The sequence below is a fragment of the Vicugna pacos genome, chromosome 9, assembly GCF_048564905.1.
Source record: "Vicugna pacos chromosome 9, VicPac4, whole genome shotgun sequence".
NCBI classification, from domain to species: domain Eukaryota; kingdom Metazoa; phylum Chordata; class Mammalia; order Artiodactyla; family Camelidae; genus Vicugna; species Vicugna pacos.
This window is the reverse complement of record NC_132995.1, coordinates 8,317,868-8,561,660: the sequence shown is the minus strand read 5'-3', so window position 1 is coordinate 8,561,660 and position 243,793 is coordinate 8,317,868. Positions and strand designations below refer to the sequence as shown.

Below are 243,793 nucleotides of genomic sequence, written 5' to 3'. Positions count from 1 at the left end.
AAACACACACGTGGCCAGGGGCCAGGCATTTGACAGAAATGAGCAGGAAGGGCTGAGGTTGGCTGCCTTGGATGGTGGGCACTGACTGCCCCACTCCAGCCAGTTATAACCAGGTGGCAGTTGCCACTCAGGGAATGCCACATCTCATTTCCTGAGAGGGGCACATTTTCAGGCCAAGTCTCCCAAGGTTGAAATGCTGGCACCAAAATTGCACAACTCTGTTCAGGCCAAGTGGGGTGATGGGTGCACCAGACCTGCCTGCTGGCTGATGGTTTGCAGTCTCTGAATTGTCTTTAGTCCCACGTGCCAGGCTCTGTGCTAAGGAAGAATTTCCAGATTCCAGTAGAACGTCTGCTCCATGAAGGCAGAGACATTTGAGTCTCTTCTGTTCATTGTTTTATCTCCAGCACCTAGAACAGTGCCTTACCTGCAGCAGGTGCTCAATAAATGTTTTAAAGTGAATGATACATGGAATCCTAGCATAAACTACAGAAATCACATTTTAAAAAAATCTCCATTTTACAGACAGAGAGATGGAGTCTCAGAGGCTCAAAGTCCCAGGGTTACAGAGCAGCCCTGGGATCTAAACTTACCCGACTCCGAAACCATAACCCTGGGCTGTCCTGACTCTACCTGGGGCTGTGCATTTGTGATGCTGTGTGGGGATGTGCATCCCCAAGCGTGTCTGTGGGATTGTGGTGCTGAGTATGTGTGGTGGTGGTATCAGTCCTCCTGATTGGACATTGAGGCCCTGGAAACTAACCCGGGCCACTTGCTCTGCTTAGGCGCACTCTGGGCGGTCACCCAGCCCAGAGAGACAATCCGCCCCTTCCCTACCCCCTCCCCAGGGCCCATCCTCAGGGGTCCCCCCACCCTCCTCCCCTAGATGCCCAGAGCCCTGGGGGAAAGGGGGAAAGAATTCAGGATGAGGGTGGAGGTGCGGGGAAGAGGAAGAGGGAAGGGGATGGGTTAAGAAGGAGTGTGTGATGTCAAGCAAAAAAGACAACATTAGACACAGATGCTGAGATGGCGTTTATCGCGGCAAAAAAAGGTGAAGTCGCCGAGGGAGAAGTGGGGGGGAGGGGTGTGGTGGGGGCCGGGGTGGGGGCCATGGAAGCTAATACATGGTGCACTAGGTCACACGACGGACACTGGAGGGGGTAGGTGGGGGGGTGGGGGGTGGGCATGGCCCAGGCATGGCAATGGGGGGAGGGGGAGAGGAGAGGGCAGTGGGCCCCAGCCAGGAGCTTCTGGAGGTGGTAGGGAGGAGGTGGGCAGCTTCTGGTCGCAGAGGATGGAAGGAATCAGTTAGAAGGGGTTGAATGGAAGCACTGGAGGCATGGCCACATGGCAGGTGGTCTGGGCCCAAGAAGTGAAATGTGGGAGTTGGGCAGCAGGCAGGGGGCCAGTCCTGGGCTTGGAGCTTTGAATCTAAGGATTGGGGGTACCCAAGGGGCCTTAGGGGTCCTCCAGTTCCTACCTTGCCATTTTCCAAGAGAGAGAACACGCCTGAGAGGCACTAGCTTAAGGTCCGAAAAAGGATTTAGCAATCAGTTCTCCAAAGACAGTCCTACCTCCACCCCCTTTCTCCTCCCCTGTCTGTCCCAAACAGAGAAAGAGGGAAGAGAGATGCTAACTCCTCTGACTCCACCATTCTCTCACTGGGGCTCCATAGAGAACTTGGAGGATGAACCCATTTCTCAGATGGGGAAAACTGAGTCATCCTTTCAGGCTACACCTTTTCATACCTCTCCCACCTCCCTGCCAGGGAATCTGTGTCCCCATTTCCTTTAGGAGTAATACTGATATCTTGAAATCCTTAACACTGGGGGTAGGTGAGGGGACACATCTTGGGGTTCTCCCAAATCAAACCGGGATGTGGGCCATGCCTCCAGTGGCTTGAGATGCCAACACAAAGAAAAAAAAAATGACTCCCCACGACCCCTGGCTCAAACCCAGTACAAAAGTGACTATTTACAATGAAGGGGTGGGGAGTGGGAGGGGCACAGAAAGGAGTGGGGCCAGAGTGAGTTCTCCACTTGGGCGAGGCCACGCCCCTGACCCTGCCTTTGAAAGGGACAAAGCCAAACAGCATAGATATTTATAAAGGGTCTTTATCCCCAGGCCGGGAATACCCGAGGGGTGAGGGATGGGGTTGGGGCATGGGATGGGGTGCGGGTGGGGAGGCATGGGCGGTGGGAGGAGATGGAGGAAAGGTAGCTATTGCCCCTCGCCTCCTCCCTCCCCCTCGCCGGACACACAGTTTTCCGTGGGATGAACACAGAAAGGGTTAATCAAAAAGAGTTCGATGAGCGAGTCTGACGGTCGAGTGGGGCGGGCTGGAGCAATGAAGCCGCAGGTCCCGGTGGCCGGTGGTGATGGAGTCACTTAGAAGATGAGAGGTTGGTGGTTTTGAGGGTGGGGGAGGGGGAAGAAGCGGGTAGGGGAGGGGGATTAGGCAGTCCCCCCCAATTATCTCTGTGAGGCAAGAGTATCCTGGACTGGCTGTGAAAGGGTTAAAAAACCAGCCGCCTTCACCACCACCACCCTCGCCGAGACTCTCCCCACGTCCCTCCCGGCCACCCATCAGTCCCCCACCCAACAGGGCGGAGGGCACTGAGACGGACCAGACACGTAACGGCAGCGGCGCCACGGAGGGAAGCCCCCTCCACCAAGGCGTCCAGGCGGCTGGCTGCAGTGGAGAGGGATCGCGATAGCAGGGCTGGATGTCGCGACTCCAAGAGAGCCGTAAAACCAGCGTCCCTGGCCCGCAGTACCCGAATTTGGGCATCGCGATCCCGTTCTCCCCATCGTGACATCCAGTTCAGGCTTTCGCGACAACCTGCCTGGGGGTTCTGGATGGCGGGGGCAGGTGCGCAGCTAACAGCGAAGGCCTGACTGGCTGTGGCGATAGGTGTGCACCCAGTCAGCAGCCTGGGCGCCCCAAATGCCATCCTCATCGCCACTCTTAGTTAATACTGTTTTTCCACCGCTCAGTCTATCACAACCTCTAATTCCAGTCTTGAAAAAGCAATAATCAACGCAGGGGAATCCACTCACTTTCCAAACAGTAGTAGGCCACCAATCAGAAACAAAATAAACAGGGCGTGGGGTGGAGGGATAGGCAGGAGAAACAGAACAAGGGGATGGTGAGTGGTTTGGGGTTGAAGAAGGGGAAAAGAAATACCACTTAGAGAAGAGTGGTACCATATTCTTCCAAGTATAGGTTCCCCCATCGTCTATTAAGCGGACTCTTACCAAACTCCATTTGGGATACCTATAATTCCCACCTACAAGTCCAGGGCAGGCGTTAGGGCGGATAAAAATGGCCGGATCTTTGCCTTCTGATCCCTTAATAATTATTGCCGTGCCGCCTCCTTACCCATGTAGAGATGGCTGGGACAGGGTGGAAGAAGGTGGCTGGGGCAGGTTGGCTCAGAGACCCCCTGAGATGGGGGATGAAGGAGGTGAATTTGGCACATTGAACCCCTTCTTCTCATAAGTGCTTTGAGGTCCTTCTCTCAAATCCAGCTGGCACCATCCTTCAGGCCAGAGGAGGAGGGGTTGAGCTTGTCTCCCCCTCCCCAGTTTCTACAGATTTGCCCAAAGGAGGCAAGTGGGGTTCTCCCTGGCTGGTGGAAACTGGGGGGAATCCAAAAGATTAGGGATTAGTTGAAGGGAACTTTTTTTTCTCTCTTTTTTTTTTCTTACAAAGATTCTAAGAAAAGCTCAGGGGTAGGAGGGCTGAGGAAGGGGGACCCAATTGAGCTAAGTGTCCAGAGACTTTTTCAATGCCTCTTAGGGGTCTCCTCAAAGAGAGATGGTCCCACTTCCTCCCCTCTATCTGAGGTTCCCTCCCCCTAGAGCGGCTCAGTTCCAAGGAAGTTTGGCACTTTTTTTTTAATTAACGGGGAAACAGAGTAAGGGAGGGGGTTGAGAGTGGAAGAGAGGGAGAAGACAGACACAGACAAAGATAGAGACAGGACAGGTAACAATGGAAGACACAGGGAGAGAAAGGAGAAAGCCACTGGGAGCCAGAAAGGGGAAAATGCTGGGCGCTAGGGGTGGGGGGTGTTGGGGGCTGGAGGGCAAATGGGAAGGAACAAAGAGACAATTCAATGCAGCAAACACTTATTAAGCACCTACTGGGTGCTGAAGAGCAGGGTGCAGGGAGGCCACTCAGAGTCTCTGAGATCTGATTGGCTAACAAAGAAAAGGAGAAAAAAAAAGAGGTGATGGGTTTTTCAATGATCCCCATCCCTGACCCCACATCTATGTCCCCTCTGGACAAACTGCAGCACAAAAGATTGAGGTCAGATTGCAGAAGGGACTTTTAAGGGATGGGGAAGACAGGAGAGTGAGTTTCCTAGGGTAAAATGGGAAAAGGGGTGTGGCTCTCCACTCACCAACACAGTGAGTGAACTAGCTCACTGAGCTAGCTAACTATCTTTCATATAGCCCTGGCTGGTGGGGTAGGGGGTCCCCAAAAAATGTGAATAGGGAGGGGGCTGTCACACAGATACCCCAAGGGAACACTTTTCAAGAGGCCCAGCCTCCAGAGACGTGTCTGTGTGAGAGGAGTACTGGACCCCGCTGACTGGGACCCAGAAATAGGTCTACAGAAAGCATCTGAGAAGCCAAGGGCAGCTGAGGATGCAAATGATATGCAAATGAGTGCTTTCAAATCCCATCTCCCTACTCCCAGACCCTACTTCAGCTCTCCCTGGCTCCTTCCCCTCCTTCTGGGGGTCTGGGCAGTTGTAGGGGGTATAGTCCAGCTAGATACTGCAATACCCACGTGTGGGTGGAGATACTGTGAAATACTGTAAAGTCTTTTGCGAGGTGGAGGGGGGCAATGGCCCACAGGGCCACCTCCACCTCTGACCCCAAGAGCCCCCAACGACAGTAGATATGTACAAAGTTACATCAAGAATTGTTTTGGCACTCAAATCTCCATCTGGGTTCAGTCTGGAGATTAGGGGTGGGGGCAGCAGCAATGGGAGGTGAGGGATGGGGAAATGGAGTCTGCCCCCCACCCTGGAGATGAAGAGGGCATGGAAAAAGTCACCCTAGTGCCCAAGCTACAGCCTCCCATCAGGTGGAAGGGCTGGGGTGGGAAATTCAGTGCAAGGTACCTTGAAGGCTATTGCTTTCTAGGGATTTTCACATTTTGATTTGGGGGTGGCTCTTTAGCGAGGGGCAGGGGTCTTCCAGGCTTTAAGGGTGGGAATTGTCTCTGGCTTTTTTTCCCTTCTTTTTTGGGAGAGAGACGAGGAGGCCGGATTCCCCTAAAGCCATGGAGAAAGGAAGGGTCTGGAAGACCTAGGAGGGGGACAATTGGGGGAGAGGGTGGGCATGGGGTGCCCCTCCCCCAGAGATGCTGATGATGGAACCAGGGCACGGAGGGCCCTGCCTTGGGTTGGAGGAAGTGGAGCTGGTCTCCATGGGGGAGGGGGAGATGGACAGGGGTAGAGGTGGGTCTCAGCTATCCTAAGTCCATAGAGTTGTCAGGCCCCAAAAACTCAGCCTGCCAACAAGGTCTTAGAGCTGACCACAGCCACAGTGCCCAGGGAGCCACTCACAAACCAACTCTCGGGGCTGCCTGGCTTGGCAGACTTCATCAGAACATTCTAGGTCCTCAGAGCCTATGGTGAGAGCACCAAAACATTCTGATCCATCAGACACCACCAGAGTACTCCAGCTTGCTGGAAACCACAAGTCAATCTAATGCATTAGACCACACGAAGCATTCTGGCTCAAGAGACCCTGCCATGGCTCACTGAACGCTCCTGGGCCACCGTGGCCTGACAGAGCCACCATACATTTGGCTCACCAGACTTATGAAACAAAGCCACGCAGACACAAGCATGCACACAAAAGGCGGGGGTGGGAATGGGGGTCTTTAACGGTTTTCACTAGCGTCATCTCCCACCCTTCCCTGCCGGGTGAGTCAGACTTGGTGTGTTTGAATGGAGATGACCCTGACAGTAGTGGGTCTTTTTCCTCAGAGTCCTCCAGATTAGATCCAAGTCCCTCCCCTTATTCTCCTCCTAGGAAGACCCCCAAGCCAAGACTCACCGAAGAGGGGTGTGGGTAGAGAAGGAGGAAAAGTGACTGGCCATGGCCTGATACAGGAAGTGCATGCGTCACCCTGATGACATCACAGGAAGTAACATGCCCCCATGATATCATGGAAGTAACCTTCAAGGAAGGCCCATTGAAACCTCATAGGAAGTACCTGTCTCTCCTGTCACAGGACATGACCTCTGGTTGCAGCTACTTCCTGTGACATCACAGGGAGTGCCAGAAGCACTCCTAGAAAGTACTTGACTCAGTGACATCACAACAGGGATCTTCATACCCATTACTCTAGGAAAAGCCACAGGAGATGCCACAGGAAGTTGGTCTAGCCTCTCGCAAGAGTCTTACCCACCAGACTGGCCGAATCCCAGAGCCGGCCTCATTCCCAGCAGCACCGCACACCCCCCACACCCCTTTACCACCTGACAACAAGAGTGAAAAGTTGCACCTAGGAGGGGCAACTCCAGTGGGGGGAGATTAGCTGAGAAAATCTGGGAACTCTGGGGTCCCTGCTCCAAACGCCCCATTTCAGCTCAGATTCCTCTGCTCCCTCTCCTCCCATCATTTCCCTCAGATCTGGAGCTGGAAGCAGGAGAGGTGGGGTGTAGTTTCAGGGAGGCCCCTCATTCTAGGTGACCCAGAGGCTCCCTCCCCTCCTCCCATATGGAAACAAAAACTTATAAAGGGGGAAAAAATCCTTATCAAAGGGGAGGGGAAAAAAGGAGGGAAAGAAAGAGAAAATAACGCTTTGTTTTCTATTAAAATCAACAAAATGCAATATATACAGATATCACACAGACCTGGGCCCTGGGAGAGGAGGGTCAGGCCCAGTCAAGCATAGGGAGGAAGGAAGGAGGGGTCAGTTCAGGGCTGGGGAGGGAGCTTCTGGGCCCCATCCCCAGCCATCACTCAATCCTGCCTATGACTACCAGAAAGGAGGGGTGCAGTCAGGCCTACCCCAGCCTCATCCCAAGAGAAGCAGGACTATACAGAGCTGAGGTCAGGAGTTGGGGGTGGGCGGAGGAGAAGGAGGAGGAGGAGCAGGAGGAGGAAGAGTAGGGACAGGGAGACGGGTGGGAGCACACACCACAGGCCTCATCCCACTTTCTGGGGGTTTGAGGCCCTCACTCCCTGCTCGTAGGTGACCCGCTGGCTGATGAGGTATTGAGCGGCTTGCGTGGCCGCGGGGCTGCCAGTGATGGTGACCCGCCGGTTCCGCGTGCCTGGCAGGAACTCTCCCTTCTTGGAGATCTGGATGCGGGCGCCTGTCAGCTCCTGGTACTCCACCAACGTCTTGCCCCCCTTGCCCAGGATGGCTCCCACCAGGTTCTCAGGCACCGCAATCTCCACCAGCTCCTTGGCACTCTCAGCTGCCAACTTCTCCGCCGTCAGGAAGCCCCCAGCCGCCCCCGCGGCGGCAGCGGCGGCCACCAGCGGGCCACCCCCTCCGCCTGCCCCGCCACCCGCCCCGGCCCCGAGGTAGCCATTGGCGGCGGCGGCCAAGGCAAAGGACCCCAGGGCTCCGGGTGGCGGGGGTGGAGGTGGGGCAGCCCCTCCGGCTGGCCCGGCCCCTGCTTCACCGGCGTAGGATGCCAGGAGGTTGGCAGCGGCGGCGGCGGCAGGGTTGGCACCGGCAGCCACGGCAGCCAGGACCCCGGAGGCAGCGGCCGAGTTGAGGCCCAGGCCGAGGGAGTTGGTGTTGTAGCCGTAACTGGCCAGCGTGTTAAGCGCCGTGCTGATGGCCAGCAGATCGGTGCCTGAGAAGGCAGGCAGGGCGGCAGGGAAGGCTCCCACGCCCGCCAACCCCGCAGGGCCCAGCAGGCCAGAAGCGGCAGCGGCCGAGGCAGCGGCAGCGGCAGGCAGCACATCAGCGGGGCTGGCGTACGGCGAGCCGGTGGGGTTGGAGTTGGCCACGGGGCCGGCCACGTTGGCGTAGCTGATATTCAGGCAGCTGCTGCTCTGGGGATCTTCCTGTACCTTCTGCACGATGGCGCTCACGGCCTTGTGCACCTGCTCCGGTTCACCGCTGACCGTCACCACGCGCTCCTGCAGGTTGATGCCCTCTGGCTTCTGGGACAGCTGCACCCAAGCACCCGACTGTTCCATCACCGCCTTCACCGTCGCGCCCCCCTTGCCGATGATCAGGCCCGCTGTGCTGTTGGGGACGATCAGCTTGGCCTGCGTGTGGAGCCAGAGGGAGGGTCATCAGAGACTGAACAGTCACATTAGTCTACGACTTGCCTTCTCAAGTCATTCCCACCCTGACTCTCAAGCGTCCAAACTCAGGCTCAGTATGCCCCTTTGATATGCATCAGTATGGTCTTACTGGTTGTTAGAAATATTGAACACCTTCCATATTGGTTGGTGAAAAATGAGCTAGTACTGCAAGTCCCCTCAGTAGCCTCTCAGCCACCCTGTTCCACACCCCTGGGACCTCTAGGACCTCCCTTCCCTCCAGCACTTCAAAGCTTAATGACTGACCCAGTAGGGGCCCTCTTGGACCCCTGCTCCAAGCTTGCCTTGGTGCCCATGCCCTTTTCTTACACTGAGTCTGACTCGCAGCCCCCTAGAAAAGGCCTCACAAGTCTCACTTTACAGATGAGCCACGCGAGGCCTTAGAGATGAAAGGACTTGCCCCAAGGTCACCCAGACAGGGAAGGAACTGAAACCCAGCCCCATGGGTTCCACTCCATTGTGCTCCCTGCTCTATGGTGTGGTCACCTCACTCAACCACACTTTTGTTATTGTTATGGGCTGAATTGCTGCCCCCTCCCCACTCCCCAGTTCACATGTCAAAGTCCTAACCCTAGTACCTCAGAATATGCATGTATTTGTCACATTCTGTATTTGGAGATTGGGTCTTTGTTATTAAGGTTCTGTTTTTTTAATGGAGGCATTGGATACTAAATCCAGGACCTCGTGCATGCGAGGCACAAGCTCTACCACTGAGCTACAGCCTCCCCCTTGGAGACAGGGTCTTTAAAGAGGCCTTGAAGGTTCAGTGAGGTCATTAAGGTGGGACCCTACCCAATATGGTTAGTGCCCTTGTAAGAAAAGGAGATTAGGACACGGACATACACGGGGGAAGACCATGTGAGGACACAGGGAGGAGATGGCCAACTAAAGACAAGGATAGAGGCCTCAGAAGAAATCAACCCTGTTGACACCTTGAGCTTGGATCTGTAGTCTTCAGAATTACGAGAAAATGAATTTGTTTAAGCCACCCAGTTCATGTACTTTGTTACACAGCCCTTGTAATCTAATACAGTTGTCTTATCTGTAAAATGACGGTAACAAAACCTTACAGCTGAGAAGACGGAGAAAACTGGTCACTTAAATATGATGGTCCCCCTTTCAGGTTATAGGGCAGCCCATTCTATGCAGCTACAAAGCTGATCAGTCTTAATTCCAGTGGGGATATTTCAAAACCAGATGTCTCCTTTCACATCTCCAAGAGCATTTTCTACACATAAATTCCTCCTTCTCAATCCTTCCCGCGTTCCCTTTAGACCAGTGGATTCTACTCTCTGAAGCTCTCATCTCTGCCTCTCCTTTCCACCTGCAAGCCAGACCCCAGGGGTGTTTGAGAAATTGTGGGAGCGGTTTTGGTTGTCGTAGTACCTGGGGGCAGATGCAGGCATTCAGTGAGCAGGGACCCGGATGTCTGCACCTGCAACGTGAGAGTCAGATTCTCACAATGAAGAACCGTCCCAGGTCCTGTATGACTTTTGAATGTCCCCTGTAACACTCATGTTGGTGAAAGTCTATTTCCAAATCTCCCAACCTTCTGATACATGTAAGTATTAAGTTTTGTTTTTGTTTTTTTTTGGCACGGTTTGAAGATCTACTGAAATTTCCAGGAATGTAACTCTCAGTAAATCAAGGGATGATTGTACTTTGGTTCTCAACTTTACCAAGAGTCATTCACCATTTGAGAAAACTGTGGCATCAGTAGTAATGCCATGTGTAAAACTTAAATCCAGTACTCTGCTCTGGATCACTCTGAGTGCTTGTCTCACTCAGGCCACGTTAGGTGTGAGCAGCTAACTATTTCATGATTTCTTCTACCATGGTCTCTGGGCTGAGCATTTACATATTAAAATTCATCTCACTTTCTAGCAAATCAACTTCCATTCACTTCTTCTTTATTTAAGAAAGTCTTATGGGATATAGAAGATGTACATCCATACAATGGAATATTATTTGGCAATCAATTTATCATCTAAACTTTTTGGGTGGGGAGGTAATTAGATTTATTTATTTATTTATTGGAGGTACTGGGGATTGCACCCAGGACATCATGTGTGCTTAAGCACGTGCTCTACCACTGAGCTATACCCTCCATGGGCAGTTTAAACAAACAAAGTAAGGATGCATGCTACCACATGGATGAACCTAGAAAACATTATGTGAAGGAAGTCAGGCGCAAAAGACCACAGATTGTATAATTCCATTTATATGAATGTTCAGAATAGGCAAATCTATAGAGACAAAGTAGATTAGTGGTGGCTTAGAGCAGGGGTGGAGGGAGCTGGGAGGATTGAGGGGTGATAGCTAAGGGGATCAAGATTCCCTTTTGAGGAAATGAAATGTTCTAAAATTGACTGTGGTGGTGGATGCCCAAGTCTGAATATAATAAAGCCATGGAACTGCACACTTGAAATGGGTCAATTGCATTTATGTGAATTATATCTCAATAAAACTGTTAAAAATCTTACAGATGTAGCTATGTTTATTTATATATATATACATATATATACATATTACATATACATTATTTCAGAGAGGAAAGTGGGCATGCGAAAATATTTGCAGGAGAAAGGGGACATCAGGTGTGACAGGGCTGAGAACTCTACATGCTGTTTCCTGATACCGCCCTGACTTCACTCTTCCCTGTCCCTTGCTAACTCCACGGCAGACATATCAGATTCCCTGCAGTTCCTCCAACTTGATCAGCTCAGGGCCTTTGCACCTGCTGTTCCCTCATCTGGAATGCTCTTCCCTAGAAAAGGCGGCTCATCCCTCTCTCCATTCAGGTCTTTGCACAAATGCACCTCCTCAGAGAGACCTTCCCTAACCACCCGATGATCAAAGCTTGTCTACGTGTTTATGTCTCCAGCATCGACACCTCTAGACTTGTAACCGCCAACCTCACATCTCTAGGATGATGTTGAGTGGACATTCCAAACATAAAGTCCAAAATTGACTCCTCATCTTCCTCTTCAAAAGCGCTTCTGCCATGGTCTTCCTCATTTCAGTAAACGGAAGATGCATCCATCCACCACTCAGGCCCAACCCTTACAAGTCCTCTCTTCCCTTTACAAGCAACATCCAATCAGCAATTCTGCTGGCTCTACCTTCAAAAATATATCCCCTCAGCCATAAAAACCGACAACATAATGCCATTTGCAGCAACATGGATGATCCTAGAGAATGTCATTCTAAGTGAAGTAAGCCAGAAAGAGAAAGAAAAATACCATATGAGATCGCTCATATGTGGAATCTAAAAAACAAAAACAAACAAAAACAAAGCATAAATATAGGACAGAAATAGACTCATGGACAGAGAATACAGACTTGTGGTTACTGGGGGGGGTAGAGGGTGGGAAGGGATAGACTGGGATTTCAAAATTGTAGAATAGATAAACAAGATTACACTGTATAGCACAGGGAAATATACACAAAATGTTATGATAAATCACAGAGAAAAAAATGTGACAATGAGTGTGTGTATGTCCATGAATGACTGAAAAATTGTGCTGAACACTGGAATTTGACACAACACCGTAAAATGATTATGAATCAATAAAAAATGTAAAAAAAATATATATATATCCCAGACTATGCTAGATTAAAAGAGATTACCGAGGGGGGAGGGTATAGCTCAAGTGGTAGAGCACATGCTCAGCATGCACAGGGTCTTGGGCTCAATCCCCAGTACTGCCACTAAAAATAAATAAATAAACCTAATTTCCTACCCCTCCCCCCAAAAAAGTTGGAAAAAAAAAGATTACTGAGATATAACCACCAAATGCAATGCATGAACACTTACAGAATCATTAATAAAAAATGTTCTAGAGATATAAAAGCTATTTTGGGGCAATCTGAATATGGACTTTTTATTAAATAATATTATGAATTTAGTATTAATTTTTATAGGAGTGATAATAGTAATATAATAATAAAGGAGACTGTCCTTGTTCTTGGGAGATACATGCTGAAATATTTAGGAGTGAAGAATCATGAGGCCTACAACTTATTTTCAAATGGATCAGGAAAAAAGAAACCAAAAACCATGTGTGTATGTGTGTGTTTGTGGAGATAAAGCAGATGCTAACAATCGGTGAATCTAAGTGCAGTGTAGGAGTTCATTGTCTTGTTCTTTAAACATTTTCCAGATAAAATACTAAGAGAAACCTCCCCCCAGTATTTCCTTTCTTTCTCTGTTTTTTCTTCTTAGTAGTTTCACTCTCTGACATCCTACATATTCTATTTATTTACTTGTTTATTTTCTGCTTCCCATGAAAGAATTTAAGACCCACAGGGACAGAGATTTCCATCTGTATTGCTTACTACTGGGTTCTCAGTGCCTAGAGGAGTGCCTGGCACATACTCAGCAAAGGGTGGGTGAATGAATGGATGGATGAAAAATGGATGATGACATGGCCAAAGGACCAAGCAGGAATGGGACTGAGTGGAGGTGTGGCTCACCTAGTGGTGGTGGTGGGGTGTTTGTGTATATGAATTTAGGTAGCCAAACTCAGCCTGATATGAGTTTTATAGACTAACTGGAAATTCTGACTTGTAAAATGTGAAGCATCCTAGTTTCTAAATGTTGGCAATCATTTAAAATTGTGTGAGAACCACTGTACAGTAGCGAGGCCACCAGACTGCAATCTGTGCACACAAATCCCTGAAAAGATGCCTTGGACTCTGGAGACATCTGCTCAGGTTCAAGTCCTGGCCCCGTCACTGATGCTGGGCAAGGGACCTAATCTCTTTGAAACTCAGTTTTCTCATCTGTAAAATGGGGATACTCATATCTCCTCCATAGGATTACTGTGAGGTCTAACAGAGATCATGCATGAAATGATGAGTTAGAAATTCAACCACGGCCACAGTCAGCTAGAACTGTGCATGGCTGCCCTTCAGGTGGCATGCAGTGCCTACCACTGCCAGGTTATACCGAGATGCCTCCCCTCAGTTATGTTTCTGCTTGGTCCCTGTGAGCATGTCATCATCCATGCATTCAAACCAGCAACATTTGCTGAGCACCAACTATGTGCCAAGCATTGGGTGCCATGAGAGCATGCAATTAATATGTACACATAGTAGGTGGTCAAGAAATGGTTGTCATTGTTATCCCCATGAGCAGACCTGGATTTAAATCCCACATCTGTGGTATAGCCACTTGGGAAAAAAGTCTGGCAGTTCTTCAAAAAAGTTAATATACATAAAAGTCATAGATCATGTGACCCAGAAATTCCACCCTAGGTATATACCCCAGAGAATTGAAAACATATGTCCACATATATGTTCATCACCACCATTATTCATAATAGCTAAAAAGTAGAAACAACCCAAATTTCTATCAAGCCATGAACAGACAAACAAAATGTGGTATATCCTTACAATGAAATGTTATTTGACCACAAAAAGGAATGGAGTTTTTTTTTTTAAAAAAAGGGGGGGGGATTAGGTTTATTTATTTAATGGGAGTACTGGGGATCAAACCCAGGACCTTGTGCATGCTAAGCACGCACTCTACCACTGAGCTATAGCTTCCCCACCAGAAATGGAGTTTTGATATATGCTATAATATGGATGAATCTTGAAGACATTATATACTAAGGGAAAGAAGCCAGACACAAAATGCCACAGAAATAGCAACCAACTTATGTAAACTATTCAGAATAGGCAAATCCATAGACACTAAAAGCAGACTAGTGGTGGGAAGGGGGTGGAGAGGGAGAGGACTAGGGGAATGGAGAGGAACTGTTGATGGGTATGGAGCTTCTTTTTGGGGTGGTGAAAATGTTTTGGAATTAGATAGTGATGATCAATGTGCAACTCTGTGATTATACTGAAACCACTGAATTATACATTTAAAAATAATGAACCATACAGTATGTGGATTATATTTCAAAACAGCTGTTATTTTGAAGAAATCATTAGGAAAAAAAGAAGTCTGACAAGTCAAGGGGATAGAACAGAAGAATGTACAAAATCAGACCTAAGAGTAAAGGGGTATTTAGTATGTGATACAGCATTTCAGAGCAATGGAGGAAGGATGGAACCTTTTCATCCAAGGAACAGTGTTCACCCAGAAATGGTGAAAGCATTTGCTTTCACCTCTCTGTACTTGTTTCCTCATCTCTGAAACTGACAAAACCACAGCTACCCTATACAAATACTGGGAATACTGAATGACTGAAGTGACCTTCTACTGCCTGGCACATGGGAAGCCCTCAGAAACAGTAGCGGCCTTCATGATCGGCCCAGATCGCAGAACCACAGCATCTTAGAGAGATCTGCAGGTGCAGTTCAATAGAATCCTGGAGTCCCAGGATGTCAGAACAGTAGATTCTAAGAATAATATATGTTTAGAATGTTGGAATCACAGAGCCACAGAATTATAGGAGTTTTAGAGCCAGAAAGACCTCAGAGAACACCTGCCCCAGGGGGTTGCACGCCTGGAGATTTAAAAATAATAGTAACAATATAACAACAACAGTAGCAGCAGCCCAGTAGCTGCTAGCATACCACATGCCAGACATTTTTCTAAATACTTTCTTATAGTAGCTTACTTAATCTTGGCAACAACCCTACAAGGCAGGTACTATGATTATCACATTTTATAGATTGGGAAACAGGGGCACAGAGAGGTAAGGAACTCGCTTAGAGTCACAGAGATAGTGAATAGTAGTGCCAGGATCTTATCCCTGGCCACAGTCCATGTTAAGATTCCCAGGCCTTCTCCCCAGGAATTCTGATTCACTGGCTCCAGGCTGCAGGGTTTTTTGTTTTGTTTTGTTTTGCTTTTTTGATTTTGGGGGGATTGGGTTTATTTATTTATTTACTTACTTATTTACTTATTTATTTAAGTGGAGGTACTGGGGACTGAACCCAGGACCTCGTGCATGCTAAGCATGGGCTCTACCACTGATCTATACCCTCCCTCGAGAAATCTGTGTTTTAAGCTACCTAGATGATTCAGATACCAACCAGGGCTGAAAACCACTGGTCTAGTACAGAGGTGGCAAACTGGTGATGCTCTAGCCAGAGCCAGCCCACAGCCACACAGCAGTTTAAAACTAAGCCAACCTTGAAAAATCAATTATTTTAAAATATTTTGGACTTCTTTTGAAAAATGTGGAAGATGTGGTAACACTACGTCCACATTCGCAAAGGGCAAGTATCAAGTCATGCTAAGCTTCCCCCTTTAGGGAGGGTATTATATCTCTATGATGAGGCCACAGTCCCCAATCGTTTATATTCCATTTCTGAATCCTGGAGGCATTGCAATTTATAATCCCTGGTTTGGCCCGGCTTCCCCACTGTAAAGGAAGGGAAGCTGAGGTACACAGAAGGGAAGAAGCAGAGTAATACAGCAAATCCAAGGCAAATAGGGAACAGACCTGCCTCCTGAGTTGAAAATCCCATAACAACGGCTAACATTTTTGGAGAACTTTCTATGCCTTAGGCATACATGCTAAGTGCTTTTCAAACATTAATGAATGCTAACCACCACGCTTAAGTAGTTACCACAATAAACCTCATTTTACATGGAGAAATCAGGTCACTTGCTCAAGGTCACTCAGGTAAGAAGTATCAGAGTGAAATTCATCTCAACATCTAACTCCGGAGCCTGAGCCTTCAGCCATCATCTTTCTTATTCTTTGGAGCCCACGAGTAATAAGGCAGAGAAAAATCATGGTTCTGTAACCTTTCGACTCCACTAAGTCAGAGTTCTGTGGCTTAGGGGGTGGGGTGCGAAGCTCAGGCACAGATGGTGCTGACCCCATTTTCCCTGCAACACGTACAAACTCTTGATGAACCCGGAGCCCCTTGCAGCCACGACCAAGGCGGAGGGAGGAGGCAATACCCTCGCCTCGTGTAAACTGGGTAAGCTGTGGCCTGTGATAGGAAGGGATTCAGAAGAGGCCTGGCAGGGCGCAAGGAGCGGAGCTGCTTCAGCACCAAGGACAGCAGCCGCGCTCCAAGCCCCAAGCCCGCAGTCTTTTTTGGGAATGCTCCGCTCTGCAGCATTCTTCCGGGGTTTTCTGCCACCGTTTCCCCACGAGCTTGGAGGGACTCAGGCCCGTGGTCTACCTCACCTCAGAGCCACAAGAATTCCCAACAATTCCAGCTTCATTTTACCGAGGCCCTCTCTCTTCTGCTTTTAGGCAGACGTTAAGGAACCCTCACAAGAGGGCTGTCCATCTGCCCAGGACTTCTTGTCTCTTTGCATCGTGTGCTCATGTATATGGGAGCTGAGAAGGGGAGAGAAAACAGGGAATTTACTGCAGCCAACCCCGCGTTCTCCTCCTCCTTGGATCCGTAGCCAGTCAGGACCGTGCTGCCAAGGGCTTTAATGCAAGCCCACCTGTCTGGTACCCACGGTGGTCCTGGCAATTGGAGAGGCCTGTAAAGTGATTGGATCTGCTCCTTGCCAAGTCCCTACGCCACCCCCCGTAACCCAAGAGGCTCTGCCATCCTCCTTACAGAGACCTGCCCCTCTCTCCCTAAGGAAATACCATTTCTCCAAAATGGTGGCCACACCTATTCAGTAGTTAACGGAGAGATGAAGTACCAGAGGCCATTTCTAAACTCTTCTGTATGTAGCCATTTCTAAACTCTTCTGTATGTAGATGAGGTATTACTGAGGTTACTTTTGGTGAGAACAGGAAGTGGGAAGCAGATGGTTCTGGAAAGACAGCGGGATGAGGTGGAAGGGAAAGAGGATCTAGAGAATCCAGGAAGGAGGTATAAGGAAAGGGGTCTGGGTCAGATTCTCCAGACCTTTACTCTCTGAATTAGATCACCCTAAGAGGTCTGGAGTCCTTAGGCTGACTCCCCAGTAGTGGAGTTACTATGCATTTGATTGATAAACGTTTTATAGCCATTATCCCATTGAACGTCCATTGCAGTCCAGTGATGTGGAAGAATTATCTTCTCCCAGAACCCCACCAGCTTTACAGAAACACAGTCTCTGGCCCTGCTAACCTGCTTGGCTCTGTCAGGGTTCATTGTGGTTTGTGGTTGAAGGATGTTGACCACCTCAGGCTTGGTCATTGCTTGTGGGATTTCTCGGACCTTCTCAGCAATAAAGCTGTGCACAGCATTCAAGGCCTCTGCTGTGCCCTGTACCAGGCATACTCGCTCTGTGGTTCCTGTGGAGCAAGGAAGAGAGAGGGCACACTCATCAGATAGGAAAAGGGGCACTCCTGAGAGACAGGTCCCATTTAAAGGAAAGAGAAAACTGAGGTCCAGAGAGTGGATCTGAGTAGCCCCAGGTCACATGGTAAGTCTGGGTAAGCTGGCATGGGCTCCCAGACCATGATGGGTAGCTGGGAGAGTGAGTGGAATCCCTGTTTCATTATCTGCACTTCCTCTCCCTCCCTTAAAACAACCCCAAGGGATGGAAGAATGATGCTTAAGTGCTTTGCGATGCCCACAGCAGCCCTGGGCAAGGGAGACAGGGCTCAGCTGCCTCTTCCCAGTCCTTGCCGGCTTTCGGTTGCTTTGGCAACCATTCACTCACTCACCACTCCCCCCACCTTCTAGAAGCCGAGAGCTCAGGCCTGCAACGGTTGCCACAGTAACTGGAACCCCCTTATCGGTGTGGCTGGCCGGGTCCTCAGCCCACCCCCAGGGGGACGAGGGACGAGGCCCCGTTGCTATGGCAACCCCTGAAAGCCTGCAGCGACGGCCTCTGGGCTTTTGGAGAGGATGGGGAAGGGCTGGGGGATGGGGGAGACAGGAGAGAGGCCTGAGTGCCTGCCTGGACCCACCAGATGGAGGGCTGGGGGTGGGGGAGGGCATGGGTGTGGATAGGGGAGAGCAGAGTAGGTCAAAGGTAACTTGTGGAAGAGTGGAGACGGGGATGGAGAAAGGTGGGTAGGGTGGGTGCATTTACTGGAGATTCTCCAGATATTGGCTGTAGTTCTGAGTTGGTCATCCTCATGGTGTGTATGTGTGTGTGTGTGTCAGTGTGTATTGGGGGGGCAGCAAGAAAAAGAAGCTAACTGTGGGTGATGTTGGCATATATGTGTATGGGAGAGAGACTCTGGGTGACAATTATTGGCCAGTGTGAGTACATCTGTGAGGCTGTTTGGGTGAGTGGTGTGTGTGTACTTGCGTATACTTGGGCAGGACTGGATGAATTATCTTTATCTATGTATGTGTGTGTTCAGGAAAGAGCAGGAGAGACCGAGAGACAAACTGCATGACATAATGATTCCAAAAAGACGTTTGTGTGTCCTCTTGTGTATAGGAAAGACTTTGGTGTTGCTGTGCTGTTCAAGGTTATGTACACTGTGAGACTGAGCTGGATGTCCATATGGGTTTGAGAGTAAGAAACAAAGAATTCCACGAAGCGGCATTGAGGCTGAATGATGAATGTATAGCACTTTGAGACTCTATGACAGTGTGTGTGTCTGCGTGTGTGTGTGTGTATGTAAGGGAAAGAGGTAGCCAGACACCACTAGGTATTCAAGACTGCTTGGATGTCTGGTGTATGGAACGCACGTATATGTGTATGAAGGCACGCGTATAGGAAACAGACAAGACTCTGTGACTGATGTGCGTGAACATCATGCGCTCATGCATCACAGAAGAGAAAGAGGCCAACAGGCAGACCCAGGTGTCAGTATGTAAGATTGCTTGGAGGACTGATATATCTGTGTGTGTTTCTGAGTGTATGTATTACAGCCAGACAAAGAAGACTCTATGAAGACTTGCTGTGGTGAGGCTGATTTGGGCATGGCAGGTGTGTGTACGTGTGTGTGTCTCTCCCTGGGTGGGACTCTGTCTGCAGGGCCAGTTGGCTCTCTGGTCTGTAAAAGGTCTGGAGTGTGCACCAGGCTGCATGTGCCTGCGTGTCTGGGACACTGCGGGGTGAGTGTCCAGTGTCCTGTGGGCATTTCAGTGCAGCATGCTGATGTTACCACTCTGATTACTCCCTTGTCATCTCTCAGCCTGGCATGCCAGTCTTGCTGTATGTCTGAGTGTCACTGTCTTGAGTCACTTGTGTAGTTGACATCCCCCATCTCCTTTGGGCTACTGTTCCTCACTCTTACTCCCCTCCACCCCAGAACAATGGCTTGGCCTGAGCCAAGCGTGAGTCAGCGTGCAGGCTGCCTTCGTCTGGTTGTAAATAGGAAAGGGTGTGGGTCAGGGTGGGAACTGGGGGGTGGGGTGGCCCCAGGGAGAGCCCAGCTGAAGTGGCCAGGCTCTCCATCTCTGTGAGGCTTCCTTCCAGCTCAGGGAGCCTGTGATCTCACATTCCCTTGTGGTTCTTAACCAGGGTCCACAGGGGCTTTGGGGGACTCAGTTAAACCCTGAAAGAATGGCTAATAATAACAGCTGGTGCTTACATAACACCAATAGCCAGGCACAATTCTAAGCACTTTACATATATTTGTTCACTTTAATATATGAGACAGGCGACATCATTATTCTTGATTTACTGCTAAGGACACTAAGTCACAGAGGTCTGGGGTTTGTCCAAGTTCCCTCAGCCAGCAGTGAAAGATCAGGGTTTCGAGCCCCAGGTGTCTGGCTTCAGGGTCTGGGCTTTTAACCACTGAGCCACACAGTGCTCAGTTTGGGGTGTGTGGAGTGTGTGTGTTGGGGAAAGGCATACAATGACGGCAATTTTGCTTTTGTGTTTTTGATAGTAAAAAAGAATACATATGAATTTATTAAGTAGTCACTTATGATTTGGTACTTCACTGCAAATGTGTTATTAATCAATAAAAAAATTTTTTTAAAGAGTGTGTGTCTGTTTTTCTTCTGGGGCTCAGGTCCAGGGCTTCAGGCAGGTGCTCAAAATCGGAAGGAGTGCTAGAATCACTAAACTGTCTGGTGAGCCACACAGGAGACTATGTGCCTTTGGGCAGGTATCTGCCTTTTTCTGGGTCTTAGTTTCTCCGTGTATGACCCAGAAGGATTGAATCTGGTGTTTGGGGTTTCCTGTACCAAGGAGGGGACACCCTCTGTGTGTTCTGCTCCTCCCTTCGGGTTAAAGGCCAGGTAGATTTTTGTTTCATGTAGTAGACACGTAAGTGCAGTGTGTGTGTCTGCATGTGTGTGTATGTCTTTGTGTTTGAATGTGTGAGCCGACCAGGCCCAGAGGACCCTTTCAATTTCTCCATTGTCCTTTCTCACCTGTTCTTTTATGCCTCAGCCACACTCCCCCTCTTCCCTAGCCTTTGAACATGCTACTTCATCTCTCTGAAGCACCCTTCACTGCTCTTTACCCAGCTCATTCTTACTTATTGTTCTGGCCTCTTCCTCTAGGAAGCCCTTCCTGACCTCCGCCAGGCTGGGTCGGGTGCCCTGTCCGGGCTCCCTCCATCCTCTGGGCTTCCCCATCCCAGCCCTGACCACTCTAGGACATCACTGGTGTTTGGTTGATCTCCCCTACTGGGATGTGAGATCTGTGAGGACCAGACTGGGGTGTCTCAGTCACTGCTGTGTCCCTATCTCTGTCCAGCAGGGCACTGGCATAGAGAAGATGCTCAGAGAATATATGTTGAATGAATGAATGAAAGGTGTCAGCCAGGAGCAGAGGAACACATGCTCAAGCAGTAGGACCACCATTTCTTATGTTCCTGTGGGTCCTAGGAAGTCCTAGGGACAGGACTGGGACTTTGGGGCCTGTGGCCTGCATCTCTGAGTTAGAAGCCAGCACATGCCTATGATCTGAAAATTCTAATTCAGGGGTGGGGAGTGGGGCTGGCTGCACATCCAGGGGCTGGGGAGAGATGCTGGCTCACATTGCTTGTTTGAACACTGGCCCAGGAGAGCCAAGGACTGTCCCGTCCTCTGGGGTTCTCAGCTGCCTGGTCTGTGGGGTGTGTCACTGAGATGGAAGGGGATGACGTGTGTCATGTCACAGAATGAGATCCAGGGGCAAGGAACCAAGTGTCCTTAGATGAATGTCCCAAGCAGAAGTCTCATCCGTATCTTGTGGGCTAGAAGGGTGCGGGGGAAACTGGGCCAGGGTGGATGAGAGAAGGGGGTTGGGCCAGGTTCCCTGGACTGTTCTCTAAACCTCTTGCCAAAGCTGCTTAGTGAGATGGGAGGCAGGGCGGTGGAGGGAGGAGAGAGAGAGAGAAAGAGAGACTGAGAGAGAGAGAGAGAATATGAATTTGTCCTGACCCTGGGCTCTAGCTCTGGTGTTTGACCTAAAAAATCCAAGGGGATTAAGGATGAACTAGAACCAGCGCTGGACCAAAGATGCAATGCAGGGAGCCTTCCCCGGATTCCTAGATGTCAAAGCTCAGGCATTGGTCTGGGGAGGGAGATAGACACTGAGAGGGATGAGAGAGAGCAGAGGGGCCTTGAAAATTTTATGGTTGGAGGGAGGGAGACAGAACTGGAGGAGAGGCAGAAAAGTGGCTGGATTTGGAGAGAGGAAAAAAAAAAAGAGGAAACTCAGACTTAGGGAAAAAAGAGAAACAAGAAGGTAGAAATGGGCAAGTAAGGGAGGCAAGAAATAAGGGATGATCCAGGTAGAGGATGGAAAGGTGCTACTAAATACTGGGTGACTGAACAGAGAGTTGGGAGAGCAAGAGAAAGAAAAATGTGAGAATCTGAGAGTCGGAGGGGAAGGAAAAGATGGAGAGAGATGGGAAGACAGAGAGGGAAGGGAAGAGGAGAGGAGGGAGAGGGCAAAGCAGAGACAGACAGAATGTCTGGGAGACTCAGAGGACAGAGATGGGGGATGTCCAAACAGAACCAGTGAGCCAGAGCCAAAAGCAGAGTAGGATGGGAATGGAGACTAAAGGGAAAAGAGATGGGAAAGTCAGAAGCAGAAGGAGAGAAACACAGAAAGCATGACACAGACAGAAAACCAGTGCGACTCAGACTGGGCAAGATGGGGTGACAGAGAAATCCAAAAGGAAAGAGTGAGGGTCTGTGTAACATGGATGGCTGGCCCCCCACAGCCCTAAGGGGCACCCTAACACCTGCCTCCCTGGCCCCCCCCAGCTCCTCCAACTGACCCAAAGGGGCAGGTGTGTGGGAAGGGGCACATCTGCCAGCACATCATGCAAATGAGCTCATGAATATGCAGCAGCCCTATTGTCTTGTGCTGCCCCCACCCCCATCTGCTGGGGCCTGGCCCCAGGGGGCCAAGGGTAGCTCAGCCCCCTTAGAGGGAGGGGAGGCCCCCTACCACTCTCACTGCCCCTAGGGCAGCCCTTCCCCCTCCTGGAGGCCCAGGTGGGTGGGATGGGAGGCCTGGGGAAGAGGACCGGGCTGCGGCTCACCCGGATAGAAGTCTTTGGACTTGGAGAGCTTGATGGTGGCTCCGGTCTCCTTCTGCAGCTGCACGATGGTCTGCCCGCCCTTGCCAATGATGGAGCCCGCCGCGTAGCTGGGGATCAGCACCTTCAGGAAGTATTCCCCTTCCTCTGCAGGGGCACACAGTGGGGAGGGAGGTCAGGGGAGAGGGGTCTTCACCTTTGGATGGTACTCCAGGGAGGGAGGCTGGGAAACCACGGGGATCACAGTAACATATAACAGTAATGACCAAGAGAATAGCAGTAAGGAAAATAATACATGTAATGATCTTCCTTCCTTCCTTCCTTCCTTCCTTCATTCATTCATTCCACCAATAGTTACTGAGCACCTGCTACGTGCTTGGCACCGTTCTACTGAAACATCCATGAAGAAAACAGACAAAGCTCCCTGATTTCGCAAATAAGGCCAAATGAGTGTCAGTGTTTCAGCCAAGAGCTCACACAGCTACATTCTTCTAGAGGGGGGAAGACGGACAGTATGCAGTATGTTTCTTTGGATGGTACTAAGAAAACAAAATGAGGCAGGAAAGAGGATGGGGAGTGTAAGGGGCTGTACTGTCAGATCCGGTAGCCAGGAAAGCCCTTCCCAGGAACGTGGCATTCTTTGTTTATCAAACTCTTCTAGAGCGCCTGATATGCGCCAGACTCTGCTTCAAGTACTTTATGAATATGAGTTCTTTTAATTTTCACACTGATGCTTACGAGGGAGGGCTTAAAAACCCACTCTACAGATGAGGAAACAAAGGTGAAGAAACTGCTCCTGCTCACATAGCTAGTAGGTGGCAGGGTTGAGATCTGAACCCAACCTGGCTCCAGAGTTCATGCTCTGAACCATTACAATATCCTGCCTCCCGGCTGTGGAGGAGGGAACAGAACCCTGTGGCTCTGTGGAGAAAGAGCAAGTGCAAAGGCCCTGGGGTGGAATTGTGCCTGCGTTGTTTGAGTGGGAGTGCGGCTTTGGCTGACAGAGGATGAAAGGGAGGAGATGCAGGCTTAGAGGGGTTGATATAGTGGTGGGGCATCCTGGCTTCTAGGCCAAAGTGAAGTCTCTAGGTTTTATTCCAAGTGAGGTAGAGGCTACGGGAAGGCCCTGAGCAGAGGAGGGATGTGATCTGACTTAGGTTTTAAGCTCCCTCTGAGGGCCATGAGGGGAGGAGACTGTGAGAAGCACAGGTGGAAGAGCTGGGAGGCCAGTGAGGAGGCAACTGCAGTGGTCCAGTTGGGAGGTGATGGTGGTCTGATTGGTGGAAAACAGCGAGCAGAGAGCAGGGAAGAGGGCTGGACTCTGGGATGCTCTCAACCCTCACTACTGACCCGCTGCTGTGCTGTGTGCTTGCCAACTTGATCTAATCCATTCCTCAAGACCGCCCAGTGAGGTGAGTAGAATGAGCTCCATTTTAACATAAGGGGAGAGGAAACGGATGAAGCTTAGTGTTAGAGCACATGCTTAGCATGCACGAGGTCCTGGGTTCAATCCCCAGTGCCTCTATTAAAGTAAATAAATAAATAAACCTAACCGCCACCCCCTACCCCCGCAAAAAGTCTAACATAAGGGTAAACTGACACACAGAAAAGTAAAGGTACCAGCCCTAGGACACCAAGACAGTGGCTGGCCTGAGATTCAAATGCAATTCTGATTCAGTCTTGGCTGGCCCATGCTTAACACTCTTCCCTGCTGGCGGCTAAAGTCCAACCTGCTCAGTCCTAGAGGTGGTGAGGTGGCACCACGGGTCGTTAATGGGGCTTCGGTCATTCTTTGCAGACCAATTTTCTCGGTCACGTGTAAAGCGCTTTGTTCATGAAGTCTCAAGGCAAGTACCTAACCTTTTCTACCTTCTAACCAAGCTGTTGCCCTTAAGTCTTCACAGGGTGGAAATTCAGGAGCCTTCTGAGTCTAAGACCCTTTTGTGATTTGGCCTCGTCCACCTCTCCAGCTTCACATCCTCATCTCCCTGCAGACACACTTTCCTTTTTGTTCCTCAAACTCCCTGCCTCCCTCCTACCTCAGGGCCTTTGCACATCCTCTTTGCCCGGAACTCCCTCCCCCAAGTCAATTCGTCTTGTCTGTTAGGTCCCCCCTCAAATGTCCCTTCTTCTTAGAAGCTTTTCTTAAACCCTGAGGAGGGGATGAATCCCTGGATCCCTTTTTTTCATGCTTTCAGAGCAAACTACCCCAGAAGTCCAGTGTGGATCACATCACTGAAGCTCATCTTTGTGTCCAGGGACTCACGCAGTGCCCAGTGCATAGTAGGCACGCAGTAAACCCTGGGAAAAGGAGGGGAGGAGCCAGGCCATTTTGCTTCCAAAGCTTAAGGTCAGACCATCCTCTAGTGGTTTTTAACTCTTTCTGTTAAGCAAAGGAAACCGATTTTCAATGTCTCACATGAAACTCCAATATACAGAACAGATAAAAGAGAAACTGCTGTTAAAAGTGGGAGCAGGGCGGGGGGCTGGGAGCCCTGCCCCTCTCCACCTGGTCCCTTAAGATGGAAGGTTCTGGGTTCCCTGACATGTTAAGATGGAGGTATGGGGGCAAGGAGCTGGATGTGGCTTTGCAGGCATGGGGATGGGTGCCCAGAATTAAGGGGTTTCCTTTAGCCCAAGGCGATCCTCTTAAACTTGCCTAATCAGACCATTAAGCCTATTAGGTAATTAACCCCTCAGGGTGCCTTTCCATCAATCATCCTGACACCACCCCCTCCCCGTCTGAAATTACTTTCTTCCCTGGGCTCACAGAGGTGGCCCTTTGCTTGCCCCGCCCCTCCACCTGACACAGAGATGGGGGCCAGTGCTCCATCTTTGGGAGGTTCAGAAAGATGGGGAGGGCGTTCTCACTAGAACTCTGTCCTCTTTCCTTCTTGACATCATTCTCCATCTTCCTCCATCCAGGGCCATCTGCTCCAAAGAAAACTGGTGACGCCCCCTGCCCCTGTTGTTCCCACTTCCTCAGGTTCTGCCCGAGAGTCTCCAAATGAAAGGGCAGAAACAGCCCTAGGCGGAATGCGAATTCTGTCACTGATGGGTTCCATGGCCTTGGATGCATCACCTCACCTCTTTGCGCCTCAGTTTTCTCATCTGTAAAATGGGGACAGGATAGCGCTACTTCCTAGGGTGACTATCATTAATTACATGATAAACTATAAAGTACTTAGGAGGGTCTTAGGCATGTAGAACACTTGAGAAATGTTAGATACCACCGCCATCATCATCACTATTATCAACGTTATGATTAATATCACCTATTTCATGAACACAGGTGAAGTTCTCATCACAGTGTCTGGCACATGGTAAGTGCACTATAAATGGGGAAATGTGTCTCTATGGTTTGGGGTTTTGTTGGGAAATAGGAGGAGGGGAGGCCCCACTTCCTCCATTACCTGTCCCCAGGCTTCTCCCTGCTTCTGGGAGGAGGGATGTCCTCTCACTGATAGAAACAAGACTCTGCTCCCACTCCTCACCCCCAGCATATCTCTAATTTTCTTCTTCCTCATGCCTCCTGCCTGAATCTGGCCCTTGTTGCAGCCTTCTGTACTAGTATTTCTTTTCTTCTTCTCCCCCTCTTCTCTCCTTTCCTCCAACAAATCCTTTCTGAGCACCTGCCTTGTTTTAGGTCCTGGGGACACAGCAGGGAACAAGACCGACAGTCCGTGCCCTTTAAGTCCACTCACTTTTAAAATGTAAATGCATCTATTTCAAGAGGACTCTTAAAATCACTGCTAAGAGTCAGAGTTTGAAGGGCTGGTTATATTTTTTCCTCCCAAAGTGCATTAATATAAAAAAAAGATCTAAAAAACAGTTTGTTCGTGCCCTTAAGTCATCTTGTGGGCACTTGGGGGTCCCTATATCAGCGTAGGGGAAGTTTGGAGGCCCATCCACAGGCCAGCATCCTATGGAGAGTGAGCAGCTGAGACCTCGCACCTGTAGAAGGTCAAGACTTTAAGTCCCAGGAGTCCCCACAGCGGCCAACAGTCTGCTCTGGGCCTCTTCAGAATCTTCTACATTCCAGGCCATGTGAGGCCCGCCTCCTCCAGGAAGAAACCAGGACTCTGTCAGTCTGCCTTGTAGCAAAGGGCAGACACATGACCTCAGCTGACCCCAGAGCCCCCAGCCCTCACGCTCTGCTTGTGAAAAAGTTCCCCCTTCTACCGAAGCAGAATCTAGACGCCAGAACTTTCCACCCATCCACCCCCGTCCCCTCTTCGCTCTTCCCCTGGGTCCAGGCAGCTCCCTCTACACACGACAGGGATGGAGGATGCCACCTTCGGCTCTCCTGGTTTCCCTCTGCTGCTATTTCAATATGACCTTGGAAAGGGGCTGTTTTTCTGTTTTCTAGTCATTCTGAGTCTCTGGTCTCCCCGTGCCTTTCTCTTCAGAAATGCTTACAAAGACTTTCAGAAAGTAACCAATACTCCCCCACCTCCATGAATAAAGTTTACCTACCCAGGAGATCTGGGATGCTGCGGTCAGAGTGAGGCTTTTTTGTCAGAGAGTTGACCCTGAAAGGTGGCTCAGATCTGGGAGGGTGGCCAGTCACAACAAAGGCAGGGCAGAAGTGCGAGTGACAGAGGTGTCCTTTGCGGGGACAATATATTTGGGGGGGAACCAGGGTTGCGGTGTATCCTCATGGAAGCTGCTCTTGTCTGGGGGCCGGGGGTGGAAGTATCGGTGTGTTCTGTGGTGGTATGAGGCGGCTGGGGTGGGATGTGTGTATTGTCATTGGGAGCGTGTGTGGATGCTGTTAGGAAAAGACAAGAGATGGTGGGGGCGTGGTGTGGGAGTGGTACCACTGAGGAGGGTGGGACCTTAGGTGGGTGATGTCTTTCTGTGAATGACGGTGTTGCCTGTTCCTGAGAGAAATGTAATAACGTAACTGACATGGGCTCTGAAGGGATGAGATGCTGTGTGACGCTGACTTTGAGTCGGACTTTCTCTCCAAGTGAGAGAAAGGTGGATGGAATATGATTTCCTTGGGGCAAATCATCACTGGATAATCAAACAGGACTGTGACATTCTCCACAGCAATAATAACAATGATGATGATGATGGTGACTATTGTTTATGGAGCACTTAGTATCTGTCAGGCCTGATGCCGGGTGCTTCACACACACAATCTCATTTAACCCACACAACAGCCTAGAGAGGTAGGAGGTAGATCTTACGGTTCCCATTTTCCAGATGAGGAGACAGAGGCTCAGAGCAGGGACACCATTTGCCTGAGGGGACCACACCAAGCATGTGACAGTTATGAGATGTACCCTTGAAGGTCTCCCTCTTGGGCTCTTAACCTTGGTGAAACTGGCTTTGTGTGAAAGAGTGAGGATGTTGGGAGCAAGACTTGGCGGGAGGAAGCTGTGTTTGGGGTGTGAGGTGTGTGTGTGTGTGTGTCTGTGGTAGGGAGTTGCTGTTTCCATATACATGGGGGTGCCAGAGGTGGGAATACAGTCAAGAGTATGGAGGCCACTCCAGTGGCACCTTAAGAGTTATCACCTGTGCTCAAGGGGGACACTCCTTGTTACTGTCCCACCAGACTGGGATTATTTGTTTCTCTGATGTGTTCCTAACTAGAGCCTCCATCCAGCCTCTTCATCCAAGCCCCTCTGTCCTTAGTGCCCTACCTCCCTCTCAACGGCATCTACCTGCCAGTCACAGTGCCCAGAAGCAAATTTTAACAGCCACCATCTCCTCTCTCAGCCCCTAGGATGGGTAGACTGGCACCGTGGGCAAGAGCTCAATCTGTCCAGGCTGGCCCGACTTGCTGTGACACCCTTACCCCTCTGAGCCTCAGTTTCCTCATCTGAAAATGGGGTTCACAGTCGTGACTACCCCTACAATGGAACCAGCCTCCCAAGTTCAAATCACGCTCTGCCTCTTCTTAGCTGACCAACGGTGGGCAACTTAATTAACCTCTCTGTGCCTCAGTGTGTCACTTGTAAGATGGGTAACATAATAGGATTGTAAGGATTATTCAGTGATTGGTCAAGTGTTTTCCATAATACTTTCTGGTGCACTGTAGCACCATAAATGTTAACCATTGTTATATTAATTATTATTATTAATATTACATCATAGAGCGTTAGGAGAATTAAATGAAATACTGCGTGTAAGCCATTAAGCAATAATATTGGTAGCTACTATGACCATCCTCATTCTGGTTATTGTTATTTCCCCATTTGGCAGATGGTGACACAGAGGCTCAGAGAAGGGGTGAGGTGGACCCAGCAGCCAACAGACATGAAAGTGTTATTGGAAGGAGCCCTCAATTTTAAGATGAAAGTCCTGGACCCTTGCCCACGTCTGCCCCTGAGTCTTTCTGCAAACAGAGGACTGTTCTTCTGTATCTCTGGGCCTCAGTTTCCCCCTGGGTCAACAGGAGGGGAGGTGGAAGAGTCTGGAGGAGAGGGTCCCTAAGGGCTCACCCTGGTCTCCCCACTGCCGAAGAAGGCAAGACGCGCAGTGGTTGAGCACATGAGCTCTGGACCCGGGCAGCCCAGAGTTGGAGAGATCCTAGCTCCCCCACTTCTGAGCTGTGTGACTTGGGGTAAGTGGCTTCATGTCGCTGAGCCCCAGTATTTCTCATCTGAAAAAGTCGCTCAAGTCATCTCCCCTGAGAGTTGCCTTGGGAAATTAACTGTATCTCCGAGCCTGACTCAGAGTAGGTGCCAAACACTTGGACCTAACTGTCCTTGGCAGCATCACACTGTTAGGTTGTGCTGCTCTGAAAGATCAGATTTTGAGCACTTTAGCCCCTTTAAGAGAAGGATGAGACCCCTACCCCTACCCCCCAGCAGGGGCGGGGCTGGACTGCCAGGCTAGGCTCAGGGACTGCCTGGGTTCCCAGCTCAACTCTCTGACTCTCTCCAGGACTGGGAACGGCAGGGAATGGCAGCGAGGCAGGAAGGAGGGAAGGAAGTGGCGGGGACACATTCATGTGTGTACTGGGGGTGGGGGAGCAGGAAGAAGGACAGGAAAGTCCAACCCACCCCTCCCCCAACTTCCCTTTCCTCCAATTTCTACTGGACACCCTCACAGGCAGCCAGGGGTTCCCTGATTCCTGTCCCACCTGGACAGGAGAGAAGGGCAGCGCTGGGATGGGAGGAAAAGACTGGGCTGGTGTTCATCAGAGGAGAGGAGGTGGGAGGTCCCCACCCCACCCACTACAATGCTTGGTGCAGCGGGAAGACTGTGCTCTGCCCTGAGGCCATCTCTCTCCCATCCGGAGGAAAAGGAGAGAGGAAGCGGAGATTTTGGCCAAGGTGACCGCCAGGAGGGGCCTGTCTGCTCTGGGGTCTCCCTCCTTCCAAGCAGCTAATGGACAAGGGTCCGAGTCCCCTGACAAACCCTACCTCTTCCCTGAGTCCCTGAGGGTAGAGCAGACACACACCTAGAGTGCCCAGCTTGTCTTTTATTCTCTGGTACACACACATCCTCACACACACACAGTAAGATCCCTCTTGTTTTACACACACACCCCTTCTGTGTTGTCATTCAGCCATCTCACTCACACACACACACACACACACACATACACACGCACTCCCTTGTCATACACACAGAATCAGCCCCACATCAACCATTTCACACATACCCTCTCCCCTTGTTACACATACACACACATTTGTGTGTCACACACATACACTTTCCCTTTTCACACTCCTTGGGTGTCACAGGCACACATTCCTGCTCCCTCTCACATGGTCCTCCATCCTTCCCTTGTTACACACACATCCTCATGCATTTCACCAGAGCCCCAGCCTCTCCCTCGTCATACACCCACCTTCCTTGTTGCACACACCCCCTCTGATGTCACTGTTGCACACCTCCATGTGTCACACCCAGCCCCAGCCTCTCTGGAGTCACACCCACACTCTTTTCTTGTCACATCCTCTCACCAGCTTCTCCGGGTCCCACCCCACCCGGGACACGCCTGTGTCACACACACTCAACTGCCTCCCTCTGATCCACACAGCCTCTTGTGGCTCACACCCAGATCTGGCCCATTCGGCAACCCACACACACCCCCTGGCATGTCACACACACCCTCTCACTCATGTGTCACACTCTGCCACAGTCCCCTCTGGGGTGACAGGCACACACTTGTCACACCTACCCCTTTGAGGGTCTCAAACATGGTGCCCAGCCCCTCTCATCTTACCCTGTCTCTTACACACACACACACACTCACAAACACACCCTCTTTCCTGTCATGTCCATGATCCCTAATGTCACACATCAAGGCCTTACAGGGCTCACACGCACACACAAACATACACACACACCTGTCCCAGCCACCTAGTCTCTCCCTGAGCTTTACACACCCACCCATTCCTCCATGTCATCCAACACACCCACCCAGCTTGTCCCCACGCACCATCCCGCCCATGACCCACACATGCCTCCCTCCGGGACAACCCTTGCTCAGGACATCCCCAGGGAGGGAGCTGGGAAGCTCAGGGTCCACAGGCCTCCTCAGCTCCTTCCCCTCCCCCTCCTCGCCAGGACACGCCAGCCCGGGAACACCCCTGCCCTGAAAGGGTCACATCACACACCCCTCAAGGACACAGAGACACCCTCTCGGAGGGACCCACGCCCCCCATCCTTTGCGAGCCCCCAAGGACACTTACCACCCCCTCCCCCCCAACCTCTCTCAACGCAGACAAAGCTTCCAGCCCCGGGCCGAGGCAAGACGGAGAAGGGGTCCGGCTCCCTCCCCGACTGCCCTCTCCGTTCCCCAGTCTAGGGAGGGGCGCCCTTCCCCTCCCCAGAGCCCTTGCACCTGCCGTTTGTGGGGGAGGAGGATGGAGAAAGGAGAGCCCCCCTGCCCGCTCCCCCACACCGAGCCGCAGCCCTTTCTCACCTCCCGTGTTGCTGCGCTTGGTGCAGACCACCTCGGGGGGCGTTTCGAGGGGCCTCTTGCGGGAATCCGGGGCCTCGGGCTCCATGGGGGGGGCCTGGGGCGGCGGCTGCTGCTGCTGCGGCGGCTGCGGCGGCGGCGGCGGCGGCTGCTGTGGCGGCGGCGACGGCTGCTGGGGAGGCTGGGGTTGCGGCGGCGGCGGCGGCGGGGGCGGCGGCGGCTGAGGGGCCGCGGAGGCCGTGAAGAGGCCGTGCACCGCGCCGGCGGCCATCATCCTCATGGTGGGGGGGGGCGGGGGACGGGGGAGGGGAGGGGGAGGGAAGGGGATGTGGGAGGGGGAGGGGGCGGTGGCGGAGGGATGGGGGAGGGGGAACCCCGGAGATGGAAGGAGGGAGGGAGCTGGTTCTGGGGGGCTGACGGAGCCCGGAGAGCGGATGTGAGCAGGACGGGAGTGCAGAGGGGGTCTCAGATGGGGCCCAGAGAAAACTGAGGGGTGGGGTCTCTCTCAAGATCACGGACGCCGGGGACTAGCCCCGCCACTGGGGGAACTGGACACCCCTCTTTGCTCCCCGGGGCGGAGGGCCGAGCCCCCCAGACCCTGCCCGGGGCGGGGGGCCGGAGGAATGGGGCCGGAGGTGGGAGGTGGAGGCGGCCGTTAGTGGGGACTCGGGGGGCGGCAGGCGCGGGCGGCAGCGGCGGCGGGGCTGGCGGTAGCTGCTGGCCCGAGCATCTTCTTCCCGGAGGCTCCCACAGAGGCCTGGCCCCTCCCACACGCTCAAGGCCACGCCCATGCTGGTCAGGGCCACGCCCTTCGGCGCCCCCATTGGCCTGCCCTTGAAGTTTGGGCCACGCCCCCTGAATTGACCCCGCCCCTTCCCGCATCTGCGAGAGGGACCAGGCTCCCCAGGCTGCGATAAAGACCCTGGGCTCCTCCACACCTTCCCTACCCCTCACCTGTAATGAAAGTTTATTGAGCACTTACCATGTGCCAGGTCCGGTCTAAGCAAGCACTTCACAAATGTTATCACATTTAATCCCTAGAGCAGCCAACTCTGAGGTACTCCTGTTATCCCCATTTTACGATGAGGAAACTGAGCCTCAGACACTTGACATCACTTAGTGGTGATAAGAGATCCCGCTTCACATGTCAGCTGGGAAGTTCCTGCTGAAATCTTTCACCCATCCCTTGAAGAATCAACACAGTGTTACTGCAAGGACCTAGGGAGTTGAATTCAATGAACATCTGACTTAAAGCATGTCAGTTAACTAACTTATCAGCTAACACTCGATTCAGTCAACAGCACTTATAAACCTATTAAGTGCCACGCACTATCCGAAACACTGGGATACGACAGGGAACAAAACAGTTTTGGCTCTTGAAGAGTGAGTATTACTATTTATGTCATTAAGAAAACCTGATTTTCAGATGGCAAGATGGAGGCCCAGGAACGTGCAGTCTGGCTTTGTCCAAGGGCACACAGGTGGACAGAAGGAAAACTGGGATTTGAACACAGGACAAGCTTAATTTCAGAGCCCGAAATTCCTGGAAGTAGAGGTCCCTTCCTTGGAATGAATCATTGTTAATATTCAATTTCCACTGACACATGAATTTTCTTCTCCCTGGATTTCTGGTCTCCAAGGATTCTTTCCTTCCTAGGTCAGCCAGAGGCAACATTAGGCTCAGAGGGGGCCTGAATGGGGGTAGCTGTGGCAGCTGGGGGTCCCTCCCTCAGCTCCATCCCCCTCCTGTCCCTTCCTTAGCCATGCTCTGAGGTCCCCAGGATGGGGAGGGTAGCAGATGGCCTGGGGTGGATAGGGTGGCCGCCCCTCTGTCCCCTCCCCCTCATTGTCCCCAGAGCCAAGGGGGATGGGAGGGGGTTGTGGTCCATTGCAGTCCGGATCCTCCCCCTCCATCTTCTTGGAGGGAGCTGAGGAGCTGGTTGCCATGGAGACAGGGAAGAGGCAGAGGGATACAGGGAGATACTGGGGTCAGGCCGAGATCCACACCTTAGACCCTCTGAGTCACATACACACACCACATAGGTATATATCCCAGCATACATGGAGTCAGATGTGAAGTTCCCCCCCAACAACACAGAGTCACACAGGCCCCTCTGCAGACATGCAGGTGCATGCTCAACAGTTTTACACAGGCACACTCTGATGTATGAAGAAGACTCACAGAGGATAGGCACACACACACACACACACATACACACATACCTATAATGCATAATGCACATTCAGTCATGTGGACCCAAAGTCACACCACAGGCTCTCAAGCACAGATAGGTAGACACAAATCTAATATCCGAGTATGTCCCAGGTACACCTATTTAGAGTCAAAACAACTCCACACTTGGCCACATACACCCTGAGAAGTTACAAGTACATGATCAAAGCCACAAGACATACACAGCCTATGTTACATAAAGCGTACATGTTAATGACATGTAATATACAGACTAACAGAATTGTGTCTTCCACACTTATGGGGTAAGCACACACATTTAGATACGTGGTCCACATAGTCCAATGCACAAAATGCACAGGACCTCACAAGCCACTCAGTGAACACATAACACACAGAGTCCGTGTGCTGCTCAGCTCCCATTCCCAAGTCATGCCTGCAGCCTCAGCTCTGCAATACCCCCCCCCCAACAAGCCCTCCCATTTGGACACACACAACAGCACGGTTGGTCACGCACTCACACTCACACACAAACACAAACCTCCTCCTAGATATTTTTAAACCCAGGCTAGTTCTGCTGCTATGGCAACCGCCCCAAACCTATTGCCATAGCAACCCAACGTCAGCTTTCCAAGCACCAAATCCTGGGGGATTGCAGGGCCCCAATCAGAGGCGGGCGAAGGGGGCTGCTGCACCCTCTACCATCATCCATGCCACCTCAGTACCCCCACTCGAGAGCGTTCAGGGAAGCAGTCACACTCGGCTGAGCAGGGGCTGGAGCCAGCGACCGAGCTGGAAGCAAGAGCAGCCCTCAACTTGCTTTCTCCTCCTGCCCCATCAGAGCTTTATGGAGGGGCTCATGGGACAAAGGTCAGCCTGTACTGGACACACACAAGCCTGGTTTTGAAACTGGGCTCTGCCATTGACATGCTGTGTGACTTGGGCATGTCTTCACCCTCTGAGTCTCATGTTCCTTAATTTGGAAAACGTTTTTGCCACTGTCGCTGTTGATATGAATATCCCAAAGGACTATTGAGACTTGCTGGTTAAAGGCTCAGGTAGCTCTGCATCCAAATTTGGACTCTCCCACTTTCTAGCTTTCCCTGTGACAAAGTTAGGGGGCAAAACATTGTCCAATTTCACAGGGCTGTTGGGAAGATTCCCAGCCAAGGGGTGTGGCCATTGATCTAAGAATTTTGCATGTATGCAAACTTATTTAAGTCTTAAGCGTGGCTTTATGGGTAGGTACTATTATTATTCCTATGTTGCTGAAAAGGAAACTGAGGCTCAGTGAGCTTGCTTGAGATCACACAGCTACAAAGTTTGGAAGCATGGGATTTGAACCCAGGCAGTCAAAGACACATCCTTAGCCTATTCTCTCTCCTGCCTATCAAAGAGGGGAGCTGGAAGAAGAATGATAGGATGGCAGATTCTTGGAAACGCTTTCTAGCCTCAGTTTACTAGTCTGCAAAAGAGGGATTCAAACAGTACTGCTGGTTGGGGTGTTGAAGGATCTATAGCTTGCAATTGGGGGCTCTGAGGATGAGCTGGCATAACTGAGTTCTCTGTGTAGGTGGGAAGCAGCCTGAGAGGGGCCAGAAAAGCGGGCAAGTGGGCAGGCTCAGGAGGGAGGCTGGCAGGGACTTAAGCCCTGCTCTTCCTCCTCCCAGCCTGGTGGCCTGAGGCATGAGATTTCTCCAGTCTGGGCCTCAGTCTCACCATCTGTCAACTGGGAATCACAATGGTGCTTGGGGTGTGCCAAGGAATCCAAGAACCAAAGCAGATAAAACCACTTGGCCTGAGTCCCAGCAGAGAGAGGAATCTAAGCTGCTGTTAATATCATCCATTCAGTCTGTACACGGGATGAAGGAGAAGCAGGTCGGTGGAGAGCAGGGTTTGGCAGACTTTTCTGACCCACAGCAAGAAACAAGTTTACATCAAGATTCAATGCATATAACACTGAAATGCAAGTTTCTTTAAATCATACTTCATCTATACTTTCGTCTATATACTATGTCTATACTCTGTGCACAGACTCTGATCTATTCTAGTCTATTGGAAAATGCTAGTTGATTTTTAACCAGTTGTGACCAACAGTATGAAAAACCCTGGTGTGGAGGTTACAAGGTGAAATCCCAGAGTCTTTGGAGGATTTTAAGCAGGGGAGTGAGTTGGGCATCAAAGGGGCATGGAGGCTGGGACTGAGCCAGGACAGACTCCAGGGAGGAGGGGTTATTTTCCTGGACCCCAGCAGGAGCAGGGAAGCTGGAACCCAACACATAAATCAGTGAATGCAGTGTATCATACACAACGCAGAGAAGTTATAAGCATCAACTGTAAAGGCAGATCCTAGCTTATCCATCTGACAAAATTTTTTTTGAGTACTTCCTATGTGTTGGGGATTGTTGTAGGCACTGGAGATATGGCAGGGACACAAATTCCTGACCTCATGAGCTCACATTCTAGGGAGGTAGACAATAAACAAGCAAGAAGTAAAGCATAGTTTGTTAGGTGATTGCTAAATGTTGAAGAGAAAAAAGTACATCAAGGAAGGGGAAGGAGCGATTGGGATGCAGGGGAGTGGAGAGAGGCTGCAGTTTAAAATAGAGTGGACAAGAAAGGCCTCCTGAGGTGACGTTTGAGCAGAATCTGAAGGAGGTGAGGGAGTGGGCCATGTGGGTCTCTGATGGAAGAGCAAATGCAAAGGCCCTGAGGCAGGAGTGCTGTGGCCTATTGGAGGAAAAAGGAGGAGCCAGGGAAGCTAGAGAAACATATGGGGGTGGGGAGGGGGCAGAGTGGGAGGGATGAGGCTAGAGAGTTAGGTAGGGAACAGACTGTGTCTGCCTAGAGGGCCATGGTAAAGACTTGGCTTGGACTCTGAGTGAGAAGGGCACCATGGAGGGTTTTGAGAAAGGACCTGAGTTGACTTGAGTTTTATCACAAGATCCTTCTGGCTGCACATGAAGAACGCTATACTGGGGGCTGAGGTAGAAGTAAGGATCCCAGTGAGGTGACTGGGACCATCCAGGTGAGAGGCACTGGTGGCTGGACCAGAGTGAGAGATAGCATTGCAGGTGGGGACTCATCACTGGAGCCTTGGTTCTCGCATATGCCTTTGGGCAAATCATTTCACCTCTACGCAGCCTCAGATCCCTGTTTACAAATGGGAGTGATCATAAAGCACCCACCTCTCAGGGCTACAGTCTGGTCTCAGTATGTTGGAGCGCAGAGAGCCCTTGACACAGAATGTGTACTCAACAAAGACTGGCTGCCACTGTCACTGATACTGCTCCCCAGGCTCCCAGCCCAGAGAGGTTCTATGTCCTGTCCAGTGGGGTGAGGCTGGGCTTTGGGAAGGACGGTGAAGACCTCACACGATGCTTGTGTGTTTATCTGACCTTGGGGATATTTAAGTCAAGACAATCATAGTGCAAAAAATTCCCGTGCTGAGAGGAACTCAAGGGTCTTTTATTTCTAACAGCCTTTTTATAGGATGGGGAAATGGAAGTCCAGAGAACAGCTTTATCTTGCCCAGGAGCCCACAGTGAGTTGGGGGCTGAGACGGGCTGGAATCCATCCCCCTCTCCTGTCTCGGGCCTGTGTTCCTGGTCCTGGCTGCCTCCTTGGTGATGATGGCATCTGAACACGTCCCCTCCCCCACCCAGCCTCAGCATCTTCCTATGACTTCCTACTGTCTCCGGGATAAATTCCAAACTCTCCCAGTTGCTCAGTCCAAAAACCTCCATTCGCCCTTGACACCTCGCTCTTTCCCACACACCCACATCCAATCCATCAGCAAACCTTTGCTGCTGCACCTTTAGATTCCAAATCTGACCCCATCTCGCCACCTCTATAACACCATCAAGGTCCAGACCCCCATCAGCTCCCATCTGGACTCTCATAGGAGCCCCTTTCCTGGGCTCCTTGCTTCCATCCTGGCCTTATCCTTTTGACAGCAGCTGGAGCCAACCTTTAAAAAGGCGAGACAGCTCATCCACTGTGTCATGTATAAAAAAACAAAAGTGGGGCTTCTGTAAGAATATTGAGGAACAATATAGATTTCTTGCCTTAGGCTTGGTGGAGGGAGAAGGAGCTTTCTTTGCATCTCTCCACTGGGTGTGGCTTTACAAATGTGGATGGATAAGCTGAGGTACCAGGAGGTTGTCACATGTAGCCAAGCTGGGAACTGAACAAGGCAGCCTGGCTGCAGAAGCCACCCCCTTAACTTTACTACGCTGTCTCGCTTTCCCACACGTGTCTCTCTGCTCAGCCAAATTTCTCCAATGTATGCCCCTACCCCTTCCATAATCTACCTGAACCCCCCTCCCCCAGGCCCCGACCCCGAATCTTGATGCTTTTCTAGCTCAGAACCACAAGCTCACAGGCTAAAGCTGATTTGATGCAATCATCTTTGGTTGAATTTCATTTTAGTAATACCCCCAACTTTCATCTGCCCCCCTCCCATAGGCACCCACACTAGTGGGCTCCGTTTTTGGCCTCGGGTCCTTCTTTTAGTCTTTTACAAAGTTCCCTGTGCATCCTTCAGGTCAGTTTCGTTGTCCGTGTTTTAAATTGGCAAAAATGTCATCGAGCAGCAAACCTCATTGTCTTTCTTCCTTGGTGCTTTTTTTGAGAGCTCTTGGTGTGGCTGTGCTGATTTCCAGCTTCTGAGGAGTGAGTCTTAAAGACTCCGGAGAGACTTAACCTGGGTTCAAGTCCCAGCCTGGCTGCTCACTAGCTGAATAACCTGGGGTAAGTTACTGAACCTCTCTGGGCTTCAGTTTCTCTATCTGTAAAATGAGCGTTGTTAAATAATGGCAGCTTTCAGGATCGTTGCAAGCTGGCATCTTATAGCATTTAGAAAGCATTACTACGCATTGTATGGATGTCAGCTTCTATCTTTTATATTGCCGTGGGGTGTTCCGGCATATATGCCACATTCCACTACTTGAGACTTAATGATGGACATCAAATTCTTTCCAACCCTTCGCTACTTAAACTCTACTCAATGCTTACCCTCATACACACTTTGTTTGTTTGTTTGTTTGTTTCATACACACCTCATTTAGAGAGGGGGGAAATAGAGCATCCTCAGATTTAACTTCTTAAAGTATTGCCAGATTGTCCTCCAGAAAGGATACACTTATTAATATTCCTGACATCAGTACCGAATGACCCGTTCTTCCACATACTTCTCCTGAACTTGGTGTTCTTAGACTGTCTAATTTTTGCCAGTCTAATGCATTTAAAAGTATCGCTTTATGTCCTTTCCTATGTAGATCAGTTTAGCTTCTCTGGGCTGCGTTAGTTTTTATCTCTACCCAGAATTACTACAAATTTACACATGTGTATATGAGGCTTTGAATACTAACACTTTAATATTTTAGCCACTGTCACAGTAAACAAGGAATCATAATAGCACCTCCTTTCTATATTGTTAAGAAGTTTCAATGTGATGATATTGACCACTGATTATTATGTGCTTACTACATCATGGGTGCTGTGCTAAGCACTTTATTGGTATTAACTAATTTATTCTTCACAACCTGGTATCACTCCCATTTTACAGATGAGAAAACTGACACACAGAGGTGACCAGAAGAAGGGGAGCTAGGATTTAAACCCAGGCAGACACATTCATTCACCACCTCGCTGCCTCTGAATGAGATGATGCAGGAAAAGCACTTAGGGCTTAAAAAAAAAAAAAGCACCTAGGGCTTAATGAAAGCTCTGTATTATTACAGCTGTAATCATCAGACAGGACAATCCAGAGGGGTTTGGCGCATATTTGTTAATTGCCTTGGTAAATTTCATGATGGATTTAGCTTTGGGGACATTTTACAAGTATAGTAATAACAGCATCTCTCATTAAAAACTCACGTTAGAGTGTGTGAAACCTGGAAAGGACTCAACTGGACGTCTGTTCCCCTATCTGTGAAAGGATAAGGTGGGACAAGACCCTAGTCCCTATTCTTTTCACGGTCCTTCTGTTCCCCAAATCAAAGCACTTATAACTATCACAGTTGCCCTCCTTTCCAGTTCTAACCAGGTGCCAGGTCCTGTTCCCAGCTTTTATGTGAATGAGATCGGCTGGCAATTCTCACCTAACTCTCCTGCCTGCCTGCACCCATTTAATGTGGCTAGACAAAAACACACTGCAGTGAGACTGGGCTCACCATCATTTCATGCCTGAAAGCTCTGCTCACGCCCCTGCACTCTTCCACACTTCTGGAAGCCTGTGTCACACCTTCTCCCTCCTTCAACCTCTACCACCTCCTTCCTGGCCTCACTCTCACCCTTGACCTTGTTCCCATTTCTCGGAGAGAAGAGAAGCCATCAGAAGAGATCTTCTGGTTCCTAACACATTTATCCTTGCTACCTGCACCAGAGACCCTATTCTCTGCCTTCCTTCCTGCTGATGATGGAAACACACCTAGCCAAGGCCACTTCAAATGTGCACGACATCCCATCCTCTCTTGCCTACTCAGGGATGTAAATCAAGCCATTCTCTCCTTCTCTCCTGCATTATCAGTTCTCCCCTCTCTTCTAGATCATTCCCATTGGTGTAAAAACATGCTCGAATAAAAACAAGCTTTATTAACCCTGTCTAGCTACAGTCCTAATGGTCTGCTGCCTTTGAAAACAAAACCCTCCAAAATAGTTATCGGTACTAATGTCTCCAATTCCTTTCCTCCAATCCTTCCTGAATCACTCCACTTGGGGTTTGGCTCCACCACTTAGCCAAATCAATTCTTGAGGTGACCAGGAACCTCCCTATGGCTCAATCCAAGAGTCCAGTGGCCTGCCCATATGTTACTTGAGACTTCTCTCTGATAATCACAACCTCTTCCTAGTTTTATTTGCTTCCCTTGACTCCTAAGACACCCCACACTCATGAATTCCCTCCTATCTCAGTGGCTGCTCCTCACCAAACTCCTCTGTTGTTTCTTCCTCATCTATGAAGTCTTTAAACATTGGAGGGTCTTGGGGCTCAGTCCTTGGTCCTCTTCTCTCTCCACTTACTCCTCTGGGGGTGGCCTCCCAAATTCATATCTATATCTCTAGGCTGGACCTCACCCTTGAATTCAGACTCATCTATTCAGCTATGTTCTCAACACTTCCTCTGGGAAGTCTATTAGGTACCTCAACATGTCCAAAACCAAACTCCCAATCCCCAGTCTCCCCCTGCCTCCCCCACTTGCAATTCATCTAATCTCAATAAATGGAAACTTCATCTTGGCAGCTTCTCAGATCAAAAACCTTGCAATCATTTTTGATGCCTCTCTTTCTTCCCCTCCCAACACCCAATCCATCAGCAAATTGTCAGCCCTACCTTCAGAAAATATGCAGATTCTAACCATGTCTTCCCACCTCCATGGCTACCACCCTCGGAAAAGCCACCATCATCTCTCATTTGAATTATTTTTTAAATCTTTTCCTTAAAAATTTTTAAATTGAGGTGAAAGCCATAAACATAAAAATAACGTTCAATGACACAAACCAGAGGCATTTCATACATTCAGTGTTGTGAAAGCATCATCTCTATTTAGTTCCAAAACATTTTCATCATTCCCCAAAGGAGACCCCACACCTATTAAACAGTGACTTCCCATTCCCAGTCTCCGTGTCCCAATTCCAGCCCCCACCACCACTAATGTGCTTTCTATCTCTCTGGATTTGCCTAATTTAGACATTTCATATGAATGGAATCATATACTATGTGACCTTTTTTGTCTGGCTTCCTTTACTTTGCACAATGTTTTCGAGGTTCATTCATGTTATAGCATGAATCGATACTCCATTCCTTTTTATTGCTGAATAATATTCCATTTTATGGCTAGATCACATTTTGTTTATCCTTTCAGCTACTGACAGACATTTGGGTCATTGCCACCTTTTGGTTATCATAAATGGTACTGCTATGAAGATTCATGTACAAGGATTTATTTGAACATCAGTTTTCAGTTCTCTTGGGTATATACCTAGGACCAGAATTGCTGAATCATTTTATAATTCTATGTTGAACCTTATGAGGAGCTACCAAAATGTTTTCCATAGGTTGTACCATTTAATCTCATTCGAATTATTTTAACCCAGCCTCTTCTTAACACAGTATGATCACTCATGATGTGAGTAAAATGATGTCCCTGCTGCCCTCCACTTTCAGTGGGCCCCTTCTCACTCAGAGCAAAATGCAAAGATCTCAAGATGGCTTACAAGACCCTAGATGACTTGGCTTCTGGCTCTCTCCCAAACATCTTCTACCACACTTCTACTCACTCAATATTGACCGCCTCACTATTCTTTAAATGCATCAGGGATGCTCCTATCTCAGTGCCTTTGCACTCACTGTTTCCTTTTCCTGGAATGCTTTACCCTTGGACTACAAGGCCGGCTCCTTCACTGACCTCAAGTCTCTGCTCTAAGCCAGCTTCTCTGAGACACCATCTCTGACCACCCCTTCCCCTTTACCTCTGCTTTATTTTTTCCATACCACTTATCACCACCTGCCATTTATTTATTTGTATTTTATTGCCTGTCTCCCTTTCACTAGAGCATGGGCGTTTTCTGTCTCTTCACTGAGGTACCAAGTTCCGGGACCCAGAAAAATGCCTGGAACACAGCAAGTGCTCAGGAAATGCTGGATGAATGAATGAACAAATGAATCAAACTCCATTTACAGACGAAGAAAGGGAAGCTCACAGAAGAGGCATGACTTGTGGGTAGTCCCAAGCTGGTAAGAGGAAGCCTTGATTCTTTTCCCCCCTGGGATTCTCATCCAGGTCTCTCTGACTGCAAAGCCCTCAAGTTCTTAACTGGACCGTTCAGTGAGCTTTATGTCTGGGCCTCATAATAACCCTAAATGTTAGTCTTTTAGTATTACTCATTCTCCAGGTGGGAAAATTGAAACACAGAGAAGGAAGGAGGCCCCACCACCAGTTGGTGGCAGTGTCAGGACTAGCTGTTATATTCCAGGGCAGGATTTCTGGCGCTAGCCTCTGGCACACATTCAATAAATGGACATTCAATAAATGCATCGTGATCGGCATTCAGAGTGGGTTTATAGAAAAGCTCACAGAAGCTTCAGGGCCCCTGAATTGCATAGGCCCTTCCATGGTCCTATCAAGGTGTTCCTAAGATCTGATGTCTTTGTAAAATTTGCCAAAGGAAGATATTTAAAATGCAATTGGTTTAGACCACTGGCTTTTCCCAGTTCTATTTCCGCATGTTGCATTTCTCTCTACCATGGGTGGTGCTGGAGCGGCCTCAGGCACTGATGGGATCTAGGGAAGAGGCAGGTGAGTTGAGGGTACATTTAGGTTGGGTTCCATGGAATATTTCGATGTGGTTCATAGATATTTTTAGCTATATTTAAATTATTACCTAACTAGTTGTCCTGGTAGGAACGGCTTCCAGAATAGTCCTATTGTTCAAGGTGCTAACTCACTAGGTGGAAGGCCAGTCTGTTGTGGTATGAACGGTCCTCTAGTGGCCCCCTCCAGCAGCACCCGCATAATGAAAGTGAGTCAAGAATTAAAGGACTGAGCCAGAAGGTAGCCTTCAAACGTTTTCCAAAAAGTGTAGCTAACACGAGTTAAACTTCATGAAAGTTTTGATAAGTTTCCAAAAAACTTAGATGGCATTGGCAATGCTGCCTTGTGAAGGTGAAATTTTTTAAAATGACGATGATTTTTAAAAGTTCCATCAAGTTAAAAAAAAAAAGTTCCATCAAGTATGCTAGAGGGAAGATCACTTACTGTCCCCTTCTCTCTGTAGATAAGGATGTTATGAAATAAGTATATGCAGCCAAAAAAGTAGGAAACATACCCCAGAGGTGTGTCTTGGCAGTAAACTAATAATAACATTACGTTATCTTTTGGGATTTTGCAATGTTTGTGGTATTTGTCAGCTCTTTAAAATATGTAATTTGTTATTATTTCGTATTCTAAGAACATTTTCATGTTCATATCCAATTCTGTGTGTGATTTTGTATTCTTTTTCTGAAAGAGAATGCTCCCCTCGCCTACTTCCCTACCAAATTCCATAAGCAGTATCCGCCCTATTGACGACTCATAAGCTCAAAATAGAGGTGGTTTTCAGGCTGTGTGATCCCAGGCCAGTGGTTGTACCTCTCTGAGCCTGTTGCTTAAATGGCAAAATGGGGATCATAATAGCCTCTACATCGCGGGATTGTTAACTTTAAATAAGCCAAGGCCTGCAAACTTCTAAGTGCAGGCTTGGAACGCACTGACAGATGACATATCAACGAGTCTTTACGCTAAGAACGTTTCCACAGCTTCAGTACCCGCGTCCAAGACGTCCTCTGTGCATGCGCCTCCAACTTTCCTTTCTAGCCTGACGCTCGGGGTGGGCGCAGCCTACTCTGAAGCACGGGTTGTGGGCGGAGTCAATGAGTTACTTCCGGGATTTCCTCCCCTCCGAGGAACAACCTTCTTTGTATGACTGGCAGTAGTTATCAGCCAGTAGTGATTGGAGAGGAGACGGACGACACGACCCATTTCGGAACCTCTCTACGGAGTTGGCCAATTGCAAGCTTCGGAAGGCGGGTTCTTCTCCGAGGCGGGCCAGAGTGACGGGTGTCTGTTTCAACTAATGGGAACTTAGCTGCTAGTAAGCCAGGGTCAATCAGAAGCGAGAGGGCCGGATCTTGGGGCGGGGCTGGAGCTTCGGCCGTTGAGCCGCTCGCGAGGATGGGTGTCTGTGGAGAAGGTGAGAGGCGGCGAGAGCGGCCGATGCGCGGGCTGGGGTGGCGATCCTGGGGGGAGGGGGTGCTCTGAGGGGAGAGTGAGTTGGACAGGCAGCTGACCTGGCAGTGTGGGAATCGGGAGGGGTTGCCCTTTAACACGGATAGGCGCTTTAATGACAGGATGTGAGGCGGAGGGCAGTAGGTGAGTTGGGGGGGTGTATTTTGTTTCGTAGGAGGCTCTTTAATGAGGGAAGTGCGTAAGGTAGGAGACAGCAGGTGATAAAATGTAGAAATGCCCTTGTAAGACAGCCTTGGGATTTAATGAGACTTTTTAAGGCAGAGGTTTATTATAGCTCAGTGTGGAGGGGCGGAGGTCCCTGCCATCAGTTCTAAGTTTTGATTTGAGTGGAGGGTAGATGAAGAACAATATTGAGGGAGAAAATGGGTGAGGACTCCAGGGATGAGGATGTGCTTTTACGAGGTGTGAAGGCTTATGATACACGTACCCTTTCCTGAGGGCTTACTATGTGCCAGGCAGCTACCACGTGTTTTTTTGTGTGACAACTCTTAAACTTCCTAACAACCCTACCAGTGGTTAAGAGTGGGGGCTCTGGTGTTGGTTTGCCTGAGTTTGAATGCTAGCTTTGCCTCCAGCCCTGTCACTAGGTGAGGTTTTTAACCCTCTTTGCCTCAGTTTCATCATCTGTAGAATGACCTCATCTCTTCTCTGTATCATTCACCTTGCAATTTCACCCAGTCTCTTGGCTTCATTGGCTCTTTAGATAATGATATTTCCAAGTGTTTATCTCCAGTCGAGATCTCTACCTGGAACTCTAGACTCAAATGTCCAATGGCTGGCCCTTCTCTACTTGGAAGTCTAGCTGACATACAGACTTTAAAACCTTGTCCCAAACCAAACTTGGAGTTTCTCCCCTTCAACCTCAAAACCCAGTTGATGGTAGTTCCAGCCTTCCAGGACAAAAAGCTTGTGGAGTTGTCCTTTACTTCCTCCCCTTCTTTCACCCACATACTGTCTGTCAATCAGCAAATCTCATGGACCGACCTTCAGATACAAACAATCCAAACGTGTCTCACCACCTCCCTTGTTAACACTCTGGTCTAAGCCATCGCCTGTTCTCACCTGGTCTGTTGCAGTGGCCTCTTTACTGGTTTCCCCACCTCGGCCCTTGACCCCTCAGTCAAGTTAATAGAAAAGTCAGATCATGTTGCTCCCTTGTTCAAACCCTCCCATGGCTCCCACTTCATGCAGTAAAAGTCTTCACCAAGCTTACAAGACCCCACCCGATCCAGCTTCTCCTCCTCCCTGCCCTCAACTCCCACCAATCCCATTTGCTCACTCTCAGACAGCCTGGCCCCCTTGCTGTCCCTCAAACAAAGCAAATACATCCCCACCTGGGGAATGTACTTACTGTCCCTTCTGGCTGCTTTGAGTCCCCCCCAGATGCCTCCGTGACTTCTCCCTCATCTCCTTCAGAGTCTCTTCAAATGTCAACTCCACAGTCAGGCCCTCGCTGCCCACTCAAACTAAAATAGCTCCTGTCACTCTCTGGCTCTTCACTACCTGGCTTTATTTTTCTTCATAACACTTGCAATTACCTGACATATATTAGTGTTTGGTTGTATCTACTCGGCTCCTTAGACATCCCTCACTAGAGGGTTGGCTCCAACTGGATATAGAACTCAGCACCTAGAAATCCACGTAGGTGCTTAAAAGATGTTACTTGTACTGTTCCACCATTACCACCACGTCTTGTGGGGGAATCTCCCCGTGATACAGGGCAGGGTTGTTGAGTTGGGAGGGTGTTGGGTCGGGTGTTCGGGTCTAGATGGGGTCATAAACTGGGCAGACTGTGGTGGCCAAGGGCAGAAGGTCTCAGCTCTAGTTAGTGCTGAGGGAGCTTGTAGGAAATGCAGATTCCTGGGCCCATCCCCCAGAGATTATGCTTCTGTAGATTTGGCACCCTGCCTGGCATCCTACATTTTCATCAAGCTCCCGCATTGATGGTGAAGGTCTGCAGCCCTCACTTTGAGAAACAAGCCAGTTCAGAGCTTGGCCTGGGACTCTTATCCCTTAACTCCTCTGTGGCTGGCTGGGTGCTGGGCAATGCTGGGGACACTGTCATGATCAAGACAGCCCTTTAACCAGTCTGGAAGTCAGGGAGGGCTTCCTGCAGGAGGGGACATTTGAGCTGAGACCTGGAAGATGACAAGGAGTGAGCTGAGAGGAAACCTTGGCTGTATCTCCAGAGCTTTGAACCCTGTTTCCTGGCATCATTAATTCACAAGCAGCCCCTGATCTATGCCAGGCCCAGGGTGCGGAAGATACAAGAATGATCAAAATGGTTGTGCCTTCATGGGCTTCTGGTCTGTCAACTAATCATTGACTAGTTGCACAGATGGTAACAGCTGACCGAGTGCCAGGCACTGTTTGAAGCATCTTATATGTATTAACTCATTCGATCCCCGCAGTAATCGTATGTGAGCCCTTATCTGCACTTTGCTAATGGGGAAAGGCCTGGAGAGGATAAATGCCTTGCCAGGGGTCACATTGTGGGTAAATAGTGGAGTCAGGATCTGAACCTGGGAGTCCTCAGCCTACAGCGTGTACCATGCTTAAGATGTGAGGCCACATTTGGATTAGTGTTGGGAAGGAAAGGAGCAGAGAGTTTGGAAGGAAATGGAAGGTAGTCAGGGAAGGGCAGCTGAGTGATGAGTAGAGGGATGAATGTGCCAGTCTCTCACTGCAGGATTCGAGGTGACTGTTTCATCCTCCGTAAAATGGGGACTGTTTATAATACCTACCAGAGAGCAGGATTAAGGGTGAGTCACTGGGTGGTAGGTGTGCATGGTCCTTATCTAAGGCAGAAAGTGTTTGAGGGACAGTGGGAGAGAGGAGGACTGGATACCCGAGGAAGATGGTGATGGGCTGCAGTGTGCACTGTGGGGGGTCTGGATTGTGGGGTATTCTTAAGGGCTTTGGAGATCTAGACAATTCCAGGGGGATAATGTGGAAGGCTTTGGTTTGTATTTTGGAGGTATGCAAGAACAGGGGAAAGGGTTCTATCTAGTTTAGATTCACCCACATGGTGGGGAGGTGAGCTCAGAATGAGGGCTCAGAGGAGTCACTTGGGCTAGGCGTGTGTGTGTGTGTGTGTGTGTGTGTGTGTGTGTGTGGTGAGGAGTACACCGCATTGGAGAGTCCTGCTAGGTCATGGCCGCCTGGAATATGCAGTGTGGGCCGTGGTGGGGTGGCAGATCGTGGGAAACAAACCATCAGAGGTGGGAGCTGCCACGGGGGACTTACCCATGTCTAGTGTGGGAGATGGTGATGTGGATTTATTTGGGAGGAGCCCAGCGTGGTGGATTGTCAGCCCTGGCCCTGCTGTAAAGGCTGTGAAATCTGAAATATTCAGGGAGCACAGTTTGGGAGGAGGAGCTGGGGCCGGTGATAACACACTGGAAATGGAGAGGGGAATCCCCTCCGTGATAGATGGGGGTGAGGAGGGGGCTGGAAAACTGAGTGTGTGTGCTTGTGTGCTGAAGCCATGATGTCATGAGGCGCGAGAAGTGGAGTCAGGTCTGTGGACCAGAGTGGGGCGCTGGGGTGTACACGCGGAGCGCTCAAGGTGGAAGTGCTGATGTCACGGGTTAGCGAGGGCGGAGCCTCGGAGGCACGGCATCCCGGCTGGGATGCGGGGTCGAGAAGCTGAGGCGAAGTATCTAGGAGAGACTTGGGACTGGAACAAGACAGAGACCATGATGGGTCACTGGTCGAAGGTCACAGAGCAATGGTTGGAGTCACAGAGCAAGGATGGAGGACGCAGGTAGAAGGACAGAGTTGGCGTTTGGGGGCAGGTGCTTGAAGGACGGAGGGAGGAGCTTGGTCCTGGAGAATCCCAGAATTAGGGAGGTTAGTATTCAGGGAAGGCTCTCCGAAGGGAAGAGAGGTGGAAAATGTGTCAGTGGCGGGGTCGGGGGAGAGGGAGTTTACACAGAATTTGAGAGGGAACAGAATTCAGGTGAAATATGAGGGTTATGGAATACAGGCTGAAAATGGGGTGTGTATGAAGTAGAATGTTGGGCAAATTGCGGACAGAATTCAGGTGGAATAGTGTGGGGGACGCAAAATTCAAGTAGAATATGAGAGGACCCCACTAGAACATGGGGGGCTGGGAGTGGCTAGAATCTCGAGGCTATCTAGGGAATTGAGTGACGGGGAGCTGGGGTCAGGAAGGGAGAGTTGAGCTGGCGGGAGTGTGCGATTTATGTGGTCTAGAAGAGGAGAGGAGGGGAGCGGGCCAAGTTTTTACAGGTGAGGGAGGCAAGTGTAAGGGGAGGGTTGAATTCAGGCAGAATATTCAGGGGCTTAATATGTGGGGACTGAGGTGGGGCTGTGTCATCAGGGCCGTTGGATGCAGAAAGGCCCTGCTACCTAGGGAAGGGCTATGAATGCGAGGCTTGTGTGGCAGAGTGGGGAAGGGGGAGGATAGGGCCAGGTTGGTAGTGGTGATGGGTGGGGCGGGTCCCCTTCCTCCTCTGTCTCCTCGGGAGAGCTGGTACCACAAGTAGGGTGGTGAATGGGGCGGTGAGGCAGTGTGGCGCTTCCGGTGTTCCCGCGCTGCCTCTGACTCCTTGGTAATCGGGAGGGCGCGACCGCTGATTGGCTTGCGGCGTCTGAGGGGCGGAGTGTAGGACACCCGGTGGGGCGGTGCCAGCGCTGCCTGGCACGCGCGTTGGGGGCGGTTGATGAGGGATATGTTGAAATGTGTAGCTGTTTGTTTGCCCATAGTTCAGGAATGATTAACCCTCACGTTTGAAGCCCCAGGAAACGAAAGTACAATTGTGAGAGTGAATTTTCCGAGGGAAAGGATTTCCCAGATTTCGTTAGCCCCTGCAAAGCACCAGAGACCCATCCCCCAAATAAAGTTAAGAGCTTGGGTCTAGAGGTAGAAAGGGGCCTGTTAGCACGTCTGGGGTTCAGGCGCTTGTCTTTGGGCTTTTGAGAAAGGGGATCTGTGGGTGCACCTGTTGGGTGATATTCTGGGAGACCCTGAAATTACTTGCAAAGGTTATGGGCCTATTCATTTATTTATCTGGGAAAGGATCGGAGATCTAAGATTCTCAAAGGTGCAAGGACTCTAAAAAGGTTAGAAATCACTGACCTGGAGTTTCAGGGCTCATCTTTTTCTCACAATATTGTATTTTCCAATATCAGACTTTAGGAAGGACTAATTGGGAAAAGTGTGAGGACTGAAAGAGGTGATGGGGAGAGAATGAGATCAAGCACTGGAGGGGTCCTCGTGGTCTGGGTTAGGGACAGCCCTGGGTGGTTCTGTCTTTGGAGTAGCTGTGGGACTCTGGACAGGGCCCTTTTTCTTATGGAGCCTCAGTTTCCCCATTTGTACACTGGGGAGGGATTGGGCTTGACTTGTCTCTATAGCCCCTTTCAAGCTCAGAAACAACAACAAAGTAATAGTAACAAGAACAATGATGATTGGATGTGGGGATGAAATAGATGAAGGGAATTAAGAGGTACCAACCTCCAGTTAGAAAAAAAATAAGCCACATAATCTGGTCAATAATATTGGAATAACTCTGCATGGGGATAGATGGTTACTAGACTGACTGTGATGAGCATTTCATAATGTATGCAAGTATCAAGTCACTGTGTAATACACCTGAAACTAACATCCTGTTGTACATCAACTATATTTCAATTAAAAAAAATGATGATGCTGTTACGTACTGAGTGTTTGCTGTGTGGCTGTGTGTCAGGCATGGGTCAATTTCGCCAAGGATTTTGACATGATTAATTCATTTAATCCTTACACCAATCCAAGGAGATGAACGCTGTTATCCTCCTATGGGCTTACAAAGGTCTGCAGGAACATCATCTGGCCCGTTACATCTCTGATCTCCTCAATTTCCCCCTCTCCTTCCCTCACCCTGACCTCCTTGCTGTTTCTGAAAAAAACTAGAAACATCCCACGTTGGAGCCTTTGCCAGGCTGTTCCCTTGCCTGAATACCCTTCCCCAGATATTCATCTGTCTCCCTCACTCACTCCCCCTAGGCCTCTGCTCCCGGCAGTGTCGGGGTGGGGCTTCCTTGGCCACTTTAGCCAAAAGAGCAACCCCCAACCCCTAGCATTCTCTTTCTCCACTACTTGACATTTTTATGCCTCTAACTGTTACTGCCCTCTTTTTATTTATTTAAAAATAATTTGGGGGGGTTATTAAGTTTATTTATGTATTTATTTTTGATGGAGGTACTGGGGATTGATCCCAGGACCTCATGCATGCTAAGCATGTGCTTTACCAGTTGAGCTGTACTCTACCCTTTGTTGTCACCCTCCTGAGGGTAGGGACATAATCTGATTTCTCATCATATCCCCAGCACCCAGGATGGCATGTGCTTTAAAGATAAGGAATCTGGCTCCAAGAGAGGTTAAGTTCCTTGCCCACATATGTGCACAGAGCTGAACCCAAGCAGCCTGGGGCTCCCATTCTGAACCACTCCCTAGAATCCAGGCTGAGAGTGAACACCTGACCCTCTCCTCCAGCTCCTCGTAGAACTAACAATGAGTAGTAGTCCTATTGGCTAAGAGAAAGTACTTACGCTTGCAACAGACCAATGAATAGATCAATTATTAATTCATTTAAATGATTTAAATGTACCATGGATAATATGTTATCCATACACTGGCTGTTCGCTCCACTTGGACCACTTTCCCTCAGGATAGCACATGACTTGTTCCCTGACCTCCTTCAGTTCTCTGCCCAAATGTCACCTCCATGGGGAGGCCTGCCCTTGACCCCCTATTTAAAATCTCTGCCCCACTTGATCACAATACTCTGTTTCCCTTTCCAGTTTGACTTTTCTCCAGAAGTGTTTGAATAAATGAATGAATAATTAATCTATAATGAGTATAAGGATGAATAAATTAATAATCAGTAGTAGAAATTATGATTCTCTTATTGGAAATTATATTCTATGAACCAGTGTGTATTAGGCATAGTAATGTGCAGGACACAGTTCTGAGTGCTTTTATGCATATTGTCCAATTTAATCCTCACGACAGCTCTATGAGGTAGGTGCCATTACTATACCCATTTTTTCAGATGAGGAAACTGAGGCACAGAGAGGCAAAGCCTCTTTCCTAAGGTAACACAGCTGATACATGGTGGAACCAGGATTCTGGCCTTTCAGCTCCTCTGAGCCCCTCTGAGTCTCTGTCTCATTCCTCTCAGCGACACTGGCCATGGACCAGCCAGCCGGCCTGCAGGTGGACTACATCTTCCGGGGTGTGGAGCATGCTGTGCGGGTGATGGTATCTGGGCAGGTGCTAGAGCTGGAGGTGGAGGACCGGATGACGGCCGACCAGTGGCGAGGCGAGTTCGATGCCAGCTGTGAGTGTGCCTGTCTGGGTGGGCTCTCCTGTCCTTCCCTGGGATCAGCTTCTCCCAGAAGATGAGACCAACCAGGATCCTGTCCATCTGCCTCTTCTACCTGACCAGAGGCTCTCTAAGGTGGGGAGGGGGTATATGGCTCATTCCTCGGGCCAGAGGCAGTGGTATTGGGGAAAGTGGGAAAGCTTGGGTGAATTGCCCTTGGGTTGGGCAAGTGGTCAAACCTCAGGAAGGACTTTTCTCCCTACCTAGTCATCGAAGATTTGACTCACAAGACAGGGAACTTCAAACAGTTCAACATCTTCTGTAACATGCTGGAGTCAGCCCTCACCCAGGTAGGGGCCAGGGCTGGGGGCTGGGGGAGGTTTCTGTTTCCTGAATCTCTGGGAGGGTAGATACCCACCTGATGTATGCAAGACCCTCTGCCTTGTCTTTCATTGGAGGAACAAGGCTATCTTTGTCTTTTCTTCTTCCTCAAAGGTAAATGGCTTATTCTGATCGTAATTCAAATGACAGTGATTCTCATGTAGAAAATTTAAGTCACAGAGAAATGTAAAGAAGAAAGTAAAAATCACTCCATTCCTAATACTCCTGGTAATATTTTGTTAATATTGTAATGAAAATCACTCCAGCCATTTCTCCATTTCCCTATTCACTTGTGAATGTGTGTGTATGTATGTATGTGCAGATCTATAATTTTATAGATAAAGTTGATATATTTCCTAAGGAATTCTGTAATCTGCTTTTAAAAGATTCAGCAATATTTCAGTGGGGGTAGGGTTTAGCTCAAGTGGTAGAGCATATGCTCAGCATGCATGAGGTCCTGGGTTCAATCCCCAGTACCTCCTCTAAAAATGAATAAATAAATAAACCTAATTACCTCCCCTTACCAAAAAAAAGATAAAACAAACAATATTTCATAAAAATTTAGTCACATCAATGAGTACAGCTAATCATTCATCTCATTTACTAAGCATCTATGTTGTGCCAGGCACTGTGGTAGGCACAGGGAATACAGCGTTGAACAAGAGACAAAATTCCTGCCCTGGTGAAGCTGATATTCTAGTGGAAGAGACAGACAATTGAAAAAAATATATAATGTCAAGTAGTTAAAAGTATTAATAGGAAAAAAAAAGCAGATTGGAATTTAGAGTGACAGAGTTTCTATTTAGACATTTAAAAATTGTGAACTATGTAATTTCTCTGATTACAGATGAAATATGCACTCACAAAACTGTGATGATACTAAAGTAATGTGTGACTGAGAAGGTGAGAGTCTAAATCCCTTACTGTCTCCCATCCAAGACTGTTAACATTTTGGTATCTCTAGGTATAATGGGCTGTATGTATATAACAGCGCAATGGCCAAGAGCATGGACTCAAGTCAGACTTATCGCTACCACTTACTACTTGGAAGCCCTGGGCCACTTACTTCCCCTCCATGTCTTAGTTTCCCTATCTGTGCTATGAGGATGATAGTAGTCCCCATTTCATAGTGTTGTGAAGATTAAATGAGTTACAGGTAAAAAGCTCAGACTAGTGCCTGGCTCATAATATACATGTATTGTCTATTTTTATTATTATTACAACTTCTGAGTTTGTTATCCTTGTTAGTGGTTGCCTAGTATTCTACTGTGCCCATGCATTATGATTTATTTAACACAGTGGATCTCAAACTTTTTGGCCTCAGGACCCCTTATGCTCTTAAAAATTACCGATGACACCAAAGAGTTTTTGTTTACGCAGATTTCATCTATCAATATTTGTTTGCCATGTTCTAAATGAAAACCGAAAATATAAAGATATTTATGAATTCATTTAAAAATAACAATAGCAAACCTGTTATTTTTTTTTAAATTTGTTTGTTTTACTTATTTATTTTTTTAATGGAGGTACTGGGGATTGAACCCAGGATCTCATACATGCTAAGCATATGCTCTACCACTGAACTACACTCACCCCTCCACACCCCAAACCTGTTATATGTTAACTTAAATAACATTTTTATGAAAAATATATTTTCTAAAACAGAATTATTTAGTAAGAAATATAACAGCCTTTTTTTTTTTTTAACTCTTTGCAAGTCTCTTTAATGTCTGGCTTAATAGAAAACAGCTAGATTCTCATGTGCTTCTGCATTCAGTCTGTTGTGATATGTTCTGGTTGAAGTACATGCAGAAAAAAAATCTGCCTAAGAAAGATCTGTAGTTGGGAAAGAGAGTCCTTTAATAGCTTTTTCAGATAATCGAGTATATCCTCCTTTGCTAACACATTAAAACTGGACATGTGGTAGTTTCTTAAAGGTTTGTTGTAATGTGGAGTGTGAGACCATATCAATGGACTTTTCCTATTTTGTGACCTTAAAATCTCTTGATGTACTTTGCCTGGATCTCTTAGCCATTTTGTAACATCACGCATTTGTAACACCATTTGTAACACCATGGGTTGGTCATTTGGAAAATGTTGGTTCACTGAGTTGTGCAGATCTTCCAAAAGTTGACACATTTCATTGTACAATACCAGGAAGTCACATTTGTTAAGATTCTCACCGACATGACCCAGGAAGTCTTTCAACATTGAGAAGGCATCAAGCACACAGTGACAGAGACAAGTTTTCCAAAATTCTAATTTTCGCTTTGAAGTTTGAATTTTCTTGTTGGCAGCCAGTATCGTGAGCTGTTTTTCTTGAAGTGACAGGCTCACTTTGTTCATTTTGGAGAAAATGCTTGCCAAACATCCCAGACTGAATAACCATAGTGTTGTCTGTCAGTCCTTTTTCAAGTAAAAAAATAGTGTTCCATGAAAAAGTGGCTAATTTAGCTCAAAATTCAGTTGCACAAGTGCTTTTCCTGAGAAAATGTCATACTTTGGTATGTGGCCCAACGTGTACTTTGCATTTTGTCACACACAGTCGTAAAAATCTGTGTACTCAACGGTCAAGATTCAATAAAATGAATCATTTTTACAGGTTCATCAAGAACATTCCTAGGCTTCATTCTCTGTGTCTTTTATCTATTTATTTGTGTGTTTGTTTCTCCCTCCTTCCCAGCCCCACTGCATGGCTGTGAATACAATGTCTATAAGTACCTTTGATGCCACTGGCTTGCTTTCTGCTTGTGGGCACCAGCAGTTCTACCCACCAGGACTTTTGCACCATTGGTGTAAATGTCAGCACAGCAAAAGAAGCAAATGAGGGTCGGGGGTATAGCTCAGTGATAGAGCGTGTGCTTTGCATGCACGAGGTCCTGGGTTCAATCCCCAGTGCCTCCATTAAGGGGAGAAAAAAAGAGGGGCAGATGACATCTTAGTACTGATCTCATGGACTCCTCTGAAAGGGTGTCAGGGACTGTCAGGGTCCTCGGACAATACTCGGAAGCCACAGCACTAAGCCATTCCCCGTGCTTAAACATTTAGGCTCTTTTCAGTCTCCTTCCGATGATGTCCTGTGCCAGCCCCTATGGGGCAGGGACATCTTGATCACCAGCCTCAGTGTCGGAAAGCCCAGCAGCCCACAGAATGAATGGAGTGTGTGGGCTGGGTGCTCTGGGTATGGCCATGCTGGGTCTTGTGGCGACTCCTCCTACTCTCTCCCAACAGAGCAGTGAGTCGGTCACCCTTGACCTGCTGACCTACACAGATCTGGAGTCCCTGCGGAACCGAAAGATGGGGGGCCGCCCAGGCCCCTTGGCCTCAAGATCGGCCCAGCTCAACTCCAAGCGCTACCTGATCCTCATCTACTCTGTGGAGTTTGACAGGTGGGTACAAGGGGATGGCTCCAGGTCCAGGCTGGTAGCTGGCGGGCAGGTGGGAGAGAATGGATAGGACTTAGGAACCCCAGGTACCCAGGGCGAGGTGGGGATGTTGCTTAAGCCTTGCCTTTGGAATCTTCAGTGTTAAGGTTTATATCACTTAGTATTGTGTTTGAGTACAAGTAGCATGGTAACAGCTACCAGTGTCTTAAACAAACAATGGTTTATCACATAACAAGTTGTCTAGGTTGGTGGCTGCTACTCAACAGTTTCATTAAGGACTCAGGCTCCTTTTGTTTTTGTTTTTCTTTCATCATCCTTAATGTGTTGGCTTTTTGACGTCATCCTTACCTCTTCATGGCCACAAAATGGTTGCTGGACGTCCAGGCGTAGCATCTGCTTCAAAGCAGGAGGAAGAGGAACAGGGCTGTTCTCGCTAATTGTATCTACTGTTTTTATTAGGATAGCAAAAGTGTTCCCAGAAGATGCCCAACAGATTTCCTTCAGTGTTTGGCCAAAAATGTTCATATGTCCTTTCCCAGAAGGATTCTTGGCCTCTGAGATGCCACGGTTCTAATCCTCCTTCTCAGGATTCACTACCCGCTGCCCCTCCCGTACCAGGGCAAGCCAGACCCGGTGGTCCTGCAGGGCATCATCCGTTCATTGAAGGAGGAGCTGGGCCGCCTTCGAGGGCTGGACGGCCAGGACACTCGGGACAGCCGGGAGACTGAGATCTGGCACCTGCGGGAGCAGTGAGTCCAGGGTGGGGTGAATGGGCGGTTGGGGCCGGGGGCACACATCCCATCATGCACTGAGGGCCCAGTGCTTAGCCCTGTTGGAAGGACAGCCATCCCTCATTCGCCAGATATTTATCCTGTGCCCGCTTTGTGTTAAGTGGTGCTGGGGGCACAGCAGTGACCAAGGCAATCCTGGCCCTGCCCTCCTTGGGGCTCCCAGTCTGGAACAGATCTGTATGCAGACAGTGAAGACTCACCATGGTTGGTGCTTGGGAGCCCAGAAGGAGAGTTGACCGTGCCTGGTAAGGGAAGGGTGTTCTAGGTAAAGGGAACACCATGTGCAAAGACAGGGTGTGAGGTAGGGCTACATTCAGTTGAATCTACCTTCACTGAGCACCTCTTTTGTGCTGGCGCCTTCCCTGCCCATCGTGTAGGGCCAGCCCAGGGGCCACATAGACACTGATCACATAACCCAGTGTAGCATTGCAAATGGAGATGGGTTAGACAGGAAACGGAGCCTGTGCTATGGGAGGTGGGAACAGGAACTGATGGGGTCTCAGAGTGGGCCAGGTGAAGGGGTGGGGAAGAGTGTTCTAGGCAGAGGGAATAGCATGTGCAAAGGCCTTGCATTAGATGGGAATATAGTGAGGACGATGAGGAGTGAAGTGAGGAAGGGCTCTTGGCATATTTATTGAGTGCCTGCTGTGTGCAGAGTGCTATGGAGGGGCTGACTGGGACTTGGCCTCCACCTGAAGGGGGCTCCACTCCTTGGAGAGGGCTAATACTATTTTTAGTAATAATAATAATAGTAGAAGCTAATGTTTATTGTGCATTTAACTGTGTGCCAAGGACTGCTCAGTGCTGCATGGTTTAATTCATTTTATCCTCACAGAGTAGGCACTACTATCGTCCCTATTTTATAGAGGAAGAAACTGCGGCCCAGGAGAACTTGCCCCAGGTTCCACAGTGAAGTAATACGGCCAGGCTAGATCTTGAATCCAGGCAGTCAGCACAAGCCCCCTTTCGTTCCTCAGCCACTGTGCACTGTTGGCAGCTGCTGGCCCACAACTGAGCACCCAGTGCTGACAGGGAAGACCAGACTTATGCCCTCCCAGGAACGGGAGCGCATGGGGCTGGAGAACGGAGAACCTTTTGAGTCTTCCCGGTGCGTTTGCGTGGGTGCGTTAGTGCATGTGTTACCCAGGATGGCCACGAGGTGGCGTTGCCTGCACTGAAATCCATAATCATTCGGTTGCTTCTTACTTTCCTCTTCCAATCTTGGAGTTTGGGAAGACTTCAAGATTCATTCATTCATCCATCCAACATTTACTGAGTTCACACTGTGTGCTAGGCACACTGCCTGGCCCTAGTTGATGTTTATTGAGCCGTTACTGAGTGCCGGACAGAATCTTAGCACTCTTAATAGATTCCTACAACCTTATAGGTAGGTGTTATTATTATCATCCCACTTCACAGAGATGTGAAGTGAAATTGTCCCAGGTCACCCAGCTTGTAATAAGTGGTATAAGCTGGGCGCCGTCAGCCTGGGCACAGAGCCTGGGTTCCTACATAGTGACCAGACAGCTAGAGTGAGGATGCAGAGAGAGAACAGATAATCACACCCATCAGTGCCAGCTCCACCATGATTGGTGCTGGGAAGGAAATGTACATTGAGGCAGGAGAGCAGGAAACAGAAGGGAGTGACCTAGCCTAGCTGGGGGGCAGGCAGACTTCCCTGGGGAACAGGGATGTGATGTTTAAAGGATGAATGGAGTCATTCCTGCCAGGAGGAGGAGGAGAGAACTGCATTTGCAAAGAGCACCAGAGAGAAGGAGGTGGGAGGAGGGGAGGAGAGAGGGGAAGTCAGCTGAAAGGGACAGAATGGGGACGCTCCTTGGGGAGTGTGGGGGAGACACAGATTTTAAAAAATGTTTTATTAGGAAAAATTCCAGGAACACACTAAAGTAGACAGTAGTATAATGTACATATACTTGCGCCCCAGCTTCAGCGGTTGCCTACATTTTTGCCCATCTTGTTTGATCTACATCCTTTCCTCTCTCCTGAGAAGCAAATCCCAGATATTGTATCTCCTCTGTAAACACTTCAATATGTATCTTTAACATATAAGGGGGTCTTTTAAAGAAATATAAGTACTGTTATTATATCCAACAAAATTAACAAAAATTCCTTCGTATCATCTGATACACCCAGGGTGTATATGTTGACACCTCTCTGGTTATCTCACAGATATCTTTTTGTAATTGTCTTGTGTGAATAAGTACCCACATATGACCCACGTTGCAATTTGTTGTGTTTCTTAAATCTCTTTATTACATCCCCCCCCGCCATTTTTCATGCTACTTCTTTGCGAAAGAAGCCAGGTTATTTGTCCTGTACAGTTTCCCACAGTGTGGATTTTGTTCATTTTGTCTCCATGGTTCATGTATTCACGTGTCCCCTGTATTTACTGTGAAGTGGTTCAGATTCAGGCTAATCAGATTCAGGCTTCTGGGATGACACCTAACTCGGTGGTGCTGTGTATTTGCCTACTGTCAGGTGGTGTTGGAACTGATGAGTTTGGTTGCTGAGAGCTGGATCCCTGTTTTATAAAATTCCCATCAGCCCAGCCTCTCTTGGTGGGCTCTCTTCATACGCACTTCTCTAATTACCGATCAAGAGATGGTGCGTTCCCGCCCCGGTGGAGGAGTGAGGATATGGGACCGTGCCCCTCACCCTGCCCCAGCTCTCGCTGTCTTCCCTCTACCTCCTTCCAGGGTGTCGCGCTTGGTGTCTGAAAAGCGCGAGTTGGAGGCCCAGTTGGGCCGATCGCGCGAAGAGGCGCTGGCTGGGCGAGCGGCGCGCCAGGAGATCGAGTCACTGCGCGGGCTCGTGCGCGGCCTGGAGCTGGAGCTGCGGCAAGAGCGCGGCCTCGGGCACCGCGGGGCCGGCCGCCGGAGCCAGGATTGCCGCCGGCTAGCCAAGGAGGTGAGGGGGCCGGGCTGGGCGGCTGGGAGGCCGGCAGGGCACTAACCTGGACTTCAGTCTGGATCTCTACGCTCCGCTTCCCTCCCGGCAGCTCGAGGAGGTGAAGGCGTCGGAGCGGAGCCTGCGTGCCCGGCTGAAGACGCTGAACGCCGAGCTGGCCATGTACAAGAGAGGGTGAGCGGCGCGGCCCGGGGTGGGCGGGGCCTGGAGGTGAATGGGCGGGGTCTAGGTGACGGGGCGGGGCCGGGTAGGATGTAGAGGAGGGCGGGTGAAGCCTGGGAGTGGGCGGGGATGGAGGGATGAAAGGGGCCTAATGGGCGGCATGGGGCTTAGGGAAGGACTCAATAATTGAAAACGATGGGAGGAGTCTGTAGAGAGACGGGCCGGCCTGCGGCGGCATTCAAGAGTGTGGACATGGAGATAGGGACCAGAAAGGGGCGGGGCCTGAGGTCTAGTTAAGTCAAAGGGCGTGGCTCAGTAGGTGGGGATCTGGGTTATGTTTGCTGGCGTTGATTGGGGTGGGTGTTGAAAAATTAGGAAGGGGTTTCCAGGGAACTGTGGAAGATCTCTGTGAGAAGGGTCAGGTGAAAGTGTGTTAGGATGTAGGGAAGTGACAGATGGGTTATTTGGGGGTTTTAGTGGGGCTCCGAGAGAGGTGGACTTTGGGAGGTTTCTGTGAGAGTCGCGTGTGAGGATGTTAATGGCTAGGAGTTGATGGGAGATGAGCCTGAAGGTTCGGAGATGGTGCGGTCTGGGAAGAGGCTAAGGAAAGGAGTTGTTGTCGCCGGTGGGAAACCAGCAGTGGGTTCTGTGATCCCAGGAGACGGACTCCGCCGGTGGTGCAGCCTTCAGCCCGGGAGGATCGGGCTTCGACGTCTCGGGAGCGCTCCACGTCGCGTGGCCGTGGCGCCGCCCGCTCCTCATCCCGGGAGAGTGCCCGCGGGGGCCGGGGTCGAGGCCGCCCTGCCCGCCCCTCGCCCTCGCCTACAGGTCTGTGACAGCCCTGCCCTGCTGGTGGGAGGAGGTGGATGGGAATGGAACTCTGGAGGCGTGATCCTGTGACTCCAGCCTCCTCTTCTCTCCACACCCCCCGCCCGGTCCTAGGTGGTCGCGTGCCCCGTTTCGACCCAACAGCCTTTGTGAAAGCCAAGGAGAAGAAGCAGAGAGAGATCAAGATGAAGTTAGCACCCATTCCCTCTTCACCTACCCACATCCCTGCCCCTTTACCTGACCCTCTGACCTCTGGCCTCATCCATCCCCATTTCCCATCTCCATTACCTGTCACCTGCTCCATCTCTCCCCTTTCCCCTACCTGCTCCCGCAGCGACGCCCTTCCCTGAATTAGTTGGGCAAATAGGTGGGCGGCTCCTTTCACGTTCCCTAGGCAGCAGCAGCAGCAGCAGCAGCAGCAGCAGCAGCAGCAGCAGCAGCAGCAGCAGCAGCAGCAGCAGCGGAACCGACTGGGCAGCGGAGGAAGCGGTGACGGTCCATCCATCTCCTGGTCTCGCCAGACTCGGCCTTCTGCTGCCGTGACCGGCCGAGGAGACGCGGCTAACCGCTCCCGAAACCGCAGCTCCTCCGGTAACTGGACTGGAGTGCTCGGGGCTGGCAGGCCGTCTGGAGGGACTGGCAAGAGCGAGAGGCTCACACTCTCCTTCTCCCTCTAGTGGACAGTTTCCGCAGCCGCTGCTCCTCCGCCAGCTCCTGCAGCGAATTCGAGGATTTCTCTGAATCCCTCCCTAGAGGGTAAAACATGGACTAGGGGAAGGGATGGCCTGCAAACGGGTGTCAGGGAAGACTGGAAACAGCCTTTTGTAGAGAAATTGGGTGATAGAGGCTGGAGCCTTGAAACTAGGGAAGAGGGAGAGGTGGCAGGTGCCACAGTCTCCTCCCACTGGTCCTTGATTACTTCCTCCTCTCAGCGTTCGCTGCCGTGGGAAGCCTCCCAGCCCCACAACCTGGAGTGGGTCCAACACGGTGAGTGCCTTTCCTCAGGCTTTGGACTAGACGGCTAGCATTGAACCACCAGGAGCTCTCTGTCCCTTTCTCCCATGATTCCATGCTAGGGGATCAGGTTGTAGAGGTGGCCTCGAAATGCCTCTGGAGGCAGTGTTTTGAGACCTTTGGATTGGAAGGGAGGATGGGTGGGGGCAGAGGACGCCAGTTAAGAGCACCGGCTCTGGCCTCAAGTTCCTGGGTCTTAAAACCTGGCTCCCCTTCCTGTAACCTGTGTGACTTAAGGTTATTACTTAGCTTCTGTATCTCAGTTTCTTTATCAGTTAAATGGGCATGGTTATAGCATTCACCTCAGCGGGTTCTGGTGAAGATACAAGGAGGTTATTGTGCATATAAGTGCCCGGTAGAGATCAACTCATTTTTTATGTGGTCCTTTGGTTGAGAATTTCCGGTGGGATCTGGGGGGCTGGAATAGAGGGTGCCTTATCCCCTTTCCTGCCACCCCCAGCAGCAGAAGTCCACCCCCTTGGAACGCGGCCACCATCGGAGACGCCTGGCCAATTCAGGGGGCTGGGTCCCCATCAAAGGTGAGCCTGGGCCTCCACATCTCCCCCTCACCTGCCCAAGAGCCTGCGGGATGGTACTGAGGGCGGCATATTGGGCTCCGTAGCTCCCTGCGGCTTCAGGCCCCGCACAGACCCCCCCCGAACCCAACGCCTGCTCTCGCAGAGTACAGCTCCGACCACCAGGCAGCTGACATGGCCGAAATAGACGCCCGCCTGAAGGCCTTGCAGGAATACATGAACCGACTGGACACGCGGTCGTGACCTCGGAGAAGTACTGCCCCTCCAGCCCCACCCACCGCTGGCTTCGGCGCGGGGTGGGGCCGGTGTGTCCTGGCCCCGCCCAGATCCCTGCCCCTCCTGGTGCTCAAGAGGTCTCGGGTGTGTGTGACCTTGACCCCTCCCTCTCCCGCAGGCATTGCAGGCTGGGAGGGTGGGTATGTGCATTTTGTAAATAAACGTATTTGCCCTCGGGATCCCTCAGCTTATGACTGAAGGGTGGGGGTGGAGTGGGGAGAAGTGAAGCTTGGGTGAGAGGTAACTGAGACCTGTGTGTACTTCTGAACTTGTCTGTGACTGGGAGGCAGATTGGGGTACAGGCTCTAAGGGAAAACTCCTGCACTCTCGAAAGCAACGAAAGGAGGGGGGACCTGAGGGATAGGAGTCATCAGCTCATCCCCAGGCAGCCCAAGCAGAGATGCTGCACAGGATGTCTTTGGCGGTGTGGTGGAGGGGGGGTGTCCTCCAGCATGGTTCACTGCCCAGCAGCTGAGGGACCCCTGAACTGCTTTTTGTGACCTGTCGGCCGACTTGGTGCTAATACCTGCGCTCTGACCTGAGACCTCTGGGTTCTGAGCTGTGATGTTACTTCCAAGCTGGAATCTCTGGGGTCTTGGTTCAGGGGGCCTCTGGGTTCTGAGCACCAGAGAGGACTGGATGCTAAGAGGATGGGGCTGCGGTGGCTGGGGTCTTCTGAGAGGGAGGGAGGGCAAGGGACATGGGAATACAGTTTGAGCTTCACCTTTATTGGGGGAGGGGGAGGCAGTGGGGTTTCTGACAGAGTGGGGATGGGAGCGGTGTGCCGAGCCGGAGAGGGCCTCATGCGCGGTAGTGTGACCAAGTCTGGATGATTTCATAGAGCCGGTCACCTGGAGAGAGGGTCGGCTGCACATCCCGGTGTCCTTTGACCTCATAGTTGGATCTCAGGGCTCCCAGAGCCACACCACAAGCCAGCAGAGTCTGGGCTGCCCTGAGGGCGCGGGGCGGGGGCACTCGATCTGGGGGAGGGTAGAAGTAGGGGTTAGGCTGGGGCATCCTGCAAGGGCAGAGGTAGTGTGGGGTAGTGCTTCTGATTGTGCACTCCGAGCTGGCCCCCTAGGGCCCAGAACCCGGTCTGCCACTGCCAAGCAGTGACTTAACCTCTCTGTGCCTCAGATTCCTCATCTGTGAAAGAGGAGAATGACAGCACCTGCCTAGAGTTGCCCAATAGCTAGCTGTCATTTACCAGACACTTCTTAGGTGCCATGGACTGAGCTTCACTGAAGCTGTGCAACTGAAAATGGCCTTTACCCAAAGGAGAAACAAGGCTCAGAGAAGCAGTCACTCGCCCGAGGTCACAGAGCTTATAGGTGGCAGAGCCTCCCACTGACTACACACCATGCTGTGTCACCCCCCGAGCTCCAAGTCAGCCTGCGGGCTGGACAAGTCACTTACTCATATAGTTGCCCATGAAGGAGATGCCTATGGATATGGGGTTCCAGGTGCGACCTGCGTGGGCGCCCTTGATGTTCCAACCTCGGCCTTCGTACACGTGCCCATCTTCTCCGATCAGGAAGCTGCGTGGGTGGGTGGGCTGGATGAGTGAGAGCTTCCTGGGGGAGGACTCCCACCCCATCCTCTGCTCACCCCGCCCCTGTCCCTGCCATTCACACACCATTTCCCCAACACCCTCCCCTCATCTTCCACAGTAATAACAATGAACATGGCCCTCGCCATTGTCAAGCATAACTCTACATGCACCTTTTTTCATCCTTGCAGCAACGCTGTGAGCCACCACTGCCCCCATCCTGTAGATGATCAGAGAGGTGGCAACACCTGCCCAAGGTCACACAGCTGGTCTGGGGCAGAGCCAGGATTTTCACCCAGGCCTCTCGTGACTCCTACCCACATGGTCTGATTCCTTGCTCTTTCCTGCCTCCCTGGAGGAGTCATTGAGCTCTTGGTTTGCTGACTCATCTGTAGTCCTCACAGGCAGTCACTGTTATCCTCCCCCCTTGAAGCTGAGGATGCAGAGACTGAGATTATTTAGCCAGCATCATGTCCTAGAGTTAATGCTTCTCAGAACTTTCCAGTGAGAAGTTCTTCTGCCCTCTCCCCAGCCTACTTCCTGCTTCCTCTTCCCTGCCGCAGTGCATTTGAGTGACAGGATCAGGGACTCGAGGGTTGGCACCACAACCAGACACAAATCCCAAAGCCTCAGCATCTGTCTCTGAAGTTTCCAGTCCTGGGAGCAGGAGCAGATCCTTAAGACTCATTCAGCACATCTTGATTGAGGGAGTCTGATTTGGCAATTGCAATTAACTAGACAGCATTTTGGAGACGCAGGATTTTCCACCTCAGCCCCCTGGCTCACACAGTCACCGGTGATGCACATGATGTGGGAACTTCTGAGTAACAGATCCTGAATCTGCCACTTGGAAAGCCAAACTCTTAGAATCTAGACTGAAGAAGCTAGAAATACCACAGTGATCCTGGCCCCCAGGCCTAGGCTGGTCAAGGCCTGCCACAGCCCCAGCACCTGGCACAAACCATTGGTGTTCTCTATACACTTGTTAAATGGATGCATCTAATTTAAACCTCAACCGCCACCACCAGGTGGGTATAGTCAGGAGCTCCATTTTACAGGTGAAGTAACTGAGGCTCCAAAGGAGATGCAACAAGGAATGGGGATTCAAAACATTTGAATCAGGCTCTGAGTCCTAAAATCTGAGAAACAGATTTCAGTTTGCTTTTCTAAAAAGTGATTTAAGCTACTTTGCGGAGTCAAGCTCTGGTCTTTGTTACTTCAAGGGAAACACTTAGAATCAGAGCGCCTGACCCTTGGAAACAAAACTTTGAAGTTGGAGGCTTTGAATTGTAAAATCTTGAGCCAGAAGAGCTGGGGATCCCCTTGGGGGCATCTAGATCTCTGAGCGAGGCCCTCAGATTTCCCACCCTCACCCCAGCCCTACAGGAGCAGTCTAAAGGTGGAGCCTGGGAGCCTGCATTCAGCTGATTCCAAAGCTCTCTTGCTGCAGAAACCCTTGTGCAGGACCCCAGACTATTACCTTGGAGAGGGAGCTGGTGGGCATGGGCCCCAAGAGGCAGAGCTAACCCATCTCTACCCCTGTTTCTGCCCTCTGGCCCCCCTACAGTCTTTTCTCTACCCAGCAGCCAGATAGAAGCAGGCTCATATCCCTCCCATGACTGCTATTTTACTCAGAGTAGAAATCAGCTCCTCCCCATGGCTCACAGGACCCTGTGCCATCTGGCCCCTGCCAAGCCCTTCCTCACTTCATGTTACTCTTCCCACCTACTTCCAGTCACCCTGAACTCTGTCTTTCAGACATGCCCCACTCACTCGGCCTTCAGGCCTTTACCTCTGCCATACCCCCAGCTCACTACAGTCTTCCTTGGGCTCCCCTTTGCTGGAGCCCTGCCAGTCCCTCTGTTCCTTTTCTAGTCGCTTCTATCACCACCTGTCTTCATCTTGTTGACTTAGCTTGTCTGTCACCTGTTGCTCCCTGCTGGTCTTATTTAAATCCCTTTGGGTTGGATTCATACTGTTCATAGCTGTATTCCCATCCCAGCACCCGGTGCACAGCCTGGCACGTAGTAGCAGGTGCCAGGAGTCCAGGGATTTGGGGGCTGTCACTCCACTGAAGGTCATGTCCTTAGCGTTTTGCCTGTATTGGCTGGCTTAGTGATGGAATGGGCCACCATCCTATTGACTTTGGAGAGGAGGAAGATGAAGCTGAAACAGAGGGTGAATGCCTGCCCCAGGGCTCAACCAGCAGTTAAGTGGAGCTGGGACTGGAACCTGGCCATGCCTAACCGGCCCGGGACTTCCCCAAAAGGACACCTTCCTGTGTGGTGGCAAAGTCTGTCCCTTCCTTTGAGGGGCAGAGCTTAAACTGCCACCCCTTCTCCTCCTAGCGTCTTTTTGCTGCCTGCACACGCCCAGCCCTAAGTGGAGACCCTGGGGAGAAACGAAGATGCTGCGCAGTTGAGTAAGGGGCCCGGGGTGTCAGCCAGGTGGCTCTAGAGCCGGGTCCTGCGGTCTCCCGCGCCTGCAAACCTCTCCCTCCCCAGTCCCGGCGCCAGACTTGGCTCCCGTCTTCACTCACTTGTAGCCCACGTCGCACCAGCCCAGGTTCCGTACGTGGTAGCTTTGCACGTTCTGGGCCTGCTGCGCGCACGAAGCCGGGGTGTCGCAGTGGCTGCCCGCAGTGTGCGACACCACCACGTAGGGCACCGGCCATGCTAGCTTTTCTGTGCACTCGGACGCCAGGGCCCTCCACTCTCGGCGGGGCACGATGGAGCCGCAGGCCGGCGGGTCTTTTCGAGCCGCTCCGAGGCTGAGGAGGGCGAGGAGAGCCCAGACGAGCAGCGCGCAGTGGCGGGCCATGGCAGGCAGATCGCGCGGGGACAGCTGGCACCTCGCGGCTGGCCCTGTGCCTTTATCTGCCGGGGCAGAGTGGCGGGAAGGTCTTGCATCACACCACCAGGGACTTCCCGGTGGGACCCCAGACTCCACTTCCTTCTCTGGCGGGGTTGCAACCAGGATGCTATGTGGTCAGGTCCGGGGGAGGTGGGGAGGTGGGGAGGTGGGAGCCCGTGGTAAAGCCAAAGGGCCCCTCACCTAGCCGAGAGCAGGGATGGGGAGAGGCACACAGGCCCCTGGGCACCTCGCCCTGTGATTTCTGGAGGACCTAGGGTCTGGATCCCTGCCCTGCTTTGTCTCTCCTTTCAGTGGGGCATTGGACGGATCACCAGGAACTTAATGCTGAAGAGAGGCCCCGGGCCTCTTCTCCCTTCCTCCTGCAGGGCTGAGGAACAAAAGATCCCACTTAAAAAACCCTCCTCCCAGGCCTAAGCCCGATGTCATTTAACCCTTGCAGCAAACTGAAGAGATGAATATTGGGAAGCTCGTTTCACAGTTGAGTAAACTGAGGCCGGAAGAGGGCTAGTCACCGTTGCTGACACATGGGAGACAGTAGAGCCTGGTGGCCCAGTGCCCCCGTTCAGAGCCAGGCTGCCAGCGTTTGAATTCTGGTGACATTCCAGTGTGTAAGCTAGGGCAGGGTCTTAACCTTTCTGTGCCTAAATTTTCCCTACCTGCAAATGGGACTGATAATTGAAAGTACCTAACTCAAAGGTCAATCCCTTAGAAGACGTCTGACTCATACTGCCATGTAAGCATCACAGGGACTTGACCTCAGATCTGTCCCTGGTAGTAAGCTACATGCTTTGCTTTGTATGTGTGCCTCCAGCACTTCCCTTTTGCACAAGAGGGAATCCGTGGTCCAGAGAGGACTAGCCATTTGCCCAGCATCACTCAGTGACTTGGGATCACCTGTTGAGGCAGAAGGCTTTCCTGGGGGCTCTGCCCTACCCAGGCCCCATTTCCCACTCCCTTCTAGAGCACCTGGTGAGTTCAGGGCAGGCTGCCTGGCTTGTTCTTCTTCCTTTCTTTCTACTTTGTTAGATTAAAAAAAAAATTTACAGTGGGGAGGGTATAGCTCAAGTGGTAGAGCACGTGCTTACTATGAGGTCCTGGGTTCAGTCCCCAGAACCTCCTATTAAACAACAAACAAACAAACAAATAAGGAAACCTAATTACCTCCCCCCTAAAAATTTTTTTTCACAAAAGTAACATATGCTAGCTGTAATGAGTTGAACTGATACAAAATGTTGATCACCTGTGTTTCACTCCCTCCAGCCCTGCCCACCTGAAGTCACCAAGAACAATGTGGTATGTTTTCTTCCACCATAATCTCTGTGCTCAGGTAGATCATGCTTACACTATCATGCTATCACTGAATGGTGCCCAAGGCAGCGCTAAGCACTTTCATGAATTATCTCAGCACATGCTCCCAACAGGTCTGTGAGGCAGATATTATTAACCTTGCCTTTTTACAGTCAGGGAAACTGAGGTTATTACCTTCAGGGAGAAGATGGTGATGCCAGAGTTTATCTGCAAGCTTCCTGGCTCCAGAGATTAAGTTCTAAATCACATTCTGCTTCCTACAAACATATATAAGGACATATTTTTTTAAAATAATAAAATCAACATATTTTTCAAAGTAATAAAATCAACAATGTCTTGTAATAACCTATAATGAAAAAGAATATGAAAAAGAGTGTGTGTATATATATATATGTATATATATAAAACTGAGCCACAGTGCTATGCACCAGAAACTAACACATTGTAAATCAACTATAGTTCAATTAAAAAAATAATAATAAAATTAAAACCATAGCATCAATTTGCCTTTTGTCACTTAATATTTCATATGCATCTCCAGGTCAGTACATCTACATAATTCTAATCTATCTTTCAAAATAGTTGCATAATGTTTCTTGGTCTAGGTTTACCATTTTGACATAATTTCTTTTTTGAAGATTTCCAGTCCCTCTCCACTGCCAGTGCTGCAAAAAAAAAAAAAAATCAGACATAACAGCGTTACACATTGGAGTGTTTATAAGTTGAAAATATAGACTTTCCAGATCAAAACATATACATAGTTAATAGATATTACCAGATTGTTTTCCCCAGAAGACTCTTAACAATTCATATCTCCATCACTAATGTATTGGAGCCCCTGCTCACCCCAGAAGTAGGTGTTATCGCTTCTTCAGTTTATGGGTATAAAGTGATATCTCTTTGTAACTTTAATTGGCAATTTTATGACTACTCAGGAGATACTATTTTTCTGTTTGCTGCCCATTTGGATTTGTCTTTTGTCAATTGCCTGTTAATCAACACTGTCCATTAAAAAAAAAATTGAAGTTCTTATCACCAGAGACAAATTTTTTTTCTTTTTCTTTTTCCCTTTTTATTGTATCTATACAAAAAGATGGATGTTAACCTAACTTATTTTGGTAATCATTTTACAATATAAGTAAATCAAACCACCACCCTGTATGCATTAAACTTACACAGGGATGTATGTCAATTATTTCTCAATAAAACTGGAAAAATTTTTAAAAATTAGATTGTTTGCCTTTCTGTTATCAATTTGCAAAATAAAGAAAATAATTCCACTTAATGAGATTGTTGAGTTGTTTTGTGTGTATATTTTGTATCTCAGTTTTTTTGGGGGGGTGGGGCTGTAATTAGGTTTGTTTGTTTGTTTATCTGTTTATTTTTAATGGAGGTCCTGGGGATTGAACCCAGGACCTTGTGCATGCTAAGCACGCACTCTACCACTGAGCTATATCCTCCCTGCTCAGTTCTTTTTAAAAGCACTAAAGAATAAGTTGGTCATATAGAGAAGTGTACAAATGCACTTTTTATAGAATTAATACATCTAATAGAATTTATAGAGTTAATAGTGGAGAGCTTTGTTAATTTGCACACCATAAGTACACTTTGTATCAAGCATCCAGGTCAGGAAAAAGCTACATTTAAAAATTTAATAGATATTGCCAAATACCATTCCAATTTTTTTTAGTATTTATATTCCCCAGCAATGTGATCAGTCCAAAGAATGGTATTTCATTATTGTTTTACTTGCATTTCATCAGCATTAGAGAGGTGATTATCTTTTCATGTATTAAACAGATGTTTGCATCTATCTTCTGTGAACTGTCTGCTTATCTCTTTTAATCATTTTCTTCTTGGGTTGTTGTATATGGGAATATTAACCCTATATCTGTCAAATGTGCTACAAACCTTTTCCTCCAGTCTATTAAAATGTTTTAAAAGATGGTTTCTTTGTTTTGTCTTGATTTAAGAAGACTTTTCCACAAACAATATTATAAAACTTTTTTCTATTGAAAAAATGTTATTGTGTGTTTTACTTTTAGACCTTTGCCTCAGCTAGAATTTATAATTGCATATGGTGTGAGGTAGGGGGTCTCACTTTGTTTCCAGACAGTTAATCATTTGTCCCAGCATCATTCATGAACTAGATCTGGTTTTACATTTCAGCCCTGCCACATATTAGCTGGATAACCTTGGGCAACTGGGAAGCATTTGACATAGTTGACCACTTCCTTCTTCTCGAAATGCTCATTTCCCTTAGCTTTTATGTCATAAGACTTTCTTGACTTTTCTTCTGCTTCTCTGGCTGGTTTTTGTTCTTCCTTTCAGACTCATTCTTTCCTTCTTGATCATCATACCTTTTCTGCCAGGTGATCTGATCCAGAAAATGGCTTCAGCCACCACCCAAATGTAGATAATTTTCAGATTTTTATGTCCAGCTGGGAGCTCTTAGTTGAATTCTGGATCTGTGTATCCACTTGCCTACTTCACATCTCCACTTGGATGTTCCACAGGCACCTCAAATGCAAGATTTCCAAAATGGATCATGATTTGCTCCTCTAAACTGATTCTCCTCCAGGAGTCCCTGTCTAAGGGAATGGAAAGGCATCAATCTGAGCACCCTTCTTGACTATTCCCTACTCTGTCCCCAAAACAGCATCCAAAACGATGCCCAGCACATAGCAGGTGCTCAGTAGATAGTTACTGAATGATTTGATGAATATCCAATCTACCCCCAAGTCAAATTTCTATCTTCTCCTAAATATCTTGTAAATTAAAGCACTCCTGTCTATTTCTGCTCTCTCCACCTTGATTCAGTCACCATCTCCTCCTACCTGGAGTTTGCTCCCACTTCTTCAGTGACCTCCCGTCACACGCCCTGGCCCCTGTGAGGCCCAGGCTCAGATCAAAAGCCAGTCACATTTTTTCTGTGGCCTCTTATAACTCTTGAGATGAGACCTAAGCTCTTCATGATGGCCGACAGAATGGGCTGCTTCTACCTCAGTCACACCTCACTCATGGCAAAGACTCTCTTCAGAGACCCCCAGCCACCCGCACTTCTTGCTGCCTTTGAAGAAACTTTGACTACCCTACCCCTAGGGGACTCTGTACAAAGAGGAATCTTAAGAAATTCAGCAACTTCGTACCTTAGCTTTAAGATTTCAAAACACTCGGCTAACCTTTTGTAAAAAGACAGGAATATTTACACATCAGATTCCCTAATGATACTAAGAATGCAATCACTAGCCAGGTGGGGTGAAGTCTTCCCTTGTTAGAATTGTATGTATTCTGTCTCATCAGCCTAAAATTGAGAGATGCCCTTGTGAACATTTACCGCAACTTATAACGATGGGTCATTGTTACATTTCTTTAACCCTGAGATTGTATTACTTGAATACTTTTTTGATAGGAGGAAGTCGGGTTTACTTGCTATATTTTAGGAAGTTCAATTTTTTAAGTATTTAACTCCCCCATTGGCGGGAATACCTGCTCAACTATAGAGAGCGACATTCTCCCAGCATCAACAAGACAACGTCTTAAAAGATTACACTCCTTCTTGATCTTGTAACGGGTCACATGACCCACAAAAATGACACTGGGATCTGAATTATGTTAACTGTCAATGATATATCATTGAATGTACAACCCTGTCTCAAAAAGCTTATAAAACTGCCTTGATTTCTAACCAGCAGAACAGTTCTCAGAGCTTTGTGAGATGCTCTTCCCAGGTTATACACCTCAAATTTGGCTCGAATAAAATTTTCCATTTCTTTCTTGATTTACTGATTAATTTTTCATTGACATACTTGGCGTAGTCGGCAGAACATCAGAGACACTCACCAGAAGACACCTGGAGTCTACCTGGAACCAGTGCTTGGTACCAGCATGGGCCCATTGAACTTCACCAGCTTCTCCGTAGTCCTCAGATGTTCTGGAGAGTTCTCCTGATGTTCAGATCTCACTGTTTGGGTGATGATCCTAAAATTTTATTCAGGCTGCTTTTCACTTAAGACTCAGAATCTTAAGGGGCAGCAGTGCATTTCCCAGGCCAGGGACTAGGGGGTCTGGGGGAGAGGTCCAGGGAAACGTAGGCGGCTGGGTTTTTGTTAAATCTGGCTTAAACTGAGAAAAAAAAAAAAGGGTTGATATGTAGTCTGAACAAAACTTTTGCTGATGAAATGAGAGACTGAATTACTCAGTTTTGAAGAATAAAGGGACAGTTTGCTCTTTCTGGTCACATGGTGTCCTCAGGTGACTGAGGATCTCGGGGAAGTGTCTTGAGGATCAGCCTCACTATATGCAGCGGTCCCACAGGGGACCCCATCACGACCATCAGGTAAGAACCACTTGTCCCCGGTGCAGAGGGGCGACGCAACAGAGGCTGATCACCTAGGGCTCCGAGCATCCCTGATGGTTTCAGGCTGTCACAGGGAGAAACCAAGCCATGTGAAAGAAGTCAAATCAACCCCAGGGTGACTCCTTGGGAAGCCAGACTCAGAAGTAGCACACATGCAATCCCGCACACTGTCCTCAGAAAGCTGTTCAGATCATATCTCATATCTCATCTGAATAAGGTTACGAAATGAATACAGGGAAATTGTGCCTCAAAGGCCAAACAGCTCCCGTGCAAACAGCCACCTGTGGGGATACCAGCTGGGTTTATGTATGCCTGCAAGGACTTAATTGGGAGCTAAAGGAAACTGGGCCCCGAAATAGCCACATTGGGGTTCTTTTGGGACTCCAAAACTAAATTTTGGGCATGCAGTAAAAGCCAGCAGTCTTCTGTGCCTGCAGGGCCTACTGGAAACAACAGTGGTGTTTTTCTCTTTCCTAAAATGAGATTAGCAGGGAAAAAATATTTGTGGGGTCAGCTCCATGGATCCTTTGAATTGGAGAAACATTTACAGTACTAAAATTTTAGAGAGCGCTCATCTTGAACGATTGCACCTGTTTTAACCCAGGGATATTCCCTGAAAGTGTTTGTAAATAGATTACCAAAACAAAAGGCCATCGATCTGACTAAAAGGACCGTAGCTGATATTTGGAGCCTAATAGGAATTTTGGGGGAGGCCTTCTCCCCTAAACTAAATAAAGGAAAGTAAAACAATCCAACAGAGATGAATGGGGCTGTCAGTCCTTTGATATCATTGAAGTGGCCACCCAATTCTTTGAGAAACTCAAAATTCCTTGTCTTATAGCTCCAGTCTTTGCAGGACCAGAGGTGTGGCTTCAGAAATAATCCAAAGTCCACCAATTCTTTTCCCACTCCCCAAATCCCCTCTATTTATCTTAAGAGGCTTGTAAGGTTTGAATTTTTTTTCTTTTTTACCGGCCTCAGGGGAAAAAAGTCATCCTAGGAGGAACTTGCATTTCTCCTCCAGGCCTTCAAAATGCAAATGTTCTACCTGCTCTTCTCCAGGAACTCTAATCTCTGCCATCTTTTTATACATGCAAATTTTGAGAAAGGGGAACTTGACTTGTCAAGCACAAACAGAATTTTTTTTTAATTTGCATTCTTTTTTTATTGAAGTTTACTCAGTTTACAATGTTGTGTCAATTTCTGGTGTATAGCATAAAGTTTCAGTCATACGTGAACATACATATATTCGTTTTCCGTATTCTTTTTTTCATTATTGGGTATCACAAGATATTGAATGAAGTTCCCAGTGCTATACAGTATAAACTTGTTGTTTATCTATTTCATATATAGTAGTTAGTATCTGCAAATCTTGAACTCCCAACTTATCCCTTCCCGTCCCCTTTAACCCTTGGTAGCCATAAGTTTGTTCTCTAAGTCTGTGAGTCTTTTTCTATTTTGCAAATAAGTTCATTTGCATGTTGTTGTGTTTTTTTTTTTAGATTCCATGTATGTGTTATCATATGGTATTTTTCTTTCTCTTTCTGGCTCATTTCACTTAGAATGATGATCTCTAGGTCCATTCATATTGCTGCAAACGGCATTATTTCATTGTATTTTATGGCTGAGTAGTATTCCATTGTGTAAATATACCACAACTTCTTTATCCAGTTTCCATGCCTTGGCTATTGTAAATGGTACTGCTGTGAACATTGGTGTGCATGTGTCTTTTTGAATTATAGTTTTCTCTGGATATATGCCCAGGACCGGGATTGCTGGATCATTTGGTAAGTCTGTTTTTAATTTTTTAAGGAAACTGCATACCAAGAACAAATAGAAATCTTAAATGTCTTCCATAGACGTGAGTAAAAATTTTTAACCATCTAGACAGGTGACTTTGATTTGTTCCAACTGCCAGAAACCCAATTTGAATTCAACCTCTTTTGTAACTGATGGGTTGTACATTGTTGTACCTGATTCATGACTGGAATATTGAAATGGGAATTATGAGGTCTCTGTCTGTTTGCATGTTTGTACATATCTATATACATGTTGTAGATATATGGTATTGAGAGACAATTTGTAAAAGAGCTCTATTTAATTGGCTTAAAGGAAATTAAGTGCATAATTAAATATTTAGAAATAGAAGAGAAACTGGCCAGAATGAAAACTGAGTTCACGTGATCTAGAAAATATTCAGTACTGAATTTACATCTCGTATTAAAGTTAGCTTAAGCTTATTGGTTCTGATTAATAGAGATGTGTCTTAGAGCAATGGTTCTTTTTTATGTCAATTTTTTGAAATTAAAAAAAATTTATTTGTTGATGGAGGTAGTGAGGATTGAACCCAGGACCCTTTGCATGCTAAGGAAATGTTCTACCAACTGAGCTGTACCCCCCCAAACAAAAAAACAAAACAAAACAATCAGAAAAAGAATAGAGACGTGTCCTTAGAGTCATCAACATTAAGTCGTAATACTTTCATTGTACTTAGGTTTACTAGATGTCACATGACCTTATTCCTGTTACAAAGGTTGTCACCAAGAAACATAATGATATGACGAAATTTTTAAGTAAATAAAATAGAGATAAATGAGAAGAGCTTTTAGGTAAACTCTTTAGGAATAACTGTGTTTTGGGCATGTCTGCTTTAAGGATAGTACCTCCAGATTTTGGTAACTTGAAACTAAATCAAGTTAAAACAGGAATTCATTCACTATATGGGTCACTTCAAATAGGATAAAATACTAGGACATTAACTGCTGGGCAGGTCTAAATTTACCTGCCTTTGTCTTCTTAGAAAAGGAAGGCTAAAGCGTTAAGTTTGTCAATCAGGAAATGCTGGTGTGACGAACAGCTTGTAATTACTTGCTTCTTGGTTTTCACTAGAGATTAAGGTTTTAAGGTTAAGAATAAGGGAAATATTTCAGAATGCCAGGAAAGTGGGATGTGTGTTTTCAGCCAAGAAGGCATGCGGCATGAAAATGCATTTTGTTAGAGGAAAAAGGTGGTTTTATTGTAGAGCTGGTTTCTGTTTCCAAATGGAAAAGAAAGTCAGGGACAGATTAATATAGATACAGAAAGTTGCAGAAGGTTTGCAGAGGAAAAATACAGAGTTGTGTGCATGGTCAGGATTGGCTAAGATTGGATTTAATTAAGGAAATGAATTTTAAAGGTACAATGGTACAAAACCTGAATTTGCTTCTTTCTCTAAGAGGCCAAAGTTGTCTTAAAATATTGAACTGCTTTTGGTAATGATTGTGAGTTTCTGTGTTTAAGGGATCTGTATTTGCCATTGAAAACTTTTATTGTCAACTTGGTTAAGTGAATGCGTATTTTTTCCACAGTAACCTATGATTCCCTTTGACCAAGTGTTTTAAAACTTTGATATTTTTGACAAACTTCCCATAAAATTAGATTCTAAATGAAATTCATCTGACCTCTAGCCAACTTTGAGGTTTTCCAAAGGTTGTGGAACCCTTCAAAATATTTGTTTTCTCCATATCAGAGAGAGGAATATTAAACTAATTGGGCTTATCTGGTATTGTTCAATTTCCTGGCATTGTCAATTAAGTGATGATAAAAACTTCTTTGATTGTATCATATAGGCAGATGTTTCTAATATACATTCTAGAAATTATATGGAATTTGTAAAATTCTGGTATGTCCTGGTGAATATCATCACTCAGAATTTTAGTGTGTGTCACAGCAGTAACAAAGGCTCTTTTCAATTGTAATCGAAAGTCTTTAACCTTGACTTTTTAAGTTTTTGTTATTTATAGATAATTATTGTTGTACTCTGATACTTTTGCAAAAATGCTTTTCTTCAAGATTTATAGAAAGGACTTTTGATAGGTACAGATTTCTGGTAACTTTCAGGTCATACCACCAAACTGGGTAAGAAATTATAATTAGTAGAAAACCTAATGGCTTCATAAAACTGTTAAAAGAAGATTAAGATCACAGATTAGTCACATGGGACTTAGTGAACTTATGAGTATGGCTATAATTTTTGGTCTTTGAAATATTACTGATTTTTAGTCTGTGTTTTTCAGATATAAGGAAACTTTCAGATTACACCTCTGTAAGTAGAACTGAAATATCTTTCATCTCTACCTGATCTCTCCAGAATTTGGAAACTCATGTTGCCAGTAGCTTTCCTAGGTATATAAGGGGGGCCACCTCCTAACAGGTGCAGGAATCTCAAGACATTTTGGGGACCTCAAGAAGAGAGGAATTTACCAAAATCCATCACCCAAATCTAGAGCTATCACAGTCAGAATATGTGACACGCTCTTGGTGTGGCTTTTCTGGCCCTAAGAAGTTCAAGCCAAGATTCTTTATGAAAAGTTCCAGCACAGACCATTTAGAAGAGTATATGGTCAACTAACCAGATTTTTGGTAGAAATGATGGTAATCTTAGAGAGAAAAGATTATGTTTCAGTGAGTATTAAATTCTAGTTTTGTTAATTGAGGTCAGTATTTACTGGCTAAGACTTCCTAGATAGCTCCTTGTAAAGTTTAGTTATTAAAAGGACATTCTAAGTTTGTTTTGGAAGTTTAGCACATACTCTAACTTGGGATGAAGATCTGCTTTGCCATGACCTACAACCAGGAGATTATTCATACTGGGAAAGATATCAGATAAATGGCTTGCTGCAGCCACATTGGAAGGGACAATATCAGGCCTCCCCTGAATGAGCTGCAACTCCTATTTCTTTTATTATTTTTTTATTTTTATTTTTTTTAACATTTTTATTGATTTATAATAATTGTACAGTGTTGTGTCAAATTCCAGTGTAGAGCACAAGTTTTCAGTTATACGTGAACATATGTATATATTCATTGTCACATTTTTTCTCTGTGAGCTGCCGTAAGATCTTGTATATATTTCCCTGTGCTATACAGTATAATCTTGTTTACCTATTCTACAATTTTGAAATCCCAGTCTATCTCTTCCCACCCCCCGCCCCCTTGGCAACCACAAGTTTGTGTTCTATGTCTGTGAGTCTATTTCTGTTTTGTATTTATGCTTTTTTTTTTTTAGATTCCACATATGAGCGATCTCATATGGTATTTTTCTTTCTCTTTCTGGCTTACTTCACTTAGAATGACATTCTCCAGGAGCATCCATGTTGCTACAAATGGCGTTATGTTGTCAGTTTTTATGGCTGAATTGCCATTCCTATTTCTGATATCTGACTTCCACTAAGATCAGCGCTACCAGAGAAGGAAGAGAAGAAGATGACATCTGAAGTAGACAGCTGCTGACCCAAGATGCCAGACCAAACCTGAATACTGATTACTTTGACAATTGCTCACAGTTTTGCTTATGAACCACATGTATTTCTTGGGCTCAGTCATATGCAAATTTCAAAAATTAATCCAGTGGGGAGAGCGTAGCTCAGTGGTAGAGCGCATGCTTAGCATGCACGAGGTCCTAGTTTCAATCCCCAGTACCTCCATTAAAAAATAAACAAACAAACAAACAAATAAATGAATGTAATTACCCTCCCCAACAACAACAAAAAATAAGTTGAAATAAAATGTTTAAAAAAGAAGAAAAAATCAAACCAATTGCTGGGTTTATGGCCAATTGCCTGTGTCTCATGCATCCAGGTTGCCTTGGTGGATTTTACCTCTTCAAGGCTCTAATTGGGTGGCCCTTAGAAACTATTTTAAAAGGAAGCCCAGTACCACGCAAGCTAACGTTACTGCCAATATCACTAAGCGAGACCTTTCTTACTCGGTCAGCTAATCATGCTTGTTTTGGCCATAAATCGTCCTTTTATTAGATTTTTTAAAACTTTTTTTATTGATTTATAATCATTTTACAATGTTGTGTCAAATTCCAGTGTACAGCACAATTTTTCAGTTATACATGAACATATACATATTCATTGTCACATTTTTTTCTCTGTGAGCTACCATAAGATCTTGTGTATATTTCCCTGTGCTATACAATATAATCTTGTTTATCTATTCTACCTTTTATTAGATATTGAATATTAGGTAGCTCCTAATAGGACCCAGTGGATTTATGGAACAAGTTGTGATGTTGGATTTCCCCGGGTTGGTTAGGGAGATGCGCAATTGGTTTCCCATGGGCCCAAGGTCACTTACAGGCAGGCTTGGAAACAGCTCCTGCCAATCTGTCAATCTGCACGCAGGTTTCTACCACTTTTCCACTGATCTAACCATTTGGCCATGATATTTGTTAACTCATCTTATGACCCACAAAGAGTCAAATTTCTGCTCTGGGCAATCCTCTCCCCAATTTAGGGGAAATACTAAGAAAATGGTTTGGTTCAGGAGAATTTTGGTTTAAATCTTTGCTAATGACATTGTTGTTTCTACTATCATGTTAAATTATAGTTTGTGGAGCTTATAAAGCCATAGTTTCCTGTCTTTCATGCTGTGTATCACTGGCGCAGGGGAGAAGATGCAGCATTTTTTTCCGCGGTTCCCTCTTTTTTACCGCCAGAGGGCGCGCCATCACCATCTGATCACAGGCGTCTCTGCTCGCTTTCTCCCTAACCGTGGAGTTGCAGGTGGGCGTCTTAGCGTGCAAGGGTCCTGTGCTGTGATATATCTTTAGGCCCTGACTCTCCCAGGGAGTGGTTTGCTGCTAATAACAGCAGTGGCAACCACAATGATGAAGAACTAAGAGCCAAGAGTTACTGGGTTTTATGGTGATGTAGAAGATCACACAACAATTTTGTCCCTCAGATCTGAGTCTATAGACACAATTAGCCAGGGTGCAGAGAGAGAGGAACAGAGTGAACAAAGGCAAGGTGATGTTGTAGAACTATAAGAAGGTGGATGTTTCCGGGTTGTAAAAGACCAGAATGTATAGGGAGCCACATCAGCAGTATCAGGCTATGCTGAGACTTGTCTGGTACAATGAGATCTGGACTTCATGCATGGGCACTAGGGAGCCACGGAAGAGCATATAAGGATGGGGATGATGTACAACACCTTGGTTTTTTTTTTTTAATTTTCAGATAAGTATCTCATCATCTGACATTTTTATTTAGGAATAGAACACCAATGATTGACTTGAAGTTAATCCAATATTTTTATTGAACACTTTATTCTTCAGATTTGAGCCATTTTGTATTTCATTTTTAACACTTTTATTGTGGTATGGTTCCTGTACAGTAAATTAACATGCATTTCAGATGTACACTTTGATGAATTTTGATAGATGTATACTCCAATGAAACTACTACCACAATCAAGACAGTGAAAATTTCCATCCCTGCCCAAGAGGTGCGATTTTTGAATTCCCAATTTATCCCTTCCCACCCCCTTTACCCCCTGGTAACCATGAGTTTGTTCTTTATGTCTGTGAGTCTGTTTCTGTTTTGTAGTTGTTTGTTTGTGTCCCTTTTTGTTAGAATCCGCATGTAAGTGATATCATATGGCATTGGCCTTTCTCTTTCCAGCTTACTTCTTTTAGAATGGCAATCTCCAGGTCCATTCATGTTGCTGCAAATGGCATTATTGTATTCTTTTTTATGGCTGACTAGTATTCCTATATATATATGTGTGTATGTATGGCACATCTTCTTTATCCAATCATCTGTTGATGGACATTTGGGTTGTTTCCATGTCTTGGCTATTGTAAATATTACTGCTATGAACTTTGGGGTGCAGGTGTCTTTTTGTATTATGTTTTACTCTGGATAGATGCCCAGGAGTGGAATTGCTGTATCACATGGTAAGCCGATTTTTAGTTTTTTTTAAGGAAACTCCATATTGTCCTCCAGAACACCTTGTATTTTTGAGAGCTCATTCTGGGGATCAGAGAGGGAGAGAGAGTGGGAGATAGCAGACAAGCTTAGAGGATGCCTGTAACCATGGAAACTTCTGCAAGGCAGTTTTCAACCCTGAGGGAAGGCACAATTTGTGTGGTCCACACTTCAGAAGGCAGCAAAGATGCCGAAAAAATCACGTCTGTGATAACATTGCTGAGCCACTGGGACTAACCTCGTCTAAGGTCAGCCCTCTTACCAAATTCTTCTGCCCTTGGACACTCCAGACATTCGAATGATTTTTGTTATTTTTTCTTTCAACTTCCTATTTGATTAGGACTGTTGTATTTACAGCATCTTTGAAAGGCTGTCTAATATAATTGCTGTGGTAGGTTGAAAAATGGCCCCCCCCAAAGATATCCATGTCCTAGTCCCTGGGACCTGTGAATGTTATTTTATATGGCAAAACTACAACCCCTAAAAGGGTCTTTGCAGATGGAGTCTATTAAGGATTTTGAGATGGGGAGATTATCCCGGATAATCCAGCTGGTAAATACAATCACGTGTATCCTTCTAAGAGGGAAGCAGAGGGATATTTGACCACAGACAGAAAACTGGGTGATGCGTAGACAGAGGCAGGGTTTGGGGCTCTAACTCAAAGACACCAGCATCCACCAGAAACTGGAAAAGGCAAGAACAGATTCTCCCCTAAAGCTTCCAGAGAGAGCATGGCTCTGCAGACACCTTGATTTCAGACCTCTGACCTCCAGAACTATGAGAGAATCAATTTCTGTTATTTTAATCCACTAAGTTTGTGGTAATTATACTAGGTACTGAAAGCTCAAGGGTAAGATTATCAAACTAGGTTTATTATTTATTGATTTATTTTATTGAAGAACAATTACAATGTGTCAATCTCTCATGTACAGCACAGTGTCCCAGTCATATATATATATATATCATCAAACTGGGTTGGGGAAAAAAAGCCCAACTCCATCTTTCCAAGTGACATAATTTAAATATTAGCATTGGAAGTAAAACAAAAAATGAAAGAATTAAAGGGAGAAAAAGATAAACCTACTATCATAGTGGGAAGCTTTACCTCTCAATAGCAGAGAGAACAAGCAGAAATAATTAGAAAGGATATTAAAAGATGATAAAAAACATAATTAAAAACATGACCTAATTGATATTGACAGAATAGCGCACCTCTAACAAGAAAATCCTTTCTTTTCAAATACCCGTGAATTCTTACCAAAGTCAACCTTATGCTAGAAATCCTGAACACATTTCCAGAGATCAAAGTCATTGATAATATATTCTCTGACCACAAAAGAATTAAGCAATAAATCAATGACAAATGGAAAATGAGAAACTCCATAATTGCCTGGAAATTAAATAATATATTATTGAGAAGGGATGAAATAGGGTGATGTAAATAAAGAATCAGCTTGTGTCCTTCCAGAAGGAGGTCCCTCTAGAAGCTAGGGGATGAGTCCAGCAGGGACATGAGTCCACCAGGGGTGGGGGAAGGGGTTGAAGGAATGGTCACCATCAGCTGCAGTGTCACCCATAAGGACCCAGGCAAGCTGGGGGTCCCTCTCCGGGGGTCTGGGACTTGAACTGGGAGTAGGGGGGAGGGTTCCCACTGAACGGCGGCAGAGGGGTGGTAAAGCTGACCATGAGAAGGTTCTCTTCTGAGAGCAAGTGGGTAACAATAGCAAGTCGAAGGGCAACGGTGTGTGTGACAGCGGGATGCAAAAGGGTCTCTTCTGCAGGGAGGTGCGTGACTGTGGCCGGTGCCATGGAGAAACAGACAAGACGGAGGCTCCTGTTGGCCCATCCCTTGGCCAAGGCTTAGGGTAACGTATTAAGGGAGAGCGGGGGTGATGCTCTGGGAATCTTTGCATGTGAAATTAGGTGAGTATGCGAACACTGGAAAATATCGAGGAGTCACTGCTGGATAAACAGGAAGGGTGGGGGAGTAAAGCCCTGAGATCTGTGGGCTGAGAGCGGTTTCCTGGGTGGGACGAGCGGACACTGTGAGAAATCTTGGGATGTTTGGGGCGTAGCTGGGACACACGGGAGATCTGAGGGCTCTCTTTGATGACTGGGCAACAACGGTGCAAACATACTGTATATGGCTGTTAAGTCAGGTGACTCTGAAGCCACCTCGTAGGAAGAAGTTGGAGTTGAGTTCGCTGAGTCAGGTGACTGCCCTGTGTGATCTGCATGGGAAATGTGAAGTTTTGCGGTGGAGGTGAGGCTGGTTTGGCCTGGGGTGAGGGAAGTCCCCAGTAAGTGTGAGGTGAAGCATCCTCTCCTGGCCTTGTGATGCTGGCAGGAGAGAGTGAGATGCTGGGGGAGACTGGCCTGTTACCTGGAAAGTCAAAGTTGGAGGACCCTTTAGCGGTGGAGTCAAACTTGACCCCTGTCTCCTGAGATGCAGACATGGTAGAGAAACTGGCTGCTCCCGGGACTTTCTGCCTGCTCCTCTGACTACAGAACCGGGGGTTGGGCTTGTGTCTCGTGTGTGTGTGTGTGTGTGTGTGTCTGTGTGTTTGTATGCGTGCGTTGAGGGAGTGTGTCCTCCAAAGGAACGCGCAAATGAACAAAGCAGACAGATATGCAGAGATTCACTTTCCAAAGTGTTCTGTCCTTTTGTCCTGAGATTGGGCTTCCACGTTGTAGGTGCTGGAAGCACCAGTGTTAGCAGCTGGAGGGTGACAGCAGATCAGTTCTGAGAGTGTAACAGGGAAGAACAAATCTGACTCCATATTGGATCTGTTTCTTTTACTTTAAACTTTGTGTTCTATTGCTTGTTAATCACTAAAGGAATGTTGCCTACAAGCTTAAATTATATGTAATGGCCCATCCCTGGGAACCCTGCCTCCCAGGTAATGAGCATTAAGCTAAAATAGCTTTGTTTAGCTCACAGGAGACATCCTGACCAGGCCCCCCCTGTGAAGGGCTGCGGGAAGGAAGAAATTAACACCTCCCCTCCAGAGGCTGACGGGAAACAGGAAATGTTTGCCTTTACTCCCTTCCCTTTTAGTATAAAAGAAGCCTGAATTCTAACTCAGGCCAGATGGTTCTCTGGGGGCGTTAGTTCACCATCTTCTTGGTCCACTGGTTTTCTGAATAAAGTCACTATTCCTTGCCCCAACAACTCGTCCCTCAATTTGCTGGCCTGCTGTGTGGTGAGCAGTATGAGCTTGGACTTGGTAACAACTGACCAGAGCTGACAAAAGTAGGAAGGTAAGAGTCTTACAGATTGTCTGCTTGGACCTTTTCTTCTGCTTTGTGGGGATACCAAGTCCAATCTGTCTGTTTCCAGTCATAATGCTGACAAATTTTGATTTATTCCAAGGAAATAATTTTGGAGACAAGTAAGTTCTTCCTGTGTGAGAGTCTCAACCCCTCACATCACAGTGTACTGGCTGGTGGAAAGTCCAGCCCTGGGCTTGGATTTTCAGGAGAAAAGACTTCTCTCTGCAGTGCCGACGCTTCCCCCCCGCCCCTCCCTCCCCCTCTCCCACCGTTAGCGCTCAGAGCCGCCCCAACCTGCCCTGAGCCCTTTGCCCGCCAGGGGGCGCGCTGGCCCAACCGCCCTCCTGGGAGGGGAGTCAGGCCCCTCCCTCCCTGTGGGTCGGTTCCCCACCTTGTGCCACACCCTGTCGAGGTCAATGCGAGAAACCTGAGCCTTGTGATTGAGATGAGACTTTTATTCAGTGAAACCAGGAGGTCGTGGTATCTTGAAATTTGTTTATCTCTGGGAAAAGCAGGCAGACCTTGCACTCTTGGAAACCAGAGGAAGGACTCATGTCCAAGGGGTAAGACCATTCCCAACGCTTCAGGCTCCCACCATGACAGGATATGTAAAGCTGCAAAATTTATAAAGTGCCTTGTGTTTTGCACCTGGTGGAGAAAATGCCGGAAAGGATGAAATATCTCACGAAGGGTCCCCAGTGCCAGCCTAGGGATTGTCTGATGACACTGGCCACAGGGGTAATTGTGAGATGTCATGGCCCTCAGCATCTCCAACAGTAGAATAATCTCTCACAATTGTCCAGGTTCATAGGAAGGGGACTGGTCACCTTACTCAGGGCAGATTCAGGCTGAGTGTTAAAGAGGAGAAAGAATGAGGAGGAAGGGTGGAGCCTGAGTGTCTCCTGTCCCCAGATATCCACGCCACACCCCAGATCTAAGGCAATATCACGTCCTTCTCTCCAGGCTCATTCAGGAAGCAGAATCTAGCCGTCTTCTGGTCCCCTGATCTCTGGTCAGCTGACACTGAAGAGAGAGACAGAGAGTGAGCCAGAGAGTGATGGACAGAAAAGGGGAGATGAACAATCGAGGCAGAAGAGTGGAAAAGGAACACATAAGAAGGACAACAAAGAGGATGCGAGAGAAATAAAAATGAAAGGAGAAAGAAACAAGCAGAGAAAAAGAGAGAAGTAGATTGAATAGAGTGGGTGGACAGGGACAGAAGGACACGGAGAAAAGTGCTGGGGGGGTTGAGTCATAGAACAGGCATCCAGACACTCCCTGCTCTCCTGCACCCCCTCATCCCTTGGAAGGACCAGAACCTTACCTGCGACAAATCCTATCATCTGAGGATGGGGCCAAGTAACAGTTTTGACCTTTCACCTTCACCACGAAGGATTCCTGGGGCCTCCTAACTGACCATGGGCAGCACTGCTCGAAGCAGACCCTGAATGTGCAGTTGCCACACTTTCGGGTCCTGCCCAAGGGTACCACAGCATCATCATAGCAACAGTGCTGCAAGGGGTCATAGAACTGGTCCCCACATCTCCTGTGTGGCTGGCACAGCATCAGATGAGTGTCTGTGGGGGACACTGTAGAAAAGAGAGCTGGTGTGGGCCAGGCAGCAGGGCAGGCAAGTCCTAGGCTGGGATCTTCTGGGAGCTGCACCCTCACCCCCAAGGGTCTATGTCCCTCCTGGGCTCACCTGGGGCTCCGTGTGAGCAGAGGAACAAGAGGATGCAGAGAGCGGCTGATACAGCTGTGGGAGAAGAAAGGGATGAGGCGGGGCTGATGGGGCAGCCACTGGTCCACCCAGGGAGCCCAGTCTTGGGAAGGAAGGGAAGGGTCCGAGGGATCGTTTGTCCCGATTGAGGCTCAGGAGACAGTTAGGGGCAGACCTGTGTTCAGCATCTGGGGATTACGGGTCTGTGGAAGTTGAGGGGATACAGGCAGGACTCTTAGAAGAAGTGGGTTTAGAGTTCTGAGGAATGTAGGTGTTTCCAGGGAGGGAAGAGTTTAGAGGAGGAGGCTCAGGTGGAGTCAGGCTCTAAAGGGGACTGAGCTGACACTGGTATCGTGTTACGTAAGTGACCAATATGAAAATGTAGAAGACTGGGTTTGGAGTGGGAACTTGGGATACTTGGGCATGAGTTTGGGAACTGAGTCAGGGATGTGGATGGGGCTGATCTTGGGGACATGGAAAGGGTACAGCTGGGATGGAGTCACCCGTCTGGCTTGAGGCTGAGGGGGAAGATTGGGTTGAGGCAAGGATGGGGTTGTAGCTGAGATTGGAGATAGGCTCCAAGAGAATCGGAGTCGGGTCCTCCTTACCCAGGATGCAGCATCGTGGAGTCATGGCTCTGAGTTGGCTGCAGTGGAGTCAGTGGAGGTTTGGCAGATCCCAGCAGGTGCTTTTATTCCCCAGCGAAGGGCTCTGATGTCAGCCCTCCCACCTTCCTGCCTGGCCGGCAGAGACATGCCGTGCCCTTGGGGCAGGAGCAGGTTTCAGATGTGGAGTCTGTCACTGTCCAACATGAAGTCCCCATGACTCAGTATTTTCCACACTTGTGCTGATTGCTGACTTCTTACATCCGACCGGGGGGTGGGGGGCTGTCAGCTCCCTGAACTCACAGCTTCAGGCTAGGGCCCCCAACATAGGAACCGCTCCCCACCGCAGCTCATGGTATTTAGGCAAAAAGAGACTCTTCTTTGCACTTTTGAAAATACCAGATTGAACAAGGTTGGGAAAAAGCGGAAATGCCTCAGGAGGATGCTGGGGTGGCTCATGAAACGGAAACATGGAAAAGGCCCTAGAGGACCCCCAGGACTCACACTCTCCTCCCGTCAGTCTCTTCATTAATGGTCATTTATTCAGAAGCACCTGAATAATCCACTTAGCACCTTATGCTAAATTCAGGCGCAGGTGACAGAGTGGTGAGTGGGACATTCCAAAGTCACAGTTTTCAAGGAGTTTCTGAGAGAGAGGGAGAGAAAGACAATGGGAAAGTAAAGGATGAGTTTGGGTTGTAGTCAATGTCGCTATCAATGCTCCTTGTCTGTGGGAGAAATTCCAGCACCCTCAGTAGATTCTCAAAGGCGTTGACCCTTCGCATGCATATTGAGTGGGAGATGAATGTGTAATTTCTTCTGGGAAGAGCTGTCTTGGGGTCAGAAGATAAAGGATTCACTTACCTGGGGAATGCTGTGGGGTGAGTTCTGTGGGTCCATGTCACCCTGTGCAGTGAGGACTAGGAGGTCCCTCTTCCATATCCTGCAGGAGTCCATCGCTTGGTGGAGCGGATGACCCCAGACTGTAACCCAGCAAGGTCAAGGTTCTCTCCAGAGCTTGGAAAGGTGACCTGTCACATTTGTAGGAGTTTGCCCCTCGACACCCCTTTCCTGCATTTGGAAAATCCCTGCCTTCTGTGTCTCTGCTTCCACAGTAAAGCCTCCAACACTGTTCTTCCAGACTCCCCTCCATCTGGAGCATAGACTCGGGCTCCTCCTTGACATGCTCCGCATACCTGGCAGAAGCTACGTGAGTGACCTGGTGAGGCAGGAATGGAGCCTCATGATGAGGCAGGAACCGCATCAGTGCCCCAACCCAGCAGTGATGGAGGATTCAGGGAGATATCCAGGTCAGCTCCAAGGGTTGTCCCAAGGCAAGTCTGATGTCTCTCAGGTGAAGGCAGAGCTGTCCTCACAGGCCCAGCTCTAGGGGGTAGTCGTGGGGTGGACACTGATGCTCACACGCCAGGTCTCCTGTGTAGAAAGTGACTTTTCCTCTCTGAGCCTCAGTTTCCTTCCCTGTCAAATGGTGATGATCACTGCCTGTTGACCCGTTGGTTTTTGATCTAAAAGAGACGACAGACACATTTAAGAGCCTGAAAGTAAAGATTCGCTGAGGATGAGTGGTGTGCCTGGCCCTGTGCTGAGGTTGCTGGAGACACAGTGATGACTCAGTGGCAGGTCTGGTCCCACTGTAGGGGGCTATAGACCATTCTTAGCTCATGATGGTTCAGAGAGGTCAGATTTGGGTAGAGGAAACCCAGGGGATGTGGGAGCCCGGATCAGGGGGTGATCACACGCCTTGGGAGTTCTAGGAGGGCTTCCTGGAAGAGGGGGTATGTGAGCTAAGATTTCAAGGATGAACTAGAACTGTGAGTATTTTAGGAAGGCTGAGCCCAGAGAGGGTAGAGGAGTGGGAGGGGGCAGGGTCAGCGCCTTGTGAGCCCCCGGGAGGACTCAGGATGTTATCCTCAGTGCACTGGGTACCATGGCCAGACCCTGAGCACAGAAGGAAGACGTTCAGATTTGTGTCTACAAATATCCCAGGATCTGGCTGCTGTGAGGAGGGTGGACAGGAAGGCTGAGACCTGAGTTCAGAGCCCAGGGAAGATCCTGCTATAGCAGAAATATCTGTGCAATTACCCGAGCTCCTAAATGTTTTCTTTCTCCCATGGAAGCAGAGGTATGCTCCCCTTCCAGCCCCACATATCCACTCCCGCCACCAACCAGTTTCTGGCCTCCCATCTCCTGCAGCCTGTGGAGTAGAGCGGTGCTTTCAAACTGTGGATTGCAACCTTTTAGTAGGTTAGATAACCACTTGAGTTGGTCAGAAGGGCTATAATTTTTTAATTGAAAAATATAGATGAGGGGAGGGTAATAGCTCAGTGGTAGAGCATATGCTTAGCATGCATTAGGCCCTGGGTTCAATCCGCAGTACCTCCATTAAAAAAACGAAAAAGAAGAAAGACAAAAGGGAAAAGATTGGGCAATGGATTAGAGTGTGCTGCACAGAATCTTATTAAATATTATACTGAAACCTGGCTTCAAGGATTCGGAATCGATGTAATATTTATTTTTTCACAGAAAGTTGCAGCCTATTGGTTAAGAAACTCATGAATGGAGGAGGCTCGAGGCAAGGGTGGATTCTTTCTTTGCTAAGCGCTACCAATTTAGCTACTCCGTCATGTTTTGCAGTTTGGGGCCTGTCGCTCAAGACCTTGATTCCATTCACTTTGTGGGATGGCTCCAGGCAGAACGAGACCCAGCGCTGGTTGCCTTTGCCAAAATCTGGGATGCAGTAGATGCCAGGGGAGGGAGGAAAGCTCATTCTCAAGGGCAGGATTGGGATTCTGTCTCTGAAGAGGGATGAGCCCAGACTGTCCTCCTAAGCCTGGAGCCTCGTGTCTCAAGGGAGCTGAGTCACTAAAGAGTGGGAGAGTAGAGGGAGATCAGGATGGGGAGGGGTCCCGGGAGGATCTGCTGATGGGAGGGCAGTGCTGGTTCTGAGATCTGTAGACACCGAGAGCCACTAATGCAACAGCATTGAGACTCTGGGGTGAGATCGCCCTGGGATCACATCCTGCCTCGGCCCCTTCTCAAGGTATCAAAAAAAGCCTTTGGGATGGGGAGGTATAGCTCAGTGGTAGAGCACATGCTTAGCCCTCACTAGGTCCTGGGTTTAATCCGCAGTACCTCCTCTAAATAAATAAACAAGTAGACCTAATACCACCCCCCTTACACAAAGCCTTGTCCAGTCCCCCCACCAGCCTTCCAGAAACCTTCATCATCTTGTACCCACTAGGGGACCTCACTGTCTGGGGACAGCTCTGTCTTCTGCACGAGAGCCCAGATCTGTGAGGAAGGACCTGGCCTCTGCTGGTTGAAGCCATGATTAGGTGTTGGGAGCTGCCTCTGCTTATGGCTAAAGAAGGTTCTAGCTCTCTTGGCAATAAGTGTAGGATCCTGACTTCAAAGGGCTATTTGTTGTGTTCTCTCATTCTGCTCCCTGAATCCAAGCAAGATGCTGACCCGAGGTCCTACTGCTGGTCAGTGACTCAGGCTGGTCTAGAACCCAGGTCTCCTGAACCCCAGCCCAGGGGCCTCCGAACACCCTGGCTCCGCCCATCTAGGAAGGACAGGCAGATTCTGCTCACAGACAACCCTGAGCAAGACCCAGGTTGGCATTCCCATGTGTCCTTGTTGGGGCTGGCAGAGCTGGGCTCTTGGATGTGATAGAGGGGAATGTTGTCAGTTTCTGCCCTCACCGGATTCCCCACTGGCTTCCTCTTTGCCCCAGAAATAGACTAAGTCTCCCTCCTGGCAGTATCAGGGTATTTTTTTCCATCAGGCCTCAGCCCCTCCCAGGAAACAGGCAGGAATGTGGTGGACTTTCAGGTATACAGAGAGAATGTCAGGTATGCAGGAGTTGGGGTGGGGCTCCCCAGAGCCAGAAGGCTCCTCCTCTGCTGGCTGAGGGGGAGACTGTCACTACTTTGCACCAGCCACATCCCTGGGATTACAGAAAAGGATCCCTTCTCCCTGCAGAGTGACTTCAAGTGATGAGAGAATGGGTGATCAGATTTGACCCAGCCTTGGTTGGATCCTCCATGTGATATGGTGAATTAAGAGCCTAGATGTCAGAGTTAGCTAGAGGAACAGGCTGTAGACTGTGTCTCCATGAGTGGTGCCAGGGACAGCACTCCTGAGCTGTGATCCAGGATCTAGATGCCATTGTTTCTGTTCAGTGGCCTCCTGACACCTCAAAGCTGTTGCATGGACTCATGGTTTTGCTCCTGCCAAAACACCTTGTGACTCCATGGCTGTGTTACCCAGAAGTTCAAATGCATCCACAATCAGCCCTGGATGTAAGGCCAAGTGGGAAAGGCAGTCTGAAGCTTCCCAGCTCATTCAGACAAGGAGGTCCTTAGTGCATGGGAATGATGCCAAGTGTCCTGCACACCCTTCATGATTCCTCATTGCCCTTGACTTATCACAGTTCCTTGTTACAACCCAAAATGTCTCTCGTGGCTTGACTCTCATGTCCCCAGCTGCAGGCTTCATCATTTTTTTTTTTCAGGCTTCATCGTTTTTGTTCCTCTTTCTGTGCTTCGACTTCAATGTCTGTGTCCCCCACATTCACCTGTTTCAGGATTTATGCACAATGGGTCTTGTCTGACCCTCTCTCCACTTTCTTCATGTGCATTCTATTCACTCCTCAGCTTTCCCTTTAAATGTCACCCTCCAGAAACACCCACGAACCCTGAAAATGAGGTCAGCAACCACACTGTATCCCAGCAGCACCTTGGACATCTTCTGCCGAGCACTTGTCACAGCTCTCTGTGGCTTTGCTGTTAAGGAAGTTACTCAAGAGCCAGGTTCTTGTGGTTTTGGATCATCAATGAAAGGGAAGGAGTTGTTTCAGGGACCAAATAGATTAAGGGCTTAAATTTCATTACACTAGACCAGCCTCCATGCCATGCAAGCAGGTGGGAAACAGAATCATACTATGAAGTGAATATACTCAGGGGAAGTATCATGTGACAATAGAAATATTCAAATTGATTGAACTGGTCAGCACCATCGGTGTGGACAGTTCTTTCTGCTCTTCCCACTCTCACCCCCATTTGAAATGTTTTTACTTAACTCTTTTGTGTGTGTTAAAATACACGTAATATAAAATTTAAGATTTTAACCACTAAAAAGTATATAATTCATTGGAATTTTGTACATTCTCGCTGTTGTGCAACCACCACCACTATCTAGTTCCAGAATATTTTTATCACCTCGAAAGAAAACCCCATACCGATTTAGCAATCACTGCCTTTCCACTCTCCTCCCATTTCCTGGGAACCACTAATCAGCTTTCTGTCTCAACGTATATAACTGCTTTGTATTTTTTAAATAGTTAGAATGATATAATATGTGATGTTTTCTGTCTGACTTCTTTCACTAGGCAAAATATTTTCAAGGTTTATCCATGGTATAGCATGTATCAGTACTTCATTCTTTGTATGACAAATAATATTGCATTATATGGATATGTCATGTGTTGTTTATCCATTCATCAATTTCAGGACACTAGGGAAGTTCCCGCCTTTTGGCTATTACAACCAATACTAATATGAATGTTTGTGTACAAGCTTTTGTTTGAACACCTCTTTACAACCCACAAGTGAATTGCTTGTTCACATGATAATTCTGTTTAATTTACTAAGGGACAGACAAACTAGTATTCACAGTGGCTGCATCAGTTTATTCCCACTAAGAATGAACAAGAGTTGCAATTTCTCCATGTCCTAACTCTTGGTTTGTTTTTTTTTTTTTTTGATTGCTTAAAAATCTTTTCACTATTCCAGTGGTGTGAAGCGGTGATTCCTAGTGGTTTTGATTTACACTCTCTAAGGATAACGATGGAGAAATATCTGTTAAAGTCCTTGGCCAGTTTAAAAACGGTTGTTTCATTTGGGTTATTGAATTCTTTATATATTCTGGATAGTATATCCATATTCGATATATGATTTGCAATGTCTTCTGGGTTGTCTTTCACTTTATTTCTTTCATTTTTTAATTAATTTCTTTAAATGGAGGTACTGGGGATTGAACCCAGGACCTTGTACATGCTAAGTATGCACTCTACCACTGAGCTATACCTTCCCCCATCACTTTATTAATTGTATCCTTTGATACACAATGTTTTAAAATTTGATAAAGTCCAATGTATCCTGGGTTGGTGTTTCTTTGTTTTGTTTTATTTTTGCCTCAGTGCCTTTGGTGTCATATTTAAGAAACCATGCCAAATCCAAGGTCATGAACATTTAGCTCTATGTTTTCTCCTAAGACTTTTATAGTTTTAACTCTTGTATTTAGGCTTTTCATCCACTTTGAGTTCATTTTTGTGTATTATGTGAGGTAGAGGTTCACCTTCATCCTTATGCCTTGGGTATCCATTTCAATCATCACCACATGATGAAGATGAGTCTTTGCACAATGAATGGTCTCTCTGTCTTTATTAAATTAAAGATACCTCTGTTAAAAATTAATTGCTTATAGATATTAGGGACTATTTCTGGGCTCTCAATTCCATTTTATGGATTATTATGTCTATCCTTATGCCAGAACCACATTGTTTTGATTACTGTAGCTTTGTAGCAACTTTGAAATCAGCAAGTGTGACTCTTCAAACTTGTTCTTCCTTTCAAGGTTAGTTTAGTTATTCAAGATCCTTAGCAATTCCACATGAATTTAGAATAAGCTTTTACATTTCTGAAAGAAGGAAAAAAAAAAGCCTGCTTGGATTTCAAAAGGAATTACATTGAAACTGTAGATTGCTTTGGAGAGTATTGCCATCCTAAAAATACTGTCTTCCAATGCACAAACAAATGTCTTCCCATTTATTTAGGTCTTGTTTAATTTCCTTCAGCAATATTTTGTACTTTTCAGTGCCCAAGTCTTGGACCTTCTGTTAAATTTATTCTTAGGTACTTTGCTCTCTTTGATGTAAAGGAAATTTTTTTCAAATATCTCTCTGGATTTTTTTTGGGGGGGTGGTGGAGGTAATTAAGTTTATTTATTTATTTAATGGAGGTACTGGGGATTGAACCCAGGATCTTGTGCATGCAAAGCACGCACTCTACCACCAAGCTATCCCCTCCCCTCCCTGGATTGTTCATCATAGTGGCTTACTAGTATATTGCTGAGGATTTTTGCCTCTATATTCTCAAGTCTGTCGATCTGTACTTTTCTCCTCTTGTGATGTTTTGTCTGACTTTGGCGTCAGGGGACTAGTGGCCTAGTAGGGTGAGTTAGGAAGTGTTCCCTCCTATTTTTGGAAGAGTTTGGAGAGGATTAGTGGTTATTATTCTTTATATATTTAATGACATTGGCTCATGAAGCCATCTGGTTCTGGGCAATTCTTTGTTGTGGGTTACTGATTCGTGATTTTATCTTTTTATGTGTTATAGATCTATTCAGATTTTCTATTTCTTCTTCAGTCTGTTTTGGTATTTGATGTGTTTCTGGGAATTTGTCCATTTCATCTAATCTAAGTTGTTACATCATATTTCCTTCTAATCCTTTTGATGAGGGGTTTATTTAATCTAAGGTTGATAGTAGTGTCATTTTAGTAGGAAAGTCAAGAAGGAAGTGTCACTCCTGATGTCCATCAGAATTCCCAGGACGGGGGTGGGGAGTGAGGGGACAGCACAGCAGTCAACACGGGCACTGGAAACCTAAGTAAACAAACTCCAGATGAGATTTCTCCATATTCTCCTTCCCAGCCCTGCCCACTTTGGGTTTTCACTGTCTGGGGATGAGTCTGCCACCTTCTCTGGATCTAAAGCTCTGTGAGGACAGCCACCGGGGCTGCCAGGTCCCCAGGTATTGGAGATTCTGCCTGCCCCTCCCCCTTCCGTACAGACGATGCTCAGTGCCTCACAGAAATAAGACTAGACTGGAAACCCTGTCAGTTATACTGTCTCCCCCCGGTTCCCTCCATGTAGGGGAGGCCCAGGCACAAGGTCCTACTGCAAGTTACAGGCAAATTCTGAACGGGACCCTGGCACCCAACTCCCAGGCAGAGCTCTTCCTCAGTCTGTTCCTAGCTCCTCCAGAAAGGGCGAGCAGATTCCAATCTCAGGTACCCCAGACAAGCCCCAGGTAGGATATTCCGACGTCTGCTGGCTGGTTCTGGGACATCTGTGGTTCTGGAATGTGAAACACAAGAGAACTAAGGCATTTCCTACTTTATTGGGCTTCCCCTTTGCACCAAGAGCTAAATAGGCTGAATCTTTCTCTTGATGTCATCAGGGTGTTATAATCATCTGGCCTCAGGCAGCCTCTCCCAGTGAACAGGCAGCAACCTGTGGGAATTTGTTTTTGAGGAAGAATGTCAGGTATGCAGATGTCACTGAGGAGGAGGGGCTGGGGCTCCCCAGTGCCAGAGAGCCCGCCCTCCAGTATTTGATTGCCCGGGGGAAGAGTGCTCTTTGCACCACCTGCATACTTCAGGCTTGCAGGCAGCGGGGCCCTGGGTACCAATACCTGGATGGTCCAGATACCACCCCTGCTTCAAGTGCTCTGCTGCAGCAGCAAGAACTCCAACAAAAAGAAACAACTCAAACTACTATAAGGATAAGGAGGGTTATACAGGGTGATGACTGCCTCTCAGGGAAGACTTCCTGTACTGGCTCTAAGCTGGGACCCCAGGAATGTCCCATAACAACACCTCTGAACTGCACATTTTAAATTTATTTAATTCAAAGATACAAGTGGGAACTATCCACTATATCCAAGAGAGAAATACCCAAATGCAAGAGTAATTCTGGGTCGCCTGTCTGAGAGGACTGAGCCGTGTTCTCCAGTGGCTCACAGAGCATGGCCCTAGGCCCGTAGCATCCTCTGGGAATGTCTTAGAAATGTAAAAGACCGACTGACTCAGAAACTGGCCATGTGACTCAGAAACAGGTCTTTTACCAAGACCTGTAAGTTATTACAAGTTATTGAATGTAGCTCCTTGTGCTATATGGAAGGAATCCTTGTCTTGGACCTAAGAGTATTTTCTTAAATAAGAAAGCCGTTGAACTTGACTTCACATGAGTGAGCAGAGGAGCAGCCCAGCTACTGTGTTCCAGTAGGCAGTAGACTGCAGCCTGTGAGCTTTGGCAACAGACTCTGGAACTCAGGGTGAGAGGACTAGTCTGTAGAGGCTGCCATCAACATGCCAAGCCAGTGAAACTGAAAGTTGGTCCATTTGCAAGGTCTGGGGGAAGATATCCACTGCTCACTGAGTCTTGAGCACCAGAGACCCAGGTCTTGCTAAAGGACTCATTACCTTACCACTTTTGTTCGCGGTTCAGTGGAGTTTGTGACAGCCCTGGCAGACCTCCAAGCAGGGGCAAGCTGTCCCATCTGGCTGGACTACCTGGAAGACCCAGTAACTATCATCTGTGGGCATAACTTCTGTCGATCCTGTATTGATATGTCCTGGCAGGATCTAAATGATACTTTCCCCTGCCTTTTTTGCAGATTTTACTGTCCAGAAAAGAAATTCATGTGCAATCCCCAGCTGGGCAATTTGAAATTGCTAGCTACTCCAGATGAGAAAAAGCAAAAGGAAGAGGTAGAAAGAGAAGCTTTCTATTCCCACAATCAGGCTTTGATTTTTTTTTTCTGTCAGAAGGATGGAGAGGTTTTCCAGTTTTCCATAGTGCAGTTTCTCCACTGACCACTGGAATCACTACATTTGGCCCATAGAAAAAGCTGCCCCCTATCATAGGAAAAGGTTGGAGCTTTGCACTGAGCTTTGGAAGGAGAGAGTGGAACAAGCTGAAAAAGTGAGAACTATGCAAACCAGGAAATCATTGGAACTGAAGAAGAAGGTAGAATATAGGAGAGAAGAAATAAAGGTTGAATTTGAGTAACTTGTGTTTTTTCTCCAAAATGAGCAAAAGTGTATTCTTCAGCAACTACAAGATGAAGAAATGGATATTTTAGCAAAACTAAATGAAAATCTAACAAAATTTTCAGATCATGTTTCCACATTAAAATATCTGTTAAAGGAGGTAAGGAGCACATATACGGAATTAGAATTGGACTTGCTGACAGATGTTAAAAGTATCCACCACAAGTGTAAAACCATACAGTCTCCTGGACCTTTTCATTCCAACTGAAGGAATATGGTTGCCATCTTCCTCCACAGTATTCTGGCCTAAACAAAATTATCAAGCAGTTTCAAGCAGATGTGATTCTAGATCCTGAAACAGCACATTGTCTTGCAGAGTGTTCAGCAGTAAGAGTGAACCCTAATGTAAACTGTGGACTTCAGGTGATAATCATGTGTCATTTTATGTTCATGGATTATAACAAATGTACCACTCTGGAGGGGAGGTTGCGGAGAAGGGGAGGCTTTTGCGGGGGGCGGGGGGGCAGGCAGGAGACATACGGGACTGCTTTGAATGGGAATGTACTTTACATTCAAGTTTACAGTGAATGTAAAACTACTCTGAAAAATAAAACCTATATTTTTTAAAAAAAAGGACAAGAGCCAGCTGGAAGGGGCTCCCACTCACCAAATCTTGGATGATTTGAGAATCAAAATAATGATATTAATAGAGGGTAACCCAATGAATAAAATAAGAATCCAGTAGTCCATAATGGTATGTATTAATTAAAACATAAAAGGGAAATATTTTTACAGTAGAAGGACAACTAATAAATATAGAAGGGAAGACAGAATTAGAAAATCTTTATTTGGTAGCTTTCATAGTAATAATTCAGCCCAGAAACATCAATGGACACTATAATTAGAGGGTGAAAGTTTGATGAGGAAAGAGGTGTTTATTTATTTATTTTATTTAAATTAAAAAAAATTTTTTAAATAATTATTTATTTTTAAATTGAAGTACAGTCAATTATAATGTGTCAATCTCTGGTGAACAGCATAATGTCTCAGTCATGCATATACATACATATATTCATTTTCGTATTCTTTTTCATTAAATGTTATTACAAGATAATAAACATTGTTCCTGTGCTATACAGAAGAAGCTTTTTAAAAAATCTATCTTTATCTATAGTGGCTAACATTTGTAAATATCAAACTCCCTAATTTATCCCTTCCCACCCCCTTTCTCTGGTAACCATAAGATTGTTTACTAGGTCTGTGAGTCTGTTTCTGTCTTGTAGTTGAGTTCATAGTGTCCTTTTTTTCCTTTTTTCTCTTTTTTTAGATTCCACATATGAGTGATATCATATGGTATTTTTCGCTCTCTTTCTGGCTTAACTTCACTTAGAATGACGACCTCCAGATGCATCCATGTTGCTACAAATGGCATTATTGTGTTCTTTTATGGCTGAGTAGTATTCCATTGTATAAATATACCACATCTTCTTTATCCAGTCATCTCTCAGTGGACATTTAGGTTGCTTCCATGTCTTGGGTATTGTATATAGTGCTGCTATGAACATTGGGGTACATATATCTTTTTGAATTTGAGTTCCCTCTGGATATATACCCAGAAGTGGGATTGCTGGATGATATGGTAGATCTATTTTCAGTCTTTTGAGGAATCTCCATACTGTTTCCCATAATGGCTGCACCAAACTACATTCCCACCAACAGTGTAGGAAGGTTCCCTTTTCTCCACACCCTCTCCAGCGTTTATCATTTATGGAATTTTGAATGATGGTCATTCTGACTGGTGTGAAGTGATACTTCATTGTAGTTTTGATTTGCATTTCTCTGATAATTAGTGATATTGAGCATTTTTTCATGTGCCTATTAGTCATTTGTATATCTTCACTGGAGAATTGTTTGTTTAGGTTCTCTGCCCATTTTTGGATTGGGTTGTTTGTTTTTTTGTTATTAAGTTGTATGAGCTGTTTATATATTGTGGAAATTAAGCCTTTGTCAGTCACATCATTTGCAAATATTTTCTCCCATTCTCATATGTTGTCGTTTTGTTTTGCTTATGGTTTCCTTTGCTGTGCAAAAGCGTATAAGTTTAATTAGGTCCCATTTGTTTATTTTTGTTCTTATTTCTATTGCCTGGGTAGATTGCCCTAGGAGAACATTGCTAAGATTTACGTCAGAGAGTGTTTTGCCTATATTTTCTTCTAGGAGATTTATCATGTCTTGCCTTATATTTAAGTCTTTAGAAAGAGATATTTAAATACTGTCAAAGTTTATCCCCATCAAATACTTTACAAAGAGAGAAAGAGTCACTTAACAGAGGAGACACCTGGTAGACAACACCTCCTTCAAGTGATCAAAGTTAATTTCATGGATAATGAGACAAATTATAACCATGTATCACTAGAAAGGATGCAGTGAGAAGACCGAATCACTTCTGTGGCATTCCTACCAGAGACTCATATCCTGGAGTGAATGCTGAGAAAACATCAAACAAACCCAAATTGAGGGATGTTCTACAAAATAATTGGCCTGTAAGCTTCATGTGAAGGCCATGAAAGTCAAATAAGACATGATAATTAAATGTAGTGTGTGGTTCTGACTTGGGTCCTTTTGTTATAAAGAAAGCTATCAGGACAATTGGCAAAACCTGAATGCAGTCTGAGGTTTAGGTGATAGTCATGTGTCATGTTAATTTCCTGATATTGAATTTAGTTATGTAGGAAAGGGGCCCTTGTTTGCAGCAATTACACCCAAAATATTCAAAGGTGAAATGATGAGTCATTATGTTGGCCACTTACTCTCAATGGCTCTGGAAACAAAAGCGAGGTGATAATATTTATCTCATGGGATAGATGTGAGGATTAAATTATATGATGTGAAATCTTGTTACATTCCTTGGCACATAATCTTTCACTGAATTTAAAGTGTTTTTATTATGCAAAATCAAGACACTAAAAATATGTAGTCAATGTGACCTTTAACTATGTGTTGCCATTTCTTCACAGTCACACACACACACACACACACACTTTAGGTATGTATGTTTGAGTGTGTGTATCATCACATCCACAAGGGGGCGTGTCAGGTTTAGGTTAGGGCTTAATGGCTTTTTAGTTCATGTAGACCACTGGTTCTTGCATGTTTTGGTCTCAGAACTCCCTTTTTTTTTTTTTTAATTGAAGTATAGTCAATTTACAATGCTGTGTGTTAATTTCTGGTGTACAGAATAGTAATTCGACTATATATATTATATATATAATATATATATTCCTTTTCATAGTCTTTTTCATTATAGGCTCAGAACACCTTTATACTCTTAAAAATTATTGAGGGCCCCCAAAGAGTTTTTGTTTGTGCGGGTTATATACAATATGGTGTGCTTGTCAACCAGCTCTCCGAAAAAAAGCCCTCAATGTTCCCATGGTGTAAATAAATACTCCACTATAGCCCATTTCACAGTACCGAAGTTTTAACAACTGGCACACATGATCCTGAAAATTTAACAATTCATTCTCCCAAGCCAGTAAGGGCTGGCACAGCACACCACAGGATAGCTATTCATGTTTACCTTACATAAATTTAAACTGATAAGTTTTAAAGATATATTTATTCATTGAAAAGTAGAAATCTATTACATGTTAATATCAGAGCAATGACATCATCACATATCTCATAGCCTCTGGAAAACTTCACCTTAAGGTAGGAAGAAGAGTAAGGCCAGTAACATCTTAGTATTCTTGTGAGAATAGTTTTGACCTTGTGGAGCTCATGGAAGGATCTCAGAGACCCCCCAGGGATCCGCAGACCATACTCTGGGAATCACTGGATTAGATTTTCAGTTCTCAAATCTAAATTTAAAGTACCCCCTCTAAAAAATAGATTTTTATAATATTTCTTTTATTACCAGGAAATGAAATTCATGCACAGCGTAACATATCTGTACATATAATCTCTAATTTAAAATTATTGCAATACATTCTTTGTAGTTCAGAAAAGAAACAAAAGAAAGATACACTCTACTGTCCTTTAGTAGACGTGTGTTTAAGAATTAAGGAGGCGTCTGGATTTCAGAAAGGTGGCATGTATATACGGCATATATGATGTCAGCCCAGCTGCGTTCAGGGTGGCTCCTGGAATCCAATAGATCCGAATCTCTGTAGTGCAATGTGGGCTGTTCACACCACAGTGGGATAAATACAGATGACCAAAATAGCCTGTGTCAGGTCAGGTTTTGCCGTCAAGGAGGTTGGATCACAATCTCTCCTTTTCAGAGCTATTTGGATCTTGGGATTGTGGCTGACTGAGGGTGAGCCTGTAGTTTATGACAAATATGAAGCGTTCCAATAGGGTCAATGTTCACAGACATTCTAGGGCCAGATATTCCTGCTTTTGATGAATTATAAGTTTAGATTTAAGGTGAATAAGACAAGATACAGTCAAATGTCTTTTTTATAGTTGACATTTTGAAATAAGGGCTAAATACAAACATTCATATGTCTATTAAGAGAGAAGCCAAAATAGAGTAACTGGCTAGATTGTCTGGGATTCAAATACCATAAAGAGGGGAAATGTTAGTAATATAATTCTCTGACGTGGCACACACTGCTAATACAGCCTTCTGCCCAAAACAGAATCTTCCCTTGATTCACATGTTGTTGCTTTCCTGGACAATTCAGAGTATATTAAAATGGTGCAAAATTCTTGCGCATTTTATATGTAAAATGGGAGCGGCTGTAACCTAAGCTGATTGTTAGCAGATTCTTCCTGTACCTGCAGGAACCCAGGCAACCCCTCCTGGTCTGGGATGTGCTGTGCATCGCAAGAACCTGGATTCCTTAGCCCAGGCCAGCAAATGCCAGAACCCCTAGAGATTTACTTACATCTCCTGGGACGGCCACAGCTACCAAGAATTGCTCACTGAGCCCTTGAGAGAGGGATGTACACGCGAGGTGGGGGACTCAGGGCGCTGGGAGAGGCCTCCTGACCTCCCAGAATGGAGAGAGAGATTCTCCTGCGGGGGGGCGCCAGGGCGCTCAGCTCCCCAGCAGGGGACTTGGGCGAGAAAATCACACCGCTGGGGGGCAGTTACCTGCATCAACACCAACAGATAGATCAGCGTCTACACAGGGAAGTGCGGCATGCAAAAGTATTTTATGTGCGTGTGACTATAGACGTGCTTGGGATATCTATAGCCACATGTGTGCGCATCAGTGTGCATCCAGGGGCCAACATCAACAAGCATGCATCATAAATGCCTGAATGAGTGAGCAAGTGAATGAATGAAATCAGTAGTTCAATAAAATAAAACACCTCATGTAGATGAAAAAAAAAAAAAAACTTGGCAGTTGCCAGGTACTGTGTTGAGGACTCACATGCCTGATCTAATTAAATACATGCCACGGTCTCTATGAGGTAGGGACTAGTACGACCCCACTGTATAGTTGAGGAAACTGAGTCATTGAGACACTGTGTAACTTTCCCAAAGTCATACAACCTGTAAGTGGCAGAGCCTGGATTTGACCCAAGTCTCCCAAACTCTGACATGAGAGAGTTGGCTTAGCCATTGGCCCGTCCTATTTGTGATGGGACGATCCCCTCCCCCAATGTCTGACACCGCTATCCTTCCAGTGCAGGCGCTCAGCGAGCTAGAAGGAGTAGAGGTAGAGACACTTTAATCTCAATGAGCAGGGAGTAGGGGGTATAGCTCAGTGGTAGAGAGTATGTTTAGCATGCATGAGGTCCTGGGTTCAGTCCCCCATTTAAAAAAAAATCAGACCAATGAGTCTCAGAAATTCTGTATGAAGTGGTAACTCCTGGCTCTGTGAAGTGGGGGCGTGGTAGGGAGTTGTGGACACTTAACTCTAGGGAAGAAGAATTGGGGTGGGGGAGCCCTTCATCCTCCCTCATCATCATGGATCCATAGCCCTTGTGTAATCAGGATGTAGAGATACTTGAACCTTTGTTCATTGCTTGTGGTAATATCAAATCATTCAGCTCCTGTGGAAAACAGTTTGATAGTTCTCAAAAAGTTAAACAGAATTACCATACAATCCAGCAATCCCACTCCTAGGCATAAACCCAAAAGAGCTGAAAACAGGTCATCAAACAAATGCTTGGACCCAAATGTTCATAGCAGCATCATTCACAATAATCAAAAGGTAGCAATAACCCAAATGTCTGTCAACTGATGGATGAAGAAATAAAACGTGGGCTAGCCATACAATGGAACAATATTCACCTATAGAAAGAAACGAAGTATTGATCCCTGCTACAACATGGATAAATCTTGGAAACATTAGGCTAAATGAAAGAGCCAAACACAGAAGGCCACATATTGTATGATTTTATTTATATGAAATATCTAATATCGGTCAATACAACAGAGACAAATAGTAGGTGGGTGGTTGCCAGAGGCTGGAGGGAGTGGAGATGGGGGATGACTGGGGTTTTCTTTTGGGGTGATAAAAATGTTTGGAACTTTAGAAAAAAAATGTTTGGAACTAGAGACAAGTGGTGGTTGCACAACATCATGAGATGGCAATGGAGTCTTTCCCATCTCATTGGCTAAAGGAAGTCACATGACCAAGCCCAACATCAATAGTCCAGAGAATTTATTTGCCTTACTCAGGAGGGCATCCAAAGTCATTGGTAAAGTTACAGATGGACAATTCTATACCAAGGAGGGAGTGGAGATTTAGAAACGATAATCCAGTCTACCACAGGGTAGACATTACTTTTTATTAAATGCATTTCTGAGAAATGACTCTCTGTAACATGCCCAAGGTCACACAGCAGGCAACTGATGGATCCAAGATTTGAATCCAGGCAGGCTAGCTCTAGGACCGTGGATCGTAACCAGTAAGAACAGGAGCAGCACTTGGCACGGGACCTGTGTATAATGCTTAGGACTGATCCCATTTACTTCCATCATCTGATTCCAGGTTGGCCTTGACTTGCTTTTGGAGGGATTTTCTGCCCCTGATACTGTTCCAGGAATGCCAGCTGGCCTTTATAAACCCATATTATTAGAAGTCAGCAGTCAGGGTGATACAGGAAAATGAACGTGGGGCAAGAGGATGGCTGTGTCCCAGGTCTTGGTTGAGTCCCTGGGATGTACCCGGCCAAGTGTGGGTCCCTGGCTTTGTGCAGGAGAGAATTCAAGAGCAAGCCACAGTTGGGTAAAGGTAGATTTATTCAGAGAAACACACACTCCATACACAGAGTGTGGTCTGTCTCACTCAGAAGGGAGAGCGGCCATGAGGTGTGGGGGTTGCTAGTTTTATGGGTTATTTTATATCTAACAAGTGGGAGGATTATTCCAGCTACTTTTGGGGAAGGGGCTGGGATTCTCGGAATTGGGCCACTACCCAGTTTTTGACCTTTTATGGTTAGCCTCGGAGCTGTCATGGTGCCCGTGGCAGTGCCATTTACCATGTTAATATATTACAATGAGCATATAATGAAGCTCAAGGTCTACTGGAAGTCAAATTTCCTGCCATCTTGGGCCTCAAATCCTGTTGGGAGTTGAATTTTCTGTCACCTTGGTGTTAATTGCTGTGTTATTTCTTGAATGGCTGAGCCCTGCCCCCTTCCTTCCTGCCTCAAGGGGAAGGAAGAACAGAGATAAAATCTGATCATAAGAGGTAGCTGTAGAGAGGTTAGGAGCAATTCCCCTCAGCCTAGGGCAGTAAAGAGGGTGAGTCACACAGAGGTGAAGATCAGCAAGTAAAATGTCTGAGCAGGTGTACAGAAGACAGTGGCCAGAGACCCTGGCCTGTCAGACTGGGTGTAGGTGCAAATCTGGGGTTTTGTTTCTGAACCCTATTTCCCTGTCAATAAAACAAATATTTCTTCTCCAGCATCCCAAAGCCTAAGACACAGTATTTCCCCAAAATGGACACAGTAATATTTCCAGTTCCACATGTTCTTCCCTGTGGAAGCTTGACTTTTCCCATCAAGAAGTGGAGTCTATTTCCCTCCCCCGGGCAGGATTTTGTGATTACCTTAATAAAAAGAATGAGAAGGAAGTGACGCTGCAAGACTTCCAAGGCTAGGTCTTAAAGAAGACACAGATTCTGCCTGTCTCTTCTCTCCCTCCCCCTCTCCCTTGGGACCTGATCACCGTGATGTGAGGAAGCCCAAGCAGCCATGTGGAAAGGTCACATGTGACATTCCAGCCATAGCCCCCAGGTGAGATCCTAGCCAAAAGGCAGCATCAACCACCAGGCAGGTGAGTGAGGAAGCTTCAGATCATTCCAGCCCACTGCCTTTAAGCTGCCTCAGCTGATGCTATGTAGAGCAGAGATGAACTGATCCCACTGAGCCCTGCCCAGTTTGCAGACTCATGAGCAAAATAAATCTCACTGAAGTGGTTTGTTTTGTAAACTAGAGAGCTTCCAGTCCTTCCAACCTGAGGGAAAAAAGGACTTCATTTCAAACCTAACTCTGATGTCACTTTCCTGTTCAAAAGCCTTCCATGCTTCCATCTTCCTCAGAGTGAAGGCCAAAGTCCACACATAACCTGAAAAAACTCATCATACATGGTCTTTCCATACCATTGTCTTTCTCCTCCTCACATCGCCTCTCTGACTTCATCTCCCACTCTCCCCACCCATCCCTCTGCTCTAGCTACACTGGGCTCTTTGTTGATCCCTGAACTTACCAGGCAAATCCAACCTCAGGACATTTGCACTTGCTGCTCTCTTAGCTTAGAATGCTCTTCTCCCAGAAATCCACAGGGCACCCCCCCCACCTTCAAGTCTTTGCTCAAATGTTACCTTTTCATTAAGCTCTTCTATGACCAAACCATTTAAAATTACAGCTTATCCTCACCCCCAACAAAAAATATTACTACCCATCTCCATTCTCTGGATTACATCTCTCCATAGCACTTATCACAATCTAATGTACTCTGTATTTCACTTACACTTCTTGTGTGTAGTCTCTCTGCCCAACTAGAGTATAAATTCCATGAGGGCAGGTCACTGTATCCCCATTGTCTACAACAGTGCCTCACATATGTTTATCACTCTGTGAATATTTGTTAGATAAGTTGAATGAATGAGTGAATGAATGAATGAGTTAATGGGTAGGTGTTTTGTAGGATAAGTAGATCCAGGGAAGAGGAAAAAGGAGAAAAGGAAAAGACCCTGACTCTGCCCAAGGCAGAGCGTACTGTTTCTAAAAACTTTCTCATCCCCACAACCAAATAATCAGTCTCCAAACCATGTCCCTCTTGCCTCATTACTTCTTTTAACATTTCATTGTGAGCATTTTAAAACATATAGAAAATTTGAAAGATTTTACAGTGAACCTTATTACCGAGATGCTACCATTAACATTTTGCTCTATTTGTCGTGTTTCTATCTATTCATCCATCACTCCAGCGTATTTTTTATGTGCTTCAGTGAAAGTTGCAGACATCAGTACTCTAACCCCTAAATCCCTCAACATGTCTGTCAATATTAGTTTACTCTTCATATGTCCTATTTTAGGTGAAATTTACATATAAAAAGATGCACAAATCTCAAGAGTACCATCCACTGGGCCTTGACAAATGCATGTACCTCTGTAAACCAAACTCCATCAAGATAAAGAACCACTGTGCTGATTTTTTTTGTCCACCATAGATCAGCCTTGCCCCTTCTGGAACTTCATAGAACTGAAATCACATAGCATAGTCTCTTTTGCGCCTGGCTTCCTTCATTCCACATAATGATTCTGAGATTCATCCATGTTGTATGTGCATCAATAGTTTATTCTTTTTTCTTAACGAACAGTGTTCACTGATGGCTGCACCACTGCTTGTTTATCCATATTGATATATTAGGATGTTGATATACGGGTGAACCTCAATACCTTTTCAATCGTTCTCCTCTCCTTTGCCCCCGTGGCCCCTTCCACGGCCCAGGCGTCTCTTTTTTACACCCAGGTCTGCACCCCAGTCTCCTTCCTGTTCTCTGACCTCCAGTCTCACCTATGTTATCTGCTCTCTACACAGCAACCAGAGGAATCTTTATAAGGCACACATTGTGTTCCTTTCCTGCTCAAAACTCTGCCATGGCTCCTTGGTGCTCCCAGGATCTTGCCCAGGCTTCTTTAGTGGCTTTCAACCTTGGCTTGAACTCACCTGCATGCACCATCCACCATCACCTCCCACCTCCTCTCTTTACACTACATGTTAGTTACAGCCACAGGTACTTCTCAGGTATCTCAAGGTACCAAACTCTAAGCCATTGTATTCTCTTCATTCGGCCCACAATAGTTTTCTCCCCTGCTCTCTTTACCTTTTTCACTCCTATTCATCCTTCAAGTCTCCATTCAGATGTCTCCTCCTTAGGAAACCTTGACAACCCCTACAGGCTGGGTGAGGTGCCTCCACAGAGCTCCCACCATCCTTGGGGGCTCGGATCCCTCTACATTTTAATCATAAAAAGTTTTCCCCTAAGCTTCAGCTCCAGGAGAAACACTTGTCTCTCCAGACAAACAAGAACATTTCCTTCTTGCAAAACTTGGAAATCATTTCAACAAACACATTACCCGTATTGCCTTTGCCACCAAGAACCACCAAATGAAGTTTACTGCTAACCTAGATCATAGATACCTGGTGCATCCATAGACATAAGCTTTATTTCTGTTTTAATGTTTGTTTAGACAAGTGTCAGTTTTCGTCGGGCACTGTAAATCCTCAGATTGGCTATCTGCTATGGCTCGGATAGCCCCTGCTTTCTTGGATAGGACACTGCTTCCCCTGCAGACCTTTCTAATTTAGTCTCCCATTCACATGTCTCTGCACTGAAGCTTGGGGGATATTCTCTCAGTTTATCAAGATTCTTTTGGGGATCAAGCAGCTGAAATCAACTCAAATGAATCTGAGTACAACGTAAATGAATAAAACAATATGTAGCAACAACAGGAACAACTCAAAACCCCCATAATGGTTCCAAGATTAAATTTTTTGTTTGTTTTTGTTTTGAGGGGGAGGTAATTGGATTTTTATTTATTTTAATGGAGGTACTGAGGACTGAATCCAGGACCTTGTGCATGCTTAACACTCACTTTACCACTGAGCTATACCCTCCCCACCAATATTAAACTGGAGTTTGGGTATGGCTGGATCCAGGCACCTAAGTGCTAGTGTCAAGACTGTCTTTCACAAACTTTCATTTCTGCTTTCCTCTGCATTGACTTTCATCTCATAAAGATTCTCCTTTCTTGGTAACAGAACCCCATCTGCTCCAGACTCACATCCCACCAGCCTGGTAACTCCAGCAGAAAGAGAGTCTCTTTCCTGATAGCTGCAGCAAATGTCTCAGGGTTGGTTCTCACTGGGCTTGGTTAGGTCACTTGCCTTCCTGAGTCAATGACTGTGATCAGGGAAATAGAATAAATCTGCTAGATCTAGTCCCTGGGGCTGGCGAAGGGAGGGTTATGGCCAGCCCTATTCAAATTAAATAACTAAGAGGGGAGAGAATGTGGTATTCCAAAAGAAAACTGAGTAGGTCTGGGGTGGGCAAAACCCAGAGACTTCTGCTATAGTGTCCTCTTCCTTGCCCAAAGCTGCATCCTGAATATTGGTCCGCTGTGGATTAGCACCCCGCCGTCACCACCACCACCACCACCACCATACACACACACACCCCCATTCCTTATCCAAGTGTAATACTTTTGCCACTCTTTGGTGACCTTGTGCCTCTTGCTTTTTACTTCTGTGGTAGAAAGATACCATTTCTCTGCTCTTTTTAAAAGTGGGTGTGATTGAGTTTTACATATTTACTTGGCCTAAAGTTAATCACTCAACAGTGGGAACCTGAAAAGGGAGTTAGAGAGGCAAGGAGGTGGGGCTGGGGTACAGAGGGTGACTGACTGGAGGAGTAGGGCCAGGGTGGGTGGGCACTGGATGGAGGGATGAGAGTGGAAGGGAGGGGCTGAGGACTGGGAGGGAACGGTGGACGTATGCGGGAGAAGGGGGAAGTGTAGACTGGTAGGGCTGGGAGTTGGGGGTAGAGAGGAAAAGCGGTACTTGGGGGATAAGGGAGAGGAGGCGGAGAAGGCAGAGCTGGGCCACTGGAGGGGTGGAATTGGAGGTCGGAGCGGCCCACCCGAGGGTAGGAAATGGAGGGGTGAGCCAGGGGTGGGAGTTAGAGGGTGGGGCTGGGGAGTAAGGAGCAGAGTGAACTAGGTGGGTTCAGAAGAGTACTGGTCGGAACTTGGCGAGAGAGACTGGGCCAGAAGGCGCGGCCCGCCGACCGTGCACCGTGCGGGCAACACTGCTGAGAAGTCCGCGGCACGGGGTGTGGCTGGGGGTGTGTGTGTGTGTATTCCACGGTGCCCACCCCCGCAACACACACACATACACACTCCTCCTGGTGTTCCAAGTCTTCGTCTCTGGTCCCGCCTCTTTCTTGGAAGTGACAGGCCGGTCGCCCAACCAGAGCCGCGGGCCGGGCGAGGCGCAGCCAACCGCGCGGCGCGGGGAGGAGCTGGGGAGGGGGCTCGCAGGGCAGGGGAGGGGGCTAGGGGCCTCGAAGGGCTCCGGAGCGGCGACTGGGGAGCCATGGCGCTGGGGCTACAGCGCGCAAGGTACTGGGCTTTGGGGACAACTGATGGGAATCTGGGGACTCTTCTTCCAGCGACCCCTGAGCCGGGTGGGGAAGGCGCGGGTGCAAGCCTAGGGTGCCCTCCGACTCGCGGCTGGAGACACATCCCCGCCGCACCCTCTACCCTAGGGAATTGCAGGGATGGGGGCATTTCCCAGGTCCCCAGCTGCCACGCCCCTCTAGACGGGTGCGACTTCGGGGTCCCTGATCCCCAAGTTCCTGCTGCTCTGGGTTCGCTTCCCCTCGGTGGGGGTGAAACTTGGAGTCCCCACGGAATTGGAGGTGGGTTGCGTTTGAGCAGTTCCCGGGCTTCTGCGGGATGGATTCTCCAGCCACATTTTGACACTTCTGGCCTTCGAGCCCCCAGAATTGAGTTTGTTCTTTGCCACCAGACCCCTGGGATCCCCGGAGACAAGGGGTACCCCCAAATTGAGCCTTCCCAGATATAGGGAGTCCCTTGGAACGGGGAGTCAGCTCCTGAGTTCAAGAGAAGAGAGATCCCCTTTCATTGGACCCTCCCTGAAGCAGTCTTCCAAACCTTGGTTTCCCTAGAAATAGGCAGAGGGGGCCACCTTTCAGAAGCCACCTAGGACCCTCCGCAGGGGCCTTTTTGTAGCCTTGAAAGGTAGGGTCACCCTTTTAATAACAGGAAAACAACCTGACCCACTTCCCAAAGTCTAGCCTCTTATCTCACTCCTCCACTCCCCACCCCAACTCAGTCCCTGTGACAGTGGGAAGGGGCACCCAAGCCTTATTTTGGGAAGGCCCCAGAGGGTGCTGTGCCTGATTCTGTCCAGGCTGTGATGGGAGCGCCCCCTGCCGCAGTGCCCAGCTGGGGTCATCCTGGGCAGTGGGGTGGGTTTCTGTGTTCCCTTCCCGGCAGGTGCAGATCTGCTGAAGCAGCACAGGGAACTGGTGCGCTGGGTCCACGGCCAGGGGGTCCTATCTGGCCATGTTTTCATGGGACCCCCGGAAAATGTCCCAGGCCCTTGGTTTCCCCTGTCCAATCTGAGGAGTCCAGAAAGCCTCACCCCCTTCCCTCCTCCCTGTCTTGGCAGGTCTGATTGGATCCATCCACACCCCCATGTTTTTCACCTCCCCATCCAACCCCCCCCCCCAGTTCTATTCCAGTCTCTGGCTCTGGGCCTGCCAGAGAACTCTATCCCACCCTTTCTAGGCCAGCCCTAGCTCAGCCCCTCCCAGCACCCCTCCTGGCTGGGTGGGGGCCCCACTTGGCTGAGCTGGGGCGCTCCCCTCTCCCCATCCAAGGCCAGCCCTTTCCTGCGGTGTCATCTGAGCGCCATGTACCACCCACTCATAACTCGCACCCGGATCCCGGCCACGCTCCATCCCCTCCTGCACCCCTAAGATGACACTTGGGCCAAAGAGGGTCTGGGTGATGGTGAGTGGGCCCCCCCCATACTCCTTTACCTTCTTCCCTTTTCCCAGCTTGGGCTTACTGCCATCCCACCCCAGGCAAGGATGTTTCTCGGGAAGTCCCTGAGGGGCACTTGCTCCCGGGTGTCCCCTAGGTCAGAGGTTTCCCAGAGAACATAGGACTTTGGGTATGGGTGCCCCACTGGATTACCGTGTCCTCGGGAATGAGCAGAGTCAGGGGTGGAGAGACTCCCCAGTCCCCACCCCAAGTCCCTTCTCAAACCCAAACCCTGCCTCTGGCCTCTCAGGCCACATAGGGCAATCCAAGAGGAGTCTCTGCACAGATTCAACCTAAGGCCCCCCTAGATCCTCTGTGCTTTTTGCAAGACCCCCAATACTCATCTGAGTGTCAGAAGAGAGGGCCAGGAGTAGCCCTGAATGTGTGGGTAGGGTCTCCCCATTTTCCCCCTGCCTTTGCTCTCCGATGGCAAGTTCTTCTGGGTGGGGAAGAGATGGGCCTCTCCCTCTCCTGGGTAGGGGGGCACCAGGCCCTAGTCCCCATTCCTAGGCCTTACCCTGGGGCCTCCCAGCCTGGTCCCGCCCCCTGTTCTCTGCTGGAACACAGAGGAAGGGTGGCAGGGTTCCAGCTGCACGTCCCAACCTGGGCAGAGTGCCAAGGGCATGGACCAGGGCTGGGCGTGCGGCCAACTGGGGAGACTGGCCAGCTGGGGAAATCCGGAGGCAGCAGGGGTGGGACAAGGGGAAGGGAAGGGACTGAGGCCACTGGGCAGAGGAGGGGCAGGACAGGGGTCCGCTGGGTGGCATGCCCACCAAGCATGGCATTTAAGAGCACAGGCCCCAAAGTCAGGGTTTAAGTCACAGCTCACCCGCTTCCTGGCTGTGTGGCTTTGTGCCAGCGACGGCTCTCTGAGCCTTAGTTTTGTATCCTGGAAAATGAGGATTATATCTCCCCTCCCCTGCACCAGATCAAGAAGAGGAGCAATGAGGGGACAGATCTTTGGGGCAGGATACCTGACATGTGGGCAGTAAGCTGTGTCCAAGTCAGACAGAGAACTGGACAGAAACAGACACATGGTAGGACTAACAGACGTGTCGAGCAGAGTTGCACATTGACGGAGGGCCCTGGGAATTCCCACTTGGTTACTTGGGCCAGTGACTCTGTTGCTCGGAGCCTCGGTTTCTGATTCTGCAAAAGGCAGATCACTTTTCCTGGTTTGTAAGGTCACTGAAAGGATTTAACGGGGTCTCTAAGCTCATGAGTGTTCAATATAGCAAAGCTATCATTATTATTACTACCCCTGTGATTTAGTCTTCTTCCCAATGTGCCTGTGTACAAGTTGCGTATGTAACTGCACACACACACCACACCACAGGGTTACACCACCGAAGCCCAGGGGTTTCTCCAGGGCCTCAGAGGCTCCTAAACTTTCCACCCCTGATGTGGACAAAGGGAAAAAAATAAAAGTTTAACCTTTATAGAGCACTAACCAATTGCCAAGCCCTGTTCTCAGCCCTTGACCTATATTAACTCATTTAACCTTCAAAATAACCCTATGAGTTTGTGTCATTATTATGTTCAGGGAGGCTGTGCAATTTGCCTGAAGTCACACAGCTAATAAGTAATGCAGTCAAGATTGGAACCCTGGACCAGAGGAACTGGCCCCTACTCTGTTTAAATGGAAAGGCCAGAGACTGGGCATCTGGGAAGCAAAGGAGAGAGCCACATTTCCTGTCAGAAGAACATCCGGAGAACAGGCTGGAAGCTGGAAAGAGGGTCCCGCTGCAGCCACCAGCTAGCTCCTTTTAGGGCGGGAGAAGTCAGTCGGCCACAGAGAGGATTATAGAGCCCAGCTGCCTGGGAGGTGGGGGCCAACCTCACCCCCAACCCTCGCTCCCACTCCCTGTTCCCTCTGTTGGGGCCCCCAGCTCAGTGAGGCCCGCCCACCCCCACCCTCTGGGCAGGAAGACAAACAGGGCTGGAACAGAACGGGACAGGACAGAATGTCCTCTGGGTAGAGCAGGACTGGAGGCCCCTGCCCCACACCAGCCCGGAGGGAGGGGATGAGGGCAATTGCTGGTTCCCTCCACCCAGCCTTCCCCCTTCTGTGCCTGCCACCCAGTGGCACTGAGGAGTGTCCTGTCCTCTCACCCACCTTTGCCTATGGGTGGGGCTGCAGGTCTCCTGCTTCGGTGAGGTTGGTGCCCCAAAAGCGGCCTCTGGCTTTTAGGAAGGGGCAACTTCCCCTCCTAGAGTTCTGCTTTCCAGGGACTAGGGGGCAGGGGTCACAGGGAAGGAATTAGAAGAATGAAGGCTTTGGAACCTCGCTGTCTGAGTTCAAATCTCAGCTCTTTCAGTTAATGACTTTGTGATTTTGGGGGCGAAGGATGTCATCACCTTTCATAGCCTCAGTTTCCCCTTTGTGAAATGGAGGTTTAAAGTGCCCTCTGCCTAGGGCTGTCTGATGGAATGAGTACGTATAGGCTGAGTCCTAACTTTGTGCAATGCCAGACACACAAATGCTTAGCAAATTATAGCTGCTTATGAATGGTTTTCTCAATAGTATAAATATAGATAAGATTACATATACTATACAATATGTAACATACTGTATAATTTTCTTCCCCAAAGCTAGAGTTTGGATTCAGACAGACCTGATATTTGACCTTTTTTTTTTTTTTTGCTTTGCACGGAAGATATAAAGTTTATTTATGTATTTATTTATTTGTTAATGGAGGTACTGGGGATTGAACCCAGGACCTTGTGTATGGTAAGCATGTGATCTACCACTGAGCTATACCCACCTCCTATGTTTGACTTTTTAAGACAGTGGCAGAAATGGGGAGAAGTACTAAACCTGGAGGTTAACCTATGGCCATACAACAGAGGAAATTGAGTTCAGGCAGATCTGTGTTCCAACCCTGGCTTCACTCCTTATGGGCAAGCACTGCATCTCTCTATGCCTTGGTTTCATCTGTTCTATGGGGATAATGTTATTACCTTCCTTTTAGGGATGTATGAGCTAAACAGGTTAATGTAAGTTACACACTTGGCACAGGGAGTGACATAATAGTAAAAGCTGGGTAAGTGGCAGATATTTCTGGAAAAAAAAAAAGATATTCATCCTTCTACTCCTAACCCCACACAGGGAATTCAGGCATTTGAAGTGGATTAAAGGGCAGGGATAAGTGGTTAGCTGTTGTTGGCTGGACAGATCCCTGGGGTTGGTTTGCTGGGTCACCCCAGCAGGGCCCCTGTTGGTGGGTCGTTGGACTTTGAGATCTGTACTCCAAGATTCTGAGAACTCAGCTCAGCTGAGAAGGGGAAAGGGCAGGCAAGGGGGTTCTGGGAGGCTGTAGGGCAGGGGGCCTGGGGGGACTGCAGGCATCCTCTTCATGAGCCCTCCTATCCCTGGCTCCAGGCCAGCTCTGCCAGCTCCCTCCTAGCAGGAGGCCTCCTTGTTCCCTAGGAGTCCCAAGCCCAGAGAATAAACAGCAGATAAGTCAGGGAGAGGACAGAGCGGTCCTGGGCGCGCCTTGGAGAGGAGTGGGGCACCTGAGGGAGGGCAGCATGGGCTGGCTTGGGGACAGATAAAACCCGAGTCGAGGAGCGACTCCAGAATATAACCTTCCCAGGCCCAGAGAGCTCCAGGAACTCGCCTGGGCCACAAAGCGAAGCCTGCACAGTCGCAGCCCTGCCCTATATTAGCCCGGGCCCCATGTGGCAGCACCCCATGTGCCTGTCCCGTCCAACTCTTTCCCTTCCCGGGGCGTCGCCAGTGAACGCTTCCCATGCCCTCAGGTCGAGCACAGAGCTGCGCAAGGAGAAGTCCCGGGATGCGGCCCGCAGCCGGCGCAGCCAGGAGACCGAGGTGCTGTACCAGCTGGCGCACACGCTGCCCTTCGCGCGTGGGGTCAGCGCCCACCTGGACAAGGCCTCCATCATGCGCCTCACCATCAGCTACCTGCGCATGCACCGCCTCTGCGCCGCAGGTGAGCCTCGCCCCCGGGAATTCCCACCTCGGCAAGGCCGGTCCCAGGGAGGCCCTTCCTTCGGGAAGCCTTATCCGGACAAGGTCCCGCCCCCCGCCATGTCTTCCCGGCGGAGCCCCATCCCTCTGGAATCCACTTTCCTGGAGAGGCCCTGCCCCCTTCGAATTCCGGTCCAGTCAGAGCCCAGTTTCCTAGGAAGTCCCACCCCCTTAGAAGTCGATCATTTGAGGCCCCGCCCCTTGGGATGCTCCCTCGGGAAGCTCCGGCGGAGCCTTAGGGTTAAAACTGTAAGGAATAGGAAGGAGGCTGGCTAACTCCCTAAGGCCCATGGACCCTTAGGATTTGGTCCCCTGGGAGATTTTCCTCTAGGCTTCGTCCCCGTGTAAGTAATATCCCCAGGAGGCTTTGCAGCCCAACGTTTAATTACTTGAGAGAGTCCCTCTTCCCCTCTTCCCCAGATCCCTGGTTCTACTGCTTGTCCCCTTAGTAGCCTTCTCCTTGAATTCTCACCCTGTTAGAATTCTCCTCTGCGGGAGGCTTGCACACGCACACGCACACGAACACACACACACATCTTGGAATCCCAGGACCCTTTAAAGATTTTATTACGGGGAAAGTGGAGTCATCCTCTGACAGGCTCTGCCCCTTAGACTTCCCTGTCCTGTAGAATTTTACTTCTCTAGGAGGCTCTGTCTCCTTAGAATTCTGTCACTTGGGAGTCCTTGCTTCTTTAGAGTTCTGCCTATCTGGAAGGTCTTGGCCCCCTTGGAATTCTGACTCCCTTAGGCCCTGGTCCCTCTGAATTTTGACCCCTGTGAATTTTATGCCCTTAGAATTCTGTCCTCCTAAGAGATCTGTTCCCTTGGGAGACCCCACCTCCTTAGAATTCTGTCCCCCAGGAGGCCCTGCCCCCTTAGAATTCCAATCCTTGGTGGCCCTGCCCTCTTCCTTGGGATTCCAAGTGACTGGGATGTGCCCCACTCACCTGGGGGTACCTATAAGCTCCTCTGAGTGAGGGAAGGCAGAGGGAGGCTAGCCAGGGCAGGTTCACGGCTGACTAGAGATGCCCCATCCACCTTGGTCTGGACACCAGGGGAGTGGAACCAGGTGGGAGCAGGGGGCGAACCACTGGATGCCTGCTACCTGAAGGCCCTGGAGGGCTTCGTTATGGTGCTCACCGCCGAGGGAGACATGGCTTACCTGTCAGAGAATGTCAGCAAACACCTGGGCCTCAGTCAGGTAAGAGGAGCTGCCTGCTTCGTGCAGGTGATGCTGGGATACAGAAGTGACCAGAACCACCTGAGTCCTGTTTTTACAAGGCCCACAGTGCAGAGAGGAGACAAATATGTCACCAGACAGGAAGACTTGGAATGGTCAGGGCTGGGGTGGGGCAATCTAGGGCGTGATGCAGGCTAGGGGTGGAGGGTGGTACCTGACCCAGCCTGAGAGGAAATTGGGGGCTTCCTGGAGGAGACTTCTGTGCTAACACCTGAAGGACTTAGCCAGTCAAAATGTATGGAGTGGGATGGGTATAGCTCAGTGGTAGAGCACGTGTGCTTATTATGCACAAGGTCCTAGGTACAATCCCCAGTACCTCCATTAAAGTAAATAAATAAAACCCCAAATTACTCCCCCCAAAAAAAGAGGGAGAAAAAAAATTTAAAGGTATGGGGAATGGGGGGTGGGGGTATAGCTCCATGGTAGAGCACATACTTAGCATGCATAAAGTCCTGGGTTCAATCCCCAGTACCTCCATTTAAAAAAAAAAAAAGAATTTTTTAAAAAAGTGTGGGGAGTGGATGGGACCAGCGAAGACTGGGAGTGTACGTGGAGGAGAGGGAAGAGAATATGTGAAGACACAGAGGTAAGATAAAACAGAGCATTTGGGGGAAATAAAGCCCTTGAATCACACTAAGTGCAGAGTGCCATGGGAGAAAGTGAGAGAAAAAAGTCTAAAGAGGCCATCATTTAGGACCAAAACTGAAGGTTGATCTCCAGGTCACTGGGGAGCCATGGGAGGATTTTAAGCAAGAGAGAGGTTGTGTCAGAAAGGTAGATTCAGATTTACATTTTAGAAAGAGCCCTCTAGGTGCCGCACAGAGATAGAATTGGAGGGAGTGAGACTAGAAGCTGGGAGATGTGTAAGGGGGTGGATGCAGGGCCCCAAGTGGGAGAAGAGAAGTAGGAGGAGGCGTCTGGGGATGGAAAGACAAACAAGAGACGCTTAGGGAGTAGAACTAATTTCAGCTAATCCTTACAGCAAGACCCATGAGAGGACTACGATTCTTTTTCCTATCTCCCATGATGGGCTCCATAGTTGACATTTGTTCCTTTCCCCGCCTTGTTATCCCACTCTTGGCACCAGTTTCTCTGTTAGTTTGAGCTCCTGGGCTCAGACAGGTGAATGTCCCGAGGTCCCAAAGCTAGCAAGTGGCAGAGCCAGGAATCAAATCCAGCTACAAGAGGTGCTGTTAGGGGGAGGGAGATCTCCCTCCTCTGCTATTCAGCATCAGCACTGGACCGTGAGCTAGGTGGGTCACCTGTGTCACCTCCTCCCAGCACCAGGCTCACTTCCTGAATTAAAACCAAAAGTTGAGTCTTTGGCTTGCTAAACAGGTGGGATTTGAATGGGGTCTCACCTCAGGGCCTTTGCACTTGCTGTTCCCTCTTTCCTTCAAAACACTCTACTCCGGAGACCCACGGGACCACCTCACTGGCTTTGTTCAGCAATTTGTATAAATGTCACTTCTTCCAGAAACTGTCCCTGACTACTGCCTCTCAGATAGCATCCCATCATTTCATCATCTTACCCTGCTTTAGTTTTCTTCATCTCACTTATGATATTGTTTTACAGATGTATGTTGTTTTGTTTGTTCATTGGCTCTCTTTCCCCACTAGCCAGTAAGGTCTGAGAAGCAGGGATTTTTGTCTTGGTAGCCACTGCTGTAGCCATAGGATCTAGAAGAGGGTCTGGCAAATTATATACTAGAGAAAGGAATGAATGAATGAATGAGTGAGTGATTGAATGAATAAGGAGACTGGTGAAGTAATCTAGGCTCGTGAATTAGGGCAGAAAATGAGGATGGGAAGGAGGCCCTGGAAAAAGTGCTTTTCCTCCAAGACACCCCCCTTGTTTCCCTCCCTCCCAGCTTGAGCTGATTGGACACAGTATCTTTGATTTTATCCATCCCTGTGACCAAGAGGAGCTTCAGGATGCCCTGACCCCCCGGCAGAGTGAGTTCCCTGGAGGCCTCTACCCCCACATTACAGAAACTGAGGCTCCATCCTTCCCCTTAGCGTATCCCCTCCCCTTCTGGAATACTGGATAGAGAAAATGGGAAGGGGAGGACGTGGCCCCACCCTGGGGGTCTGAAGGAGCATTTTGTTTCCCCGGGAGACCCTTTCTGGTTCCAGGTCTCAATTTTGGGGATGAGGCTGGGGAGAGTTTAGTAACCAGGGTGCTGGAGGGGACTGGGCCCTGCTGCAAGCTGCCCGCTGACCTGCTCCTCCCCACCTCCCGCCCCTCAGGCCTGTCCAGGAAGAAGCCTCAGGCCCCCACTGAGCGGTGCTTCTCCTTGCGCATGAAAAGCACCCTCACCAGCCGTGGGCGCACCCTCAACCTCAAGGCGGCCACCTGGAAGGTGGGCAGGGTCTGCTGGGGGCCTCACAGTGGGTTGGAGTCTGGGGTCTCCTGGGCCATGGATCCAGTGGGCTGGGTCTAGGGCATCCTTTGGGTATCTAGGAGGTTGGGGATTTGGGGGTCCTTGTATCCTTTCTTAATCTGGATCTCTGGGGGCCTGGGGCTGGGGTCCTCAGCCACCTGGGGCTGCGGTCTCTGTGGGGTTGGAATCTTGGGTCTTCAGAGCGCCCTGAGTCTTCAAATCCAGAGATTGCCAGAACCTCCTTAGGTTGGATCTCTATGGAACTGGGGTCTGGGGGTCCTCAGAGCTCCCTGAGCTGGGTCTCTGGAGTCCCCAGGGATTTCTTCTTCTCAGCTCCCTGAGGGGAGGGGCCCACAGGGACACACCTCCCAGCCCCCTGGGTAGCCCCAGGCCCGGGTGCATCCCCCTCCTCGCCCCCCTCCCCCCCACACCAGGTACTGCACTGTTCTGGACACATGAGGGCCTACAAGCCCCCCGCACAGACTTCCCCAGCTGGGAGCCCCAACTTGGAGCCCCCCCTGCAATGCTTGGTGCTAATCTGTGAAGCCATCCCCCACCCCGGCAGCCTGGAGCCCCCGCTGGGCCGGGGGGCCTTCCTCAGCCGCCACAGCCTGGACATGAAGTTTACCTACTGCGATGAGAGGTGGGCAGGAGCCAGGGGCCCACCCACCCAGGGCCCACCCACCCACCTGCTGGCCCGTTCTTCCTCTTCCTTTCCATCCAAGTTCACGCACTGTCTCCTCTCCAACCCCCAGCTTCTTTCTCTGGTCTGTTTCTGTCTCTCCGAGTGTGTCTGCCTGTCTCTGAATTTGCTGTGGGTCTTCTTATGTTTGATTTTCCCTCTTCTCTCTCTCTTTTGAGTCTTTCTCTTAGTTTCTCCCTCCCTGTCCCTCTTTTGGGTTCCCTAAATGAGTCAATTTGCTTAAAGCCTTTAATACAGTGCCCAACATGCAGGAAGCACTCAAAAGCTGTCATTACTAATTCTCTGTCTGTCCTTCTTTCTTTTTCTCTCTCCCTTTCTTCCCTCTGCCCTTCTTCCCCTGCCTTCCTACCTAATTTTTCTGCCTCTTTCCTCTTTCCCTCTCCGTGGAGTCATGCTTAGGATGGGCGACTCTGGGTTCAGACTGCTTGGGTTTAAATGCTGGCTGTGCATCCTTGGCCAAATGACTTCACCTCTCTGTGCTACACTTTCCTCATCCATCCTCTGAAATGACAGCAGAACCTCCTTTGAGCAGTTGTCCTGAGCACTCAGTGAGTCACCTGGTATGAGGCAGTCTAGAAGTGCCTAGTTTTTAAATCATTATCATCATTATTACTTTCTATTTCTATTTATTCTTTCTTATCTTTCTTCTTGTGATCATCTTTCTTCCTTTCTCTTCCCCTCTTCTATTTCTTTCACATTCTCTTTTTTCTCTCTTTTCATCACTCTTCCCATTTTTACCCCCTTTCTCCTCCTGTGTGAGCTTCCTGTGCCTGCTGTGACATGTTACCACCAACGTAGTGGCTCAAAACAAAACAGATTCTCTATCTCAGAGTTCTGGAGGTGAGAAGTCTAAAATGAGTCTTATGAGGCTTATATCAAGGGCTGTGTTCCTTCTGGAGGCTCCAGGGAAGAATCCATTTCCTGCCATGAAAGCTTCTGAATATCTCCTACATTCCTTGGCTCATGGCCCCTTCCTCCATCTTCAAAGCACATCCCTCCAACCTCTGCCTCCAACATCACATCTGTTCTCACTCTGATCACCTGCTCCCTTCCTATAAGGACTCCTGTAATTACACTGGGCCTGCCCTGATAATCCAGGGTAATCTCACCATGTCAGGATCCTTAACTTGATCACAACGGCCGAATCCCTTTTGCCTTGTCAGGTGGCACATTCACATGTTCCGGAAGTTAGGATGTGGACATCATCAGGGCCATTATTCAGCCTACCGTACTCCTCTCTTTCTATTTCTCACTCTCCTTTTCTCTCTGTTACAACCCTGTCTCTCTCTGTCTTGCTGGCTTCATCCCTGCCTTCCCTTCCCCCTCCCTTCACCCACCTCCACCTCAGCCAGTTGACCTGACCGGGCCCCACCGCACCCACCTCAGGATCGCGGAGGTTGCTGGCTACAGCCCTGATGACCTGATTGGCTGTTCTGCCTACGAGTACATCCACGCACTGGACTCGGACGCAGTCGGCCAGAGCATCCACACCTGTATGTGTTCTGGTTCCACTTCCTGTGCTGCATGGCCCCAGCCGACACCAGCTCCCAGCTCCCCAAGGAACCTTCTCTTCCCCGGCCCCCTCATATTCAGTCCCCTGCCCCCAGAGCCTTCCCTCCCCAGTTGCCCTGACCCCTCCCCCTCCCCCTCCCCAGTGCTGAGCAAGGGCCAGGCAGTAACGGGGCAGTACCGTTTCCTGGCCCGGAGTGGTGGCTACCTGTGGACCCAGACCCAGGCCACAGTGGTGTCAGGGGGCCGGGGTCCCCAGTCTGAGAGTATCATCTGCGTCCACTTCCTGATCAGGTAAGCGGGAAGGAGGTGGGGTGGCTGTGTGCATGGGTCTGGTCTGCATATGTGCGAACAGGTGTGTGTGTGTATGTACAAGTGTGCATGTGTATTGTATACACATGTGTGAGAGGGAGCGTGCACATGTACGTGTATGTGGAACACGAGTGACTGACCACACGTATCTGCATGTAGACATGATGTGCCTGGGTGTGTACTGTTAATTTAAATGAAAAGAACTCTACTCAAGTTAAAATAAGAAATCAAGCAGAATCATGGGGGCTTTTTTTGCTTTTTAAAAATTGAGGTGTAATTTACATATAGAAAATTCACTCTTTTTTGTATATGGTTCTATGAGGTTTTCTTTTTTTTTAATGGAGATACTGGGGATTGAACCCAGGACCTTGTGCATGCTAAGCATTTGCTGTACCACTGAGCTGTACCACCCCGAAACCCCCAGTTCTGTGAGTTTCAAAAAAATGCGTGGAATTGTGTAACCTACCACAGTCAAGCTATAGAGTAATTTCATCACCAAAAAAACATTCTTTCATAGTGAACTCCACCCAACTCCCCCAGTTTCTGGCAAGCACTGATCTGTTCTCTGACCCTAGAATTTTGCCTTTTCCAGAATGTCATGTACATGGAATCCTACAGTATATAGCCTTTTGAGTCTGGCTTCTTTCACTTAGCCTAATATACTTTAGATTTATCTATGTGATGGTATGTATCAATAGTTCCTTTCTAATGCTGAGTAGCATTCTGTGGCATGACTATGTATGGACCACAGTTTATCCTGTCAACAGTTGGAGGACATTTGGACTGTTTCCTACTTGGGATGATTATGAAAAAAGCTACTGTAAATATTCTCATAAAGGATTTTGTGAGATCATGTTTTCATTTCTCTTGGGTAAACACCTAGGAGTGGAATGGATGGGTCATGTGGCTGGTGTATGTTTAACTTTGTAAGAAACTGCCAAACTGCTTTCTAAAGTGGCTGCACCATTTTGCTTTCCCATCTGCAATGTACAAGGGTTCCAGTTCCTCCACATCTTTGCCAGCGTTTTGTATTGTCTGTTTTTGTCTTGTTCTGTCTTAATTGGAACCATGCTAATAGATGTATAATGGGAAATCATAGGCTTGCCCCCTTCCATCAGGCATCTGAGAAGTTTCTCACCATAATAACATTGTGATTAGGGCAACCAATAATCACCTAAGACAAAGAGAATTGCAACTTTTCTTTGAAGATTTTCTGCATAAATTTCTAAAGCCGTGGGGCTTTTCCCAGGTCTTTTTGGTCAAGAACAGATTCTATTAGAAAAGAGATTGGTAACAGGAATATTCATACAATATTCTTCATACTGCACAAGAAAACAAGACTGATCATCTTTGAAATGTTCTCACTTTAACACCCTTTCAAATCAGAATCTTTGAATAACTTGTAGCCACAGGAGGAAGTCTCTTCATTGTCAGAGCAAAGGAGAGGGAACCCGCCCCCATCTCTCCTGGGAGCTCCTTTTATTCCTTATGAAGATTTGCCTTTTGATGACCAGACCCTGGAATTTCTATCTTTTGCACTCTAAGCAAAGAGCAGGCCAGGAGAGTTCAGTTTTACTGGCAGAAAACGAGTGAAGAATGAATAGGAGTTTACTTAGTAACAGTGAGATGAGCATATGGTATGAATCATCCTGAGCCCTGTGTACACACTGTGTGGCGTGCAGCTGTGTGGCTCTGTGTGTGTGCTCAGGTGCTGATGCTTTGAGGAATGCATCCCTTCTCTTCCACACCTAAGCCTCCTTCCACTGCAGTGAACGCTTGCTCCATAAAAATAAAACTCACTTATACGGGGCACTTACAACATTTCAGGCCCTGTGCTTTGTGCTCACAACAACCCTGTGAGGTATAGCTATTATTCTGATCCCCATTTTTTTAGGAGAGAAAACTGAGGACCAGAGAGGGGAAGTCACTTGCCCAAAGTCACACAGCTGGTAACTGACAGAGCTGGGTTTGATCCAAGGCTAGTCTGGAGGCTACATGAATCACCACCAAACCACACAATCTCTTATCTTGCCATTTGCTCAAGCCAGAAATCTGGGAGTCTCTCCTGAGTCCTTTTTCTCACCCTTCATACCCCCATCCACTCTATCTGCCTCTGGAATGTATCTTGAATTTGCTTCCCTTCTCTGTGTCTCTGTGGCCACCACCATCTCTTTCCTTGTTTATAGCATTAACCTCCCAACTGAGATCTAAAGCTGGTCTGGACTCCACTAATCACACACCAGCCGAGGTCAGAGTGAAGGCTCTGAAATACAAATCAGTTCATATCTCTCCCTGGCTCAGAGCCCTTCTGTGGTTCTCCAGTATCCTTGAGGGAAAGCCCAAGTACCTTAACAGGGCTCACCAGGCCCTGTGTGACCTGACTCCTGCCTCCCTCCCCTTCTCACTCCAAACCTCAGGGCCTTTGCACATGTGGTTTCCTCTGCCCAGGATGTTCTTCCTTCTTCCCTCCTCCCCTTTCCCTGAATCACACCCACTCATCCTTCTGGTCTCAGCTCAGTCATTACTTACTGAGAGACCTTTCCTGAGCCCCCAGAGGAGGTCAGATCTCCCTTTTTTCTCTCCTGATATCCTGTATTTTGCTCCAGAGCAGTTAAAACCATTTGTAATTATCCTATATTTGTGTGTTCAACAAGGCCTTCTTCCTTGATTGCCTTTTTCAAAATCCCAAATCTCCTTCTCTGCTTTATTTTTTTCCCTAATACTTACTATCTAACCCAACACTGTCCCATAAAAGTGTGTTGCAAGCCACATGTGTTATTTTGAATTTTCTCCTAGCTGTTAAAAAAGTAGAAAGAAACAGGTGAAAGTAGTTTTAATAATACCTTATTAAATACAGTAATAATATGTTATATCACATCAATAATACATTGTTAAATCAATAATACATTATTAATTAAGGTAATTAATAATACACTAATATACTATACATTGTGTTATATGTATATGTATATATATTTCAATACATCCCAAAATGTCTTTTCAATGTGTAATCAATATGAAAAATTATTAATGTGATATTTTAGATTTTTTTTTGTACTCAATTTTTTCAATCTGGTGTGTATGTTACACGGATAGTATGTCTCAATTCCAGCCAGCCATGTTTCAAGTGCTTCACTTAGTGTAAAGAGATATAATACATTTTGTAACTAGATAGATACATTTACCAACAAATAATATCTTTTATTTAAAGTCTGTCTTTTCCCACTAACATTTCAGCCCCATGAGAGGAGAGAGTTTTTTCTGTCTTCACTGCCAAATCTCCAGCACCTAGAACAATGCCCGGCACACAATATCTGCTCAATAAACAATCACGGCAATTACATAGAGCTTACCATGTACCAGTCACAGTTCTATGCACTTGACATATATTAACCCATTTAGGCCTTGTGACAACCTGGGGAGGAGGTAATATGATTTGTCTCTCTTTACAGAAGAGGAAAATCAGGCCCAGAGAGGTTTAGCCATGCACTCAAGGTCACACAGCTCATAAGTGGCAGAGCTGGAATTTGTGGGTTTTTTGGAGGGGAGTATGTAATTAGATTGATTTTAATGGAGGTACTGGGGATTGAACCCAAGACCTCGTGCATGCTAAGCACACATTCTACCACCAAGCTATACCCTACCCCCTTAGAACTGGAATTTGAACCCAGGCTGCTGGCTGCAAACCCCTTGTTCTTAACCACTCAGTATTTATTACTGGTTGTCCAGGAAATGTTTGTGGAATGAATGAACATGTGCATTCCACATGGCATGTATGCTGTGCGAGCCCAGGTGTACAGAGTATGTGTGCAAATCTGACCATGTATACACTTGGGCATGTATGAGTGAGTGTTCCTGTCTGTGCCTGTGAGTACCCAGCGTGGGTACAAGTGTGACTGTCTGAGCTTGAGTTTTTCAAAAAAGGTGGAGTGGCTTTGTTCCAGTCTAAATTGGTATGTTTCCAGCTCAGAAGGGGTTGGTGAGGGTGGGGAAGGGCCACAGCTTTTCAAAGAGCTGGTGAAAGGACCACCCATGGTCTGTCCTGGATGGTGTTATGCAAATGAGATGCAAATGAAGGCCTGATCCTCTACCCCAAACCAGTTCTCCGGAAGCCAGTTTGCAGAGGGAACAATTTGAGTTGCTTCTGCAGCTAGAGACTGGGGAGGGGAGGAGGGGAGGCGCGAGGGACATAAGGATGTAGTTATAAATTCGTCTCTTGAATGTGACAAATGTCTATGAATAGAAGCTTCATAAATAAAATCTTATTCATAAAAATATATCCCTATAAATTCTTCGTATTTGGTAGCATAAGAATACATTAAATATTTATTCTTCATCAATGCATTTATAAGAATGTGTTTATAAGTAAGTATCTATAAAGACAGTATTGAGTTTCTGCCTTTCACTCCCCCTTCTCTCTGCCCCTCGTGGCCCCTCAGTCTCTCTTCTCTCTCCCCCAAGGCTGCGCTAAATGCCAACTCTTTTTTTCTGTCTTTCCCTCCACAGAGGGAGCTTGGGAAGACACACTTAACTTTCTTTTCAATGCTATTCTAATAAAAAGCATTCAACAAAATTTAAATCCTTAAAAGAAACAAGTAAAGGTGGCAAATTATTTTCTGCACGATGCCCTCCAGCCCCTGGATGAGACTGCCTCCCCTTAATGGACATCATATGAGGGGGCTGCCCGGGCAGGGGCCATGGCCCCTCTCTGACTCCCACTCCCCTTTCTGCCCTGTACCCTAGCCGGGTGGAAGAGACCGAAGTGGTGCTGTCCCTGGAGCAAACGGAGCGACACTCTCGACACTCTCGCAGACCTGTTCAGCGGGGCGCCCCCTCTCAGAAGGATGCCCTTAATCCTGGGGACAGCCTTGGTATGGGGCGGGGCTGGGGAGGGGGTGTGTCCCCAGGACACTTGGGAGAAAGCCCAAGTGCCTTAATGTGACTCATCTGCTCCTGTGCGATCTGACTCCTGCCTCCCTCCCCTTCTACTCTCTGAACTACACCAGTTTCCTCAGTGCTCTTGAAGCATCCCAGGCACTTTCATGCCTCAGGGCCTTTGTACATGCAGTTTCCTCTGCCCAGAATGCTCTTCTTTCTTCTGTCCTCCCGCTTCTCCTGTGTCCCTGGGATGACTGCTACAGTCTTGCTGTCTGCTCTGAATTCTGCTGTGGCTCCCCATTGCCCCCAATTTCAGTTTGTTCCCTGCTCCCACCTCAGTGTTCTTTGACTTCCAGTAATCTTGACCCTTCCAAGTCTGGCTTCTTTCTGCCTCTTCCTTTTCCCCTGCTTGACCTCCCCTCTCAATCCTAGATGGATGAGCTTCCCTCCCTTTTGTTCTTTAAGGCCTCACCTCCTCCAAACTGTTGCTGGCAGCCCAGGCTCCTGGGCATAGTATGAGGTTACGGGTATCCTTTCCTTTTCTGGCTTAGAACTGGCTCGGGACCACATCTTGGCCTCCAGGGACCTTAGAACCTCCTTGAGGGCCTTGGGCCAGTCTTTCCTCCTAGCATGCAAGCCCCCCAGAGCTGAATGGCTGAGTGCTGTTCTATGCCGCTGGAGAATCGGGTCAGTCATGTGCCCTGGCCCAGCCATGTCAATTTTCAGTATTAAAACATTTCCCCACCTTTGGATAATTGTTACTGTCCCGAGTCTACTGTGTGCCCCCCACCCCATGTCAGCCCCTCCCCTCGGACCTTACAGGGCCTCACCATAATCTGGCAACTGAAGGGACAGCACCTGGCCCAGCAGGAGTTCTCCAGGACTCAGCTCCCAGCACTGTGAACAGTCTCCATACTGATGACAAAGTCAACTATGCTACCTGGGGTTGGCGTGGAGGACTCTGGCCCCCATCCCTGGGTGACCATCCTGTGTCCTCCCCGTCTTGATGTGTCCTGCAGACACCTCTGGTCCCCGGATCCTGGCCTTCCTGCACCCCCCTACCCTGAATGAGGCCGCCCTGGCCGCTGACCCCCGTCGTTTCTGTAGCCCTGACCTCCGTCGCCTCCTGGCACCTATCCTGGATGGGACTTCAGTAGCTGCCACCCCCAGCGCACCCCCTGCCACACGGCACCCCCAAAGTCCTCTTCCGGTAAGCAGTGCCTTCCACTTCAGCCCTCAGGGTCCAAGCTGTTTTGGCCTTTGGCTTGAACCCTGCTATTCCCTGGGCCTTAGTTTCTCCATCTTTATAGTGGAAAGGCTGGGACGAGGTGGAGTCTGGGGTTCCTTCAAGACATAGATTCCTGATTCTTTGACTGTTATCTGGACCAAAATCTAAGATGTTTGGGACTGGCATGACCCAAGCATCCAGGCTCTCTGAATTTTGATCTCAGAGTCAAGAATGTCTAATGCCTTAAATGACACAAACCTAGATTCAGATCCTGACTCTCCCACTTACCAGCTGTGTTACCCTGGATAAGTGGGACCTCAGTTTCTTTACCTGTAAAATTAGGGTAACAGCAAGTAGCCACCTCATAGGTCATTGTGAGAGTTCAATGCAGTCATTCCTGGGAGGCACCTAGTAGGTGTTCAACAGACCTTGAGAGTTACTGTTTTTACTTAAAGAGTCCAGATAGTCTGACCTTTGACTCGGGTCCATATTACCTGGTGTTGACTTTCCTTATTCCCACCCTCATGCCCCCCTCCCAAATATCTTCTGTCCACCAGAGTTACAGACTGTAACCTTTGACCCTGCCCTTTACCCTTGGGGCAGCTGGACTCTACATTGTTTCCCCCCAGACCTTAAACCCCAGAGGCCCCCATATCTTGGCCTCAGGCTTTGGTCTTTGGAACCTTTGATGTTTGCTTAGTCAGTCTATACCTAGGCACTCAGACTTTTGAACACCCAGGTTCAGAACTCACTTGCATGTGCAATTGGACCCCCTTGGTGTCCCAGCTGTCTGACACTTGATCCTCACTTCTACTCCTGAGCTCAGATGTTTAGACTGCCTTACAGCTGACATCTCCCAAGCTCAAGATTTCCTTAAGTCTTTCCTCTCTCCCCACAGGCTGATCTCCCAGATGAACTACTTGCGGATGTGGAGAATGCACACAAACTCTTAGCCTCTGGGAAAGACCTTGAGGCAGTGGAGACAGATCTGGATATAGCTCAGGTAAGAGCTGGCATGGAAGGAACCCTCTTTACCTTTGGGTTCTGACATATCTAAGCTTTAGAGAAAGATGGTGGAATGGTTAAGGGGGTGAATGGATGGATAGATGGATGGGCCATTGTATTCATCAGATGGATGATGGTGGAGAGGTGGATTGGTGATGCTTAGACAGATATTAGGATGGATGGATGGGTGGATGATAGATATTTGGACGGGTAGTTAGATAGATAAGACTATTGAATGGATGACAGGTAGATTTTGGATGATTGATTGGATAGATAAATTACAGTGGCATGATGTATCAGCTATATTACTGCTGTGTAACAAATTACCCCTAAACTCAGCACCTTCAATGTCACACAGTTTCTGAGAACGAGGAAACTGGGACCAGCTTAACTGGATGTTTTTTTTCTTAGAGTTGCTCATGAGGTTGAAGTCAAGTTCTCAGTCAGGGCTACAGACATCTGGGGCTAGAGGATCCACTTCCAAATTCATGCAGGTGGTTGCTGACAGGCCTCAGTCATTCACTGGCTTCAGCTGGAGGCCTCAGTTCCTCACCATGTGGGCCTGTACAGAGCATCCTAAGCATCCTCATAACATGGCAGCTGGCTTTCCCCAAGGCAAGTTATCCAAGAGACAGAGAGTGAACCCAAGACAGAAGATGCTGTTTTCTATAACTTACTCTCAGAAGTGACATACCATCACTGCTGCCATATTATGTTGACAATGTGGAAGGCAAACACAAACAAGTGTGAACTCCAAAAGGCAAGGATCACTGGGACTCCAATGATTCATGTCTCTCCCTTACACAAAATACACTCACCCTCTCCCAAGGCCCCCCAAAGTCTCTTCCCATTACAGTGTCAGCTTTAAGTCCAGAATCTCATCATCTAAATCAGGTCTGGGTGTGGCAAAGCACTTCAAATACAGTTCTTCTCAATCTGCTGGCCTGTGAACTAAAGAGACAAGTTACCTGTCACCCATAAACCCAACATACACACCAGTGTGGAGAGCACACTGGTCCACAGCAGTTTTGAAATCCAGTTGGGCAAATATCAAAAGTTCTTGGGTCAGAACTCATTCTTACTACTTCCTAGGAGTTTTTCTCCATGGTTCTTGGCTCCACCCTCTGGGCTCTTGGCACTTCACTCTGAGTCATCCTTTTTTTTTTTTCATAAAAAGGTAACCTGGAGTTGCAGCTGAGTGGTTTTTGTAACCTTCTTCCTGCTTATAGAACTTTGATGGTCCAAAGGTCTCTTCATTTTATACCATCTCTGTCCCTTTCAGTCCAAGCTGGCAATATTTCTTCATAAAAATTCATATAAACTTCATATAATTCTCTTCAAATTAAGAAAAACACTGTGTATGTCTTACATGAATCTCTTCGGAGTTCACTCCATTAGACAAAAGTCGTATCCACAAATCTCTGAGATAAACCCTTCTCTACCTTGGGCTTCTGCTGAGATGGCTGAGTGACACTGCCTCGAAGTTTAATAGAAGCCCTATTGTTTGACTGAGAAGATCCATGAGACACATCCTCTAGAGAACCTTGTATCTGACTGAAAGATACTCTAGGGACCACCTATCTTTCTGAAGTCTTAACAAGGAATTTTAGAGACATACCCTGGGCTTCATCCTTAAACTGTGCTTTCCTGAGAATGCCCTCTTTGCTCAGAAACCGTTTCTTTCTTTTCTTTTCTTTTTTTTTAGAAACCATTTCTTAATTTTAGCATCCTTTGATATCTGGGGAGTTCCCAGAGTCAGCCAAACCCAAGGTGAGTGGCACAGTCATCCAGACTGCCAAGTCTGACATCAGCCACATGTTTGGGGGTTCCCAGGGCCACCCTCATTTCAGATCAGCTGCCTACAAATTCAGAGATTCCAACAGATTCCTGAAGGTTCAGTAATTCACTCACTAGCACTAGGCATAAAACTTAGGAAAGCATTATACTTATGATTACAGTTTTATTATAGCAAACGAATATTATAGCCAGAGGAAGAGATTCAGAGGGTGGAATCTGGGACTGCGAGAGTCCCCTGTGCAAAGCGTTCATGTCCCCAGGGATGATATCACTCCCACCCTGGGCATTGATGTGTGGCAACCATCTCTCCAGAGATTTTATTGAGCTTTCATTATGTAGGCATGATCAGTTGAGTTATTGCCGATGTAGTTGAATTCCATCTCCAACTCCACCTCCTCCAACACACACACTTTCCTTGGAGGTCAGTCTGATTTCATGTGGCCCAGAGCCCTAGCCCTCAAATCACGTGGTTGGCCTTTCCAGTATGGCCAGTCCCCCTCCTGAGTCATGTCGTCAGCATAAACTACCAGGTGTGGTCCAAGGTGTCTCCCATGAGCAGCAAAGACACACTTATCACTCGGGAAATTCCAAGGTTCAGATGTTACCTCCCAGGAGCCAGGACAAAGGTTGAACCTCTTTTTGGGGGTAAGGTTAATTCTTCAGTACACAGAGGAGTTGAGCATTTTCAAGGCCTTCAAGCTCCAGACTCATGTTGCACATTTCTTCCTTTATCTTCTCTCTCCCTTTGCCTTCTACTCCAAGGAGCAAGGAGAAATCAGTGTTCTGGCTGGAAATCTCCTTAACTGGATCACCCAGTTCATTAGTTATGTTTTCTACTTTCCATAAAACTGCAGGTGACAGTGTTGCTAAACTTTCAGCCACTACTCAACCAAAACTCCTGTCTTCCAGCTTCTGATGACACTTCCCCTCAGGCCTCCAGTAGCAGGCTCCTCATGGTTCAGGTTTTGACTAATGGCTTGTTCAAGGCAATCTGGGCTTCCTCTGACAGGCCTTCCAAAGTCTTTCCAGCCCAAACCCCCTGCCCAGTGCAAAAGCTGCTCCCACATTTTAGGTTTTTGTTATGGCCACACCCCTCTCTCGGTATCAAAAACTTATTTGTTCTCTGTTTCTGGATAAGAAACTACCATCAAACTTCACAGGTTAAAACAATGAGCACGTATTACTTTGTGTACTTTCTGAGGGTCAGGGGTTTGGGAGTCACTCAGCTGGGTGGCTTTTGCTCAGGGTCTCTCATGAGGTTGCAATCAAGACATCCCACCCAGGGTTGCAGTCATCTGAAGGCTTGACTGGGACTAGAAGATCCACTTCCAAGATCTCTCTCAGCTGTTGGCAAGAGGTGTCAGTTTCTTGTCAGGTGACCCGAGAGAGAGAGAGAGCAGAGCAACAGTGGAAGCCACGGTATCTTTAAAAGCTAATGTTAGAAGCCACACACCATCATCTCAACAGCATATTGTTACCAGGCCAGCCTCAGCCACTGTAGTGGAGACTAAACTAGGGTGTGAATACCAAGAGGTGAGGATCCTTGGGAGCAGCTGGCTACCGTAGAGTCCTTCTACCTGTTTTACAGATGAGGACACTGAAGCTCAGACCCTTGACCTCAGGCACACAGCTCCGAAGTGGTGGATCTGGGACGCCAGCCCAGGCCCACCCAAGGCCAAGGCTCATGCTCTTAACTCCCTCCTGCCCTCCGCAGGACGTCGATGCTCTGGATTTGGAGATGCTGGCCCCCTACATCTCCATGGATGATGACTTCCAGCTCAACTCCAGCGAGCAGCTACCCAGGGCATACCACAGACCTCCAGGGGCTGTCTCCCGGCCCCGGGCTCGGAGCTTCCACGGCATGTCACCCCCAACCCCTGAGCCTTCCCTGCTGCCCCGCTGGGGGAGTGACCCCCGGCTGAGCTGCTCCAGCCCTTCCAGAGGGGACCCGTCAGCATCCTCCCCCATGGCTGGGGCTCGGAAGAGGTGAGCCGCAGTAGAGGGCAGGATATAAAGGAAGTAAAGAGAAGGTCCCTGATCACCACATCTTGTCCCTGCCTCCTACTTCAGCCTCATCCTTGTCAGTCCTCCTACCCTGACCTCTGCTCCAGCCAGGCCTCAGTGTCCCCAGCACATAACATGTTTGTTCCAACCATTATGCCTTTGCTGAGGCTGTGCCTTCCTTCTGGAGTGGCCTCTACTCGTTGTTTATCCAAATCCTACCAGTCAACCAGGGCCCTCTCCTTCAGAATATATTTCTATCTGGCCTAGTAACAATTTTTGTCATAGTTAAGAGGACATTGCCACAGTGTCAGAGAAACTGTCTTGAACTAAGTTTCCTAACGCCTTTGAGAATCTGTTGAAAGCTATGGACCCTACCCAAGAAAATTTGTACGCACATACAGACACACAATTCTGCAATTTCAGAGGATCCATGAACCCTTTCCAAAGATATGAGATTACTAATACTCAAGTTTGTGCTCTCCACATCGTGGACACGTGCCCATTTAATCTCCAGGGTGGTCTCTGTACTATCCTTAGAAGGCCTTTATGGGTACATCTCATTATTTCCCAAGGCTCCCAGCTTGGCACTGGATAGACCATGGGTGCCTAATAGAGATTTGTCAGATGAGAGAGGAAGGAAATACAGTAGATGGATGGATGGATGGGGAGTGGGTGGATCAGTGGACGGATAGCTAGGTGGACGACTGGAAGGATAGATGGGTGGAGGTTGTGGGCGTGGATGGGTGGGTGATGGATCATTTAGATGAATGTGAAGATGGACCAGTGAATGGATGGATGGATGGATGGATGGATGGATGAGTAAAGAAATAACAGGTGCTTGGGGGAAGGAATGAATGCTCACACCTGCTCACACTGGTGTTCACACCTGCCCAGGTTTGCTGGGTTCTGAGATTCTTGCCTGTCTTCCCCCAGGACCCTGGTCCAGAGCTCAGAGGATGAAGCCGAGGGGATGGAGCTGCTGGGAGTGAGACCCCCAAAACGGTCCCCCAGCGCAGAACCCGAAAACTTCCTGCTGCCTCCGCTCAGCCTGGTATGTATGGGGAGTTGTGGGGTTCTCTGGCGTTAGAATCTAGTAAGCTTAACCCTACTGTTTTACAGATGGGAAAACAAGAGGGACAGGAGCTGGCCAGAGGTCAAATGGATGGTCAGTCATCCACTGGGGCTAGGACTTTGATCTGCCGGTTCAGGTAATAGGTATGGAAGGGCTTTGCAAGTATATATAGGTTGGTAGTAAGTGTTAAGAAGCAAAAATAAGCAGAGTAAGGGGAGAAATGGCAAGGGTAAATACCTGTAGGAATCTCTGCTCCCATGGATCTTCCCTTCCCAAACCCAGCACGTGTCTTGGCCTTGGATTATGAGTGTAGCTGTAAGAGTACAGACACAATCCCACTCCTGGGCATATATCCAGAGAAAATGCTAATTCAAAAAGATACATGCATCCCAATGCTCATAGAAGCACTATTTACAATAGCCAAGACATGGAAGCAATGTCCACTGGCAGATGGTTGGATAAAGAAGCTGTGGTGTGTGTATATATGTATATATACACATAATGGAATATTACTCAGCCATAAAAAAGAAAGAAATAATGTCATTTGTAGCAACATGGATGGATCTAGAGATGATCATATTAAGTGAAGTAAGTCAGACAGTGAAAGAGAAATATCATAGGATATGATTTATATGTGGAATCTAAAAAAAAATGACACAAATGAACTTATTTACAAAACAGAAACAGACTCACAGACATAGAAGAGAAATTTATGGTTACCCAGGGGGAAAGTGGAGGGAGGAGGATAAAATGGGAATTTGGAATTAGCAGATACAAAATACTAATACAAAATAGATAAACAGCAAGGTCCTACTGCATAGCACAGGGAACTGTATTCAATATCTTATAATAACCTATAATGGAAAAGGATCTGAAAAAGAATGTATATGTGTATGTATATGTATAACTGAATCACTATGCTATATATGGGAAACTAACACAACACTGTAAATCAACTATACTTCAATTTTTAAAAAAAGTACAGACACTAGAGTCAGACTGACTTGGGTTTGAGTCCCAGGTTCACCACCTAATAATTGTGAGACATTGGGTAGGTGACGTTACCACTTTGGCCTCAGTTTCCTCATCTGGGAAGTGGGTATAGTGACATTTCACAGGACTGGCATGAGGTCCAGTGAAATCAGGCCCTGAGCTGATCTTTAGTGGGCTGTTGGTAAATGGTAGAATACAGACAAACCAAACACAAGCAGCGACCCTGGCTGCTCACTCTGAACAGGGCGGTTGGAACATGAAGGGAACATGAGGGGATGGTTGAGAATATCAGCAGCTCTCATTTGCTGAGTGCCTACAGCCAGACACTGACTGTACTCAGGGCCCTGCATCATTAAATTATTCAACCCCACAACCACTTTTGAATTATTAGTATTATCATTCACGTTTACACACAAGAGGTTAAGCAAACATATCAGAATCTGGACAGGAAACAGCATGCCCAGATGGGGCGTTGAGGAGAATTTAGTAACCGGACTGTTGGCAAAGGTGTAGGCATCAATGAGCTGGCAGCATCCCTAGCCTGAAGGCCCAGGGCAGGGGGTGGTCACCAGATCCTAGATAGAGTAGGGACCACCTTGTTAGAGCTGAAACCTTCCATGGAGGGACACAGCCAACCCACGACGGCCCAGCAGGGAAGCAGCTAGAAGATCCAGTACCCCTTGTCTTCCTCCTGCCTGCTGGTATCTCCCATCACATGAACCCAAAAGGAACACACAGAGCAAGGTTGCACACTAATGGAGTCCACATGCATGGGTCAGCTTGCTGGGGCACAGAAGGGAGAACAAGGCTCCGGAGGGACCTGCAGAGGATGCCTGGACAGTGACTCACCCAAAGTCACACAGCCCATAGTGCCCTTAACCATGGAACCATCCTGCCTCCTTGGATGTGATGCTGCTGCTGATGATGGTGGCTTTGTCTCTGTCCCACAGAGTTTCCTTCTGACAGGAGGACCAGCCTCAGGGAGCCAGCAGGATCCCAGCACCCACCTCCTGGAACTGAATGAGCCCATGAGTGAGTAGCAACCCAGTAGACAGAGAGGCCCTGGGTCCCCCTCTTCCCACAGGTGGTGCCTTAGAGGGTGGGGCGATTCTGAGGGTGGTGGGGTATGGTCAGTGGCTGGACATGACCTTAGTGGAAACAGGCAGCCCCTCCCTCTTCTCAGGGGCACTATAGAGGGAAAAGGAGACCTTTGGGAAGGCAGGGGCTGGCCAAAGCTGCCCCTTGAGGTGGAAGCCAAGCCTCTGTTGGCACTGAGTAGGCTTTGAAGTCATCTTGCTTGAGGAGGCTGCCTCAGGGCCTTTGTATATGCTGATCCCTCCACCTGGAATGCTTTTCCCTCTATTTTTAATTACCACACCCTTTAGTTCTCAGATCAAATACTACTCCTTCCACAAAGCTCTCCCTTACTTCCCAAGCTCATGATTCATAACACTCATCACGGTCCATATTTACATAGGAGTCTGTGTCATTATTTGATTATTGGCTGTCTACTCCGTGCAGGTGTGAGCCCTCCGAGGGCAGGGGCCCTGCCTGTCTTGGTCACTGCTGTAGGCTACCATGTGTGCGAGGCTGGGCAGTGGCTGTGCAGCACAGGGCCTCGGTACATATTTGTTAATAACGAGCTAACATTTATCTAGCACTTGCTCTGTGCCGAGCTTTGTGCTAAATCTGTTACGTACATGACGCAACTGACGCCCCTCACTGGAATGTCAGTCCCATGCAGCACTGTGTCCCTGGTGCCTGGCACACAGTAGGTGCTCAATAAATATTTTTTGAATGAGTGAATTTTCATGAGTGAGGCCCGTCAAAGTAGCCCGGTTTACCATATAACGATAGCTCACTGTGCGCTGCTCAAAGCACTTTAACAGGGATTCATTCATTTACCCCTCACAACAGCTCTGGGAGGGAGGTGCTGTGATACGTCCATTTTACAGATGAGGTAACTAAGGCACAGAGAGGTAAAGTCACCTGCCCCAGGTCATACAGCAAGTAAACAGCACAGCCTGGAGTCGAACTCAGGCAGCATTTGGCTCCAGGCTTCTTAACATCCAGACACCTGGAGTTCAGAGGGCAAAACTGCCCAAGATTTCACTCCTGTTTGAATCCAGGCATGCCTGCCTCACCAGCCACATTTAACTGTCAGGAAGGGAAGACAGGTTGGGGTGATGTTTCCCCATTGGTTTACCTTCCATCTTCCCCTACAGGCTTGGGCCCCTCTCTGCTCTCTCTCTACCCAGACGAGGACCCCGCCCCGCCCAGGAGTCACTTCCAGCCAGCGGCAAGCTTGGCGCAGGCCAACTGAGCCAGCCTTTCTGCCTGTCTCCCTTCTCCTCCCCAGAATGGATGTCAACCATACCCCAAGCTGGCAGCCAACGCACAGGATGGGGGTGCCGGGAGAGGGGTTCCCGCTCTCCTCTCCGCGACCCCCGCCCACCTCGGGCCTACCTCAGTTCCCATCCCTCTGCTCCCCCTGCCCCGTCTGGGGGCTCTCTGGGGTGGTCTCAGCTCAGTGACCTCTGGGAGGGGGACCCTAGCCCCCTCCTCCTTCTCTCAGGACTTCCCTTGGGGTTCTCAGTACTGATCTCCTCACCCCTTTCTCCAACTCTCTTGGCTTTATTTTTGGTAATTAGGGACGGGGGAGGTTGGGGTTCACATCTGGATTTCTGGGCTCTGGGGAGTATTGATAACCATAATCATGTTTTTTCCTATCCATCTTTCCTTCATTCTTATTTTTTATTCTTATTGTTTTCATGATGTGTTTTTAGTCGTTCTGAATTGCCTGGAGGCCATAAGAATGCAGGACTCTGGTCTTCTTCCCACCAACGCAGCTGTCAATGGGGGAGGGGAGACCCCGGGCCAGACTTCACCCCCAGTGGCTTTTGGTTGAACCCCTAGCCTCCCAAGCGGCCACTCTGCTCTGCCCAGCCCTCTACTCTGGACCTCTGCTGGCCCTGGTCTGACCTGGACACTGACTGCACTGGTGGTCTTCCTATCCCAGATGGAGCCTCTAACCTCTGCTTCCAGCCCATCCAACCTCCAACCCTGTCGGTTCTAGCCCACACCACACTGATCTCTGGTTCTAGACTGCACCACCCCAGCCTTCTCTGGTTCTAGGCTACACAACCTCCAACATTCTCTGGTTCTATACCACACAACTTCCGACCTTCTCTGGTTCTAGACTGTGCAACTCCCAACTGTCTCTGGTTCTAGACAGTACAACTTCAGACCTTCTCTGGTTCTAGAGTGTGCCACTCCCAGCCTTCTCTGTTTCTAGACTGCACAACCTCCAATGTTCTCTGGTTCTAGGCCACACAACTTCAGGTCTTCTCTGGTTCTAGACTGCACAAGCCCCAACGTTGTCTGGTTTAGACCTTGAATCCTCCAAACCTCTCTCATTTCAGATCTCATAATCTTCAGCTCTTTCTCATTCTGGATCTCACAACCTCTAACTATTTTCTTACCTCACAGTCTCCAAAGTGGTCTGGTTCTAGGCCATACAACCTCCAAATCCCTCAGGTCCCAGAGCCTCTGACAACCAGGGTCCTCTGGTTCTAGAGCTCACTCTCTGACTTCTTCTGGTTCTAGAGCTCTCCCCATAAATCTCCCTTGTTCTCAGTATCACATGCTCCAACTCCTCTTGATTCCAGATCTTACAACCAATGATTTTGCCTGATTTTGGACCCCCAGAACCACAAGCTTTGAATTGGTTCTAGTCTTCCTGATCTGTAATGCATTTGGTTCCAAATCCAGACTTCTTAATGCCTCAATCATTTTGATTCTAAACCTCATGATGCCCAGCTCATTCCTTTCCAACTCTACACTCGAGACTTGCTTTTCCCACCAAAAAGAAGTAAAATGAGTTTCATGTCTTTTTTTTAACATTTTTTAAATTGAGTTATAGTCATTTTATAATGTCGTGGAGTTTCATGTCTTGATCTTAGAACCAGCACTTTCAGAACTAGACACCATGTTCCAGTTCTCTTTTGCTCTAGACCTCATGACTTCTATCACTGACTGGTTCTAGACTATACAAACTTTATACCTTGCAATTTCCGTGGCCCTCTGATTCCACATCTGATGATCTCCATTTTCTCTGGTTCTAGAAATTGACTTCAAATGTCTTCTGATTCCAGACCTCATCCTATAAATCCCCTTGGTTCTAGACCTCACAATCTCTAATTCCCCCTTACTCCAGATCTTATGACTCCAAATTACCCTGCATCTAGAACTTGGCCTTCAAATGTCTTCTGATTCCAGACCTCATCCTATAAATCCCCTTGGTTCTAGACCTCACAATCTCTAATTCCCCCTTACTCCAGATCTTATGACTCCAAATTACCCTGCATCTAGAACTTGGCCTTCAAACATCTGATTAGAGATCTTGCCTTATAAGTTTTTCTGTTTCTAGACCTTATAATTCTAAACTCTTGATTCTATATCTTATGACTCCAAAATCCCTGTGATCCTAGAACTTGGTCTTCAGACTTTTTCAAATTCTAGTCCTTACTTTATAAATTCCTCTGATTCTAGGCCTCACAGCCTCCAACTGCCTCTGGTTTCAGATCCAAATTCTTCTGGTTCTAGAATTCAGCCTCCAAATGCTTCTGATTTTAGAATCTGGACCTTGCCCTATAGATTCCTCTGATTCTAAATTCTGACCTCTGACTCCCTGATTCCATACCCCATGCTCCTAACTCTATTCTGGGCTTCTCACCCAACTCAACTGGCTCCAAGTCCTCCTCTGTCTTAAAGTCTTCCCATTCCAGACCCCTACCCTCCAGGGCTCTTGTGCTAATGGACTTCATGCTCAAGGTTCTCAATCTCATATCCCTCAAATTTCTCTGCCTCAAAACTCCCTCCACTCCCCAAACTCAGCCCTCCAGATGCACTTAACTTTACTTTACCCCAGGTATCTGGGGAACCTGGGGCTCCCTCACAACCCAGGAGACTTCCCCAGCCGCACAGGCACACGCACAGCCCTACCTGCAAATCACAGGGTGGGGAGAGAGGCCAGGACTCCTCAGTACTCCACTACCACCTATGTGTCCCCGTTACCCCCCAACCTTTCTACGATGGTGCTACTTCTGGTTTTCCACAGGAAAAGACCTCCCTCTTTCAACCCAATTCAACCCCCTTTTGGAAGGCACTTCTCACTGTTTTATCAAGGGATGGCCTGTCCAGATTGGTGCTATGGGGGAAGAAGGGTCTGACCCCTCCCTCCCTCAGGGGGTGACCTGGGCCCTCCCTGGAGGGAACTGGGCTAGGCTGGGGGAGGGGAAGGGACTAGACCAGCCATGCTGGCTCTGAAATCCACTAATCTCTAAACCACCATAAAGATCTTGCCTTGGTAGGCACCAGAGCTCTGTGTGTTGACTCATCTGTGGGGTTACTTCAGGGGGTGTGGGTGACGGGGTGTCCATGTCACTTTGTGATTCCGTGTGTGACACTGTGTTCCTGTGTAGATCTATGTAATACTGTGTGTCTGGTGATGTTTTCATTCTGTGTGTGTGCATTTGTGACATAATTCTGTGAACCAGAGTATGGGGAGGGTTGTAATTCCTCCTACATGTATTAGTATCTGGGTGAAATGATTCAGCCTTCTGTGTGTTTCTCATTACTTTGGGTTTCTGTGTTCCTAAGTGTAGGAGGCATTTTTTTTTTCAGTACCTGCATGTTGTCTGTGTGGTGTTGCAATTCTGTGTACCCATATGGGACTGTTTGACACTATAATTCTGTCCACTGATCTCTGTGTGATGATTCTCTGTCCTTGAGTGTGTGCGTGTGTGTGTGTGCACACACATGCACAAAAGATTGTGTGTCTCTAGATTCACGTGTGGATGGGCGTGCCTGTCCTGTCATGTAACCCTCATAACCCCTCTCCTGTGTTTGACAAAGGAGTTTTCTCAAAGGAAGAAAAGCACTTTTAAGCCTTGGCATTTACTGTTTTCTCTGCCTTAAATGCCTCCCCCCTACACACTTGGTTTTCTCCTACTCAAATCTTGGTTCAGACGTCTCTAAGAAGTCTTCTCTGTCTGCTCTAGCTGAGTGAGGTCCTCTCACAACCTCCTAAGAGCCATCACCCCCACCACAGTTCTACTCTGTCCCACTTTGAATATTTATAATGGAGGACTTACTCTGTGGTAGGCCCTCTGTCACTTTACTTATGTGCTTTTCAATCTCTCCTTTAATCCTATACAGTAGGCCCAGTTGTTATCCCCATTTTGCAGAGGACGAAACTGAGGTTCAAAGACAATAATCACTTGCCCAAGGTCACACAGCAGGGAAGGGAAGGGAAGAGCTGGACTCGAATCCAGGATTCAAATCCATTATGGCATTCATCCCACAGAGACCAAAAAAATCTCAGAAATCTAATCCACAAGATGGGCTCTGGAGCATAAAGAGATAGTTGAGTAGGAACTGAGAGCACAGGAATTAGGTGGGATAAGTTCAAGTTCTGGCTCTGCCACTTTCTTGTTCTATAACCTTAGGCAGGTGTGTTGACTTCTGCAAATCTATGCCCTTATCTGTAAGATAGAGATAATACTAGTATTTACTTTCTAGGATGACTTTTGGCTGTGGTAGGGTCATACTGCCAGGACAAGATTTGCAGGTGCAATAGCTTGTGCTTCCTTCCAGGAGGGGAGCCAGAGCAGAGCCTTAAAGGACTTAGTGCAACAGCATGAGTAGCAGCTGTGGGCTCGGAAAGGATGGTCTGGAACAGTGTACAGTGAATGGGGATCTGGAGATGCTGGCTGAGGCTAGATTATTCAGGGTCTCCTAGGACATCAGAGTTTGGGTTTTCTCCTAGGGGCACTGAGGAGCCATGGAACGCTGGTCAGTGGGGGGCGAGGGAGAAGAAAGGAGATGGTGCAACAAACTTCTGAGCCTAGCTCAGGGCTGCGGGATCCAGGGCACCTTTAGTCAATAACCTAGAAACACTGACCCTTTCTTCTGTTGGTTTGAGAAAACACTCATTTTTCAGAGAGGAGTAACTGAGACCCCAGAGGAAGAGATTTGTTCAAGGTCACACAGGTAATCGACAGTAGGGCTAGACCCCCTGCTCCAGTTCTGCGTTTTGCAGGATGCCGCCTCGCAGGAAAGTCACTCTCACTGGCGGTATTCGCAACCCTCCTACCAACGGGAGAAGACGGCGGGGAGATCCCACTTTAGGACCCTGAGAAATTTATACGGCTCGGAACATGGTATCTTTGGGAGGGGGAGCCACGCCGGGCCTCTTTTCCCCGCGCGCCCCTTTTCGCCTACCCCATTGGCTCATTCTAGGAAGGGCGCCGTCAGGGAGCCCTCTGGTCACCTTGTCCTCCGCGCGCTCTATGTGGAAAGGGTTCCGCGCAGGCGCGCGAAGGGCGCCTTCGGGGCCCGCGCTTTACGACACTTGTGCAGCAGCGGCTACTCGGCACTCCTTCGCGACGATTCGGCCGGGTGCCGCTGGCGGCGGTTGCCAGGGTGGGGGTCGCTTTGCGGCATGGCGATGGCGGAGGGCGAGCGGGCTGAGTGTGCTGAGCCCCCCCGGGACGAGCCCCCGGCTGATGGCGCTCTAAAGCGGGCAGAGGAGCTCAAGACGCAGGCCAACGACTACTTCAAAGGTGCGCCCGCCCTGGAGGGAGCAAGGGAGGGTGGAGAGCGGCCCGGGTCAAGGGGTGCCGGGCCCGCGTGGAACCATGGCAACGCGGAGCGGCAGCCTGGGCGCGGGGCAGGCACTACCAAGTGACCAGGCGTGGGGAGGCCGAGGATGGCGCTACCAAGGGGCGACAGAGGGGGCTTCTGAGAGAAGGGGTGGTACCTAGAAGTGGCGTACCGAGCGGGTGCTACTAAGTGGGGAGACTGAGGAGGGCGCTACCAAGTGTGAAGCGGAAGGGGGACGGTAACGTGGGCACTACCAAACGTGAGACCTGAAGAGGGCGCTACCAAGTAGTGACATGGGGCGGAGGAGTGATGGCGCTACCAAGTGGGGAGACCCCAGTGGAGAGACACCAAGTGGGGGTGGGGGAAGACTCCCCACAGAGTAGGGAATCGTGGGAATGGGAGATAGATCATTAGATGGGAGGGCAAGGAAGTAGGAGGTTCGGGGTTACGTTAGGAGCAGGCTCTGGAAGTAGAGGTGATGCAATCCCAAGAATGGTATGACTTAGGTTCTTGGGAAAGTAAAGATGTGGGGGCACCCATTCATTCATTCATTCAGCGCGTTTATTCAGTACGTTTATTGAGCACGTGCTAGGTGCTAAGGACTGTGCTAGACTTTGGGGATACAGCAAGGGATGAGACAAATGTGGCTCTGTCCTTATATAGCTTGTACTTCAGCAGGAGAATCTTTGAGACAATGCACAAATAAATAATAAAATATTAATAAGCTGGGATGTGTCCTTTGAAAAAACCCCAATGGGGTGTGAAGTAGGGAGTAAGAGTTGAAAGCTACTTTAGAGAGAATGTTAAGGGAAGACCTTACTGAGAAGAAGGCATTTAAGTTGAGAAGGAGAATTGGAAAGGAGTGTCCCAGGTGGGTGGAGCTGCATGTGCAAAGGCCCTGAGGTAGAAAATGAAAGGAGACTGGCTGGCTTGGCTGGAATTTTAATGAATTAGCGGGGAGACTGATACAAGATGAGTTTAGGATGGGGGCCAGATCATTTAGGGTTTCAAAGTCATTGCAAAGACTAGTTTGGCTTTGACTCGACTGTCCAAGAGGAGACATTAAGTAGATAGACGGGCCAGTCTAGAACTCTGAGGAGAGGTATTTGGACATGATAGGCTTATGGATGGACTAGAATGCCCTGAGAATGGATGAGGTTACCCAGGAAGAGAAGGGGCCTAAGACGGAACCTCATGGAATTCTAATGTTTGAAACAGAAGAGGCTGAGTAGGAGCGGTCAGTAAAGTGAAAGGAAAATCAGGAAAGGTGTCTGGAAAGCTGACAGAAGACTGCTTCTAAAAGGAGGGGCTGTGCCTTAGGTCAGATGCTGCCAAGGCAAGCACCGAGCATTGACCATTGATTTGGCTCCACAAAATAGTGTAACCTTGATCAGAGCAATTTCTAGGGAATGATGCAGGTGGTAGCCAGAGAGGTGCTTCAGAGGGCGCCGAAGAGTAAATGGGAAACGAGGGAGTGGAGACAGCATAAGTTGACAAGATTTCTAATAGTTTGACTCTAAGGGGGAGTAGGGAAATCGGGTGGGGGCTTCTTTTTTTTTTAAGGATGGAGGAGACCAAGCGTATGGTCCAATAGAGAGAATTGATCCTGCAGGAGAGAGAGGAGACTGAACAGCAGCAGAGCCCTGGAGAAGAGTTGGATGTAGAAGGGATCTAGAGCCTTAGTGGGAAGTTGGCCTTTGTTGGGAGCAGACATGTGGAAAGAGTAGGAAAGTTTGGTCAGGCTGGAGCAGCAAGGAGGGGGTGGGACTGGTAAGAGACGATGCTGGAGGTCGAGCCTTACAGGCAGTCAGGGAGTGTGGAAGTCATCCTGAGGGTGGTAGGAAACCATGGAAGGTTTTAAGAGAGGAGCAGCATGGTCTGATGAGCATTTGAAGATTCCCCAGCTGCCTCACAGTGATTGGACACAAGGGCAAGGCTGGAGACCGGGGAGGAGACAAGAATGATGGACAGGTGGGAGGTGGAGCTGCTGTCCACCTCGGAAACTGACTCAAGAAACGTTTCAGAGGGAGAACGACAGCTGCCGCCTGGAGAGCGGGAGGAGGGAACTCCAGGCAGAAAGAACAGGATGGCAAAGGCCCAAAGGTGAGCAGAGCCTGGCACCGAGGAAGTGAGTGGGGCTGGAGTGTTAGAGGAGAGGAGTTTATGGTGAGGCTGCAGCGAGGAGCCTGAGCTTCCTGCTTGAGCTCTCTGGGCAGCTGTGGATGGTTCTGAGTGGGGAAAGGACAGGGTCAGGTTTGTGCTTTAGAAAGACCTCTCTGGAGGGGCAGAACTGGAGGCTGGGAGATCGGGGAGGAGGCTGGGGTGGGAACCTGGGCAGGAGTGGAGGAAGGCCAGACCAGGGCAGGGAGGGACTCTCGGGATGGAAGTGAAAGAATAGATTTGAGAGATGTCTAGGAAGGCTGATGTGACAGAACATGGTGGCTGCTGGCTTTGGGGGTTGAAGGATCAGGAGGTGTCCAGGACAGGACCCAGTCTGGACACCTGAAAGGGGGAGCTGTTCATGAAATGAGCATTGAGAGCAGCAGCAAGTATCGGGGGGTGATGCTGAGGTGAGGGGAATTCTGGGAAACAGTAAGGCATTGGGAGGGGCTCCTTGCGCCCCCCCCCATCTCAGGACCTGGGATCAAGGCTCATATGAGCCCTGAGCCTGGGCAGATAGCCAGAGGTCTTGGCATTGAGCTGGAACTGAGGGGAACGCCCCTTCTGGTCCAGGCCCCTTGCTGTGTGGCAGGCAGAGGCAGGCACAGAGCCCCAGTCTCCAGGGCTGAGGGGATGGCAATAAAAAGAATAATTACAGCTCGCCTTAATTGAGCCCCTGTGGTGGCCAGGTACAGCACTTTGTTTAATCCTCCCCCAGGCACTAGGAGGTAGTAGGAGCAGCCCTGTTTGCTTTATAGAGGAAGCTGAGGCTCAGAGAAGTGAAACCGCTTGCCCAAGGTCAGAGTGTGTGAGCAGCAGAGCCCGGATATCCCCCTTCCTCTCCACGTGCTCAGCTCCCACGTTCAGAGTCCTTACCCAGAGCTTTACCTGGAGCCATCCTGGCCCTGGTGGGAGAAGAGGGGCCCCATGGATTCAGAGGACCCCCCCAACCTGCCCCTGCCATATGCCTGGATCATGTCTGTGAGCTCGGGCCCGTTCCAGAGGCCCTGGGGTGGCAGAGCCTGGTGCCCGAAGTTGTTCAGCTCTCTTCTCCTCTCTCTGGGCCTCATTGGCCCCCACCCTCTCCTATAAAATGAGAGGGGTTCTCTTTAACCCCAGGGAGGCCTCCAGGTCTAAGAGTTTATAGACATGGTTAAGAGCTCAGGCTGCCTGGTTTCAAATCTTGCTTCTTTCTCACCTGTTGTGTGACCCCTGGGCACACCTTGACCTCTCTGTGCCTCAATTTCCTCCTCTCTAAAATGGGGACTACCTTGAGGATTAAATGTGCACATATTTGAAAAGCATGTAGGGCTGGGATCTGGTGTTATTGGGTAGGAAGTACCGGCCCCACCCATTTCCTCTGCTCTGTACTCTTCCCTTCATTTAGTCATTTATTCACTTCTTTTACAAGCATCTGCTGATTGCTTTTTCTGCTGTAGCTACATTTCATACATGAGTTCATTTAACCCTCACAACCACCCCATGAGGCGAGGCTGATTGTGAGTCCTGCATGTCAGGTGAGCAAGCCAAGGTTCAGAGGAGGGAGGCTGTCTGCCCAAGGTCAGATGTCAGACTCAAAGACACCAGGCTTCCGACCCCATGCCAGAGGGCCACTCAAGTAACACCTCCTCCAGCAAGAGCACTGGCCAGCTGGCCTCTGGAACACAGCCAGGAGGCTGGAAGGAGTCCTCGAAGGTGTTGGCATTCCAGGGAGGGTTGGTCAGACTTGGGCTGCCTGGTTCTGCCTTTGCTTGTTTCTGGGAAGTCCTGGGCCTGCCCTCTGGGGCTCACCGTCCTGGGGGACACACCCATCACCATCACCGAACAGTTACTATCCAGGGGTTGGGGCAGCCCAGAGAGAGATACCTGACCCAGCCTGAGTGTCAAGGACAGCTTCCTGAAGGAGGGGACATCTGAGCCATTTGAAAGATTGCCAGACGTTAGCCTGCAGAAGGAATCTTTGTTATAGTATCCTGGCCATTTCCCAGCACCTGGCTTCTCCTTTTTCTGGTGTTGGTGTATCCATCTCTTTCTCTCTTTGCTTCCTTCCTTCCTTCCTTCCAGAACTATTCATGGAGCCTGGAACCCTCTTCTTCCATTCTTTTCACGTGATTCACTCTTTCTCCTCCTCCAGGTCTCAGGTCCGGGATCCCCTCTGGGCTGCCCCGGCTGTAAACACTCCAGAGCATCCCTGTCCGGGGCGGATCTGTATGTGTTGTGTCACCTGCCCCCACCCCCAGCTGGACTGTGAGCCCCAGGAGAGCAGGGCTGCCGCATCCTCAGACAGGGCAAGGGTTCGGAGAAGTAAGATAGACAGGGCCCCTGCCCTTACGGAGCTTAGGTTCAAATTGGGAAGATGGGTTATTAGCAAACAAAACAAAAGAAAGTCATGGTTTATCAGGTGACTGGAGAAAAGTATAGTGGGAATTAGGGGAGGAATTCTCATTGTAGGCAGAGTGTCAGGAGAAGGACTGTCTGAAACTTTAGCCCAGAGTGTGGAACCAGGGGTTGGGCCCAGGCTACCTGCCCCTGTGTCTGTGTCTGCCCTTCTGCCAAGCTCCCACCCAGGGGCCCCCTGGTGTAGAGGATGGGGTTGGGAGGACTTGGGTCTTGGCCTGGCTCAGAATCCCTGTCCATCACTTGCCACATGACAGAGGTTCCCTCTTAGAGCCTCAGCTCCCTCATCTGGAAAATGGGGCTAATGCAGTCATTCTCAGGGTTGCTGTGAGGGTTCAGTGCAGGGTCTCATGTACCAAGAGCCCCACACAGCACCTGGCACATCATGGTCCCCCAGCTTGGGAACACCTCGCTTCGGTCTCCTGCCTGTTGGGTGGCCACATGGGAGGGCTCCAAGACAGCTCTGCAGGTACAGACTGAGCGTTTGAACCTGAACAAGACCTCTCTGGCTCATTTCAAATAAAATGGACCTTTTCCCTTTAGCCAGATGTCGAATGCTGTCACTCCACACTTAAAACATCAATGCCCACACCCTGCTGTGGCTGTGGTCTTTGGGATCCTGTCCTGCCAGCCTTCCTTCCCTCATCTCCCACACTCCCCCAGCTCACTCCACCTCAGCCATACCACCCTCTCGCTGGTCCTAGAACATAATGCTTTCTCACTGCCCCTGCCCCCACGCCTGGCCTTTGCACCTGCTCTTCCTTCTGCCAGGAATGCTCTTCTAGTCTGCTTTGATATTTCCTTTGAGTCTCTGCAGATACTTCCCCCTTTTGAGACTCAGGTAGTTCCTTTTCTTTCCCCACTTCCTATTCTACTAGACCCCCCTTTTGGGCTTGTTCACTTGCTCTGGGGGAGCTGGACAACCAAGGGGCTCGGGGCAGACTCACATTTGCTGGTTCACATCTCAGGTCTGGCACTCAGTAACGAATCCTCCCTTGGCCATGGGGCACATTAGATAAGACCATCCTGCAGTCCTGCCGGAAGTACTGCCCAGCTTGGCTCCTTCAGTGGTGATGGGTGGGTGGGTGGGAGAGTGGAAGTGATTGGGGGACCTAGGGATTTGGGGCTGAGATGAGACCTGGGCTAGGCTGGAACAGTTAGGACAGGGAAGGGGGCAGGCTGAAGGGATGTTTCTGAGCTCAGCTATGGACTCAGTTTCCCCATCTATAAATGAGGAGACTAGACCAGTACCCAGCCCAGGGCCTATTCTTGCTGGGCCGTGGCATCCCGGCCTCATGCTGCCTCTTCCTCCTCCTCTATCTTCACAGCCAAGGACTACGAGAACGCCATCAAGTTCTACAGCCAGGCCATCGAGCTGAACCCCAGCAATGCCATCTACTATGGCAACCGCAGCCTGGCCTACCTGCGCACGGAGTGCTACGGCTATGCGCTGGCTGACGCCACGCGGGCCATCGAGATCGACAAGAAGTACATCAAGGGCTACTACCGCCGGGCCGCCAGCAACATGGCGCTGGGCAAGTTCCGGGCTGCGCTGCGTGACTACGAGACGGTGAGCTGGGCCTCGGGGGTGGGCCAGCTCCCAGCACCTGTGCCGGGTGGGTGCCGAGGGCCGGATGGGGCAGGTTGGGGAAGGTGTGAGGAGGCCGTTCACACGTTTACTCACCACTCACTCATCCAGCAAATGCTTGCGAGGCCCTCTAGCCTGCGGCAGGCTGCCTGGGTTCGCCGCCCAGCTCAGCCATCCCTGCCTGGTGACCCTGGACAAGTTACCTGACTTCTCTGTGCCTCTCTCGCATCTGTGAAATGGGAGACCTGTAAGGCCTGCCTCTAAGGGTTGCTGCAAAGGATAAATGACTTCCTGCTTTTCAAGCACTTAGAATAGCGCTTGGCACGTGGTCAGTGTTCTGCACTAATTAACTTACCATTATTCTTGTTGTTACTGTTGATGAACTAGAGCCACAGTCCTTTCTCTGGTACAGCTTATCATTTGGAGGAGGGCAAAAAACACACCTATGTCACCGGAAGGGTAAACAGAATCATTGCAGGGAGAAAAGGGAATAGGGCAATATGCTGTAGAAGGACAGCAAATGGGGGTGTTTGAATGAGGTGATGAAAGAGGGGACCTCGGGATGGCAAGAGTTTGCCAGCTCGCTTGCTCATTTGCCACTCTGGTCGCCATACCTGCTCTGATGATAGCGACCGTGGTGAGGACTTCCTGCCAGGCCTGCTCTATGCCTTTCTTGTCAGCTGGCTGAGGGTCTCACACGGCAGCCCTGCAAGACAGTAAATGTGATCACACCCATTGTGCAGATGAGGAGACTGAGGCCCAGAGGGCTCAAGTCACCTGCCCAGCAATATGCATCAGGCAAGTGACAGCCCAGCTCTCCTGCCCCCATCTCTCCCACTCTAGAGAGGAGCTCCTGAGAGGAGGGGTCTTGTTTGTTCTACTCACTAGGATGGTCCTTGGCACCTGGCAGGGGCTTAGTGTTTGTTAAATGAATTATTTTTCTGCCGCTCATGTACACATATACACCCTCAATCCTTTCTTTCATTTCATTCATCATACGCTCTAAGCAGCTCTGTTGTATAGGGTGGGGCAGCAGGGATGCTGGGAGCCACAGGCTGCAGCGGGAGGGAGCCAGGTCAGACCGCTGGGGCTGGCCGCTGGCCTGGAGAGGAGGACGGCTTTCCAGCCAAGTGCAGGCTTGAGCCAAGCCCTGGGCCAGAGGACCCCTGTGTCAGGATGAGGCCAGAGTCCTGGAGGAGGCGATAAGTTAGAGACAGAGGCAGAGTAGGCGAAGGGGCTGGGGTGATCCCCCGGGGGATGGGGGCAGGAGCAACACAGCAGAGTCCTTACAGGTTTGGGCTCCTGAGCCACTCCCCACTGGGCCTCTCCTTTGTCTCTTGGTGTCCTCATTTGGAGAATGGTGAGAAGAGGAGTGGCCACCTCCTGGGCAACTGTGGGGCTCTGGCAAAGTGGTGTGAGTAAAGGTCATTGGGGCTGGAAGGCTCAGTAATGAGTAACCCAGAGGGGCAGTCGGGGTTGGATGGGGGCAGGGCTTTTCTGCAGGTCTCCGGGGTGGGGGGTGCCTGGAGGAGACAAGAGGGGGCAGAAGATGAGAGGAGCCCCCAGCACAGGCCTGCGGCAGGGTCTTTCCCACTCCCAGGGCTGCAGGGGAGTCTTTTCCCAGGGTAAAGAACGGGGATTTTCTCACAGCTCTGGCCTAGACTGGGGCCATGAGGCTGACTGACGTGGTCAGTTCCAGCCACCTGGTGGACATACCACATCTGAGCTTTATCCCAGGCCTTGTGGATGCCATGGAGAGCTGGGTCATGGCCCATTTCCTGACGGGGGCTCTGCCAGCAGCACTGAGGAGTCCATGCATGAGTCTGAGACCCTTGCCTGCCTGGGCCACCTACTCCCCCGCAGGGCTGTCCTTTCTGACATGTTTCATTGGGCTCTGTGGGTACAGGGCAGAGGGGCTGGGCCCTGGGGTGGCTCCCCATCCAGAGCTATCTTGTGACATGCTGGAGTTTCACAGAGGACATGCCCAGGCCCGCTCTGAGATCATGGCATCCTTGGAGATGGAATCAAGACATGACCTTGGTTAAACAGACGAGCTCAGGGCTCTGTGTCTCAGCAGCCAGAGCCCTCAGGTGAAAGCCTTTCCTGTCTCAGCCTCAGTTTCCTCATGTGCACTCTCACCGTGAGTCTAGCTCTTTTGTGAGAGAGCAAGTCCCCCCTCCAAGGTTGCCCAGCAGAAAAGTGGCTGAGCTGTAACTTGAACCCAGAGTCCACGCTTCTAACTGTTAGTGGGCCGTGGAGTCAGTGTGATGGTTTGAGACCAGCACTTCTGTGTTCATCAAGTAAACCAGAGAAGAAAACAATGGTTCGTTGTTTGGAGAAAGTATGTATATATTTGTGAACAAATGTTTTTTGCTTATGTGAACACAGATGTGTATTGGGTGTGATAAAATACATGTTTTTACTGTGAGTCATAGTTAAAAATTCTGAAGGTCACCTGTGCTGGGACTGAAGGCTCCCCGCCGTTCCACCATCAGGATGCCCTGCTCTGAGCTGAGGGCTTTGGGTCTCCAGCCTCAGTGTCCTCATCTGTAGAAGCAGAATAGCAGAGCCTGCCTCAGTGTCCCTGTGATGATTCATCGAGAGCAATGTGTTTAGAGTAGGGCCTCCTCGGTACTGAGTGTGATTTCTCCTGGGGGTGTCTGGGGCCAAGCCTGCGGCCCACAGGGAGGGCTGTGTGCGGACACCGGACCTTGTTAGGGGGTGGGGAGCTCGGAGTCTCTCCATTCTGCTCTCCCTCCAGGGCCAAGCCTCGGACTCTCCACAGGAGCTGGTCTCCCCTCTCTGCGGGTCCATGTTGAATCCCCCCACCAACGTGCCTCAGCTCCAAGTTCATCCTTTCAGAGGGACCGTGGCTCCAGGATTCCCCGCCCCCTTATTGGGTCCTCTTTGCGGAAGATCCCAGCTGTATTCTTTCCTGTCTGGTTGGGACACAGGTGGTCTCGTGGGCCCAGGCTGGATGTGGGGACCCCTTCTGCACTCCCCACCCCTCCCTGGGATTTTTTGGGTTTGGTTTGTAATACGGTTTGCATTTGGGTTTCTTCTTACAGCATAGTCCAGCGCAGTCAGTTAGAAATACGTTTTGCCTTGCGAGCCTGTACAGGCGCCAGTACACCTAAGGTATGGATACGTGAAAGTGACAGGAGTGGTCGCGCTGACACCCAAGGCAGTGCCCGCCCTGGGCCGGGTGCAGTTGTAACACCTCACGGGCTCTCCATGACAATCCTGCGCAGTGGGGACTGTTGTTATCCCTTGTTTACAGATGAGAAAACCAAGGCCCAGGGAGTAGGTCACTCCCCCAGGGTCCCACAGCCAGGAAATGACAGCCTGGTTCCAGAGTCAGGGTCCTGACCACTGGACGTTTGCAACGGGCAGAATCTCTTGGCGTAATCCTTGCGCAGGCAGTGTGCTCCTGTCTGTTTTATTATAAAAGGAATGTTGGGGTGCCTTCCCCTAAATGGGTTCACTGGAGGCTCTCCTCAGCTGTCTGTGTGCCTCAGGCAGGCACAGCCGCTCTGGGCCGAGTGTCATCACCTCTACATTGTGAATAATCATAATGGCCTACCACACATTGTCATGTGGGTCCCCTGAGGTCAGGAGCACTCGGCGAGGGGTCTAGCTTTTGCAGCTGGTCTGCAGACCCTACCCTCAGTTCTAAACCCAAGCCGTTCTGAGAAACAGTCGGTACTAAGTTCAGGCAATTTGGTGGCAAAATCTGACCTGAACTCATTAACGGGAGGCTGTTGAGGGTCTTGATCGCTTCCAGGTGGTGTGACTGGAGGTTTTGCTGCAGAAACGGGAGGGTATGTGATTACCAGGTGCCACTCTGCTGGGGGTGTCATAACCCAGAGTGTGTGCACTGGATCACCTTTCTGAAATCCAGAAAGTTCCCCATTCCCACACACACGCATGGCTTCGTGTGGGAATTAGGAGCCTGTATTACTGTTTCCTCCGTTTGAGCCATTGTAATTATTGCCCGTGAATACTCCCAGCTGAATATACCAGTTTTTTAGAGGAGCTTTTTATTTTGAAAGAATTGTAGCTTCACACGTAGTTACCAGAAGTAATACAGAGATCCTACTCTCCCAGTTTCCCCCAGTGACTACCTGGCATCGCTACTTTAATATCAGTCAGGACACTGACACGGATACAGTCCAGATCCCACTTTTTAAAGGAAAGTTAGCATTAGTTCTAACCCAGGAGGCCTCAGCTCCTGAAGGAGCCCCCAGGCCCCTCCAGTCTGGAGCAGAGGACCTTCCCCAGGAGCGAGAGCCTGGCAGGGCCACTTCCCCTTTCCCATCCAGGTGGCTGGTCACAGTAGCAGCGGCAGCCACAGGCCCTGGGACAGGCACTGGCCCGCTGCTAGGCCCTGTGGTGGGCCTGATGTTAAATTCGCACACCAGCCCTCCCCACGGGCGCTGGCATCCTCCCCACTTGCTGAAGGCTGAAGGATGCTGGAGAGGTGGGGCTGCCTGCTCTGGAAGGCCTGGCCCCAGAGCCTGCACTGGCACCACAGCCCACAGTATCTCCCTGGAGGGTGTGAGGGTGCTGTGGGAGTGGTGGCAGCGGGGAGGGTGGGAGCAGTCCCAGCGTGTGTGGTGAGAGTCAGGATCTTAAGCAGGGAGAGAACTTGAGTCCTCATCTCTTGGGTCAGTGGCTTCACCTGTCTGGGCCTCAGTTTCCTTATCTGTCAAATGGAGATTGTGATAACACCACACAGAGCTGCTTTGAGGGTAGACTAGCAAGTTAATTGCTTACACGGGCATATAGTAAGTGTTTGAAGACTGAGCTGCGGGCTCTTGTTGCTGCTGCTGTTACTTTTCCTGCTGCGTTGTCAGTGTTGGCCTCCATCCACAGCTCAGCCCGTGGGCTCCCTGAGAGCAGGGCCCGGGCTCAGAGGAAGTGCTTAGTGGCGCATCAGTCCAATCCGTCCACCCTCCTAGGACCTGGCTCCAGCCATGCTCAGGGCTGGGGCTGGGGAGCCAAGGGCCTTATGGGAGCCCAGAGGCGGTGCCTGACCCAGCCTGAGGGTTGGGGGAGGGTTGTTCCTTGGGGAGGGGTTGGTGGAGCTGAGACCTGGAGGAGGAGAAGAAGGAGGAGGAGCTAGAAAGGAGTTGGAGGTAGGAGTGAGGAGTTCTGGGCCCGGGGGACTGCCTGTACAAGGGCTGGAGGTGAGAGGGAGCCGGCACATGTGGGGACTTTGTGTTTGGTCTGGCTGTGAGTGCTGGGCAAACAGAGAAAGTGAAGGGGTGGGCGGGCTCTCATGGGCCAGGCCAAGTGGTACTTTGGACTTTATCTTGGGGTGTGGACTCATAACCTCTCTGTGTCGGAAAGGACTCCAGGCAATGTCTGGTGCTGCCTTTCTCCCAAGCCTTATACTGCACCCCTACCCCAGGTGGAGCCGCCTGGCAGGATGCCCTAGCCTGAGCCTGCCTGAACCAGCTCCCTGCCCCCCAACCTGGTCTGCACACCCATTCCCAGGGGGTGAGCCACACTGACCTCAGGAGCCAGTGAGTCCCCTTGCCCAGGCTTCTGACTCACCCTGCCAGGCATTCCACCAGGGGGCATCCCTGCCCTTGAGGGTCAGCCCTGGCACCCGCCATTCTGCCCCCCGGCGCAGGAGCTGTGGGGGCCCACTCCCGGGGAGGCCAGCAGGGTAGGCTGGTCGGGTAGGGTCCACTGATAATTACAGTAACAGTTACAGATAACTAAACCCAGGCTCAGAGGGGTGAACTCACTTGCCCAAGGTCATACAGCAAGTTAGTGGCAGAGCCGGGATCTGAATCCAGCCTTGGCTGCTCTTTAGCTTGGAAGATCAGAGTTTTGTAGGAAGCGGGATAGAAGATAGGGAGAGGGGAGAGGACAGGCTGCTTTTACTGAGAACGAAGTGTGTCCCAAAGCCACGTGTCCCGTGCTCTTTGCATACGATTTCATTTAGTCAGCACAGCAGCCCATGAGAGGGGCCACGAAGAGTAGCCTACGCTTCCGTGGCTTACTATTACCTGACCACTGCGCATGCTTCCTCACTCGTGGTCCTCCCAGCAGCCCTCCGAGGTGGGTACTCTGTCACCTCCACCTTGCAGAGGAGGAAACTGAGTCACACAGGCAAGCTCACTTACCCAAGGGTACTCAGCTGATGGTTGGTGGAGGTGAGATTTGAACCCAAGTGACCTGGGTCTGTGACCCCCAGTCTCCACCTCCCTGCAGAAGGGAAAACTGAGAGAACTCATCTATTGTGGGTCTCCCCAGAGCCCAAGGTTGAACAGGGCACGTGTCACCTTCGGTGCCAGCTGCTGCCTACCAGCCCGGGCTGCCCGCCAGTCCCCATGTCCATTACTTATTGTCCCCAACAGCCCTGTTGGCGGAACCTGTCGTCTCCCCTGTCCTCAAGCTGAGGAAACTGAGGCTCAGGGAGTCTGGGTTATCGAGCAAGTCGTTGGGTCTTCATATGAGTCTGGGCTGTTAATCATGACTGGATCGGCCCACCATCTGCTCTCAAGCCTGCCCGCCCTGGTTCCAATGAGGACATGAAGCTGGGCCTGACCCTCCAATGGGGTGGTTTTATTTTAACAGTAGTCAGAGCTGAGGTTTATAAGCGCATCTGTGTGAGTTAACTCGTTGACACACAAACCCCCGCCCCCGTGGGCAGCTCTGTTAGGCCCAGTTCAGGGAGGCAGAAACAGGCCGGGAGGTGAAGCAGGTCCAGGCTTGCAGCCCTCGTGCACCGCGGCCTTGGCGCGCGGTTTCAGTTCATGGAGCCTGGGGCCGGGCCAGCCGAGGGCAGCCGCGGTGTCCCCGCCTCCTGATGGCTACTCTGCCCCCCACCTCGGCCTGAGCCTTGATGCCTGTTTCCCTCCCTCCTGTCCTCCCTTCCGCCCATGCGCCCAGGTGGTGAAGGTGAAGCCCCACGACAAGGATGCCAAGATGAAGTACCAGGAGTGCAACAAGATCGTGAAGCAGAAGGCCTTCGAGCGTGCCATCGCAGGTGACGAGCACAAGCGCTCTGTCGTGGACTCACTCGACATCGAGAGCATGAGTGAGTAGGGCCTGAGTGCCTGCCATGCTGCCCAGAACATTCCATGTCCTTGCCTGGGCCCTCCATTCCCTGTGCACACCAGGGCAGGGCAGGGGGCGGGGCTTGGGGGGCAGCCTCTGGTCCTTGTCCCCACACACTGTCTGTTGCTCCTCCGCCTGCCCTCCTGGGGACCCCACAGTCCAGAGTTGGGGTGGAGGTCCCAGGTTGGGGTGAGCTCCCCTGCCGTAGTACCCATGCTGCGCCCCACAGGAGCACCCACCCGTCACGGGCCTCCTGGGTCTGATCTGTCCGGAGGTCCTCTAGGCGCTCAGATGATTCTGTCATTCATTCCACAGATGATTACTGGGCACCTGCTGGGTCCCAGACACTGTTCTAGGCACTGGGGGTATAGCTGGGAACAAGACGGCCCCTGCCCTGGTGGATCAGGTGGTGTTGTGAGGAGGAGGGATTAACTAGTCAGTCAGCAGTGTTAAGTGCTATCACGTCAGGTCAGGGAGACGGGGTGCAGGAGGGAGCGGGACACGATACCTGGGGAGGTCAGGGAGAGGGCGTCTGAGCCAACCTGAACGGAAGGAGTGGGCCTAGAGAGGACTGGCCGGGGAGTAGAATCTCTCACTCTGCCCCTCTCTCAACCTGTGTGTCCAGAGCCGTGTCTGCCCCGTGCCTGGGAGCCAGGCCCCACTTCCCACCCTCACAGTGGCCGTGGCCACTGACTCTCGCCCCCTCTCCCCATTCACACGCCAGCCATCGAGGACGAGTACAGTGGGCCCAAGCTTGAGGACGGCAAAGTGACAATCACCTTCATGAAGGAGCTCATGCAGTGGTATAAGGACCAGAAGAAACTGCACCGGAAGTGCGCCTACCAGGTAACGCCCCCGTCAGGTCTGCACACCCGGGATCGCATCGCCGTGCTCGCTGTGCCTGGACCCCGCTACAAAGGGCCACGCGAGGAGCTGGGTGGGAATGGTGGTGGACACTTGCTGAGCTGGTGGTGCGCCGGCACCGCGCAGATGGAGTCTTTATTCCTGGCATTTCCATTGGGTTATTTTTTTTAATAGCTTTCATCTCTCTGCCCCATATGTTCATGCATGTCATTTACCTTTTCTGCTAGATCCTTTCACACATTTTTCATAGTTATTTTAAAGTCTCTGTCTGGATATTCCACCATCTGGGTCATCTCTGGGTTTGCTTCTGTTGTCTACTCATCGTGTCTTATAATTTTTTATTGAATGCCAGACATTTTGTGTAAAAGAACAGTAGTGGCCGAGACAAATAAAACTTTTCTGCAGATAATGCAGGACCCAGTTCTGTTGGGCTGCTCATGTGAGGGGCAGTGTCTACCTCATCTGTAGTTTAGGGGCAGCTCTTGTTGGACTTAGTACACCACTGGCTTCAGATGTTTTCAGGGTGGAATCAGGACTCTGGCAAATCCAGGGGTGTCTTTACACTGTAAAGTCTTCAGCTTTTGGAGAACTGTATGAAAGCCCCACCGCCAGATTTGGGGGTTTCTGGGGAGTCCTCTGCTCTCCAGTCTTGCCCCTACTTTTGTGCTTCGGAGGCCTCTCTCCACCACGCCGCCTTGCACCTCTCCTGTGTGGCCATGTGAGGATCGGCAGGCGAGGGCAGAGGCCTTCTGCGCCAGGCTCCCTGGGGCCCTGTCTGCCACAGCGGCCCACACAGGCATGAGGGTTTTGCCCGCTTCCCCTCATTGGCCTTGGCGGATCTTGTCTTTCTGCGCTGCCCGGAGGAACGTGGTCACAGTCTCTTTCTCCCAGGGCGGGGCTTGTCAGCGTCACTGCACTTTGCAGTTTGATTAATTTAGGTTTATTTGCATCCTTGGCTCTCAGATGTTTCAGGATTTTGTTTGTTTGGTTTTGGTCTTTTGGTTTTGTTTTGTAGGCTTGTTCTCATCCTTAGGGCAAGAGCAACGGTCTTTTATAACTTTCCACATTCTGACTGGAAGTAGATATCTCCTACCTTTTTTTTTAAAACACTCTTTTCCCAACTTTTTATTTTGAAAATTGTCAAACCTGCAGAAAAGTCAAAAGAACAGTACAGTGAATTACATCCATGCCCCCTAGATTCACCGGTTGTTAACATGTTGACATTTATGCTATCCTTCTATATATATGCGTATGTGTATACACAAACACTTTTTTCTTTCTTTTTGTTTGAACCATTTGAGAATAAGTTGCATCATAACCTGTTATCTCCTAAAAACAGGAAATTCTGCATGACTACAGTTCAGTCGTCCCATCTTATGAATTTAGCATTGATGTGATAATACTGACTAATGCAGACAGTCCACAAGGCTGTTGATGAATCAGCAAACATTGTCAGATATACATGACATTGTCAAGGTCATCTTCAATCTGTAGGAATTAATTCTATCTACATTTCCAGACAGATATTTTAATTTTCCCAAAACCATTCTTTTTAGCTGTTTTTTAAAAATCCGGAATCCACTGAAGGATCAGTTACTGCACATGACCGGCCTTTTTACCTCTTTTCATCTAGAACAGTCTCATGCCTTTGGGGGAGGCTCTTTTGTGACATTGACACTTAGACGTTTCCAAGCCAGTTGTATAAAATGGTCCACTTCTGGGTTCATCCGTTGTGTATTTCTTTGTGATGCTGATTGTTTGAAGAGAAACCAAGAATCTAGGTTTTCACATGAAATAATCCTGATGTTTAAATGCCACGTAGGCCACTCGGGTCATAGCTGGGGAGCCACCTCTGTTCCCGGCCAGCACCTGCTTGGCCAGGCCTCCCCTGCCCGTTCCCCTCCTCTCCCCACCCGTCCCCAGCACCTCCTGGCCAGTCCAGTCTCTCTGGGGCCAGGGTGGGCAGCCGGCCCCACTCACAGCCTGCCCTGCCTTCCAGATCCTGGTACAGGTCAAAGAGGTCCTCTCTAAGCTGAGCACACTCGTGGAGACCACACTCAAAGAGGTGCGCGCCGGGGGGCGGTGTGTGGATGGGCCGGGGGGTGGGTGGCTCCCTGGCTGGGAAGGGGCCACGGAGCTCAGAAACTCATGGACCCCCCTGGCTTGGTCTGCCTCTCTCTCTCTCCCTGACGTCTCCTCTCCTCCCCCACCCTGTGTCTTTCCTCTTGGCTGTCCTTCCCTGCCCCTCTTCATTTCTGTGTCCCCTGCCTGTGTCTTTTGCATGGTTCTTCTTGGTCTGCTGTGACCTCTTACCCCTCCCCTCACTTCTACCCCCTCCCCACATCTCTCTCTGGGCCCCTCCCTCTCCGGTGGCCTCTTTTCTTCCAGACAGAGAAGATTACAGTGTGCGGGGACACCCATGGCCAGTTCTATGACCTCCTCAACATATTTGAGCTCAACGGTTTACCCTCGGAGACCAACCCCTACGTATCCTTCCTCTCGGCAGAGCAGGCCCCTCCCCTGCCCCTCTTCCCGGGTTTGGGGTACAGGAGGGAGAGGAACCCCAGCCTGAGAAAAAGGCGTGAACCTGTGAATGGAGACGCCTGAGCACTTGCTTAGCCACCAAGAACAGGTGGAGCTGTTGGCGGCCTTGTGCTCCGGGGTCAGACAGGCCAGGGCGGGTGGCCCCTGTGTCTTAAGCGCCGGCTTCTCCTTGACTTAAACGGGGCTGGATATGCATGATACAGGAGCACATACGTGCAGCACCCGGCGCTGCCCACACCTGGCTTCACTCTCTAGCTGTGACTGTGGCAGGCGACTTCACCTCTAAGCTCCTCAGGGTCATTTGTAAAATGAGGATCAGTCATCGTGAAATGGGCCTGCCTTGTCTGGCTGCTGAGAGGAGTGATGCGTTAATACGTGTGAGGTGCTCAGTAGCCCACGATCCAGGCTGTATAAGTTTTTGCTGATGTGATCATTGAGGGGCCTCCGGGCCTGTGCAGTGACCAGTGGGAGGGCCCGGGTCCTATTTCCCCTGTGGCTTTGGGCCTGTACTTGGCGGGGAGCTGAAGCCGGCTGACCACCTGGGATCTCTTCCTCCACTGTCAGATTCCCTGAGAAACAGACGAGGTTGAGGACATCAGTACCATCCTGCTGAGGCTCAGAGAGGCCAGGCTACTGGGCCAGACCCACACAGAGAGCAGAGACGAAAGCCTAGATGCCCGGAGCCCTGCTGACAGGAGCCCCAGAATGCAGAGAGGCACCCCTCTCCCCTCATCTTGTTTTCCTTAGCAGGGCAGATATTTAATGGTGACTTCGTGGACCGTGGCTCCTTCTCCGTAGAAGTGATCCTCACCCTTTTCGGCTTTAAACTCCTTTACCCAGATTACTTTCACCTACTTCGAGGTGAGCCGGAAGGTGGCAGGGTCTGGGGACAGCATAGGCAGGGCGCTCACGTTCTCCTCTGTGAGCCTCCAATGTCTTATCTGTAAAGCAGGGGTAGGGGTTGCACCTGTGTTTATTTTGTGCCTTCACTGAGATTGCGCACAGGGCTGCCCTATCAGGTCAGGCAGGTTGTGCACTGCACAGTGGCATCATATGTTGATGGGGCCCCGTGGGCCCTGCTGAGGACTTTGGTTATGGGAGGGCTCTGAGCAGAGGAGGGGCAGGGGCTGACCGACGTTAACATGGCCTCTGGATGGGAAACAGACCAAGGGCTGAGAGTGGGAGCAGGGAAACTGTTGCTGGCTGGACCTGGGTAGGGACAGTGGTTAGATTGGGGCTCTCTTTGCAAAGTAGCACCCAGAGCATTTGCCAGTGGGCTAGATACTGGTGTGAGAGAAAGAAGGAGCCAGAGCTGGGTGCTCCATGGTTTTGGCTGGAGCATCTGGAGGGCTGGGGCTGCCACTGACACATGAGGGGATGGGAAAGCAGGGTGTAGCCTGGAAGATGGGGAGCTTGGCCCTGGATGTGGTTGTGAGACTAAGAGGAGATGTCTGGGCTGTAAATTGTGGGGTCCTCAGCAGACATGGGGTATCAGGCAGGGTGAGCTCACTGGGGAGCATGGCCACTGGGGGAGGGCCTGCCCGCTAGGGGGTGGGAGGATGAGCAGGAGGAGACCCAGGAGGGAGCGAGGGCAGTGGGCTGGGTCAGGGGTTCCCAGGGGCATGAGTGCTGACACTGGCGAGGTTCACAGCCAGGTCCAGGGAGTTCTCACAGCAGACTTGGCACGTGGCAGATGTGAGATGAGCACCTGCTCTCAAGCCTCATTGTAGGCGGCGGCAGAGGGCTGGCGCTGGCTGAGTAGTCAGACAGTCTGGACTTAGCAGATGGGGGGCCCAGCAGCTGCCCTGCCTCCCCCAAGCCCCGGGAGGGAAGGGGAAGATTGTGTGTGGGGAAAGAAGCATGGCGGAAGGCCGGCCCATAGGCGCTCTGCAGGGGCCCCTTTTCTGTCCAGACCTCCCCCTCCTTGGTCCTTCCAGCCTGAAATTTCTGGCAGGTCCTTTAAGAAGGAGCCTGAGGCTCTCAGGGGCAAGAGATCTGCCTCTTAGTCACTTGGGGTTGGGGCCAGGGCTGAACCCCAGCCTCAGCCACTCCACGGTGACCAGCACAGTCTGGGTCTTGTGGCCCCATGCCTGGGCATCTTCTCAGCCTGTTCACCCCTCTAGAAGGGGGACTGAGAACAGTGTCTGGTTGGTTTCTAGAAGGGATCAGCGAGCTGCTGCATGACTGTCTTTGGCTTGGGGCCTCCGGGCAGTCCACCCCGCCCGGGCCTGAGCCCGAGGGCACCCAGGAGGCAGGGGTTGAGGTTTCCCTTCTTTCTGCTGTCGGCCAGGCAACCATGAGACGGACAACATGAATCAGATCTATGGCTTCGAGGGTGAGGTGAAGGCCAAGTACACAGCCCAGATGTATGAGCTCTTCAGTGAGGTGTTTGAGTGGCTCCCACTGGCCCAGTGCATCAATGGCAAAGTGCTGGTGAGGAAGGCTCCCCTGCCTGCCCCGCCGCCACTCATGGGTGGAACTGCTGGTGAAACCAGTGGAGGGCAGGGGTGGGGCCGGCCCCTCCCCTCACACTGCTGCCCCACCTCGACCCTAGATCATGCACGGGGGCTTGTTCAGTGAAGACGGCGTCACCCTGGACGACATCAGGAAGATCGAGCGGAATCGGCAGCCCCCAGATTCAGGTGACCAGGGCGGGTCGGTGACAGTTCCTCCGTCCCAGGGCCTCGGGGTCTCCTGTGGAGAGGAGCAGCCCTGGTTCCCCGTTCTGAGCTGTGACCCCAGCCCTGCCCCAGACAGGCTTTGTGGCCTTGGCAAGGGATAGCCAGGCTGAGCCTCAGTTTCCTCACCTATAACTTGGGTCAGTGTACCTCCCTCAGGGGCCACGCTGGCCAGGGAGCATGAGTGTCCCCAGCAGTCAGTCTTCTTTCATTTATGAGTCTCTGGAGTGGTATGATGGGGACAGGTTGCAGTGTTTCGCACATGGTTGTGGGAAGAGGGTGTGGATAGGGTGGTGGGTTCAGGAGCGGTGGGAGGGCCTCTCTGGGGACAGCATGTGAGAGCTGACCCGGCAGGAGAGCAGCCAGGCCAGCGCAGGGGCAGAGCGGGGGCATGCTTTAAAGCGGTGGGTGAGGCCAGACCCTGCTGAGCCTCACGAGTGTGGATGAGAAGCTTGGTCTTTGTTCCTAGGGCAGCGGGAGCAAGAGAAGTCCCTGGTCTGAATTGCAAGGATAAGATTTCCCTCCACCTTCGAGACCATAATGGATCACATGGGTTCTGGAGGGGAGGGCAGCAGGGAGGCCTATGGCCAGCTCAGCATCCCGTCTCATGTGCCCCGTGCCGCTCCACCGTGGATGTCCCCTCCCCTGCCCAGTCCTCACCCAGGGTGTGCTGTGGGGCAGCCTAGTAGGTGACCTGTGAGCACGTGTCCAGGGAGATGAGTGGTCCCTGACGTTCCCCTCTGCTCCCCTCCAGGTCCCATGTGTGACCTGCTCTGGTCGGACCCACAGCCGCAGGTCAGTCTGCCTGGGGGGTGTGGCTGACGGGTGTGGTGGGGTGGAGGGGGCGGGGTTAGGGGAGCAGCAGGCACCCTGAGCTCTCTCTCTCCCTAGAACGGGCGCTCCGTCAGCAAGCGGGGCGTGAGCTGCCAGTTCGGGCCCGATGTCACCAAGGCCTTCCTGGAGGACAACCACCTGGACTACATCATCCGCAGCCACGAGGTCAAGGCCGAGGGCTATGAGGTGGCACACAGTGGCCGCTGTGTCACCGTCTTCTCTGCCCCCAACTACTGGTACGTCCCCACTTCCCCCGCCCATCTGGGCCTCTCTTCCCGGCCCACTGGTTTTCTTTTTTTAACTTTTTATGATAGAAAATTCCAAAGATACAGAAGAGTAGATAAATTAGTAAAACAAACACCCACATACCCATCACCCAGGTTCAACAGTTACCAGCCCTTTGTCTCTAACCACCCCCACCCCGGGCTGTTTTAAAGCAAACCCCAGGCATCATCCCTTCTGTCCACTGATGCCCCAGTGTGTCTTCCTTTCTGTACATAACTACTATCATACCTTCAAAAGTGATACCCCGAACCCAGCCAGAGTTCCATTTCCCCCGTCTCTCATATCTTTTTGGTTGATTTCTTCTAAGTCGGACTCAAACAAGGTCCATGTTATCATTCTCCTTATCTTCAAGTTTCCTGTCCCTCTTTCCTCCATCTTGTTTTGGTTGAAGAAACTGGACTCTCTTGTGCTCTGGACGAGGCTGATTCCATCCCCAGGCCACCATGTTCCTCTGTCTCCTGTGCTTCCTGTTGGTTAGAGCCAGGGCTAGGTCAGATGAGAGACCAGGTTTTGGCAAGAGTCCTGCCTTTGTGGGGCTGCCTGTACCCATCCCATCAGGAGGGCCTCTGCTTCCCAGGCCTCCTCCCCCCCCCCCCCCCGCTCCCACATTGCTGTCTTCACTCATCCCTGCTCCTGCCTGGGCCCCTCTTCCACCTGGATTCTCTTCCTCAGTGAGCCTCTCTGCCTGGGGCTCCTCCCCCTCCTGCTCCCGGGTTCTCCTCCTCTTCGCCCCACCCTGCCCCTGCCCCTGCCTGACCCCCACTCACTACTTTACCCCTGTCCCTGCAGCGACCAGATGGGGAACAAAGCCGCTTACATCCACCTCCGGGGCTCTGACCTGCGGCCCCAGTTCCACCAGTTCACAGCAGTGGTGAGTCACCCCCTCCATCCCCCCGTCCCCCATCCCCTCCCCGTGTCCCCTGTTTTCCCCGGCCTCGGAGGAAGAGGCTGGTCAAGAGGAGTGGGGGACACAGCTCTCAGAGGTGGGGCTGGTTTCTGCACCTGGTGCTCAGAAGACCCCGCTCCCCCGAGCCAGCACGCTCCTGTCTGCCTGACCTGGTGCCTCTCGTTTCACAGCCTCACCCCGACGTCAAGCCCATGGCCTACGCCAGTACGCTGCTGCAGTTAGGGATGATGTGAGGCCCACGTGGCAGGGCCCTGCTCCCCATCCGACCCCAGGCCCGGCCGAGGGCAACGTTGGACCCCCTTTTACTTTGTAAAATTTGTATTTATTCCCCTTTAGGTTTGCAGAGGGGGTGGGGGCTGGCCAGACAGTCTGCTCCCTGGACAAAGAAGGAGGTGGAGAGGCTGAGGGTGGGGCACCGACTGGGCATTCTGGAGGGAGGCCAGCTGCGGGTGGGGCGGGGCTCAGAGGCTTCCCCGCCCCCTTGTTTGCATGGCTCCTCCCCTGCTAAAGCAATAGGGCCCCGCCATAGGAAGACCCCCTGAAGGAGGGTCATCAGGGAGGCCTCACCTGCACCCCCACTCCTGGCAGCCCCAGGGCGGGGCTAGGCTGGGGCTCACCCCATTCCCCAGCTATTTTATGTCTGTAATTAAATATGTTAAAAATAAAGTCACTATTGTAAGTCAGATTGTCTGAGATGGTGGAACCGTGGGAGCTGCTGGGATTGGGGTGAGACCACTTCATTAGGAGAGCCAGAGGGGTGGGGGAGCCAGAGTCCCACCCCTCATCTCTCGTCTCCCTGGGGTGCTGTGGAGCTAGCTGGTCTCGGGCTGACCAGCTCAGCCACCCCTGTGTCCCCCATCATTGCAGGCTCTGGGGGAGGGTTCTAACGCTGGGACAGAGAACCCCAGTCACCAGGACACATGCGGATGGGGAGACAAAGTGCAGGTTGGGCCACCGAGGCCCTGTCAGAGTAGAAGCTGGAAGAAACTCATCCTTCCCTCTGCCAGTCCCCTTCAGCAAGTGTTTACCGAGGCTGCTCCCAGTCCAGCAGGGCAGACCCCCCCTCAGGGCAGGCCAGCCTTGGTTCCTACATCACACAACAAAGCAGAAGATTCCACCTGCCAAGAAAGACTGGAGGTATTTTCTACCACTTCCCGTTTTATTCTCCATCAAAGGGTAATACTGAATCCCATTCAGGCTGCTCTCCCTGGCCTGGGCCCCTGGAGAGATTTCTGTTTTCAAGTCTGAGCTTCTCTGGATCCCCCTTTTTCAGATGATACCAGATTGGGGGGGGGCTCTAGTGAGGACTTTGACCCCTCAGGTGCCTCCCTGTGGCTTGGGCTTCCCGCTGGGGCCCATGGCGAGCATCCTGGCTGCCCAGGCAGAAGCCACAGGTCCTCCTGACCTGGTCTTGGAATTCTGGGTGCATCCGTTCCACTGCGTGTGTCCATCAAGCAAGCCAACTAGGCTGACCCAGATTCAAGGCAGGATGCTGCCTGCCTCACAAGGCCTCACCAAGACCCTCTGTTGGCAGCAGTTTCAGACGAATTTTTTTAATAATTTTAATTTTTGATTCAAAGCAAGTTTATTGGTTGACCCCAAGATGCCTAGAATTAACTTTAAGCCCAGAGATGCAGTTATTCCTATAGAAAGAAGCCTACAGCTAGCCTTTAGTTTGTCACCTGTTTGTTTTTTATTTTAAGGGTGACTTGATTTCGGATTGCATACTGCTTGGCATTCCTCTTAAAATACTGGTGGTTTCTTTTTCTTTTTTTTTTTTTACTTTGTATTTGAAAACAACTTTAAAGATGAAAAGTTACAAGATAGGTCCAAAGAACACCCGTGTATTGTTTACCTGGATTCACCTATTACAAAATGTTCTGTTCCATCTGTCACACTGGATCCAGGTGTGTGTGTGTGTGTGTGTAGACGGACGGACACATGGACACACACACACACACTTTTTTCCATCTGTCACACTGGATCCAGGTGTGTGTGTGTGTGTGTGTGTGTGTGTGTGTGTGTGTGTGTGTGTGTGTGTGTGTGTGTGTGTGTGTAGACGGACGGACGCATGGACACACACACACATTTTTCCTGAGTCATTTGAGAGTAAGTTGCAGAACATACATCATGATCATGACCCTTTATCCTTACATACTTCATTGTGTTTTTCCGAAGAGTAAGGATGCTCTCACATAATCACACTACAGTTATTCACTAGCAAATTTAACATTGGTATGATAATAGTATTTAAATCTCCTGACTGTATTCCCCTTGTATCTGTTGACCCCATCAGTAATGCCCTGGGTTACATTTAGTTTTCCTGCCTCGTTGGTCTCCTTTAATCTGAAACATTTCATCAGCCTCTTTGTCTTTTATGATACTGACATTTGTGAAGAATGCAGTCCCCTCTCCCTCCTCTTTGGCTAAGGGATGTTTATTTGGGGTCTGTCTGAGGTTTCTTCCTCATCAGCCTTGGTTGTGGATTTCCAGCTGGAATAGTACTTAGTGATACACTAGAAGGCCCTGTATTTGTATGTGTTGCACATAATTTTCTCTCAGTCTATTTTTTAAGTCGTATTATTTACCATATCCTAACCTTTTATCTTTAGACCTTGCTTGTGTTTTTGCCACGCAAAAGTTTGTTTTTTAAGAAGTCAGATATGTTGGTTTTTCTTGTATTGCCTCCGGGTTGTGAGTCACTTTGAAGGCCTTGCCCTCCCTAACCCGGGTTCCAGGGAAATTCCCTCTGCTTTTCTTCTGGTGTTTCTACCACGAAGGGGAGGCCGCTGGGACACAGTAGCCACTTGCCCTGAGGCACGCAGAGTGAGCAAGGAGTCAGGGTTTGGACCCCCAGCTCTGCCCACATCCACAGTTAACATGACCAGGGGGCTAGAGGCCCAAAGATGGAGGGGAGCCCGATTGAGGACTTTGAAAATGAACGTGGATGTGAGCAGTTGAAACCCGATGGGGCCAGACCGGTGGGGGCAAGCGTCTATCTCCGGATGACTAAAGAGGCAGTGTCAGGCGTTCTGGGGAGCCTTGTGCTCTGCAGCCTGTCCTGTAAACCAGCAGCTGCAGAGAAAGTGGAACCCTCCTCAGTTGGCAGAGGGAATGGGAAAGGGCAGAGCCGCTGTGGCGCACGGTTTTGTAGTTTCCCAGGAAGTGAAAATTACCATCCCCAGGTATAGTCCCAGTGTTCCATCCTGAGGTATGCATCCCAAAGAAGTGAGAACAGTTGTTTAAACAAAACTAGTACATGAGTGTGCAGAGCAGCATTATTCACCACAGCCAAAAGGCAGAAACAACCCAGTGCCCATCAACTGATAAATGGGTGGGAAAAAAAAATGTGGGCTATCCTTTTATGAACTATTAACTCAGCGGTAACAAGGAATGATGTTCTGATGCATGCTACAGCATGAACCAGGAAAACACGATGCTGAGTGAGGAAGCTAGACACAAAAGGCCACATATTGTAGGATTCCATTTTTCTGAAATGTCCACACCAGGCAAATCCATAGAGACAGAAGGCAGAGGAGTGGTTGCCAAGGGCCTGGAGGGAAGGAAGAAAGGGGAGTGACTGCCTAAGGGGTACGAGAGATTTCTAAGGGCGATAGAAATGTTCTGGAACTAGACAGACATGCTAGTTGCACGACACAGTGAATGTACTGAGGCACTCGAACTGTGCACTTTAAAATGGTTTCAGGGGTAAATTGCCTGCTATGTGTATTTAGCTACAGTAAAAAATAAACAGGGGACAGAGGGTGTAGCTCAGGGGTAGAGTGCAGTGCTTAGTGTGCACGAGGTCCTGGGTTCAATCCCCAGTACCTCCATTAAATGAATAATGATAAATAAATAAATAAATGAATAAATAAACCTAATCCCCCCCCCCAAAAAACCCAAAACAAAACAAAAACACTTGGGGTCAGCATTTGTAAGACAGGAAACACATTCACTTTAAAAATAGGGATTCAGGGTGGAGAGGGTATAGCTCAAGTGGTAGAGCACATGCTTAGCATGCATGCATGAGGTCCTGGGTTCAATCCCCAGTACCTCCTCTAAAAATAAATAATAGACCTAATCACCTCCCCCAACAAAAAAAAAAATTTTTAAAAACTTAAAAACAGGAATGTGGGATCTTGGGAAGGAAGTCAGGTGGAGCAGGGGTGCTGGGGGAACACCACTCACCCTGGCCTCCCAGAGACCCTGGGCAGGAAAGCAGTCTGCCCAGAACCAGGGGCTCTCTCCCACTGACACTTAGGTCCCGAGGGAAGGCCTTCAAGGAAACCTTTACATCTGCACAAGCTTCAGTCTCCTCATCTATAAAATGGAAACCCTTTCAGGCAACTCAAAATTGTTACATGGCCAGCTCTGTTCTAAGTGCTTAAAATGTATTAACATTTACTTTTTTTTTTATGAGGAGGTAATTAGGTTTATTTATTTTATTTTTAGAGGAGGTACTGGGGATTGAACCCAGGACCTTGTATATGCTAAGCATGTGCTCTACCATTTGATCTATACCCGCCCCTCAACATTTACTTTTTATGGCAACACTATGAATAGACACACTTTTTGATGCCTATTTTACAGATGAGCACATCAAAGGACAGAGAGGTTAAATTACATGCCCTAGGTCACACAGCCAGCAAATGGCAGAGCTAGAATTTGAACATAGAGCTGGTTGGAGTCTGTGCCCTTCACCCAGTGTGCAGTGCTATTGAGCACTCTGTATCAGGGAGTTTACAGGCAGGGACACATTGGCTTCTCACCACAAGTATTACCAGATGAGGAAACCGGGGCATGGAGTCAGGCAGCAGTTTGCCTGAGGACCCAGCTAGGAAGGGACAGAGCTTCTTGAGCAGGAGATAATAAGACCTTTGATGCTAATGCTAAAAGCAGAACATTTGGGAGAAAGCTTTTGAACCTTTTCAGCAAACAAAATATACTAAATTTTCATCACGGGGAGACACCATACATAAAGATTTAAGTTAAATAAAGATTTCATCCCACCTGGATAATCTGCTCTTTTTTTCTTCTTTTAGAAAATGTTACGTGGATAGTTCCCAGTCTTACCACTGAAATATTCGTAACACCCTCAGAGCTTTGCAATTCTCAAAGCATTTTTGTTAACCATCTGTCCTTTGGAGATTTCTCATTACTTGTTTTTTTTAACATGGAGATTTCTCATTACTTTTTTGACTGTCAACTCTACAGCTCTAGGGGGCGCTGTTAGCTCCATGGTGTTCTATAGTCATTACAACACTGTTCCAGCAGGTGGCAGTAAAGTACCCAGGTAAAGGGAGTACTTTATCTCTAATCTGCATGGCTTTTTTCCATCCTAATCTTCATAATTTGTATAGGATACACATATTTCTAATTTGCATAATTTGGTTTCGACTGTCAATTTTAACAGCCTGAATCAAAATACTTAGCGTTCATGCTTTCATGCTTTTCTTTGTCCCCTCCTATCTGAGCCTCAGTCTTCCTGTTACTCAGACAGGAGAGCTTAAAGGATTTTTCTCTGGGCCTCTTTCCCAGAGCTGCCCCATGACTCACGAGGGGCAGTTTCTCTCTCTCTTTGGACCTGGTTTATAGTCTGCTGGATCCCCAAACAGGCATGATGGACACTCCCCTCCAGACCTTCCTCGCTCAGCCCTTTCTAGCTCCCTCCTCTTTCCTGGGCTCCAAAGCCCTGTAGCTAACTTGAATGCAGTTCATTACCTGCATGCAAAGGGGAGGAAGACAGTGCAATCCCTGTCAAATTACCAATGACATTTTTTCACAGAGCTGGAACAAAAAACGTTAAGCTTTCTGTAGAAACACAAAAGACCCCGAATAGTCAAAACAGTCTTGAAAAAGAACAGAGCTGGAGGAATCACGTGCCCTGACTTCAGACTACACTACAAAGCTACAGTAATCAAAACAGTATGGTACTGGCACCAAAACAGACACAGATCAATGGAACAGGATAGAAAGTCCAGAAATAAACCCATGCACTTATGGTCAATTTGTCTATGACAAAAGAAGCAAGGATATATAATGGAGAAAAGACAGTCTCTTCAATAAGTGGTGCTGGTTAAACTGGACAGCTACCTGTCAAAGAATGAAATTAGAACATTCCCCAACACCATATACAAAAATAAACTCAAAATGGATTAAAGACTTAGATGTAAGATTAGATACTATGAAATTCCTATCGGAAAACATAGGGAGAACACTCTTGGGCATAAGTCACAGCAATATTTTTTTGAACCAGCTCCTAGAGTAATGGAAATAAAGGCAAAAATAAACAAATGGGACCTAATTAAACTTCAGAGCTTTTTGCACAGCTAAGAATACTATTAACAAAACAAAAAGACAACCTACAGAATGGGAGAAAATATTTGCAAATGATGCAACTGACAAGGGACTAATTTCCAAAATATACAAACAGCTCATACAGCTTAATATCAAAAACAAAAACCAAGCAACTCAATCAAAAATGGGCAGAAAACCTAAATAGACATCTCTCCAAAGAAGACATCCAGATGGCCAACAAGCATGTGAAAAGATGTTCAACATCACCAATTGTTAGAGAAATCAAATCAAAGCTACCATGAGATACCACCTCACACTAGCCAGAATGGCCATCATTAAAAAGTCCACAAACAATAAATGCTGGAGAGGGTGGCGAGAAAAAGGAACCCTCCTACACTGTTGGTGGGAATGTAAATTGGTGCAGTCACTATGGAGGAGAGTATGGAGGTTCCTTAAAAAACTAAGAATGAACTCACCATATGATCCAGCAATCCCATTCCTGGTCATATATCTGGAGAAAAATATAATTAGAGCAGATATGCACCCCAGTGTTCACAGTACTGTTTACAATTACTGAGACATGGAAGCAACCTAAATGTCCATCAACAGATGACTGGATAAAGAAGATGTGGACACACACACACACACACACACACACAATGGAATACTACTCAGCCATTAAAAAGGAATAAATGCCATTTGCAGCAACTTGGATGGACCTGGTGATTGTCGTTCTAAGTGAAGTAAGCTAGAAAAGAGAAAGAAAACTGCCGTATGATATCACTTATATGTGGAATCTTTTTAAAAGGGCACAAATGAACTTATTTACAAAACAGAAATAGACTCCCAGACAGGAATATGTGGAATCTACAAAAAAATATCTTGGCCCCAAACAAGTAAAAACAAACATACAGATAAAAGCCACGTTAAGAAAACCACAAAGCTAAAGAGCTGGTGGTTCCCAGCAGGGGGCGCCCCAAGACCTCTGGTTAAAGACGCAGCAGATGCCGCCCCAGGGCGGGCAGGTGAACAGGGTGAAATACGAAAGGTGCCCTCACTGCCCCGACGGATTCAACTCTGAAGTGGGGCGGTGGGATGCCACACTAATTACAAAATAACAGAAACAATTTTTCTATAGCTCTTACTACACTCCAAGCACTGTCTGAAGCGCTCAGATGAGTTTTTCTTTTTTTCCAGTTAAGATACACGTAACATAAAATCTAACCACCTCAGCCATTTTTAAGTGTACAGTTCAGTGGTCTTAAACACATTCCCGTTGTTGTGCAGTCATCATCACCATCCACCCCTATAACTCCTTCCGTCTTGTAAATTTCAAACACTACACCTATTACAACAAGAATTTCCTATTGTTCCTTCCCCGCAGCCCCTGGGAACCACCATTATACTTTGTCTCTATGATTCTGGCTACTCCAAGCCCCCATATAAGTGGAATCAGAGTATTTGTCTTGTGGGGACTGGTTTATTTCACTTAGCATCATGTCCTCAAAGTTCATCCATGTTAACTTCCCAAGGCTGAATAAGATTCCACTGAATGTATAGGACATATTTTGCATATCCATTCATTGGTGGATGGACACTGGGATTAATTCCATGTTTCTGGACACTTAGGTTACTTCCGTGTTTCAGCTCTTACGCTCAGATTGTTTTAACAAGTTTAGGAGAACATACTGTTTTATCACAGATGAAGAAACTTGAGCCATGACTTGCCTAGGGCCACTCAGGGCTGGACTCTGAACCCAGGTGGTCTGGCTTGACTCCAAGCACCTCCCTGTGACTCCAGAGGCTGTGACTAGATACCCCATTCCCCCTGTGATCCTCCGGATGCCAGGGGCAAGGGGAAAGTGGGGTCTCAGGGGGAGGACTGGAGTGCACTAGGGCAGATCACAAGGGACCTGAGTCACCAGACACAGGATGGTGCAACCCCCTGGTGCTCACAGTGGTCTCTACACACAGCAGCACCAGCATCAGGGTCACGGGGGCGGGGGGAGGGGGTGGACTGGAAGTGAGTGGCTGAGGCTGATTAATAAACTTTATCAGACTGTCCTGGGGAGGACAGGGGAGGAGGTCCCATCCTGCACTAAGAACAAGCACATCACAGCCTTTTCCATCTTCCTGACGTTGCTAAAGGAACATAATCCCTTTATTTAGGTGGATAAATGGAGATGCCAAAAGGTTAGTAACCAGCAAAGGTCATAAGAAGGATAGGGGGAGGGTGGGAGCAAGCCCAAGCAGCCCACTTGAAATATCCGTACCCCCACTCACTGCTTCCGCATCTCCCCTGCTCCCCCACCCCGTAAGAACAGGGGATCAATGGATGTCTTCATCCAGCTCCCTCCCAGAAGCCCAGGTAAGTTCTCTCCCCTCCCCATCTGTGTTCTGTCATTTCTCTGGTGGCAGTTGGGGTGGCTGGGACATTCCAGATAAACACTGATCTGGAGTGAAAACTCTGGCTCCCTGAAGCCACTGCCTTGAAAATCCTGCTGAATCTAAAATCACAACCCCAGAGGCATCTAAGGGCTGAATTTGGGGCCTGGCTCGGCAAGCACCATTTAAACCCTCCTTGCCTTAAAAATAATCAACGTTGTTGCAGCCACCTGCAGATCACCAAAGTGTCCAGCCCACATCGGAGCCCTTGGCAGATGCTCACTCTGGAGTCTGAGGGCAGAGAAAGTTGTGTAGACTCTCCAGCGGGACAAAGTGACACAGGTCTCTTCTCTGCCAGCCGCCGCCAGAGGGCGCACCGTGGAGAACTGTCTCCGAAATGACCGCTATCAATTCTTCCCCTCCCTGTCTGTGCCTGGTACTTCTCCCAGCAAGAGGTTGAGTCTGTTTCTCCTCTGCTTGAGTCTGACGGAGTCTTATGATTTGGTTTGAATAATTAGTCAAGTCCCAGACAATCACTCCCTTCCTCAAGGTCTCTAATGGCTTCCTATGTCACTAAAGGTCAAAGCCAAAGTCCTTTCAATGGTTAAACCTGCTCTGTCCTAATAGGATAACCAACCAGTGACCAACTGGGACAATGTAAATTGAAATATAATTAAAGTTAAATAACATTGAGCATCCATTTCTTTAGTCGATCCAGCCACGGTGCAGGTGCTCAAGAGCCACACGTGGTCCGTGGCTATGTTACCAGTGCAAGTACAGGATATTTCCTTCCTCACAGAAACCTCACAGTAACTTCTCTTGGGGGCAGGGCATACCTCAGTGGTAGAGTGCATCTTGGACAGCACTGGTCTACTCACTCTGTCCCCGTGTCCCCTCTCTGCCTCATTGCCCACCACTCTCATGTGGCTTCAGCTGCCCAGGTCTCTGTGATGTTCAGGGGACACACCACCAGGCGTAGTCCTGCCTCAGGGCCGTTGCACTCGCAGTTCCCGCTGCCGGGAGTGCCCTTCCCCAGGATATTTGCAGGACTCTGTCCCTCACTTCGTGTGGGTCTTTCTTCAGATGTCATATTCCTAGGGAGAGCTTCCTGACCACCCTATTAAAAACCTAACCCTGCCCTCACATCCTTACTTTATTTCTGAGCTCCGATTGCCACCTGTCACACTTGTTTCTAAACAGTGCACTGGCTGTTTGTTATGGGGGTTAATAGAGGCTTTGGTGACACAGGTACTGCAGGCAAAGTGGAAAAAGGGGAGGTCAGATTGTCAATATATCAGGAAGGCAGCTGCCGCTCCCGCCCCGGGGAAATGCTGCTGACCCAGCCCAGGTTGCTACGCTGCCCAGGCTCCATGATAGCAAACCGTTTGTCTGAGGAGGGACCCAGGAGCCCCTGTCGCACGTCGGTGCTGCTGCCACCACAACCGTAACAGCCTCCAGATAGCGTCCTCTCCGCCCGCTCTCAACTGCTACCAGTGCCCATGGGCCAGCCGCGGCGGCAGCGCGGCTGCAGAGGGACGGCGGCTGCGGCCGAGGGTCCTCCGCGGTGATGGAGGGAGGCGGGGGGAGCGACGGGGAGGAGAGGGGAGGGGAGGGGAGGGGAGGGAAGGAGGGAGCGAGGTGGGAGGGACAGCAGAGCGGTTCAGGTTCCGCGCCGCGGCCAGGGCGGCTCCCGGGGTCCGTCGGGTCCCCGCGTCCCCAGCGCCGGCACAGCGCCCGCTCACGTGGCTGCGCAGGTTCTAGTTGCTGAATGACTGACGGACTGAATGAACCGCGCGGGCGTGGCAACCCCTCCCGAGATGCGAGGAAGGTGCTAGAACGCTACGCCCGGGTGGGAGCGGAGCCAAAGGAGGCGCGGGGAGGAGTGTTTCCCGCCGTCCTCGCACGTCAAGGCGCTAAGATGTTGCCTGGACCGCGCGGCAGGCGGACCCCGCAAAGGCCCCGCAGCAGCGGGTTGGTCCCAATGCGAGAAGCCCGGGAGCCGCCGCCGGCCCCGACGAGGACGGAGAAGATGAGCGGCCTCGGGGGCCGAGGGGGTGGGTATGTGGAAAGAGGGCGGCGTCCCTAGAAAGGCCGGAGGAAGCCGTGCGGGCCACAAAGGATGCGTATCCAGGCCCCGGGGCCGGGGCTGCTTCGGGTAGAGGGACGGGTCAGAGCTTATTCTGGGAGAGCATCACCTGGGGGACAGATCATAAACTTCCCAGACAAGTACAAGTTACTGCCCTGTGTAGTGGTGACTGCAGGGCAGAGAAGTTTGGAGGTCAGAGGCATGAGAAGGCCGGGACAGGAGAGGGTTTGCAGTCATCACCTAATTAAGGTTGTTCAGAGAAGCCAGCTGAGCCAAGTCTAAAGGAGGTGAGGGGTGAGGCTGGCGGATGCCAAAGGGAAGCGCCCTCAGGAGTTAGGAGCAGCGGGTGCAAAAGCCCAGAGCCAGGACTGTGGTGATCAGGGTTTATTCACGTGCAATCCCTGACCCCTCCGGAGCCAGGATTCCCTGCTGGGCGTAGGGGAGACAGTGTCTCAAAAAAATCCACTTGCCTTTGTAGGGGTAGCTGTCTAATTGAATTCCACGTGACAGGATTTTAGACTGTGAGCGTACAGAGGTCTCTGGGGTCGAGGTTGAGGGGTTCGCGGCGTACAGACAGGCCAGGGCTGCCTCCAGCTGGGACCTCAAGGAAGACCCAGTCCCAACCCCTGGATCAGATCAAACTGATACTCGGGCGCCCGAGACTCTCAGGGCCGTGACATGGCCCTACAATGGCCCAGAGGGAGAAGCCAGGGCTCCAGGAACAGAAAACGACTCCCCTTTCCCTCCATCGTGTTCCCCAAAGCTGGGTGCCCATAGGGCCCCGCCCCTCGCACAGGACGCTCCACCCCTACTAGGCCTGCCGAGGTAGCATCAACTCTGGCGAGTTGCCGTGCTCCGTTTTCCCACCAGGTGGCGCTCAAAGACCGCCGGTTAAATCTCGCCCGCGGTGGTCCTCGGGGTGCTAGTACGGTCCCCACCAGGAGGCGCTCCCGGACCGTTGATTAAAATCGTGGACGCGACGGCCCTTTTCGAGCGCTAATGGTGCGTGGGGCACTGTCCACCGCCCTGAAGCTCCAAAGCTGTTTTTTGTACGCCGGACTGCGGAAAGTGGGCTTTCCTGTAGGGCAGCAATTCTCAAAGTAAGGTCCTAAGACCGGCTGCATTACCTTAAGAATGGGCCCACTCCGGACCTTCAGATTCAGAAACTGAGGGAAGGGCCCAGCAATCTGTGTTTTAAAGGCCGTCCAGGTGATTCTAATGCACGACCAGCTTGAGAACCCCTGCTGTGGGGTGTGGTTCTCTCGTGGAGCCCTAGGGTAGCAGTTCTTGACACTTAGCGAACATTGGAATCACCTGGGAGGTGTTAGGAACTCCTGATTCCCCAACTGTACATACCCTGTACCAGTTCCATGAGAATGTCTGGGAGTGCGGCTAGGCAGGGGTGTTTGAAAGCTCTCAGGTTAGGTATTCCGCCCAAGGTCACATAGCTTATAGGTGGCAGTGCCACAGGTGAGCCAGGCTCCAAATCCCTCCTTACCTTATCCCCTCAACAGTTTCCTCTTTTCCTATCACCCCACCATGGGGCCTGGGATGGTCCTTACCTGTTGCAGGATGGCGTCTGTCCCCTCCATGTCTGTGACTCATGGTTTTTCTCCTTGGTGACGTGAGGGGCAGCTAGGTTTGGAGTCAAAACTGCAGTTCTGGGACTTCCTCCCTGAAAATCAGTTGAAACCACAACCCGGGCAGGACCAAAAGGCTGCATATGGGGACTGGGATCTGCTGGCGCCATTGGAAGCCTCCTTGGATTTAAAATACTACTGAAAGCCCTGGTACCAGTTCAGGCTACCCAAGGGACCTCCCTCCTCCGGGGCCTCACCGGATCCTCTTGCTGGGGATGGGAGGGCGGAAGGCAGAGGGCAGAGGGCAGAGAAGGGAGGGGCCACAATCTGTGTTTAAAAGGCTCTCCAAGTGATTCTGATGAAGGACCAGTTTGAGAACCCCCGCTGTGGGGTCTGATTCGTTCAAGGGTGGGACAAACTTGCAGGGGAGGTGTTCATTGCTTCCTTCCCACTGTCATTCACAGGGGGGCCTGGTCAGGATGTCTCCTGTGAGCTAAACATAGGTATTTTAGCTTAATGCTCATTACCTGGGAGGCAGGGTTCCCAGGGATGGGCCATTATGTACAACTTAAGCTTGTAGGCAACATCCCTTTAGTGATTACCTTGTAGCAAAAGTGATAGGACACAAAGGTTAAAGTAAAAGAGAGACCCAGTATGGAGTCCGACTTGTTCTTCCCTATTAGGGTGATGCAGCCTCAAGCCCGGGGACACCTGGGGCCACAAGAAGCTGGTTAGGGTTAGGGACTCTGGCCACCCGTCACAAACTGGGTGGCTTAAAACAACAGAAATGTATTCTCTTATAGTTCTGGAGGCAAGAAGTCTGAAATCAAAGTGTTGGCAGGGCCAAGCCCCATCCACAGGTTCTAGAGAAGGACCCCTCCTCGCCTCTTCCACTTCTGGCGTTTGCCGGCCGTCGTTGGCAGACTCTTAGTTTAGGGCTGGGTCACTCTCGTCTCTGCCCATGTCACCACGTGGCCTTCTTCCTTGTGTATCTGTGTGTCTCTCCTCTTAATCAAGATACTGGTCACTGAATTTAGGGCCCACTCTAATCCAGTATGAGTTCATCTGAACTGGGTTTCTGGGTGGACACAAATGTTGGGGGACACTATTCAACAGAGCCCTGCTCTAGAAGCCAGGGACAGGCACTGGAGGGACAGCAGTGAACAAGCAGACAGGCATCCCTGCTCCCGGGAAGCTGATGTTCGGCCAATAAACAGACACATCATATTAAATCAAGGGCTAAAAAGAACAAAGCAGGCTGAGGGGACAGAGCTGTCCTAGATAGATAGTCAGCAAGGGCCTCACCGAAGAGGTGACGTTTAACCTGAGACCTGAATGAGAAAGAAGGAACCATGTGAATTCCTGGAGGAAGGGCATTCCAGAATACGGGAACAGCAAGTGCAAATGTCCTGTGGTTGAAATGAATTTGGCATGTTTTAAGAAAAGCAAGGGGGCCAGTGGGGCTGATATCTCATCATGGTTTTAATATTCATGTCCCTAGTGATGTATGAAGTTGAAGATCTTTTCATGTGCTTTGAATGAATCAATATAGATTTAAATCTCACCTTACTTTGTAACTATAGGGGGAGGGTATAGCACAAGTGGTAGAGTACATGCTTAGCATGAGGTCCTGGGTTCAATCTCCAGTACCTCCTCTAAAAACAAACAAACAAACAAACAAACAAACAAACAAACCTAATTACCTCTCCCTGCCAAAAAATAATTAATTAAAAAAAGAAAAGAAAAAGATGAGACCTTGCATCCCCAAATCAAAACATTTTCCTTAGCAATTGTAATAGTTAAACTGTACAAGCATCCTGTGTTTTTCACAGGACTGTCCTACGCACTTCAGATGAATTAACTCATTGCATCATTGTAACGTCCTTACACTGAGCATGCGCTCACTGAGCACTTATGATGGGTCATTGAGTTGACTCCTCTAATACTTTTTATGAGTTGGGTACTAGTCTTATAATTCCCATTTTACAGATGAGGAAACTGAGGCACAGAGAAATGAATTGCCTGTCTAAAGATCACACATCCAGGAAGTCTCGACACTCAGCGAATCTAACTGCAGAGATGATACTCAATCACTGCGTAGGCTCTGTTGCCTTAAAAAGTAGCGATGGATGTGTGAGTAGATGATAGGACAAAATATACTGTCAGACGCCCAGGCACCAGCCCAGACCTCCTGCCTCAGGATCTGCATTTTAATAAGGACCTAGGTGATTTGGATGCACATCACCATTCATTCATTACCATCTGAGTTACTAAGAGAAAATGTATGTGTGGATAAATAAGAGATCTTGTTTTCACCATGTTCCGGTAAAGAAAGAACAAACGTAAATCAAAACTGCAATGAGGTATCACCTTGCACCGGTCAGCATGGCCATCATTCAAAAGTCCACAAATGACAAATGCTGGAGAGGCTGTGGAGAAAAGGGGACCCTCCTACGCTGCTGGTGCTAATGTCGTATGGTGCAGCCACTACGGAGAACAGTGCAGAGATTCCCCAAAAAATTAAAACTAGACTTACCCTATGACCCAGCATATATCTGGAGGGAACTCTAATTTGAAAAGACACATGCACCCCAATGTTCAGAGCAGCACTATTTACAATAGCCAAGACATGGAAACAGCCTAAATGTCCATCAACCGATGACTGGATAAAGAAGATGTGGTATATTTATACCATGGAATACTACTCAGCCACTAAAAAAGAGTAAAATAATGCCATTTGCAGCAACATGGATGGACCTGGAGATGGACATCATACTAAGTGAAGTAAGTTAGACAGAAAGAAAAATGCCATATGATATCACTTATGTGTGGAATCTAAAAAAATGACACAAATGAACTTATTTACAAAACAGAGACAGACTCGCAGACATAGAAAACAAACTTATGATTACCGGGGGTGAGGATGAGGGAGTGGGGAGGGATAAATTGGGAGTTCAGGATTAGCAGACACTAACTACTATATATAAAATAGATAAACAACAAAGTCCTACTGTAAGCACAGGGAACTATATTTAATACGTTGTAATAGTCTATAATAAAAGAGAACATGAAAGTGAATATATATGTATAAATGAATCACTGGGCTGGACGCCAGAAATTAACACAACATTGTAAATCAACTATAGTTCAATTAAAAAAATAAAAGAAAAAACACACAAACTCAAACTCACATATATAGCAAAGAGATTGGTGGTTGCCAGAGACAGAGGGGTTAAGGGTGGAAAAAATGGATGAAGGTGGTCAAAATATACAAAATTTGAGCAATAAGATAAACAGGCATGAGGGATGTAATGTACAACGTGATGACTTCAGCTAACAGTGTGGCACAATATATGGGAAAGTTGGTTTAAAAGTACTAAGAGTTCTCAGTAGTGATTTTTAAACGTATTGTTTACCTGATAAACAAATATGAGGGTGTTAAAAAAGAAAAAAAAAGTACTAAGAGTATTCAACACAGGAGAAAATCTTTTTCCTTTTTCCTTTTCTTCCTTTTTTTCTTTTTATTATATCTATATGAGAAAGCGGATGGTAGCTGAACTTACTGTGGTCATCATTTCACAGCATAGGTGCGTCAAACCATCATGCTGTATGCCTTCAACTTAGTGATTTATGTCAATTATTTTTCAACAAAACGAGGGGAAAAAAGACTTGTAATAAAGATGTTTGTAACACGCCCCTTGGAAAAAAATTTTGCCGTGGATTTAGGAATCCTTGGGGCACCATTGCATACCCCTGAGTTTATGCACATTCCAAATCGAGAAGCGGGAAACAGAATGGTTCACTTATTCGATCTACCAATATTGCTTGAGAAGTTTCCTTGTTCCAGGCTCCGGCGACGTGTTGGGCATACTTGAGTGAATGAAACAAGCCCTGCTTTTAGGAGCTTAGTCCAGTCGTTATGGCAGGCCAGGGCAGCCTGTTTACAGCCAGGGAGAGAAGCCCTGTAATTATCACGAAGATGTGTTCTGACTTTGGTGTGGGGCAAAGAATGCAGAGTATACTAATTGAGACATGTTTTGCTGGAATTTAAAGAGAGAACTACATAAAGTGCTCTGGGGACCCCGAGCAACTGATCCTGTTTGATCTCATCTGGGAAGGCTTCCTGGAGGAGGTAACACTGGAAGGAACCTTGAAGGATACATACGACAATCACAACAATAATACTATTTTTAAAATGAGTCATCGCTAACACTTACATAGGACTGCTATGTGCCAGGCAACATTCTAAGCCCTGTATCTGTACTGTCATTTAATTTTCACCAGTCTATGAGTTAGTTGTTTGATTGATTTAGCTGTTCATTCATTCAACAAACATTTGTTGAGCAACTCTTGTATTTTATAGTCAGGAAAAAGACCAGAGAGGTTAAATCACTTATCTAGGGTCACACAGCTAATTTTCACATTGTTATTTTGATTTCATTTGTTCTGTGAATTTTCTGCTCATATCTTTACTCACTTTTTAAAATTTGAGGATCTTTTTCTGCTGAAGAGTAAGAAAGCTTTACAAAGAAAGGAAATGAGCATATTATCTGTTATCATGTATCTCAAATAAGTTACTTGTTAGATTCTAGGCACTGGAGAGACAGCAGTTAATGAGGTAGACAAAATTCCCTGCCCTTCGAGAGTCGACACTCTGTGGGGCAGACAGAGCAGAGACAAAATAAATAAGAAAGGTATATAATAAGTCATGTGATGATAAAGCGTGGTCTGGTGAAAAATAAAGCAGGAAAGAGAGACAAAAAGTGTGTATGCACACATGTTTGGGGGGGGTGTTGTAATGTTTTACAGTGTGCTGAGGAAAGTCTCACAGAGGCAATGTCTGAGCCAAGACCTGAAGGGGATGAAGGAGCGACCGTGTGAATATTCGAGAGGACCATGGTCCCAGCAGAAAGAACAGCCAGTGCAAAGACCCTGGGGCTAGAGCCTGCCTGGTATGTCTGAGGAATAGCAGAGACAGCAGTGTGACTGGGGCAGAGAGTTAAGGAGAGTTAACTGGAGAGACAGCCATGTGACTGGGGAGAGTTAAGGAAAAAGCTGGAGAAAAAGCAGGTGGCAGGAGAGCGGAGGGGGTGGCAGGACTATGTAGCCCCTGATGGGGACTTGGAAATTTTTCTCTGGGTGACATGGGACCCCCAGCGTGGGGAGGTTTAATAAGGTAACTAAGGACCAAAGCATTTATAGGAATTTGCAGGTCAAGGAAGAGCACTGGAGTTGGGGAACACAGATTTCTGAATTTAAGTATTTTCAGATCCTGGGCAACTAATCTTGTTTAAATATACATATATATTTATGTTCCAAGCTCTGTTCCAAGCCCTGTGCTAACACTAGGGACACATTCATGAGTCCAACAGCCATCAGTACAAGTGAAAAGTAGTGCCCGGAACTCCAGGGGTGGATAAAGTGGGACCTACACCGTGCTGTGCGGGAGGGGTCTGTCCTGTTTGAGGTTGTGCCTCTGGAATCTGGAACAAGGCCCTGCTTATAGCAGGTGCTCAGTAAACACTTTTTGGCTAAAAATGCAGCTGAATGCACTACCTCCCCATTTCCACAACCCTGTTCAGGGTCCCAGGCTCCTTATACTATTAATTTATTCAATCCTCCCAACAAAAGCCTTTAAGGGAAGGTACTATTATTTGTTCCATTTTACAGATGAGGAAACTAAGGCACATAAAGAACAAATTAACTTGCTTCGGGCAAACCCAGAATTCAACAAATTCAGACAGCGGGGCTCCAGGGCTCCCACAGAGCTGCTCTTGCTAAACTGTCCTTCGAAAAGTTGCAGCATATACACTTTTTTTTCCCATCACATACACTTTTTAAAATTTTTTAAAATTGAAGTATAGTTAATTTACAATGTTGTGTTAGTTTCTGTTGTACAGCACAGTGATTCAGTCATATATATTTAGATAAATAGTAATATATTTATTCTTTTCATTTTCTTTCTGTTTTTTTTTAAAATAATAACCATCCTAGCGAGTGCTGTGGAATCTCATTGTTTTGACTTGCATTTCCCTACTAACTAACGATGCTGAGCATCTTTTTATATGCTCGTTTCCATTTGCATACCTTCTTTGGAGAAATGTCTCTTCAAGTCCTTCCCCATTTTGAATTGCTGTTGTTAAGTTGTATATAGTTAAATATTTAAACATTATCCATCAAACTGACATGCTGTTAAATAAAAAGTATGGCGCAGTCTCCTACCTTGATACATGTACCTTCGTACAGAACTAGATCTGTCCACTGATGTATGAATGGATAAACAAAGTGCGGTATTGCCATACAATAGAATATCATTCAGCCTCGGAATGGAATGAAGTTCTGACACGTGCTACAAGATCCGTGAGCCTTGAGGACATCGTTGTATGATTCCATGTATATTAAGGAATCCAAAATAGGTAAAGCTGTAGAGACATAAAATTGATCAGTTGTTGCCAAGGATTGGAGGGGGGAGAGGGGTGGCTCTTTCCTGAGTGCTGGATTTCCTTTTGGGGGAGTGGTGAAAAGTCTTGGAACTAGAGGTGATGGTGGCACAACATTGTGAAGGTAGTAGATGCCACTTACGCACACTTTGAAATGATCAATTGTACATGACAAAAATTGCACTTCGGTAAAAAAAAAATTTTTTTTAAAGACTGTTTTTGGCTCAGATGATTAGAATGACCGTGCATCCATTCACTATGATGGGGAAGCCTGAGGGAGAAACGAGGTGGGAGGGCAGGAATTCCATTTGGGGAGGTCTTAAATTTGATAGCCTAGCAGGCGTCCAGAGTTAGACACTCAGGCTCGGAGTTCAGGGCAGTGATGGGACTTGGATATAAATTTAGAAGTCATTGGCACATGGGAAGTATTTAAAGCCAAGGGGCAGGATGAGATCATCTAGAGAGAGGGTGTGGAGAAAGGAGAGGTGGCCCCCCGGTGGATGGCTGTCGGGCAGAAGGAAAGGAATCAAGAAAAGGTATTGTGCGGGGGAGGGTACAGGTCAGTGGTAGAGCGCGTGCTTAGCATGCCCGAGGTTCTGGGTTCGATTCCCCCAATAGCTCCATTAAATAATCAATAAATAAACCTAATTACCTCCCCTCCAAAACAGGAGAAAAGAATGCACATGAGGGGAGGCGGCAAGAGACTGTGTGTTTGAATAGCAAGAGATTAGAATTAGACCAAACTCCCTTTCTATGAAACGATACACTGAAATCCTCAAGATGTATTGCTTACATGATACAGCAAAGTGTGTGATACTGTTTTTTTAAAAAAAAAGGCAAAGAGGGTGTTTTTAGGAGGTAAACTCTGACATATTTAGGGGTAAAGAAACATGATGGGTGCAAGTCTCAAATGGTTAAAAAAATATATACAGAGAAAGGATAGGGCCTGGGGTGTATCAGTTTCCTAGGGCTGACAGATCAAAGTGCCACAAACTGGGTGGCTTAAAACAACAAAAATGTATTCTCTCCCAGGTCTGGAGGCCAGAGGCCTGAAAGCAATAGGGCCACACTGCCTCTGTAGCCTCTAGAGGAAGCCATCAGTGCCTCTTCCTAGCTTCTGGTGGTTTGCTGACAAGCCTCGGCTCTCCTTGGCTTGTAGCCCCACAACTCCCATTTCGGCCGCTGTCATCACGTGGCTCATCTCTGTGCCTCTGTCTTCATTCACGTGGCTGTCTTCTTACAGGACACAAGGCCCATGGGATTACAGAGCTGCCCTACTCCAGTTGGACCTCATCTCAAATGATTACATCTGCAAAGACCCTATTTCCAAATACATTCACTTTCTGAGCTCCTGGGGGATTAGAACTTCAACGTATCTATTTTGCAGGAAGGGACATACCTCATAACAGAGGGAGGAAGGGAGGAGGTGGGGAGAAAGAGAGAATGATGACATATACATGGCAGAATGCTACAGAAATACCAGAGCTCTTGCAACTCAGCTGTAAGTTTTAAATACTTTCAAAATTAATTTATTTTTAGAGGAGGTACTGGGGATTGAACACGAGACCTCGTGCATGCTAAACACGTGCTTTACAACTTGAGCTGTATCCTCCCCCTGAAATTATTTCTAAATAAGAAGTTAACAGCGCAGGGTTAGAGGGGAGCTTCAGGGAAGTGGCAATAGTCAGATGATGGTGGAGAAGTGGCTGTTCTGTTGGCTTTACGAGTTAGACGCCTGGCTACCTTGGCAAGGGTTGCTCCTGTTTGAGAGGTGGGGACAGAAATCAGACCCTGAAAGAGTGAGCAGAAGGTGTGTCCACTGAGACTTCAAGGATGGCAGCTCTTTTTTTCTTAATTAATTATTTTTTAAAAATTGAAGTATATTTTTATTATTTTATTTATTTTAATTTTTATTTAATTATTCATTATTTATTATTTTTATTGGTTATATTGTTTAAAAATTGAGGTATATAATTGTGTGTGATTTGGTTATACATATATACATATTCTTTTTCATTATAGGTTATTACAAGACATTGACTATAGTTCCCTGTGCTACACAGTAGGACCTTGTTGTTTATCTGTTTTATACACAGTAGTTTGTATCTGCTAATCCCCAAATCCTAATTTATCCCTCCCCCCTTTCCCCTTGGGTAACCATGAATTTATTTTCTACGTCTGTAAGTCTCTTCCTGTTTCATAAATAAGTTCATTTGTGTCCTTATGTACTTGTATAGCACTTCCCTGCCAGACTCTGTTCTAAGCACTTTGCAGATATAATTCATTTTATTTGCATAACAATCCTCTGAGGCTGATACTGTTACGATTTCATCCCCATCTTATGGATGAGAACACTGAGGCCCTGACAGAGGGAGCACCTTCCTCAAGGTCACGCAGAAGGGAAGAGTCAAGGCTTCCTAAAGGTGGGGAGTCCGCCTGCAGAATCCACACTCAAAACTCCACCGGGCAATCCCTCTCTGCGCTCATTGCCTGTCTCGCCTCAGTTCTTAATAGAGGAAGTTGCCAGATCAGCAGCTGGGGATTCGGGCTGGGCGGGAGCCCTTGGCGGTCTGAGGAGACAGGAGACTCACCAGCCGCAGCCTTGGAGAGGAAAACTTACTAGAAAAACAGGAGAGTTATGCATTTGAGGTTTGTGGTACTGGGCTTTCTGTGAAATCCGGGAGGCTGGCAAGTTCAAATTTTCCCGGCGTCGCGGCAGGGTATGGCTTTTGCCCGAGGAGAAGTGGGGCCCCTTCTGCAGTCCCCAGCCCATCTGCAAATCCTCCGTGCGCTCTACGCCCTGGAACCTGGCGCCATCCCACCCCGTGGGTCCTTCCAAACCGCCACCTGGTGCAGTGTGAACAAAAATCCCAAACAGAGCATGTCCCCAGGCTGAGGGGGAGGGGGACGGAATGGCCTGGAAGAGTGTTCAGAAGCCAGGGTCCAAAGGAAACAAGTTCCATTCCAGGAGCGGGAGCTCAGTGGCAGGGGCGGGGGAGCTGTGGGGATGGAGGGGCCGCGGCGCCAGAATTTGGAGGCCTTCCAACGCGGCACGGGAAGTATCGCTTTGAGCCCCCAGAGAAAGGCGGGCCTGTGGCAGGTCCCCTCTTGCGAGTAAGGATAGAGGAAGGCGGAGGTGGGGGTTGGGGGCGGGCTGGAGTCAGCCAGACGCCAGTGGTTAATTTCTCAGCGCTGTTGTTAATTTTCTGGATGTAACTTTAGGAACGGGGATGGGCTGAATAATGCCCCCCAAAAATACAATCCTGGGAACGTGTTGTCTCCCATGGCAAAAGGAACTTCACAGATGTGATCAAGTTAAGGATCTTGAGATGGGGAGAGTGACCTAGATTATCCAGGTGTGCCCAAAGGAATCTAAAAGATTCTTATGAAGAAAAGAGGGAGGCAGAGGGGTCAGAGTCAGAGAGGGAGGGAGGCAGAGTTTGGAGTGATGCAAGAAAGGGCCTCAAGCCAAGGGATACGGAGGCCTCTAGACATTGGAAAAGGCAGGGAAAAAAAGGATTCGCCCCGGGAGCCTCCAGAAGGAGCACAGCCCTGCTGACCTATTTAGACTTCTAACCTCCAGAACTGAAGACAATAAATGTGTGTGGTTTTAAGCCACTAAGTTTGTAGTTCGTTACCATAGCAGAAAAGTGGTAGACCAAGTTTATTCCTCTTCCTGGACCTCAATTTCTCAATCTGGATACTGGGGAGAACTGAATCCTCACAGCACGGAAATGAGAGTTTGATGCATGGATACATTGTAAGGGCTTAGGGTGGTGCTGGAATCCAGTAAGTGCACAATAAACATTAGCTCTCTTTATCCAACTAATATTCACTGGAAAAAAAAGCTGGCTATACTTCAATTTTAAAAATCAATTGGAAAAAATATTTATTGAGCATCTTCTAGGTTCCAGGTACTGTTCTAAGTGCTGGAGAAGCAGCATGAATGAGAGGAAAACACCCCAGCCTTTGAGGAGCTTCCATTCTAGAGAAGGAGAAAAACAAAAGAAATGAGTAAACTCTATAGGAAGTCAGATAGTGGTAACTGCTATGTAGTAAACAAATCAAGAAGGGAGAACTGACAGAGCTAGGGGACTGGGTTAGGGACACCTGATGGACCAAAGGGCATTTCAGTAGAGACCTGAAGGAGGCAAGGGAGCAAGTCCTATGGAAATCAGGGAAGAACCTTAACAGCAGGACCTAGCAAGTGCAAAGGTCCTGGGGCAGGAGCCTGCCTGGAGTTTTCAAGAAAAAAGCAAGGAAGCCAGTGTGGCTGGCCAGGTGAGAAGGAGGGGGAAATGAGGTCAGAGAGATGACAGGTGGAGGAAGGGCAGATTGTCTGAAGTTTTGGGGCCACAGCAAGGACTGTGAAGGGGTGAGGCAGGAGTCATAGGAGGGCTTTGAGATGAGGAGAGACAAATCCTGACTTTTAGACAGTTCCCTCTGACTGCTGAGTGGGGAACACATTGCAGGGAATAAGAGTGAAGCTGTGAGCCTGGTGAGGATATACTCATAGGAATAATAATAGGGTTTGTTGGAGCAATAAATGAGCCTGTGTTTGTAGAACAGGTGCCCTGCACATATGTTAGATACTAATTATTACTGTTGTCATTGTTATTTCTCCCTTGTTACAGAAGATTCCAGAGTCACAGCTTACCACGGATGGTCTCCCAGGCTGTAAATCCCACACCTCAGGGAGAGGAATTATCCTCACCACCACCACCACCCATAGGACTTTCTCTTTCCTCCTTGTCTCAAATTCTTCCTTATCCATGACACGGAACTCCAGTGGTTACTGTGGTAACCCAACCACCATCCGCAGCCCCCTTCTTCACTACCCACTTCTGCTTCTGAGGCTTAAAGCCAGGGGCTCATTTTCCCAGCATCCTTTACTACTAGTCACAATCATGTTTGGTGACCCTGGAGTGTTCTCCACAATCATAGCCCAGGAGGCCTTGAACCTGATCACTGGGGGTACATAATCAGCAGGTGTGGCTGAGCAACTTCCAGGCTTTTGAGTGCCCCTCTGTGTGACACCATCCATCCCATAATGATCAGGGAGGGCAGCAGGATGGCCACTGGCTGAGGGGTTGGATTTTATTGTGATTCCCCATGATTCTGATCTTTTAGAATTAACAGGTACACTAGCATCCATAACACTAGATAAAAGAACCCTGAAGAACTGTATGTAATATTTAGTAATTTCATTGCATTTAAGCCATGCGTTACTCAAGAAAAATTATTAGAAATTAAAAGCAGAAACCATAAGCAAAACAAAATGACAACCTATGGGAATGAGAGAGAACACTTGCAAAAGATGAAACTGACAAAGTCTTGATCTCAGGAATATATAAGCAGCTTGTACAACTTAATAAGAAAAAAACAAACAACCCAATCCAAAAATGGGCAGGAGACCTAAAAAAGCAATTCTCCAACGAAGACATATGAATGATCAATAGACACATGAAAAAATGCTTAATATCACTAATTATCAGAGAAATGCAAATCAAAACTACAATAAGGTATCACCTCACACCAGTCAGAATGGCCATCATTCAAAAAGTCCACAAACAATAAATGCTGGAGAGGCTGTGGAGAAAAGGGAACCCTCCTACACTGCTGGTGGGAATGCAGTTTGGTGCAGCCACTGTGGAAAACAGTATGGAGATTACTCAAAAGACTAGGAATAGACTTACCATATGACCCAGTAATCCCGCTCCTGGGCTTATATCCAGAAGGAACCCTACTTCAAAAAGACACCTGCACCCGAATGTTCATAGCAGCACTATTTACAATAGCCAAGACATGGAAACAGCCTAAATGTCCATCGACAGATGACTGGATAAAGAAGATGTGGCATATTTATACAATGGAATTTACTCAGCCATAAAAAACGACAACAGAATGCTATTTTCAACAACATGGATGTCCCTGGAGAATGTCATTCTAAGTGAAGTAAGCCAGAAAGAAAATGAAAAATACCATATGAGATCACTCATATGTGGAATCTAAAAAAAAAAAAGAAAAGAAAAGAAAGAAAGAAAAAGACAAATGAACATAAATACAAAACAGAAACAGACTCATAGACATAGGATAGAAACTTGTGGTTGCCAGAGGGGAGGAGGGTGGGAAGGGAAAGACTGGGAGTTTGAAATTTGTAGATACTGACAGGTATATATACAATAGATAAACAAGACTATACTGTACAGCACAGGGAAATATATACAAGATCTTGTGGTAGCTCACGGTGAAAAAGAGTACAACAATGAATATACGTATGTTCATGCAGAACTGAAAAATTGTGCTCTACACTGGAATTTGACACGACATTGTAAACTGACTATAACTCAATAAAATAAAAATTTTTTAAAAAGAGAAATTAAAAGCAGAATGTCAAGTTTGCTGCTTCAAAATCTGAAGTTAATATTCCCAAATCAACCATAACATCCATGATAAATCATCTTTGATCCAGACATACAAATTATAAAAGAGAAGTAGAGAACTTTGTTTTTCATTTTGGATCTCAATGCAGAGAATTTAATTCATCAACCTCCTTTTGTGACTTACTCTCATCACTGGCTTGCTTTTACTTACTTATTTATACTATTTTGTTGTTAATAGGGGTACTAGGGATTGACCCCAAGACCTCCTGCGTGCTAAGCACATGCTCTACCACTGAGCTATACCCAGGACCCCGCACACTTTTGTTTCTGTTTACATATGCACTTTATCTGTTTAGTCTATAATAAACACACTTGAATCTATTACTAAACTTGTAAGACACTGATGATGCCTTACAATAACTAATTGCAGCCAACTGTTAAAATAATGGCATCATGCTTCCCTATGTCCACACACCCCTTTGCAACGTGGCCTTGCGGTTAAGAGGCTAATGTTTCCCCACCTCCTGAATCTGGGAGGACCTTGTGACTGTCTTGACCAATAGCATGAGCGGAAGTGACATGGCGTAACTTCCGGGGCTATCTTGCTACTTCTGCTGTTACCCCATGCACATATACACACACACAAATATACCCAAACACATACATACTTACACGGAAGCATATATGCATACATTTAAACACACATAGGCACACATACACATGTGAAAATATCCAACCATGTATATATATATATATATATATATATAAACACACAAATATATGTACACATACATACATTTACATATGTGTATACACAACATACAAACACATACATATACACACATAGAGAGAGATTCATGCCTGGATATAAACATGTTTTCTCTTTTAGAAGGAAAAAGGAGAACCCGTTACAGTTGTTGGCTTCAGCGGGAGACAGAGGAGAAGTAGGGTGGGCGGTGGTTTCTATTTTCAATGCTACACTGCTTGAATGTCTAACACTGTGCATACCTTATTTTAAAATGTCTACAGGGACTATTTTTGCAGTGGGTTAATGGGTCGTTTCTTGTTCTTCTTTATATGGATCCTTATGAAATAAAAACCAAACTATCACAACCTAAAAATAAAATGTGTTGGAAGCCAAGACCGCATGATTGGCTGCAGCCAGTGATTCTTTTTAATTTCTTTCTTTTTTTCCGCCTCCCCCCTCTTTCTGCAAGTCTGATTGCTCTTGTAAATCTGTCACTGAGTAAAACACGTATAGCCCTAGCTGAATAGCCTGGCCCAGGCACGTCCTTGCCTGTGAGACTGTTTAACCTGGCAGCTGTGACCTCTCACATTCCTCAGGCTCCAAGGACTGACAAGAGCATCTGCTATGGATTTATTCAACCTTGTGACATAAGAGCTTTATAACAACAAATGACTGTGTAACAAGTTTGAACACAAAGATTTGCTATTCTAGATGGCTTCATGCTGGCAAATTCAGGGCATTTTCCTTGTGATTTTCTCATTTGTGGTAAGAAATGACAAGAGTTTCACAATTCCGTTCAGGAAAAAACAAAACAAAACCAAACCAAAAACAACCCCCCCCAAAAAAAAACTCCCCCACTGCACCCCTTTGAATCCTTCTGGATCTGTGTAAGTGAGATTAGAACCAGCAGCTGTTTAAGAAACTGTTACCAAGTCACAGGAGCCCGGACATTGTTGAAAATTGAGACCAGCTCATTTGACAACCATTAAAATGTTAGAGAAAAATACAATAATGGGAAGATTTTGGAAATAGAGAAAAAAGAGAACACATCCATGGAATGATTTCAAATATATGCATTCAGTTTGTCAGTTTTTTCGACTTTATGATTCTTTGATCATATACAAGCCTTAAACTTCTTTTTTAAGTTTTGGGGTTTTTGTTTTAATCTCCAAATACAAAAAGCAGGTACCATTTTGCTTTTTGCAATTCTTTCTTTAAAAGTTTTTTTTTTAATCTCCAAATACAAAATGCAGGTACCACTGATCATATGTAAGCTTTAAAATTCAAATGTATCAAGCTTGCCCTTCATAGCTTCTGAGTTTTGTTCTTCCGCTTAGAAAAATATTTTCCCCACTTCTAAGTGCATATTATTTTGGGGGGTGGGGAGGTAATTAGGTTAATTTTATTATTATTATTTAACAGGGGTACTGGGGATCAAACCCGTGACCTTGTGCATGCTAAGCACAGCACTCTACCACTGAGCTCTGCGCTCCCTACTAAGTGCATGTTATTAATTCACCCCTTTTTTTGGAATGCTTGATGGCTTCCTGATTTGCATTTACATTTTTTTCAATTTAACCAATGTTTATTCAGCAATTATTTTTTAACTGAAGTATATAGTCGATTTGCAATGTGTTAACTGCTGGTGTACAGCACAGTGATTCATCTGTGCATATATATTCCTTTTCATATTCTTTTTCATTATAGGCCATGACAAGGTGTCGAATGTAGTTCCCCGTGCTAGACAGTAGGACCTTGTTTATCTGTTTTATGTATAGTAGGTCATATCTGCAAATCCCTCAATTTTTGATCCAACGAGATTTCAGCAAAAGGAACATAGAAACCCAGCTTTTACCCCCTCACTCTCCAAAGAAAGGTTTGGCCACTTGGTCCTTGTCTTGCCTGCTGAGTTGCAACTCTGTCTTCATCAAAATGAGAATTCTCATGCCTGGGGGCGTCAGCCATCCATAATGCACTTTACTGTCAGATAGGGCTTCTTCTTGCCCACCGTATACTGTGCTTCTTTGTCAAAGTTTCTCCATTACTCTCATGTGGTAACAATTTTTCAATACCTTATCTTGCACGCCTATATTAATCTCCACAAGGTGGACAAACAGCAGTTGGAAATTCCATTTTATAGTTGTTACTGACTCTCAGCTGTTAACATTCACTTAGCCTGAAAGTCAAAGTCACGGGGAGGCAGCCAGCCCCCTTCCACCACAGCACATGATCACACCTCACTTGTTATACAGTCACTTGTTTTTATAGAACAATTACTCAGGGACTGGAGCTTTTTTACAGCAGCTGAGCCCGTGAAACTTACTTGTCATTGAGTGGAGCGTGACAAGGCATGTCCTTTGCAGAAATAGTTGGTAGAGTTTTTCACACATGGACGTGCCCCTACCAAAAATGTTTAAAAGCTAACTACTGTCCACAGGCATACACCTTCCAAAACAAAGACGCTTTATAAGTAGTGCAAATATTTGTTTAGAAACGGCAGGAAACACTTCTGAGAACAGCAGAGAAATCTGGTTAACTTAGCAATATCTGTGAATGTGGTTTGGGGGTAATTTCACTTAAAAAAAACTACAATTTTTTTAATGCAAAGAAATATAGAGAAAATGAAAAATTTCTTAATTATTGTGCCACATTGGCATTCTAAAAAATAATGTGTTTTCAAATGTGAGAGTTACAGAGAGGAATGTAATAAAGCCTGCTACCCACACCCCTTCCACTCAGTTCCCCACCAATTTGTTTTCAAAGTTTGTTGTTTTTCCTTCCAGGAAAAAAATAAAAGAATTGTTGCATATACTACCATTTGTAACCATGTCATTTTTTGAGGGGGTGGGGGGCAGCGGGGAGGTAATTGGTTTTTATTTATTTATTTGTAATGGAGGTACTGGGGATTGAACCCAGGACCTCGTGCATGCTGAGTACGTGCTCTGCCACTGAGCTATACCCTCCCTGCAACATCACATTTTTCATTTACACAAAGGTGATCCCATGGGCCCTACTGCACCTTGATATTTTTCACTTAAAATATTCGCCAAGTTGGTCTACATCAGCAGGAGACAACTAAGCATTTCTTTTTTAATATCTGTAGAGTGTCCCATCCTCCCACGACAGTGCCCCAGTTCATTTAATTGGTTCCATACTGATGGACCCTTGGATTACTTCTATTTTTCACTCTTACAAACCCTCCCCTTGAATGCTTCTTGAATGAGTACGTTGGCATATACCTGAGAGTAAAACTGCTAGAAGCTGGTTCCCTGGGACCCAAAACAAAAGTCACTTTGAAAATTTGACGGCTATTGCCAAATGGGCGTTGGACCGGTTCACACTCCCAGTAATAGTGAGTAATACTGTTTCATCACACTCTGGCCAGCCTGGAGTATTACACAACTCTTGTGAACTTTTGCCAATCAGATCCGTGGAAAATGGTACCTCGTGGTTGTTTTCCAGACTCTCGGCTCTATTCCATTCATCTATATGTCCATCTTTACCTCATGACTGTTTCTGCTTTGCATTTAATTAGTGTGAGGTTGAGCATCTTTTTGTCCTTACTGGCTGTGGGTGTCTGTTTTTTGGTAAACTTCCAATTCTGTTCCTTGACCATTTTTCTCAGGAATTGTTCCTCTTTCTCTTGATCATTTACAGGAGCTTTTTGTAAAGGGAAGTATGAAACCTTTGTTTCCCCAAGTTTGTCACTATCTTTTGACTGTCATTTTTTTCTCATATACAAAATTTAAATTTTCTGTTAATCACAGTGGCTACGAAGCCGGTTTTCTTTGAGGGTTTTGGGTTACAGGAGACTGCAACCCCAGCTTTAGCCCATATTCACAAGAGAGCAACCAGATCTCTGCACTCTGCAAATCCACTTGGCTTTGAATAGCTTCCTCCCCTCTAAGATGATCAATTATGAACCCATCTTTCCCTCTATTAACTCTTACAATTTTATTTTATAAATTTTCAAGTTTTTTTTTTTTTAATGGAGGTACTGGGGATTGAACCCAGGACCTGTCTCCTGCTAAGCATGTGCTCTATCACTGAGCTATATCCTCCCCCTCAATTTATACATTTTTGACCTGTCTGGAATTTATTTCAGTGTAGGGAGTGGGCTCTGCTTCCCCAGTTAGCTTGTTGTCCCAAGACCACTTTCTGAATAAGTCATCCTTCCCACAAGGATTTGAACCCTCACAACAGTAAACAGTACTTGTAGATTGAGGTCGCTGATTCTCCCATTCTTCGGTGGGTACCGAGCTGTTTTAATGATGGCCGGCTGATCACACAGTTGAGTATTTATCAGAGCCAAACCCCTTACGTTACTGACATATCTGTTTTCTCGTTGTTTATTTCAGATTTTTTTTCCTCCTTAGTCTCCTATGTTGACATTTTCAAAAACAGCTCAGCTCGCACTCATAGAAGATGCTTCCCTTAAGCACAACGGAATCTTGGAAAAGCTGAGGTAAGTAATTTTTGCTTCAGAAGTTCACTCTTGAATGTTCTGTGACTGCTCACGTTTCTTATCCGAGTGGGAAAGTCATAGGGGAAACACCCAGAACTTGCCTTGAGCGTGAACGTGGACTATAATCGTTAACGTTAGCTACACATTCACTGTTGTTCCAGAACGTTCTCACTGAGGTGGGGGCCCCAAGGCTTTGATTTACTTGAGCATGACTAGACTTGTACACTCTACAAGGCCTCTTGCTTTTCCAGTTCTGCAAGAATGGAAGAGTCCAGGCTGGAATTTTAAAAAACTGACCCTTGGTTCTAAAAAAATAACTCTTCGTTATTATGTTCTCGAAGAAAACAAACACTTTAATTTGTCATATTTTCATTGTTTGTACCATTCCCTCTCATCAACTCATGGGCTTAAACATAAATTAAAACCGCCCTGAATGAACTGTTTTGTCGAAAGTTCACTTTGTAATGTAGTAACAGGAGTTGCAGAGGCAGGCAATTAAGATGCTGAATAGCTTTTTAAAATTTTGGGGTTTTTTATTTTTGTTTTTTAATTAGAAGAAACTTTCAGGTTATTTAGTCATTTTCTCTTCTTCTATTTCTGTAAATGGGGAACGGAATGACTCTATTGCTCATTTCACAGCACACAGGTAGTTTGTGTCAGATTTATGACCATGATTCGCATATTCTGACCTTAGTCAATGCTTTGTTTTAGTATCATTTTTAAGAAAAGTTGTGTCTTCACATTTTATCTGGAAGACCACATTCTTCCAGCCTTATCAGTATCAAATAGCTGCTAGGTGGTTTAACTAAAACTTAGTTATAAAAGAAAAATAAAATAAAGTTCTGACAAAAAAACCCCCAAAAACCTGACCCTTGGGAAGCGAAAAACTTTCCAACCAAAAACATGTTGATTAAAACACTCAAATACACATCTAAAGATGACAGCCAAAGCTTTCTTCCAAGATATGCGGCAGAGTTAGATTCCCTGGCAGCGAGGGGTGATGTGGTTTCCACATCTAACATGTGTCTGGCTTTGTGTTTTTTTTTTTTTTAATTCAGGGGAAAGTATAAAGAACTCCCACTGCACGCCCCTCAAAAAAGGTCTGTCATCCAGATGCTAGATTTTTTACTGCTTAAAAATTTTTTTCTTTGAAATTCACATGACGTAAAATTAACCACTTTAAAGTGTATAATTCACAGTATTCAGTAGATTCACAATGTGCTCCAACTACCACCTCTATCTAGTTCCAAAACATCTCTATCACCTCAGTAGGAAACCCTGTACTCATTAAGCAGTCAAACCCCATTCCCCTCCCTCCAGCCCCTGACGACCACTAATCTACTTTCTGTCTCTACAGATTTCCCAATTCTGGACATCTCGTATAAACGGAATCATACAATATGTGGTCGTTTGTGCCTGGTTTCTTTCACTTAATGCTTTTGAGGTTCAGCCACATGTAGCGTGTATTAGCACTTTATTCTTTTTTATGGCTGAATATTGACTGCTTAAAAAAAAAAACCAAACTAATATGAGTGCCTGGGTAGAAATTGACAAAGTACAGGAAACCAAAATAAACCCTGAAGGCCCCCCACCTTGCATCCCTTCCACCTGCCCTCTACCCTGTCCCTCACTCCAAGGGCAATCACCAAAACCAACCAAACAAAAAACCCTGTACCTTCCTGAGACAAATTTACCTGTATGCATTAACAATGTATTATTATACCTTCTTAAAATATTCAACAAAAGGGATCATAACGTATCTTCTTTGCGGCAATTTGTTCACTAAAAAGTATGGATTGGACAGAAACTTCGGGAAGGTATAGCTTAGTGGTAGAGTGCGTGCTTAGGATGCATGAGGTCCTGGGTTCAATCCCAGTAACTTAATTAAATAAATAAATAAATAAATAAATAAATAAATAAATAAATAAATAAATAAACAAACCTAATTACCTCCCTCAAAAAAAAGAAAAGAATTAAGAACTTACTTCTGCATATGGGACTGAGGTGGGGGAAGGGTGAGGGATGGGCAGGGCTCTGAATAGACGTGGCGGGGGCGGGGAGCCTTAGGTGTGTCTGGGTCCCCATCTGGGGGCCTGTTACACAGGTGTGTTCCATTTGTGGAAATGCATCCAACTGACCACTTAGGCTACACTTACTTTTCAATAAAAGGTTTTAAAACTATGGCTGGCATTCAGCACTCAGATCCACCTCATTCTAGCAACTGCATGGTGTTCCTTTCTATGGTGTCCCATAAATTATTTAACCAGATTGTTTCCAGGTTTCCCCCTCCCTTTTACAAATCTGTTATAACAGCATCCCTGGTATATCTCAGCACATTTTGATGAATATATTTTAAACCTTGATGACTAGAATCATGTTGCCCTCAGAAAGATGTACCAATTTCCAAGCCTTTTAAGAAGAGCCGGGCACCTACTTTCCCAAACCTTCACCAGCACTAGGAGTCCCTAAACTTTTGCATTTTTGCCAAGTTGATATGTGATTGTTGAGATCACATGGCTGTTTGGCCTTGCACTTTAATCATTCATGAGAGAGGTGGGAAATGTAATAGAGAAGAACAAATCTGACTCCATCCTGGGTCTGTTTCTTTTACTTTAACCTTTGTATTCTATTGCTTTTGCTACAAGTTAATCACTAAAGGGATACTGCCTACAAGCTTAAGTTATACATAAGGGCCCACCTCTGGGAACCCTGCCACCCAGGTAATGAGTGTTAAGCTAAAATACCTTTGTTTAGCTCACAGGAATCATCCTAACCAGGCCCCCCTGTTAATGGATGCAGGAAGGAAGAAATTAACACCTCCCCTGCAGAGGCTGACCGGAAGCAGGAAACGTTTGATTTTGCTCCTTCTCCTCTTAGCATAAAGGAAGCCTGAACTCTAACTCGGGCAAGGTGGTTCTTTGAGATATTAGTCCACCATCTTCTTGGTCAGCTGGTTTTCTGAATAAAGTCGCTATTCCTTGCCCCAACAACTTGTCTCTTGATTTACTGGCCTGCTGTGTGGCGAGCAGCACAAGCTTGGACTCGGTAACAGAAGTAGTGTGGCATCCTGCTTAAGAGCCTGTCTTGCAGACCAGGGTCCAAATCTGGGCGCTACTATTTACCAGCAGAGTGACCTTGGTCTGGTTATTGACCTCTTAGGGTGATGAGTTTCTTCCCCTGTAAAAATGAGGACGAACATGATAGCATCTCCCTCCTCATTTTATTTTAGGCTTAAATAAGTAGACATTAGCAAAATGCTTACAAGAGTGCTTGGCACATTGTGATATGTAAATGTTTGATAAATAAGTCAACTCTTTGTTGGCTTCTTGTTGTTTTTTTTCTGTGAATTTCCTATTGAGATCCTTGCCAGACTGTTTTGTTTGTCTCTCCTTTGACATGTACAAGCTCTTTGCAAATCGAGGTAATTCATCTTGAATTCATCCTACTCATGGTAAACATGTTCTCCAGTTTATCGTCTTTTGACTTTGTGGATTTTTTTTTCCTTTGTAAGACTTAAATGTTTATATTAATCACGTTGATTCATCTTTTCCTTCATGACCTCTGGGCTTTGGGTCCTTCTTAGAAATGCCTCCTGCTTCTGAAATCATAAGTAACGTTACTCCTGTTTTTATCTAAACATTTACTGATTTCTTTTTTATATGTACATCTTCGATCCATCTGGAAGGTATCTGTGCATACAAACAAGGAAGCATAGAATCCAAATTTAGTTCCTTTTTTCCAAATGGCTGGCCAGTTTTCTAAGCACCAGCTATGCTTAGAAAATCCCTTCTCCACTACTAATTTTAATAGCACCATGGTCAGAGTCTAAATTCTCAGATGTATAAAGTTCTACTTCTGAGCTCATTATTCTGTCCCACTGCTTTGCTGGTCTATTTCTTCAGCATAAACAAATGAAGGGATAGCGCAGCTTCATAATCCACTTCACTATCTACTAGGACCCACTTGCCCATGTTAGTTTTCATTTTCTTGAATGTTCTGGCCATTCTCAGAGGGCAGCAGATTTTAAATAGTTTGCCTTTATAATGTCAAGATGTGGTTCGGTTAAGCCAATCCAGGCGCCGCTGACCAGTCAGGTATGGAGAAATCTGTTTCATCTTGAATCATTAACATCCTTTAATAACTGAGCACTTTCCCCTCAGAAATATCAAGGTCACAGGATCCAACAGGAAAACCCATTTCAAAAGCTCCTCCGGGCTGGAAACTTGTTGCAGTCTCACCCTGGACCAAGCAGCCTCCAATCGGCTGTCTCAGCTTCCTGACCTTGAACTGAATGTGACTTCCACGTGCAGAGTTTTATGAGAATGGACGTGTCAGGCTTGAATTTTAAACAGAGAGCCATGCCGGGCTGCAAGAGTCTTAATCCACAGCAAGTTGTTCGGTAAACAGGCTCAGAGGGCGGGCGGGAGCTGGCTTACCACAAGATGTATAACCGCACACAAAGTGCATTAAACCCTGTTGGTGGTGTGGCTTTAGTGTTCAACATTACTATGGTTTGGGCTGTAAATTATTCAGTGCGTTGAATTACAAAGATGAACATAAAATCACTCTCTTTTAAAAAAATTGTTTGTACTGAGGTATTATTTACGTTAAGGGAAATGCACACATTCCAAGTGTACAATTTGGTGAGTTTGGACATCTGCGTACACCTGTGCAACCACCACCCTGAACACAGAACATTCCACCACACCCGCTTGGGACCAAAGCCCTTCCTCCAACTGAAGCAAGCACGGGTCTGATTTTCCTCACCACAGATTATTTTTCCTGTCCTAAAAATTCTTATGTCATGCTATGGATTGAATGTGTGCGTCCCCCTAAAATTCGTATGTTGAAATCCTAACCCTCAAGGTGATGATATTAGGAGGTTGGGGCCTTGGGGGATGATGAGATCATGAAGGTGGAGCCCTCTTAAATGGGACTAGTGCCCTTATAAAGGAGGCCCTAGAGATACCGCTAACCAGAGGATACAGGGGAGTCTGCTGTCTGTAACCTGGAAAGGGGTCCTGATCTCGGATTTCCAGGCTGCAGAACTGTGAGACATAAATTTCTGTTACTTACAAGCCTTCAGCCTAGGGTATTCTGTCTGACCAGCCTGAAATAAGAAAAGTATGTATACATATTTGCATCTGGCTTCTTCCCCTTAAAATAAAGCCTTGAGATTCGTCCATGTTGTTGTGGGTATCAGTACTTCATTCCTTTTAATATTGAGCAATATTCCACTGCATGGATGAACCACTCCTAGGTAACCCAAGGGAAATGAAAACATATGTCCACATAGAAGCTTGTTATGTGAATGTTCACAGCAGCATTATTCACAATAGCCAGAAAGTGGAGACAGCCCAAATGTCCATTAACTGATGGCTAATTAAAACCTGCACAGACACTGTACTTCTAAATGAATTAAAATACACACGTTTACTTTTTATGTGTTATGTACATTGGGGGGATTGTGTGGTCACCCCTACTCGATATGTGTTTCCATTATCTTCTCATATGATCACAATTTTCCTCATCAAAATGGCAGAAGCCACAGAAGAAATACCAAGTCTTACACCGGGCGGGCACTAAGAGTGTCCCAGTATCATGCAGTCATGCTGAAACCTGCCACACACTCTTTTGCTGTTACGTGGTCGTTAGGACCCAATGGACCTGCAAGAGCCCTGCCTGATGTTTCGCTGAGTGGGACAGATGTGCTGTGTAGACCCAGGACTCTTGAGGCCAGTTTTACAAGCCTGAATGTGCCCTGTGGTGAGCTCAGACACAGATCCACACAGCTCTCCAACCTTCTCCATCACCCATCCCGTTGAAAAAAGTGCAAATCTCTAGGCAGAGATGGATAGAAAAAATTACTGTGGAGGCACAAGTTCATCTCACTGCACTGGCTCATGTCTGGATTGAATCATGTATTTGGGTGCTTTTAAACGTCTGTGGTGGTGTATTTTTTAATGTGAGGGAATAAAAAAGAACAAATGTTGTATGTCGCATAATCCCACCACTCAAGTAGCATCACCAAATTGATATTCTGTAAAAGTAGCACAGGTTCATCAGTGATCTTTGAAAATATTAGTTGTGATTGCCAAATATCAATAAAAACTCCAGAAAGTTGGCATCAGTTTAAACAAATGTGCTCTATAAAGCTGCCTTTCCCTAATACAGTTGCCAAGAGGGAGTATGTACAATATAAGAAAGTTTGCCCATTAGATGAAAAATGCTATCCTGTTTCGATTTGCACTGACTGCAGATTGAGTGCAGGGAGCTTTCTTTTTCACATAATTTATCAGTCATTTGTAATATTTTCCCAGTGAATTGCCTGTTCATATGCTTTGCCCATTTTTCTATTAGGTTGTTCATCTTTTGCTTACTCTGTCTGAATAACTATCTCTTTACTCTGATATATATTAGAAACATTTTACAAACATGTCATTTGTCTTTTTTTTATACTAATGTTTGCCACAGGTTGATTTTTAATTTTTGTGTTGACGAATTAATTTTCTCCCTTGGTTTGGCCCCTAGGGTTTGTAACCTGCTTAGGAAGATCTTTCCGATGCCAGAATGATGGAAAAATTCCCTTGTATTTTCTTCCACAACTTTTGTAGTTTTATTTTTTTTAGTATTTTATTCTTTGATGTATCTGGAATTTGTTTTTTATAAAAGGAAAACTGCTGCCCAACACCATGTGTTCAATAATCTCTCTTTTCCCACTGATTTGAAAAACCACCAAACAAAATTTCCCAAACCTGTGTGTCTACTTTTTGATTTGCCTATCTGTTCTACTGCACTATCCGTTACTGTGGATTCATAATATATTTTTATAATGTCTTTTAATAACCCACAAGGCCCATCCGCTTTCCTGGTCTGTTCTAGAATTTTCTTGGCTACTCCAGCTGTAAGAAGGTTAAACTGTTCAGCCTGCAATTACAGGAAATGCTCCAATAAGCAGATCTCAAGGCTTGGAAGGAGAGTGGTAGATTTTGTTTCAGCATTTAATTAACCCTAACAACTGCTCACATTCCCATAAACAAAGGGTCTTAGGAGAACACCTCAAATTTACAACACATACCAGATTCACATATCAGGACAGATTATGCCAGCAAAATCTGTTCCAGGTTCACTCATAATTATCACAGTGAAACTGGAGCCCATAGGTGGCAGATGGGCTGGAGAGGTTTCTGCCATGTGGTCAAGCTTCTACAATTTCGCAGAAGAGGGCATACTGGGATTTTAAAATCAAGGCAGCACGATGGAAAACACTGTGACAGTTGCTCAAAAAAATTAAAAATCAAATTACCATATGATCCAGCAACTGCACTTCTGGGTATATACTCAAGAGAACTGAAAGCAGGAAGGCAGAGAGATATTTGTACATCCTTGTGTACAAGGTTGCAAGCAGCACTATTCGCAATAGCCAAAAGGTGGAAGCAACCTGGGTGTCCGCCCACGGATGAATGGGGGAATGCGACGTGGTACACACAGGCAATGGAACATTATTCAGGAAGAATAATAATATCTTCCCTTTTAAAAAGAAGAAGATTCTGACACTTGCTTTAACGGAGATGAACCTTGAGGACATTATTCCAAGTGAAACAAGCCCAGTCACAAAAGGACAAATACTGTGTTTGCACTTATTTGAGGTACCTAGAATAGTCAAATTCATAGAGACAGAAAGTAGAACAGTGCTTGCTGGGGGCTGGGGGGAGGCAGCAATGGGGAGTTATTATTTAGAGTTTTAGTTTTACAAGATGAAAAGAGTTCTGTGGACAGATGGTGGTCATGGTTGCACAACAGTGTCAATGTCCTTAATGCCACTGGACTGTACACCTAAACATGGTTAAAAGGCTAAATTTTATGTTATGTGTATTTTGCCATAATTAAAAAAAAAACCAAAGTAGCACAAAGTTACCAGCTTACCTACCCAAGGCACATTTAACACAATGTCAAATATTATGTTCTCATCTCAAAGGAGAATCTTTACTCCAAAGCCTCTAGAAAAAACAAGTTACCCGGGCAACCTGAGTCAACGTGCTTTAGTTTACAGAACACAAACATTGGGGAGGAAAAAAATGGCCTCTCATGCCACCTCCCAGATATCAGCTCTACTGATATTTTACAGAAGCAAAGAATTCACGGGCAAGGCTAAAAATACAAAAGGTACCAAAAAAGGAACAATGTGAAAAACAAATTCTCCTCCCCTAACCTCCTAGTCCCTCTCCCCAAAGACAACCCCCATTCAAAATATTTACTTTTCTCCTAGTGATGGTGTTTATCATAACAGATTTTAAAGGCCCCACAGCCTGACCCATTACTGTAGATTGTCTCCCACCTTGGGAGGGCTCTGAGGTTGACGCCTATAAGCCCCATTTTACAGATAAAGAAATGAAGAACAACGGACTGGCCCAAGTCAGAGAGTGGAGCTGAGATTCAAACCCAAGCAGGCTGTCACCCCTACCCACTCCTCTCGGCGGTGTCTTCCCTCCAGCCCCGTCCTGTGGCCCACACTTCAGGGTCTCTCCAAGCCTTCTCTCCAAGCTGGAGGCCTAAAGATTTGTCCTGAATCTCTACGGGAGTCATTCATTAACAATTTTGTCCTCTCTGCACCCCTTCCTCTTGAAAACCAGCTCCTCCCTTCTTCCACTGATGTCCAGAGGGGCTGGCTGTCAGTCAAAGCGCCTACACGCTCTGTCACAGGGACATGTGACCCAGGCCAGCCAATCAGGGCACTTTGCTCCTATAGTCACTTCGCTTTGGAGCTAGACACATTACCCAGTGGGAGCCTATCAGAAGTCTTCCCTGGTGGGGTGGGGAGGGATAAATTGGGAGTTCAGGACTTGCAGATACCAACAACTATATAAAAAATGGATAAACAACAAAGTCCTATTGTGTAACACAGGGAATTATATTCAGTACCTTGTAACAGCCTGTAATGAGAAAGAATATGAAAAGGCATATATATATATATACATATATATATATATATATATATATATGTATATATATAACTGAATCAGTATGCCGTACACCAGCAATTAACACAACATTGTAAACCGACTATATGTCAATTAAAAAAAAAAAAGAAGTCTTCCCTGGGACATTGACTGGAACCATCAGAAAACACATCCATTTCTACTGGCGCTCTAAGGGTCAAACTTTATGTGCTGGCAGCTACCTTTGTCACCATGGAGAAGCTGGCCTGAGAATGGAACCAACTCAGAGAACAAAGCTTAGAGTGGCAGGCGAGCCAGATTCCTCAGGCTTCTCTTTCAGCAGCTGGATACAAATGTACCTGAAGCCACTCACCCTGAGTCTATGCAGCCAGATGATGAAAAATGGGACACTATCCAAGATATGTTCCAAGATACTTTAGATGAAAAACAAAGTTAAGAAAAATGTGCATAGTATTCTATTTGAGTGAAAACGGGGATGAGAATATATCTGCATATGAGTGCTATAAATCTACCTACAGAGAGCTTCTCTGGAAGGATATAAAGAAACTAGTAAACCTCTGGAATCTAGGGTGGAATGGTGATTTAGTTTTCATTGTATGCCTTTTTGTAGTTTCATTAATCAGGACAATTTCACGTATGAAATAAGCTAATTCAGGTTGCTGGAGGAGGGGAAAGAGGGAGTGGGCAAAAGAAAGAAAAGAAAAAATAAGGTATTTATTGATTCATGTAACCCAGAAATCCAAGAGTTCTGGCTTTCAGGCATGGCTGGAGCCAGGCTCTCACACAATGTAAACAATATTCTCTCTCTCTCTTCTGGATCTGCTTTCCTCTATATCACCTTGGGTTCAGAAAGTCAGTCCTCTCTGACCTCTCTTCCTGCTATTTGCCCTCCTGCTCACTGTGCTCCAGCTGCACTGGCCTCCCCCACACAGGAAATACTCCTGTCTCAGGGCCTTTGCACTTCCTGCCACATGGTGGCAAGATGGCTTCCATCAGTAGCAAGCTTCCCTTCTACTATTAGTTAGGAAAGAAGAGAGTGGAAGGCGGTAAAGACAGATCAGCTCGGTGGGCTGAACTGCAGGCTGTTTTCCAAACAGTGGTAGAATTAAAGTGGTAAAATCCCCTATGTTTGGGTTTTTACTGACTCATGAGTGATGGCCAGTGGCTTGGCCATATGGTCAGGCAGGAGGGCACTGGAAATCTGGCCTATTAAAGGGACGCCCATGTGGGACACATGTAGAGATCCCTAGGGGAATTTGAGACAGGCATTCAGTGGGACATGCCACTGTCTCACTGTCAGAACTCCCAGGTTTGGAAGGTGGCTGGAACCCACAAGCAGAAATCCCCACATGCTCCCTTGAGATGGTGGCTGGGGTCCAAGGGATGAGTGAGTACAGGGCACTGTAGCAGTACTGAGATGGGCTGAATCTGGACATAGTCTTTCTGCACCCTGAGGCACAAAATGCCAGTGAGAACTGTATCTGTCAACAAGAGAGACAGGGGCTGGCCGTGTGGGCAGTTCTCTGTTGCGAAGGCCCTGAACACCGCTGGCGTGAGACTGATGCTGGCAGCCCTGGGGGCTCCACATGGGTCTTGATGGGAATGGACACTGATTCTAGACTGGGCTTTTCTTACCCAGTGTCAGACACAGATGCCCAGAGTCCTGTAAAAGAACCAGAAGACACTACACCAGCTGGGGTGGCTGAACATCCCTTCTTCAGATCAAGGATGACACTTTACCACCCACAGGTCCAACAACAGGCAGAGAGAGAGCCTCCTTGGAGCTATGGTTTGGTGGAGAGCGGGAACGGGCAAGGGAGCCTGTGACAATCTAAGCAGGATCACATCTCTTTCATGGCTCCTGACTCACTCAGATTAAAGTCAAAGCCCATCCATACAGAAATATCTCCCTTCTTTCCCACATCCCTCCGTTCCTCACTTTTTCTCAGACCACGCACCCTCCTGCCTCCTTTCATACTGATTGTTCCCTCTCCCCAGGATGCTGTTCCATTGGCCGGCCGCCTGTATCACCCTTCAGCTCCTTCAGATCTGTTCAAACGTCACCGCCTCAGAGAAGCCCTCCCTGACTATATAGAGCAGCCATCTCTCTCTTTCTCTGTCTCTTGCATACACACTCACCTTGACCCTCCCTGTGTCACGTCTCACCGCAGTACTTAACACCCCTTATGCACCATCCTATCTCTGTATGCGTGGTCCACCTCCCCGCAAGAATGTCAGCTCCAGGAGCACAGGATTCTGTCTGGTTCCTGGCTGTCCCCTGGCAGATGCTCAATAAATTCTGGCTAAACGAAAGCACGATGCATGAAGGTTTACCTTCAAGCCCTCTTACTGGTGGGCACAGCCTCTCCTTGGTGCCTCTGGCTGGGCCTTGCTCCGAGGCACAGCCTGGAAGAGAATGCCACCCCGTCCAACAAGTGGTCCGGGGGTTTCCTTGGAGAGCTGACTTCCCCTGTCCCCCCACGAAGCCCCATCCCTGGATCTCCCCCAACTAGGGGCCAGGTCAGCCTTTCACCTTTACTGATGGACTGGGTGTAACTACAGGGAAGGAGGGTTCGTGGGAGTTACTTAAAGATCTTGGCCACATATGGCTTTTCTCATAGAGGCGCAGAGGAAAGGAGCCAATAAATAAACCTTTGACCTGGGTCTTTCTGTGTGTGCACTCCAGGGCCTACTTGGCTCTCCTGTCCTCAAAGTCCAGCTTCCCTTGGGTCTTCTGTGTATCAGGCGACTCAGGCGGTGGCTGGCTCTGGAGTCCTGGTTCTGGAGTCCCTAGCAGGGGAGAGGGAAACTTAACTCAGTTTTTAGCTGAAAGCGCTCAGCTTCTATTTGAGAGGAAGACACAGTTTCATCTACCAGCTGCTTTAAAAAATAAACTAGCATTTTCAGGTAATTCACATCACCAGTTACCTGTTCTAGAAACTTCTGGAAACCCCAGGATCTGTGGGGGAGTCTTTCACAGTGGTGGCACGCTGTATAGCAATGAGGACAGACATCTCGATGGCTTCTTCTCTCACAGAAAACTGACGACCCTTGTAGCTTGAACCCAGGTCTGACAGACAGCCCACGCAGGGCTGGGAGTCTGGGACAGTGTGTATTGTTCAGTGGGGGGGGGACCATTTTCTCAAATTAAATAGTCCAAGCCACTTCCATCTATAAGAGACTCGATAGATACTTAATTTGGTAAACTTTATTTCATAACACATACGTTACATTTACTGATCATGGTGTCAATGTGTTCACACAATGAAGCCCTAATGGACCTGATTCTGAAATCTGGAACTGGAGAGCCGCAGGCGTCCGTCACCTTGAAAGTCCAATTCACTCCTGAGTTTTCTTTTGCTCAGACACAAGTAAAACCATGATGTACACAGATGAAGGGCTAGAAATAAAAACCATTTCTTTCTTCCCTGCATCCTCAGATTCATCCAGGATTTTGAAATGCATTGTCACGAGAAATTTGTTTTCAAAGCTGAATCACTAACAACATCTAACAACTGTTCACATTCTTGATCATAAAAATCCAAGTCGTAAGAGAGACCCAGAAAACGCAGAGGGCTAAAACTCTCTCTGATAGACTGATTACTGTGTGCCGAGTTGATACATTTACTTCTATCACAACTGAATATCACAGCAGGACGAGAGCACGTGAATTACAACGGGAAACTTCTTTCCAAGAGTTATATGACAGGGCGTGCACAGGACCTAACTCCTCCCACTTCAAGCCTTTCCTATTGGTTGCATTTACAAGAAATTCAATCATATGCAAATAGATGGCAGTATCAACAGATTGGACACCATTACCAAACAAGTTCACTTCTGAATGCAAGGTAATGTTCGGTAGTCTCTGATGCGACAGGTTTGGCTTACGACATATTCAAGTAGTCATTTTTCAGTTGTTTTTTTTTTTTTTAAATACATCAAAAAATAGACTCGGATGATTTCTTTGAGCACTCCTTGGGCCTACCCGGGAAAACAGTTTGGAAACCACTGATCCCAAGTAACTGGCCCCTCCCCTGCCTCCCACACACACAGGAGACATGGTGTTCTGTCAATTTGGAGGGCAGAAATTAACAGCTAATTTTTTAAAGAGTATTCTCCCCTCTCTTCCTATAATGTGAGATGTGGTCTTCAGCTTCAAAGATGTTGAGAGCTTGGGGGCACTGGATAGAATTAGAAGTGGGAAAGCATGAATGTCAGTCAGAGTCCTTCCCGACCAATCACTCCTCTTGCCTGCAAGTTGCCTGCAAGTTTCCTGCAAGGGTCTAACCCCACCTGGGAATCGAAGTACCATTTTTATTAACAGAACCTAAAACTGAACACTTCAAGGCCTAAGTGGACATTCTTTTTCTCCAAAATTAACTCTTGGAACCTTACCACCCTCTGGTGAGATAACTGGAGGATGGACATTGCAAACCAGTAGAAGCAAGGAAGTCAGATCTGCAGCGAAGATCTTGGCTTAACTTACTAGGTAGTGCAAGCTCGGAGAGCAAGGGAGGGAGAAAATGGCCCCTGTGCTCTTTAAAACACCAGGCCCTGCAGAGGTTGACAATCCAGAAGAGGCAGCAGGGGATGGGGAGAAAGGCTGAACACGGATGAATCTGACAATGACCTTGACCACATTTAAAGGTGAACATTCTAAAATTTTCCCAGTCCGCTTAGTGACCCTCCAACCTCCGAAGGCGCGTCTGAGAGGAGGGGAAAAAGCAGGCCTGGCAGGGGAAAAGGCATAGGGAAACACCTCCCTCCCCGACTTCCCATCCCAAGATCTCATCTACCCTTTACCTCTGAGAACCGGATCTCTACCAGCTGGGTCCCTACAAGAGTCCAAAGTCATTCGGTGACAAGAGAAACTTGGTTCTCGACTTGGAACTTCTTCCCTGCTCTTCTTTCAATTCCTCTGGTGTGGGTGGTCCCCCATATTAGAGCTTTCTGGGTTCTGTGGATAAAGGAGAACAGCTCAAGAGAGGAAGAGGGGGGAAGGGTGTCACTGGAAAGTTTTTTCGCTTCCTTTAATTTTCCATGTCCTTGAACATTCCTACCTCCCAACCAGGCCTCCAGAAAACCCCACCCTCAAAGCCACTCACCCTGATCGACACTGTAACCCCAACCGATTCAGTTCTTATTGAGGGAGGTGGGTTGGATGAAGCAGCTGAATGACTGTAGAATACCACAGAGACACTTGTCAACAAGCGACAGGTCAGTGGGTTTGCTCTGCCACCTCCTGCCCCCACAGGCATCCCCACTGTCAGCCTTCCCTGGGGCTCTTAGGAGTGGGGAGGGGAACAGGGTTTTCATCCTCTAAAACCTCACCTGATGTGTCACCCGCCTCCTCCATGGTGCTGGGGTCCTCCTCAAGGACCATTTGACCCGCCACCCCCTCAGGTTCCTCTGGTCCCACCTGCCCCTGCTGCCCCATCCCCTCGCATCCACTTGCTGACACAACTGCAACACCTTCTGCCGTCATTCTCACCATTGGAAGTGTGAGGGGAGCCTTCTGGCTTGGCCTCTGGACCCTGTGAGGTGGAGGCAGGCGACTCAGCGGGCCGTGGGCCCCGAGGGGCCTTCTGAACCGATGTATCCCTTTGCAAGCCTGGCCCTTTCTTTGGAATCACAGGTTTCTTCTTGGTGTTTTCCGAATCAGCAAGGACATAAGAGACAGGGCCCAAGCTCACCTTCTTTTTCTTCCTCACGGGAGCAGGGCTCTTTGTGGAGGCCCAGCCCACGGCCTTCTTCTTGGGTGGGCCCTCGGGACCACCATCTTGGTCTGACTCAGAGGCAACACCAGGGCGTGCGGCTTCCGCCCGGGCAGTGTCAGGTGGGGTGCTGGGAGACTTCCAGGCACATTTTGCTGTGGGCTTCTTCAAATCCAACTCCTCCTGCTTCACTTGGGGTTTTTTGTTGCTCCTGATACATTCAGACATCTCCATGTTTTCAGCATCACCAGCCTCAGGATCCTCCAAAGAAGCCAAGCTGTTGGAATGGCTGCCTTTGGATTTCTTCCAGGCTACTGGTTCCTGCTTGGGAGTCTTTTTCTGCTTCTTTCTCCTGGAGCGAGTCTTAGCTCCAGCCTTTCGAACCAAAGGCTTGGGAGGGTCACCCTCATCTTCCATGTCATTCCAGCCATCCAGGTTTTCCATCTTCAAGGCAGAGCCTACCTCCGCAGCCCACCCTGGCTCCTTTTTGACCTTCTTCCCTGCTGCTGAAGCCAAGGATGCTACTGCCTGGGCCTCAGCAGCCTCCTGAGCCCTCACTTCCTCCTGGCTGCAGTTCTCAGCACTCATGTAGAAGGCAATTTGCACCACCGCCCCCAAAAGCACCCCCAAAGCTTCTGCCCAGTTCTCTGGAGGCTGATTCTGGTTCTGGGGTGGTGGGGAGTGGTCAAGCTGGAGCAGGCGGACCACATCTTCCCAGGTGCGGCCCTCTGCATTCAGGAATTCATTCAGGTTTTTAAAAAACTCAGCATCCTGGGTGAGGTCCCTACAGACCACTCGCCAGACACCCCCCCTTCCTGGGAATTCCCGGGGTATAGCCCTCAGATTCACTCCCTCGCCGACCTTAACGAGAGCAGCTTTGGTATTCTCTTCTCTCAAAAAAATCTTGTTGAGCACGAGGTACGGGCCCAGTGGAGAGAGGACCCCATTCAAGGTCTCCTCAATTTCCGCTTGGACACAGTCCTCTGGGATGCCCGTGACCAACAGAGACCTGTGGATGTCCACTTCCATTCCCCGGCACCAGTCCTCCAAAAGATTCACTGCCATGGTCGTGGACACCTGTGTACTGAAGAGTCTACCAGGTGGACCGATGCTGCAGCGGTCCCTAAGTATTAATCCTGTAAGGTGACAGGAGAGGAGGGTCAGATTCCCGGGAACACGGCAAGGCTCAGAGATCTCAGTTGCCCCCTGCACGGCTGGCCTGCAGGAGGCCTCGCGCTTTCCCAGGGCCTTTCTCCCCACAGCGGGCCCCGGGTGCTCACACGTGTCCTGGATTCGGCTCCTCCCCGGGGCCTGGCTCTCCGCCCGCCTGGCCGGGATCTGGCAGCCCCGCCTCTGACCGCCCAGCTGGGCCAAGGCGAGGCCGCTGGGATGCGGCCGCCGGCCAGACGCCTGGTCAAGCCACCCCCGCGCGGCTGCTCTGGGCCAAGGGCTGGGACGCCAGCGTCCAATCCCGCTCCGGCCCCGGCGTCTCGCCCCGACCCGGGCAGCTGCGCGCAGCCAAGGCTGGCGTCGCAGTGTGCGCTTGCGCACTTGCTCCCGCGCGGCCTGGCTGCGCAGAGCCCGCGGTCTCCATGGCAACCAGTGGTTACCTGCGAGCGCGTTAGCCGTGCTATAAGGCCTGGGTAGCCTGGTGGGAGTGTGACTGTTTAGCTGTTTCCCGAGCCAGAGGGGTTTGCATGCTCTCCGACTGCCCCTCCAGACGCAGTCTTTCCACCTGCCTCTACTCAACGTGGAGCTGGGATGGCGGTGGGGGTTGCTGACTTCTATGGCTGCACCAACTAGCCCTCTTCCCCTCTACCTTCCTGTTGGGTTCAGCCAGCAGGACTCTTGGGAGACACCGGAAATCAGTGAGACGAAAGAGCAGCTTTAATAACGAAAGCCACAGGAAAGAAACTTGTAGATGATTCTACCCCCAACCATTCATTCAGCTTCGGTTCTTAGGTTACAGAAATTTCCAGAAGCTTCTAGAAACTTTTAAGTCCCTACCGCTTCATGTTTGGGGATTGTGCTTCACCTTTCTTTCCTCAACTCACTGCCTACAGACAACACCTTTGTTGACAGTTAAGAAACACTCCTCAGGGAAGGGGTGGATATAGCTCAGTGGTAGAGCACGTGCTTAGTTAGCATGCATGAGGTTCTGGGTTCAACCCCCAGAACCTCCATTAAATTAAAAAAAAAAAAAGAAGAAGGAGAAGAAGAAGAAAAACACTCCTCAGTGTCTCGGTTTGAGTTGTCACTAATACATCTAGCAATACGGCTTCCTAACTGCGATCTTATGCAAGTAATCTGAGCTCTCCGAACTCCTTCCTCTCCTCCACAATAGGAATACACAAAAGTTTCCTGGTCTGGACATCTTGAAGATTCAGGGGGATCATGTATGAAAGATGCAGTGGATCTGGGTATTCAACCAAAATCTGTTATTTGAATTCCATTTTGGAATTGGCCTTTGCAAGGCCAGATAGCCAAGCATCCATTTCACTGTCATCTCTGGCATGCCTGAACTTGACACGATCAATATCTGTGTGATTGATTGCCCAAGTTCCCATCATATTTTGATGACATTCAAATTGTTCAATCTAAATATTCACATTCCAGTAAACACTCTAGCCATAACTAGAGTTTAAAAATCCCATGTGTTTTACATGTTGAAATTCTATGAATCAGCTGAAGAATGAATGTGTATCATTATGCAGTGATTTTAAAACATAGCAATAAAATCTTTGACAAACCTCCTATGGAGAGATGAAGATCTGTGTCCCCTCCCTTTTGAATCTGAGCAGACTTGTAACTGCTTATAAAGGAGCGTGTGGTAGAAAGGAAATGATTGAACCAATAAGGTATCTTGGAAGGAAAGGTATGTGACTCTTCAGGCTAGGTTATAAAAGGCCATGCAACTTCTTCCTTGTTCATTGGGACAGTTTCATTCTTGGATTCTTGAGCTTCCAAGTAAGAAGCACAATTCTTCTCTGGCTTCCATGCCATGAAGAAGCCCAAGCCACATGGTGAAGCCAGATGTGTGCTCCAGTCAACAGTTCCCAGCTGGGCTCAGCCTTCAAGTGACCTCAGTCCAGGTACTGGGACATAGGAGTAAAGAAACTTGTAGATGATTCTACCCCCAACCATTTGAGTCACCCCCCAACCACTTACATCATCCCAGTTGAGGACTAGACATGGTGTAGCAGAAACAAACCATCACTGCTTTACTCTGTGTAAATTCCTGACTCATAGAATCAGTGCCTGTAACAAACAGTTGTTCTGTGCCACTAAGTTTTGGGGTGGCTTATTAAGCAGCCATAGATAACAGAAAGATATTGCAAAGGGAGAGTGCAGCTAGGATTGTTGATGATTGACATCACTTCAAAAGACAGCAAGAGCAACAATCTCTAGTCCCTGAAAATATTCCCCAAAGTAGCTTTTTCTAGCAGCGCACAAAGTTTCACTTCATGGGTTTGTTTCAATGAAATAGCGTCATTGCCATCACCTAGATCTTCTGGCTTGTCAGCTGAAGAGAAGATAAATCTATTTTTGTCAGTTACATTTAGCAAGGAAGGAAAAGTTGATAGTTTGGTGACAGGTCATCATCAGCAAGCAGAGCTCGTCAAATATGTCTTGTTCCTTCATCAGCCATTTAGTGTCATAAATGGGCAGTAGAGTAGCCAGAGGAGCAAGCTAGTGGCTGACTGTGTTACAAAATTATACTGCCAAATGTTAAAAATTGGCTATTAAGTTAAAAAAAAAGAATTGTGATAAAAATTTTAAAATTTGATAGAATTTCAGAATTTTTTTTTACATTCCCTAAAGTTCATTTGATGCTGGTGATTTTTTTTGCCTGTGACCAAATACTCAGCAGTCAATATTTTGTAAAAAGAAAAATATGTATTTGGTCCTGACACATAGTAAACTATTATTATTGTAAAGACAAGAGTTCCAGGGGCCCTTCTGCTGCTGAGTAGCATTCTTCTTAAACCATCTTTCCCATGACCTGGAGTTTGTTCTGGGATGCTTGAACCAGTCCATCTAGGAAACTAACAAGAAGACTGGTGACATAATTGCTGCCCGATGGGATGGTCTTGTTAGAGGATCGTAGCAAGTTGTACTGAAATCCAGTGGTAGCACAAGGAGCTGTTGATATTTGCTGATTGAAAATGGATAAAATGAAAAAGTCAAAAAAATACAAAGTTGGGAGGAGGGCATAGCTCAGTGGTAGAGTGAACGCCTAGCATGCACGAGGTCCTGGGTTCAATCCCCAGGGCCTCCATTAAAAAATAAATAAATAAACAAACCTAATTACCTCCCCTCGCCAAAAAGGAAAAAAAAGTGTTTTGATCAGATGATCAATTGGAGCGCTCACTGAAACTCTTTGGCTATATCAACTAAAGCAAAGCATGTGCAAACCCTGCAACTTAGGAACTTCACTCCTAGCTACACATGTACCCAACGGAAATGTGTTCTCTAAAAGCCGTGGGCAAGGATAGTCATTGCAGCGCTATTCCTAACAGCCAAAATCTAGAAGCCACCCAAACACCAATCAACAAAAGAATGGATAAATTGTAGCATGTTCACACAATAAAATACTAAACAATGAATGAGAATGAATGATCTACAACCACACAGAACAACATAGATGAATCTTGAAAAATGTTGAGTAAAAGAAACCAGAAGCCCAAGAGCACATACTGTATGATTCCTTTTATATGAAGTACAAAAACAGGCAGAATTAACCTAGTTGTTAGAAGTCGGGAGAGTGTTTTCCTGTGGAATGTTTACTGACTTGAAATATGTGACTTCCCTGGGGCAGGGAGAGCTGGTAAAGTTCTATTTCTTGTTCTGGATTACAGGTGTGTTCTGACTGTGAAAATCCAGCACGCGATATGCCTATGATAGGTGCACTTTTCTGTAAATATCTTATACTGCAGTATTTTTAATATAAATACCCTCCTTTTGCTGTTTTTGCTGATGGAATAGGATGTGAGGCGCAAGGGAAACTAAGCAAGTATGACCTCAGGTTTCTGGGGTTAGTAACTAAAAGGAGGGTGATGGCACTTATTTTGACATGGAGAAGGTCTGATAGAGAACAGATTTGGGGATGAGAGGAGAGGACGAGTCAGACGTGTAGTTTGGGCCATGCTGGGTTTGAGATGCTGTGTCAAGACCACCCTTTAGGTTCGATGATTTTTTAGGAGTTTTCACAGGACTCAGAAAAAGTATTGCTGTTTATTACAACAAAAGGATGCAGATTAAAATCAGGAAAGGGAAAATCTGCATAGGGCAGAGTTGGGGGGAAAACCAGGTGCAAGCTCTGCTACCCTCTCCCAGGGGAGTTATATGGACAGTGCTTACTTTTCCCAGCAACAAAGTCTGACCACACATGCAGAGTACTGCTACCTAGGGAAGCTCACCTGAGCTTTAGTGCCCAGGAGGTTTTTTTTTCCTGGGTCAATCACATAGGCATGGAGTACCTGTGTGGTTGACCTCCAGCCCCTCTAAGAGGTGTAAGTGATACTGCATGGCTCGAGGCCCCCAGCATAAATTACATCATTGGTATGGGATACTCTAAGGCTTAGAGTTTATCCAGGAGCCAGTGAAGGGCTAATCAGCTCTTTAGAATGTATGGGGTTTGGACAACTCAGGTCTGTTACCTCTTTCTTCACTGCATGGATGCCTAAGAGTGTTTCAATCAGGGTTCAATCAGAGAAGCAGATTCTTGAATTAATTAAGCATTCCAACATGCTTACAAGATAAAGAAATAAATACATGAGGAAATAAAACCTTTAAATTTGTTTATATATATAAAGGAATATATAAGTATATATTTATACACATACATGTATATGTATGGATATATGTGTGTATATGTGTGTGAGTGTATGTGTGTAAATGTGTAAGTAGACTCAGCTCCCTGCCCCTTTTCCTGTCACTGAACCACCATGATTACCAGTGGATCTAAAAACAGTTTTGAAGCATCCTTGATTGGAGACTGCACTGTGGTTTCCATGACAACACTTGGAACTGCAGTTTCCATAACAACACATCCCTGCAGCCCCAACACTTCCACCTACATCTACACATTTGGGTTACCTTTGCACCTTATTTCTCTATGTATAACCTTTAGGTTTTTATTTTATTTATCTTCCTGTGTAGTTTAAATGAGAACCCACAGTATTCCGTGAATACTAAACACAAAGAAGGTCTGGGGGCTCGGGGCTCCCACCCAGATTCCCTCTCCTGAGTAAGTTGTAATAACCCACCGTGCTGGCTCTGTGACTCATCTGGCTTATTCTATCCAGTTTGTGCAGTGAGAGCTCCTTCTTGGTCCAGTTTCTTCAGTTTGTCCTTGCTAAAGGCCCAGTGACACGGCTTTTCCCCTCACCGCTAACCCCTAGATTGCCAAGCGCAACACCTGGTGTGAGTCACAGAACCAGAACGGCTGGAGTAGAAAACTGCTACAGATGGAGGTCATTATACTATTCTCTCTACTCTTGTTTACATTTTAAAATTTCCATAATGAAAAACAAATTTTAAGGAAAGAAAGAAAATGCCTTCAATCTTTGGTATTTTTTTCTGGTTTTTTTTTTTTTTTTGCTAACATGGTTTACAGAAAGTAAAATGCATCCCCACGGAATTTTACGGTTTTAATCATAATTGTTCTCATAAAATTTCCTCTACTATAACCTTTAAAAGGTAAAATTCATCTTGTTAACTGGTAAGCAAGAGGCACCCTTTCCTTCTTGTTTTACTGAAATATTTAACCAAATAGATCTGTACCATGATCTCTATTTAAATAATTATTCTCAGAATCTTAAAAAACCTGTCATTATTAAATACTTAGATATGTGAAAAAGGTATAAATAATAATAGAATGAGTGCTTGCATGCCATCTCAGCTTAAGAATCAAAGCATTTCCCTGTTCACTCAAGTTTTTTCCAGCCATGATCTTCCATGATTCTCATCTTGGGATATTTGCATTTGCCATTCCCTGCATCCTTCATGTGGTTTCATCCTTGTCATTCAAGTCTTGGTCCAAATGTCACCTCCGCTAAGAAGCCTTACCAGACTCCACCTGTCTACAGTAGTTTCCCCCTCACACACATTCCCAGATATCACTGTCATTTCACATTGGCTTATCAGTGTATCAGCATCACTGCATAACAAGCAATCCCCAAAGTGTTTGAATGATAGTCTTTACACTATCTAGAGTTGTATTCCCCATGACAACATAAGCCCCCCAAGGCTAGAAACCTCCCCTGTCTTGTTGCACCACTGTATCCCCAGAACCTAGACAGTGTTCACCACAGAGGGACAGTTATTCATTCTTTGTTGAATGAGTAAATGAGTGTGTCCACTGAGTGTCCTGGGTTGGAAATGGAGCGAGCCACTTGAACAACCACTGTAACTCTGAAGTCATAAAGTGAGACACTCCCTTTAAAAATAATAAATAAGAAGAAAGAAAGAGGGTTTTCTGTGTCTGCAGTGCTGGGAAGGAAGCCAGCACACAGGAGCGCTTATTCATCAGTGTAGACAGGTACATAGTAAACTCCACATGAGAGGCTCCCGCCCTCCCCTGCCTTGGAGGGAGATTTTTTTCCCCTATGACAGTCAATGAGGCCAGTCACTCCAGGTGGCCATAAATCCTGTGGGTGGCCATTCCTGGGAAACTTTCCAATCGGCACTCTCTCTGCCTCCTCTCTCTAGGCTTAGGTCCCCCAGTCAAACTGAGGTAGGAGTATTCACAGCTCAAGTCCCTTCTCCCCTTTCCCCGCCGCCATCACCCCACACACATACATTTTTTAAAAAACTCCACTGCTTATAACAGGCCTTACCACAAAAATGTATTTTCTAGCCTGACAAGCTTTCCCAGGAGACTTCTGAAATTCCCTCTCCCTGATGGTCCAGTTAAAAGAATCACCAGACACTAGGAGCCAATAAAAGCCATATTCTATGACAATCCCTGTAGACCTGGCTGCAGTGCACGCTGGAAGGGCCAGAGGTAGGGGGTGAACTCAAGGATGGGGCCGAGGGCTTGAATATACCAAGAGACTCTTGTAATAATTATCACTGTCACCATTATTATATTAATATAATATAAAATCACTATTATGATTATTATTATTAAGCATGGTTCTAGCACTCTTTATATAGCAGGGGACAAAACAGACAAAAATCTGTGAGCCTTGCAGCTAGGTGGAGTAAAGTTTTTCCAGACAAGGAAAACAGCCTGCTGGAGCTAGTGAGATGTCTGACGAGCAGCAGGGAAGCCAGTGTGGCTGGTGCAGGGTTGGGGTCGGGGGGAGAGGGTAGGAGATGTGATCAGAGAAGGGGGATGAGGGTCTTGGAAAGACTTGGCTTCCTCTCAGAGGAATGTGGGAGACACTGTGGAGATCTGAGTGAAGGTGTGATCTGTTCTGAATTTAACCCTCGTAACAGGCACGTGGACTAGAGACTATCAACCCATTATGCAGATGAGACTTCTGAGGCTCAGAAACCACACATCTAGTTTGTAGGGAAGCCAGGACTGTAATTTACATCTGTCTGGCTTGCTGTGCCAGGGTCTTGGACCCCCAGCAAAAAGGATCACGGCAGCCTGGGGACCCTGGCTCTAGAACCTAGCAGAGGAGGCTGGGGAGGACAAACATCCACAGGGCTCCCTGAACAGGGCTGGGCCTGGCCAAGACTGCCAGCTGCTCTCATCAGAGACCCTCCTCTGTTTCACCACCTGCCAGCCAGAGACCAGACCTTATGCCCAGTCCTGAGATACATGATTATTCAAAAGCAGCTCTGGCGAAGATCTGGAATTTTCCCTTTCTTGTTCAGCTTGGACTCCTTCACTCACTGAAGGTTTTTCTAGACTTTCTCAAGTGCCCTGGGCTTCTTTCCGCCAAGCCTTGGTCACTCTTGACCTGGATCACACCTCCTTGTCCATCAGGTTTCAGCCTCCTCCAGGAAGCCTTTCTTGACTGCCTAAGCTGGATCCACAGCCCCCCTGAGGCATCTTCATCCCACCTCTGCCTACTCTGGCTCACCACTGTCTGAAGATTGGTCTGTCTCTCTTACTGGATTGTGAACCTAGGAGGTCAGAGCTGGGGCTATCACTGGTCATCGCTGTGTCCCCAGCACAGGCTGGACACAAAGGAAGGGCTCAGGGAATAGTCTGATTGAATGTATTTGCTATAAATTCTCCAAATACACTAATGCAAGAGAGGAGGAGGTTTAAGGTGATGGTTAAGACAACTCTGATGGATCAGGCTCAGGTTCCTACCCAGATTCCATGACCTCAGAGCTGGGAAACCTTAAGCACATCACTCCATCTCTCTGAGCCTCAGTTTCTCTGTTTGCAAAATGGGGTGATAGTAGAATTCTGGGGATGTTGCATATGAATCAGGGACTCAGAACACGCCTGCTTTCATTATTATTCTCAGCCAAGATGGGGAAATGAATGCTTTTCCCCACAGGAGGGAGGTGGTGCAAGTATGATAAAGCGTTTATACCTGATTGTGGAACACCAAAAAGAGCAACATATATCTCGTATATAGAGCCGAGAAAATACTGAAAAGTGGACAGTAAAAATCTCCCACAGATTCATGCTGCATGGAGAATCCTGTTACCATCTTTTTAAAGGCAAAATATTTCTTTTCTTCTTTTCTATTATATTTATCTTATTCAAACAATTTTTGGAGTGTATTTGTGTGTTTACTAGCATCAGAAGTTCAATTAAATAAATTTTCACTGTTTTGGGGGGGCATTACTATGATTTTCTTGATTATTCCCCAAAACAGTTTTGTTGAATAGACTTTGGAGGTATTAAAAATGATCTGCTCAGGGAGGGTGTAGCTCAGTGGTAGAGTGCACAAGGTCCTGGGTTCAATTGCCAGTACCTCCATTAAAAAAAAAAAAAATCTGCTCTGGGTATCAAACACACCAGGTTCACCACCATGTCTATTTCATTTGTATTTTCAAATTTATAGGCATTAAATTGCCCATAATTTTATCTGTCTGATGTCTTCAGCACCTGAACTGATTCCCTTTTCATTCCTGCTGTTAGTTATTTGTGTCATCGCTTATTCTAGAGAATTGACATTGGCTTTGTCTTCCCTTTCTCTTTTGTATGTTTGCTTTGTTTCATTGATTTCTACTGCTCTCTCTTTTCTAGGTCCCTCTCTCCTTTTCCGAACTTTTTGAGATGATGCTTAACTCATTAATTTTTCTCTTTACTAATAAATACATTTTAAGGCTAAAACTTCCTGCGGGTTAGAGTGTACAGTATTTCCATTGTCTTTTATCTCCAACTGTTTTCAAATTTCCAGTATTATTTCTTCTGTGATCTATGGTTATGAATATAGTAAAGATAAAATCTTAACTCTCATACACCGATAAAATGGACATGTGCCAAATGTTCTACTAAACTCATCAAATAACTCAGTAAGATAGTACAACCAGTTTAAAAGGAAAAAGCCACAGGGAAGACACATAGGTAGACCATTAAGAAGGCTGAAATGAATTATCTACGTACATAGAAAACTGGCTTTTCCCCCAGTGGGAGAGGGAAGGAATTTGTCCACCAGACAAAATTCACTTAAGTATCTATGGACAAGGACCATTTGCATTGCTGTTATGTGCAATTTACAGAGGAGTAAAGAGCTCAAAGATTCAGAGACGCCATGAAATTGGAAAACATGAAAAGGGGAGCTCGACAACCCCAAATTTTCCAGCAAAGACTCTAGTCATTTTTTTAATACACTTCAAGGTCTTTCACAATTTTCCCCAACAGAATAACAGAATACAAACTATCTGAATTCATTTTGTGTAGTAATATGTTTTATGAAGCTTTATTTTCTACTGTGTGTGTGTGTGTGTGTGTGTGTGTGTGTGTGTGTGTGTCCTGGGTCACAGTAAAATGTATTTCTTACCGTGGATCATGGTCAATGACCTGTGACAGCTGCTGAAATCGGTTAATTATCTCTTCCCCTGTGGATGGATATGTGGATGGATTTGTTTTTTGCTGATTTTTGTTGCTATTTCGAAGGAAAAGCTGAGAAGAGTTGGTGTGTGGTGCCCTGTGGGTTTCCATGTTGGCTGGATTCAGATGTGACTTCTCAACTTGTTTGCAATGATGCTGATTTTTCAAAGACATAGTGTCTGATTTGTTTGGTTCATTGCCCAGAACAGGAATCCAAAACATAGCCTCAGGCTTCAATACCACAGGCCTGGCAACTCTATCCTCTCCCAGGCCATTCTGAGCTCTCTCTCTCTCTGTCTTTCTGGACATAATTGACAAAACCTCAGGGATTATGCAGAAGGAGAAGAGATGTATTCTCATCTGAGCTGGGGCTCAGGTTACAGCCACCAGCTGCAGGCCCTGAACTTTCTCCTGACCAAAAAAAACACAAAAAAATTGGGCAGCTGTCTCCACCTCTCTTCAGAGAAGGAACAAGATTCCAAGTGAGGAAACGTGCCCAGAAACTGGGAGGCCCACGTCCCTTTTCTTTGCTTAATTTATTTTTCCTATAAAAACAACCACACAGCAAAATAATCCATGTGATAAGATTGCATTAATATAATGTTCAAAAATAGTCAAATCTATAGCGTTGAGAGATGCATAGTTTGGTAATAAACATACAAATCTACAGAAAAGCAGGGAAGTGTTTATCACAAAACTGGATATTATTTCCCCCTGGGGAGGGAGGAGTTTGTGATGAGCAGACACTGTTTCTTGATGGGTCATAGCATCATATATTTATTTGTTAAACTGTGTTTGGGGCACAAGTTGTATGCATATTACATATTCCACAACTTAAAAAAAAAAGTCACAGATTCGGGGTACAGCAGTGAAATCAATGTTACATCTATTTTCTAGAATGTTCCACGCATGAAAATCTGAACTGAGCAGTGCAAGTGTGCATTAAAAAAAAAAAACCTCATCACCTAAAGGCACAACACAGTCACGTGAAGGCTTCTCTCTTGTGTGTTGTGGAGGCTGATCGTATTTCTTCCTAATGTCTGGAAAGGGTCACGTGGTGAGAAAAGTCCTGGCTGGTGACTAATCTTGTTTTTTTATCGGAATCCCTTAACCAAAGGAAAAAAAGAGAGAGAGAGAGTGAACAATTTTATTTATTTTTCTAAAAGAAGGAATGTATTGTTATCTTTGAATTCTTTGAATTCTCAATGTATGTTGATGTTCGCCAAACGTTATAAATACCTACTGGAAGATGGCAACGTGGCGGAAAGACAACTGGTAAACCAAACTGAAGCAACAGTATGAAGAGAGAGAGATCATATTCTCTTGTGGGCTTGGAAGATATCATGTGGAGGGAACAAAAATCACAGATATGTAAGCCCTAAGTGCAAGGAACTGGGATGTGGAGGACATTAAGACACAGGAGTCACCCTGATGAAAAATGTACATCTGGCCCAGGACTAGAGAGATTTTATTTCAACTGAAATAAGGTTTATGCAGGAATGAGGCTGCTCTCTGGGGCCACCCACTCACACAGCAGGAAGGTTTTTAGCTTAGAGGTTGAAGGGAAAAGTGAATCATTTGTACATCTTTCTTTTCTTTTTTTTTCTCCTGGCTAGAGCTGGCGTTTCCATTCAAATGCTCCATGGCCGTCTCACCTACTTAGTCTGCCTGTTTTTGTTTTGTTTTGTTTTTTTTCTTGCCTCCGGTGTCATTTATCTAGATATTCTTTATCTGACTATAAAAGTAATGTACAATTACTAGAGAAAAACCTCGATAAATATGGAAAAATTCTCCACAATTTTGCCACCTGGACACCATTTTAAGATTTGACTGCAGAACAGTTTGCTTATTAGAATGTTGGTTTTAATTAAAAAAATACAGGCGCCTTTAAAGTTAAGCCATATCAGTCCTTCCATGGCATACAGTAATAATAATAATAACAACAACAATAATAATAATAATAATAATAATAATAAATAACAACAGGGCTCGGGGCTGCCATATGTAATGAAAAGAAGCTTTAAGTGGGAATCAGGACTGCTGGGTTCTACTTCCACTCTGTCACCAATTTGCCCTGGGGACTTAGCAAGTTCCTTCTTGCCTGTGAAATGGGAATTTTGGAGCAGAAATTATTCTCAGTCCTGGCCACATGGTAGAGTCACCCAGAGAGCTTTGATCATTAATATTTTTTAATTATTAAAATTATTGATGCCTACTCCTCTCCCCAGACCACCAGCTTCAAATTCTCTGGGGGTGAGGCCAGGGCATCCCAGTTTTTAAAATGCTTCCCAAGGAATTTCAGTGAGTAGCCAAGATTAAGAACCATTATCCTTTCTCTGGGGTTCTGAGTCACCAGTTTTTGGGGAGGGGACCCAGGCTGCTGCAGCTGCGCCTGGAAACACAATCTGAGAACCAGTGCCATAGATGTTAGTTAACTCTCTCCCTGTTGTGACATCCTACAAGTTTTTGTCTCCAGTTGTTACAAACAGGACTGATGCCTGGATGAGCACACGTTTTTTATAGTGAGGTAGTTTTGTAGTTACCCCACAAAAGGTGATTTTGTGGTTGGGGGAAATCAATGGCTCACCTCAAATCAGGATGATGATGCCACAAGCACCAAGAGGGTATCAGATTTCTGACTCACATGCTGGGATTTTTCCAGAGAGTCCAGGGCAGGCACAAGCCAGTCTGGTGGCTTGAACAAAACTGGAGTGAGTGGGTTGGGCCTTTACAGTGGGTTGGGCTGGGGGTTTGTAAATTTTGACCTTTGCCAAGGGCAGGAGTGAGTGGACCTTTCTGTGAGCTTCCCCAGACATGGGGCGGGTGATCTAAAAGCTGTCGATGGTCAAACCTCAAAAAGAGAGTCAGCCTCTTTATTACAGACGTTTAACTTTTTGAGCGCACTTACATGATTACAAAATATAACTGGCACAATGAACAGGAGGACCTCTCTCGGGGTGGGTACTATTCTGAGTCCTTTGTGCTGAGTACCTCACTGAAACTTCGCGGTGCCTGGTGAGGGAGGGGCTTCGTCCGGTATCGGCCCATTTTCAGACACGGACCTGAGTGACTTTGTCTAAGGTTGCCCAGCCAGGGAGTGGGGAGGTTGGAACTTGAACTCAGGTTAGGCCTCTAGAGATTAAATTCTTGCCCACCTTGTTGTTCTCTCTTTTTTTTTCCATTTCATTTTATTTATTTATCTATTGAAATCAAGTCACTTTACAATGTTGTGTCAATTTCTGGTGTACAGCATAATATTTCAGTCACACATGTACATACATATATTCCTTTTCATATTCTTTTTCATTATAGGTTACTACAAGATATTGACTTTAGTTCTCTGTACTATACAGTAGAAACTTGTTTATCTATTTTATGTATAGTAGTTAGTATCTGCAAATCCCGAACTCCCAATTTATCCCTTCCCACTTCCCTTCTACCCTGGTAACAAGTTTGTTTTCTATGTCTGTGAATCTGTCTCTGTTTTTAAAATAAGTTCATTTGTGTCTTTTTTTTTTTTAGATTCCATGTATAAGTGATATCACATGGTATTTTTCAGTCTGGCTTATTTCACTTAGATTCATGATCTCCAGGTCCATCCATGTTGCTGCAAATGGCATTATTTTATTCTTTTATGACTGAGTAGTATTCTATTATATAAATATACCACGACTTCTTTATCCAGTCATCCGTCAATGGACATTTAGGTTGCTTGCATGTCTTGGCTATTGTATGTAGTGCTGCTATGAACATTAGGGTGCGTGTATCTTTTCTAAGTAGAGCTCCCTCTGGAAATGTGTCCAGATCACACCGTAACTCTATTTTGAGTTTTTAAAGAAATCTCCACACTGTTTTCCATAGTGGCTGCACCAAATTACATTCCAGCCAACCATGTAGGAGAGCTTGCTTTTCTCCCCACCCTCTCTGCATTTATCATTTGTGGATTTTTTAACGATAGCCATTCTGAACGGTGTGACGTGATACCTTATTGTAGTTTTGATTTGCATTTCTCTGATAATTGGCGACCTTGAGCACTTTTTCAGTGCCTATTTGTCATTTTTATGTCTTCTTTGGAGAAACATTTATTTAGGTCTTCTGCCCATTTTTGGATTGGGTTGTTGGGTTTTTTTTTTTTAAGATTTCACATAGAAGTGAGATCATATGGTATTTGTCTTTCTTTGTCTGACTTATTTTACTTAGCATAATACGCTCAAGGTCAATCCACGTTGTCATAAATGGCAGGTGGTACAACAGGGGCTAGAGGAGTCTGTGGAAAATTAGAGAGCAGGTGCTCAATCTAAAGGGAGGCAAAGCTTCTCAACCCCAACAGATTTTAACTAGGTGAGAATGAGGGTTGATTTTGATAGAGTCTCTCATTTTTAAGGGAAGCTAGAAATCTGTAATTTCTTATAAATTTGGAATTTAAAAGTTGGCTATGGATTCAACTGTTTGGAAAATAGCGTTGGCCAAATGAAACCAATCTGAAGACCACATTGCCATGTTAGGTTTGCAGTTGGTGGTCCCTGACTTAAACATTTCCCACCAGCCAACAATGGATCTCCCCAAGGCACTGTCCAAGGTCATTCTATCACCATCCACTCTTCCTCAGATACTGCTCACATTCTCACTGATGTAACACACTCACAATTCAGTGCTGGTGCTCATGGATGGATGGGGGCGGCATTGTCAGGTGCTGGTGTAAAGTTTCACAGACAGCCCAAATATGAAGTCCAGGTTGATTCTCAGTTAAAGGAAGTTTCCCATCCTGGCTCATCCCCAGGTCCCTGCCAGTCATGCCCTCAAGTTCAAGCATTCACTTGTCTGGTCTGCTCTCAAGATGACCCAGAGGAGGAAAGACTTTGCGAGTTGGGGAAGCATCTTTGACATTTAAGAGAGAGAGAGAAGTTTCTCAATAGATGCTAGGCTAACATTGTGCTGCATCTATTGCAAAAATAATCAACTTATGGCCATGACAATCATGAAGCATAAAAAAGACAAAGCAAAATGTTGCACACAGTAAATAATCATAAGTTTTTCCGTGTTTAAGCTGTAATTCAGTATTTGTTGAATGAATGAGCAACTAAATCAAACAGTATCTAACTCATAGACTGGTAAAAATTCAACCACTTAATACAGATACTTATTTTATTCAAGGAGTTATGATCTGTTGCTCTCATTTTTAACGCTGATGCTCAAATTGTCCCAGATTCGGCCAATGGGAACCCTTCAAGCTGGCTCTGTGTCCTTCACCTGTTGTCATCATTCTTTGAGCATTTCCTTACTTTCTGACCCCAAAACTGTTCTAAGCTCATCTTGTATCTTCCCTGTCCCCTAGAATCAACTGTTTTCTGAGGAGAGAAGAGAAGGTAGATCTGAAGGTGGGAGGCTGACCCCTCACCCCTGAATGACCCCCTCAGACTCTTGATTTCAATGCGGCTGACCCAGGCCAATGGCAGAGGCGTTGCTCTAGCGGTTGCCATGGTGACCGCGGGGCGCAGAGAGGAAGGAGAAGGTGACGTCACTGCGGGAGCAAGTGCGGCGGTCACATTCTTGTCCTAGCCAGGCCACAGGGCAGTGAGGGCAGTTTTTGGGCCAGCGGCAAGAACTAGCCGCCCTGCCTGCAGGGCACCCACCCGCGACACTCCGGTGACAAAAGACACAGGGCGATCAGCAGTCCCAGGTCTGCTGAGATTGCCAGGGCCTGCGAGACCTTTGAAGACAACCGCCAAGAAGGAAGGAACAGCATCTTAAGATCCTCAATGGTGTCGCCTTGCCTAGGACTCAAGATCCACGAGCCTGCTGGCAGATAGCCCTGCTTCACTCTGCGTAAGTCCCTAGGAATTCCCAAAAGCCCCCTCAGAGGAAAGTGACAGAAAGCTAGACACTGTGCAGGGCCTGAGCATCCTTGACGGAGGTGGACAGATTGGGCCCCGGAAGGCCTCTCTCTTCCTTAGCTTTTGGGAAGGGATCATGGCATCCTGGATAATTTTTTGGATTCTCAAGGCAGCACAGGTGTGCACCAGCCGGCATACTGCTGCCTCAGAGAGCTGGGCAAGGTGCAGTTCGGCGTCCAGGAAATCGCACTGTTGGAGCATGGGTGCAAAGCCCTCGAGGTGGACAGTTCCAAGTCCCTGATGATCCTCAGTATCCCAGAAGACTACAATCATGAGGAATTCGAAGAGATCATACGGGCCCCCCTAAAACCTCTGGGCAAGTTCGAAGTGGCTGGGAAGGACTTTCTGGAAGAAGAGAGATCCAAGGCAGCCATCATCAGGCTGGCGGAGGACGTCAATTATGCCGTGATGCCCAGGGAGATCCAGGGCAAGGGCAGCTGGTGGAGAGCGGTCTATCTGCCCCAGAAGCAGGATATTGAATCCCTGACCAAGCTGAACTTCCTCCTGCAGAGCGACGGCAGGACGGTGGAGGATGTGGCCCGGGTCTTGAGGCAGGAACTGTGCCGACAGTGACGGGCCCCAGAGAGCTGCCTGCCAGAAAGTGTGATGGGCTCGCCTGGGGGAGACGCCAGGGGCTGGGGCCACCGCCGCGGTGGACCGGTTGCCACCTCTGGACTTCACGGGTAAGGAGAGCAAGGCTGGTGATGGCAAGAAAGGCAAGCAGAAGCACAAGAAAAACCAACAACGGCACCATGCATCTGACAAGAAGCTGTGAGGTGACGTGGGTTGAGCGTGGGGATGGCTGAGTGAAGGTGGGTGTCAGCTGAGTGGGTGTGAGGGGCGACTGTGGGATGGTGGGTACCCTTTGAGTAAGTTTGGGGATGCGAGTGAGGATGGCTATCATCCAAGTGAATGGGGGACTATTGAGTAAGAAAGGGTAACGACTAGTGTGAATGAAGGTGGGTATTTTTCTCTGTGTTAACATGTGGGTTCCATCTGAGTGGGCATGGTTAATATCTAGTTAAGTGTGGATCACTCACCCATTCATCCAGATATTTATTGCACACCTACCATGTCCCAGGCACTATCCTAGGAGCTGGGGGTACGGAACGGAGCAACTCCAATGCAACTTACTGTCTTCACAGCACTCATAAGCGCGTGGGTAACATTTCAGTTACCCGCACACATTTGAGTGGGCGTGGGTACCCTTTGAGCAGACGTGGATATGATCTGGTTGAGTACGGATCATTTATTTATTCAACAAATATTTCCCGGGCACCTACAGTGCACTAGGGGCTATTCCAGGCACTGGGGATACAACAGGGAACAAAACAGACCCAAACCTTGCCCTCGCAGCACTCATATTAAATATTTGAATAGCTGCGGGTAACATCTGAGTTGTTTAAAACTTGAATACATATGAGTGAGCGCGGGAACCTCTTGAGCGTGTGGGTAGCATCTGAGAACGAGAGTAAGCTTGAGTGGGTAATATTTGAGTAGTTGTGCACATTTAAGAGCGTGGGAGTAACACCTGAGCATGCGCGTGGATATTATTGGAGTGGGTGAGGAAGGGTCTCAAAGATCAGCATACGTCTAATAACCCGGAGACCCCGCGAGAGCAGCTGCGCAGTCGCTGTCGGAGCCAAGCAGCGCGTCAGACTGTTGCCATGGAGACCGCGGCTTGCTTCCGGCGCCTGCGTAAACAGGTGTTTGCGGGAAATCGAAGAGAAATAGGGTCCGGAATTCCAAGGTTTGACAGAAGGTCTGTTACCAGAGTTAAGGAAAAGCTAAGCAGGAAGAACGTGTCAGGGAGATGGGTGTTGAGGAGAAAAGCCACCATCCGCTTCGCCATACCCGGCGGCCTGACGCTGGGGACAGCCCCTCTTGCTGGATGTGTGCTGGGAGGAGGACACCCAGCCCTCTCCAGCTTTGGGCTCTGCTGGATATCCTGTCATAGCAAAGTATAGAACCGTTGTTTGTCTTTTATAAGGATGTATCGCGAATGTACCTCTGGCACAAACTTGTCAGGAGTGGGCCACTCTTCTGCACGTGGCAGGAAGAAACCATGGCTAGAAATTGACCTGCCTCCTCACCATGTCTGAGGACCTCACTGCTCTGTGTGACTCTGAAAAAAAGCTGTCACTGTTCTCTACACGCTGATTCTCCCTTACAGAGATGGTCAGACTGAGTCTTTTCTGCTCTGATTAGCACCTGGGGTGAGGATAGGGGTCTCCCCAAATTAAATCCCAGAAGCTCTAACTTGTGCTCCACTCTAAAGAACAAAAGGCGAGCCTTCCAGGGAATGTTCCAAAAGGAGATAATTAAGAGGTCACCTTCAAGAATTATCGATTAACAACATATAATCCCAAAGTCTACAAGTCCCCTGTAACGGTGAAGAAAAACCACAACAAAAAAGCCAATCGAGTAAAATCCATATGTCCCTGGGTAGACAGAGCTCTTGTTCAGGACATCTGACCTGTGAGTTTGCAAATTTCCATTAGTTTAGGGATTTGCGAATGTTTGAGCTGAACTTCTTTTCTAAAATGCAATTTTAAAGAATACAATCTATACACAGAGAAACAGGCTCAGATTGTTACCTACCAAATTGTAGTAGTGGAGATCCCCAGTGTATTACCGTGGTGGGCATCAGTCTTGTCTGTGAATTCCAGCATCCAACTCCCTTTCTTATTTCTGCAAAGCTACTCTATTTTGCCCCTCTTGCAAAGCCAAAAGATGGAAGTTCCTTCACTATAGCCCCACTTTGGCAGCCAGGGTGCAGACAAGCAACCCACCCTCAGGCAGTCAGAAACTCCCCTTAGGTCCTTGCATTCGCAGCAGATGTCAAGACAGAGGAATTTCAAGAGTTCACTTGCTTTGACATCACCTAAAACCTGGAAGACTCTGATTTTTGTCCATTTCACCAAGCTGGTTCTCTACCATCAGCTTCAACAGCTTTTTTCTTTGCGCAATGGTTGGGATAAAGCTTTTCCTGCCATCCCCACACATATACTGGAACTTCTTACAAGTGCATCCATGGTCTAGGAGTTTGTATGTTTCTACTGATCTCTGTATTCCTTGTGAATTTCTAGCTTGGGTGTCCTCACTCAGAATATTATACAACTTGGTTCATTATTTCCTCAGTTTGAATAAATGCTACACAAATCTCAGGTACATTCCTTCGTGGCGTGCTAGTCTCCCATCAAGGCACAATCGTTGTATAATAACAAAGGACAGGGTAACATTTCCGATCATCATACTGCAGTATTAAGACCGTGTTTTGTGCTTCTTGTGGGCTTGGGGTGTTTCACATACAATGTTCACGTTTGTATCCATACTGTGAGTGGTTGTTCAGGGTTGCCCATAAAACCCAAATCTCAGACCACTTCTCTTTGGAGTTTTTCTGGACCAGTGGAAGAATTTCCTGAGATTGCAAAACAAGCTGTTGCATAAAACGGGTTACCATTTGAAGCTACTTATCTACGTGGATCAAGACATGGCTGGCACACAGCAAACCGAAAGTAAATTGGATGTGCTGAAGGCTGCAGCTGGCCTTTGTAAACCCCCATTTTCAAACATAGTTTAATGAAAACTCTTCATTGTTCTTTGTAGTTCATGCTATATTGTACATATATGAGCTTATGAAGTAAATGTATGCTAATACAATTATAGCCTGCTATTTGATATATTGGAAGACTCCACAGTAGATTTAATTTGGAAAACAAATTAAGTTAATCTATATGCTAAAAAAAAATCATGAAAACCACTTCTATGAGTTGACTGATGTTTTCCAGGGCTGCACTGTTTCAAAAAGTGGTGTTATCAGAGCTCACGGAGAAGAAGACACAAGACACACAGTTCTTTTCTATCCCTCAGGCTTCCAGTGACTGATGGGAAAGGTGAAACAGTTTATCTAGAATAGAAACGATACCAGCTGTTCCAGGCACTGTGCAAAGTCCTTCATACTCATTACTTCATTGTATCTTCCCGTCCCTGGAGGTATGGTGTTGGAGGTCCACAATTCTGGATCCCAAACTCTCCGGCCAGATGTGTTTCAAAATTCAGAGAGGTCTGGATTTTAGAAAAGTGATACAATGACTGTATCTTCTTTGTGTAATTCACCCCACAGAGGGGTTTGGGCAGCTCCTGTAATTAAATTCATTGGTGATTCTAATAGTAGGGACATTAGGATATTGACACTAAGTGAAATAAATTAAGACCAGAAGTAGCCTCATCTCTAGATCTTGCTTCCAATTCTTTTTTTTGTAATTTTTTTTCTTTCAGAACTTTTTGGATTTCAGAAGAGGAGATAAGTGATTATGAACTGTACTTTTATCATGATCTTCTTCTCATTCTCTGGCTGAAGACAGTGACGCTCAAAGAGGTTAAGTGACTTGCCTAAAGCCATGCAAGAAAGCTCAAGATAAATTGAAACCAGGTTTTTCTGACCAGAGTCTGTGCCCCAACACAGACCCCAAGAGAAGGGGACATGTTACACCATGGGGGAGGCTACCCGAGGAAGCACCAGGTCTGTCCAGAGGCAGAGGGTGAGGGAGACAGGGAACCATGGACAAGAGCATTTATTGTGGTTTCTGTGGGGAAGGAGTGGGTGAGACAGGGTGGGTAGGCTGAGAATTGGCTAGTTTGAATCATTTCAGCAGGCTCTGGGGTTAAGGGGCACCCCTAGTTGTCTGGGAGCTGGCCCTGGGTGGATAAGGCAGGTGGATGGTGGCCCAGAGTGTGAGGGCCTGATAAAGGAGATAGGTGGGGGTGTGGGCTCGGATTGGTCGATTGGCTTGCATTTAAAAAACACATTCAAGAGCAAGCATTGTTCCCTTTCTCCAGTAACTGCCTAACCCTGGGAGGAGCATCAAGTCCCAGATGTCAAAGCATAAGAGTACAGGAAATAAAATACTCTGTTAATACAGTGATAAACTTACAACAGATAAATGTCTGTGTAAGTGCAGAGCGGAACTAGGTATGAAATTCCTCTCATCAACTTGCTCACCAGGCAACAGGCAGCAGACACCTGTCTTGTTTATGGAGGTTTGGAGGTGAAGAGGAGTAATGGACAGACAGATGGCTGGGTTTGAGTCCTGGCTCCTTCATTTCCCAGAGTGGGAGCTTGAGAGCAAGCCACTTGACCTCCTTGTGCCTCGGGTTGCTTATCTGTAAAATGGGGATATTTCACCAGCTTTGGGGGAGAAGTAAATCTGTTAAGACACAGAAACAACTTAGCGCAGTGGCTGAGAGGCAGAAGCTGTTGGGTTGGCTGTTGGGATCTTGGGTCCAGTGATAGTTGTGTTTTGCGTTGACAAAGAACACATCAGCCTGGTTTTAGGGCTCAGATTCCTGAACTTGATAAACATGGGCCTAGTTCCCTCAGGAGACAATATATTCTCTGAGGGCTGACAAAAGGGTGTTATGAAAACTGAGATGCTGAAGAAAGGCAAATGGGTCAATCCACCAGGGTAATGCCCTTCAGGAGACAATACCCACTGTGCCTTGGCAACAACAAGACACACGACAGGAGTGTCAAAGGATTTGGAGCTGCCCAGGGCTAGATTCAAATCTTGACTCTGCCACCAATTAGCTGTGTGCCTTCAGGGAGCTGACTTCACCTCTCTGGGCCTCAGTTTCTTCATCTGTAAAGTGGGGCTAATACTACCCACCCTTAAAGGTTCTTTGCAACACAGAGAGTGTACACCTTGCAGTGAGAAACATAGGCTCTGAAATAATCATAGCAGCTTTAGTCATAACGCTGCTGCAACCCAGTGTCCACTGACAAGTGAATGGGTAGACCACTTGTAAAGTATTCACATAATAAATTATTACATAGCAAATAAAAGGAATGAACTACAGGAGGGTGGGCATAGCTCAGTGGTAGAGCGCATGCTTAGCATGCAAGAGATCCTGGGTTCAACCCCCAGTACCTCCATTAAATTTTTTTTTTAAAAAAGGAATGAACTACAGATACACAGAGCAACACAGATGAATCTCCAAATCACTTGCTGAGTGAAAGAAGCCAGAAGAAAACAACAGATGCTATATGATTTTTTTTTACACAAAACTCTAGAAAAAGCAACACTTGAGGGCCAGAAATCAGATCGGTGACTGGGGGAAGGCAGAAAAGGACTGCCACAAAGGGCATGAGGAAACTCTTCAGGGTGATGGAAGTGACCTATATCTTGGTTGTGGTGATGGTGACTCTAAAACTTACCACAAACTTACATTGTCTAAGATATAAAGTATACTTTCAATAAGGTTGACTTTTTTTTAATGTTGGTGTTCTTTTTTAAATTTTCCTTTTTAAAGCTTTTTTTCTTTTTTGAGGGGGAGGTAATTAGATTGATTGATTGATTTTTTAATTGGAGGTACTGGGGATTGAACTGAGGAGCTCAGGCATGCTAAGCACGCGCTCTACCACAGAGCTATACCCTCCCTACTGACTTTTTTTTTTAATGAAATAAAGAGTAGGGCAGTCTGAAGGTGTGCTGCCTCAATTTTCTCATCTGTGAAATGGGTTGATAGCGATAGTACCTATTGCTGAGGGTGGTCATGAAGACTCAAAAAGATGTCAGAGTGAGTGCTCAGGAAGGGTGAGGCAACTTTAAGGAAAAGTTCAGTGTGAGATGTGTAAATACCAAAGGCTTACTAGATCCTGAGAGAAGGGAGGTCTAACCATTGGATTGACCTGGTGTGAGGCTAGCGACAAGGGGCAGGCAGCAGATTGAAGCTCCGCAGACTAGGGAGGGGGCATTTTCAAACACTTCCAAGGTTCCCATCATCCAAAACTGATTCCTGGGGGTCAGGACAATGCACAGGAATTCTTTCATTTCAAGGACAATTATTCTTGAGAGATAAGGTCAAGGAATAAAACTTGAATATTTTCATTTGGAGATTTCTTCATTAGAGTGTCTGGGGAATTAGTAGCCACACTAGGAAGTCTAGATCAGTGTCCTGTGGCTGCTGTAACAAATAACCACAGACCAGCTGACTCAGAACAAGAGCGATTTATTCTCTCACAGTCCTGCCTGCAAAAAGTCCCAAATCAAGCGGTGGGCAAGGCTGAGATCCCTCTACAGGCTCTAGGGGAGAAGACTTCCTTCCCTTTTCAGGTTTCTGGGTACTCGAGGTGTCCCTGGGCTTGTGGCCCCATCACTCTAGTCTCTGCCTCCATCTTCACATGACCTCCTCCGACTCTGTACGTCTTCTCTGTGTCTAGGTTGTCTTCTACTGCTTCTCTCTTATAAGGACACTCTTTGATGGCAGTTAGGGTCCACCCAGATAATCCATGACAATCTCATCTCAAATCCTTAGTTACATCTGCAAAGACCCTTTTTCCAACTAAAGCAACATTTCCAAATTCCAGAGATTGGGACGTGAAATCTTTGGGTAGACACTATTCAATTTGAGAGTCCTCCCCTCCCCTTTAAAGGGATTGTCTATGTTGCTAAAGTTGGAAAAACTCTAATTTCCAATCTGGCTCTTGGCAGGTACTGGGGGACCTCCAGCTGGCCATATTCCTTTGGGGACACTCAGTTCCTCCCTTACTTCTGCCCAGCCACACTAACGATCATCTCTGTCAGAGTCATTTGGGAAGATTTTTTAATGTAGTACCCAACCCCCACCCTAAGACATTCTGATCCAGTAGGTTGGACTCAGGAAACTGGAATTTCTAAAACTCTCTCCAGTGATTCTAATGTGCAACCCGATTTGAGAATCACTATGTTAGAGAAATATGCCACATGAATGAATGAATGGATGAATGAGTGATTCTTCAACTATATGACCGCTAACTTCCAGCTTTGCTTCCACATTCACCAAACCACCTTCAGATTTTGGACTGAGGAGGGTAGGAGGTAGGGGTGATCCAATTATGCGGGCAGAGTGTGGACCATAAGGCTGCTTCCTGCTGTATTTGTTGAGGACCTACTATGTGCTATCAACTAACCCAATGGTATCTGGTTCAAGACTGTGAATGATTTATATTCTGTTCTTTCTAGACAGGGATCTGATTTCTGGACACTTGAGACTGAAGCTAAATCTAGTGACAGTGCCAAGGTTACAAATGTCACCTGGAAGAGAAGTCTTCAGGGACTTCCTACCAACCTTGCTTCCCATCCCCAACCCACCCAGGCAACAGGGCAAATAAAAGAGTCTTAAGAGTGGGGTTGGAATCTAAGGAAACTGAGGGATTCAAAGCTCTGTCACTTCGTAGCTCTGCGGCCAATTTTGACCTCAGTTTTCCTCATCCTGAAAATGAGAATAATATTTGTTTAGGAGGGGTTGTAAGGATCAAAAGAAAAAAGGCACCAGGTCAGGGACAAAATAGTTGCTCAAGAAAAATGTATTATTATGAGTATTATCATGTTCCCAGATTGAGGGCTTATGGAAAGGTGGATGCTGTCATGAAAAAGAAAATGGAAATTGATCTGGGGGGAGGGTATAGCTCAGTGGTAGAGCACGTGCTTAGCATGCACGAGGTCCGAGGTTCAATCCCCAATACCTCTATTAAAAAAATAAATAAATAACCTAATTACCTCTCCTCTGTCAAAAAAAAGAAAAAAGAAAAAGAAATTGATCTGCATGAACTGATATGTAAAGACTTCAAGACATGCTATTAAGTGAAAAAAGTTAGTTTTTAGTACTAGATCTAATCCCATCATTCATTCATTCAACAAATATTTTGAGCATCTATAGCACTGTTCTAGATTCTGCGAATTCAGCAGTGAACAGACCAGATAAATATCCCACTCATGAGGCTAATATTCTAATAGAGTGAGACAATTAATAAATGAGAAAATACCAGGACATGGTAAGGGCTATGATGAATTCAGGATGATGTTAAAAATCCTCATGGGGTAAATTCTAAAATTACCCATGAAACTTGTTTTTTTAAATTTTTTTGTAAAAGTACAGAAGTATCTAACTGTGGTTACTTTGGGGAGAGAAGCTTGAGGTTTGGGGCTGGAAGAGGGATTTCATTTTACATCTTTCTATAACGTCAGCATTTTCTTAATGTGTGTGTGTCACTTTCATTGTTATTATTATGTTTTAAAGCAGCAATCAACTATAGCTGGGTAGAGAGATTTGGACCGTGTTTTGTTTTCTTTCCTATTCTTTTTGGATTTTTCGTTTCTTTTAAACAAGTATAAAAGTGGGAGCTATAATTATCGTTTTTTTCAGGGGGGCTGGGGAATCTCGCCTGCCAGAGATCTGGGCAATCTAAAACATCCACAGCGGAACTGTTCTGGGTTTGGCAATTTTTGCAGTTTGAGGGTTTTATTTCTAGGATAAAGTCCACCCCTCCAGCCCCCAACCTCGGCCACACACACACAACTTTTACAGTTACAAAACCCAATGTCTTAGAGACTTTTAGTTTCGGGCCTCTACAAAGCAGCTTTTCAGGGAAGCTGATTTCGGGGATCAGGCCTAGGGCAGGAATAAGAAGCCAAGAAGCGCTCCCCTGCCCCGCCCTCTGCCTGGGCCCACCCTCTCAGAGTTGACCCGCGCGGAGGAGCGCGTCTCCTCGTTGCCATGGAGACCGCTGGGAGGCGGGTGAGAAAGTGCGCAAAAGGGAGGGAGCGATGGCTGGAGACCTGGCGCCGGCTGAGTGCCGCCGCTGGGACGGAGCTTGTGAGAAGAAAGAGGAGGAGAAAATCCAGAGAAGCCTAACGACCCGACTCTGCTGAAGCAAAAACAACCAGAATGAGCCAATAACCGTGCAAAGGCCTCGCTAAGACCTTAACCGTCCCCCGCCCCCGAGCATCTTTCTTTGTTCCTTCTTTCTCTCTCTCTCTTCCTTCCTCTCTCTCCCCCTTCCCTCTTTCCTTTCACATTTTTCTGGTTCCTTCTGGAGTTCAGTAAAATCATATGTCGTGAGTTAAACAAAATCACACGTGTTCATTTTTATACCTTATATTAAAGTTTACGGGTTTTGTTGTTTCTGTAATCTTTCTTTAATCGTTGTATTTCATTATAATCGGTCTCCTTTGAATCCAATGGATGCAATTCTATGCATAGAAAAACCACCCTGAAAGCGACCCATAGCATGGAAAGGGTTAAGGATTCCTGGGCTCAAGGGTCATTAAGAGAGTAGAGGCCCCCCGAGTAGTTTGGGATCACTAAGCCCTCTCTAAAATGATGACATTTGAGCAGAGGGATATTGCCAAGAGAAGGCAGGGCAGAACTTTCTGGGCCTCAGGAACAACAAGTGCAAAGGCCCTGAGGTAGAAGTAAGCCTGGTGTGTTGCATGAACACCAAGGAGGTAGGTGTGGCTGGGGTAGAGTGAGGAGGAGAGGAGGAGAGAAGGAAGTGGGGGAGATCTAGTAGGGTTTTGCGGGAGATGGTGAGGATTTAAAAAGAATAGAGACAGATCTGACTTAAGTGGCTGAGTTGGAGATGGATCACAGGTAGGGAGCAGGAAGCAGGGAGCCCAATGAGGAGGCATTTCCGTGGACCCAGATAAATCATGAGGGTGGCTGGACAGGCTGTGGCTCTTCAGGAGTTAAACGGTCTGGCACTTTAAGGTAGGAGCAGAAGACCAGCTGTATCTGCAGAGCCTGAAGTTTATTCCAGTGCCTAAGATCTGGTTCAAATATCTGGCCCCTCACCTAGTTGCAATTTCAGACTAGCCTCAGTTTCCCCGTCTATAAGAAGATGAAAGTGACAGCACCCACGCTACCACGTAGCTCTGAAGATTCATAACAGGCCTGCTCAGCACATCGCAGGACGCCTGTTTCCAAAGAAACCATCCGTGCAGCTTAACCCTTATTATTACTACGGCTGTTGTTGTTGCTGTGTATGGTCGCTGAGCCAACTGTCTTAGAGTTACCTGGGAAGTTTTGCAAATCCCAGTCCCCACGTGCCAGGGATTCTGACCTACCTGGTCTGTGGCTGAGTATGAGGACCTTTGGCTGAATTTAACTTATTTTCATTAACGTTTTTTGCAGTCCAATGCTCTACCACTGAGCTATACCTCCTATTTTCATTAACATTTTTGGTTGCTAAAAATCTAAGTAATCCAAAAGGATACAGAGTGAAAAGTACATGTCTCTGCTCGCTCTGGGGGTCCCCAGTCCCCCTCCCCAGACACAGCCACTGTTGGCAGTGCCTGTACATGTGAGGAGTACATGTACACACACCTAGGCCCTTTGGCGCACACACACACACTCACTCACATACTTACACACACACACACATAGGTCGGACTGTTTCAGATTCAAATTCAGGTTTTAATTCTTCCTGGACATGTGACCTTGAGCAAGTGACTTTACTTCCTCAGCTAGAATATAAGATCGATCATCATACTACCTCTCATGACGTTTTGCTGGGGATTTCATAAGTTCATTCACAGGAAGCACTTAGAATGGTGCCTAGGACACAGGAAGTGCTCCATGAAACGTGACTTTCCTCAGTCACTTCTATTTTTCAGAGCTGCCTAGTATTTCACTCTAAGAACCGAGAGTACAGGTTAGTGTCCACTAAGTAACAATTAGGCTCATTACTTCACTCAAAAATATTTCTGGAGCACCTACTGTGTGCCAAGCACCCCGCTGGGGCTGGGGCAAGAAGACCCACGTACCAAGTTCTCCACCGGCATGTCTGGGGATGTAGGTAGGCATTGCTGATACCAAAAGTCACGTGATTTTAAAATGGGCATATACAATGCCAGTGGCTTTCAAAGGGACTGCCCCAGGAGCACGCCCACCGCCAGGGCCTGGCTGGAACCCGCGTGCTTGGGATGGTAGGTTGGGGGGCCCGCTGTCTTTCTCGCGGAAAGATGCTGACGTGGGCCTCAGCGGGGCGTTCCGCTTCGGAGCCCGGGCCCCCAGAGGCCAGGGCGCGGCCACACCCCGTGGGGGAGGAGAGCTAGGGCGCCCCGAAGGGAGTGGACAGCCCCCCTGTCAGTCTTCCCGAGTCCGGGAGTGTAAGATGAGAAGGGGGAAGGTGGGCCTCACCCCGGGGGGGGGGGGGGGGGGAAGCGAGGAGGAACTTCCTGCCCGCGCGCGCTCCTCCAGAGTTAAGCGCAGGCGGGGAGGCGGGAGCCGCGTCAAGGTCAACCTGGACCCGGGTGGCAGCCTGCCGAGGGCGGGAGACCCTCCTGGGGAGCTGGGCTGCGGCCTCCAAGCGCCTCGGCCATATTGAACAGCCACAGCCGAGCCGTCTTTGTCTGTGAAGTCCTCTCCCAAGTTCCAGGCACGTCCCGCGCACCCCCAGTTGGAGCCAGGACACCACGTTTGCAGCTGGCGGTGGGCTTGGAACCTCAAGGCCGACTTCCCTCCGGATCACGTAAGCATCCTGGGAATTGATTCCCACCAGTCCTTGAGGGGAGCCGGACTTGATCCAGACCAGACTTGTTGCAGGCAGAGAAATTGGGAGGTGAGACTCTCCTGGCCGCGCTGCTGGGACCCCATCCCTAAACCCCCAGACTCAGGGCTACAAGGAATTTGGGCTCATTGCCCTCACCCCGGATTTCACCCTGGAGATCTTAAAGACCCTCGAGAAAAGCCATGTGGGGGGCTGGTTCCCCTGGGGTTTCCTCCCTTCCCCCGACTGCCTGATCCTCTGGAGTGTCCCGGATGTCTGCAAAGATGTGGATTTGGACGTCCTCGTGGAAGCCTTGAAGCCCGTGGGGACCTTTAAGAAGATCGGCAAGGTGTTCCGCAGGGAGGAAGACTCTACGGTGGGAATGCTGCAGATCGGGGAGGACGTGGACTATCTGCTCATCCCTCGCGAGGTCAGGCTGGCCGGAGGCGTCTGGAGGGTCATCTCCAAGCCTGCCACCAAGGAGGCGGAATTTCGGGAGCGGCTGACTCAGTTTCTGGAGGAAGAAGGCCGCACGCTGGAAGATGTGGCCCGCATCATTGAGAAGAACACCCCACACCCACCCCAGCCCCTCAAAAAACCCAAGGAGCCCCAAGGGAGGAGGAGAGTCCAGCAGATGGTGACCCCGCCTCCCCGGCTGGTCGTGGGCACTTATGACAGCAGCAATGCCAGCGACAGCGAGTTCAGTGACTTTGAGACCTCCAAAGACAAGGGTGACAAGGGCCACAAAGGCGCGGGGCGGAGCAGGAAGGTGCGCAGAATGCCTGTCAGTTACCTGGGCAGCAAATTCCTCGGGAGCGACCTGGAGAGCGAGGATGACGAGGAGCTGGTGGAGGCCTTCCTCCGGCGGGGGGAAAAGAAGCCCAGCGCGCCGCCCGCCCGCCGCCGGGTGAACCTGCCCGTGCCCATGTTTGAGGACAACCCGGGGCCCCAGCTGTCCAAAGCCGACAGGTGGCGGGAGTATGTCAGCCAGGTGTCCTGGGGGAAGCTGAAGCGGAGGGTGAAGGGCTGGGCACCGAGGTCCAGCTCAGGGGTGGGCGAGGCCCAGCAGGCCTCACTCAGGGTGGAGAGGGATGGGGCCTCGGTGCCAGGCAGCGCCAGCCCAGGGGATAATGCGGGCAGTGCAGGAGATGGGCGGGTGCCTGAGACCCCCCTAAGATGGTGGAGGCCCAAGATCAACTGGGCCTCATTCCGGCGTCGCAAGAGGGAGGAAGAAGCATCTAGAGCTCAGGAGGCAGACGCCGCAGGTGATCAGAGGGTGGAGGCTGATGCCGATCCGAGGGCAGAGGCCATAGCTGTCCAGGGGGCAGAGGCCCCAGTTGTGCAGAGGGCAGAGGTTGTAGATAATCAGAGGGCAGAGGCCCCAGCTGTCCAGGGAGCGGAGGCTGTGTCTGATGGGGCAGAGGCTGTACCCGGTGGGGCAGAGGCCATCCCTGATCAGAGGGCAGAGGCTGCAAGTAATCAGAGGGCAGAGGCCCCAAGTGTTCAGGAAACTGAATCCTCAGCTGCCCGGAGGGCCGCAGGGGCGACCCCAGGACCTCGGACCCGGAAACAGGTCAAGACAGTGAGGTTCCAGACCCCTGGCCGCTTTGCATGGTTGCGAAAGCGCCGGAGAGCCTTCTGGCACACTCCCCGGTTGCCGACCCTGCCCAAGAGAGTCCCCAGGGCAGGCGAGGCCAGGAGCTTCAGGGTCCTGAGGGCTGAGGCCAGAGCAGAAGCAGAGCAGGGAGAACAAGAAGCCCAGCTGTGAGGTGAGGGCAGGGGGGCCGCAGAGGACCCCGCCACCTGCCATGGTATTGGCCACTCAGGACGTGTCCCTGACTCTCCCGCACCTGGACAGAGATGTTCTTTCTGTCTCCACAGTTGAAAATGGAGAAAGAGCGAGGGCCAGGCAGAGCCCCTCACCTCTCCGCCTAACACCCTCCTTTTCTTGTTAAAATTTTCTCTCTCATGCATTGATTCTTTGAATACAGTCTCTTTATAGTAATCCAAGGAATGTAAAGAAAGAAACCCATGCAGTGGGGTTGCATCACCCATGATTTTAACTTCCTCAAATGCAACTCTAGGTGCTCAGCTTTAAAAGGAGAGAGAGGCAGGAGAGACATTCCTTCCTTTCCCCCTTATTCTTTGCCCCCTTTCTGGCACATTTCCACTGACTGTCTCCTTGAACTTAAAAACAGGGCGCAGGCCACCACGCAAATAAAAATGTTTGCAAACTTATGTCTTGGCTCTGGACTCATCAACTGAAGAATGCTCCAGGATGATTTTTGTCATGTCCTTGTGTCCTCTCCACTCCCACCTCCATGACAGTGACCTGGGTTTATGTCACTTTGCTTGCCATCCCCATCCCCCTGGGCTCTGCAGGCTCTGAGGGTCCAGGACCTGTAGTTTACACACCTCACACACTTTACCAGGTACATCTGGGAAATGTACCAGTGGAAAGAATCATCTGAGAAACTTGTCCCAAATGCAGGTTCTGGGGCCCTTCATGCTAGAGCTGTGAATTGTTGGTGGGATGTGTGGCCCAGGAATCTGTTTTAATCAAGCCCCACAAACATCTTCTGGGGCAGCATGGCTACTGGACACATTGATAAAAAAAATCATTGCAGTAAGAACAGGCCAAAAAGGTAGGTTGCAGTGAGGTAGTGAGCAGTGTGCCGTAGCTGGTGCTTATAATCTGGAGAGATCCGGGTGCTACACGTGGAGGGAGCTGGGGGACATGTCTCTGTGTTGTCTTACTCCCCGACCCACCCTCATGGGTGAAAAACAGACAGCAGCCTCGCTACACACAGGAGAAAAAGGGAATTCATGGAGGGAGGTCTGAAGGCCAGCTGGGTCCTCCTGAATAGAGCTGCAGTCCTGGCCTGAGTTTCTCAGATCTGATTCACTAAGTCTTTAGGTCTGAGAGTATGAATTCCTACGAAGTTTCCAGGAGATGAGGGTGCAGCAGGACCTTACTTTGAGAATTGCTGCTCGACAGGAAAGTCCACTTTCTGCAGCCTGGAATACAAAAAGACGGGCAGAACTTCGGAGCTTCGAGGCAGTGGGCCAGTGCCCCCACGCACCATTAGGGCTCAAGAAGGGCCATCGGACGAATGATTTTAACCAACGGTTCCGGAGCGCCTCCTGGTGGGGACCGTGCTAGCACCCTGAGAGCCACCACTGGCGCGCTTTTAACCGGCGGTTTTGGAGCGCCACCTGGTGGGAAAGTGGAGCACGGCAACTCGCCTGAGTTGCTACCTCCCCAGGCCTAGGATGTGGGGGTGCGGAGCCTTCTGGGCACCCGGCTCTGGGGAACCCGAGGAAGGTAAGTGGGGTCCTCTTCTGTTCTTGGAGCCTGGCCTCTCCCTCTGGGCTATTGTAGGACCAGGTCACAGCCCTGGGAATCTCGGGGAGCCCGGTCTCGGTTTGATCTGGTCCAGGGGCAGGACAGGTTCCTTCTCGAGGTCCAAGCCGGGGGCAGCCCTTGCTTGTCTGCACGCCGCGAACCCCCACCCTCGACCCCAGATGCCTCTGTACCTCACAATCTAAACTCCAGTCACGTGGAATCCAATTAGACAGCCACCCACACAAAGGCAGGTGGACTGTTCTGAAGAAACCGTCTCCCCTACACTCAGCAGGGAATCCTGACACCAGAGGGGTTGGGGGTTACACGTGAATAAACTACAATCACCCGATTGCCACAGCCCTGGCTCGGGGCTTTTGCACCCGCTGCTCCTGCCTTCTGAATGAGCTTCCCTTTGGCATCCGCAGGCCTCACTCACATTCTTCCGGTCTCTGATCAGAGGCCACTTCTCAGTGAGGGCTTCTCTGAACAACCTTATGACTGCAAACCCTCTCCTGCTCCTCCTTCTCATGCCTCTGCCCTCCAAACTTTTCTGCCCTGCAGTCACCACTACACAGGGCAGTAACTTGTACTTGTCTGGGAAGTTTATGATCTGTCCCCCAGGTGATGCTCTCCCAGAATAAGCTCTTACCCGTCCCTCTACCCGAAGCAGCCCCGGCCCCGGGGCCTGGATACGCATCCTTTGTGGCCCGCACGGCTTCCTCCGGCCTTTCTAGGGACGCCGCCCTCTTTCCACATACCCACCCCCTCGGCCCCCGAGGCCGCTCATCTTCTCCGTCCTCGTCGGGGCCGGCGGCGGCTCCCGGGCTTCTCGCATTGGGACCAACCCGCTGCTGCGGGGCCTTTGCGGGGTCCGCCTGCCGCGCGGTCCAGGCAACATCTTAGCGCCTTGACGTGCGAGGACGGCGGGAAACACTCCTCCCCGCGCCTCCTTTGGCTCCGCTCCCACCCGGGCGTAGCGTTCTAGCACCTTCCTCGCATCTCGGGAGGGGTTGCCACGCCCGCGCGGTTCATTCAGTCCGTCAGTCATTCAGCAACTAGAACCTGCGCAGCCACGTGAGCGGGCGCTGTGCCGGCGCTGGGGACGCGGGGACCCGACGGACCCCGGGAGCCGCCCTGGCCGCGGCGCGGAACCTGAACCGCTCTGCTGTCCCTCCCACCTCGCTCCCTCCTTCCCTCCCCTCCCCTCCCCTCCCCTCCCCTCCCCTCTCCTCCCCGTCGCTCCCCCCGCCTCCCTCCATCACCGCGGAGGACCCTCGGCCGCAGCCGCCGTCCCTCTGCAGCCGCGCTGCCGCCGCGGCTGGCCCATGGGCACTGGTAGCAGTTGAGAGCGGGCGGAGAGGACGCTATCTGGAGGCTGTTACGGTTGTGGTGGCAGCAGCACCGACGTGCGACAGGGGCTCCTTGGTCCCTCCTCAGACAAATGGGCTCCTGTCATGGAGCCTGGGCAGCGGCAGCGCAGCAACCTGCGCTTGGGCAGCAGCACTTCCCCAAGGCGGGAGCCGCGGCTGCCTTCCTGTCTTTGGACAACCCGACCTTTTCCTTTTTGCATTTTGCCTGCAATACCCGTGTCATCAATGCCCTCTATTAATCCCCCTGACAGTGAGATGATTAGAAACAAGTAAGAGTGACAGGTGGCAATCGGAGCTCTGAAATACAGTGGGGATTTGAGGGCAGGGTTAGGTTTTCAATAGAGTGGTCAGGAAGCCCTCCCTACGAATGTGATATTTGAAGAAAGACCCACACGAAGCGAAGGACAGAGATGTGCAAATATCCTGGGGAAGGGCACTCCCGGCAGCGGGAACAGCTAGTGCAACGGCCCTGAGGCAGGAGCTTTGTGGTGAGTTCCCTGAACATCACAGAGACCTGGGTGGCTGAAGCCACATGAGAGTGGCCGGCAATAAGGCAGAGAGGGGACACGAGGACAGAGTGAGTAGACCAGTGCTATCCAAGAGAAGTTTCTGTGATGAAGGAAATGTCCTGTACTTGCACCAGTAAGGCAACCACGGGCCACGTGTGGCTCTTGAGCACCTAGAATGTGGCTGGAACGACTGTAGAAATGGATGTTCAATGTTATTTAACTTTAGTTACATTTCAATTTAAATTGTCCCAGTTGGCCATTATACCCTATTGGACAGAACAGGTCTAACCACTATAAGGACTTTGGCTTTCCTATTAGTGACATAGGAAGCCATTAGAGGGCTTGAAGAAGGGAGTGATTGGCTCGGACTTAACTTCTTAGTCAAACCAAGTCATAAGACCAGCCCAGATTCAAGCAGAGAAAGAGACTCCACCTCTTGCTGGGAGAAGTACCAGGCACAGACAGGGAGGGGAAGAATTGATGGCCACTTTGGAGACAGTTCTCCACGGTGCGCCCTCTGGCGGCCGCTGGCGGTGACGAGCCCGGAGGCCGGTTGATCCGCTCCAGAATCCACACAACTTTCTCTGCCCTCAGACCCCAGAGTGAGCTCCGATGTGGGCTGGACACTTCGGTGACCTGCAGATGGCTGCAAGAATATTGATTATTTTTAAGGCAAGGAGGGTTTAAATGGTGCTTGCAGGGCCAGTCCCCAAATTCAGCCCTTAGGAGCCTCTGGGGTTGTGGTTCTAGACTCAGCAAGATTTTCAAGGCGGTCACCACAGGAAACCAGGGTTTTCCCTCCAGATCATTGTTTATCTGGAACGTCCCAGCCACCCCTCGCTGTCACCAAACAGAAAAACAACAGAACACAGACGCGGAGAGGAGAGAGCTTGCTTGGCTATCCCAGGACAGCAACAGGTTGAGGGTGGTCTCCGTCCCCTTTGGGGAGGAAAGTCCCAGGAGGGAACGGGTTGACAAGAAATGTAGAGCCAGTGCGGTAGGGAGAGGGGTATTTTGCAGCGGGGCTACCGCTCAGCACTCCACCCCCCCCCCCCACGTGTTGCCCCTTACTGCTTTGGGCTGGCTACTAATTTCTCCGTACCTCCATTTACTTCCCTGAAAATGGAGATCATTAGTGTCATCAGGAAGATTGAGAGAGGCTGTAGCGTACTCGTGCCCAGCGAACCCCCCGCAGCACTCAGCAAGTCCTATTGAGATCACTAATCAGCGGCCATTCACTTCCAAATCACCCACACCTGAACATGACCGCGATAGGGAGGTTGTATAGAGACCACTGCGAGCCCCAAGGCGGTGTATGGTCCCCATCCCGGCGCCTCAGGCCCCTAGTGATCTGCTCCAGCTCAACCCGGCAGCTCCCCTGGTTCTCACTCCTCCACACTCACTTTCCCTCTTCCCCACCACCAGAGTTTGGGGGGACAGCAAGGAAGGGGTCTGGTCACAGACTCCAGAGTCACATGGACATGACTTGTGGCAAGCCATGTAATCGGAAAAAAAAAAATCTGACTCCACATGAGATCTGTTCCTTTGACTTTACCCCTGTGCTCTGTTTCCCGTTGAGTCAAGCTGGTTCTGCACCTTTTGTAAAAGGATATTGCCTATAGCCTGAAATACACAGGATTGCCCATTCTTAAGGCTCTGATCTTTAAGGGTATAACACTTTTCCATTCATATAATGATAAAACGTTGCAGAATAGAAAATAATATTTGTCTTGTTGGAGGTTTTCGGGAACACCATGACCTGACTTACGTGGACAGTTACAAGAACAAAGGATTCCAACACCAAGAAGTTTGCAAAAACCAAACCCTTCCCCTTCGTAGTACAAAAGAAGCCTGAATTCCGACTGGAGGAAGACGGTTCTCCAGAATGCTAGTCTGTCATCTTCTCTGTCTGCCGGCTTTCTGAATAAAGTTGTATTCCTTGCCCCAACACCTCATCTCCCGATTTATTGGCCTGTCGTGCAGCGAGCAGAACGAGTTTGGACTCAGTAACACCACCTCCCCTGAGTTCAGATTCCAGCTCTGTGTGACCCTGAGCAAGTCACCTACCCTCTCTGAATCTGTTTCCCCATCTGTAAAACGTGCACAACAGTGTCTAAACTTGAGTTTAAACAGAGACCATGTAGCAAGAGATATACAAATCATAGTTATTGTCGTTGTTGCTGTCAGTATTAAACCCCAGCTCCCCAACTTTAGAGCTGAATCAACCTGAGCAAGTTATTTTGTCCCGCGCACGTGAGCGCCTAGGAAGCGCCTTCACAAGCGCGTCTTTAAGTAGAGGTCCTGGCGCGCCCCCTGGTGGTCAACGTGGGCGCCGCAGCTTGCGCCATCCCGCACCCGCTCCAGGTCACCGCAGCGCCACAGAACTTCGATTACTGTGCACAGAACCCCGACTCTTCCTTCCCCACCCCGTTCTGGTACATCCCTGAGAGGGGGGAGAATTTTAAGGGAGGGGGGTTCCAGGGCATCAGATCGCTCTCCCCCACAGGACTAAAGAGGCTGGTGCTGGAGGTTTGCTAGGTTCAAGGTGAGAATGGCATGAGGCTCGTGTCAGCCTGTGTCACAATCACACTAACACACGCTAACTCACACAAAACCAGACTCACACGGAAACCTACACACTCACCAAACACTTGCACATGCTCAAACACACACACAGACTGACATTTGACACACACGTGGGCTGAGCCATTCTAGTCCCACCTACACACACACAAACACAATTTGTACATGTCCAGAGACATGCACAGAATCCATTCGTCGACCCCCCGAGAC

General features: G+C 48.0%; 9 protein-coding genes, 1 long non-coding RNA gene, 1 other non-coding gene and 1 pseudogene across 18 annotated transcripts; 8 read left to right on the top strand and 4 right to left on the bottom strand.

The window, feature by feature from the left end:
- Nucleotides 1-6,812: 6,812 nt before the first annotated feature.
- NOVA2 (NOVA alternative splicing regulator 2) lies at nt 6,813-32,169 on the bottom strand. Its single transcript, XM_072966821.1, has 4 exons — nt 31,468-32,169; nt 22,581-22,724; nt 17,308-17,474; nt 6,813-8,259 (listed from the first exon to the last, which is right to left on the bottom strand). Exons 1-4 carry the CDS (start codon nt 31,742-31,744, stop codon nt 7,177-7,179), a joined length of 1,671 nt encoding a protein of 556 aa, XP_072822922.1. The 5' UTR covers nt 31,745-32,169; the 3' UTR covers nt 6,813-7,176.
- Nucleotides 32,170-44,279: 12,110 nt separating this feature from the next.
- CCDC61 (coiled-coil domain containing 61) lies at nt 44,280-62,257 on the top strand. 7 transcript variants are annotated; one of them, XM_031681936.2, is made up of 14 exons: nt 44,280-44,386; nt 51,633-51,791; nt 52,044-52,126; nt 55,389-55,546; nt 56,131-56,292; nt 59,052-59,262; nt 59,354-59,436; nt 60,083-60,252; nt 60,367-60,442; nt 60,647-60,843; nt 60,930-61,008; nt 61,185-61,239; nt 61,730-61,805; nt 61,948-62,257. In XM_031681936.2, the coding sequence occupies exons 1-14, from the start codon at nt 44,368-44,370 to the stop codon at nt 62,043-62,045; spliced, it is 1,626 nt and encodes a 541-aa protein (XP_031537796.2). In that variant the 5' UTR covers nt 44,280-44,367; the 3' UTR covers nt 62,046-62,257. The 7 variants fall into 7 exon arrangements, with proteins under 7 accessions (XP_031537796.2, XP_031537799.2, XP_031537798.2 ...); XM_031681939.2 differs by having other exon boundaries at nt 61,889-62,257; XM_031681938.2 differs by having other exon boundaries at nt 61,727-61,805; nt 61,889-62,257.
- TRNAA-UGC (transfer RNA alanine (anticodon UGC)) lies at nt 54,990-55,061 on the top strand. Its single transcript has one exon. It is a non-coding gene; the product is annotated as a tRNA-Ala (tRNA).
- Nucleotides 62,258-62,791: 534 nt separating the features above from the next.
- Nucleotides 62,792-66,500, bottom strand: PGLYRP1 (peptidoglycan recognition protein 1). The gene is made up of 3 exons (XM_006208536.4): nt 66,167-66,500; nt 63,495-63,616; nt 62,792-63,058 (listed from the first exon to the last, which is right to left on the bottom strand). The coding sequence occupies exons 1-3, from the start codon at nt 66,445-66,447 to the stop codon at nt 62,880-62,882; spliced, it is 582 nt and encodes a 193-aa protein (XP_006208598.1). The 5' UTR covers nt 66,448-66,500; the 3' UTR covers nt 62,792-62,879.
- Nucleotides 66,501-83,681: 17,181 nt separating this feature from the next.
- On the bottom strand, nt 83,682-85,565 carry LOC116282279 (insulin growth factor-like family member 1). The gene is made up of 4 exons (XM_031682103.2): nt 85,525-85,565; nt 84,899-84,952; nt 84,521-84,785; nt 83,682-84,219 (listed from the first exon to the last, which is right to left on the bottom strand). Exons 1-4 carry the CDS (start codon nt 85,547-85,549, stop codon nt 84,210-84,212), a joined length of 354 nt encoding a protein of 117 aa, XP_031537963.2. The 5' UTR covers nt 85,550-85,565; the 3' UTR covers nt 83,682-84,209.
- Nucleotides 85,566-93,865: 8,300 nt separating this feature from the next.
- Nucleotides 93,866-99,696, top strand: LOC102537905 (tripartite motif-containing protein 60-like; annotated as a pseudogene).
- An 8,241-nt stretch (nt 99,697-107,937) lies between these two features.
- Nucleotides 107,938-135,152, top strand: HIF3A (hypoxia inducible factor 3 subunit alpha). The gene is made up of 15 exons (XM_006208535.4): nt 107,938-107,974; nt 113,189-113,379; nt 114,473-114,618; nt 116,529-116,613; nt 116,908-117,020; nt 117,476-117,684; nt 119,131-119,237; nt 119,400-119,547; nt 124,309-124,436; nt 125,463-125,653; nt 126,570-126,674; nt 130,188-130,459; nt 131,411-131,528; nt 133,493-133,574; nt 134,768-135,152. Exons 1-15 carry the CDS (start codon nt 107,949-107,951, stop codon nt 134,863-134,865), a joined length of 2,019 nt encoding a protein of 672 aa, XP_006208597.1. The 5' UTR covers nt 107,938-107,948; the 3' UTR covers nt 134,866-135,152.
- Nucleotides 135,153-139,964: 4,812 nt separating this feature from the next.
- PPP5C (protein phosphatase 5 catalytic subunit) lies at nt 139,965-162,221 on the top strand. Its single transcript, XM_006208533.4, has 13 exons — nt 139,965-140,167; nt 146,093-146,334; nt 153,259-153,406; nt 154,151-154,272; nt 156,290-156,355; nt 156,679-156,777; nt 157,590-157,695; nt 159,125-159,267; nt 159,389-159,476; nt 160,267-160,307; nt 160,404-160,582; nt 161,421-161,502; nt 161,709-162,221. Exons 1-13 carry the CDS (start codon nt 140,047-140,049, stop codon nt 161,769-161,771), a joined length of 1,500 nt encoding a protein of 499 aa, XP_006208595.1. The 5' UTR covers nt 139,965-140,046; the 3' UTR covers nt 161,772-162,221.
- Nucleotides 162,222-204,070: 41,849 nt separating this feature from the next.
- Nucleotides 204,071-208,103, bottom strand: PNMA8A (PNMA family member 8A). 2 transcript variants are annotated; one of them, XM_072966817.1, is made up of 3 exons: nt 207,877-208,011; nt 206,374-207,732; nt 204,071-205,839 (listed from the first exon to the last, which is right to left on the bottom strand). In XM_072966817.1, the coding sequence occupies exons 2-3, from the start codon at nt 207,659-207,661 to the stop codon at nt 205,823-205,825; spliced, it is 1,305 nt and encodes a 434-aa protein (XP_072822918.1). In that variant the 5' UTR covers nt 207,662-207,732; nt 207,877-208,011; the 3' UTR covers nt 204,071-205,822. The 2 variants fall into 2 exon arrangements, with proteins under 2 accessions (XP_072822918.1, XP_031537803.1); XM_031681943.2 differs by having other exon boundaries at nt 206,374-208,103.
- A 15,027-nt stretch (nt 208,104-223,130) lies between these two features.
- Nucleotides 223,131-229,725, top strand: LOC140698420 (uncharacterized). Its single transcript, XR_012076203.1, has 3 exons — nt 223,131-223,397; nt 227,747-227,990; nt 229,423-229,725. It is a non-coding gene; the product is annotated as an uncharacterized lncRNA (long non-coding RNA).
- Nucleotides 223,542-224,240, top strand: PNMA8C (PNMA family member 8C). Its single transcript, XM_072968854.1, is given in 4 exon segments — nt 223,542-223,583; nt 223,634-224,027; nt 224,030-224,071; nt 224,074-224,240. Coding segments are annotated over 4 exon segments (645 nt in total).
- A 5,724-nt stretch (nt 229,726-235,449) lies between the features above and the next one.
- On the top strand, nt 235,450-238,013 carry CCDC8 (coiled-coil domain containing 8). Its single transcript, XM_006219909.3, has one exon. The coding sequence runs from the start codon at nt 236,158-236,160 to the stop codon at nt 237,541-237,543; it is 1,386 nt and encodes a 461-aa protein (XP_006219971.3). The 5' UTR covers nt 235,450-236,157; the 3' UTR covers nt 237,544-238,013.
- The last annotated feature ends 5,780 nt before the right edge of the window (nt 238,014-243,793 follow it).

What these genes read in the sequence shown, in the direction of transcription:
- NOVA2 (XM_072966821.1), bottom strand. Translation starts at nt 31,744, where the DNA reads ATGAGGATGATGGCCGCCGGCGCGGTGCACGGCCTCTTCACGGCCTCC. An exon ending in GTCCAAAGACTTCTATCCGG is followed by an intron (nt 17,475 to 22,580) that starts GTGAGCCGCAGC and finishes CTTGCTCCACAG; the next exon opens with GAACCACAGAGCGAGTATGC. An exon ending in ACCCTGACAGAGCCAAGCAG is followed by an intron (nt 8,260 to 17,307) that starts GTTAGCAGGGCC and finishes CTCCACACGCAG; the next exon opens with GCCAAGCTGATCGTCCCCAA.
- PPP5C (XM_006208533.4), top strand. Translation starts at nt 140,047, where the DNA reads ATGGCGATGGCGGAGGGCGAGCGGGCTGAGTGTGCTGAGCCCCCCCGG. An exon ending in TTACTTTCACCTACTTCGAG is followed by an intron (nt 157,696 to 159,124) that starts GTGAGCCGGAAG and finishes GCTGTCGGCCAG; the next exon opens with GCAACCATGAGACGGACAAC. An exon ending in TTCTCTGCCCCCAACTACTG is followed by an intron (nt 160,583 to 161,420) that starts GTACGTCCCCAC and finishes CTGTCCCTGCAG; the next exon opens with CGACCAGATGGGGAACAAAG.
- PNMA8A (XM_031681943.2), bottom strand. Translation starts at nt 207,661, where the DNA reads ATGGCAGTGAATCTTTTGGAGGACTGGTGCCGGGGAATGGAAGTGGAC.
- HIF3A (XM_006208535.4), top strand. Translation starts at nt 107,949, where the DNA reads ATGGCGCTGGGGCTACAGCGCGCAAG. An exon ending in TGCTGCCTCCGCTCAGCCTG is followed by an intron (nt 131,529 to 133,492) that starts GTATGTATGGGG and finishes TCTGTCCCACAG; the next exon opens with AGTTTCCTTCTGACAGGAGG. An exon ending in GGAACTGAATGAGCCCATGA is followed by an intron (nt 133,575 to 134,767) that starts GTGAGTAGCAAC and finishes CTTCCCCTACAG; the next exon opens with GCTTGGGCCCCTCTCTGCTC.
- CCDC8 (XM_006219909.3), top strand. Translation starts at nt 236,158, where the DNA reads ATGCTGCAGATCGGGGAGGACGTGGACTATCTGCTCATCCCTCGCGAG.
- PGLYRP1 (XM_006208536.4), bottom strand. Translation starts at nt 66,447, where the DNA reads ATGGCCCGCCACTGCGCGCTGCTCGTCTGGGCTCTCCTCGCCCTCCTC. An exon ending in TGGTGCGACGTGGGCTACAA is followed by an intron (nt 63,617 to 66,166) that starts GTGAGTGAAGAC and finishes CCACCCACGCAG; the next exon opens with CTTCCTGATCGGAGAAGATG. An exon ending in CTTCATGGGCAACTATATGA is followed by an intron (nt 63,059 to 63,494) that starts GTAAGTGACTTG and finishes ACCCTCCCCCAG; the next exon opens with ATCGAGTGCCCCCGCCCCGC.
- CCDC61 (XM_031681938.2), top strand. An exon ending in AGGCGAGTTCGATGCCAGCT is followed by an intron (nt 51,792 to 52,043) that starts GTGAGTGTGCCT and finishes CTCCCTACCTAG; the next exon opens with TCATCGAAGATTTGACTCAC. An exon ending in CTGGCCATGTACAAGAGAGG is followed by an intron (nt 59,437 to 60,082) that starts GTGAGCGGCGCG and finishes CTGTGATCCCAG; the next exon opens with GAGACGGACTCCGCCGGTGG.
- LOC116282279 (XM_031682103.2), bottom strand. Translation starts at nt 85,549, where the DNA reads ATGACTCCACGATGCTGCATCCTGG. An exon ending in TCCACGATGCTGCATCCTGG is followed by an intron (nt 84,953 to 85,524) that starts GTAAGGAGGACC and finishes CTTCTCCCACAG; the next exon opens with CTGTATCAGCCGCTCTCTGC. An exon ending in CTGCTCACACGGAGCCCCAG is followed by an intron (nt 84,786 to 84,898) that starts GTGAGCCCAGGA and finishes TCTTTTCTACAG; the next exon opens with TGTCCCCCACAGACACTCAT.